The following is a 288,358-nucleotide window of genomic DNA, read 5'->3' on the forward strand; positions in this document are numbered from 1 at the left end:
TCCAAAGCATTCGTTAAAACCATTATTATTTGAACAGCCAACCTCTCTAGAACACAAGCAATGTGATTTGACCACTTACATCAAAACCGCAAGGTCGTCTTAAAAATCTCGAGCCTGAATGTGAGCTCCACACATCAATGAACACTGGAAGCAGTTGGTGACACATCTTAGTTCTTTAGTTCCAGAGAAAATCTATCATTCCTGAGAACTGGAAAAGCAGCTTCCACGGATAGTTCTTCGTAACCGTTCCATTGCCTTTGCATTGCACTTTAGTTATCTCACAACATGATTCTAGCATATACAACTTGACAACTTGCTATCATTAGAGTTTACACAAATAAATAAAATGTAGTTTTCAGTGCTACTTTAATCTCTTTCACCACTTAACGCACTGGTTTAAAAAAACAACAGAATGGCAGACCTTTTTTTGTCAATAATTGTCTTGAAAGATGGGAAATGTTGTGTCAACCTTGAATGTCGATCAAGAGTGAGGATCGGTTTAACGGATGTGAATTAAGAACAGGAGATTATTTGAAGAGAGAGTGCAAGAGGATAAAAGTAAAGAGAGTTTGTATAAAATAGAACTACGACAGCAGCACATGGATACATACTGAATATTAAAAATACTGAAATTTTCTTTAATTAAAAATCAATTGAAACCTTTAAGACATTCTCTGTGTATAAAGAGAGGATATAGTAGTTGTAGGTTACAGCATGCAAGAATAGTATTTTATATTAAGGTTTTTGGATTTAGCATGGAGTGAGTGTATTCAGAACTGTGCCAGCCTTGTCCTTGAGTGCAGTGAAAGCAAATGAGGTGCAAGGTTGAGAGGAAGATCTTCAGTCTAATTGAAACGATGAAGAATTCTCATTAAAACTTCTGTTCATATTCCAAATTAAGTCTTGCTTTGAGTCTATCAGAAAAAAAATGAACAAAATCAATGTCCAATCTCAATCTTCAGCATTTGCATTTAAATCAATGATTATTCTTGAGTTCTCATGCAGATTTTATTGCTATTAATTAAATTAAATCCAGCTATAAATTTGTTAAAGCGGTACCTTCTTTGTACAATTTCTAATAGAATAGATTGAAATGAACCTCCAGATGAAATAATTGCCTGCATTACAACAAGAAAATCCAAATTAATTTTGGCTAATTTATGATTCAGATGGATTTATTGATGTCAATTTAAGGGATTAATTTAATCAAAGTACAAAAATAGGAAGAGAATTATTGCAGATCATTCCCTTCCAACCAGTCCTGATTGTTTTTCAATTCATAAAACAGTTCTGTTTCACACAAGCCTAGATATACAGTTAAAATGCCTGTTATGAATTAATATTACCATGTTATTCTTTTTTTGAAAAAAAAATATTATTCTTGTTAACCCAGGTTTTCTTGCTCAGAATTATTACGCAGCAACCTGTGGGAGGAAATTGACAATCGTTGCTTTTTATAATGGCGCTGGAAGATAAGATTAAAACCTATCAACGGATTAATGATAAAGAGAGAGCTTTAGGAGAACAGAACCAGTGTTTGTCAGTTGCTGTTACAATAGAGTTAAATAATAAGTTAGATTAACTTGATGAAAAGTTAGCTGTCTGCATATTTGAGTGTGAGCCCTGTAGCCACTTTAAAAAAGCACATTTCTTAAAATTTCTGGCACTTTTAAGTATTTCTATGGCATACTGGTCAGTAGTTACTAAAATCTATAGATGCTGCACATGTAGCAGCTTAGGAGCAGGCTGTACTCAGCCGAGTAGGAACTTTCTTCTCAGTATCTGTTGGAAAATGTGAGAAATTTTATTTAAAAAGTAGCTATACTATAAGCGTTAGTAATAAATAAGAACAAGGTTCAGAATTACCACAAAACCACAAGCAGTTTTGTTAATTATAACTAAGGAAGGATTGATAAATGTGAAAATGTTCATACAAAATTTGTAAATAGGTAAATTGAATAATTCAGCACATTTTCCTTGGTTGTTTTAATCTAATGATGTTAACCTGCTAGTGGTTTAATTTAAGAAAGTATATATGAATTTTGAACTTTCAAAAGTGTTTAAAACCTATAGAATTGTGCAGTGTAGGGATCTTTCTAGAATGAGCTGTGTAATACTTGGTTTCAGAGTTGTTTTGGTAGAGTGCACTGGGGACTAATTTTCATTGCTACATTTATCCCGACAGCCATTTGGAATGTTACAGGTATCAAGATTATTTCATGTAAGTGTAACAACATTTTTAAACAGACATTCCATTCAATACTAGGTTGGGAAACTATGATTAGAATGTCTCATTGTACCTGAATCTTCCTCCACTATGTTTTAAAAGTAATGGCCAGTGTTGAGGAGTGCAGGCAGCAATTGTTAAGCACTATGGGACACATCCTTAGTGCCTGAGTGTGAAGCATTACCTGGTCGCAGTGCAGAGAGGGAAATTGGGTGGGGATGCTCTTAACTGAACTCGCCCTCCCTGTCCCTGAGTTCCCTTCAGTTAATTTAAATGCATGCCACTTTAATGATGTTCTACACTCAGGAGATAAAGCCTTCAGTCTTCTAACTCTTATCACTCTCTTGTCCAGTGTGCCCTGTGGAGGTTTAGAACTGGTGGGCTATTTATTTCCAGCCAGTGCTGTGCAGGCTCGTACCATCCCCCCATGTTACTCTCTCCCATCCCAATAAATCACGAATCAAGGTCTTATCCAGTCATTAACAATTCTTTTGCCTGCTTTACTTTGGATTTAATTTTCTCTGTGCGCTATTTTGTTAAGTTCACCTGTTCTGCACTGGTAGAATTTCTGGCTGTAGATATTTCTAGTGCAGTGGCCGACCGGTTAGAGTTAACGGATTGACAATTGGGTTCCAATTCTTACTAAAAATAATGCACCGAGAAAATGAAAGCAGACTGTGACTGCGTCTCATTGCTCTCTTTCCCTGTGGTTGTTCAAGGACCCTGTCGTTCATGCGTGCCCAATTCATTTTCAACATAAATCTATCGCCCCATAACTCAAGCATCCCCACCTGCCCAACTTCAAGGCACAAAGTCCAATTTGCACCTCCATCTGCGATTTCAACATTACCTTTAAAATCTATTAAAGGAGCTTTCAGCTCCAATGAAACATTCTACTAATTGCTCTAACAGAAAGCAAGAAATATCACTCACAACTATTCTATTTTCCATTACCCTTTTACAGTTACACAGAAATATCTTCAAATTATTGAACTTTGCAGCCTTGAATTTCCTCCCAGAAATTAGCATCAAAACACTATAGCCAGGGGCAGTGAAGTGGGGGGGGGGGGGGGGGGGGGGGGGGGGAGGGTGGGGGGAGGGGTGGCGATTTGAGTGATGTGTCTGGTTACGTAGGTCATTTCCTCTTTCATCTGCTCATTAGAGGAACATGAGGTTAGAAATTGGTATTTGTTATGCCTGTTTTATCATATTACAAAGTATTATCATAGAACGGTTAAGCACAGAAGGAGGCCATTTGACCCGTTGTGTCCATGCAGCTCTCTGCAAGAGCAATTTAGCTAGTCCCAATCCCCAGCCTCTTTCCCATTCTCTTCAGATAATTATCCAACTATTTTTTGAAAGCCACGATTGAATCTGCCTCCATTACACTCTCAAATAGACATTGCAGAGCCTAACCATTATAAAGTTTTCCCTCATGTTGCCTATGGCTCTTCTGCCATTCTCATTAAATTGGTGTCCGCTGGTTCTTCTATTCCCCTAGTTCTGGTCTCCCCTTGCAAGTGGAAACATCTTCTCTATGTCTACCCTATCAAACTGGTTCATAATATTACAAAAAAGGATATGGAGGCACTGCAGAAGGTGTCACAAAATGATACTGGAACTGAGAGTTTACAGCAATTAGGAGAGGGCTCTTTTCTCTAGAAAAGACTGAGAGTCGACCTGATTGAGCTCTTGATCGTTATGAAGGGGTTTGATAGGTTAGACATAGATAAAATGTTTCCATTTGTGGGGGAGTCTAAAACTTGGGGCCACAAATATAAAATAGTCAATAATAAATCCAATAGGGAATTCAGGAGAAACTATTTGACCCAGACAGTGGTTAGACTTGTTGCCACGGGGAATTGTTGAGGCAAATAGCATAGAGGCATTTAAGGGGAAACTAGATAAGCACATGTGGGAGAAAAGAATAGAGGGTTAAGGTGATAGGTTGAGATGACAAAATATGGGCAGAGACTCTATGAAGCATAAACACCAGGATAGACCAACTGGGCCAAATGCCTATTTCTGTGCTATAAATACTATGTAAAATATTTCATCCAACTCACTGCGGTCAGTTCCTCAGTTTTGCTTTAAATATCACAGTGAACTAAATGAAAATCTGCATCTGCTGACTGTAGATGTTCAGAATGAAGTGAGTTTGGACATTCTTAATCATGTTCCTCGAACTCCCAGTACAAAACTATCCCTAATTATCCAGAACAAAGCAGCCCGCTTGATTGTCACCCCATCCACCAGTTTAAACATTCACACCCTCCACCGCCGATGCACAGTGGCAGCAGTGTGTACCATCTACAAGAAGCACTGCAGCAACTTGTCAAGGTTCCTTCAACAGCACCTTCCAAACCCGTGACCTCTACCACCTAGAAGGACAAGGGCAGCAGGTGCATGGGAACACCACCACCTGCAAGTTCCCCTCCAAGTCACACAACATCCTGATTTGGAACTATATCGCTGTTCCTTCACTGTCTCTGTATCAAAATCCTGGAACTTCCACAGAGCACTGTGGGAGTGAATACACCACGTGGAAAGCAGCAGTTCAAGAAGCAAGCCCACCAAAGGCAATTTTGTATATCGGGCAATAAATATCGGCCTTGCCAGCCCACATCCCGAGAGTCAGTTCTTAAAATGATAATATTTCTGTACCAGAATTAGCCACCTCAGTCAAAGTGGCCACATACTGTGAGAAATGATAAAGCATCATACTCATACAGAAGGGAGCACCCTTCTGAGGTCAGGGGCGACACTCATGGTTGAATGAGTGAGTGCAGAGAGAGTTTCACTCCCTGATTAGGAATTGCTGTATGTGGGAGTGATTGATGCTGACACTGGGTAACTGAACTGAAAAGTGCTTCAATGCCCATTGCCAACACCCTGAGTAGCGGAGCAGGCTTGAGGGGCTGTATTGCCCACTCAAGCTCCCACTTCTTATGTTCTACATCTCTGGACTGGAATGTTGTCAAAGGAACAGTGGGAAGTGTCACGTTTCTTCACTCAGTCCCACCCTCAAAATCAGGAAGGAATCAGTTATGAAAGCTAATATTCATACCGTGTCTGGAATTGCAGTTTAATTTGGCTGAACAAGCTCTACTTGAGATTGTGACCAATCAGTCCTGTGAGTGAAATTGGCCGTCACTCAGTCACTCAACTGAACCAACAAGAGGTGAAGCTAGTTTTTCACTATAATCAACTCGCTACAGATTTCACATTGCAAATGAAGTTATTGGGCAAAAAAAAAATCCCCCTTATATTTAAAAACTGAACCTCACCCAACTCTTTTTGCTGCAAACATCACAATCTCCTACTTGCTTCATAGAATCATACAGCACAGAAAGAGGACATTCAGCCCATCGTGCCTGTGCTGGCTCTTTGAACTGTCCAATTAATCCCAAACCCCCCTCTCTTTCCCCACAGTCCTGCAAATTTTTCACCTTCAAGTACTTATCCAATTTCCTTTTGAAAGTTACTATTGAATCTGCTTCCACTGCCATTTCAGGCAATGCAATCCAGATCATAACACCTCGGTGTAAAACAAAAATTATCCTTATTGCCTCTCTGTTTCTTTTGTCAATTATCTTAAATCTGTGTCCTCTGATTACCAACTGCCACTACAAACAGTTTCCCCTTATTTACTCTATCAAAACCTCTCATAATTTTGAACATCCCTCTTAAACTTCTTTTTCTGCTGTAAGGAGAATAATCCAGCCACTCTAGTCTTTCCACTTAACTGGTGGGAAATATTTACTGAACGGTGATGTCTTCAGGCAAATGCCATTTTTATATTAGCTTTGCTTCTGGGGTATGGCAAGGCCAGTGGCAGAGCTAAGGTTTGACCAACTTGGTTGGCAGGTGGTGGGTGTGGGTGTTGAACTCGAGATTTATCCTGCTTGGGAGGAAGGAGGCGGAGCTGGGAACTGGGGAGGTGACGATGTACCGAGACTGAAGATCGAGAAGTGGACCCTACAGATTTGCAGGACAATCCTGAAAGATGCTGGGTGACAGAGGCTCCTGAGATTGAACTGGAGGCAGGTCCTCCAAAGCTGACCTCAGAAAGATTGACTGCCCCCCCCCCCCCCCACCCCCAAACCCATTGGCCCCATCACTGGGCATGAAAGTGCCTACTGCCCAGCCCTTGTTGCCTGAGGGCATTAAGAGTCAAGCATACAATATGGGACTTAAGGCACATGTAGGCCAGACCAGTTAGTGGCAGTAGGCTCACTTCCCTGAAGGACATTAATGAACCAGATGTGATCTTGTCATGATCTGGCAGCATTTAATGTTAATTTCCGGGTACCAGCTCACCAATTATTTTTCATAACTGGCCATGGTAGGATTGGAACATACAACCTTTGGATTGCTTGTCCAGTACCCTAGGCTACAGTACCCCATTGGCTCTTCCCAATATTCTGCAGGGTTGCCTTTCCTGTCTGTACTTTGTGCTCTGGTGTCTTTAGACATAGACGATGGCTTGTTATTGGGTGCATCAATGCCTTGCTATTAATTCAGGCTATAGACTGGCACAAGGTAAACTCTCTGAACAGCAGAAATGCAAGTCTCAACCATCAAGGTCTAAGGCACAAATCTGACCGACACTCAGAAAAGAGCAGTTTTGAAATCAGATTCCTTACTGCTAATGACTTCCCTCTTTAATAGCTGTACTTAGACACTTATATGGATACATATCCAGATGGATACAGATAAACATACAAACTTATATGGACTATAGATCAGCCATAATCTAATTGAATGGTGGAGCAGGCTTGAGGGGCTGAATGGCCCCCTACTGTTCCTATATCAGAAGCTACTCTCTGTTTCTCAGTGAGGTTTTCTACAGCTGTGGAAACAGGTTTGAGGAAGTAATTGCCCAAACAGAAGGGACAGAAACGAAATGGAGGACATGGAAAACGATGGCGGGATGCAAGAGAATTGTAGCATGGTGCATGAGCAATGGCAATATGAATGGTGACTAATGGAGTGCATGAGCAATAGCATGCTGCATGGTGGAATGCATGGAAAACAGTGGCGGGATGCATGGAAAATGGAATAGCACATGGAAAATTACAAGATGCATGGAAAATAGTGGCGGGATGCATGGAAAATGGCATAGCGCATGGGAAGTGACAAAATTCGTGGGAAATAGTGGTGGGGTGCATGGCCAGGCCTCTTGTGCTTCTATGCATGGAGCATCTACAATAAGCATGAAATGCAAGTTCATCAAAATGAACATGACCATAATTCAAGACTGTGCGCAGACAACTGTAAAACATGGTTTCACTAAAACCATTCCATTCACCTACCCTTTCAACAGAACAAGCAGTTATACTCGAAGCAGCAGCTTTGGTTTAATGGACTTAATCAGCTTCATTCACTGGACATAAGTGAAGTGCCCAGGGGCTTTGCTCAAATGATGAGCTGGCCCCTGTGTTGACTAATTTAGCATATACTGTACTAGCAAAGAATCCTACTGTAAATATCTTTCAGTGAAAGGATTCTTTTTTTGGGGTCCCTTGTACTTGGATCCACTCTGTGATGGTGATACAGGCACTGGGGTTTGACTTCAACCCATTGATCAATCTTTGATCTCCGTCCATACTGTGCCCAATCAATCCATCAGACAACCAGTGACTCAGTCAAAATGAGAATTGCTTTCTTTCTAAGGTGCTAGTCTTTGCACATGGAGAACCTCACTGAGAACACATTGAATGCTGTGCCATATGGTCAATGGCCCTTAATCAAAAAGTTGCTGGCATGCTCACACTTAACTTTAAGAAACATGGTCACATTCTAATAGAGGTCTTTAAAATTATGAAGAGGTTTGATTGGGTAAATGCAGAGAAGATGTTTCCACTTGTGGGGGAGTCCAAAACTAGAGGTTATAAATATAAGATAGTCACTTATAAATCCAGTAGGGAATTCAGGAGAAGCTTCTATAATCAGAGAGTGATGAGAACGTGGAACTCACTATCACAGGAAGTTGTTGAAGAGAGAAGCAGATATGCCTTTGATGGGAAGTTAGATAAACATATGAGTGAGAAAGGGATAGAAAGATAAGTTTATAGGATGAGATGAAGTAAGGTGGGAGGAGGCTCATGTGGAGCAATAACACTGGTATGGGTTGAATAGCCTGTTTCTGTGCTGTAAATGATGTGCAATTCTATGTAATATTCAACATTCAAATGGCCAGATTAAACTTGGACTCACAAAAAAATAAGAATGCAAAGCAAGAGACAACAGATAAGTCTGATCCTGAACAATTGGTTCACAATACCTCTCCTATACAGGGTTATTGTGCAAACGTTCTACTAAATGCATTTTTTCCACATTGAATGAAAACCCTTCAAGGATATTATTCAGGATTCCTCAGCGTTGGGGGCAACTCCAATTGAAACATCTCCCAGTGCAATTATCCTATTGTAGAACAATGTTTTCCAACGTGGATTGCTCGATTGCATCACTTGTTGATAAATACCATAGGAAAGTGATCATAATAACCTCCCAAAAATAGTGACCACCTCCTTCCCAATGAAATGAACAAAGAACTGAGATGTTACAATGTCTTGATGTACTTTCATCTGTGCAATGAGAAAGGAGCACTGACACCACCTTTTAAAAAATTCTTTCAGGGGATGTTGGCATTTGTTGCCCATCCCAAATTGTCCTTGACAACTGAGTGACCTGCTAGGTCATTTCACAGGGCAGTTAAGAGTCAACCACATTGCTGTGGGTCTGCAGTCACACGTAGGCCAGACCAGGTAAGGATGGCAGATTTCCTTCCCTAAAGAACATTAGTGAACCAGATGGGTTTTTACAACAATCGATGATAGCTTCATGGCACCATTACTGAGACTAACTTTCCATTCCAGATTTAATTAATTAATTAATGTTAAGTCCCCACCAGTTGCCATTTGAACCCATGTCCCCAGGGCATTAGCTTTGATATCTAAACAGTTAGTTCAGTGACATTTCCACTACACCACCATCTCACACACAATGAAAATAGTCTTGCTATTAGGTGGCAAGTTATCATTCAGCTTAATAAAGAAAGCCCTTTGTGACAAATGATTTGTCTTTTTTCCTGCAGTGAACTGGCAGGGACTGGATAACAGAATGGAAATTGCAAAAATTAGGGTGTGATGGGTGTGGGGTTTGTGCAATCTACACAACTCAGGGGGAGCAGCTCCTGTGAGATCCCCTATAAGGAGCTAAATTTAACTCTAAGTCAGACCTGGGGGAAAAAAAGATTTATGTTTGAAAAAAATTATCCCAATGATCCAAGCTTTTAGCTAAAGGAACACAGGAGCTAAGTTTAGTTTCTTCTGTAAGTTCGTCTCTCCCAACAGTGAAATGTATTAGAGGTTTTTGTGTAGGAAGGTTTATTAGAATAGAACAATTCTAGAATTGCATATAGATAAATCAAACTGCCGTTTCCTCAGTATTGATAAGTTTGACTTTTGAGACTTGTCGTGCATTAACATTCACATCACAATCCACCTCTGACCTAATTCCCTCGTTGAACGGCTCAGAACATATCAAACACAGAGAGATCTTGATGTCAAAGTCAATGTTTTCCCCTGACATATGATGGTAGAACTCTGCGTAGATCTGATCAATCCTCTAGGTATGTATCAGTCTACCGCAGTCCTACCACATCACTCAAGAATCGAATTTGATACAAAGTGATGGATGGTAATTGCACAGTTTGATGTAAATGTTAAAACTGCTAAAGAAACGTTTTTCCAGATAAATGCTTTGGTGTGAAGTTTTTATTTAGTTCAGAAGCCTGTTGCCTAAAGGCCTTTTACACCTATTTGTAAAACTGGAAAATGATGTGTTGACCCAATCTGAATATTTTACAAAATAAATGGAATGATTAAATTTTGCGGCAGTGTTAGATTTACTATTCTCACTTTTTATTGAGAGGCTTGAAGCTCGATATTGCATGATACTTTGGTTAATTACTGTGAGGAGTTAAAACCTCATTCCAGGTCGACAGTCAAGGGTGATATTGGACGAATGCTGCGCTGTCAGATGGGCAGTACTGAGGGAGTGCTGCACTGTCGGAGGGGCAGTACTGAGGGAGTGCTGCACTGCCGAGGGGCAGTACTGAGGAAGTGCTGCGCTGTCAGATGGGCAGTACTGAGGGAGTGCTGCACTGTCGGAGGGGCAGTACTGAGGGAGTGCTGCACTGTTGGTGGGGCAGTACTGAGGAAGTGCTGCACTGTCGGAGGGGCAGTACTGAGGAAGCGCTGCACTGTTGGAGGGGCAGTACTGAGGAAGTGCTGCACTGTCGGAGGGTCAGTACTGAGGGAGTGCTGCACTGCCGAGGGGCAGTACTGAGGAAGTGCTGCGCTGTCAGATGGGCAGTACTGAGGAAGCGCTGCACTGTTGGAGGGGCAGTACTGAGGAAGTGCTGCACTGTCGGAGGGTCAGTACTGAGGGAGTGCTGCACTGCCGGAGGGGCAGTACTGAGGAAGTGCTGCACTGTCGGAGGGGCAGTACTGAGGGAGTGCTGCGCTGTCGGAGGGTCAGTACTGAGGGAGTGCTGCACTGTCAGAGGGACAGTTGCTGCAGTGCATCTTGTAGATGGTAGATACTGCTGTCACTGTGCGCTGTTAGTGGAGGGATTGAATGTTTAAGGCAATGTAATTCTAATTGGCCAGAGTACCTGGTGGCCAGGGAGAGCAAAAATCTTCTCAGACACATCTCCAAACCACTCTCCAGTGATCCACTTGGGGGACAAAGCATGTTTACAGAAAACAGCTGAGGACAAGAATGACTAAGGACCCTGGTGACACTCACGGTCAAGGTTCAGAAAGAACACTTGGGTGCGGCTTGGAATCTGTGGATCTGTTTCCCAGAATGTGTATTGAGAGGAGAGAAAGTAGAAATAAAAACCACAGAGCGTCTCACACAAAGGGATGGAGAAAAGCACCAAGGATGTTGTCACGCAACAAGTGCACCTCCTGCTGGTTAATTACAAGCTAGATAGCTTTAAACACACCTGTAGATTTTACTGCCCAGAGAATACCTTGATGTCAACATTCCTACTCTGATATTCCTCTACCCATACACAGGCACACACACAGACACCTAGATACATACACACATACCCAGACATACACAGGCTCACATGCACCCAGGCACATACTCAGACACACACACACCCAGACACGACACACACACACACACACACACACGCACACGCACACGCACGCACACACACAGACACCTAGATACATACACACATACCCAGACATACACAGGCTCACATGCACCCAGGCACATACTCAGACACACACACACCCAGACACGACACACACACACCCAGACACGACACACACACACACACACGCACACGCACACGCACACGCACACACACAGACACCTAGATACATACACACATACCCAGACATACACAGGCTCACATGCACCCAGGCACATTCCCAGACACACACACACACACACATCCAGACACACACACACACACACACCCAGACACACACACACACCCAGACACATACACTCAGATGCACACACACACACAAGCATACACACATACATACAGACACACAAATACATACAGTCGCAAGCACATATACACACACACAGATATACATACAGACACAACAACACACACAAAGAGTCTTGTTCAGGTGTAGACCGTCTGGCTTGAAGATGTCCTACCTTCCCCAGAACTGGTCCCAATGCCCCAGAAATCTGAAGCCCTCCCTCCTGCACCATCTCTCCAGCCACGCATTCATCTGGTGTATTCTTCTATTTCTATACTCACTCGCATGTGGCCTAGGGAGTAATCCAGAGATTAGAACGTTTGTGGTCCTGCTTGCTAATCTCGTTCCTAACTCCCTAACTCAGCCTGTAGGACCTCATCCCTCTTTCTTCCTATATCGTTGGTACCAATGTGGACCATGACCTCTGGCTGTGCACCCTCGCCCTCCAGAATGCCCTGTAGCCGCTCGGTGATATCCATGACCCTTGCACCAGGAAGGCAACATACCATCCTGGAATCACACCTGTGACCACAGAAACGCCTGTCTGTTCCCCTAACCCTATAGAATCCCCTACTACTATTGCTCTCTTGTCTTTTCTCCTCCCTCCCTGCACAGCTGAGCCACCCATGGTGCTCTGGTCATGACTCTCGCTGTACTCTCCAGAGGAACCCTCTCTCCCATCGGTACTCTGAACTGAATACCGGTTAGAAAGTGGGATGCCCTCTGGGGTCTCCTGCACTACCTGCCTTGACCTTCATGTCTGTCTGGCAGACACCCAGTCCCTCTCTGCCTGTGCTCTCTTAAGCTTTGGGGTGACCACCTCCTAAAACGTGCTATCCACGTAGTTCTCTGCCTCGCGGATGCGCCACAGTGACTCCAGCCACCGCTCGAGTTCCGAAACCCGGAGCTCAAGCTTCTGCAGCCGGTGACACTTCCTGCAGATGTGTTTGGCACAGGAGGCACATTCCCTTTGGCCGAGCTGCCCTGCCATTCCTTAGCTTTACAAAAAAATTATTGCTAATGTAATAGGTGGAATAACTTACCAGTTACTGGCCAATCAGCTTCTTCCCCTGTACCGTGGAGACTGAAAAGGCCGAAAAGAAAAGAAAGACTGCAAAGAGCATCTCTTTCCCCGAGTCAGTGAAATCCCTCACACACAACTCACAGCCTCACTCCGTCCAAACAGTACTGTTCTAATTAGTAATTCCTAATAAATTACGCTAACTAAAACCTTAGTAGTACTAACCTTACCACTTGCAAGGTGGCTATTTGAAGGTTTTTTTAAGAAAAGATTTTTTTCTCTGATTTTTTAAGCTATTTATAGGTAATAACAGCTGTTACTTACCAACCAATCACCTTACAGATTTCCTTTGATGTTACTGTTAGTTTTTTTTTCTCTTTTTAAACCCAGCGCGCACCGACACAGCCACAGGGGGAGAGAGAGACCGCCAACTGTCGCTCCTCTCCTCAGGTAGGGGTAGGCCTCAAGCCCTGCTCTTTATTTATAGCTCCGGTCCCGTTTCAACACAGGTCTGCCGCCGACAGCTACCCTGCTCCTCAGGTCACTAGACTTCTTGCGTTGAAGTATCTACCATTTAACACTGTCAAACTCCCTTGTCTATTTTCTAGCCTTTGCTTCTTCTGCCTTCCAAACACACCTACTAACTTTCTGCCTTTCATTTCCAACATTTCTTCTCTTACGTCTGAATCTACTCTTTGGCTCCATTCCTCCTGCCAAGCTAGTTTAAACCCACCCCAACAACACTAGCAAAAACCCCTCCCTGATCCTGTTGTGGTGTAACCCGTCCGGCTTGTACAGGTCCCACCTCCCCCAGGGGCAGTTCCAATCCCTCAGGAATCTAAAGCCCTCCCTCCTGCACTATCTCTCCTGTCACATATTTATCAGCTCAATCTTCCTATTTCTGTACTCACTAGCATGTGGCACCAGGAGTAATCCAGAGATTACTACCTTTGATGTCCTGCTTTTCAATCTCTCTCCTAGCTTCCTAAAGTCTGTCTTCAGGACCTCATTACTCTTTCTGCCTATGCCATTGGTGTCGACATGGACCATAACCTTTGGCTGTTCACCCTCCCCCCCCCCCCACCCCTCAGAATGTCCTGTAGCCATTCAGTGACATCCTTGACCCTGGCATGAGGGAGTCAACAAACCACCCTGTAGTAATGTCTTTGGCTGCAGTAATGCCTATCTGTTTCTCTCACTATCAAATCCCTTGTCACTATTGCTCTTCCACTCTTCTTCCTCCCTGGCCTGTGCAGCTGACCCATCCATGGTGCCATGGGCCTGGTTCTGCCTGCACTCCCCAGAGGAACAATCAGCCCCACCAGTATTCAGAACTGAATACCGGTTGGAGAGTGCGATGCACTCATGGGATCCTTGTCCTGCCTGCCTGGTCCTCCTTGTCCTTCTGGTGGTCATCCATGACCTCTCTGACTGCACATATTTAAGCTGCAGGGTGACCATCTCCAGAAACGTGCTGTCCATGAAGCGCTCAGCCTCGTGGATGCCTTGTGGCAACTCCAGCCTCCACCTAAGCTCTGAAACCCTGAGCTTGAGTGCTCCAACTGGAGAGACTTCCTACACATGTGGTCATCCAGGGCATGAGTAGTTTCCAGGATTTCCCACATGACACAGGATGTGCATTCTACAAGGCTGAGGTGCCCTGCCATGCCTTTACTTTCTAGATTATTATCTAGAAACACTTACCATCAATTCACCAGGTCTTGCTGCCTCCTGCTCCCACATTCAGACCACTCCTTGTTTTATAAAAGACAAGAACAGCACCTCTTCGATCACTCGCCAAATCCTCTGAGTTAGATACTCTGCCAAAGAATACTCTGATGATCTGGAATCTGTGCAAACGCCATTTGGGTAAATGAGAAGATGGGTAAGAAATAGATTAAGAGAGATTGGGAGATGACCGGAAGCTTCTTTTGCATCAGAAAAAACGGTATAAAATCAGCCATTCTAATAATTTCAAAAAGACAGAGCCAGAGACAGACCAGAGACAGACCACAGACAGACCAGGGACAGACCAGAGACAGACCAGAGACAGACCACAGACAGACCACAGACAGACCAGGGACAGACCAGAGACAAACCACAGACAGACCAGGGACAGACCACAGACAGACCAGGGACAGACCAGAGACAGACCAGAGACAGACCACAGACAGACCAGGGACAGACCACAGACAGACCAGGGACAGACCAGAGACAGACCACAGACAGACCAGGGACAGACCAGAGACAGACCAGAGACAGACCAGAGACAAACCACAGACAGACCAGGGACAGACCAGAGACAGACCAGGGACAGACCAGAGACAGACCAGAGACAGACCAGAGACAGGCCACAGACAGACCAGGGACAGACCACAGACAGACCACAGACAGACCAGAGACAGACCACAGACAGACCAGGGACAGACCACAGACAGACCAGGGACAGACCAGAGACAGACCAGAGACAGACCAGAGACAGACCAGGGACAGACCACAAACAGACCAGGGACAGACCAGAGACAGACCAGAGACAGACCAGAGACAGACCAGGGACAGACCAGGGACAGACCAGAGACGGGCCAGAGACAGACCAGAGACAGACCAGAGACAGACCAGGGACAGACCAGAGACAGACCAGAGACAGACCAGGGACAGACCAGGGACAGACCAGAGACAGACCAGAGACGGGCCAGAGACAGACCAGGGACAGACCAGAGACAGACCAGGGACAGACCAGAGACAGACCAGGGACAGACCAGAGACGGGCCAGAGACAGACCAGGGACAGACCAGAGACGGGCCAGAGACAGACCAGAGACAGACCAGAGACGGGCCAGAGACAGACTAGAGACAGTCGAGAGACAGTCAAGAGACATTTCAGAGACAGTCGAGAGATAGGCCAGAGACAGGCCAGAGATAGACGAGGGTCAGACCAGGGACAGACCAGAGACAGTCCAGAGACAATCCAGAGACAGACCAGAGACAGTCCAGGGATGGGCCAGAGACAGATTAGAGACGGGCCTGAGACAGACCAGAGAAGTCCAGGGACAGTCCAGAGACAGTCCAAGGACAATCCTGGGACTGTCCAGGGATGGTCCAGAGACAGAGCAGCTGAACACCATAGATGTTGATGGATTAATCTCTTGGTGCTTGAAGCTGAAGAACTGGCCATTCTGAGTTTGAATTGTACCACTGACTTAAAAGTTGTATGGATCTTTACTGTACAACTTGTATTTAATGTTAAAGGAATTATTTATTAGAAAAGTAATAAATCTTGGTTGATTCTCACCTCTGATTATCCTAAAGAGTAAAGAGATTTATGGCAAACACCCAACACAGGTTTGGTTTACTGCTGTTGAATTGCCTGCCAAATCTCAATGTCTGAGGAACACGTGGCTACTTAGGGTTAGTCCTGGTCAGTCTCTGAGATCTGTCGCTTAGTGAAAGTTAGCTCCTAGAGGAAGAAGAGTAGAGAGATATTCTCAGGAGAATAAATGCGGAATTGTAACATTACCAAGGCTGAAGATTCAAAATCCATCAGTTTTTATATGGTTACAGCCATGTTACAGGATCACACCAGTAGATGGTGTCAGTGCAATATAGCTTTATACAGAAATATAAATTAAAGGAAAGCAATGACACCTATGGAGGGGTCCCAGTCTTCAGTTACAAACATACAAGGAAAGGAAAGGTTAAAGGCATAAAAAAGGCAAGGACATTTTACTAAACAGAAAATTATCTTAACTACTAGCTAATGTGAATTTCAGTTAAAACTAGGGTCTTTTTAAAATATCAAAAAAAGTCCAAAAATGGAGATCACTGACTGGAAATGCTGAGTAGGGGAAGGGGTTGTTGAGAATACCTCTTTTCTTACAAATTCTTCTTCTTCTGGGACTCTCTGATATAAATGGAGGCAGCTTAATTGTTAAAGTCACCTTCTTTTAGATGGAGAGGAAACTGGTAGAAATCAGACTTTCTTGCTGTTTTTGCAGCTTGTCTTCTTGATTTTTCTTGCTGAATTTTTCAAAGTGTGGCTTCTTTTTAATTTTTCTTGTTGAAAAGACCTTAGAGAAAAGTCAATACAGCTTGAAGGCAATTCTGCTTCTTGCAGGGAGGTCTTAGGGTGAAGTGTGCAGCCGCAGGCAGCTGGGCTAAATCTGAACCAAAGGCAGCTGTGGAATGAGGACAGGCTGTACTCTCAAACTGTTACAGTTTCAAGTCCAGGCAGGTTGGATAGGGGTTTCCTGGGGTCCTAAAACTAGACCCTTTTCAAGTTCCTGTCCCACCTGACCTCTGTCCTCAATTTTGACAATCGGAACATAGAAGTAAAAACTTAAATTGGCGGTTGACATTAATACTCAAATGCACAAAAGACAATTTACAAGGGGTTCTCATCCTTTCATGTCAAATGTGATAATGACTGGATCATCTGTGTTTTTAGTAAGGTTCACAGAGTATCCTGAAGGGGAATAATCTGAATCAGTAAACTAACTTCTAACCAGACAGGTTCACATTGCTTCAGGCCATTATTGCTGACCGGCTGGGAACAGTAAACACATCACTGAGAATAAAGATTCCTTCTACATGGCTTCAGATAACAGGTCACTGTCCAATGGGTATGGTATTAGCTGGTAAAACTCCACCAGTTTAGAGGCTTAAATAAGTAGGAAGGTTTGAATAAACTTGGCCTATGTTCTCTTGAGTATAGGAGATTGAGGGGTGATCTAATCAGTTTTTAAGATGTTAAAAGGATTCAATAGGGTAGTTACAGAGGAACTATTTCCTCTGGTTGAGGAATCCAGAACAAGGGAACATATTCATAAAATTAGAGCCAGGCCATTTAGGAGTGATATCAGAAGCACTTTTTCACATAAAGGTTAGTGGAAATCTGGAACTCTTCCAAATGGCTTTAGGCACTGTGTCTGTTGTGTTATCGCCTTTATCAGCAATAATGTTGAGTTCAAAGGTAATTAAAGAGTGGGTTCTTTATTGTTAAGTAACAGGTTCACAAGGGGGCTCTATAATTCATGTGTGACAAGATGACTAAGACAACTCCAACTGAGCTATCACGTGTTGGTTGATGTCACTTCCTGTGATGATGTATAAAGTATTCAGACTGTTAAAGTGGTAGCACAACATCTCCCTTTCCTAAAATGGAAAGTCACAAAAGATAAACTATGTACATGATGAAAAATAACAGTTTTGAACAATGTTTACATATGCAATGACTTTCAAGTCCTTCAGTCAAGTGTCTCTATAACGTGCAGGTGGTCTGTTGACTTGACCTGATCTTGTCACTGTGTAGCTTTGTTGAGAACTAGTCTTGTCAACTTTTTTTCTCTCAGCCTGCCTGTGTTCTGACAGTCGTCTTGACAAGCTTGAGTATTACATTTATCACTTCTCTTCGCTACGTTCTGTGGGTTGGAATGTGAATATCTTCTCAAAGCAATAGGTTTGTCAGGCACAATGTTGTTAGCTAGTTCCCTTAGCTGACTTCAGTTTCTATTTATTACTATTCCATTAGCGGTGGTAACTTCATACGATCTTGGTTCAGTGCAGATTTTGGATGCCTCAGCGGGAAACCACATTCCCTCCTGTGGATGGATCACTCGACCTTTCTGTCCAATCTTAATGGTGGAAAAATCCACGCCTGCGTGTTTGCACAGCTTTCATCTTCTCTTGATACTCTATCAGTTTGTCCTGTATTGATGAAGATTTCATGAAGTGATAACTTGGTAGAGTCGTCTTGATTTGTCTTCCAAATATAATTGTGAATATAATTTCTGCAGGTGATGGTAATCCTGTGCCGATTGGTGTTGCCCTTAAGTTTAACATGGTTACATGTATATCTTGCTTTGTTTCTCGACACTTCACAATCAATGAATAGACTGTGCATCATTCTTTCAGTGAGGCTATTCGACCTGGGGAAATGTGGTGAAGATGTGACATGGTTCACTGTCCATTTCTTGCACATATCTTCAAATGGTTTGGTGGTATATTGTGGTCCATTGTCTGATATTATCTCCTCCAGAGGGCCAAATAGGCTGAATATTGCACTGATAGTGTTAGCAACTGATTGGCTTGCGCATCCCTCAAATGCTGGATTATGGGGAGCTTGGAGAAATAATTGGTTGCCAAAAGACAGTCATCACCTTTGATAGAGAAGAGATCAGTGGTGACCCATGTCCAAGGATGTGATAGAACTTCATGCGGGAGAAGTGGCTCTTTATGTTGGCTTGATTGATGCATTTTAAAAATTCGTTCGGGGGATGTGGGCATCGCTGACTAGGCCAACATTTATTGCCCATCCCTAATTGCCCTTGAGAAGGTGGTGGTGAGCTGCCTTCTTGAACAGCTGCAGTTCTTGGGGTGTAGGTATACCCACAGTGCTGTTAGGAAGGGAGTTCCAGGATTTTGACCCAGTGACAGTGAAGGAACGGAGATATAGTTCCAAGTCAGGATGGTCTGGGGCATGCATCACCTGAATGTACTGCTTGATGAATGTTATTGTTAATTCCTGGCCAGGAGACAGTTTCGTGTGCAAGTCTTCATGATTGCTCTACACCCATATGATCTGGGTGCAACTGTGAAAGAACGTCAAAGCGAAGTGATTGTGAAATTTATACCTGCCTTCCCTTGAAGATCAAGCCACTAGATCACGCCCACTGGAAATGTGGGGACTGTGGGAAGGGATTCAATTGCCCATCCAAGCTGGAAACTCATCAACGCACTCACTCTGGGGAGAGGCCGTTTATCTGCTCTGTGTGTGGGAAGGGATTCACTACTTCATCCGACCTGCTGACACACCAGCGAGTTCACAGCAGGGAGAGGCCATTCACCTGCTCTGTGTGTGGGAAGGGATTCACTCTGTCATCCTACCTGCAGAAACACCAGCGAGTTCACACAGGGGAGAGGCCACTTATCTGCTCCTTGTGCGGGAAGGGATTCACTCGGTCATCCCACCTGCTGAAACACCAGTGGGTTCACACTCAGGAGAGGCCGTTCACCTGCTCCGTGTGTGGGAAGGGATTCACTCTGTCATCCTACCTGCTGAAACACCAGCGAGTTCACACGGGGGAGAGGCCACTTATCTGCTCCTTGTGCGGGAAGGGATTCACTCGGTCATCCCACCTGCTGAAACACCAGTGGGTTCACACTCAGGAGAGGCCGTTCACCAGCTCCGTGTGCGGGAAGGGCTTTATTGACTCGTCCACCCTGCTGAAACACCAGCGAGTTCACACTGGGGAGAAGCCGTTCACCTGCTCAGAGTGTGGGAAGGGATTCACTCAGTCATCCTACCTGCTGACACACCAGCGAGTTCACAGCAGGGAGAGGCCATTCACCTGCTCAGAGTGTGGGAAGGGATTCACTCTGTCATCCTACCTGCTGACACACCAGCGAGTTCACACTGGGGGGAGGCCGTTCACCTGCTCAGAGTGTGGGAAGGGATTCACTGACTCATCCACCCTACTGAGACACCAGCGTGTTCACACTGGGGAGAGACCGTTCACCTGCTCAGAGTGTGGGAAGGGATTCACTGACTCATCCACCCTACTGAGACACCAGCGTGTTCACACTGGGGAGCAGCCGTTCACCTGCTCAGAGTGTGGGAAGGGGTTCACTGACTCATCCACCCTACTGAGACACCAGCGTGTTCACACTGGGGAGAGACCGTTCACCTGCTTAGAGTGTGGGAAGGGATTCAGTGACTCATCCACCCTACTGAGACATAAGCGAGTTCACACTGGGGACAGGCCGTTCACCTGCTCAGAGTGTGGGAAGGGATTCACTACTTCATCCACCCTGCTGAGACACCAGCGAGTTCACACTGAGGAGAGGCCGTTCTGATTGTGAGAAGAGCTTTAAAAGGAAAAGTGATTTACAGGCACACCAAGGCACTCACGCTGCGGAGAGGCCCTTCCCCTGCTCCGAGTGTGGGAAGAAATTCATTCAGTCATCCTATCTTCTGAAACACCAGCGAATTCACACTGAGGAGAGGCCGTTTAAATGTTCTGACTGTGACAAGAGCTTTAAAAGGAAAAGTCATCTACAGACACACCAACACACTCACACTGGGGAGAGGCCACTCACCTGCTCTGAGTGTGGGAAGGGATTCACTCAGTCATCCAACCTGCTGACACACCAGCGAGTTCACACTGGGGAGAGGCCGTTCACCTGCTCTGAGTGTGGGAGGGGATTTTCTCAGTCATCCCACTTGCTGACGCACCAGCGAGTTCACACTGGGGAGAGACCATTCAACTGCTCCGTGTGTGGGAAGGGATTTTCTCGGTTATCCACCTTGCTGAAACACCAGCGAGTTCACATATCACGGCAGGGGTTGAATTCTGCTGTTGGTGCTATTAATCACACCAAGAACTGAATCATGACTGGAAGCCTGTTTTCAGTGTGGTTCCACAGGGCTCAGTACCAGGTCCCTTGTTTTTTGTGGTATACATCAATGATATAGACTTAAATATAGGGAGTGTGATTAAAAAGTTTGCAGATGAGACAAAAAGTGGCCGTGTGGTTGACAGTGAGAAAGATAGCTGTCGACTGCAGGAAGATATCAATGGACTGGTCAGGTAGGCAGCTGGGTTAATTAAAGAAAGCCAGCATAGATTTCTTAAGGAAAAATCATGTTTAACTAACTTTCTGGAGTTTTTTTGAGGAGGTAACAGAGAGGGTTGATGAGTAGTGATTAATGGATGTTTTTCAGGCTGGAGTTCTACAGGGATCAGTGTTGGGACCCTTGCTTTTCCTGATATATATTAATGACCTAGAGCTGGGTGTACAGGGCACAATTTCAAAGTTTGTGGATGATACAAAACTTGGAAGCATTGAGAACGGTGAGGAGGATAGTGTAGAACTTCAAAAGTTCATAAGTTGGGCGGCGCAGTGGTGCAGTGGTTAGCACTGCAGCCTCACAGCTCCAGCGACCCAGGTTCAATTCTGGGTACTGCCTGTGCGGAGTTTGCAAGTTCTCCCTGTGTCTGCGTGGGTTTTCGCCGGGTGCTCTGGTTTCCTCCCACATCCAAAGACTTGCAGGTGATAGGCCATTGTAAATTGCCCCTAGTGTAGGGAGGTGATAGGGAATATGGGATTACTGTCGGGTTAGTATAAACGGGTGGTTGTTGGTCGGCACAGACTCGGTGGGCCGAAGGGCCTGTTTCAGTGCTGTATCTCTAAATAAATGAACCCCAAACTCATCTTGGTATGGCCAAAAGATTTTAAGTTTTTTAGGAACTTCTTGTATTGTGACAGGCCATCCTTTGACAATGAGTTGCCATTGCTCCATTAAAACTGGGTCTCTAGAGGTTTCTTCCTGTAGTTCCTCATACTTCCTTTTTCCGAACTGCATCAAATCTATCTGGTATACATCTTCCAGCTCTATGTCGACTTCATCAACCTGGATGTCTAATGGAACATCTTCATACTTCCTGGGATTGGGTAGTCTGATACAGGTGTCAGAGGTCACCATAAGATTTCCAGGATTATATCTGACCTTGCAGTCATATTCTTGCACTTTTATCAATAGCTATTTTAGACAGGGTGTTGCACTGGTGAGCGGTTTCTGTCATATCATAGCCAGTGGTTTATGATCCATCTCAACTACGAAATGCTTCCCAAAACGGTAAGTGTGAAACTTGGTGATTCCGAATACCAGAGCTAGCGTTTCCCTTTCTATGTTGGAATAACTTGCCTGTGTGGGCAAGAAGCTCTTTGATCCAAAAGCAATTGGATGAGTCTCTTGGAGTAAGCATGTTCCCAAACCTTTCATCGAAGGACCTACTTCAAGAACAGTATCCTTATCCAAGTCATAATACTGCTAAATTTGAGATGTAGGGGAGCTAGGAAATAAAGAGACCAAGGCATCTCCATAGGTCTTCCTTGTCCTGTGGACTTGGCATGGAATGGACATGGGGATAATGTGGGAAAATGGCATTGAGGTAGAAGATCAGCGAGTTGAATGGCAGAGCAGGCTCGAGGGGCCGAATGGCCTACTCGTGCTCCTATTTCCTATGTTCCAATATTGTCTACTTTGCCGGGATCAGGTTTTATGCCTGCATCCCCCTCCCTCTCCCCACCTCCTCCCACTCCCTTCTCCCCTTCCCTCTCACTCCCTCCCTCTCCACACCTCCCCCCTCCCTCTCACCTCCATCCCCCATCCCCCTCCCCTTCCCTCTCACCTACCTCCCCCTCCTCCTCTCTCACCCACTCCCCTTCCCTTCCCCCTCCCCTCCCCTCCCTCCCCTCCCTCTTCCCTTCCCCTCCTTCTCCCTCCCCCTCCTTCCCCCTCCCCCTCCTTCTCCCTTTCCCTCCCTTTCCCACTCTCTCTCACCCCTTATCCCACTCCATCGCCCTCCCTTCCTCCCTCTCCATCCCCCTTCCTATTCCTCTGTACCCTCAACCCACTGCCCTCTTCCTCTCCTCTCCCTCCCACTCCACCCCTCTCCCTCACCCTTTCCCTCCTGTCCCTCCCTCTTACTTCCCACTCCACCTCCCATCCCCATCCCCACTCTCTGTCCCTACCCCCCCATTTCCCCCTACCCTCTACCCTTTTCCCCTCGCTTACCCCCTCCCCTCTCACCCCTCCCCTCTCCCCCTCCCTTCCCCCTTCCCCCTCCCCCTCCCTTTCAACTTCCCCTCGCTCTCCCCTCCCTTCCAACCCCCTCACCTCTCCAACTCCTCCTCCCCTCTCCCTCGCCCCTCTCTCCCACCCTCTTCAACCCCATTGCCCACTCTACCTCCCTCCCCTTCTCCCCTCCCATGCCCCTCCTTCCCCTCCCTCTCGATGCCCCTACCTCTTCCTCCCTCCCTTCTCCCTTTACTGTCCCCTCTGTCCCCTCCACTCCTTCCTCCCCTCTCTCTCCCTCCCCTTCCCCCTCCTCCTTCCCCTCACCCCATTTCCCCCTCCCTCTCCTAACCCTCGCATTCACCCCTCCTCTCCCTCCCACCCTCCCCTCACTCTCTTCCCTCCCCCCACCTCCCTCTCCTTCCCCTCTCTCCCTCTCCTCCCCTCCTCCTCTCCGTCCCACCTCTGCCCCTCAATTCCCACTCCCCCTCCCTCCCCTCTCCTCCCACCCCTTCCCCTTCGCTCACACCCTCCCTTCCCCTCTCCCTTTCCTCTCCCTTCCCATTCTCCCTCCCCTCCATGTCCCGCACCTCTCCCTCCCTTCCATTTCCCCTCCCTCTCCTCACTCCCATTCACCCATCCCTCTCCTCACTCCCATTCACACTTCCCTCTCCCTCTCCTCTCCATCCCCCACTCCCCCTCCCTCCCCTCTTGGGATCGGATTTTATGCCTGCATCCCCCCCCGCTCTCCCCACCTCACCCCACTCCCTCTCTCCCCCGCCTTGTACTCCTTCCCTTTCACCTCCCTCACCCTCCCCCTCCCTCTTCCTTGCACTCCCTTTCCCACTCTCTCCCTCCACTTACCCGACTCCATCTCCTTCCCCTTCCACCACCCTCCCTCCCTCTTCCTCCCACCCTCCCCTCACTCTCCTCTCCCTCCCCATCGCCCCTCTCCTTCCTACCCCCACTCCCTCCCCATTCCTCCTCCCTTCCCACTCCCCCTCCCTTCCCTCCCCCTTCCCCTTCCCCTCCCCATCTCCCACACCTCCCCCTCCCCTCTCCCTAACCCCGCACCCTCCCCCTCTCTTCCCACTCCCCTCCCCACTCCCCCATTTCCCCCTCCCCCTCTTTCCATTCCCTCTCCCCCTCCCTCGCTCTCACCCCTTCCCCTCCCCCCTTTCCCCTCTTCCCCACTCCTCCCCTCCCCTCGCCGTCTCTCCCCTCTTCCCCTCTGCACTCCCTTCCCCCTCCACTCTCCCCCTACCCTCTCCCTTCCTCCTCCCCTCCCCTCTCCCTCTCCGTCTCTTCCAACTCCCCTCCTCCCCCTCCCTCCCTTTCCCACTCTTTCCCAACCCTTCCCCATTCCATCTTCCTCCCCTTCCCCCTTCCCTCTCCCCCTCCCATCTCCCTCCTTCCCATCCCCCTCCCTTCCCAAACCCCCTCCAATCCCCTTCTGCTCCCCCCTTGCCGCTTCCCCTTCCTTCTTCCCCCCTTCCTTTTCCAACTTCCTGCTCTCTCCCTTTCCCCCTTCCTCCACCCTTTCCCCCTCTCGCCTTCCTACCTTCCTCCCTCTTCCTCCCTCTCTCCCCTTTCCCCCTCCCCTACCCCTTCCTCCCCCTACCCCTTCCTCCCCCCTACTTCCTCCATCCCTCCTAATTCCCCCTTCCTCTCCTTTCATCCCCCTCCCTTCCTTCCTCCCCCGATCCCCTTCCTCCCTCTTCACCCTTCCTACTTCCTCTCCCTTTCTCCTCCCTTTCCTCCCCCTTTCTCCCCTCCCCTTCCTGCCCTTTCCTCCACTGCTCTCTGGGGAAGTGAATTCCACAGACTAACGACCCTCTGAGAGAAAAAAATTCTCCTAATTTCTATCTTAAATGCGCAACCTTTTATTTTTAAACTCTGTCCTCTAGTTCTAGACTCCCCCACATGGGGAAACATCCTCTCAGCATCCTTTTTTTTATTCATTCATGGGATGTGGGCTTCGCTGGCCAAGCCAGCATTTAATGCCCATCCCTAATTGCCCTTGAGAAGGTGGTGGTGAGCTGCCTTCTTGAACCAAATGCAGTGCATTTGGGTAGGTACACCCACAGTGCTGTTAGGGAGGGAGTTCCAGGATTTTGACCCAGCGACAGTGAAGGAACGGTGATATAGTTCCAAGTCAGGATGGTGTGTGACTTGGACGGGAACTTGTAGGTGGTGGTGTTCCCATGTATTTGCTGCCCTTGTCCTTCTAGTTGGTCGAGGTCACGTGTTTGGAAGGTGCTGTCTAAGGAGCCTTGGTGCATTGCTGCAGTGCATCTTGTAGATGGTACACACTGCTGCCATTGTGCGTCCGTGGTGGAGGGAGTGATTGTTTGTCGATGGGGTGCCAATCACGGGGACTGGTTTGTCCTGATGGTGTTGAGCTTCTTGAGTGTTGTTGGAGCTGCACCCATCCAGGCAAGTGGAGAGTATTCCATCAAACTCCTGACTTGTGCCTTGTAGATGGTGGACAGGCTTTGGGGAGTCAGGAGGTGAGTTACTCGCTGCAGGATTCCTAGCCTCTGACCTGCTATTGTAGCCACGGTATTTATATGGCAACTCCAGTTCAGTTTCTGGTCAATGTTAACTAGGATGTTGATAGTGGGGGATTCAGTGATGGTAATGCTGTTGAATGTCAAGGGGAGATGGTTAGATTCTCTCTTGTTGGAGATGGTCATTGCCTGGCAGTTGTGTGGCGCGAATGTTACTTGCCACTTATCAGCCCAAGCCTGGATATTGTCCAAGTCTTGCTGCATTTCTACACGGACTCTTCAGTATTTGAGGAGTCACGAATGGTGCTGAACATTGTGCAATCATCTGCGAACATCCCCGCTTCTGACCTTATGATTGAAGGAAGGTCATTGATGAAGCAGCTGAAGATGGTTGGGCCTAGAACACTACCCTGAGGAACTCCTGCAGTGATGTCCTGGAGCTCAGATGATTAACCTCCAACAACCACAACCATTTTCCTTTGCGCTTGGTATGACTCCAGCCAGTGGAGAGTTTTCCCCTTGATTCCCATTGACCTCAGTTTTGCGAGGGCTCCTTGTTGCCATACTCAGTCAAATACTGCCTTGATGTCGAGGGCAGTCACTCTCACCTCACCTCTTGAGTTCAGCTCTTTTGTCCATGTTTGAACCAAGGCTGCAATGAGGTCGGGAGCTGAGTGGCCCTGGCAGAACCCAAACTGAGCGTCACTGAGCAGGTTATTGCTAAGCAAATGCCGCTTGATGGCACTGTTGATGACACCTTCCATCACTTTACTGATGATTGAGGGTAGGCTGATGGGGCGGGTGGGATTTGTCCTGCTTTTTGTGTACAGGACATACCTGGGCAAATTCCACATTGCAGGGTAGATGCCAGTGTTGTAGCTGTACTGGAACAGCTTGGGTAGGGGCGCGACAAGTTCTGGAGCACAGATCTTCAGTACTACTGCCAGAATATTGTCAGGGCCCATCGCTTTTGCAGTATCCAGTGCCTTCAGTCGTTTCTTGATATCGCGCGGAGTGAATCGAATTGGCTGAAGTCTGGCATCTGTGATGCTGGGGACTTCAGGAGGGGGCTGAGATGGATCATCAACCCAGCACTTCTGGCTGAAGATTGTTGCAAATGCTTCAGCCTTATCTTTCGCACTGATGTGCTGAGCTCCCCCAACATTGAGGATGGGGATATTTGTGGAGCCACCTCCTCCAGTTAGTTGTTTAATTGTCCACCACCATTCACGGCTGGATGTGGCAGGACTGCAGAGCTTTGATCTGATCTAAAAGCAAAATACTGCGGATGCTGGAAATCTGAAATAAAAACAAGAAATGCTGGAACCACTCAGCAGGTCTGGCAGCATCTGTGAAAAGAGGAGCAGAGTTAACGTTTCGGGTCAGTGACCCTTCTTCGGAACTCTGATCTGATCTGTTGGTTATGGGATCGCTTAGCTCTGTCTATTGCATGCTGCTTACGCAGTTTGGCACGCAGATCGTCCTGTGTTGTAGCTTCACCAGGTTGATACCTCATTTTGAGGTATGCCTGGTGCTGCTCCTGGCATGACCTCCTGCACTCTTCATTGAACCAGGGTTGGTGTCCTGGCTTGATGGTAATGGTAGAGTGGGGGATATGCCGGGCCATGAGGTTACAGATTGTGGATGAGTAAAATTCTGCTGCTGCTGATGGCCCACAGAGACTCATGGATGCCCAGTTTTGCATTGCTAGATCTGTTCAAAATCTATCCCATTTAGCATGGTGATAGTGCCACACAACATGATGGATGGTATCCTCAATGTGAAGACGGGACTTTACCAATACTGTCATGGACAGATGCATCTGCGGCAGGCAGATTGATGAGGACGAGGTCAAGTATGTTTTCCCCTCTTGTTGGTTCCCTCACCACCTGCTGCATACCCAGTCTAGCAGATATGTCCTTTAGGACTTGGCCAGCTCGGTCAGTAAGGGTACTACCGAGCCACTCTTGGTGATGGACATTGAATTCCCCCATCCAGAGTACATTTTGTGCCCTTGCCATCGTCAGTGCTTCCTCCAAGTGCTGTTCAACATGGAGGAGTACTGACTCATCAGCTGAGGGAGGGCGGTAGGTGGTAATCAGCAGGAGGTTTCCTTGTCCATGTTTGATTTGATGCCATGAGACTTCATGGGGTCCAGAGTTGATGTTGAGGGCTCCCAGGGCAACTCCCTCCCTACTGTATACCACTGTGCCGCCACCTCTGGTGGGTCTGTCCTGCCGGTGGGACAGGACATACCCGGGGATGGTGATGGCAGTGTCTGGGACATTGTCTGTAAGGTGTGATTCCGTGAGTATGACTATGTCAGGCTGTTGCTTGACTAGTCTGTGGGACAGCTCTCCCAACTTTGGTACAAGCCCCCAGATGTTAGTAAGGAGGACTTTGCAGGGTCGATGGGGCTGGGTTTGCCGTTGTCGTTTCCGGTGCCTAGGTCGATGCCGGGTGGTCCGTCCGGTTTCATTCTTTTTTATTGACTTCGTAGCGGTTAGGTACAACTGAGTGGCTTGCTAGGTCATTTCAGAGGACAGTTAAGAGTCAACCACATTGCTGTGGGTCTGGAGTCACATGTAGGCCAGACCAGGTAAGGACAGCAGATTTCCTTCCCTAAAGGACATCTACCCTATCAAGTCCCCTCAGGATCCTACATGTTTCAATAAGATCACCTCTCATTCTTCTAAACCCCAATGAGTAGAGGCCCAACCTGCTCAACCTTTCCTCATAAGATAACCCTTTTGCCCCAGGAATCAGTCGAGTGAACCTTCCCTGAACTGGTTCCAATTAAATTATATCCTTTCTTAAGTAAGGAGACCAAAACTGTGCACAGTACTCCAGATGTGGTCTCAATAAGGCCCTGTACAGCTGTAGCAAAACTTTCCCACTTTAATATTCTATTCCCCTCGCAATAAAGGCCAACACCTATTTGCCATCCTAATCACTTGCTGTATCTGCCTCCGCCCAAGCTGTGCTCAGCTGTCTGTGCAACTCACTAACCACACTGAGTTACTGAGTTAAATAATTGAACCCTTGGTTTACCTTTAACTTGCAGCAACTTGATTGCTATTGTACTGACCTGGTAACAAAAGAAACAGGGACACGGGCAGAATGCGTCTCCTTTATTGATAAAAATATAAAAGTGTCATGGTTATCCAGGCCATATCCTTTCCAAAATGTGTACACAGCAAATTGTTTACATCGAATAGAAAACATCTGCATCTAATTACATTTGTACAAGGTTTTGTCTCTTGCTGCTGCAGTGAGTGTTTTGCAATCCCTATCTCATACACACACTCCTTACAAACTTTACATGCTCAGCACTTCCCCCCCACCCCCAACCCTGAACCATTAAATATCTACATCAGAAATTGGCCAGCACAGAGAAGCTAAAATACATTAGTGCAAATGAAATCTCCAGTAATTAGCTTCCTTTTTCTCTTGTGCAGGCACAGCAGCTTGATGAGTCAACACATCATCACAGCCCCGCATTTTATCTTTTCCAAGCCTGCAACAGCTTTCTGACAAAGGGCTTGATTATAAATCTCAGATCCACAGAGAGAGTTTCCTATCACAAGGGTCTGCATCAGAGGCTGAGACAGTGAGCTTTCTTCACTAAACTATCAGTGATGAATGATTTAGGAGGATCAGGGCCCAAATAGATCCTTTCTTTGCATTTACACCCGGGATTAGCCACACCTACTTTCTGAGGAGGGGCTGTAGGGTGTGAGCTTTCTTTTATAACTGAGAGGCTTGCTGGGTTATTTCAAAGGGTTTTAAGAGTGAATCATATAGGGGTGGGCTGTGGGCTGGAATTATTCATCCTACTACAACCAGGTAGGAAACTATTGCAGTTGAATCAGGCATCTACTTTTATGCAATGCCCAATTTAACTTTTCATCCAAGTCAGTGTGGGATGGGAGTCACATTCAGGCTGGACCGAGTTGTGAGGGGGGAGTTGGGGGTGTGGGATGGGGTGGGGAGTGGTTACAGCTTCCCTTCCGTGAAGGTGAACCGTTTTCTTTTAACCAACTTTTCAAGGTCATTTTCCGAGTGGTGACTCATAAATGAGTAGATTTATTAAATTCAATTTCACAAAGTGCAAGTGGGTGGGGGGGGGGGGGGGGGGGGCGGATATGAACTCATGAAGTATGGGTTGCTAGGCTTCACGTCAATAACTGCTACCACAACCCTACACGTGATGGCTCCATTTCTGTTTATACTTCAACAGAAATGCCAATTGCTTAGGAAAGTGAATCGATCGGTCACTCTGTTAATTTCAGGCGCACAGAGAATCTTCGATGGCTTCACTTGGCAAAGTGTGTTGCATTGAAATAAAATGCAGCCGACCACATATTGATGGCAGAATGAGTGGGTTGAGCCTTTTTAGCCTGATTGTTGTGCTGATTAGCTCCATGGAGCTGGCAGGCTGCTCTTAGTGGCACGGCCAGTCTGCCAGGAATGCTAACATTTTATTATTTTCTCCCAGAATTTCCTCTCTGTTCTTGAAGGTGTTGACTCTTGCTAGAGTTCGGTTGACTGGTGCTGTCTGCCTTCTGGCACTTTGCTGCTTCACCCCCCATCCTATCTCTTTAATTTCTTCCATTCCTACAACCCTCCGAGATCTCTTTCCAATTCTAGATCTCAGATTTTCATCACTCCACCATTGGCGGCCTTGCCTTTAGCTGCCTGAGCCCGACGCTCTGGAATTCCCTCCCTAAACCTTTCAGCCTCTTTACCTTTCTCTCCTTCATGTAAGATGCTCTTTGAAATCTACCTCTTTGACCAAACTTTTGGCTCCCAGTCTTAATAGCTCCTTACGTGGTTTGATGTCAAATTTTGTTTGTTGACGCTCCTGTGAAGCATCTTGGGACATTTTACTATGTTAAAAGCTTTATATAAATGCAAGTTGTTGTTCATTCCTCATGTGCTGAACTAAACAGTCTACTCGACCATGAGATGCATCACCGCTGAGCCTGCCCTGCTTACTTGATGTCAGCTTTGGCTAATTTTTAAAAAATTCATTCTCAGGATGCGGATGTTGCTGGGAAAGACGGCCATTTATTGCCCATCCCTAGTTGCCCTGCAAATTGAATAGTTTGCTAGGCCACCTCAGCAGGCAACTTATGAGTCAACCATATTAGAGTGGGGACTGGAGTGACATGCAAACCAGACCTGACAATGACTGTAGTTTGCTTCCCCGAAGGACATTTAGTGAACCAGTTGGGTTTCTTATATCAATCTGACAACTTCATAAATACCTCATTCTTATTTCCAGCATTTTTCTAAAAAATCAAAATATAAATTTATAAACTATTTCAGTGGCATTTAAACGCACGCATGTTAGTCCAGTTGAATAACCATTACACTACTGTATCCTTGTCTCTCTGCCTTAGCCTCAGGTACTGTGGCCATTTTTCCCATTCCTACAATCAGAGCTGAGATGTCACCGATTATGAAGTTAACATATAAAGACTTAAAGCAGTTATAAGATATCCTCTGCTATGCCAATGGAGGGTTTAAAATGTATAGGTCAACACCTCCAGTCAAAGGTTATGCAATCGAATGCTCATACTGCAAGGTGCAAAGTCTAGGTCTCCTGTGCTGTAACCATTCTGAAATTTTGTGATTAATGTCCTCAAGCACATGTCGGGGATTGTGCCCACACCCATACAGCTCAGTACTGCACTCAGTGCTATGTTTATTGATAAGCTACTGGGCAAACTGGCAGTACTTGGGCACTAGATAAAAGGAATGTGGGAGTTAAGTTATGTGGAAAGACTGGGGAAGCTGGGATTTCTCTCCTTAGAGCAGAGAAAGTTAAGGGGGAAGATTTTATAAAGATGTTTAAAATCATGAAAGGTTTTGTTAGAGTAAATAAGGAGAAACTGTTTCCAGTGGCACGAGGGTCGGTAACCAGAGGACACAGATTTAAGATAATTGGCAAAGGTGTCATAAGGAAAATATCTTTTGACACAGTGAGTTGTTATGATCTGGAATGCACTGCCTGAAAGGGTGGTGGCAGCATCATCAACATTCAAAAGGGCATTGTATAAATATGTGAAAAGAAAATAATTTCAGGACTATGGGGAAAGAGCCGGGGAGTGGGACTAATTGGATAACTCTTCCAAAGAGCCAGCTCAGGCATGATGGGTTGAATGGCCTCCTCCTGTGCTGTATGATTCTATGATTCTCAGTTTGCAAGGTCCATTTAGAAGAAGTTGAAGGGCTCATGGCCAAAGACTTTCCCATTCCAAAATCCGGGTTGGAGCGGGAAGGAGGTGTTAGATCTCATAGCCTCATTTCACTACCGTTTGCCCTGCTATCCTGTAGCATTTGGTGCGGGGTGAAGGGGGAGGAGGAGAGGAAGGGGAGGAAAATCCAGATGTTTAGGTTTTTTGAATCAACGTGGGCTACAAATGGTTAAAATAATTCATTCCAATGTACCATGCATTGAAAAGGGCCATTACTGATGAATTTGAGAGAGGATGGTTCTGAGCCAATGAAATCTGTTTAATGCCTCAATGGATAAGCACAATGTCAAGGGATATGGATCTTGAAAGTCCCAGATCGATCCCTAGTCCACACTTTGTTAGTTAACTCAATCGAGGCACCTGTAGCAATACTACCATTGGTCACAGCGTCCTCCAGTAGAAACACACGATGCGGATGTTGGGTGAGGAAAGCGTCCTGTTTAAAAAGAAAGAACTTGCATTTATATAGCACCTTTCACAGCTTCGGGATGCCCCCAAGCACTTTACAGCCAATATAATTCTTTTGAAATGTAGTCACTGTTGGAATATAGGGAAAATCAGCAGCCAATTTGTGGATAGCAAACTCCCACAAACAGCAATTTAATAATGAGCAGCTGATCTGTTTTAGTGATGTTGACTGAGGATAAAGGTTGGCCAGGACACCCTCCCCATTCATCTTTGAATAGCAGCCATGGGATCTTTTACACCCACGTGACAGGGCAGATGGAGCATCAGTTTAACGTCTCCTCTGTGAGACAGCACCTTCAACAGTGCAGCACTCCTTCAGTACTGTCCCTCTGATGGTGCAGAACTCCCTCAGTACTATCCTTCCGATGGTGCAGCAATCCTTCAGCACTGCCCCTCAGACAGTGCAGCAATCCCTCAGTACTGACCCTCCGACAGTGCATCACTCCCTCAGTGCTGGCCCTCCGACAGTGCATCACTCCTTCAGTACTATCCCTCTGATGGTGCAGAACACCCTTAGTACTGCCCCTCAGACAGTGCAGCACTCCCTCAGTACTGAGCTTCCGACAGTGCTGCACTCCCTCAGTACTGCACTGGGAGTGCCAGCCTGAATTTTGTGCTCAAGTGTCTGGAGTGGGATTTAAACTCATGACTCATAGGCAAGAGCACCACACATTGAGGTAAGGCCAACACTTCTCTGTGATGCCTCAATTGTTAAATAGCCCATTGACACTCACTGTCTTGGCTCATGAAAGCTGGGCACTTTAGCAAAGTACAAACGATCAGCTTGCAAGGGTTAGCATTTTCAGGAGAATGAGGGAGAGATGGGTAGATAATATTAACATGACAGGAGGAAGAGTAAAGTTTAGTACCTGAACAGTGAAATCATGGAGGTACACAATCTACAACCAACATGCGTATTTCTGAACAGCAATATCCCATCTTTTTGAACGTAACTTCAGTTACATGGCGAGATTAGAGAAGATGGGATATTGCTGTTCACAAATATGTTGGTTGTAGATTGTGTACCTCCAAGATTAAGGGGGGATTTAATAGAGTTGTTCAAAATAATGAAGGGTTTTGATAGAGTAAATAAGGAGAAACTGTTTCCACTGGCAGGAGGATGGGTAACCAGAGGACACAGAAGTAAGAACCAGATAATTAGCAATACAACCAGAGAGGTGATGAGAATTGTTTTACGCAGAGTTGCTATGATCTGGAATGCACTGTCTGAGAGTGCGGTGCAAGCAGATTCAATAGTAACTTTCAAAAGAAAATTGGATATATACTTGAAAAGGAAAAAAAAAAACATCAGGGCCACGGGGAGAGAGCAGGAGAGTGGGACTAATTGGATAGCTCTTTCAAAGAGCCAGCAGAGGCACAGTGGGCTGAATGGCCTCCTTCTGTGCTGCATCATTCTATGATATATGGGATAAGGTATAAAGAATATTGAAAACAAAGTATGTGAGTCAATCCTTTGGTTTAGGGTGACTTGAGGGTTCAGAATGGAATGTATAAGTTAAGGTTGAATAAAGATGCAGAAAATGGAGTGTTTTTTTATAGAAAAGTTAATCTGTGTCAATTAAATACAATAAAAGCTTCCTTACAATATACTGTTGGTTCCGTCCCACTGTACAAAAGATGGTTCAACATAACAACTGCACTTAGTTTCCTAGTGTTCAATTCGTAATATAGCTATACAATACTATAAGGAAATATCCCAGTGCTAATTTTAACTTGCAATAGAATTTCTTTCGCATTTTGCATGGAATGCACAAGAACACTGGGTAATATCCAGTTAGTCATAATAGTCCTGAGCAACAACCAGTCAACCAAACCAATCTAAAACCAAGCAGAATATTCTGGAGATGTAGAGCGCTTTGGGCCAGCATCTCAATGAGAATCCAAAATGATAAGCTCTTTTTAATCTTCTACATTCCATCCTGGCCTGCTGTGCATTTCCAAAATGTTTTCTGATTTCATTTCTGGTGTTTCCTTTTAACAAATATGAGTTATATATTTAGCGAAGGCATCAGCCAATCATCTGGAACTGTTAGATGTATAGGTGAGTTGGCAGAGTGGTAGAAATTGAAACACATTTAGCTTGTTATTTACAGGTATTAAAGGATGTAGGGCTGGTAAATTAAGCTGTGAGTGCAGCCTATGTCCAATCTGCACATGTGCTCGGGTCACTGCTGACTTCATTGGACTTTGAGATGAGAGAAATAGGATTTTTTTTCATTAATTCACAGGATGTGGGCATCGCTGGCTAGGCCAGCAATTATTGTCCATCCCTAATGGCCCTTGAGAAGGTGGTGGTGAGCTGCCTTCTTGAACCACTGCAGTCCTTGGGGTGTGGGTACAGCCACAGTGCTGTTAGGAAGGGAGTTCCAAGATTTTGACCCAGCGACAGTGAAGGAACGGCGATATAGTTCCAAGTCAGGATGGTGTGTCGCATGCAGGGGAACTTGCAGGTGTTGGTGTTCTCATGCGTCTGCTGCCCTTGTCCTTGGTGGTAGAGGCCGGGGGTTGGGGAGATCAGTTTTATGACGAGAGGAGCAGGACAAGGGCCAAAACAACAAAAACAAATTTTTCCTGTGGAGCCAGGAGGAGCAGGATGTCTCCCCCACCCCCCATCCCACCACCCACCTCCACACTCCTTGTGAATGCCCCCTCTCTATTATTGCTGCTACCAACTACATCCCCCCTCCCCCTGGCCTTTCCCAGACCGAGCAGCCTGATATTCACCTCAGTAAAGTTCATGAGCTGCTGGTGGAGATGTCACAGGCACCATCACATCCTGCAAAATATGTCAATCAAACCTGAGGACCAATTCTGGGCCAACCTCAGTATCCATGCCCTGGGTTGGCATGCCACTGTTTAGACAGCCAAAAATATCCTATGACCCCAATTTGCTGCCTGTGCAGTGGAGGGAGGGTCAAGAAACGGGGGTGGGGAGAGATGGGGGGAGGGGAGAAAGGGTGGGGGAAACATGAGGGAGTGGTGACTTTCTGAAATCAATAAAGATGTCTGTTGCTCCTGTTGGATTGTCTGTTCTTTCGGTTTGAGGTGATTTCTTTGCTGTATTTGCAACTTGAAGCAACACAATTGTCTGCAGGAGATTTTCCCAACCCCCTCCCCCCCCAAACCCCACCCCCACCCCACACCCCTAGAAATGACGAGGGTGGCCATTTTTAATCATTTGAGCCGTTGCTCAGGGGTCTCCACCAATTGCCCACCCCACCCTGTGGAGATTCTAGCCTGTGAATTTCTGTCTCTCTGTCACGCTGGATACGAGCATTCCTAGAGCCATTGCATCACTCACCTCTGCCTGTGTCAAGGGTGAGATTTTAAAATTCAAAAATGAATTAAGAATCTTATTTAAGGCTTTATTTAAAAATGTTTTTCTTGCTTTCTTTTCCAAATCAAGCGAAGTGTTGAACATGCTGACGAATCACTACTGCACATTTTGTGCCAAAACCCAAGGAGAATTTTAAAGCTCCACATGGGGAGCCCAGCACTGACTCAACCTCCAATTCCCCTCCCTACTTTTGCAGTCAAAGAAAGAAGGGCTTGCATTGCTATAGCACCTTTCACAACCACAGGACATCCCAAAGCGCTTTGCAGCCGATGATGTAGCTTTGAAGTGTAGTCATTGTTGTAATGTAGGAATTGAGGCAGCCAATTTGTGCACAGCAAGATCCCACAAACAGCCATGAGATAATGATCTGTTTTTATTGATGTTGGTTGAGGGATAAATATTAGCCAGAACACTGGGGAGAACTCCCCTGCTCTTCTTCAAAGTTAATTTGATTTAATTCAAATTGAGCAGACTGGGTCTCGGTTTAGCTTCTCATTTGAAAGATTTTGTGCTTGTGTCTCTGAAATGGGGCACAAGACCACCATCACCCGACTCGTGAGTCCAGAAGGTTAGTCATACCCTGTAACTATTTCTTAGCTGCCTCTGACAACACAGGATGGGGAAGGATAGGGCCTCTCAGGTATTACATGGCGTAGGACATTGAATGGATGTGCTCACAGATTCCAACTGTTTGAATCATATAGAAGTAGCGTCAACAACACTGTTAAACCCTAGCAGTATGTGGACACTATCATTAGGTTTACCTTACCACCAATATAAATCAAAAATCTTGAGCAGCTCATCTGCATTTTATATACAGCTCTGGAAACAAGTTCTGCTCACTTTCTCCTGCCTCGTGTCCTTAATTTGCTCTCCAGTCTGAGGAGCTTTCAATAACAACACACGCCAGACAAAATCCTTTTCTCTCTCTCAGTTTTCAAACACGATTCCTCCAACTATCCCAGATTGCCCTGAAAGAGCAATCTCACTGTGCTTATTACTCACAAAGCAGAACAACACCCCGTCAACACTGAGTTCCTGGAAATTGCATCAAATGAATGAGAACATTAAGGGCTGATGCTTTTGAAATGCTCGCCTATAGTTAATGTTCACCACACTGTACAATAATTTTCACAACATGGCCGTTTACATCAAAAAATAATGATACTACCTGGACGGCAGGCCAGATCTGAGTGAAGTTATAATTTATTACAGTTTTCACTACAGACACGGCCATCCTAGGGGATCCTACAGCAACAACCTGCATTTATATATTGCCGTTAACATAGTAATATATACCAAGGCCCTTCACAGGCACATAATCAAACAAAAATTGACACAGAGTCAAGGAAGATGTCAGGAAGAGGTAGCTAAAAGTGTTGCCAAAGAGGTTGGTTTGAGGAGCATCTTAAAGGAGAAAGAGATGGAGAGGTTTAGGGAGGGAATTCCAGAGATTAGAGCCCAGGCAGCTGAAGGCACAACTGCTAATGGTGGAGCGAAGGGAGCGGGGAATGCTCAAGAGCCCAGAGTTGGGGAAAGGGATTTTATCAGACAAACACATCTCAGAAGTTTGAGGGGAGTCTATTGTACAAGCCAACTCGGTGCAAAATCAAGGTACAAGTTTCAAGACTGTGCAGATTTAATAGATCTTGGGTGGGTTGACAGTAGGGAACAACAATTGACCTGCGTAGGGAAATTGAATCAATCAGGATTCCTACTCCTGATCACAGGCCACTGTTGGAAAGTTTACAAGGGTATAAATCAATTGTGATGGCTTCCACAGTCAAAAAGCCTGCTAACACTCAAATAACACAGCATTGTGAGAAAAGACCATTTGACCCATCAAGTCCACACCATCTGCCAACCATGCTCAATATGCCCAACACAGGTCCTGCATTTAGTACAGGACAGGCAAGCAACTGTCCAAGAATGATAAAGCAGGTGGAATGTTTCCTTGACCCTGGCAGTAGTGAGTGATATGAATCCAACTCCACAACTCACTCCATTCAACACTGAGCATGTTTACTTCACAGTTTCCTCAACGGAAGTTACTGAGGTCGAGTGGGGTAACTGCAATAGAAAATTCACCCACTATCAAGATAAATAAAAGTACTGTGACTGTCCAAAATTACTTCTCAATGTGAGTTCTGATCATGTGATAATGTTCTTTAAAATTATGTGAATAGTGAATGTCAATTCACAAAACAGTTCTGAACATAAATTGCCCCTAGTATAGGTAGGTGGTAGGGAATATAGGGACAGGTGGGGATGTGGTAGGAATATGGAATTAGTGTAGGATTAGTATAAATGGGTGGTTGATGGTCGGCACAGACTCGTTGGGCTGAAGGGCCTGTTTCAGTGCTGTATCTCTAAATAAAATAAATAAAAATAAAAAAATAATCCAGAAAAACAACAATGATAAATGAGCCAAATGCTTGGATGATTACATCAAATAGCCCATGGGTGTAAAATATAATACTTGTAACACTGACACGCACGCACACACACACACACACATATTCCAAACCCATGACCTTTACTATCTAGAAGGACAAGGGCACCCGTTGCATGGGAATGCCACCCCTTGCAAATACCCCTCCAAGTTACACATCATCCTGACTTGAAACTATATTGCTGTCCCTTCATTGTCATTGGGTCAAAATCCTGGAACTCCCAACACCCGCAACTACCGCACCCCCCCCCCAACCCCCCGACCCCAACCGCACTGTGGCTGTACCTCAGACTGCAGCGGTTCAAGAAGGCAGCTCATCATCATCCTCTCAAGGGCAATTAGGGATGGGCAATAAATGCTGGCCTTGCCAGCGATGCTCACATCCCGTGAATGAATGAAACAATGTGCGTAAATGCATGTATCTATTTATATGTATATATATACTGATTCCCTGGGATGACAGTATTGGCCTGTGAGGAGAGATTGAATAGAATGAACCTGTATTCTCTGGAATTTAAAAGAATGAGACGAGATCTCATTGAAAGGTGTAAATTCTTAGAGGGCTTGACAGGGTAGATGCTGCGAGGCTGTTTCCCCGGGTTGGAGAGCTTAGAACTAGGGGTCATAGTTTCAGCGTAACAGGATGGCCATTTCAGACTGAGATGAGGAGAAATTTCTTCACTCCGAAAGTTGTGAATCTTTGGAATTCTCTACCCCAGAGAGCTGTGGATGCTCAGTCATTGAGTACATTCAAGACTGAGCTTGATAGATTTTTGGACACTAAGTGAATCAAGGGGTCTGGGGATAGGGTGGGAAAGAAGGGTTGAAGTAAAAGATCACTCATGATCTTATTGAATGATGGAGCAGGCTCGAGAGGCTGTATGGCCTACTCCTGTTTCCATTTTTAATGTCCTTTTATAAATGTGAATGAAAAAATGACTGCATTATTTTTGGATTGTTCAAAGGTTAAAATAAACGCCACTGACAAATAATGAGGAATAACTGAATTTATAAAATACTTCTGTGCTGCTTAAAATTGTCTCAAGGAAGAAGCAGGATCATCTGTTGGATATGATCAGAAACTGTCTGGGTAAAATTGTTCCCAGATCTTGTTATGCCATCATGTGTTGACTCCCCCATTGTAGAATGGAAGATTTATCAGAACACAGCACATTGTAACTGAATGTATGAAATCTGTCAAGTGACTTGAGTCAAGGCCCGAACAAACATCAATATGAGCTGCATCAAGACACATTGCTCTCAGAGCTAAAGAATTGGGCTGTTAAAAATGGAAAATAAAGAATCCCTATTGAAATTAAAAACACTTTCATGAAACATTAAGGGGTAGAAGCCTTCATGGATACAATTTCAATTTCCCTACATTGGACAAAGCTGTGGCAGATGGAGTTTGATGTGGAGAAGTATGAAATCCAAACAAATCGGAATATTTTCTTAATGGCAAAATACTAGGGTGTGAGCAGGAGCAAAGGGATATGGGAGACCAGATACACAAATAATTAAATGCTGGTGCAGAGGCACAAGGCGTCATTTAAAAAGGCTAATGGAATGTGACCTTTATCCCGAGGGGTCTGGACCACAAATGGGAGGAAGTGATGCTTCACGTTGTGCAGAATCTTGGTTAGATTCTGTCTAGAGTACTGCATTCAGTTCTGGGCACCACACCTCAGGAAGGATACATTGGACTTCGAGGGGGTACAGTGCAGATTTACCAAAATGCTACTGCAGCTAAAAAGGGTTAAGTTACGAAGGCCACGTTGCATAGATCCAAAGGTAATAAAAATCTGAACTCTCTGCCCTAAAAGGCTATGGCTTCTGGGGTTCAATTGAAATTTTAAGACTGGGACAGTCAAACAGTTTTTAAGAACAGTTTTTGGTTGGGTAAGTGTATCAAGGATTATGGATCGATAATGGGTAAATGGAATTAAGAAATGATCTAATTAAATGGCAGAACAGGCTGGAGGGGCTGAATGGCCTCCTCCTGTTCCTGTGATCTGTTTACTATTAATTCTGCTTAGCAGGACCATGAGGGTTAGTTAGCATGTGTGGTGGAACCAAAATTTTACACAGATGCAGTAAACATTTCTCTTCAGCGATCAATGTGTACATTGGCAATAATTGGCAAAGAGGAAATCACCATTTCCTGTTATTACTTTGATAAACAAATTGTTATTAGACACTGAATGTTTAATACTTAAGGAAGTTTTATAGAATTAAGTTAACACAATCTATTAGTCTTCCCTTCTTAAGAAGTTTTACTAAAAAACTATGGGTTCTTTTCATTGTAAATTATTCAGTATGGATTGTTTGGTTAATGACTGCATTTAATTTTCCATTAAAAAGGATGTTACTGCAATTGAATACCATTTAAAGACTTGTCATTATAAATATTCACAATTACAACAGTGCCATTGTGAATGTGCTAGTCAATGTCATGTGGCATCACTTCAGGCAATAATATTAAGGGAGCAACATCGATTCTGCTGCCCATTATACATCTCACCCTGTTTTCATTTGTATTGCAGTCAATGTGTGACTGAATAACTACTACACATGTTATCAATATAATGTGTAATGGTTATGTTGGCGGATTTGCAATCAGAAGAGCTGGATTAATGATTTAGAGACGTGAGTTCAAATACTGCTATAGCAACTGGGGGATTTAAATTCAGTTAATTAAATGAATTTGGAATAAAAAGCTAGTATCAGTAATAATGACCATGTAACTATTGGATTGTTCCCTGCAATACTGAACCCCATCTTTTTGTATGAGCTTCTGCAGTGAGTGTCAACAAGCTGTTCAACTGTAGGGGGCTTTGCAGCTGAACCAGACTCTGCCCTCATTCCATGCACACTTCCCAGCAGGAGCTCCTGGATGGCAATTGGGATGGGAGCCCTGGCTGGTTTTCCCTTTCTCTTGCCCAGGATTACTGGGATCAACTGTACCTTAACTGTCTTGGTGGAGATCAGCTAACTAGGGACTGACCAGGAATTAACCTGGTCATTATAATTCCCTACCACACCTCAGTATTCACTGAGGCATCATTTGAACTATCTCAGGTTGGAGCTGGTGGAAAACAAAGTTTGGGGTAGAACCTGGTTAAACTGGGATTCCATTCAATTTCCACTGGCCCTTTAAATTCTGCTAGGGTGGGAGGGAGGAGCAGCAGCATCTTTGTTCAGTTCCTTACGAGATCAAAGGGAGTTTCAGGGTTTTCCTTAAAAGGCTTCAACCAGACTGATGCCAGCCAAGAGCTGGTGTTAGCACTAAAATGAGTCCCTGTGGAAGACCAAGGAGAAAGATGGATGCATTTTTTTGGCAACCAAAGCTTAGCTCTTGTCGGAACTGAAGCGATATTTTATCTATTATTTCTTTGAACTAGTACGGGTTTGGGGGAAATTTTAGCAGAGTGATTTTGGGCTGCTTCATCTTCCAGTAGATGCTTCTGGGTGGGTAACACACTGTAGCCCCCTTCAAAATGTCATGTGCCCCCTTGTCACGTAAATAACCCCATCTGCAGGACCTGGGATGGGGGCTTTGACTTGGGGCTAGGTTGGATGGGGTTCCACTCTGCTGCTCTTGTGATAGATCTTTGTTTGAGGATGTGCTTCCTTTCATTTCTTCTGAAAAGCCTAGCTATGGTTTTGACGTTTTGCCCTCTTGTTCTGTGCAACCCGCCAGGGGAAATGGTTTCGCTGTGGCCTTGTCAAATCCTTTGGTCACCTTGGTTGAACTGCCCCTTGGTCTTCTATACTCAGGGAGGTCTTGGTCTGGGCTTAGTTTGTGCAATTTACACTCATGGTTTGATTCTTTTAGTTTAGTTTAGTTTAGTTTAGAGATACAGCACTGAAACAGGCCCTTCGGCCCACCGAGTCTGTGCCGACCATCAACCACCCATTTATACTAATCCTACACTAATCCCATATTCCCCTACCACCTACCTATACTAGGGGCAATTGCTAATGGCCAATTTATCTATCAACCTGCAAGTCTTTTGGCATGTGGGAGGAAACCGGAGCACCCGGAGGAAACCCACGCAGACACAGGGAGAACTTGCAAACTCCACACAGGCAGTACCCAGAATTTTGCCCCAGTGTCATTCTGGCCAATCTCAGGACTTTCAATTGCAGAGATCCGCTCCCTTCCACATAATGATTGAAGATTACTGATATCATGTAGTTAGTAAATAAAATATCTATCCACAGGGCCATGCTTTTGTTTGCAAAATAGTTTTACAGCTTACTTAATTGTCATGAATGAGTAAATGTGTCACGAAAAGCTAGTATGCTGGTGCAGCAAGCAATTAGGAAAGCAAATTGTATGTTGGCCTTCATTGCAAGGGGATTTGAGTACAGGAGTAAAGAAGTCTTGCTGCAATTGTATAGAGCCTTGATGAGCGTGCACCTGGAGTATTTTATACAGTTTTGGTCTCCGCATCTAAGGAAGGATATACTTGCCATAGAGGGAGTGCAGTATGATGGCGGGATTGTCTTATGAGGAGAGATTACAGAAACTGGGCCTGTATTCTCTAGAGTTACAGGGTGTGACAGGGTGGATGTGGATAGGATGTTTCCTCTGGCTGGTGAATCTAGAACGAGGGGACACAGTCTCAGAATAAGGTCCAGACTATTTAAGACTGAGATGAGGAGGAATTTCTTTATTCAGAGGGTGGTGAATCTGTGGAATTCTCTACCCCAGAGGACTGTGGAAGTTCAATCATTGAGCATGTTCAAGACAGAAATCGATAGATTTTTGGATACTAATGATATCAAGGGATATGGAGATAGTCGAGAAAAATGGCATGGAGACAGATGATCAGCCATGATCTGTTTGAATGGCGGAGCAGGCTCAGCAGGCCGAATGGCCTACTCCTGTTCCTATTTCCTATGTTCCTAAATGTGTTTGTTTCAGAATCTACATTCCAATCTAAGTATTAGCCATCAGGAATCTATTAATCAGAAGGGAAATCCCTGCAGAAATCTTAATTTACCCCTTTGAGATAGCTTTTGATCACCTTCCCTCACGTCTTCTTTTTTGACTTGATATCAATGTTTTGTCTTATTATGTTGCTGTTCAGCACCTCGAGACATTTTACTATGTTAAAGGCACTACATAAAGTGTTGGAGTTGTTTTTGACATAGGTCTAATGAATGAGATCTGGTGGGTTGCTAAATACAGGGTAAGGAACATTCTCTAATTTGGGAAGCCAAATTACAATGTGAGCCATATTATTGCTACACTTCTTCCAAGGTCACCACTGCTCTTATGAGTGAGCCTTTTGCTCAGTAGCAGCGTTCCCAGCTCTGAGTCAGGAGGTGCAGGGTTCAAACCCCACCACAGACAGTGCCATTGAGTGGAGACGACAACTTCAGCTGATATCCAATTCCCTCAATGTTTGGGTTATGGGAGCCCATAAAACCCACCCCTCTTCCACCTTATTGGCTGGAATAAAGATGGATTTTTAAAAATTCTTTCATGGGATGTGGGTGTTGCTGGCAATGTCAGCATTTGTTGCCCATCCCTAATTGTCATAGAGTCATGGAGAGATACAGCACTGAAACAGGCCCTTCGGCACACCGAGTCTGTGCCGACCATCAACCACCCATTTATACTAACCCTACAATAATCCCATGTCCTCTACCACATCCCCACCTTTCCTCAATTGTCCTACCATCTACCTACACTAGGGGCAATTTACAATGGCCAATTTACCTATCAACCTGCAAGTCTTTGGCAACTGAGTGGCTTGATAGGTCATTTCAGAGTCAACCTTATTGCTGTGGGTCTAGAATCACAAGTAAGCCAGACCAGGTAAGGACGTCAGATTTTCATCCCAAAAGAGCATCAACGAACCAGATGGGATTTTATGTCAATCGATGATAGTTTCATGGCACCATTACTAAGACTAACTTTCAATTCCAGATTTTTATTAATTAATTGAATTATTATTAATAAATTGAATTTAAATTCCACCAGCTGCCATGGTGGAATTTGAACCAGTATGCTCAGGGTATTAGCCTGGGCCTCATGATTACTAGGTCAGTTACATTACCACTACGACACAATCTCCCCCTGGAATATTTACAAGAATGTTGCTTTCCTTTTAACAGAGGAGGCTGAAGTGTGATGTAATTGAGGTGTACAAAATTGATGGGCCTAGATAGAGTAGACAGGAAGGACCTGTTGCCCCTAGCGGAGAGGTCAATTACCAGTGGGCACAGATTTAAGGTGATTGATAGAAGAATTCGAGGGGGAAAGAGGAAAAACTTTTTCACCCAAAGGGTGGTGAGTGTCTGGAATTCACTGCCAGGAATGGTGGTGGAGGCAGAAACCCTCACTTCTTTTAAAAGATACCGGGACAGTCACCTGAAGTGCTGTAACTGACAAGGCTCTGGACCAGGTGCTGGAAAGTGGGATTAGATTGGACGGCTAGTTTTTTCGGACGGCACGGACATGACGGGTTGAATGGCCTCCTTCTGTGCCGTAATTTTTCTATGGCTCTATGGATCTATGGAAGTGTTAACTTTGTGGCCTCTCTGACTGTTAATCAGCCAATGACTCTTTCCATGACTTCACACTGTCCTTCAAGGGAAGGGAACAAAGACATGAAAACAACAGCCATGGAGCTCAGCTCTACTGGCCTCAATCCTGTTCCTGGGAGTTTTGCTACGAATCGACAATGGACTAAATTGAGAAAGACTCCCAAATTACTCTCTCAATTTCCTTTGTTTGCTGAGGTGGAAGTAGGACATGAGAATTGAGGCTACAGATTACAGAAATTTAAAAAAGATGTGTTGAATTTGGAACAATTATAATGGACTCTGTTCCAAGGGAAGGCCTCTCTGTATTTATTTAATTGCATTCTTCAATTTCTTAGAAACAAGTAATCCTGTGGATTGTCCTGTCTGTCTAGATTAGAAGCAATTACAAAAAAGCCTTGTAAATTCTAATCTGGCAGGGACTCTGCTGCTGAAAATTGGAATTCTGAATTATTGACTACTAGAGAGTCACTTGTAATTGGCATCACTGGATGACGCTGGACTTAGTCATGTTGGCAGACTCATTAGATCCACTGTGCATAAATACTCATGCAGAAAGGACTCAATTTTTATGGCAAAATACTAAAAGTAGCATTTTTCATACCAACAGTCTGAAATCAGATTACAGTGATAATGTTGTTCAAATCTCACCACAATCCCACTTTGGGACCCTGTGTCTAATGAAATACATCTAACAGTCTTTTCCTATTTCCAAAAGTTCTGCAAAATAAACCTGAGGACTTTACCTTCATAAAAATCAAGTCTTTTCATTTTTAATTTGCATACTCGTTCAATTCTTTGAGTTCCCTCCATGTTCGGCCCTATTGAACTAATCTCATGCAAGCCCCACCACTTGTTTTCGTGCAACTGGTCTGCTTACCTCCTAACTATTTAAACTTGATCCTCGAGTTTCTCTGCTCATGTAATAATTCACTGTTCTATTTCAATCAAGTAATTAAGCGGTTGCAAATAAATGGACAAATTAGCGAGTTAAAATCACACAGGAATTTTATGCAAGGATACTAACGAGTATGTTAAAGTGGAAGTTAAATGGGGTGGGATTACACCGTGAGATGTTAGAGTGCAAAACTTTCATTTGAACTCTGTTAGCGTCCATTCTTGACAAGGGCACCTCTTCATTTGCAATAACCAGGTTGACACCTCTGTTAAAATAGCACGTAATGGAATTTCATACAAACACACTGGAGCGATTTTAATTCCCTCCGTCAGGTGAAAATGGGGAGAGGAGTGGGGTTAAAATTGCAGAGGGGGTGTGGGGGGGGGGTGACTTACTGACCTGCCCCTGCTGGACTCCACTTACCACCATATTTCCTTTTGTAAGATTATTAGGTTACTAAAAGTTACTAACCAAAGTACTAATTGTTAAAATCCAGCTATTATAAACTAACATTTAGCTTTATTAGAACCCTTCTTTGAAGTATAGTAAAATGGAAAAACTTAGGAAATAGGGAACAATATGGACAAGGTGTCAAGGCAGAGGGATTCTGGGAAATTATGTCAAGTTTTAAAATGCTTACTTGCAGCAAAAGGGTGAGACCTTGAGAGCAGACAGTGAAAACAGCTTCTGTGTAGATTTGCCTTGTAATGAGATAAGGAACCTCGAAATGTAAAAGCATTGAGATAAAGCAGTCAAAACAAAGGGGTACTACTTGCGTAAATCCGAAAGGTTAGCAACCATCACAAAATCCTTGGTTGGTTAAGAAAGGCATCCTTTAATACAAGACTAATCGCTGACTGGGAGAGGGGAGGGTTAACTGGAAAGCTGCCAGGATAAAAGAAGTCTTGACCTTGCTACTGTATGGCAGAGAACAACAACAAGAGACAAGAGAGACAGACTGAAAATTTGAAGACCAAAAGCTGCAAAAGAAACTAGTCGTGAGCTCTGCCGTCCAGTCTCTAATATGGGTAGTATTTGTCTTAGACTGTTAATTATTGCCTGAGTTTGTGACTATAGTTTATCTGAAAACTTAACAAACTTGCCCTTACCTTTATCTCAATAAAGTCAATTCATAAGTTTTGTGCTGCCAAGTCTGTTCCCACCTTAGAAGGAAGTATAAAACACCCCTATCTCATCAAATCCTACAATCTGGCACCCCAGATGAGACTTGGCACGTTGTGAATGCTTTTTGAGAGAAAGGAAGGATCTCAAGTTCATGGGACCGGCCAACACGTGTCTTGGGAGGGAAAACCCTTTTGGGGAGTGTGGAGACCTTAAAGGACCCACCAGTGATCCAATGCACTTATACGAGAATATTTAAAGAGAATACTAAAGTCATGTTGTCTAAAGATGTTAAATGGGTCTCCATGCAGAAATACAAGGAAGTTATAGAGTTCATTCAAGATAAGATAGGCCAGAAGAAGTTAAAAATAGAGAAGGCAAAAAACCTTCTGGCTTACAGCACTCAGCAGATCCAAGAGACTGCTACTCAGAAAGATAAAGATGTTGAGTGACTGAACAAGCGGGTTTGGGATTTGGAGCTGTGCCACAAGCACATGACCACTCTGTTACAACGGCAACATGTCTCTAACCTGAACGCTGGCACAGCCGTAGTTGATGCTCAGGAAGATAAAAGTCAGTTGAAACAACAGAAGGAGGAGGATGAATGTTTAAAAGGAGATTTGGCAGACGCTAGGGGAACACTCAGAGAAATGATGAGCAGACCTCAATGGGAAGCAGATCACTCTCAGTGTCACTTTCAAATTTACGAATTGCAGGGAAAATTGGGGAGACAACGGGTAATTGTGTCTGCAGTAACTGTGGGAGGCACTGTCCCAGCCTCCTCTGAGGACGATGGTTGGAATATAGATTGGGGAAGACGGAGTGGGAAAGTGAGAGTTATCAGATTGAGGAAAGAGGGACAACCTAAGATGTTTTTAGTGAAATTTAAAGTGAGTAAAAGAAAGTTACTGCGTTTCTTGTTCAAATGTGAGAATGTTGGAAGCTTCCCTGAATGAATGTCCTCATCTGTGTAGCTTGTGTTCTGAACAGCCAACAGCCATTAACCCTTTCTAGTCTGGCTTTAATGTTGAAAGCATGAGTCTTATACTTGTTCTATTTTCACACGTGTATATTTGTGTGGGAAGCTTGAGTCATGTTTTGGTTGTGAACTAGTTGAACTTTTGTGTGTTTCTTGTGATCGGGACAGGGAATTTAACACAGATTTTTGGTACTTTGAATTCATAACCCATTACAGGAATCAATTTTTCTATTTGGAATTGAGTAAGTGTGAAAGTGATTGTTGAGTATGTTCATTTCAGTTTAATATTGTACACCCAGAAATGGGATATAAAAACTGAATTACATTTTAAAAATTCTGGTGTAATATTTTATTTTTATTTTAGAAGTTGGTTTTGCAACTGTGAAAAAGCAATGAACAATTTTGTAAGAGATAAGCTTCAGCCTTGAAGGCCTGAAGGTGCCTGGCAGAAATCCAATTTGAACTTTAAAACACTGTTTTAATTGGACCAAAGTTTAAAATCTGCTCTTGCTTTTTTTTTGCAGTTTAAATTAAAGACATGTATTATTGACTGTCTTAAGTACCAAATGTCAGGAATTGGATATTGGTTTAAGGGAGAGAAGGATAAATAAAGGAGCTATGGGAAAGATTCTGTCTGCTTAAAGTTTGTGTAAGAAGCTGATGTTGAGTCTTGTTGTAAGAATGTTAAATAACTTTTTCCTTTAGTTTTGCTTTTATTACAGTCATTTGAAAAGACACCTGAAGAAAGAAGAAAAATTACTTAATTTACCTTTTTTTTAAAAAAAAGCACGTGTTATTCTGTTCTGTTCTGTGTGTAGTTAATAAGTCTGAATTAAGTTTAAATTATTAAGGTTAACTGACCTGTTAAGTGGGAAAAACTGGAATTTCATTGGTGGCCACAATGAACTTTCAATTTATTATGTCAAGTTTTGAGGGAGGCATTAATTCCGTATCTAAGGCTCGCTCATATAACATTGGCAGTTTTGAATTTTATATGTTTATTACCGTGAATTGGAATTTTGAATCATCCTTGTTGTATCAAAAAAAATGCTTGGGCTAGAAACCTCTTATAAAAGATGTTAAAAAGTTTGGAAACAATTGGAGTTTAATCTAAAATGCAGTCTTCCCTAATGGAGATGCTTTCCTTTGAAGTTGATAATTTTACTAATGATTTTGTTGTTTTAAAATCCGAAGGATACCAAAAGAATTGGGGGAAAAAACAGCTTAAAATGGAGTTTAGTTCTTTTTCGATCGGGAATTTTTTTTTAAAGTTACGTAAAGTGACGCAGCTGAGAATGTTTTGCTCCACCCCCTTGGAGATAAGCAAAGAAATTAACCCCGCTGCAGCTGTTGTTTTTCCATTTAATCCACCACAAAATTTTAGCATCGCTGAGAGCAAAATTTATATATTGGACATTGTTAAATTTTAAATTTCTAAATTGACCGATATAATTGGACAAATTAACCCAGTAGGCTTTGGGGCAAAGCCACAATGGATTCTTTGTGTGTTTTTTTTTTAAACAGGTGACGATAGTTTCCAGGGCCACATGAGAACTGATGCCACAGCAAGAGATCCAGCAGCTTTATGAATTTAAGAACTTATCTGCAGTCATCAAATGTCATAGCATAGTCACAATTTAGACTAAAGGCTTTGCCTTTTCAAAAACGTTTGTTATTTGTTATCTTCCAAGGCAAAGTGCTTGAGAAGGAGAGATAGTTGCAAGCATTCCTGTCTTTAATGTAAAACACCATGCAATACCACCAAGCCTGGGCATAAGAAATTAGAATCGATAAACAAAATTAAATTGATTTGAGTGGAATTTTCATTGGCGGCCGAGGCACCCTCCTGGTTCAGTTGGGAGGCTGGCAGACCTGTGCATGTCGTAGGCAGGGTGGGGATTGGGAGTCCTACAATGTATGTAGGACCCCCACCCTCTCCTCAAGGGGAATTCGAACTGGGCAGGTGATGCACTGTTGTTGCTCCGCTCTGTAAAGAGGCCCCGAGAGCTGAGTCCTACTCCGGACTCTGGGACAATAATATGGATCCCTGCCTCTTCAATCACAGCCTCACCCTTATCCCCCACCACCCCCAGCCCTCCTCCCCGCACCAACCTGTCTACCATCTGGATCAACATCCATGCCGCCTGATGTTGAGCTGACCTGGGGGCCCGTGAGCTGCTGCAGGACCTCCAGCAGTTACCTCGCCCGATGTAAAGCGGTCCACTCTAAAAATGGACCTGGTGTTCAAAGTTGTCTGGAGGTAGACACGCACCTCCACCCATCCCCACCTCCGACCCTCTGTGCAATAGTATAGCATCATAGTAACAAACCCAGGGACTGCACAACCTGGTACATTCCTCGAGGATTCTCGTGACAACATTACTCCATACGGCTGGATCTATCACTTCTTCATCTCCACAGGAAGCCCAGCCTTGAGTAAAGTAAACTTGAGTCTAACTTTTGTTGTTGTTATTGTTGCAGCATACAATTCAGAGTCTAGACAGCAAACAGTCCAGTACAAATAGCAGATTGTTTGCGAGGAGCTGTATTTTGTGGCAGCCCCTGTAAAATGTTTGAGAAATTGAATAATTTGGATGTTACTGCATGCAGCCTACTGACAGTTCAAAGCGTGTGCCTGACTCTGGAGGACACATGGCCAAATCATCAGCTCTGATCACACGCAAGTTTTGATATTGAGGGAAACCCAAATGGACAATGGATTATCCCAGACCTGCATTGTCTAATTAAGTCATCAAATTCTGGTTGCATTAAAGTTCATCTTAACCTATTATCTGGAAGTACAAAGAGTTCTGGAAGTTCATATCTGTGACTCTTGGTTAATACTGGAGTCATGTGCCATTCAGACACCCTTGGGTGGCTTCACACATCTGACCATTCTCTTGGGACATCTCCATTCTCCCAGTAGCACAGATGAGCTGTTACTGAGGTTTGGTGTGCAATAGCCATGCATTGTTTTTTTGGCACTGGTTGCCATGCTGCTGCTGCCAATGCAATGAGCGTTTCCACCGAGCAAACTCCAGCTAGTGCACATGCAGTGGGCTCACACCGATCTCCGGCGGGATCGGAGGCGCTGGTTGAAGGCGGGGTATCCAAGGGAGTTAGTGCTGCCGGGGGAGGAGAAGACAAAGTTCTCCTGTGCGCTCAAAGACATCTCGTCCACCTTGAAGGAGATGGAGTTGAAATAAACTGGGTTGGTATGGGTGCAGAAGGAGTCATGGTGGGATCCAGTGGGACTTTCACAGTCCTGAGACCTGTAACACATACAGGAGCAAAGTGATCCAACATCTGAGACAGGTTCTGGTATACTCTCACGCCTAATCTCCACCTCCCCCGCCATCAGGGGGATCAGATTGCTCCTACTGCGGCCCTCCTCCATGGGTAATAGGACGGTGCTTCTGCTCTGAATGTCCTCTCCGATGGTCATAGCTGAGTGATCTCTATTCCCAGCACGCTCCTCTGCATCTCTCTTCTCATCTTCAGAGTTCATGGTGAGGAACCTCAACACCACCAGGTTCAGGAAGGCTCCAATCACGGTCAGTCCAACAAGAATATACATGAAACTAAATGCCACGTAGGGAGGCCTCTTCTGCAGGGCTTCATTATTTTGTAGAGCCACAAAATCCCCAAACCCAATGGTGGTAAGAGTTATAAAGCAGTAATAATATGCATGGAAAAAGGTCCAATCCTCAAAGTGTGCGAATGCTGCTGCTCCAATGCACAGGGTGCCCAGGCATGAGAAGAAGCCAACGGTTACCATGTTCTCCATGGAGACCTCAGTTTTCTTCATTCCCAGGCATTTCTTTATTCTCTTCAGCAGGTATCTAACGAAGGTGTTCATGCGTTCTCCCAGACTCTGGAACATCACTAGAGTCAGCGGGATCCCCAAAACTGCATAAAACATACAGAAAGCTTTGCCAGCGTTGGTTCCTGGAGCGGCATGACCATAACCTGCATTACAGCAAAGAGAAAAGGCCAGTTATTAGCACAGTTATAAGTATGTGCAACATGTACAAACAGCTGCTCCTTCATTGGCTCAGCTAGTTAATGCACTGTCTCTAAGCCAATCAAAACACCAAGAACTTCAAATTAATTTGAACTGTTAGCTGACCTGACAAAGAGTTGGCCTACTGCCCCTAAACTAGTGGGGGCTGAATCGATCATAATTCTAGCTCCTTGTCCCTGTCTAATGAGCAGGTGTGAAGTTGGGTGAGGATCGAGTCATAGGAAGAGGAGCAGGCCATTCAGCCCCCCTCGGGCCTGTTCCACCATTCAGTAAGAACATGACTAACCTGTACCTCATCTCCATTTACCTTGCCAGTACTTTGGAGGAAAAGGAATTCCTGATTCCACTATCCTTTGTGTGAGGAAGTGCTTCCTGATTTCATTCCTGAATGGACTAGCTCTAATTTTAAGATTATACCCCCTTTGTTCTGGACTCCCCCACCCCCACCAGAGGAGTTAACTCCTCTGTATCTACCCTATCAAAATCCTTCTATCAACCTAACCATGTCAGGCTAAGCTAGGCCATGTCCTAGAATCATAGAATAGTGTAGCACAGGAGGAGACCCATGGAGTCTGAACTGGCTCTTTTGAAGAGCAATCGAATTAGTCCCATTCCCCTGCTCTTCCCCCACCAGCCTTGCAACTTTTTCTCCAAGTATTTATCCCCTTTTGAAGGCTACTGTTGAATCTGTCTCCACCAGTCCATCAGGCAGTGCATTCCAAATCTGAACCACTCATTGGATAAAACAACTTTTTCTCTGGTTCTTTTGCTAATCACCTTGAATCTGTGCCTTGTTAGCAACCCTTCAGCCATTGCAAACAGATTGATTTACGCTATCTAAACCCTTCCTGATTTTAAACACCTCTATCAAATCTCCCCTTAGCCTTCTGTGCTGTTAAGGAGAACAGCCCCTCTCACCCCCACACCACACTTTCTATCTAGACTGGTACATGAAATGGACCTGCCTATGGAACCATACTGCAGATATCAGCCAGCCTCTTACAGGATGCAAGAAAAATCACAAGCATGTCCTACCAAAAACAGAGAATAATTTACAAATTGAGATGTCTCATTTGGAAACCAGTGAATAAAACAGCTATAGATGTTTCGATGAGTTGCTATGTGAGATTCCCTGACAGTTTACTCATTATTGCTTTCTGATTTTGTGAAATTATTATATCCACTTGAATTGGAAATTTGGTATTTTTAACACACTGAAGTAGTGATTGTAACAAAAATATCACTGCAAGAATAAAATATTACTGTTGAGATCTGTTGTACACATTCACCTAACTGCTTTAACAACTCTCCAGAGACAGAAATTCTGTTTAATAATTGTGAAAAGCACCTCAAGACAGCATATGCTTTAATAGTCTCACAATATTATTTGTTTGTAATTTCATCCAATTCATTTTTTCCAATTTTCTCCCAGTTGTTTCATTCCCTTCTTAAAGCCTTGTACTAGGAACGGTTCTAAGCTGCTTATTGTCCAAGTGGCAATTCTTCACGTGTGAACGCATGACAGTGAGGGCTGTAGGCTGTTCCGCTGTGAGGTGCATCACAGCTGAACCTTTTCCTGTCCTCTTGCAGCCATCACTTCTCACCAGGGGTGACTGGTTGACTTTATTCCTCCCTAAACCCCAGCAGTCTACCCCAAGTACTGAAGCCATTTGTAGACCCTAACTGGTTCACTGTCTGAGATAAGCTGACACAGCAGAGAATCTGACCAAGGAATCAGGGGTGGGTAGCGAGTGTCTGGATCACGACTGTATGGGAACAGCCTTAATGGATGAGTTGGTCTTTTCCTGTCCAAAATTTATGTATGTTCATAACTTCCTAGATTATGTTTGTGTCTCAGTTCCACTCCTGACATTTATTCATTAAAGCCATCCTGTGAACACTATCACACCTTTCAAGAGAGAAGTAAAAATCTTTATCAGTGACAAAATACAACCTGTTGTTAAAGATACTGAGCGATGGAGTTTGCTCTGTGCTATTATACGTCACTTTCTGGAGACGCTGATGCTACTGGAGTCATTGCAAGGAGCACAATCTCCTCCTGAGAAATAAAACAGACAATTGTAACAGAAAGAATGTAAGATTTTCATGTGCACAGTGCCTATTCATGACCTCAGGACATCCCAAAGTGCTTTACAGCCAACAAAGTACTTTTTGAAGTGTAGTCACTGTTGCAATGTAGGAAATACAGCAGCCAATTGTTGCACAGAAAGCTCCCACACGCAACAACGTGTTAATGACTGAATAATCTGTTCTAGCGATGCTGGTTGAGGGATAAATATTGGCCAAGATGCCAGGGACAACTTTCCTGCTTTTCTTTGGAATAGTGCCATGGGATCTTGTATGTCCACCTGAGAGGGCCTCAGGTTAACATCTCATCTGAAACACAGCACCTCCAACAGTGTAGCATTCCCGTGGTAGTGCACCAGATTTATCAGCCTGGATTATGCACTCAAGTATCTCGAGTGCGATTTGAACCTACAACCGTCTGACTCAGAGGCAAAAGTGCTACCTGCTGAGCCACAACTAAGAAGCAATGAGTGAGCGTTTGAGATACATTCTGAAAGATATCTGATTTCCTAGTTATAAACGTACCATTATATCATACATTAAGCATCACTGTGAGCCAATACTGGAGGGAAATAATGCAAGATCCACAGGAGCAGACAATCTCACAACATTTGGGTTTGACATTGCATGGAATATAACTGCAGTGATGTCATAGAGTCATAGAGTCATAGAGAGATACAGCACTGAAACAGCCCTTCGGCCCACCGAGTCTGTGCTGACCATCAACCACCCATTTATACTAATCCTACATTAATCCCATATTCCCTACCACATCCCCACCTTCCCTCAATTCTCCTACCACCTACCTACACTGGGGGCAATTTACAATGACCAATTTACCTATCAACCTGCAAGTCTTTGGCTGTGGGAGGAAACCGGAGCACCCGGAGAAAACCCACACTGAAAGGTGTTCATAGAATCACAGCCCGGAAACAGGCCATTCAGCCTAACTGGTCTGTGTCGGTGTTTATGATTGACACAAGCCTTGTCCCATCCTTTTTCATCCCAGCCTATCGCATAACCTTCTATTCCTTTCTCCCTCCTGTCAATCTAGCTTCTCCTTAAATGCATTAATGCTATTCTCTGTAACTACTCCATGTGGTAGTGAGTGCCACTTTCTCATCACTCTCTGGGTAAAGAAGTTTCTCCTGAGTTCCCTATTAGATTTATTAGTGATGATCTGATATTTATGGCCCCAAGTTTTGGTCTCCCCCCAAAGGCTGAAACATTTTTCCTCCACCTACCTTTTCAAAAACCTTTCATAATCATCAGACACCCTTCCTCCTTCACTTTTCTAGAGACCCTGCCTGCTCAATCTTTCCTGACAGGTATGCTGGATAACACAAGCTTGAGAGCTTTATGGAATTTTATTTCCTAAGCAAAGGGAACACTCCCACTTGTGCTTTCAACACATTCACAATTTAGTGACTGAAAATAGAGTTCTGGTGAAGGGTCATTGACCTGAAATGTTAACTCTGCTTCTCTCTCCACAGATGCTGCCAGACCTGCTGAGTATTTCCAGCACTTTCTGTTTTTATTATAGGTGTTTAAGCATGGATGTAATCAAGCAGACAAAGGGCTCTTCCCTAACCATGATAAATTTGACTAGGAATCTGGATGAATAAACAAGGTTCTGCTTGGCTTGAACTGATGATGTTACAACTGCTCGGAGATGATTAGCTCCAATAAAAACCATAAACCTAACACTATGATCACAAAATTGGTAAAAATATCATATTGTGTCAATACAGCAATTAATTTAATCAAATATCACCTCAATATAATCATATTAAAACCTTTTGCGAGTTTGGAGGTGAAGACTAACTTTGACTTGAAATGTGAACTTTGAACCTTTCAAATGTCTACTCTCTGCTTCTGAAGCAAAAATGAACGACATACATTATGGAAGCTCAGTCATTGAGCTTATTCAAAACTGAGATAGGTAGACTTTTGGGAACTAAGGAAATCAAGGGATAAGGGAGAAGGGCAGGAAAATGTTGAGGTAGAAGATCGGCTATGATCCTATTGAATGGCGGAGTGGGCTTGAAGGGCTGAATGACCTACTCCTGCTCCTATTTCATACTGAGACAGCACCTTATCACATTTCTCAGCTAGAGCTCAGTTCTAGCACACTTACCTGTTGTGTTAAAAGACTATGGGTTAAAGTCCAAGTGCAGAGATTTGAGCATAAAAATCTAACCTGACACTTGAGTGCTGCACTGTTGGAGGAACTGTTTTGCAGATGAGACATTAGCCTCAGGCTCTGTCTGCCCTCTTAGGTGACTGTAAAAGATCTCATGGCACAACTTTGAAGAAAAGCAGGAGAGTTACCCCCTGACTCCTGGACAATATTTATCTCTCAATCAGCATCGCAAAAATAGATTAATTGGTCATTATCACATCATTCTTTGTGGGAGCTTACTGTGCACAAATTGGTTGTCGCATTTCCTACATTACAACAATGAATACACTTCAAAAGTTCTTAATTGGCTGTAAAGCATTTTGGGAAATCCTGAGGTCATGAAAGGCACTATAGAAATGCAAATCCTTCTTTTTCTCATAAATATTTCAAAGGCTGACAGATATAATAAGCCATTTTACTGTTACGTGGGCAAAAACTGAAGCCACTTCATGTGCAGCAAGATCAGAAACAGCAAGGAGGTGAATGGCTAGCTAATAAGTGTTTTCTTGCAGAATTGGATGAGGGAAGATTGTTAGTCCAGACACCAGGGGAAAGGCCTGAATGGAGCTTTAGCAAGTCTCTAATGCTAAAGAAAGGTTATGCTGATAGGGTGAGATGAAAGGGGAAAGTTCTATAGGGCCAAATGGTCTGGTTCTGTGCTGTAAATTCTATGTAAACCTCTCCACTAATCTAGTTAGATATCTGGGGTAGTATAGTATTATGTTAGTGGACTAATAATCAAACAATGACCTCAGTTCAAATCCTACCACAGCAGTTGAGAAATTTAAATTCAATTAATTAGTAAAGCTGGAATAAAAAGCTCGTTCGGTAATGGTGACCATGAAACTACTAGATTGTTGCAAAATCCCATCTGGTTCACTAATGCCCTATTGGGAAAGAAATCTGGGCTGGAATTTTACGCCCCCCCATCCCCGCCCCTGGCAGGAGTGGGCTGGTGGCGGTGGGGGATCTGTTCCCTACGCCTTCCCGTCCCCCCTGCAATTTTACGAGGGGCAGAGGCAGTGAGAAATGGCCTGCCTGTTCCAGGCCAATCAAGGCCCTTAAGTGGCCAATTAACTGCCACTTAAGGGCTTCCTCCTACCGCCGCGAGTATTTTCGGGTATTTTACCAGCAGCGGGCGGGCGGCCCAGGCCGCCTTGAAGACTGGGAGAGGCCCTCCTGATGGGGCCCCACAGAGGCCTCCCCCCCCCCCCCCACCCCACGACTGTCCAACAGCCCCCACTGCACAACGCTCACCCCACCCCCCGAACCAATTCCCCTTGCCTCATCATGACCCGCTGTTTGTTCCCGATGAAGCCCCAGAGACTTACCTTTTTTTGGGCCAACATCCATAATCCTGCTATGGTAGGGTGCAGTCCCAGCAGTGGCCACTGCTCCCAGTGGCGCTGCAGGGACTAAGAGCTGCCAGCCCACTGAGACAGGAAGTCCCGCCCAAGGTCAATTAAGGGCCTGGGGAGAGTAAAATCCTGGCGTGGCTCCCCAGGCCCGGCGGAGTTGGGCTTGCCCACGACTATTTGGCCGGTGGGCGGGGCCTCCTGCCCACGTAAAATTCTGGCCTTGCTGTCCTTACCCACTCTCATTGATATGTGACTCCAGGCCCACAACAATGTGTTGACTCTTATCTGCCCTCTGCAGGGCATCCTGAAGGGGGAGGGTGATAAGGCAGAGGTCATGATACATGTTGGTACCAATGACATAGGTTGAAAGAGGGATGAGGTCTTGCATCAAGAATTTAGGGAGTTAGGCAGTAGACTAAAAAGCAGGACCTCTCGGGTTGTAATCTCTGGATTACTCCCAGTGCCACGTGCTAGCGAGTATAGAAATAGGAGAATGGCACAGATGAATTCGGGGCTTAAGAGTTGGTGCAGGAGGGAGGGTTTTAGATTCCTAGACCACTGGGACCGTTTCTGGGGAAGGCGGGACCTGTACAAGCGGGACGGTCTACATCTGAACCAGAGGGGGACTAACATCCTTGCTGGCGGGTTTGCTAGTGCTGTTGGGAGGAGTTTATACTAATTTGGCAGGGGGAGGGGACGCAGACTCCTAGCAGAATAAGAACACAGCTAAACACAGGAAAGCAAACAAGTCAGAGAGAATACAGTGGAAGTAAGTTTAAAGGGAGGAAGACCAGGATGGATGGCCTCTACTTTAATGCCAGGAGTATTACAGGTAAAACGGATGAGTTAAGGGCAAGGATTGACACGTGGAATTGTGATATAGTAGCCATCACGGAGACATGGTTGAGGGAGGGGCAGGATTGGCAGCTCAATATCCCGGGATATAGAATCTTCAGGCGGGACAGAGGAGGGGGTAAAAGAGGAGGGGGCGTTGCAATATTAGTTAAGGAGTCAGTTACTGCAGTAAGGAGAGATGATATCTTGGAGGCGACATCAAATGAAGCTTTATGGGTAGAGTTTAGGAATAAAAAAGGGACCGCCACATTGCTCGGTGTTTATTATAGACCCCCAGATAGTCAGCGGGAAATTGAGGAGCAAATATGTGCACAACTCACAGAGGTGTGTAAAAATAATAATAGGGTAATTATATGAGGTGATTTCAACTTTCCCAACATTAATTGGGATAGTCATCGTGTTAAGGGCTTAGATGGCGTGGAGTTCTTAAAATGTATACAGGAGAACTTTTTAGCTCAATATGTAGAGGATCCAACAAGGGAGGGTGCAGTGCTGGACCTAATTCTGGGAATGAAGCCGGACAGGTGGTTGATGTCTTGGTGGGGGTACATTTTGGTGATAGTGACCATAACATGGTACAATTTAAGCTTGTTATGGAGGAAGAAATAGACAAGTTGCAAAAAAAGGTTTTGGATTGGGGGGAGAGCGAATTTTAGTAAAATAAGGCAGGATCTGGCCAAGGTAGACTGGAAAGACTTACTTGTCGGGAAATCTACAGAAGAGCAGTGGGAGGATTCAAAAAGGAAATAGGGAGGGTACAGGCCCAACATGTTCCCTCTAGGGTAATAGGTAGGAGCAACAAGCCCAGAGAACCATGGATGACCAGAAACATTCAGGGTACAATGAGAAGGAAAAGAGAGGCTTTTAGCAAATACAAGGAGAGCAAATCAGCGGAAGCATTAGTGGAGTACAGAAAGTGTGGGATGGAGCTTAAGAAAGCAATTAGGAGAGCAAAGAGGGGATATGAGAAAGCTCTGGCTGGTAAAAGTAGGGAAAATCCCAAGATATTCTATAAGTATATCAATGGGAGGAGGATAACCAGGGAAAGAGTAGGACCCATTAGGGACCAAGGAGGAAATCTGTGGGTGGAGCCAGAGGACATTGGTAGGGTGTTGAACGAATACTTCACATCTGTCTTCACCCAAGAGAATGAGGATGTAGATACGGAACTCAGAGAGAGAGAGAAACTGTGAGGTTCTTGAGCAAATTGTCATAGGGAGTGACAAGGTATTGGAGGTTTTGGCAGGCTTAAAAGTGGACAAATCTCCAGGTCCGGACGATTTGTGTCCCAGCATGCTGTGGGAGGTGAGGGTGGAGATTGTCGGGGCTCTGACCCTAATTTTTAATTCCTCTCTGGCCACGGGGGAGGTGCCAGAGGGCTGGAGAACAGCTAATGTGGTCCCACTATTTAAGAAAGGTTGTAGAGATAAGCCAGGGAACTACAGAGCAGTGAGTCTCACGTCAGTGGTAGGGAAACTATTGGAGAAAATTCTGAAGGAGAGAATCTATCTCCACTTGGAGAGGCAAAATTTGATTAGGAATAGTCAGCATGGCTTTGTCAGAGGCTTAGCATGGCTTTGTCATGCCTAACAAATTTGATTGAATTTTTTGAGCATGTGACCAGGTGTGCAGATGAGGGTAGTGCAGTTGATGTAGTTTACATGGATTTCAGCAAAGCCTTTGACAAGGTCCCACATGGGAGACTCATCAAGAAAACAAATGCACATGGGATACAGGGTAACTTGATAAGGTGGATTCAAAATTGGCTTAGCTGTAGGAGACAGAGAGTGATGACAGACGGCTGTTTTAGTGACTGGAAGCCAGTGTCCAGTGGTGTTCCACAGGGATCTGTGCTGGGTCCCCTATTGTTTGTCATTTATATAAACGACATAGATGACTATGTGGGGGGTAGGATCAGTAAGTTCGCGGATGACACAAAGATTGGCCAAGTGGTTAACAGTGAGGTTGAGTGTCTTGGGTTACAGGAAGATATAGATGGGATGGTCAAATGGGCAGAAAAGTGGCAGATGGAATTTAACCCTGAAAAGTGTGAGGTGATACACTTTGGAAGGAGTAATGTGACACGGAAGTATTCAATGAATGGCCTGACACTGGGAAGTTCCGAGGAACAAAGGGACCTTGGCGTGTTTGTCCATAGATCTCTGAAGGCAGAAGGGCAGGTTAATAGGGTGGTGAAAAAGGCATATGGGACACTTGCCTTTATCAATCGAGGCATAGATTACAAAAGCAGGGAAGTCATGTTGGAGTTGTACAGAACTTTGGTAAGGCCACAGCTGGAGTACTGTGTGCAATTCTGGTCACCACATTATAGGAAGGATGTGATTGCACTGGAGGGGGTGCAGAGGCGATTCACCAGGATGTTGCCTGGGATGGAACATTTAAGCTATGAAGAGAGGTTGGATAGGCTTGGGTTGTTTTCATTGGAGCAGAGAAGACTGAGGGGTGACCTGATCGAGGTGTACAAAATTATGAGGGGCATGGACAGGGTGGATAGGGAGCAGCTGTTCCCCTTAGTTGAAGGGTCAGTTACGAGGGGACACAAGTTTAAGGTGAGGGGCAGGAGGCTTAAGGGGGATTTGAGGAAGAACTTTTTTACCCAGAGTATGATGACGGTCTGGAATGCCCTGCCTGGGAGGGTGGTAGAGGCGGGTTGCCTCACATCCTTTAAAAAGTACCTGGATGAGCACTTGGCACGTCATAACATTCAAGGCTATGGGCCAAGTGCTGGCAAATGGGATTAGGTAGACAGGTCAGGTGTCTTAATGCATCAGTGCAGACTCGATGGGCCGAAGGGCCTCTTCTGCACTGTATTATTCTGTGATTCTGTGATTCTATGACCTGGTTGAGTAAGCCACTCAACTGCATTCAGAAAGTATCAACATCTTTGCAATGGAAATTAGGAATGAGCAATAAATGCTGGTCTTGCCATTGACATCCGCACCCCATGAATGAATTAAAAATAAGTTACCAAGTTAGTTCCATAGCCCTTGATACCCCTACCTAATAAAAGTCTCCCAATCTCAGTCTTCAAAGCTCCAATTAATCCACAGCATTTTCGGGGTGAGAATTTCAGATTCATTAACCTTTGTCTTCGAGTCATTCGAGTTATTGCAGCACAGAAGGAGGTCATTATCAAGTCCATGATGGCAAAAAAGTGTCTGAAAAAATGTTTCCAGATTTCATTCCTGAATGACCCTAGCTCTAATTTTATGTCCCCTTTGTTCTGCACTCGCTCACCAAAGGAAATAGTTTCTCTCTATCTACCCTATTGAATCTTTTTTATCATTTTAATCACCTTAATCAGATCACCCCTCAATTTCCTCTACCCAAGGGAACTCAAGCTAAGTTTCTGCAAGTTCTCCTCATAATTTAACCTTTTTCTCTCTGGCATCATTCTGGTGAACCTACTCTGTACCTCCTCCAAGATCACTATATCTGTTCTGAAGTGCTGTGTCCAGAACTGAACACAGTTTCTCTAGATGGGGTTTGACCAAGGCTCTATAACAACAGGAAGGGTAATTTCCTTCGCTTTGTAATCCAGCCCCTGGAGATAAAGGCCAACATCCCATTAGCCTTTCTGATTGTGTTTTGTACCTGTCGAACAGCCTTATATCATTTGTGTATTTGAGCTTCCAAATCTCTGCCAAATTTCAAATCCTGGATCATGTACTTCTCAGTTTATTTCTAAACGGTCATCTCTCAGCCAGCTCCTTACACCACTGAGGGGACAAGTTTCACCATTCTTTCCCTTGACCTCTGTCTTATGTCTCCTTTCTAAAGTGCCTCCAGTATTTGAATGTCTCCCTTGTGTCCAAGTGATCACAATTAGACTTAATATTCAATGTGTTTTGACCAGAACACTCTGCAGTTTGAGTATGACTTTCTCTCCTGTGTTGGTATATGTAGTTCAGCGCTGTATTTGATTTGTTCATCTCTGCTCTATTGAGACATTTTCAATGCATCTACTTAAACTCTCAGATCTCCTTCATGTTATTTTGACACAATTCATGCAATATTTATACATCCCATTTCTCTTTTCTGTTCATTACTTTACATTTTTTGATATTAAATTGCATCTATCATGTTCCCATCCATTCACATATCGTTTCTGTGCTGGCCTGTCTAATTTTGCACCACTTGAGAATTTGATCAGGTTGCTTTGACTTTCTGGTTCCAAGTCACTAATGGAAATTAGAAACAGTGGGGCTTCCAACACCGATCCTTAGTGCAACCCATTCGTCACAGCAGCACTTCCTGACATGACTCCTCTAGCAAGTACCAACTGGTTCCTACATTTCACCCCATCCACCACCTTCAACATTTACTCCCTCCATCAATGGCGCAGCATGGCTGCAGTGTATACCACCTACAAGATGCACTGCAGTAACTCGCCACGGCTCCTTCGACAGCACCTTCTAGACCCACAACCTCTACTGCCTCAAAGAGCAAGGGCAACAGATAGGAACATAGGAGCAGGAGTAGGCCATTCAGCTCACTGAGCCTGCCCCGCCATTCAATGCGATCATGGCTGATCATCCACTTCAATGTCTTTTTCCCCACACTATCCCTTATCCCATTGGGATTTAGAAATCTGTCAATCTCTGCTTTAAACATACTCAATGACTGAGCTTCCACAACCCTCTGAGTAAAGAAATTTCTCCTCTTCTCTGAGCTAAGTGGCTTCCCCATTATTTTGAAATTGTGTCCCCTGGTTCTAGACTCCCCAATCAGGGGAAACATCTTACCTGCATCTACCCTGTCTATTGCTTTAAGTATTTTGTAGGTTTCAATGGGATCAGCTCTCATTCTCCACAACTCATCGGACAGTCCCGCCATCCTGGGAACAGGTCTGGTGAACCTTTGTTGCACTCCCTCTATGGCAATAATCTCCTTCGTAAGGTAAGGGGATGCATGGGAATATCACCACTTCAACGTTGCCCTCCAAGCCACAGCCTGTCCTGACATGGAAATATATCAGCCCTTCCTTCACGGTCGCTGGGTCAAAATCCTGGAACTCCCTGCCTAACAGCACTGTGGGTGTACCTACACCACATGAACGGCAGCATTTCAAGAAGGCATCTCACCACCACCTTCTCAAGGGAATTGAAAGAAATTAGGCCTTGCCAATCACACCCACATCCCATGAACGAATAAAACAAATTCTTAAGTAAAAGCAAAATACCGCAGATGCTGGAAATCTGAAGTAAAAACAGAAAGTGCTGGAAATACTCAGCAGGTCTGGCAGCATCTGTGGAGAGAGAAAACAGAGTTAACATTTCAGGTCTGTGACCTTTCATCAGAACTGGCAAAGTTTAGAAAAGTTTTAAACAAGTGAAGCAGGGGTGGTGGGGGGGGTGGGGGAGGAGAACAAAAGGGAAGGTGTGTGATAGGGCAAAGGATAGGAGAGATTAAATAACAAAGATGTCATGGGGCAAAGTGAAAGAGAGTGCTTTTGGTCGGTGAAAGATAAAGCATTAGTCCAGAGAGAGTGTTAATGGCCGAATAATGTGCAGCTCTGTCCAAAAGCACAACATGAATAACAGGCACATGGTTAAAAATGAAATAAATTAAAATAATTTTTAAAAAGAAATAAAAAAATGTAAAAAAATAAAATGTACAGGCCAGTCATGCTCTGAAATTGTTGAACTCAATGTTCAGTCTACAAGGCTGTAGAGTGCCTAATCGAAAGATAAGGTGCTGTTCCTCGTGCTTGTGTTGATGTTCACTGATGTATTTAAGACATGTAAGGAAATTATTACATGCAGCTGCGGATTCAAATATAGGGTGAAATGGACTCAATCCTGTGCTCAAATTCACCTTTGAAATGGAGCAGTCAGATGAGCTCCCTTTCCTTGATGTACTAGTTGAGAAATCTGCTAAGGGGTTCTCTACCACGGTCTACCGCAAACCTACCTTCACTGGTCAATACATGCGTTGGGACTCTTACAGTTCCACACACATAAGATTGGCCTTATCGGCAACCTCGTAAATAGGGCCCGAACCATTTGCTCACCATGCAAGCTTGATGCTGAAATAGGGCGAATCAAAGACATCCTGTGTGACAAGGCTACCCTGATCAGATCATTTCTCGCTGTATATCGTGCAAACTTATGAATGGTCCTAAGGCCGTCATTTCGGCCCTGAAAAGTGCCCAGTCCAGCTCAAATTACCCTGGAAGGGAAATGTGTCCCAAAAATTTAAGCAACAGGTAAAGCTAGCTGTTTCACGCTGCTACTATGCAGTAGCAACACGTGTGGTGTTCATCACTGACAGGATGCTGCCGTCAAGCCAAAATAAAGTCCTACCTATCACACAAATGAGTAATGTGATATATGAATTTCAATGCCAGTGTGATGTTAGGTATATAGGCCATACATCCCAGAGACTGGCGGATTGTATCAAACAACATGTCCCTTCTATTGTTCGCAATGGACAAGGAACAGGCCGTACCCAGCCAGCCCCTGCTTCCAAAACTCAAAACACAGTGTCCAACATTAGATATGATTCCGCAATTGGACAACATTTGCTAAATAATCCTCAGTGTGCTAAGAATTATGCTGACAACCAATTTAAGACTGTCAGTCGGGCTGACAATTAATACACAGGGCCCTGTTCTTTGCAGACAGAAAGAACATGTACACACATTGCGCTTGTTTCAGCTAAACAAAATAAGTGACAGCCATGCGCTGGTCCATTCCTCAGGGCAATGCCTTGACCAATCAGAGTCAAGCTGCCTGGTTTAAATTTCAAACAAAGCTTGGCAGTTAACTATCAGTCACCATAAACTGGTGCATTCTTCATGGCAATGTCTATACCAATCAGAGTCCACTAGCCAAGCAATCAGCACTCTCTTCTCATACAGTATAAATTTGTTGTTTCTCTTACATTGGTATTCTTGTGAAATATCCTGATGAGTACAAGACGGAAAGCTTTGACAAAATGTCTCTGTTTTCAGCAATACACATGATCTGATGTATTGGTATCAGGTTTAAGGGTGAAATTATACTGACAATCTTGCAACAATCTACCAATGTTATGGGTATGCATCAGCACAGAAAATGTCGGTATAACCTAAGACTCAGGTGTTTGGTTGAGATCCTCATGCATTAAAAAACAACTTGTATATATATCATGCCTTTGACATAGTAAAACATCCTGAGGTTCTTCACAGGAGTATTATCAAAAAATATATGACTTCAAACCGCATTAGGGGATGTTAGGGCAGATCACCAATAGCTTGGTCAAAGAGATAGGTTTAAGGGGCAGCTTATGTGCCAGCCATGGTTCAGTTGCTAGCACTCTCACCTCTGAGGCAGACAGTTGTGGGTTCACATCCCAGTTCAGGAACTTGAGCACAACAGTGTAGGTTGACATTCTAGTGCACTGCTGAGGGAGTGCTGCACTGTTGAGGCGCCATCTTTCAGATTACATGTTAGACCACAGTCCTGCCTGCTCTCTAAGGTGGACATAAAATATCCTTGACACCATTTTGAAGAGTAGCTGGTTTCCTGGTGAATTTTAACCCTCATTTACCACTAATAAAAACACAAATCGGGTCATTATCACATTGTTTGAGAGAGCTTGCTGTGTACAATTTGGCTGCCACATTTCCAACATTACAACAGTGACTGCACTTCATTGGTAGTAAAGCGCTTTGGGATGTTGCAGGAAGTGCAATGTAAAGGCAAGTCTTTCTGGTAGACAGCCGGGGAGATTTAAGGAGGGAATTCTAGAGCTTTGGGCCTTGGCAGTCTAAGGCAAGGCTCCCAACCCTCCATGATATCATGTCACACCATTTCCTGCTTACACTGGGCACCTTATAAATCCAGGCAGGTGCGATACAGCATTAATAAAAAAATAGTGACATGCAGAGTGGGTATTAATCAAATCAAGCTGAGCACACATGGGAGGGACAGAAGTTACTGCTCTTAGATCAGTATAGCTGTGATCCAAACAAGTGCAGGTGGCTGCCAATTATATCAGCTCTAATTTGAAATTAATTTCGTGGGTGTAAATTTTCCTTTCCAAATCTCTCTCACTTGCTCTCTCTCAAATACTGCCCAGAAAAGATGGCTTGGGTTAATTACATTTTGCATGTAAGAATCAGCCTCGTCCAAGTAAATCTATTCCCAGAAGATTAATGGTGTCTATTAAGTGGGCAGCAATTGCTGTTTAAGAACAGTGTGACTGTTGGTGGTTTATTAACAGCCTCCTTTGTGCCATTCCTGTTAGTGCTTTAAACACCAGGTGCAGAAGTAAAACATCACAGCTGAAATGTTTTCCTCAATACAAGAACAGATCAAACAGATTTTAACCAAGATAAGAGCAAGGAATGGATACAAATTGAAATTCTGACATCAGTCCTCAGACTCGGAGTAATAGGTGCAAAACAAGGAAATTCATAGCAACCATGTTGCTCCAAGTGGATAATCTGTAGTATAAGGGTCTGAAAGGGTTAATCTTGAGAGGGTGTGAAGAATACCTCCTACCATGATGATGTAAGAGATCATGTGAGCGAGAGACTTGAAGCTGGATGCAGTGTGGTTTTGGAGGAGTCACTCAGACTAGTGTGAAGATGTACGTAATTATACAACAATAAATATTAATTTTCTAACTAGAGCACAGAATCTCTCTAAGATAGACTAACAAAGGTGGCAGTGTGCCAAACAAACATACAATATGGTGATCAGTGGTGAGATCGAGACCAACAAGGGTTCTTAACATGCTACAACCAGAAGAAGAATTTGATAGAAATTAAAGAGAGCAGATCTGAAAAAAAAGCACAAAACTCAAGAAGAGATTGTAGAAAAACTCCAGCGCTCCAGACACTGACAGTTCGGGAATCGGCGGTAGAAATCTAGTCCGGCGAGTGCAGGCTTTGAGTCGGAGAACCAAGCAAAGTTCGAGGATCTGATGTTCAACCCTGAAAGTGGGTCCAAAAATCCATCCCATAATGGCGTTCGGCAGGCAGCACCGGGCAAGTCCTTGGTGAGGGCTAATCCGAGGTCTGCGCCATTACACATGGTGACCAGAGCAAAAAAATGCAAGCAAAGAGGCTGCAAATACTCGTTTCTCTTTGAGAAGGGAGCTAAAGGAGTATAGCAGTAATGTTATAAAATGGAGTTTAATATAAAGAGGAAAGTAATCCGTCGTCTCGCAGCAAGATTTTAAAGACAGAAATGTTGGCTATAGTGGGAATCAGCACGGAGCTGAAAAAGCGCAGGAAACCTCTGATACTGGAGGGAAGAACACAAAAGTGAAAGTAAAACAAATCAAAGCGATGGGGCTTACATTTTCAATCCCAGAGAAATTTAGACACATGGAAGAACCAAATCAAACCCAAAATTGGCCACTCTAGAGAGAAAGGTTTCTCAGATACAGAATTGCATCTAAATTGGACAGCCAGTCTGAAGCAGAGCAAGTGAATATACTGTTATATTCTACTGGAGCTTAAGCAGCTGATGTTATTGCCAGATAAGGTCTTAATGAAACATCTGTCAAATTCAAAGAAGTTTTAAAAGCTTTTGATTCTTATTTCAACTTGCAGAGCAATAAAATTTTAGAAACAGCAAAATTCAACAGAATGGTCCAGAAACCAGGTGAAACAGTTGATGCGTTCATCAATGACCTATACAGGCTTGCTGATGAATGTGAATATGGAGACCTTAAAGCAGAATTCATAAGAGACCTCATTGTGGTTGGTACTGCTAATGAATCCCTATCAGATTTATTGCAGTCAAAAGAAGACCTCACCCTGGACAAAGCTATCCAGCTGATGAGACAAATTGAGGTCCAGAAGAACAACAGATCAATCCTGAGGGATGAAGAAAGACCTTGGTTCAGGAAACCTCCAGCAACTATACAGTTCTTTAACCAGAGGGCTGTGAAAAAGGCACCAGAAAAAAAGGTACACTGGGCAGAGGGGAAGTGAAAGATGCCCTTAAACCCTGCTAGTGATGTGGGGCTAAAAATACCCATAGGCGCAAACAGTGTCCTGCAAATAAGGCAGAGTGCTTCACTATAAGAAAATAGTGCATTTTAGTAAAATGTGCCAAACGAAAATATATACTCCCACAAGTGCAAAAGAAAAAGCATTCAAGAATAGAATGGTTAACAAAGTTAAACAACCTCCTTCGGAGGAACAACCAAAACACTTTCTTGGTGAGATCAATGATCTGAATCAGGCATTTTGGTCTGTAGATATATATGTCAATGAACATATCACTAATTTTAAAGTCGACACCGGAGCAAATGTAACCATCCTATCAGACAAAGATCTGTGATAATCAACACATTTTCTGCAACCTATAGAAATCTTGTTACATGGCCCACAAGGGGTTGAACTCGAAGTAAAAGGGAAGCTACAGACAACACTCCAGTACAAAAGAAAAGCAAATATTAGAAACATGTTCTGAAGAATCAGGAATTCTCTCTCAAGTAGAAGAGCTTGTATTAACCTTCATCTTATTAAGAAAGTGGAAGAAGTTAAGCAACAAGAATCTGGGAGTCGCTTGCAAGAGGAATTCCTGAATTTTTTGCTGGCCCAGGCAGACTGAAGATCAAATATAGTATTACTTTGCAAAAAGATGCTAAACCACTTTGTCATTTCAGGCCTAGGAAGATTCCACACCCACTAATGAAGCAAGTCAAACATCAACTAGAAGACATGACCAGGAACTGACAAAGTGGTGTTTGGGAATGGTTCCAGTTCCTAAACCTTACCGTAATCTTCGCATTTGTGTAGACTTAGCTCAACGTAATTAGGCTGTGGCACAAGAAGTCCATCTGATATCCTCAGTGGACGAAAGCTTGGCAAAGTTATCCAAAAGTACAGTGTTCACAAAGCTTGACGAGAATAGTGGCTTTTGCCAATTTCCATTGGATAAGAAGTCAAGGTTATTGACGACCTTCGTTTGGAAGATTTTGTTTTAACCATCTACCCTTTGATATCACGTCAGCACTGGAAACATTCCAAAGAACTATGTTCAATGTTCTACAGGGCCTTGAAGGTGTAATATGTCATATGGACAACATCTTAGTACATGGAGTGTCCATTGGAGAACATAACCTAAGGGTTAGAGTGGTTTTAAATTGTCAGCAGGATGAAGGCCTGACATTCAATAAGAAGCATGAGTTTGCAAAAACATCCATTTGTTTTTTTTAGGACACATTGTCAACAGTAGCAGCATAATGGCAGTCCCACAAAAGACGAGAGCCATTAGCGAATCTCCACTTCCTACTTCAATCCATGATCTTCAACGGTTTCTTGGCATGGTCAATCAGCTGGCAAAATTCGAACCTAATTTAGCACTAGTTACTGAGCCTTTGCAAACAACTGGTGAGGAAAGCTGTAGAATGGTGCTGGGATGCACATCAACAACAAGCATTTCAAAGGATCAAGGAGATGTTGATTTTGTCTGATGTCTTAGCTCATTATAACCCTTCACTTCCAACAACAATTGCGGCTGATGACTCGTCCACAGGGATAGAGGCAGTCCTTTTCCAACAACAGCCAGATGAAGTTGAAGATCTGTTTATTATACGTCACAAGCACTGCCTGACACTGAGATGAGATACGCTGTGATAGAGAAGGAAGCTCTCACAGTCACTTGGGCTTGTGAGAGGTTTTCAAACTACATTATCAGCTTAAAGGTCATTATAGAGACAGACCACAAAGCCCTAGTTTCCTTACTCGATGAAAAGGAACTCGCGAGAATGCTACTGCGGATCCAAAGATTCCGGTTGAGGCTCATGAGGTTCACATATGACAAAGTATATACTCAGAGCAAGCAACTAACGACAGCAGGTGCATTGTCTTGAGCAATGGTTGACCATCCTACTCAACAGGATGTTTATTACTGAAATTGAGTCATATTCTCAGGTCACTGCATCACAATGACCGGCAGGTTCAAATAAACTCCAACAAATTCATCAGACACAGATGCAAGTTGAAGAATGCATCGATGTCCGCCAATATTGTGAGCAAGCTTGGCCAAAACAGAGTTCTAGTGGAAAGAGGATGAAAATCTTTGAAAACAGAAGGCACTTTACCATAGTGGATCATTTGCTGGTATATGATGAGAAACTGGTGATCCCCGAGTCACTCTGGTAGACATCTCGGAGAAAATACACCAGTGTCATATGAGCATAACTAAATGTGGAGCATGGGCTCAAAAGTCTGTTTGGTAACCAAGAGTATCAAAGGATATAGAAGAAATTATTTCAAATTTTCACGTATGTGCAATTTATAAACAGGATCAGAGAGGATTTCTTATCTCGATCCAATTCCCAACCAGCCAGTGGGAACGTTTGGCGATGGATCTATTCATCTTTGATGGAAAATCCTACCTAATTGTAGTAGATTACTTTTCAAGATGGATTGAGGTTAAATGGATGTGTACAACAACAACAGAGGCAGTCATTAAAGTTTTACAAGAAATCTTCGCAACACATGGTATACCTGATCAGATAGTGATAGAGAGATACAGCACCAAAACAGGCCCTTCAGCCCATACCAACCATCCATTTATACTAATCCTACATTAATCCCATTTCACATCCCCACAATTCTCCTACCACCTGACTACACTAGGGCAATTTTTTTGTTGCTTTTTTTTAAAGACAATGGCTAATTTAGCTATCAACCCACAAGTCTTTGGCATGTGGGAGAAAACCCACACGGTCACAGGGAAAACTTGCAAACTCCACACAGGCAGTACCGAGAACTGAACCTAGGTCACTGGACCTCTGAGGCTGCAGTGCTAACCACTGTGCCACTCCAGCATCCAATAATGGAGCACAATTTGTAAATGATTACTTTAAAAACTTTGTGGAAATCACTGGATTTGTGCATAGAACAGGTTCCCCTAGATATCCACAATCTAATGGAGAAAATGGAGAAACTGAGTGAGCAGTAAGAACGATTAAAGCACTGCTAAAGAAAATCAAGACTTCCAATCAGCACTTCTGAACTACAGAACTACTTCATTGTTATGTGAATTAACACCATCCAAAATGTTAATGGGAAGAAAATCTAGGATGCAGCTTCCAATTTTACCTAAGTAATTACTCTCAGGGATACAAATCCAGGACTATTAGATGTTCAAGACAGAGAAAAATCTTATTGAAAGAAACAAGCCTATAATTAGAATAGGAAATACCCGTACCAGAAACCTACTGAAGTTGTCAGAAGGACAAAAGGTATGGGTACCGTGAAGATGTATATAGTTATACAATAATAAATATTAATAGTCCAACTACTCTAGACTACAGAATCTCTCTAAGATAGACCAACAAAGGTGGCAGCATACCAAACAAACATACAACATAAAATATGTCTTGAAACAACAGCTGGTTCAGATAGTGTAGATCTCTGAATGCTGAAAAGGAGGCTGGAGAACAAGATATGATTTGCAGCAATCCCACAGTCTGAGTTACAATAATCCCACAGTCTGAATTACAATAATCCCCCAGACTAAATTACAATAATCCCACAGATTGAATTACAATAATCCCACAGACTAAATTACAATAATACCAGAGATTGAATTACAATAATCCCCCAGACTAAGTTACAATAATCCCACAGATTGAATTACAATAATCCCACAGACTAAATTACAATAATCCCACAGATTGAATTACAATAATCCCCCAGACTAAATTACAATAATCCCACAGATTGAATTACAATAATTCCACAGACTAAATTACAATAATCCCACAGATTGAATTACACTAATCCCACAGATTGAATTACAATAATCCCACAGACTAAATTACAATAATCCCACAGATTGAATTACAATAATCCCACAGACTAAATTACAATAATCCCACAGATTGAATTACAATAATCCCCCAGACTGAATTACAATAATCCCACAGATTGAATTACAATAATCCCACAGACTAAATTACAATAATCCCACAGATTGAATTACAATAATCCCCCAGACTGAATTACAATAATCCCACAGACTGAATTACACTAATCCCACAGACTGAATTACACTAATCCCACAGATTGAATTACACTAATCCCACAGGCTGAATTACACTAATCCCACAGATTGAGTTACAATAATCCCACAGAATGAATTACACTAATCCCACAGACTGAATTACACTAATCCCACAGATTGAATTCCAATAATCCAACAGTTTGAATTGCACTAATGCCACGGATTGAATTACAATAATCCAACAGATTGAATTACAATAATCCCACAGACTGAATTACACTAATCCCACAGACTGAATTACACTAATCCCACAGATTGAATTACAATAATCCAACAGATTGAATTACAATAATCCCACAGATTGAATTACAATAATCCAACAGATTGAATTACCATAATCACACAGACTGAATTACAGTAAACCTACAACTGAATTACACTAATCCCACATACTGAATTACAATAATCCCACACAATGAATTACACTAAACGTTCAGACTGAATTACAACAATCCCACAGACTGAATTACACTAATCCCACATACTGAATTACACTAATCCCACATACTGAACTACAATAATCCCACAGACTGAATTACACTAAACGTTCAGACAGAATTGCAATAATCCCACAGACTGAATGTAACTAATCCCACAGACTGAATTACACTAATCCCACATACTGAATTACACTAATCCCACATACTGAACTACAATAATCCCACAGACTGAATTACACTAAACGTTCAGACAGAATTGCAATAATCCCACAGACTGAATGTAACTAATACCACAGACTGAATTACACTAATCCCACACACTGAATTACACTAAACGTTCAGACAGAATTACAATAATCCCACAGACTGAATGTAACTAATACCACAGACTGAATTACACTAATCCCACAAACTGAAATACACTAATCCCACAGTTTGAATTACACTAAACCTACAGCTGAATTACACTAATCCCACAGACTGAATTACACTAATCCCACAGACTGAATTACAATAATCCCACAGACTGAATGTAACTAATCCCACAGACTGAATTACACTAATCCCACAAACTGAAATACACTAATCCCACAGTTTGAATTACACTAAACCTACAGCTGAATTACACTAATCCCACAGACTGAATTACACTAATCCCACAGACTGAATTACAATAATCCCACAGACTGAATGTAACTAATCCCACAGACTGAATTACACTAATCCCACAAACTGAAATACACTAATCCCACAGTTTGAATTACACTAAACCTACAGCTGAATTACACTAATCCCACAGACTGAATTACACTAATCCCAGAGATTGAGTTACACTAATCCCACAGTCTGAATTACACTAATCCCACAGATTGAATTACAATAATCCCACAGACTGAATTACACTAATACCACAGATTGAGTGAAAATAATCCCACAGATTTAATTACACTAATCCCACAAACTGAATTACAATAATCCCACAGACTGAATTACAATAATCCCACAGACTGAATTACACTAATACCAGAGATTGAGTGAAAATAATCCCACAGATTTAATAACACTAATCCCACAAACTGAATTACAATAATCCCACAGACTGAATTACAATAATCCCACAGACTGAATTACACTAATACCACAGATTGAGTGAAAATAATCCCACAGATTTAATTACACTAATCCCACAGTTTGAATTACACTAATCCCACAGACTGAATTACACTAAACCCACAGTCTGAATTACACTAATCCCACAGACTGAATTACACTAAACCCACAGTCTGAATTACACTAATCCCACAGACTGAATTACACTAAACCCACAGTCTGAATTACACTAAACCCACAGTCTGAATTACTCTAAACCCACAGACTGAATTACACTAAACCCACAGTCTGAATTACACTAAACCCACAGTCTGAATTACACTAAACCCACAGTCTGAATTACACTAATCCCACAGACTGAATTACACTAAACCCACAGTCTGAATTACACTAAACCCACAGTCTGAATTACACTAATCCCACAGACTGAATTACACTAAACCCACAGTCTGAATTACACTAATCCCACAGACTGAATTACACTAAACCCACAGTCTGAATTACACTAATCCCACAGACTGAATTACACTAAACCCACAGTCTGAATTACACTAAACCCACAGTCTGAATTACACTAATCCCACAGACTGAATTACACTAAACCCACAGTCTGAATTACACTAATCTCACAGACTGAATTACACTAAACCCACAGTCTGAATTACACTAATCCCACAGACTGAATTACACTAAACCCACAGTCTGAATTACACTAAACCCACAGTCTGAATTACACTAATCCCAAAGACTGAATTACACTAAACCCACAGTCTGAATTACACTAAACCCACAGTCTGAATTACACTAATCCCACAGACTGAATTACACTAAACCCACAGACTGAATTACACTAAACCCACAGTCTGAATTACACTAAACCCACAGTCTGAATTACACTAATCCCAAAGACTGAATTACACTAAACCCACAGTCTGAATTACACTAAACCCACAGTCTGAATTACACTAAACCCACAGTCTGAATTACACTAATCCCACAGACTGAATTACACTAATCCCAAAGACTGAATTACACTAAACCCACAGTCTGAATTACACTAATCCCAAAGACTGAATTACACTAAACCCACAGTCTGAATTACACTAATCCCACAGACTGAATTACACTAATCCCAAAGACTGAATTACACTAAACCCACAGTCTGAATTACACTAATCCCAAAGACTGAATTACACTAAACCCACAGTCTGAATTACACTAATCCCACAGACTGAATTACACTAATCCCAAAGACTGAATTACACTAAACCCACAGTCTGAATTACACTAATCCCAAAGACTGAATTACACTAAACCCACAGTCTGAATTACACTAATCCCAAAGACTGAATTACACTAAACCCACAGTCTGAATTACACTAATCCCAAAGACTGAATTACACTAAACCCACAGATTGAATTACACTAATCCCATAAAGGGAATGACACTAATCCCACAGTCTGAATTGCACTAATCCCATAAAGGGAATGACACTAAACCCACAGTCTGAATTACACTAAACCCACAGTCTGAATTACACTAAACCCACAGTTGGAATTACACTAATCCCACAGACTGAATTACACTAATCCCAAAGACTGAATTACACTAAACCCACAGTCTGAATTACACTAATCCCAAAGACTGAATTACACTAAACCCACAGTCTGAATTACACTAATCCCAAAGACTGAATTACACTAAACCCACAGTCTGAATTACACTAATCCCAAAGACTGAATTACACTAAACCCACAGATTGAATTACACTAATCCCATAAAGGGAATGACACTAATCCCACAGTCTGAATTGCACTAATCCCATAAAGGGAATGACACTAAACCCACAGTCTGAATTACACTAAACCCACAGTCTGAATTACACTAAACCCACAGTCTGAATTACACTAAACCCACAGTTGGAATTACACTAATCCCACAGACTGAATTACACTAAACCCACAGTCTGAATTTCACTAAACCCACAGTCTGAATTACACTAATCCCACAGACTGAATTACACTAAACCCACAGTCTGAATTACACTAATCCCACAGACTGAATTACACTAAACCCACAGTCTGAATTACACTAAACCCACAGTTGGAATTACACGAATCCCACAGACTAGATTACTCTAATCTCACAAATTGAGTTACACTAATCCCACAGTCTGAGTTACAAAAATCCTACAATCTGAATGACAATAATCCCACAGTAAAATTACACTAATCCCACATGTTGAATTGCACTAATCCCACATTGAGTTACAATAATCCCACAATCTAAATAACATTAATCCTACACTCTGTTACAATAATCCACAGTCAGTATTGCACAAAACCAACAGACTAAATTACTATAATCCCACACATTGAATTACTCTAATCTCACAGTCAGTATTACACTAAACCCACAGACTGAATTATACTAATCACATAGTCTGCATTATACTAATTAAAGACTGAAACATAGTATCCTTAGGGCACAGAAGAAGCCCATTTGGCCCATCGAGTCCATGTTGGAATTATGCTAATCCACACTCTGGATCACAAGAATCCCACAGACAGAATCACACTAATGCCACAGACTGAATTACACTAATCCAATAAATGGAATGACACTAATCCCACAGTCTGAATTACACTAATCCCATAAAGGGAATGGCAGTAATCCCACAGTCTGAATTACACTAATCCCATAAAGGGAATGACACTAATCCCACAGATTGAATTACACTAATCCCATAAAGGGAATGACACTAATCCCACAGTTTGAATTACACTAATCCCATAAAGGGAATGACACTAATCCCACAGTCTGAATTACACTAATCCCATAAAGGGAATGACAGTAATCCCACAGTCTGAATTACACTAATCCCATAAACGGAATGGCAGCAATCCCACAGTCTGAATTACACTAATCCCATAAAGGGAATGGCAGTAATCCCACAGTCTGAATTACACTAATCCCATAAAGGGAATGACACTAATCCCACAGATTGAATTACACTAATCCCATAAAGGGAATGACACTAATCCCACAGTTTGAATTACACTAATCCCATAAAGGGAATGACACTAATCCCACAGTCTGAATTACACTAATCCCATAAACGGAATGGCAGTAATCCCACAGTCTGAATTACACTAATCCCATAAACGGAATGGCAGTAATCCCACAGTCTGAATTACACTAATCCCATAAAGGGAATGACACTAATCCCACAGTCTGAATTACACTAATCCCATAAAGGGAATGACACTAATCCCACAGTCTGAATTACACTAATCCCATAAACGGAATGGCAGTAATCCCACAGTCTGAATTACACTAATCCCATAAAGGGAATGACACTAATCCCACAGTCTGAATTACACTAATCCCATAAAGGGAATGACACTAATCCCACAGATTGAATTACACTAATCCCATAAAGGGAATGACACTAATCCCACAGTTTGAATTACACTAATCCCATAAAGGGAATGACACTAATCCCACAGTCTGAATTACACTAATCCCATAAAGGGAATGTCACTAATCCCACAGTCTGAATTACACTAATCCCATAAACGGAATGGCAGTAATCCCACAGTCTGAATTACACTAATCCCATAAAGGGAATGACACTAATCCCACAGTCTGAATTACACTAATCCCATAAAGGGAATGGCCGTAATCCCACAGTCTGAATTACACTAATCCCATAAAGGGAATGACACTAATCCCACAGATTGAATTACACTAATCCCATAAAGGGAATGACACTAATCCCACAGTTTGAATTACACTAATCCCATAAAGGGAATGACACTAATCCCACAGTCTGAATTACACTAATCCCATAAACGGAATGGCAGTAATCCCACAGTCTGAATTACACTAATCCCATAAACGGAATGGCAGTAATCCCACAGATTGAATTACACTAATCCCATAAAGGGAATGACACTAATCCCACAGTCTGAATTACACTAATCCCATAAAGGGAATGACACTAATCCCACAGATTGAATTACACTAATCCCATAAAGGGAATGACACTAATCCCACAGTTTGAATTACACTAATCCCATAAAGGGAATGAATCTAATCCCACAGTCTGAATTACACTAATCCCATAAAGGGAATGTCACTAATCCCACAGTTTGAATTACACTAATCCCATAAAGGGAATGACACTAATCCCACAGTCTGAATTACACTAATCCCATAAAGGGAATGGCAGTAATCCCACAGTCTGAATTACACTAATCCCATAAAGGGAATGACACTAATCCCACAGTCTGAATTACACTAATCCCATAAAGGGAATGGCAGTAATCCCACAGTCTGAATTACACTAATCCCATAAACAGAATGGCAGTAATCCCACAGTCTGAATTACACTAATCCCATAAACGGAATGGCAGTAATCCCACAGTCTGAATTACACTAATCCCATAAACGGAATGACAGTAATCCCACAGTCTGAATTACACTAATCCCATAAAGGGAATGGCAGTAATCCCACAGTCTGATTTACACTAATCCCATAAAGGGAATGACAGTAATCCCACAGATTGAATTACACTAATCCCATAAAGGGAATGACACTAATCCCACAGTCTGAATTACACTAATCCCATAAACAGAATGGCAGTAATCCCACAGTCTGAATTACACTAATCCCATAAAGGGAATGGCAGTAATCCCACAGTCTGAATTACACTAATCCCATAAAGGGAATGGCAGTAATCCCACAGTCTGAATTACACTAATCCCATAAACGGAATGGCAGTAATCCCACAGTCTGAATTACACTAATCCCATAAACAGAATGGCAGTAATCCCACAGTCTGAATTACACTAATCCCATAAACGGAATGGCAGTAATCCCACAGTCTGAATTACACTAATCCCATAAAGGGAATGACACTAATCCCACAGTCTGAATTACACTAATCCCATAAAGGGAATGACACTAATCCCACAGTCTGAATTACACTAATCCCATAAAGGGAATGGCAGTAATCCCACAGTCTGAATTACACTAATCCCATAAAGGGAATGGCAGTAATCCCACAGTCTGAATTACACTAATCCCATAAAGGGAATGACACTAATCCCACAGTCTGAATTACACTAATCCCATAAAGGAAATGACACTAATCCCACAGTCTGAATGACACTAATCCCATAAAGGGAATGACACTAATCCCACAGTCTGAATTACACTAATCCCATAAACGGAATGGCAGTAATCCCACAGTCTGAATTACACTAATCCCATAAAGGGAATGGCAGTAATCCCACAGTCTGAATTACACTAATCCCATAAAGGGAATGACACTAATCCCACAGTCTGAATTACACTAATCCCATAAAGGGAATGACACTAATCCCACAGTCTGAATTACACTAATCCCATAAAGGGAATGACACTAATCCCACAGTCTGAATTACACTAATCCCATAAACGGAATGGCAGTAATCCCACAGTCTGAATTACACTAATCCCATAAAGGGAATGACAGTAATCCCACAGATTGAATTACACTAATCCCATAAAGGGAATGACACTAATCCCACAGTCTGAATTACACTAATCCCATAAACGGAATGACAGTCATCCCACAGTCTGAATTACACTAATCCCATAAAGGGAATGACACTAATCCCACAGTCTGAATTACACTAATTCCATAAACGGAATGGCAGTAATCCCACAGTCTGAATTACACTAATCCCATAAATGGAATGACACTAATCCCACAGTCTGAATTACACTAATCCCATAAAGGGAATGACACTAATCCCACAGTCTGAATTACACTAATCCCATAAAGGGAATGACACTAATCCCACAGTCTGAATTACACTAATCCCATAAACGGAATGGCAGTAATCCCACAGTCTGAATTACACTAATCCCATAAAGGGAATGGCAGTAATCCCACAGTCTGAATTACACTAATCCCATAAAGGGAATGACACTAATCCCACAGTCTGAATTACACTAATCCCAAAAAGGGAATGACACTAATCCCACAGTCTGAATTACACTAATCCCATAAAGGGAATGACACTAATCCCACAGTCTGAATTACACTAATCCCATAAAGGGAATGACAGTAATCCCACAGATTGAATTACACTAATCCCATAAAGGGAATGACACTAATCCCACAGTCTGAATTACACTAATCCCATAAACGAAATGACAGTAATCCCACAGTCAGAATTACACTAATCCCATAAAGGGAATGACACTAATCCCACAGTCTGAATTACACTAATCCCATAAACGGAATGGCAGTAATCCCACAGTCTGAATTACACTAATCCCATAAAGGGAATGACACTAATCACACAGTCTGAATTACACTAATCCCATAAAGGGAATGACACTAATTGCACAGTCTGAATTACACTAATCCCATAAATCACACAGTCTGAATTACACTAATCCCAAAAAGGGAATGACACTAATTGCACAGTCTGATTTACACTAATCCCATAAAGGGAATGACACTAATTGCACAGTCTGAATTACACTAATCCCATAAAGGGAATGACACTAATTGCACAGTCTGAATTACACTAATCCCATAAATCACACAGTCTGAATTACACTAATCCCAAAAAGGGAATGACACTAATCCCACAGATTGAATTACACTAATCCCATAAAGGGAATGACACTAATTGCACAGTCTGAATTACACTAATCCCATAAATCACACAGTCTGAATTACACTAATCCCATAAAGGGAATGACACTAATCCCACAGATTGAATTACACTAATCCCATAAAGGGAATGACACTAATCCCACAGTCTGAATTACACTAATCCCATAAAGGGAATGACACTAATTGCACAGTCTGAATTACACTAATCCCATAAATCACACAGTCTGAATTACACTAATCCCATAAAGGGAATGACACTAATCACACAGTCTGAATTACACTAATCCCATAAAGGGAATGACACTAATTGCACAGTCTGAATTACACTAATCCCATAAAGGGAATGACACTAATTGCACAGTCTGAATTACACTAATCCCATAAATCACACAGTCTGAATTACACTAATCCCATAAAGGGAATGACACTAATCACACAGTCTGAATTACACTAATCCCATAAAGGGAATGACACTAATTGCACAGTCTGAATTACACTAATCCCATAAAGGGAATGACACTAATCACACAGTCTGAATTACACTAATCCCATAAAGGGAATGACACTAATTGCACAGTCTGAATTACACTAATCCCATAAAGGGAGTGACACTAATCACACAGTCTGAATTACACTAATCCCATAAAGGGAATGACACTAATCACACAGTCTGAATTACACTAATCCCATAAAGGGAATGACACTAATTGCACAGTCTGAATTACACTAATCCCATAAATCACACAGTCTGAATTACACTAATCCCATAAAAGGAATGACACTAATCACACAGTCTGAATTACACTAATCCCATAAAGGGAATGACACTAATCACACAGTCTGAATTACACTAATCCCATAAAGGGAATGACACTAATCCCACAGTCTGAATTACACTAATCCCATAAATCACACAGTCTGAATTACACTAATCCCATAAAGGGAATGACACTAATCACACAGTCTGAATTACACTAATCCCATAAAGGGAATGACACAAATTGCACAGTCTGAATTACACTAATCCCATAAATCACACAGTCTGAATTACACTAATCCCATAAAGGGAATGACACTAATCACACAGTCTGAATTACACTAATCCCATAAAGGGAATGACACTAATTGCACAGTCTGAATTACACTAATCCCATAAATCACACAGTCTGAATTACACTAATCCCATAAATCACACAGTCTGAATTACACTAATCCCATAAAGGAAATGACACTAATCCCACAGTCTGAATGACACTAATCCCATAAAGGGAATGACACTAATCCCACAGTCTGAATTACACTAATCCCATAAACGGAATGGCAGTAATCCCACAGTCTGAATTACACTAATCCCATAAAGGGAATGGCAGTAATCCCACAGTCTGAATTACACTAATCCCATAAAGGGAATGACACTAATCCCACAGTCTGAATTACACTAATCCCATAAAGGGAATGACACTAATCCCACAGTCTGAATTACACTAATCCCATAAAGGGAATGACACTAATCCCACAGTCTGAATTACACTAATCCCATAAACGGAATGGCAGTAATCCCACAGTCTGAATTACACTAATCCCATAAAGGGAATGACAGTAATCCCACAGATTGAATGACACTAATCCCATAAAGGGAATGACACTAATCCCACAGTCTGAATTACACTAATCCCATAAACGGAATGACAGTCATCCCACAGTCTGAATTACACTAATCCCATAAAGGGAATGACACTAATCCCACAGTCTGAATTACACTAATCCCATAAACGGAATGGCAGTAATCCCACAGTCTGAATTACACTAATCCCATAAAGGGAATGACACTAATCCCACAGTCTGAATTACACTAATCCCATAAAGGGAATGACACTAATCCCACAGTCTGAATTACACTAATCCCATAAACGGAATGGCAGTAATCCCACAGTCTGAATTGCACTAATCCCATAAAGGGAATGGCAGTAATCCCACAGTCTGAATTACACTAATCCCAAAAAGGGAATGACACTAATCCCACAGTCTGAATTACACTAATCCCAAAAAGGGAATGACACTAATCCCACAGTCTGAATTACACTAATCCCATAAAGGGAATGACACTAATCCCACAGTCTGAATTACACTAATCCCATAAAGGGAATGGCAGTAATCCCACAGTCTGAATTACACTAATCCCATAAAGGGAATGGCAGTAATCCCACAGTCTGAATTACACTAATCCCATAAAGGGAATGACACTAATCCCACAGTCTGAATTACACTAATCCCAAAAAGGGAATGACACTAATCCCACAGTCTGAATTACACTAATCCCATAAAGGGAATGACACTAATCCCACAGTCTGAATTACACTAATCCCATAAAGGGAATGACAGTAATCCCACAGATTGAATTACACTAATCCCATAAAGGGAATGACACTAATCCCACAGTCTGAATTACACTAATCCCATAAACGGAATGACAGTAATCCCACAGTCTGAATTACACTAATCCCATAAAGGGAATGACACTAATCCCACAGTCTGAATTACACTAATCCCATAAACGGAATGGCAGTAATCCCACAGTCTGAATTACACTAATCCCATAAAGGGAATGACACTAATCACACAGTCTGAATTACACTAATCCCATAAAGGGAATGACACTAATTGCACAGTCTGAATTACACTAATCCCATAAATCCCACAGTCTGAATTACACTAATCCCATAAAGGGAATGACACTAATCCCACAGATTGAATTACACTAATCCCATAAAGGGAATGACACTAATCACACAGTCTGAATTACACTAATCCCATAAAGGGAATGACACTAATTGCACAGTCTGAATTACACTAATCCCATAAATCACACAGTCTGAATTACACTAATCCCAAAAAGGGAATGACACTAATTGCACAGTCTGATTTACACTAATCCCATAAAGGGAATGACACTAATTGCACAGTCTGAATTACACTAATCCCATAAAGGGAATGACACTAATTGCACAGTCTGAATTACACTAATCCCATAAATCACACAGTCTGAATTACACTAATCCCAAAAAGGGAATGACACTAATCCCACAGATTGAATTACACTAATCCCATAAAGGGAATGACACTAATTGCACAGTCTGAATTACACTAATCCCATAAATCACACAGTCTGAATTACATTAATCCCATAAAGGGAATGACACTAATCCCACAGATTGAATTACACTAATCCCATAAAGGGAATGACACTAATCCCACAGTCTGAATTACACTAATCCCATAAAGGGAATGACACTAATTGCACAGTCTGAATTACACTAATCCCATAAATCACACAGTCTGAATTACACTAATCCCATAAAGGGAATGACACTAATCACACAGTCTGAATTACACTAATCCCATAAAGGGAATGACACTAATTGCACAGTCTGAATTACACTAATCCCATAAAGGGAATGACACTAATTGCACAGTCTGAATTACACTAATCCCATAAATCACACAGTCTGAATTACACTAATCCCATAAAGGGAATGACACTAATCACACAGTCTGAATTACACTAATCCCATAAAGGGAATGACACTAATTGCACAGTCTGAATTACACTAATCCCATAAAGGGAATGACACTAATCACACAGTCTGAATTACACTAATCCCATAAAGGGAATGACACTAATTGCACAGTCTGAATTACACTAATCCCATAAAGGGAATGACACTAATCACACAGTCTGAATTACACTAATCCCATAAAGGGAATGACACTAATCACACAGTCTGAATTACACTAATCCCATAAAGGGAATGACACTAATTGCACAGTCTGAATTACACTAATCCCATAAATCACACAGTCTGAATTACACTAATCCCATAAAAGGAATGACACTAATCACACAGTCTGAATTACACTAATCCCATAAAGGGAATGACACTAATCACACAGTCTGAATTACACTAATCCCATAAAGGGAATGTCACTAATTGCACAGTCTGAATTACACTAATCCCATAAATCACACAGTCTGAATTACACTAATCCCATAAAGGGAATGACACTAATCACACAGTCTGAATTACACTAATCCCATAAAGGGAATGACACTAATTGCACAGTCTGAATTACACTAATCCCATAAATCACACAGTCTGAATTACACTAATCCCATAAAGGGAATGACACTAATCACACAGTCTGAATTACACTAATCCCATAAAGGGAATGACACTAATTGCACAGTCTGAATTACACTAATCCCATAAATCACACAGTCTGAATTACACTAATCCCATAAATCACACAGTCTGAATTACACTAATCCCATAAAGGGAATGACACTAATCCCACAGATTGAATTACACTAATCCCATAAAGGGAATGACACTAATTGCACAGTCTGAATTACACTAATCCCATAAATCACACAGTCTGAATTACACTAATCCCATAAAGGGAATGACACTAATCACACAGTCTGAATTACACTAATCCCATAAGGGGAATGACACTAATCCCACAGATTGAATTACACTAATCCCATAAAGGGAATGACACTAATTGCACAGTCTGAATTACACTAATCCCATAAATCCCACAGTCTGAATTACACTAATCCCATAAAGGGAATGACACTAATCACACAGTCTGAATTACACTAATCCCATAAAGGGAATGACACTAATCACACAGTCTGAATTACACTAATCCCATAAAGGGAATGACACTAATCCCACAGATTGAATTACACTAATCCCATAAAGGGAATGACACTAATTGCACAGTCTGAATTACACTAATCCCATAAATCCCACAGTCTGAATTACACTAATCCCATAAAGGGAATGACACTAATCCCACAGTCTGAATTACACTAATCCCATAAAGGGAATGACAGTAATCCCACAGATTGAATTACACTAATCCCATAAAGGGAATGACACTAATCCCACAGTCTGAATTACACTAATCCCATAAACGGAATGACAGTAATCCCACAGTCTGAATTACACTAATCCCATAAAGGGAATGACAGTAATCCCACAGTCTGAATTACAGTAATCCCATAAACGGAATGGCAGTAATCCCACAGTCTGAATTACACTAATCCCATAAAGGGAATGACACTAATCACACAGTCTGAATTACACTAATCCCATAAAGGGAATGACACTAATTGCACAGTCTGAATTACACTAATCCCATAAATCCCACAGTCTGAATTACACTAATCCCATAAAGGGAATGACACTAATCCCACAGATTGAATTACACTAATCCCATAAAGGGAATGACACTAATCACACAGTCTGAATTACACTAATCCCATAAAGGGAATGACACTAATTGCACAGTCTGAATTACACTAATCCCATAAATCACACAGTCTGAATTACACTAATCCCAAAAAGGGAATGACACTAATTGCACAGTCTGATTTACACTAATCCCATAAAGGGAATGACACTAATTGCACAGTCTGAATTACACTAATCCCATAAAGGGAATGACACTAATTGCACAGTCTGAATTACACTAATCCCATAAATCACACAGTCTGAATTACACTAATCCCAAAAAGGGAATGACACTAATCCCACAGATTGAATTACACTAATCCCATAAAGGGAATGACACTAATTGCACAGTCTGAATTACACTAATCCCATAAATCACACAGTCTGAATTACACTAATCCCATAAAGGGAATGACACTAATCCCACAGATTGAATTACACTAATCCCATAAAGGGAATGACACTAATCCCACAGTCTGAATTACACTAATCCCATAAAGGGAATGACACTAATTGCACAGTCTGAATTACACTAATCCCATAAATCACACAGTCTGAATTACACTAATCCCATAAAGGGAATGACACTAATCACACAGTCTGAATTACACTAATCCCATAAAGGGAATGACACTAATTGCACAGTCTGAATTACACTAATCCCATAAAGGGAATGACACTAATTGCACAGTCTGAATTACACTAATCCCATAAATCACACAGTCTGAATTACACTAATCCCATAAAGGGAATGACACTAATCACACAGTCTGAATTACACTAATCCCATAAAGGGAATGACACTAATTGCACAGTCTGAATTACACTAATCCCATAAAGGGAATGACACTAATCACACAGTCTGAATTACACTAATCCCATAAAGGGAATGACACTAATTGCACAGTCTGAATTACACTAATCCCATAAAGGGAATGACACTAATCACACAGTCTGAATTACACTAATCCCATAAAGGGAATGACACTAATCACACAGTCTGAATTACACTAATCCCATAAAGGGAATGACACTAATTGCACAGTCTGAATTACACTAATCCCATAAATCACACAGTCTGAATTACACTAATCCCATAAAGGGAATGACACTAATCACACAGTCTGAATTACACTAATCCCATAAAGGGAATGACACTAATTGCACAGTCTGAATTACACTAATCCCATAAATCACACAGTCTGAATTACACTAATCCCATAAAGGGAATGACACTAATCCCACAGATTGAATTACACTAATCCCATAAAGGGAATGACACTAATTGCACAGTCTGAATTACACTAATCCCATAAATCACACAGTCTGAATTACACTAATCCCATAAAGGGAATGACACTAATCACACAGTCTGAATTACACTAATCCGATAAGGGGAATGACACTAATCCCACAGATTGAATTACACTAATCCCATAAAGGGAATGACACTAATTGCACAGTCTGAATTACACTAATCCCATAAATCCCACAGTCTGAATTACACTAATCCCATAAAGGGAATGACACTAATCACACAGTCTGAATTACACTAATCCCATAAAGGGAATGACACTAATCACACAGTCTGAATTACACTAATCCCATAAAGGGAATGACACTAATCCCACAGATTGAATTACACTAATCCCATAAAGGGAATGACACTAATTGCACAGTCTGAATTACACTAATCCCATAAAGGGAATGACATTAATTGCACAGTCTGAATTACACTAATCCCATAAATCCCACAGTCTGAATTACACTAATCCCATAAAGGGAATGACACTAATCACACAGTCTGAATTACACTAATCCCATAAAGGGAATGACACTAATTGCACAGTCTGAATTACACTAATCCCATAAAGGGAATGACACTAATCACACAGTCTGAATTACACTAATCCCATAAAGGGAATGACACTAATTGCACAGTCTGAATTACACTAATCCCATAAATCACACAGTCTGAATTACACTAATACCATAAAGGGAATGACACTAATTGCACAGTCTGAATTACACTAATCCCATAAATCACACAGTCTGAATTACACTAATCCCATAAATGGAATGACACTAATCCCACAGTCTGGATGACATTAATCCCATAAACAGAATCCCTCTAATCCCACAGACTGAATTATATTAATCAGACAGTGGTACTACTTCAATGAGAACATTAACATTAAAATAGAAGATATGAACCCTCAGACCAATTTAAAGAATTACACAAAAAGATTTCCCATTTTAAGACTTTTATTATAACAAACTAAAATATATCCCTTCGAGAGGTAAATGGGCAATGTCACTGGACTATTAACCCAGAGGCTAATGCTCTGGGGATGTGGGTTCAAATCCCATCACAGGAAATGGTGAAATTTGAATTCAATTTTTAAAAAAAGAAATCTGGAGTTAAAAACTAGTCTAATGGAGACCATGAAACCATTGTCGATTGTAGTAAAAATCCATCTGGTTTACTAATGCCCTTAAGGGAAGGAAATCTACCATCCTTACCTGGCCTGGCCAACAGGTAACTCCAGACACACGCAATGTGGTTGACTGTCAGTTGTATCAAACCGCAACAAAGCCTAAGAAAAGGAATGAAACTGGACAGACCACCCGATATCGAGCTAGGCTCTGTAAGCAACGATGGCAAACCCAGCCCTTCTCAAGGGCAGTTAGGGATAGGCAATAAATGCAGGCCTAACCAGTGAAGCCCACATCCCACGAATGAATAAAAGAAATTAACTAAATTGTACTTTGTATCAAGCTGATACCGGGAATTACAAAGAAAGTATTTTCTTTACCTATTAAAACACTTGAAAACCTCACACCACACTTATACATTACACAATCCTCTTTGCAGTTAAATGTCCCAAACTCCTCCCAGTTGCAATGGGCTGCATCTCCCGAATCTTACTCATAGCAAATGTCCTCTTCGCTCATTTCTCCAAGCACTTTCATCCTGTGTGTTCTGGAATAAGGTGATCCCTAGTGATCCTATTGGTCTTTTCCTTCTCTGCAAACTTCAACTTACAAAACAGCTACAAGTCTTCGTATCCTTCCACTGTATCAGTATTCTCTGAGAGCAGGTGTTCCCTCTCTCTCTCCCCCTTGGGGCTGCCACCACTGGTTGTCTTCCTTTCTCACAGCCTGTTCTGAGGCTGTAACCACTGGGATCCTTTTTTTATTTTTATTTAAATTTTCTCTAAATTTATCTGGAATCAAAAGTCATTGCCCTTTTTGATCATGCAAAATCCAGAAGTCTGATTTCAGCAGAGTCTTCTGGGCCTTTCATTGTTTCTGGGTCTTAGCAGATGCCCTGCACATTTACATCCTCAGAATCACTGACTACTTGATTACGATCTGCACGTCTGGGCGGGTGAAACCTACAGTTCCTCAGGTGTTATACCCCGGCAATCTCTATTTGCCAAACTAAAAGTCGTTGATCTGTGTTCTCAGTTGTCCTGGTAACCAAAATTTCTGCCTGTTTTTAAGCAGAGTTGATGTGAGGTCACCTGATTTATCTGAGTCAATCTTAATCTTTTAAGAGTCAAGGTTTTTAAAAGCACAATCATGTTACAAAATCCAGCCTTCATATCAACAGACAAAATTACGCTAATTAAAGACTGAATTACGCCAGTCCCACAGTCTGAATTATACTAAACCCAGAGACTGAATTACAATAATTCCAGTGACTAAATTTGTCTAATCCCACAGTTGGAATTACACCAATTCTACAGATTAAATTATACTGATCTCACGGACTAAATTACACTAATCCCACAGTCTGAATGAAACTAATCCTGCAGTTGGAATTGCACTAATCACACAGTCAGAATTGCACTAACCCTACAGACTGAGTTGCAATATTCCCACAGTCAGTTTAAACTAATCCCACAGACTAATTTATTCTAATCCCACAGTCAGAATTACACTAATACCACAGAGTGAATTATACCAATTGCACAATGGAGGATGTTTAATGGGCAGCTCTGGGATATAAAGAGAATGCTCAATGAGTAACCAAGAGATACATGGAGGATATGCAATGGGCAACTGTGGACTTTATAAAGGTAACAATTGAACTGATCTGAGGAGGAATTTCTTCACTCAGGGTGATGAATCTTTGGAATTCTCTGCCCCAGAGGGCTATGGAGGCTCAGTCATTGAGTCAAGACAGAGATCAATAAATTTCTAAATATTCAAACTATCAAGGGATATGGGGATAATGTGGGTAAATGGCATTGAGGTAGAAGATCAGCTATGATCTAGTTGAAAGGTGGAGCAGGCTCGAAGGGATGAATGGCCCACTCCTGCTCGTGTTTCCTATGTTTCCATGTTCCTATGTTCCACAGTCAGTATTATACTAATCCCACAGAGTGAATTACATTAATCCCACAGAGTAGATTACTCTAATCTCACAGATTGAGTTACAATAATCCCACAGTCTGAATTACACTAATCCCACATTCTGAATGACACTAATTCCACAGTTGGAATTACACTAATCTCACAGTCTGAGTTACACTAATCTCACAGTCTGAGTTACACTAATTCCACAGTCTGAGTTACACTAATTCCACAGTTGGAATTACACTAATCTCACAGTCTGAGTTACACTAATCACACATTCTGAATGACACTAATTCCACAGTTGGAATTACACTAATCTCACAGTCTGAGTTACACTAATTCCACAGTCTGAGTTACACTAATTCCACAGTTGGAATTACACTAATCCCACATTCTGAATGACACTAATTCCACAGTTGGAATTACACTAATCTGACAGTCTGAGTTACACTAATCTCACAGTCTGAGTTACATTAATTCCACAGTCTGAGTTACACTAATTCCACAGTCTGAGTTACACTAATTCCACAGTTGGAATTACACTAATCCCACATTCTGAATGACACTAATTCCACAGTTGGAATTACACTAATCTGACAGTCTGAGTTACACTAATCTCACAGTCTGAGTTACATTAATTCCACAGTCTGAGTTACACTAATTCCACAGTTGGAATTACACTAATCTCACAGTCTGAGTTACACTAATTCCACAGTCTGAGTTACACTAATTCCACAGTTGGAATTACACTAATCTCACAGTCTGAGTTACATTAATTCCACAGTTGGAATTACACTAATTCCACAGTCTGAGTTACATTAATTCCACAGTTGGAATTAGACTAATCTCACAGTCTGAGTTACACTAATTCCACAATTGGAATTACACTAATCCCACAGTCTGAGTTACACTAATTCCACAGTTGGAATTACACCAATCGCACAGTCTGAGTTACACCAATCTCACAGTCTGAGTTACACTAATTCCACAATTGGAATTACACTAATCCCACAGTCTGAGTTACACCAATCCCACAGTCTGAGTTACACCAAACCCACAGTCTGAGTTACACGAATTCCACAGTTGGAAATACACTAATCTCACAGTCTGAGTTACACCAATCCCACAGTCTGAGTGACACGAATTCCACAGTTGGAATTACACTAATCTCACAGTCTGAGTTACACTAATTGCACAGTTGGAATTACACTAATCCCACAGTCTGAATGACACTAATTCCACAGTTGGAATTACACTAATCTGACAGTCTGAGTTACACTAATCTCACAGTCTGAGTTACATTAATTCCACAGTCTGAGTTACACTAATTCCACAGTTGGAATTACACTAATCTCACAGTCTGAGTTACACTAATTCCACAGTCTGAGTTACACTAATTCCACAGTTGGAATTACACTAATCTCACAGTCTGAGTTACATTAATTCCACAGTTGGAATTACACTAATTCCACAGTCTGAGTTACATTAATTCCACAGTTGGAATTAGACTAATCTCACAGTCTGAGTTACACTAATTCCACAATTGGAATTACACTAATCCCACAGTCTGAGTTACACTAATTCCACAGTTGGAATTACACCAATCGCACAGTCTGAGTTACACCAATCTCACAGTCTGAGTTACACTAATTCCACAATTGGAATTACACTAATCCCACAGTCTGAGTTACACCAATCCCACAGTCTGAGTTACACCAATCCCACAGTCTGAGTTACACGAATTCCACAGTTGGAAATACACTAATCTCACAGTCTGAGTTACACCAATCCCACAGTCTGAGTGACACGAATTCCACAGTTGGAATTACACTAATCTCACAGTCTGAGTTACACTAATTGCACAGTTGGAATTACACTAATCCCACAGTCTGAGTTACACCAATCTCACAGTCTGAGTTACACTAATTCCACAGTTGGAATTACACCAATCCCACAGTCTGAGTTACACCAATCCCACAGTCTGAGTTACACTAATCCCACAGTCTGAGTTACACCAATCCCACAGTCTGAGTTACACGAATTCCACAGTTGGAATTACACCAATCCCACAGTCTGAGTTACACTAATCCCACAGTCTGAGTTACACCAATCCCACAGTCTGAGTTACACGAATTCCACAGTTGGAAATACACTAATCTCACAGTCTGAGTTACACTAATTCCACAGTTGGAATTACACTAATCTCACAGTCTGAGTTACACTAATTCCACAGTCTGAGTTACATTAATTCCACAGTTGGAATTACACTAATCCCAGAGTCTGAGTTAAACTAATTCCACAGTCTGAGTTACACTAATTCCACAGTTGGAATTACAGTAATCTCACAGTCTGAGTTACACTAATTCCACAGTCTGAGTTACACTAATTCCACAGTTGGAAATACACTAATTCCACAGTCTGAGTTACATTAATTCCACAGTTGGAATTACACTAATCCCACAGTCTGAGTTACACTAATTCCACAGTCTGAGTTACATGAATTCCACAGTTGGAATTACACTAATCTCACAGTCTGAGTTACAATAATTCCACAGTTGGAATTACACTAATCTCACAGTCTGAGTTACACTAATCTCACAGTCTGAGTTACACTAATTCCACAGTTGGAATTACACTAATCTCACAGTCTGAGTTACACTAATTCCACAGTCTGAGTTACACTAATTCCACATTTGGAATTACACTAATCTCACAGTCTGAGTTACCCTAATTCCACAGTTGGAATTACACAAATCTCACAGTCTGAGTTACACTAATTCCACAGTTGGAATTACACTAATCTCACAGTCTAAATTACACTAATTCCACAGTCTGAATTACACTAATCTCACAGTCTGAGTTACACTAATTCCACAGTTGGAATTACACTAATCTCACAGTCTGAGTTACACTAATTCCACAGTTGGAATTACACTAATCTCACAGTCTGAGTTGCACAACTTCCACAGTCTGATATACACTAATCTCACAGTCTGAGTTACACTAATTCCACAGTCTGAATTACACTAATCTCACAGTCTGAGTTACACTAATCTCACAGTCTGAGTTACACTAATCTCACAGTCTGAGTTACACTAATTCCACAGTTGGAATTACACTAATCTCACAGTCTGAGTTACACTAATTCCACAGTTGGAATTACACTAATCTCACAGTCTGAGTTACACTAATCTCACAGTCTGAGTTACACTAATTCCACAGTTGGAATTACACTAATCTCACAGTCTGAGTTACACAAATCTCACAGTCTGAGTTACACTAATCTCACAGTCTGAGTTACACTAATTCCACAGTTGGAATTACACTAATCTCACAGTCTGAGTTACACAAATTCCACAGTCTGAATTACATTAATTCCACAGTCTGAATTACAGTAATTCCACAGTCTGAGTTACAGTAATTCCACAGTCTGAGTTACACTAATTCCACAGTTGGAATTACACTAATCTCACAGTCTGAGTTACAGTAATTCCACAGTTGGAATTACACTAATCTCACAGTCTGAGTTACTCGAATTCCACAGTCTGAGTTACATGAATTCCACAGTTGGAATTACATCAATCCCACAGTCTGAGTTACACTATTTCCACAGTCTGAATTACACTAATCTCACAGTCTGAGTTACACTAATTTCACAGTTGGAATTACACGAATCCCACAGTCTGAGTTACACTATTTCCACAGTCTGAATTACACTAATCTCACAGTCTGAGTTACACTAATTTCACAGTTGGAATTACACTAATCTCACAGTCTGAGTTACTCGAATTCCACAGTCTGAGTTACATGAATTCCACAGTTGGAATTACATCAATCCCACAGTCTGAGTTACACTATTTCCACAGTCTGAATTACACTAATCTCACAGTCTGAGTTACACTAATTTCACAGTTGGAATTACACTAATCTCACAGTCTGAGTTACACTAATTCCAGAGTCTGAGTTACATTAATTCCACAGTTGGAATTTCAACAATCCCACAGTCTGAGTTACACTAATCTCACAGTCTGAGTTACATTAATTCCACAGTTGGAATTACACCAATCCCACAGTCTGAGTTACACTAATCTCACAGTCTGAGTTACACTAATTTCACAGTTGGAATTACACGAATCTCACAGTCTGAGTTACACTAATTCCACAGTTGGAATTACACTAATCTCACAGTCTGAGTTACACTAATCTCACAGTCTGAGTTACACTAATCTCACAGTCTGAGTTACATTAATTCCACAGTCTGAGTTACACTAATTCCACAGTTGGAATTACACCAATCCCACAGTCTGAGTTACACTAATCCCACAGTTGGAATTACACTAATCTCACAGTCTGAGTTACTCGAATTCCACAGTCTGAGTTACATGAATTCCACAGTTGGAATTACATCAATCCCACAGTCTGAGTTACACTATTTCCACAGTCTGAATTACACTAATCTCACAGTCTGAGTTACACTAATTTCACAGTTGGAATTACACGAATCTCACAGTCTGAGTTACACTAATTCCACAGTTGGAATTACACTAATCTCACAGTCTGAGTTACACTAATCTCACAGTCTGAGTTACACTAATCTCACAGTCTGAGTTACATTAATTCCACAGTCTGAGTTACACTAATTCCACAGTTGGAATTACATTAATCTCACAGTCTGAGTTACACTAATTCCACAGTTGGAATTACACTAATCTCACAGTCTGAGTTACACTAATCTCACAGTCTGAGTTACACTAATCTCACAGTCTGAGTTACACTAATCTCACAGTCTGAGTTACACTAATTCCACAGTTGGAATTACACTAATCTCACAGTCTGAGTTACACTAATTCCACAGTCTGAGTTACACTAATTCCACATTTGGAATTACACTAATCTCACAGTCTGAGTTACCCTAATTCCACAGTTGGAATTACACAAATCTCACAGTCTGAGTTACACTAATTCCACAGTTGGAATTACACTAATCTCACAGTCTAAATTACACTAATTCCACAGTCTGAATTACACTAATCTCACAGTCTGAGTTACACTAATTCCACAGTTGGAATTACACTAATCTCACAGTCTGAGTTACACTAATTCCACAGTTGGAATTACACTAATCTCACAGTCTGAGTTGCACAACTTCCACAGTCTGATATACACTAATCTCACAGTCTGAGTTACACTAATTCCACAGTCTGAATTACACTAATCTCACAGTCTGAGTTACACTAATTCCACAGTCTGAGTTACACTAATCTCACAGTCTGAGTTACACTAATTCCACAGTTGGAATTACACTAATCTCACAGTCTGAGTTACACTAATTCCACAGTTGGAATTACACTAATCTCACAGTCTGAGTTACACTAATCTCACAGTCTGAGTTACACTAATTCCACAGTTGGAATTACACTAATCTCACAGTCTGAGTTACACAAATCTCACAGTCTGAGTTACACTAATCTCACAGTCTGAGTTACACTAATTCCACAGTTGGAATTACACTAATCTCACAGTCTGAGTTACACAAATTCCACAGTCTGAATTACATTAATTCCACAGTCTGAATTACAGTAATTCCACAGTCTGAGTTACAGTAATTCCACAGTCTGAGTTACACTAATTCCACAGTTGGAATTACACTAATCTCACAGTCTGAGTTACAGTAATTCCACAGTTGGAATTACACTAATCTCACAGTCTGAGTTACTCGAATTCCACAGTCTGAGTTACATGAATTCCACAGTTGGAATTACATCAATCCCACAGTCTGAGTTACACTATTTCCACAGTCTGAATTACACTAATCTCACAGTCTGAGTTACACTAATTTCACAGTTGGAATTACACGAATCTCACAGTCTGAGTTACACTAATTCCACAGTTGGAATTACACTAATCTCACAGTCTGAGTTACACTAATCTCACAGTCTGAGTTACACTAATCTCACAGTCTGAGTTACATTAATTCCACAGTTGGAATTACACGAATCTCACAGTCTGAGTTACACTAATTCCACAGTTGGAATTACACTAATCTCACAGTCTGAGTTACACTAATTCCACAGTCTGAGTTACACTAATTCCACAGTTGGAATTACACTAATCTCACAGTCTGAGTTACACTAATTCCACAGTTGGAATTACACCAATCTCACAGTCTGAGTTACACTAATCTCACAGTCTGAGTTACACTAATCTCACAGTCTGAGTTACACTAATTCCACAGTTGGAATTACACTAATCTCACAGTCTGAGTTACACTAATTCCACAGTCTGAGTTACACTAATTCCACATTTGGAATTACACTAATCTCACAGTCTGAGTTACCCTAATTCCACAGTTGGAATTACACAAATCTCACAGTCTGAGTTACACTAATTCCACAGTTGGAATTACACTAATCTCACAGTCTAAATTACACTAATTCCACAGTCTGAATTACACTAATCTCACAGTCTGAGTTACACTAATTCCACAGTTGGAATTACACTAATCTCACAGTCTGAGTTACACTAATTCCACAGTTGGAATTACACTAATCTCACAGTCTGAGTTGCACAACTTCCACAGTCTGATATACACTAATCTCACAGTCTGAGTTACACTAATTCCACAGTCTGAATTACACTAATCTCACAGTCTGAGTTACACTAATTCCACAGTCTGAGTTACACTAATCTCACAGTCTGAGTTACACTAATTCCACAGTTGGAATTACACTAATCTCACAGTCTGAGTTACACTAATTCCACAGTTGGAATTACACTAATCTCACAGTCTGAGTTACACTAATCTCACAGTCTGAGTTACACTAATTCCACAGTTGGAATTACACTAATCTCACAGTCTGAGTTACACAAATCTCACAGTCTGAGTTACACTAATCTCACAGTCTGAGTTACACTAATTCCACAGTTGGAATTACACTAATCTCACAGTCTGAGTTACACAAATTCCACAGTCTGAATTACATTAATTCCACAGTCTGAATTACAGTAATTCCACAGTCTGAGTTACAGTAATTCCACAGTCTGAGTTACACTAATTCCACAGTTGGAATTACACTAATCTCACAGTCTGAGTTACAGTAATTCCACAGTTGGAATTACACTAATCTCACAGTCTGAGTTACTCGAATTCCACAGTCTGAGTTACATGAATTCCACAGTTGGAATTACATCAATCCCACAGTCTGAGTTACACTATTTCCACAGTCTGAATTACACTAATCTCACAGTCTGAGTTACACTAATTTCACAGTTGGAATTACACGAATCTCACAGTCTGAGTTACACTAATTCCACAGTTGGAATTACACTAATCTCACAGTCTGAGTTACACTAATCTCACAGTCTGAGTTACACTAATCTCACAGTCTGAGTTACATTAATTCCACAGTTGGAATTACACGAATCTCACAGTCTGAGTTACACTAATTCCACAGTTGGAATTACACTAATCTCACAGTCTGAGTTACACTAATTCCACAGTCTGAGTTACACTAATTCCACAGTTGGAATTACACTAATCTCACAGTCTGAGTTACACTAATTCCACAGTTGGAATTACACCAATCTCACAGTCTGAGTTACACTAATTCCACAGTCTGAGTTACATTAATTCCACAGTTGGAATTACACCAATCCCACAGTCTGAGTTACACTAATTCCACAGTCTGAGTTACATTAATTCCACAGTTGGAATTACACCAATCCCACAGTCTGAGTTACACCAATCCCACAGTCTGAGTTACACTAATTCCACAGTTGCAAATACATTAATTCCACAGTCTGAGTTACACTAATTCCACAGTCTGAGTTACACTAATTCCACAGTTGGAATTACACTAATCTCACAGTCTGAGTTACACTAATTCCACAGTCTGAGTTACACTAATTCCACAGTTGGAATTACACTAATCTCCCAAATTCCACAGTTGGAATTACACGAATCTCACAGTCTGAGTTACACTAATTCCACAGTTGGAATTACACTAATCTCACAGTCTGAGTTACACTAATTCCACAGTGTGAGTTACATTAATTCCACAGTTGGAATTACATTAATTCCACAGTCTGAGTTACACTAATTCCACAGTTGGAATTACACTAATCTCACAGTCTGAGTTACACTATTTCCACAGTCTGTTTTACACTAATTCCACAGTTGGAATTACACTAATCTCACAGTCTGAGTTACACTAATTCCACAGTTGGAATTACACTAATCTCACAGTCTGAGTTACACTAATCTCACAGTCTGAGTTACATTAATTCCACAGTCTGAGTTACACTAATTCCACAGTTGGAATTACACTAATCTCACAGTCTGAGTTACACTAATTCCACAGTCTGAGTTACACTAATTCCACAGTTGGAATTACACTAATCTCACAGTCTGAGTTACATTAATTCCACAGTTGGAATTACACTAATTCCACAGTCTGAGTTACACTAATTCCACAGTTGGAATTAGACTAATCTCACAGTCTGAGTTACACTAATTCCACAATTGGAATTACACTAATCCCACAGTCTGAGTTACACTAATTCCACAGTTGGAATTACACCAATCGCACAGTCTGAGTTACACCAATCTCACAGTCTGAGTTACACTAATTCCACAATTGGAATTACACTAATCCCACAGTCTGAGTTACACCAATCCCACAGTCTGAGTTACACCAATCCCACAGTCTGAGTTACACGAATTCCACAGTTGGAAATACACTAATCTCACCGTCTGAGTTACACCAATCCCACAGTCTGAGTGACACGAATTCCACAGTTGGAATTACACTAATCTCACAGTCTGAGTTACACTAATTGCACAGTTGGAATTACACTAATCCCACAGTCTGAGTTACACCAATCTCACAGTCTGAGTTACACTAATTCCACAGTTGGAATTACACCAATCCCACAGTCTGAGTTACACCAATCCCACAGTCTGAGTTACACTAATCCCACAGTCTGAGTTACACCAATCCCACAGTCTGAGTTACACGAATTCCACAGTTGGAATTACACCAATCCCACAGTCTGAGTTACACTAATCCCACAGTCTGAGTTACACCAATCCCACAGTCTGAGTTACACGAATTCCACAGTTGGAAATACACTAATCTCACAGTCTGAGTTACACTAATTCCACAGTTGGAATTACACTAATCTCACAGTCTGAGTTACACTAATTCCACAGTCTGAGTTACATTAATTCCACAGTTGGAATTACACTAATCCCAGAGTCTGAGTTAAACTAATTCCACAGTCTGAGTTACACTAATTCCACAGTTGGAATTACAGTAATCTCACAGTCTGAGTTACACTAATTCCACAGTCTGAGTTACACTAATTCCACAGTTGGAAATACACTAATTCCACAGTCTGAGTTACATTAATTCCACAGTTGGAATTACACTAATCCCACAGTCTGAGTTACACTAATTCCACAGTCTGAGTTACATGAATTCCACAGTTGGAATTACACTAATCTCACAGTCTGAGTTACAATAATTCCACAGTTGGAATTACACTAATCTCACAGTCTGAGTTACACTAATCTCACAGTCTGAGTTACACTAATTCCACAGTTGGAATTACACTAATCTCACAGTCTGAGTTACACTAATTCCACAGTCTGAGTTACACTAATTCCACATTTGGAATTACACTAATCTCACAGTCTGAGTTACCCTAATTCCACAGTTGGAATTACACAAATCTCACAGTCTGAGTTACACTAATTCCACAGTTGGAATTACACTAATCTCACAGTCTAAATTACACTAATTCCACAGTCTGAATTACACTAATCTCACAGTCTGAGTTACACTAATTCCACAGTTGGAATTACACTAATCTCACAGTCTGAGTTACACTAATTCCACAGTTGGAATTACACTAATCTCACAGTCTGAGTTGCACAACTTCCACAGTCTGATATACACTAATCTCACAGTCTGAGTTACACTAATTCCACAGTCTGAATTACACTAATCTCACAGTCTGAGTTACACTAATCTCACAGTCTGAGTTACACTAATCTCACAGTCTGAGTTACACTAATTCCACAGTTGGAATTACACTAATCTCACAGTCTGAGTTACACTAATTCCACAGTTGGAATTACACTAATCTCACAGTCTGAGTTACACTAATCTCACAGTCTGAGTTACACTAATTCCACAGTTGGAATTACACTAATCTCACAGTCTGAGTTACACAAATCTCACAGTCTGAGTTACACTAATCTCACAGTCTGAGTTACACTAATTCCACAGTTGGAATTACACTAATCTCACAGTCTGAGTTAAACAAATTCCACAGTCTGAATTACATTAATTCCACAGTCTGAATTACAGTAATTCCACAGTCTGAGTTACAGTAATTCCACAGTCTGAGTTACACTATTTCCACAGTCTGAATTACACTAATCTCACAGTCTGAGTTACACTAATTTCACAGTTGGAATTACACGAATCTCACAGTCTGAGTTACACTAATTCCACAGTTGGAATTACACTAATCTCACAGTCTGAGTTACACTAATCTCACAGTTTGAGTTACACTAATCTCACAGTCTGAGTTACATTAATTCCACAGTTGGAATTACACGAATCTCACAGTCTGAGTTACACTAATTCCACAGTTGGAATTACACTAATCTCACAGTCTGAGTTACACTAATTCCACAGTCTGAGTTACACTAATTCCACAGTCTGAGTTACACTAATTCCACAGTTGGAATTACACTAATCTCACAGTCTGAGTTACACTAATTCCACAGTTGGAATTACACCAATCTCACAGTCTGAGTTACACTAATTCCACAGTCTGAGTTACATTAATTCCACAGTTGGAATTACACCAATCCCACAGTCTGAGTTACACTAATTCCACAGTCTGAGTTACATTAATTCCACAGTTGGAATTACACCAATCCCACAGTCTGAGTTACACCAATCCCACAGTCTGAGTTACACTAATTCCACAGTTGCAAATACATTAATTCCACAGTCTGAGTTACACTAATTCCACAGTCTGAGTTACACTAATTCCACAGTTGGAATTACACTAATCTCACAGTCTGAGTTACACTAATTCCACAGTCTGAGTTACACTAATTCCACAGTTGGAATTACACTAATCTCCCAAATTCCACAGTTGGAATTACACGAATCTCACAGTCTGAGTTACACTAATTCCACAGTTGGAATTACACTAATCTCACAGTCTGAGTTACACTAATTCCACAGTGTGAGTTACATTAATTCCACAGTTGGAATTACATTAATTCCACAGTCTGAGTTACACTAATTCCACAGTTGGAATTACACTAATCTCACAGTCTGAGTTACACTATTTCCACAGTCTGTTTTACACTAATTCCACAGTTGGAATTACACTAATCTCACAGTCTGAGTTACACTAATTCCACAGTTGGAATTACACTAATCTCACAGTCTGAGTAACACTAATTCCACAGTTGGAATTACACTAATCACACAGTCTAAGTTACACTAATTCCACAGTCTGAATTACACTAATCTCACAGTCTGAGTTACACTAATTCCACAGTTGGAATTACACTAATCTCACAGTCTGAGTTACCCTAATTCCACAGTTGGAATTACACTAATCTCACAGTCTGAGTTACACAAATTCCACAGTCTGAGTTACACTAATCTCACAGTCTGAGTTACACTAATTCCACAGTCTGAATTACACTAATCTCACAGTCTGAGTTACACCAATTCCACAGTTGGAATTACACTAATCTCACAGTCTGAGTTACACTAATTCCACAGTTGGAATTACACTAATCTCACAGTCTGAGTTACACTAATCTCACAGTCTGAGTTACACTAATTCCACAGTTGGAATTACACTAATCTCACAGTCTGAGTTACACTAATTCCACAGTCTGAGTTACACTAATTCCACATTTGGAATTACACTAATCTCACAGTCTGAGTTACCCTAATTCCACAGTTGGAATTACACAAATCTCACAGTCTGAGTTACACTAATTCCACAGTTGGAATTACACTAATCTCACAGTCTAAATTACACTAATTCCACAGTCTGAATTACACTAATCTCACAGTCTGAGTTACACTAATTCCACAGTTGGAATTACACTAATCTCACAGTCTGAGTTACACTAATTCCACAGTTGGAATTACACTAATCTCACAGTCTGAGTTGCACAAATTCCACAGTCTGATATACACTAATCTCACAGTCTGAGTTACACTAATTCCACAGTCTGAATTACACTAATCTCACAGTCTGAGTTACACTAATCTCACAGTCTGAGTTACACTAATTCCACAGTTGGAATTACACTAATCTCACAGTCTGAGTTACACTAATTCCACAGTTGGAATTACACTAATCTCACAGTCTGAGTTACACTAATCTCACAGTCTGAGTTACACTAATTCCACAGTTGGAATTACACTAATCTCACAGTCTGAGTTACACAAATCTCACAGTCTGAGTTACACTAATCTCACAGTCTGAGTTACACTAATTCCACAGTTGGAATTACACTAATCTCACAGTCTGAGTTACACAAATTCCACAGTCTGAATTACATTAATTCCACAGTCTGAATTACAGTAATTCCACAGTCTGAGTTACAGTAATTCCACAGTCTGAGTTACACTAATTCCACAGTTGGAATTACACTAATCTCACAGTCTGAGTTACAGTAATTCCACAGTTGGAATTACACCAATCTCACAGTCTGAGTTACTCGAATTCCACAGTCTGAGTTACATGAATTCCACAGTTGGAATTACACCAATCCCACAGTCTGAGTTACACTAATTCCACAGTCTGAGTTACATTAATTCCACAGTTGGAATTACACCAATCCCACAGTCTGAGTTACACCAAACCGATATTCTGAGTTAAACTAATTACACAGTTGGAATTACATCAATCCCACAGTCTGAGTTACACTATTTCCACAGTCTGAATTACACTAATCTCACAGTCTGAGTTACACTAATTTCACAGTTGGAATTACACGAATCTCACAGTCTGAGTTACACTAATTCCACAGTTGGAATTACACTAATCTCACAGTCTGAGTTACACTAATCTCTCAGTCTGAGTTACACTAATCTCACAGTCTGAGTTACATTAATTCCACAGTTGGAATTACACGAATCTCACAGTCTGAGTTACACTAATTCCACAGTTGGAATTACACTAATCTCACAGTCTGAGTTACACTAATTCCACAGACTGAGTTACAATAATTCCACAGTTGGAATTACTCTAATCTCACAGTCTGAGTTACACTAATTCCACAGTTGGAATTACACCAATCTCACAGTCTGAGTTACACTAATTCCACAGTCTGAGTTACATTAATTCCACAGTTGGAATTACACCAATCCCACAGTCTGAGTTACACTAATTCCACAGTCTGAGTTACATTAATTCCACAGTTGGAATTACACCAATCCCACAGTCTGAGTTACACCAATCCCACAGTCTGAGTTACACTAATTCCACAGTTGCAAATACATTAATTCCACAGTCTGAGTTACACTAATTCCACAGTCTGAGTTACACTAATTCCACAGTTGGAATTACACTAATCTCACAGTCTGAGTTACACTAATTCCACAGTCTGAGTTACACTAATTCCACAGTTGGAATTACACTAATCTCCCAAATTCCACAGTTGGAATTACACGAATCTCACAGTCTGAGTTACACTAATTCCACAGTTGGAATTACACTAATCTCACAGTCTGAGTTACACTAATTCCACAGTGTGAGTTACATTAATTCCACAGTTGGAATTACATTAATTCCACAGTCTGAGTTACACTAATTCCACAGTTGGAATTACACTAATCTCACAGTCTGAGTTACACTATTTCCACAGTCTGTTTTACACTAATTCCACAGTTGGAATTACACTAATCTCACAGTCTGAGTTACACTAATTCCACAGTTGGAATTACACTAATCTCACAGTCTGAGTTACACTAATTCCACAGTTGGAATTACACTAATCACACAGTCTAAGTTACACTAATTCCACAGTCTGAATTACACTAATCTCACAGTCCGAGTTACACTAATTCCACAGTTGGAATTACACTAATCTCACAGTCTGAGTTACCCTAATTCCACAGTTGGAATTACAATAATCACACAGTCTGAGTTACACAAATTCCACAGTCTGAGTTACACTAATCTCACAGTCTGAGTTACACTAATTCCACAGTCTGAATTACACTAATCTCACAGTCTGAGTTACACCAATTCCACAGTTGGAATTACACTAATCTCACAGTCTGAGTTACACTAATTCCACAGTTGGAATTACACTAATCTCACAGTCTGAGTTACACTAATCTCACAGTCTGAGTTACACTAATCTCACAGTCTGAGTTACCCTAATTCCACAGTTGGAATTACACTAATCTCACAGTCTGAGTTACACAAATTCCACAGTCTGAGTTACACTAATCTCACAGTCTGAGTTACACTATTTCCACAGTCTGAATTACACTAATCTTACAGTCTGAGTTACACTAATTTCACAGTTGGAATTACACGAATCTCACAGTCTGAGTTACACTAATTCCACAGTTGGAATTACACTAATCTCACAGTCTGAGTTACACTAATCTCACAGTCTGAGTTACACTAATCTCACAGTCTGAGTTACATTAATTCCACAGTTGGAATTACACGAATCTCACAGTCTGAGTTACACTAATTCCACAGTTGGAATTACACTAATCTCACAGTCTGAGTTACACTAATTCCACAGTCTGAGTTACACTAATTCCACAGTTGGAATTACACTAATCTCACAGTCTGAGTTACACTAATTCCACAGTTGGAATTACACCAATCTCACAGTCTGAGTTACACTAATTCCACAGTCTGAGTTACATTAATTCCACAGTTGGAATTACACCAATCCCACAGTCTGAGTTACACTAATTCCACAGTCTGAGTTACATTAATTCCACAGTTGGAATTACACCAATCCCACAGTCTGAGTTACACCAATCCCACAGTCTGAGTTACACTAATTCCACAGTTGCAAATACATTAATTCCACAGTCTGAGTTACACTAATTCCACAGTCTGAGTTACACTAATTCCACAGTTGGAATTACACTAATCTCACAGTCTGAGTTACACTAATTCCACAGTCTGAGTTACACTAATTCCACAGTTGGAATTACACTAATCTCCCAAATTCCACAGTTGGAATTACACGAATCTCACAGTCTGAGTTACACTAATTCCACAGTTGGAATTACACTAATCTCACAGTCTGAGTTACACTAATTCCACAGTGTGAGTTACATTAATTCCACAGTTGGAATTACATTAATTCCACAGTCTGAGTTACACTAATTCCACAGTTGGAATTACACTAATCTCACAGTCTGAGTTACACTATTTCCACAGTCTGTTTTACACTAATTCCACAGTCTGAATTACACTAATCTCACAGTCTGAGTTACACTAATTCCACAGTTGGAATTACACTAATCTCACAGTCTGAGTTACCCTAATTCCACAGTTGGAATTACAATAATCTCACAGTCTGAGTTACACAAATTCCACAGTCTGAGTTACACTAATCTCACAGTCTGAGTTACACTAATTCCACAGTCTGAATTACACTAATCTCACAGTCTGAGTTACACCAATTCCACAGTTGGAATTACACTAATCTCACAGTCTGAGTTACACTAATTCCACAGTTGGAATTACACTAATCTCACAGTCTGAGTTACACTAATCTCACAGTCTGAGTTACACTAATCTCACAGTCTGAGTTACACTAATTCCACAGTTGGAATTACACTAATTTCACAGTCTGAGTTACACAAATCTCACAGTCTGAGTTACACTAATCTCACAGTCTGAGTTACACTAATTCCACAGTTGGAATTACACTAATCTCACAGTCTGAGTTACACTAATTCCACAGTCTGAGTTACACTAATTCCACAGTTGGAATTACACTAATCTCACAGTCTGAGTTACACTAATTCCACAGTTGGAATTACACCAATCTCACAGTCTGAGTTACACTAATTCCACAGTCTGAGTTACATTAATTCCACAGTTGGAATTACACCAATCCCACAGTCTGAGTTACACTAATTCCACAGTCTGAGTTACATTAATTCCACAGTTGGAATTACACCAATCCCACAGTCTGAGTTACACCAATCCCACAGTCTGAGTTACACTAATTCCACAGTTGCAAATACATTAATTCCACAGTCTGAGTTACACTAATTCCACAGTCTGAGTTACACTAATTCCACAGTTGGAATTACACTAATCTCACAGTCTGAGTTACACTAATTCCACAGTCTGAGTTACACTAATTCCACAGTTGGAATTACACTAATCTCCCAAATTCCACAGTTGGAATTACACGAATCTCACAGTCTGAGTTACACTAATTCCACAGTTGGAATTACACTAATCTCACAGTCTGAGTTACACTAATTCCACAGTGTGAGTTACATTAATTCCACAGTTGGAATTACATTAATTCCACAGTCTGAGTTACACTAATTCCACAGTTGGAATTACACTAATCTCACAGTCTGAGTTACACTATTTCCACAGTCTGTTTTACACTAATTCCACAGTTGGAATTACACTAATCTCACAGTCTGAGTTACACTAATTCCACAGTTGGAATTACACTAATCTCACAGTCTGAGTTACACTAATTCCACAGTTGGAATTACACTAATCACACAGTCTAAGTTACACTAATTCCACAGTCTGAATTACACTAATCTCACAGTCTGAGTTACACTAATTCCACAGTTGGAATTACAATAATCTCACAGTCTGAGTTACCCTAATTCCACAGTTGGAATTACAATAATCTCACAGTCTGAGTTACACAAATTCCACAGTCTGAGTTACACTAATCTCACAGTCTGAGTTACACTAATTCCACAGTCTGAATTACACTAATCTCACAGTCTGAGTTACACCAATTCCACAGTTGGAATTACACTAATCTCACAGTCTGAGTTACACTAATTCCACAGTTGGAATTACACTAATCTCACAGTCTGAGTTACACTAATCTCACAGTCTGAGTTACACTAATCTCACAGTCTGAGTTACACTAATTCCACAGTTGGAATTACACTAATTTCACAGTCTGAGTTACACAAATCTCACAGTCTGAGTTACACTAATCTCACAGTCTGAGTTACACTAATTCCACAGTTTGAATTACACTAATCTCACAGTCTGAGTTACACGAATTCCACAGTCTGAATTACATTAATTCCACAGTTGGAATTACACTAATTCCACAGTCTGAGTTACAGTAATTCCACAGTCTGAGTTACACTAATTCCACAGTTGGAATTACACTAATCTCACAGTCTGAGTTACACTAATTCCACAGTCTGAGTTACACTAATTCCACAGTTGGAATTATACTAATCTCACAGTCTTAGTTACACTAATTCCACAGTTGGAATTACACTAATCTCACAGTCTGAGTTACTCTAATTCCACAGTCTGAGTTACATTAATTCCACAGTTGGAATTACACCAATCCCACAGTCTGAGTTACACTAATTCCAAAGTCTGAGTTACATTAATTCCACAGTTGGAATTACACCAATCCCACAGTCTGAGTTACACTAATCTCACAGTCTGAGTTACACTAATTTCACAGTTGGAATTACACGAATCTCACAGTCTGAGTTACACTAATTCCACAGTTGGAATTACACTAATCTCACAGTCTGAGTTACACTATTCTAACAGTCTGAGTTACACTAATTCCACAGTCTGAATTACACTAATCTCACAGTCTGAGTTACACTAATTCCACAGTCTGAGTTACATTAATTCCACAGTTGGAATTACACTAATTCCACAGTCTGAGTTACACTAATTCCACAGTCTGAGTTACACTAATTCCACAGTTGGAATTACACTAATTCCACAGTCTGAGTTAAACTAATTCCACAGTCTGAGTTACACTAATTCCACAGTTGGAATTACACTAATCTCACAGTCTGAGTTACACTAATTCCACAGTCTGAGTTACACTAATTCCACAGTTGGAATTACACTAATTCCACAGTCTGAGTTACACTAATTCCACAGTTGGAATTACACTAATCTCACAGTCTGAGTTACACTAATCTCACAGTCTGAGTTACACTAATCTCACAGTCTGAGTTACGCTAATCTCACAGTCTGAGTTACACTAATTCCACAGTTGGAATTACACTAATTCCACAGTCTGAGTTAAACTAATTCCACAGTCTGAGTTACGTAATTCCACAGTTGGAATTACACTAATCTCACAGTCTGAGTTACACTAATTCCACAGTTGGAATTATACTAATCTCACAGTCTTAGTTACACTAATTCCACAGTTGGAATTACACTAATCTCACAGTCTGAGTTACTCTAATTCCACAGTCTGAGTTACATTAATTCCACAGTTGGAATTACACCAATCCCACATTCTGAGTTACACTAATTCCACAGTCTGAGTTACATTAATTCCACAGTTGGAATTACTCCAATCCCACAGTCTGAGTTACACTAATCTCACAGTCTGAGTTACACTAATTTCACAGTTGGAATTACACGAATCTCACAGTCTGAGTTACACTAATCTCACAGTCTGAGTTACACTAATCTCACAGTCTGAGTTACGCTAATCTCACAGTCTGAGTTACACTAATTCCACAGTTGGAATTACACTAATCTCGCAGTCTGAGTTACACTAATTCCACAGTCTGAGTTACATTAATTCCACAGCTGGAATTACACTAATTCCACAGTCTGAGTTACACTAATTCCACAGTCTGAGTTACACTAATTCCACAGTTGGAATTACACTAATCTCACAGTCTGAGTTACAGAAATCTCACAGTCTGAGTTACACTAATCTCACAGTCTGAGTTACTCGAATTCCACAGTTGGAATTACACTAATCTCACAGTCTGAGTTACACGAATTCCACAGTCTGAATTACATTAATTCCACAGTTGGAATTACACTAATCTCACAGTCTGAGTTACATTAATTCCACAGTCTGAGTTACACTAATTCCACAGTTGGAATTACACTAATCTCACAGTCTGAGTTACACTAATTCCACAGTCTGAGTTACACTAATTCCACAGTTGGAATTACACTAATCTCACAGTCTGAGTTACACTAATTCCACAGTTGGAATTACACTAATCTCACAGTCTGAGTTACACTAATTCCACAGTCTGAGTTACACTAATTCCACAGTTGGAATTATACTAATCTCACAGTCTTAGTTACATTAATTCCACAGTCTGAGTTACACTAATTCCACAGTTGGAATTATACTAATCTCACAGTCTTAGTTACACTAATTCCACAGTTGGAATTACACTAATCTCACAGTCTGAGTTACTCTAATTCCACAGTCTGAGTTACATTAATTCCACAGTTGGAATTACACCAATCCCACAGTCTGAGTTACACTAATCTCACAGTCTGAGTTACACTAATTTCACAGTTGGAATTACACGAATCTCACAGTCTGAGTTACACTAATTCCACAGTCTGAGTTACACTAATTCCCCAGTTGGAATTACATGAATTCCACAGTCTGAGTTACACTAATTCCACAGTCTGAGTTACACTAATTCCACAGTTGGAATTACACTAATCTCACAGTCTGACTTACACTAATTCCACAGTCTGAGTTACACTAATTCCACAGTTGGAATTACACTAATCTCCCAAATTCCACAGTTGGAATTACACGAATCTCACAGTCTGAGTTACACTAATTCCACAGTTGGAATTACACTAATCTCACAGTCTGAGTTACACTAATTCCACAGTGTGAGTTACATTAATTCCACAGTTGGAATTACATTAATTCCACAGTCTGAGTTACACTAATTCCACAGTTGGAATTACACTAATCTCACAGTCTGAGTTACACTATTTCCACAGTCTGTTTTACACTAATTCCACAGTTGGAATTACACTAATCTCACAGTCTGAGTTACACTAATTCCACAGTTGGAATTACACTAATCTCACAGTCTGAGTTACACTAATTCCACAGTTGGAATTACACTAATCACACAGTCTAAGTTACACTAATTCCACAGTCTGAGTTACACTAATCTCACAGTCTGAGTTACACTAATTCCACAGTTGGAATTACACTAATTTCACAGTCTGAGTTACACAAATCTCACAGTCTGAGTTACACTAATCTCACAGTCTGAGTTACACTAATTCCACAGTTTGAATTACACTAATCTCACAGTCTGAGTTACACGAATTCCACAGTCTGAATTACATTAATTCCACAGTTGGAATTACACTAATTCCACAGTCTGAGTTACAGTAATTCCACAGTCTGAGTTACACTAATTCCACAGTTGGAATTACACTAATCTCACAGTCTGAGTTACACTAATTCCACAGTCTGAGTTACACTAATTCCACAGTTGGAATTATACTAATCTCACAGTCTTAGTTACACTAATTCCACAGTTGGAATTACACTAATCTCACAGTCTGAGTTACTCTAATTCCACAGTCTGAGTTACATTAATTCCACAGTTGGAATTACACCAATCCCACAGTCTGAGTTACACTAATTCCAAAGTCTGAGTTACATTAATTCCACAGTTGGAATTACACCAATCCCACAGTCTGAGTTACACTAATCTCACAGTCTGAGTTACACTAATTTCACAGTTGGAATTACACGAATCTCACAGTCTGAGTTACACTAATTCCACAGTTGGAATTACACTAATCTCACAGTCTGAGTTACACTATTCTAACAGTCTGAGTTACACTAATTCCACAGTCTGAATTACACTAATCTCACAGTCTGAGTTACACTAATTCCACAGTCTGAGTTACATTAATTCCACAGTTGGAATTACACTAATTCCACAGTCTGAGTTACACTAATTCCACAGTCTGAGTTACACTAATTCCACAGTTGGAATTACACTAATTCCACAGTCTGAGTTAAACTAATTCCACAGTCTGAGTTACACTAATTCCACAGTTGGAATTACACTAATCTCACAGTCTGAGTTACACTAATTCCACAGTCTGAGTTACACTAATTCCACAGTTGGAATTACACTAATTCCACAGTCTGAGTTACACTAATTCCACAGTTGGAATTACACTAATCTCACAGTCTGAGTTACACTAATCTCACAGTCTGAGTTACACTAATCTCACAGTCTGAGTTACGCTAATCTCACAGTCTGAGTTACACTAATTCCACAGTTGGAATTACACTAATTCCACAGTCTGAGTTAAACTAATTCCACAGTCTGAGTTACGTAATTCCACAGTTGGAATTACACTAATCTCACAGTCTGAGTTACACTAATTCCACAGTTGGAATTATACTAATCTCACAGTCTTAGTTACACTAATTCCACAGTTGGAATTACACTAATCTCACAGTCTGAGTTACTCTAATTCCACAGTCTGAGTTACATTAATTCCACAGTTGGAATTACACCAATCCCACATTCTGAGTTACACTAATTCCACAGTCTGAGTTACATTAATTCCACAGTTGGAATTACTCCAATCCCACAGTCTGAGTTACACTAATCTCACAGTCTGAGTTACACTAATTTCACAGTTGGAATTACACGAATCTCACAGTCTGAGTTACACTAATCTCACAGTCTGAGTTACACTAATCTCACAGTCTGAGTTACGCTAATCTCACAGTCTGAGTTACACTAATTCCACAGTTGGAATTACACTAATCTCGCAGTCTGAGTTACACTAATTCCACAGTCTGAGTTACATTAATTCCACAGCTGGAATTACACTAATTCCACAGTCTGAGTTACACTAATTCCACAGTCTGAGTTACACTAATTCCACAGTTGGAATTACACTAATCTCACAGTCTGAGTTACAGAAATCTCACAGTCTGAGTTACACTAATCTCACAGTCTGAGTTACTCGAATTCCACAGTTGGAATTACACTAATCTCACAGTCTGAGTTACACGAATTCCACAGTCTGAATTACATTAATTCCACAGTTGGAATTACACTAATCTCACAGTCTGAGTTACATTAATTCCACAGTCTGAGTTACACTAATTCCACAGTTGGAATTACACTAATCTCACAGTCTGAGTTACACTAATTCCACAGTCTGAGTTACACTAATTCCACAGTTGGAATTACACTAATCTCACAGTCTGAGTTACACTAATTCCACAGTTGGAATTACACTAATCTCACAGTCTGAGTTACACTAATTCCACAGTCTGAGTTACACTAATTCCACAGTTGGAATTATACTAATCTCACAGTCTTAGTTACATTAATTCCACAGTCTGAGTTACACTAATTCCACAGTTGGAATTATACTAATCTCACAGTCTTAGTTACACTAATTCCACAGTTGGAATTACACTAATCTCACAGTCTGAGTTACTCTAATTCCACAGTCTGAGTTACATTAATTCCACAGTTGGAATTACACCAATCCCACAGTCTGAGTTACACTAATCTCACAGTCTGAGTTACACTAATTTCACAGTTGGAATTACACGAATCTCACAGTCTGAGTTACACTAATTCCACAGTCTGAGTTACACTAATTCCCCAGTTGGAATTACATGAATTCCACAGTCTGAGTTACACTAATTCCACAGTCTGAGTTACACTAATTCCACAGTTGGAATTACACTAATCTCACAGTCTGACTTACACTAATTCCACAGTCTGAGTTACACTAATTCCACAGTTGGAATTACACTAATCTCCCAAATTCCACAGTTGGAATTACACGAATCTCACAGTCTGAGTTACACTAATTCCACAGTTGGAATTACACTAATCTCACAGTCTGAGTTACACTAATTCCACAGTGTGAGTTACATTAATTCCACAGTTGGAATTACATTAATTCCACAGTCTGAGTTACACTAATTCCACAGTTGGAATTACACTAATCTCACAGTCTGAGTTACACTATTTCCACAGTCTGTTTTACACTAATTCCACAGTTGGAATTACACTAATCTCACAGTCTGAGTTACACTAATTCCACAGTTGGAATTACACTAATCTCACAGTCTGAGTTACACTAATTCCACAGTTGGAATTACACTAATCACACAGTCTAAGTTACACTAATTCCACAGTCTGAATTACACTAATCTCACAGTCTGAGTTACACTAATTCCACAGTTGGAATTACACTAATCTCACAGTCTGAGTTACCCTAATTCCACAGTTGGAATTACAATAATCTCACAGTCTGAGTTACACAAATTCCACAGTCTGAGTTACACTAATCTCACAGTCTGAGTTACACTAATCTCACAGTCTGAGTTACACCAATTCCACAGTTGGAATTACACTAATCTCACAGTCTGAGTTACACTAATTCCACAGTTGGAATTACACTAATCTCACAGTCTGAGTTACACTAATCTCACAGTCTGAGTTACACTAATCTCACAGTCTGAGTTACACTAATTCCACAGTTGGAATTACACTAATTTCACAGTCTGAGTTACACAAATCTCACAGTCTGAGTTACACTAATCTGACAGTCTGAGTTACACTAATTCCACAGTTTGAATTACACTAATCTCACAGTCTGAGTTACACGAATTCCACAGTCTGAATTACATTAATTCCACAGTTGGAATTACACTAATTCCACAGTCTGAGTTACAGTAATTCCACAGTCTGAGTTACACTAATTCCACAGTTGGAATTACACTAATCTCACAGTCTGAGTTACACTAATTCCACAGTCTGAGTTACACTAATTCCACAGTTGGAATTATACTAATCTCACAGTCTTAGTTACACTAATTCCACAGTTGGAATTACACTAATCTCACAGTCTGAGTTACTCTAATTCCACAGTCTGAGTTACATTAATTCCACAGTTGGAATTACACCAATCCCACAGTCTGAGTTACACTAATTCCAAAGTCTGAGTTACATTAATTCCACAGTTGGAATTACACCAATCCCACAGTCTGAGTTACACTAATCTCACAGTCTGAGTTACACTAATTTCACAGTTGGAATTACACGAATCTCACAGTCTGAGTTACACTAATTCCACAGTTGGAATTACACTAATCTCACAGTCTGAGTTACACTATTCTAACAGTCTGAGTTACACTAATTCCACAGTCTGAATTACACTAATCTCACAGTCTGAGTTACACTAATTCCACAGTCTGAGTTACATTAATTCCACAGTTGGAATTACACTAATTCCACAGTCTGAGTTACACTAATTCCACAGTCTGAGTTACACTAATTCCACAGTTGGAATTACACTAATTCCACAGTCTGAGTTAAACTAATTCCACAGTCTGAGTTACACTAATTCCACAGTTGGAATTACACTAATCTCACAGTCTGAGTTACACTAATTCCACAGTCTGAGTTACACTAATTCCACAGTTGGAATTACACTAATTCCACAGTCTGAGTTACACTAATTCCACAGTTGGAATTACACTAATCTCACAGTCTGAGTTACACTAATCTCACAGTCTGAGTTACACTAATCTCACAGTCTGAGTTACGCTAATCTCACAGTCTGAGTTACACTAATTCCACAGTTGGAATTACACTAATTCCACAGTCTGAGTTAAACTAATTCCACAGTCTGAGTTACACTAATTCCACAGTTGGAATTACACTAATCTCACAGTCTGAGTTACACTAATTCCACAGTTGGAATTACACTAATCTCACAGTCTGAGTTACACTAATTCCACAGTCTGAGTTACACTAATTCCTCAGTTGGAATTATACTAATCTCACAGTCTTAGTTACACTAATTCCACAGTTGGAATTACACTAATCTCACAGTCTGAGTTACTCTAATTCCACAGTCTGAGTTACATTAATTCCACAGTTGGAATTACACCAATCCCACAGTCTGAGTTACACTAATTCCACAGTCTGAGTTACATTAATTCCACAGTTGGAATTACTCCAATCCCACAGTCTGAGTTACACTAATCTCACAGTCTGAGTTACACTAATTTCACAGTTGGAATTACACGAATCTCACAGTCTGAGTTACACTAATCTCACAGTCTGAGTTACACTAATCTCACAGTCTGAGTTACGCTAATCTCACAGTCTGAGTTACACTAATTCCACAGTTGGAATTACACTAATCTCACAGTCTGAGTTACACTAATTCCACAGTCTGAGTTACATTAATTCCACAGCTGGAATTACACTAATTCCACAGTCTGAGTTACACTAATTCCACAGTCTGAGTTACACTAATTCCACAGTTGGAATTACACTAATCTCACAGTCTGAGTTACAGAAATCTCACAGTCTGAGTTACACTAATCTCACAGTCTGAGATACACTAATTCCACAGTTGGAATTACACTAATCTCACAGTCTGAGTTACACGAATTCCACAGTCTGAATTACATTAATTCCACAGTTGGAATTACACTAATCTCACAGTCTGTGTTACATTAATTCCACAGTCTGAGTTACACTAATTCCACAGTTGGAATTACACTAATCTCACAGTCTGAGTTACACTAATTCCACAGTCTGAGTTACACTAATTCCACAGTTGGAATTACACTAATCTCACATTCTGAGTTACACTAATTCCACAGTTGGAATTACACTAATCTCACAGTCTGAGTTACACTAATTCCACAGTCTGAGTTACACTAATTCCACAGTTGGAAATATACTAATCTCACAGTCTTAGTTACATTAATTCCACAGTCTGAGTTACACTAATTCCACAGTTGGAATTATACTAATCTCACAGTCTTAGTTACACTAATTCCACAGTTGGAATTACACTAATCTCACAGTCTGAGTTACTCTAATTCCACAGTCTGAGTTACATTAATTCCACAGTTGGAATTACACCAATCCCACAGTCTGAGTTACACTAATCTCACAGTCTGAGTTACACTAATTTCACAGTTGGAATTACACGAATCTCACAGTCTGAGTTACACTAATTCCACAGTCTGAGTTAGACTAATTCCCCAGTTGGAATTACACTAATCTCCCAAATTCCACAGTTGGAATTACACGAATCTCACAGTCTGAGTTACACTAATTCCACAGTTGGAATTACACTAATCTCACAGTCTGAGTTACACTAATTCCACAGTGTGAGTTACATTAATTCCACAGTTGGAATTACATTAATTCCACAGTCTGAGTTACACTAATTCCACAGTTGGAATTACACTAATCTCACAGTCTGAGTTACACTATTTCCACATTCTGTTTTACACTAATTCCACAGTTGGAATTACACTAATCTCACAGTCTGAGTTACACTATTTCCACAGTCTGAGTTACACTAATTCCACAATTGGAATTACACTAATCTCCCAGTCTGAGTTACACTAATTCCACAGTTAGAATTACACCAATCTCACAGTCTGAGTTACACTAATTCCACAGTTGGAATTACACTAATCTCACAGTCTAAATTACACTAATTCCACAGTCTGAATTTCACTAATCTCACAGTCTGAGTTACACTAATTCCACAGTCTGAGTTACACTAATTCCACAGTTGGAATTACACCAATCCCACAGTCTGAGTTACACTAATTCCACAGTCTGAGTTACACTAATTCCACAGTTGGAATTACACTAATTCCACAGTCTGAGTTACACTAATTCCACAGTTGGAATTACACTAATCTCACAGTCTGAGTTACACTAATCTCACAGTCTGAGTTACACTAATCTCACAGTCTGAGTTACGCTAATCTCACAGTCTGAGTTACACTAATTCCACAGTTGGAATTACACTAATTCCACAGTCTGAGTTAAACTAATTCCACAGTCTGAGTTACACTAATTCCACAGTTGGAATTACACTAATCTCACAGTCTGAGTTACACTAATTCCACAGTTGGAATTACACTAATCTCACAGTCTGAGTTACACTAATTCCACAGTCTGAGTTACACTAATTCCACAGTTGGAATTATACTAATCTCACAGTCTTAGTTACACTAATTCCACAGTTGGAATTACACTAATCTCACAGTCTGAGTTACTCTAATTCCACAGTCTGAGTTACATTAATTCCACAGTTGGAATTACACCAATCCCACAGTCTGAGTTACACTAATTCCACAGTCTGAGTTACATTAATTCCACAGTTGGAATTACTCCAATCCCACAGTCTGAGTTACACTAATCTCACAGTCTGAGTTACACTAATTTCACAGTTGGAATTACACGAATCTCACAGTCTGAGTTACACTAATCTCACAGTCTGAGTTACACTAATCTCACAGTCTGAGTTACGCTAATCTCACAGTCTGAGTTACACTAATTCCACAGTTGGAATTACACTAATCTCACAGTCTGAGTTACACTAATTCCACAGTCTGAGTTACATTAATTCCACAGCTGGAATTACACTAATTCCACAGTCTGAGTTACACTAATTCCACAGTCTGAGTTACACTAATTCCACAGTTGGAATTACACTAATCTCACAGTCTGAGTTACAGAAATCTCACAGTCTGAGTTACACTAATCTGACAGTCTGAGATACACTAATTCCACAGTTGGAATTACACTAATCTCACAGTCTGAGTTACACGAATTCCACAGTCTGAATTACATTAATTCCACAGTTGGAATTACACTAATCTCACAGTCTGAGTTACATTAATTCCACAGTCTGAGTTACACTAATTCCACAGTTGGAATTACACTAATCTCACAGTCTGAGTTACACTAATTCCACAGTCTGAGTTACACTAATTCCACAGTTGGAATTACACTAATCTCACATTCTGAGTTACACTAATTCCACAGTTGGAATTACACTAATCTCACAGTCTGAGTTACACTAATTCCACAGTCTGAGTTACACTAATTCCACAGTTGGAATTATACTAATCTCACAGTCTTAGTTACATTAATTCCACAGTCTGAGTTACACTAATTCCACAGTTGGAATTATACTAATCTCACAGTCTTAGTTACACTAATTCCACAGTTGGAATTACACTAATCTCACAGTCTGAGTTACTCTAATTCCACAGTCTGAGTTACATTAATTCCACAGTTGGAATTACACCAATCCCACAGTCTGAGTTACACTAATCTCACAGTCTGAGTTACACTAATTTCACAGTTGGAATTACACGAATCTCACAGTCTGAGTTACACTAATTCCACAGTCTGAGTTAGACTAATTCCCCAGTTGGAATTACACTAATCTCCCAAATTCCACAGTTGGAATTACACAAATCTCACAGTCTGAGTTACACTAATTCCACAGTTGGAATTACACTAATCTCACAGTCTGAGTTACACTAATTCCACAGTGTGAGTTACATTAATTCCACAGTTGGAATTACATTAATTCCACAGTCTGAGTTACACTAATTCCACAGTTGGAATTACACTAATCTCACAGTCTGAGTTACACTATTTCCACATTCTGTTTTACACTAATTCCACAGTTGGAATTACACTAATCTCACAGTCTGAGTTACACTATTTCCACAGTCTGAGTTACACTAATTCCACAATTGGAATTACACTAATCTCCCAGTCTGAGTTACACTAATTCCACAGTTAGAATTACACCAATCTCACAGTCTGAGTTACACTAATTCCACAGTTGGAATTACACTAATCTCACAGTCTAAATTACACTAATTCCACAGTCTGAATTTCACTAATCTCACAGTCTGAGTTACACTAATTCCACAGTTGGAATTACACCAATCCCACAGTCTGAGTTACACTAATTCCACAGTTGGAATTACACTAATTCCACAGTCTGAGTTACACTAATCTCACAGTCTGAGTTACACTAATTCCACAGTTGGAATTACACTAATCTCACAGTCTGAGTTACACGAATTCCACAGTCTGAATTACATTAATTCCACAGTTGGAATTACACTAATTCCACAGTCTGAGTTACACTAATTCCACAGTTGGAATTACACTAATCTCACAGTCTGAGTTACACTAATTCCACAGTCTGAGTTACACTAATTCCACAGTTGGAATTATACTAATCTCACAGTCTTAGTTACACTAATTCCACAGTTGGAATTACACTAATCTCACAGTCTGAGTTACTCTAATTCCACAGTCTGAGTTACATTAATTCCACAGTTGGAATTACACCAATCCCACAGTCTGAGTTACACTAATCTCCCAGTCTGAGTTACACTAATTACACAGTTAGAATTACACCAATCTCACAGTCTGAGTTACACTAATTCCACAGTTGGAATTATACTAATCTCACAGTCTTAGTTACACTAATTCCACAGTTGGAATTACACTAATCTCACAGTCTGAGTTACTCTAATTCCACAGTCTGAGTTACATTAATTCCACAGTTGGAATTACACCAATCCCACAGTCTGAGTTACACTAATCTCCCAGTCTGAGTTACACTAATTACACAGTTAGAATTACACCAATCTCACAGTCTGAGTTACATTAATTCCACAGTTGGAAATACACCAATCCCACAGTCTGAGTTACACTAATTCCACAGTCAGAGTTACATTAATTCCACAGTTGGAATTACACCAATCCCACAGTCTGAGTTACACTAATTCCACAGTTGGAATTACACTAATTCCACAGTCTGAGTTACACTAATCTCACTGTCTGAGTTACACTAATTCCACAGTTGGAATTACAATAATCTCACAGTCTGAGTTACACAAATTCCACAGTCTGAATTACATTAATTCCACAGTTGGAATTACACTAATCCCACAGTCTGAGTTACAGCAATTCCACAGTCTGAGTTACACTAATTCCACAGTTGGAATTACACTAATCTCACAGTCTGAGTTACACTAATTCCACAGTTGGAATTATACTAATCTCACAGTCTTAGTTACACTAATTCCACAGTTGGAATTACACTAATCTCACAGTCTGAGTTACTCTAATTCCACAGTCTGAGTTACATTAATTCCTCAGTTGGAATTACACCAATCCCACAGTCTGAGTTACACTAATCTCACAGTCTGAGTTACATTAATTCCACAGTTGGAATTACACCAATCCCACAGTCTGAGTTACACTAATCTCACAGTCTGAGTTACACTAATTTCACAGTTGGAATTACACGAATCTCACAGTCTGAGTTACACTAATTCCACAGTTGGAATTACACTAATCTCACAGTCTGAGTTACACTAATCTCACAGTCTGAGTTACACTAATCTCACAGTCTGAGTTACACTAATTCCACAGTTGGAATTACACTCATCTCACAGTCTGAGTTACACTAATTCCACAGTCTGAGTTACATTAATTCCACAGTTGGAATTACACTAATTCCACAGTCTGAGTTACACTAATTCCACAGTCTGAGTTACACTAATTCCACAGTTGGAATTACACTAATTCCACAGTCTGAGTTACACTAATTCCACAGTCTGAGTTAAACTAATTCCACAGTCTGAGTTACACTAATTCCACAGTTGGAATTACACTAATCTCACAGTCTGAGTTACACTAATTATACAGTCTGAGTTACACTAATTCCACAGTTGGAATTACACTAATCTCACAGTCTGAGTTACACTAATTCCACAGTTGGAATTACACTAATCTCACAGTCTGAGTTACACTAATTCCACAGTCTGAGTTACACTAATTCCACAGTTGGAATTATACTAATCTCACAGTCTTAGTTACACTAATTCCACAGTTGGAATTACACTAATCTCACAGTCTGAGTTACTCTAATTCCACAGTCTGAGTTACATTAATTCCACAGTTGGAATTACACCAATCCCACAGTCTGAGTTACACTAATTCCACAGTCTGAGTTACATTAATTCCACAGTTGGAATTACTCCAATCCCACAGTCTGAGTTACACTAATCTCACAGTCTGAGTTACACTAATTTCACAGTTGGAATTACACGAATCTCACAGTCTGAGTTACACTAATCTCACAGTCTGAGTTACACTAATCTCACAGTCTGAGTTACGCTAATCTCACAGTCTGAGTTACACTAATTCCACAGTTGGAATTACACTAATCTCACAGTCTGAGTTACACTAATTCCACAGTCTGAGTTACATTAATTCCACAGCTGGAATTACACTAATTCCACAGTCTGAGTTACACTAATTCCACAGTCTGAGTTACACTAATTCCACAGTTGGAATTACACTAATCTCACAGTCTGAGTTACACTAATCTCACAGTCAGAGTTACACTAATTCCACAGTCTGAGTTACACTAATTCCACAGTTGGAATTACACTAATCTCACAGTCTGAGTTACACTAATCTCACAGTCTGAGTTACACTAATTCCACAGTCTGAGTTACACTAATTCCACAGTATGAGTTACACTAATTCCACAATTGGAATTACACTAATCTCACAGTCTGAGTTACACTAATCTCACAGTCTGAGTTATACTAATTCCACAGTTGGAATTACACTAATCTCACAGTCTGAGTTACACAAATCTCACAGTCTGAGTTACACTAATCTCACAGTCTGAGTTACACTAATTCCACAGTTGGAATTACACTAATCCCACAGTCTGAGTTACACGAATTCCACAGTCTGAATTACATTAATTCCACAGTTGGAATTACACTAATTCCACAGTCTGAGTTACATTAATTCCACAGTCTGAGTTACACTAATTCCACAGTTGGAATTACACTAATCTCACAGTCTGAGTTACACTAATTCCACAGTCTGAGTTACACTAATTCCACAGTTGGAATTATACTAATCTCACAGTCTTAGTTACACTAATTCCACAGTTGGAATTACACTAATCTCACAGTCTGAGTTACTCTAATTCCACAGTCTGAGTTACATTAATTCCACAGTTGGAATTACACCAATCCCACAGTCTGAGTTACACTAATTCCACAGTCTGAGTTACATTAATTCCACAGTTGGAATTACACCAATCCCACAGTCTGAGTTACACTAATTCCACAGTTGGAATTACACTAATCTCACAGTCTGAGTTACACTAATTCCACAGTGTGAGTTACATTAATTCCACAGTTGGAATTACATTAATTCCACAGTCTGAGTTACACTAATTCCACAGTCTGAGTTACACTAATTCCACAGTTGGAATTACACTAATCTCACAGTCTGAGTTACACTATTTCCACAGTCTGAGTTACACTAATTCCACAATTGGAATTACACTAATCTCCCAGTCTGAGTTACACTAATTCCACAGTTAGAATTACACCAATCTCACAGTCTGAGTTACACTAATTCCACAGTTGGAATTACACTAATCTCACAGTCTAAATTACACTAATTCCACAGTCTGAATTTCACTAATCTCACAGTCTGAGTTACATTAATTCCACAGTTGGAATTACACCAACCCCACAGTCTGAGTTACACTAATTCCACAGTCAGAGTTACATTAATTCCACAGTTGGAATTACACCTTTCCCACAGTCTGAGTTACACTAATTCCACAGTTGGAATTACACTAATTCCACAGTCTGAGTGACACTAATCTCACAGTCTGAGTTACACTAATTCCACAGTTGGAATTACACTAATCTCACAGTCTGAGTTACACGAATTCCACAGTCTGAATTACATTAATTCCACAGTTGGAATTACACTAATTCCACAGTCTGAGTTACAGCAATTCCACAGTCTGAGTTACACTAATTCCACAGTTGGAATTACACTAATCTCACAGTCTGAGTTACACTAATTCCACAGTCTGAGTTACACTAATTCCACAGTTGGAATTATACTAATCTCACAGTCTTAGTTACACTAATTCCACAGTTGGAATTACACTAATCTCACAGTCTGAGTTACTCTAATTCCACAGTCTGAGTTACATTAATTCCACAGTTGGAATTTCACCAATCCCACAGTCTGAGTTACACTAATCTCACAGTCTGAGTTACATTAATTCCACAGTTGGAATTACACCAATCCCACAGTCTGAGTTACACTAATCTCACAGTCTGAGTTACACTAATTTCACAGTTGGAATTACACGAATCTCACAGTCTGAGTTACACTAATTCCACAGTTGGAATTACACTAATCTCACAGTCTGAGTTACACTAATCTCACAGTCTGAGTTACACTAATCTCACAGTCTGAGGTACACTAATTCCACAGTTGGAATTACACTCATCTCACAGTCTGAGTTACACTAATTCCACAGTCTGAGTTACATTAATTCCACAGTTGGAATTACACTAATTCCACAGTCTGAGTTACACTAATTCCACAGTCTGAGTTACACTAATTCCACAGTTGGAATTACACTAATTCCACAGTCTGAGTTACACTAATTCCACAGTCTGAGTTACACTAATTCCACAGTTGGAATTACACTAATCTCACAGTCTGAGTTACAATAATTCCACAGTCTGAGTTACACTAATCTCACAGTCTGAGTTACACTAATTCCACAGTTGGAATTACACGAATCTCACAGTCTGAGTTACACGAATCTCACAGTCTGAGTTACATTAATTCCACAGTTGGAATTACACTAATCTCACAGTCTGAGTTACACTAATTCCACAGTTGGAATTACATTAATTCCACACTCTGAGTTACACTAATTCCACAGTCTGAGTTACACTAATTCCACAGTTGGAATTACACTAATCTCACAGTCTGAGTTACACTATTTCAACAGTCTGAGTTACACTAATTCCACAATTGGAATTACACTAATCTCCCAGTCTGAGTTACACTAATTCCACAGTTAGAATTACACCAATCCCACAGTCTGAGTTACACTATTTCCACAGTCTGAGTTACACTAATTCCACAATTGGAATTACACTAATCTCCCAGTCTGAGTTACACTAATTCCACAGTTAGAATTACACCAATCTCACAGTCTGAGTTACACTAATTCCACAGTTGGAATTACACTAATCTCACAGTCTAAATTACACTAATTCCACAGTCTGAATTTCACTAATCTCACAGTCTGAGTTACATTAATTCCACAGTTGGAATTACACTAATTCCACAGTCTGAGTTACAGCAATTCCACAGTCTGAGTTACACTAATTCCACAGTTGGAATTACACTAATCTCACAGTCTGAGTTACACTAATTCCACAGTCTGAGTTACACTAATTCCACAGTTGGAATTATACTAATCTCACAGTCTTAGTTACACTAATTCCACAGTTGGAATTACACTAATCTCACAGTCTGAGTTACTCTAATTCCACAGTCTGAGTTACATTAATTCCAAAGTTGGAATTTCACCAATCCCACAGTCTGAGTTACACTAATCTCACAGTCTGAGTTACATTAATTCCACAGTTGGAATTACACCAATCCCACAGTCTGAGTTACACTAATCTCACAGTCTGAGTTACACTAATTTCACAGTTGGAATTACACGAATCTCACAGTCTGAGTTACACTAATTCCACAGTTGGAATTACACTAATCTCACAGTCTGAGTTACACTAATCTTACAGTCTGAGTTACACTAATCTCACAGTCTGAGGTACACTAATTCCACAGTTGGAATTACACTCATCTCACAGTCTGAGTTACACTAATTCCACAGTCTGAGTTACATTAATTCCACAGTTGGAATTACACTAATTCCACAGTCTGAGTTACACTAATTCCACAGTCTGAGTTACACTAATTCCACAGTTGGAATTACACTAATTCCACAGTCTGAGTTACACTAATTCCACAGTCTGAGTTACACTAATTCCACAGATGGAATTACACTAATCTCACAGTCTGAGTTACAATAATTCCACAGTCTGAGTTACACTAATCTCACAGTCTGAGTTACACTAATTCCACAGTTGGAATTACACGAATCTCACAGTCTGAGTTACACGAATCTCACAGTCTGAGTTACATTAATTCCACAGTTGGAATTACACTAATCTCACATTCTGAGTTACACTAATTCCACAGTTGGAATTACATTAATTCCACACTCTGAGTTACACTAATTCCACAGTCTGAGTTACACTAATTCCACAGTCTGAGTTACACTAATTCCACAGTTGGAATTACACTAATCTCACAGTCTGAGTTACACTATTTCAACAGTCTGAGTTACACTAATTCCACAATTGGAATTACACTAATCTCCCAGTCTGAGTTACACTAATTCCACAGTTAGAATTACACCAATCCCACAGTCTGAGTTACACTATTTCCACAGTCTGAGTTACACTAATTCCACAATTGGAATTACACTAATCTCCCAGTCTGAGTTACACTAATTCCACAGTTAGAATTACACCAATCTCACAGTCTGAGTTACACTAATTCCACAGTTGGAATTACACTAATCTCACAGTCTAAATTACACTAATTCCACAGTCTGAATTTCACTAATCTCACAGTCTGAGTTACATTAATTCCACAGTTGGAATTACACCAACCCCACAGTCTGAGTTACACTAATTCCACAGTCAGAGTTACATTAATTCCACAGTTGGAATTACACCTTTCCCACAGTCTGAGTTACACTAATTCCACAGTTGGAATTACACTAATTCCACAGTCTGAGTTACACTAATCTCACAGTCTGAGTTACACTAATTCCACAGTTGGAATTACACTAATCTCACAGTCTGAGTTACACGAATTCCACAGTCTGAATTACATTAATTCCACAGTTGGAATTACACTAATTCCACAGTCTGAGTTACAGCAATTCCACAGTCTGAGTTACACTAATTCCACAGTTGGAATTACACTAATCTCACAGTCTGAGTTACACTAATTCCACAGTCTGAGTTACACTAATTCCACAGTTGGAATTATACTAATCTCACAGTCTTAGTTACACTAATTCCACAGTTGGAATTACACTAATCTCACAGTCTGAGTTACACTAATTCCAGAGTCTGAGTTACATTAATTCCACAGTTGGAATTTCAACAATCCCACAGTCTGAGTTACACTAATCTCACAGTCTGAGTTACATTAATTCCACAGTTGGAATTACACCAATCCCACAGTCTGAGTTACACTAATCTCACAGTCTGAGTTACACTAATTTCACAGTTGGAATTACACGAATCTCACAGTCTGAGTTACACTAATTCCACAGTTGGAATTACACTAATCTCACAGTCTGAGTTACACTAATCTCACAGTCTGAGTTACACTAATCTCACAGTCTGAGTTACACTAATTCCACAGTTGGAATTACACTCATCTCACAGTCTGAGTTACACTAATTCCACAGTCTGAGTTACATTAATTCCACAGTTGGAATTACACTAATTCCACAGTCTGAGTTACACTAATTCCACAGTCTGAGTTACACTAATTCCACAGTTGGAATTACACTAATTCCACAGTCTGAGTTACACTAATCTCACAGTCTGAGTTACACTAATTCCACAGTCTGAGTTACACTAATCTCACAGTCTGAGTTACACTAATTCCACAGTTGGAATTACACGAATCTCACAGTCTGAGTTACACGAATCTCACAGTCTGAGTTACATTAATTCCACAGTTGGAATTACACTAATCTCACAGTCTGAGTTACACTAATTCCACAGTTGGAATTACAGTAATCTCACAGTCTGAGTTACACTAATTCCACAGTCTGAGTTACACTAATTCCACAGTTGGAATTATACTAATCTCACAGTCTTAGTTACACTAATTCCACAGTTGGAATTACACTAATCTCACAGTCTGCGTTACTCTAATTCCACAGTCTGAGTTACATTAATTCCACAGTTGGAATTACACCAATCCCACAGTCTGAGTTACACAAATTCCACAGTCTGAGTTACATTAATTCCACAGTTGGAATTACACCAATCCCACAGTCTGAGTTACACTAATCTCACAGTCTGAGTTACACTAATTTCACAGTTGGAATTACACGAATCTCACAGTCTGAGTTACACTAATTCCACAGTTGGAATTATACTAATCTCACAGTCTGAGTTACACTAATCTCACAGTCTGAGTTACACTAATCTCACAGTCTGAGTTACACTAATTCAACAGTTGGAATTACACTAATCTCACAGTCTGAGTTACACTAATTCCACAGTCTGAGTTACATTAATTCCTCAGTTGGAATTACACTAATTCCACAGTCTGAGTTACACTAATTCCACAGTCTGAGTTACACTAATTCCACAGTTGGAATTGCACTAATCTCAAAGTCTGAGTTACACTAATTCCACAGTCTGAGTTACACTAATTCCACAGTTGGAATTACACTAATCTCACAGTCTGAGTTACACTAATTCCACAGTTGGAATTACACTAATCTCACAGTCTGAGTTGCACTAATTCCACAGTCTGAGTTACATTAATTCCACAGTTGGAATTACACCAATCCCACAGTCTGAGTTACACTAATTCCACAGTCAGAGTTACATTAATTCCACAGTTGGAATTACACCAATCCTACAGTCAGAGTTACACTAATCTCACAGTCTGTGTTACACTAATTTCACAGTTGGAATTACACGAATCTCACAGTCTGAGTTACACTAATTCCACAGTTGGAATTACACTAATCTCACAGTCTGAGTTACACTAATCTCACAGTCTGAGTTACACTAATTCCACAGTTGGAATTACACTCATCTCACTGTCTGAGTTACACTAATTCCACAGTCTGAGTTACATTAATTCCACAGTTGGAATTACACTAATTCCACAGTTTTAGTTACACTAATTCCACAGTCTGAGTTACACTAATTCCACAGTTGGAATTACACTAATTCCACAGTCTGAGTGACACTAATTCCACAGTCTGAGTTACACTAATTCCACAGTTGGAATTACACTAATCTCACAGTCTGAGTTACACTAATTCCACAGTCTGAGTAACACTAATCTCACAGTCTGAGTTACACTAATTCCACAGTTGGAATTACACTAATCTCACAGTCTGAGTTACACTAATCTAACAGTCTGAGTTACATTAATTGCACAGTTGGAATTACACTAATCTCACAGTCTGAGTTAAACTAAATCCACAGTTGGAATTACAGTAATCTCACATTCTGAGTTACACTAATTCCACAGTCTGAGTTACACTAATTCCACAGTTGGAATTATACTAATCTCACAGTCTGAGTTACTCTAATTGCACAGTCTGAGTTACACTAATTCCACAGTCTGAGTTACACTAATTCCACAGTTGGAATTATACTAATCTCACAGTCTTAGTTACACTAATTCCACAGTTGGAATTACACTAATCTCACAGTCTGAGTTACTCTAATTCCACAGTCTGAGTTACATTAATTCCACAGTTGGAATTACACCAATCCCACAGTCTGAGTTACACTAATTCCACAGTCTGAGTTACATTAATTCCACAGTTGGAATTACACCAATCCCACAGTCTGAGTTACACTAATCTCACAGTCTGAGTTACACTAATTTCACAGTTGGAATTACACGAATCTCACAGTCTGAGTTACACTAATTCCACAGTTGGAATTACACTAATCTCACAGTCTGAGTTACACTAATTCCACAGTGTGAGTTACATTAATTCCACAGTTGGAATTACAATAATTCCACAGTCTGAGTTACACTAATTCCACAGTCTGAGTTACACTAATTCCACAGTTGGAATTACACTAATCTCACAGTCTGAGTTACACTATTTCCACAGTCTGAGTTACACTAATTCCACAATTGGAATTACACTAATCTCCCAGTCTGAGTTACACTAATTCCACAGTTAGAATTACACCAATCTCACAGTCTGAGTTACACTAATTCCACAGCTGGAATTACACTAATCTCACAGTCTAAATTACACTAATTCCACAGTCTGAATTTCACTAATCTCACAGTCTGAGTTACATTAATTCCACAGTTGGAATTACACCAACCCCACAGTCTGAGTTACACTAATTCCACAGTCAGAGTTACATTAATTCCACAGTTGGAATTACACCAATCCCACAGTCTGAGTTACACTAATTCCACAGTTGGAATTACACTAATTCCACAGTCTGAGTTACACTAATCTCACAGTCTGAGTTACACTAATTCCACAGTTGGAATTACACTAATCTCACAGTCTGAGTTACACTAATTCCACAATCTGAGTTACACTAATCTCACAGTCTGAGTTACACTAATTCCACAGTTGGAATTACACGAATCTCACAGTCTGAGTTACACGAATCTCACAGTCTGAGTTACATTAATTCCACAGTTGGAATTACACTAATCTCACAGTCTGAGTTACACTAATTCCACAGTTGGAATTACAGTAATCTCACAGTCTGAGTTACACTAATTCCACAGTCTGAGTTACACTAATTCCACAGTTGGAATTATACTAATCTCACAGTCTTAGTTACACTAATTCCACAGTTGGAATTACACTAATCTCACAGTCTGCGTTACTCTAATTCCACAGTCTGAGTTACATTAATTCCACAGTTGGAATTACACTAATTCCACAGTTTTAGTTACACTAATTCCACAGTCTGAGTTACACTAATTCCACAGTTGGAATTACACTAATTCCACAGTCTGAGTGACACTAATTCCACAGTCTGAGTTACACTAATTCCACAGTTGGAATTACACTAATCTCACAGTCTGAGTTACACTAATTCCACAGTCTGAGTTACACTAATCTCACAGTCTGAGTTACACTAATTCCACAGTTGGAATTACACTAATCTCACAGTCTGAGTTACACTAATCTAACAGTCTGAGTTACATTAATTGCACAGTTGGAATTACACTAATCTCACAGTCTGAGTTACACTAATTCCACAGTTGGAATTACAGTAATCTCACATTCTGAGTTACACTAATTCCACAGTCTGAGTTACACTAATTCCACAGTTGGAATTATACTAATCTCACAGTCTGAGTTACTCTAATTGCACAGTCTGAGTTACACTAATTCCACAGTCTGAGTTACACTAATTCCACAGTTGGAATTATACTAATCTCACAGTCTTAGTTACACTAATTCCACAGTTGGAATTACACTAATCTCACAGTCTGAGTTACTCTAATTCCACAGTCTGAGTTACATTAATTCCACAGTTGGAATTACACCAATCCCACAGTCTGAGTTACACTAATTCCACAGTCTGAGTTACATTAATTCCACAGTTGGAATTACACCAATCCCACAGTCTGAGTTACACTAATCTCACAGTCTGAGTTACACTAATTTCACAGTTGGAATTACACGAATCTCACAGTCTGAGTTACACTAATTCCACAGTTGGAATTACACGAATCTCACAGTCTGAGTTACACGAATCTCACAGTCTGAGTTACATTAATTCCACAGTTGGAATTACACTAATCTCACAGTCTGAGTTACACTAATTCCACAGTTGGAATTACAGTAATCTCACAGTCTGAGTTACACTAATTCCACAGTCTGCGTTACACTAATTCCACAGTTGGAATTATACTAATCTCACAGTCTTAGTTACACTAATTCCACAGTTGGAATTACACTAATCTCACAGTCTGCGTTACTCTAATTCCACAGTCTGAGTTACATTAATTCCACAGTTGGAATTACACTAATTCCACAGTTTTAGTTACACTAATTCCACAGTCTGAGTTACACTAATTCCACAGTTGGAATTACACTAATTCCACAGTCTGAGTGACACTAATTCCACAGTCTGAGTTACACTAATTCCACAGTTGGAATTACACTAATCTCACAGTCTGAGTTACACTAATTCCACAGTGTGAGTTACATTAATTCCACAGTTGGAATTACAATAATTCCACAGTCTGAGTTACACTAATTCCACAGTCTGAGTTACACTAATTCCACAGTTGGAATTACACTAATCTCACAGTCTGAGTTACACTATTTCCACAGTCTGAGTTACACTAATTCCACAATTGGAATTACACTAATCTCCCAGTCTGAGTTACACTAATTCCACAGTTAGAATTACACCAATCTCACAGTCTGAGTTACACTAATTCCACAGCTGGAATTACACTAATCTCACAGTCTAAATTACACTAATTCCACAGTCTGAATTTCACTAATCTCACAGTCTGAGTTACATTAATTCCACAGTTGGAATTACACCAACCCCACAGTCTGAGTTACACTAATTCCACAGTCAGAGTTACATTAATTCCACAGTTGGAATTACACCAATCCCACAGTCTGAGTTACACTAATTCCACAGTTGGAATTACACTAATTCCACAGTCTGAGTTACACTAATCTCACAGTCTGAGTTACACTAATTCCACAGTTGGAATTACACTAATCTCACAGTCTGAGTTACACTAATTCCACAATCTGAGTTACACTAATCTCACAGTCTGAGTTACACTAATTCCACAGTTGGAATTACACGAATCTCACAGTCTGAGTTACACGAATCTCACAGTCTGAGTTACATTAATTCCACAGTTGGAATTACACTAATCTCACAGTCTGAGTTACACTAATTCCACAGTTGGAATTACAGTAATCTCACAGTCTGAGTTACACTAATTCCACAGTCTGAGTTACACTAATTCCACAGTTGGAATTATACTAATCTCACAGTCTTAGTTACACTAATTCCACAGTTGGAATTACACTCATCTCACAGTCTGCGTTACTCTAATTCCACAGTCTGAGTTACATTAATTCCACAGTTGGAATTACACTAATTCCACAGTTTTAGTTACACTAATTCCACAGTCTGAGTTACACTAATTCCACAGTTGGAATTACACTAATTCCACAGTCTGAGTGACACTAATTCCACAGTCTGAGTTACACTAATTCCACAGTTGGAATTACACTAATCTCACAGTCTGAGTTACACTAATTCCACAGTCTGAGTTACACTAATCTCACAGTCTGAGTTACACTAATTCCACAGTTGGAATTACACTAATCTCACAGTCTGAGTTACACTAATCTAACAGTCTGAGTTACATTAATTGCACAGTTGGAATTACACTAATCTCACAGTCTGAGTTACACTAATTCCACAGTTGGAATTACAGTAATCTCACATTCTGAGTTACACTAATTCCACAGTCTGAGTTACACTAATTCCACAGTTGGAATTATACTAATCTCACAGTCTGAGTTACTCTAATTGCACAGTCTGAGTTACACTAATTCCACAGTCTGAGTTACACTAATTCCACAGTTGGAATTATACTAATCTCACAGTCTTAGTTACACTAATTCCACAGTTGGAATTACACTAATCTCACAGTCTGAGTTACTCTAATTCCACAGTCTGAGTTACATTAATTCCACAGTTGGAATTACACCAATCCCACAGTCTGAGTTACACTAATTCCACAGTTGGAATTACACCAATCCCACAGTCTGAGTTACACTAATCTCACAGTCTGAGTTACACTAATTTCACAGTTGGAATTACACGAATCTCACAGTCTGAGTTACACTAATTCCACAGTTGGAATTACACGAATCTCACAGTCTGAGTTACACGAATCTCACAGTCTGAGTTACATTAATTCCACAGTTGGAATTACACTAATCTCACAGTCTGAGTTACACTAATTCCACAGTTGGAATTACAGTAATCTCACAGTCTGAGTTACACTAATTCCACAGTCTGCGTTACACTAATTCCACAGTTGGAATTATACTAATCTCACAGTCTTAGTTACACTAATTCCACAGTTGGAATTACACTAATCTCACAGTCTGCGTTACTATAATTCCACAGTCTGAGTTACATTAATTCCACAGTTGGAATTACACTAATTCCACAGTTTTAGTTACACTAATTCCACAGTCTGAGTTACACTAATTCCACAGTTGGAATTACACTAATTCCACAGTCTGAGTGACACTAATTCCACAGTCTGAGTTACACTAATTCCACAGTTGGAATTACACTAATCTCACAGTCTGAGTTACACTAATTCCACAGTCTGAGTTACACTAATCTCACAGTCTGAGTTACACTAATTCCACAGTTGGAATTACACTAATCTCACAGTCTGAGTTACACTAATCTAACAGTCTGAGTTACATTAATTGCACAGTTGGAATTACACTAATCTCACAGTCTGAGTTACACTAATTCCACAGTTGAAATTACAGTAATCTCACATTCTGAGTTACACTAATTCCACAGTCTGAGTTACACTAATTCCACAGTTGGAATTATACTAATCTCACAGTCTGAGTTACTCTAATTGCACAGTCTGAGTTACACTAATTCCACAGTCTGAGTTACACTAATTCCACAGTTGGAATTATACTAATCTCACAGTCTTAGTTACACTAATTCCACAGTTGGAATTACACTAATCTCACAGTCTGAGTTACTCTAATTCCACAGTCTGAGTTACATTAATTCCACAGTTGGAATTACACCAATCCCACAGTCTGAGTTACACTAATTCCACAGTCTGAGTTACATTAATTCCACAGTTGGAATTACACCAATCCCACAGTCTGAGTTACACTAATCTCACAGTCTGAGTTACACTAATTTCACAGTTGGAATTACACGAATCTCACAGTCTGAGTTACACTAATTCCACAGTTGGAATTACACTAATCTCACAGTCTGAGTTACACTAATTCCACAGTGTGAGTTACATTAATTCCACAGTTGGAATTACATTAATTCCACAGTCTGAGTTACACTAATTCCACAGTCTGAGTTACACTAATTCCACAGTTGGAATTACACTAATCTCACAGTCTGAGTTACACTATTTCCACAGTCTGAGTTACACTAATTCCACAATTGGAATTACACTAATCTCCCAGTCTGAGTTACACTAATTCCACAGTTAGAATTACACCAATCTCACAGTCTGAGTTACACTAATTCCACAGTTGGAATTACACTAATCTCACTGTCTAAATTACACTAATTCCACAGTCTGAATTTCACTAATCTCACAGTCTGAGTTACATTAATTCCACAGTTGGAATTACACCAACCCCACAGTCTGAGTTACACTAATTCCACAGTCAGAGTTACATTAATTCCACAGTTGGAATTACACCAATCCCACAGTCTGAGTTACACTAATTCCACAGTTGGAATTACACTAATTCCACAGTCTGAGTTACAGTAATCTCACAGTCTGAGTTACACTAATTCCACAGTTGGAATTACACTAATCTCACAGTCTGAGTTACACTAATTCCACAGTCTGAGTTACACTAATCTCACAGTCTGAGTTACACTAATTCCACAGTTGGAATTACACGAATCTCACAGTCTGAGTTACACGAATCTCACAGTCTGAGTTACATTAATTCCACAGTTGGAATTACACTAATCTCACAGTCTGAGTTACACTAATTCCACAGTTGGAATTACAGTAATCTCACAGTCTGAGTTACACTAATTCCACAGTCTGAGTTACACTAATTCCACAGTTGGAATTATACTAATCTCACTGTCTTAGTTACACTAATTCCACAGTTGGAATTACACTAATCTCACAGTCTGCGTTACTCTAATTCCACAGTCTGAGTTACATTAATTCCACAGTTGGAATTACACCAATCCCACAGTCTGAGTTACACAAATTCCACAGTCTGAGTTACATTAATTCCACAGTTGGAATTACACCAATCCCACAGTCTGAGTTACAGTAATCTCACAGTCTGAGTTACACTAATTTCACAGTTGGAATTACACGAATCTCACAGTCTGAGTTACACTAATCTCACAGTCTGAGTTACACTAATTCAACAGTTGGAATTACACTAATCTCACAGTCTGAGTTACACTAATCTCACAGTCTGAGTTACACTAATCTCACAGTCTGAGTTACACTAATTCAACAGTTGGAATTACACTAATCTCACAGTCTGAGTTACACTAATTCCACAGTCTGAGTTACATTAATTCCTCAGTTGGAATTACACTAATTCCACAGTCTGAGTTACACTAATTCCACAGTCTGAGTTACACTAATTCCACAGTTGGAATTGCACTAATCTCAAAGTCTGAGTTACACTAATTCCACAGTCTGAGTTACACTAATTCCACAGTTGGAATTACACTAATCTCACAGTCTGAGTTACACTAATTCCACAGTTGGAATTACACTAATCTCACAGTCTGAGTTGCACTAATTCCACAGTCTGAGTTACATTAATTCCACAGTTGGAATTACACCAATCCCACAGTCTGAGTTACACTAATTCCACAGTCAGAGTTACATTAATTCCACAGTGGGAATTACACCAATCCTACAGTCAGAGTTACACTAATCTCACAGTCTGTGTTACACTAATTTCACAGTTGGAATTACACGAATCTCACAGTCTGAGTTACACTAATTCCACAGTTGGAATTACACTAATCTCACAGTCTGAGTTACACTAATCTCACAGTCTGAGTTACACTAATCTCACAGTCTGAGTTACACTAATTCCACAGTTGGAATTACACTCATCTCACTGTCTGAGTTACACTAATTCCACAGTCTGAGTTACATTAATTCCACAGTTGGAATTACACTAATTCCACAGTTTTAGTTACACTAATTCCACAGTCTGAGTTACACTAATTCCACAGTTGGAATTACACTAATTCCACAGTCTGAGTGACACTAATTCCACAGTCTGAGTTACACTAATTCCACAGTTGGAATTACACTAATCTCACAGTCTGAGTTACACTAATTCCACAGTCTGAGTTACACTAATCTCACAGTCTGAGTTACACTAATTCCACAGTTGGAATTACACTAATCTCACAGTCTGAGTTACACTAATCTAACAGTCTGAGTTACATTAATTGCACAGTTGGAATTACACTAATCTCACAGTCTGAGTTACACTAATTCCACAGTTGGAATTAAAGTAATCTCACATTCTGAGTTACACTAATTCCACAGTCTGAGTTACACTAATTCCACAGTTGGAATTATACTAATCTCACAGTCTGAGTTACTCTAATTGCACAGTCTGAGTTACACTAATTCCACAGTCTGAGTTACACTAATTCCACAGTTGGAATTATACTAATCTCACAGTCTTAGTTACACTAATTCCACAGTTGGAATTACACTAATCTCACAGTCTGAGTTACTCTAATTCCACAGTCTGAGTTACATTAATTCCACAGTTGGAATTACACCAATCCCACAGTCTGAGTTACACTAATTCCACAGTCTGAGTTACATTAATTCCACAGTTGGAATTACACCAATCCCACAGTCTGAGTTACACTAATCTCACAGTCTGAGTTACACTAATTTCACAGTTGGAATTACACGAATCTCACAGTCTGAGTTACACTAATTCCACAGTTGGAATTACACTTTTCTCACAGTCTGAGTTACACTAATTCCACAGTGTAAGTTACATTAATTCCACAGTTGGAATTACATTAATTCCACAGTCTGAGTTACACTAATTCCACAGTCTGAGTTACACTAATTCCACAGTTGGAATTACACTAATCTCCCAGTCTGAGTTACACTAATTCCACAGTTAGAATTACACCAATCTCACAGTCTGAGTTACACTAATTCCACAGTTGGAATTACACTAATCTCACAGTCTAAATTACACTAATTCCACAGTCTGAATTTCACTAATCTCACAGTCTGAGTTACATTAATTCCACAGTTGGAATTACACCAACCCCACAGTCTGAGTTACCCTAATTCCACAGTCAGAGTTACATTAATTCCACAGTTGGAATTACACCAATCCCACAGTCTGAGTTACACTAATTCCACAGTTGGAATTACACTAATTCCACAGTCTGAGTTACACTAATCTCACAGTCTGAGTTACACTAATTCCACAGTTGGAATTACACTAATCTCACTGTCTGAGTTACACGAATTCCACAGTCTGAATTACATTAATTCCACAGTTGGAATTACACTAATTCCACAGTCTGAGTTACAGCAATTCCACAGTCTGAGTTACACTAATTCCACAGTTGGAATTACAGTAATCTCACATTCTGAGTTACACTAATTCCACAGTCTGAGTTACACTAATTCCACAGTTGGAATTATACTAATCTCACAGTCTGAGTTACTCTAATTGCACAGTCTGAGTTACATTAATTCCACAGTTGGAATTACACCAATCCCTTAGTCTGAGTTACATTAATTCCACAGTCTGAGTTACATTAATTCCACAGTTGGAATTACACCAATCTCACAGTCTGAGTTACACTAATCTGACAGTCTGAGTTACACTAATTTCACAGTTGGAATTACACGAATCTCACAGTCTGAGTTACACTAATTCCACAGTTGGAATTATACTAATCTCACATTCTGAGTTACACTAATCTCACAGTCTGAGTTACACTGATCTCACAGTCTGAGTTACACTAATTCAACTGTTGGAATTACACTAATCTCACAGTCTGAGTAACACTAATTCCACTGTCTGAGTTACATTAATTCCACAGTTGGAATTACACTAATTCCACAGTCTGAGTTACATTAATTCCACAGATGGAATTACACAAATTCCACTGTCTGAGTTACTCTAATTCCACAGTCTGAGTTACATTAATTCCACAGTTGGAATTACACTAATCTCACAGTCTGAGTTACACTAATTCCACAGTTGGAATTACACTAATCTCACAGTCTGAGTTACACTAATTCCACAGTCTGAGTTACACTAATTCCACAGTTGGAATTACACTAATCTCACAGTCTGAGTTACACTAATTCCACAGTTGGAATTACACTAATCTCACAGTCTGAGTTACACTAATTCCACAGTCTGAGTTACATTAATTCCACAGTCAGAGTTACATTAATTCCACAGTCAGAGTTACATTAATTCCACAGTTGGAATTACACCAATCCCACAGTCTGAGTTACACTAATTCCACAGTTGGAATTACACTAATCTCACAGTCTGAGTTACACTAATTTCACAGTCTGAGTTACACTAATCTCAGAGTCTGATTAACACTAATTCCACAGTTGGAATTACACTAATCTCACAGTCTGAGTTACACAAATCTCACAGTCTGAGTTACACTAATCTCACAGTCTGAGTTACACTAATTCCACAGTTGGAATTACACTAATCTCACAGTCTGAGTTACACGAATTCCACAGTCTGAATTACATTAATTCCACAGTTGGAATTACACTAATTCCACAGTCTGAGTTACACTAATTCCACAGTTGGAATTATACTAATCTCACAGTGTTAGTTACACTAATTCCACAGTTGGAATTACACTAATCTCACAGTCTGAGTTACTCTAATTCCACAGTCTGAGTTACATTAATTCCACAGTTGGAATTACACTAATCTCACAGTCTGAGTTACTCTAATTCCACAGTCTGAGTTACATTAATTCCACAGTTGGAATTACACCAATCCCACAGTCTGAGTTACACTAATCTCACAGTCTGAGTTACACTAATCTCACAGTCTGAGTTACATTAATTCCACAGTTGGAATTACACTAATTCCACAGTCTGAGTTACACTAATTCCACAGTCTGAGTTACACTAATTCCACAGTTGGAATTACACTTATCTCACAGTCTGAGTTACACTAATTCCACAGTCTGAGTTACACTAATTCCACTGTTGGAATTACACTAATCTCACAGTCTGAGTTACACAAATTCCACAGTTGGAATTACACTAATCTCACAGTCTGAGTTACACTAATTCCACAGTCTGAGTTACATTAATTCCACAGTTGGAATTACACCAATCCCACAGTCTGAGTTACACTAATTCCACAGTCTGAGTTACATTAATTCCACAGTTGGAATCACACCAATCCCTCAGTCTGAGTTACACTAATTCCACAGTTGGAATTACACTAATCTCACAGTCTGAGTTACACTAATCTCACAGTCTGAGTTACACTAATCTCACAGTCTGAGTTACACTAATTCCACAGTTGGAATTACACTCATCTCAGAGTCTGAGTTACACTAATTCCACAGTCTGAGTTACATTAATTCCACAGTTGGAATTACACCAATCCCACAGTCTGAGTTACACTAATTCCACAGTCAGAGTTACATTAATTCCACAGTTGGAATTACACCAATCCCACAGTCTGAGTTACACTAATTCCACAGTCAGAGTTACACTAATTCCACAGTTGAAATTACACTAATTCCACAGTCTGAGTTACACTAATTCCACAGTCTGAGTTACACTAATTCCACAGTTGGAATTACACTAATTCCACAGTCTGAGTTACACTAATTCCACAGTCTGAGTTACACTAATTCCACAGTTGGAATTACACTAATCTCACAGTCTGAGTTACACTAATTCCACAGTCTTAGTTACACTAATTCCACAGTCTGAGTTACACTAATTCCACAGTTGGAATTACACTAATTCCACAGTCTGAGTTACACTAATTCCACAGTTGGAATTACACTAATTCCACAGTCTTAGTTACACTAATTCCACAGTCTTAGTTACACTAATTCCACAGTCTGAGTTACACTAATTCCACAGTTGGAATTACACTAATTCCACAGTCTGAGTTACACTAATTCCACAGTCTGAGTTACACTAATTCCACAGTTGGAATTGCACTAATCTCACAGTCTGAGTTACACTAATTCCACAGTCTGAGTTACACTAATCTCACAGTCTGAGTTACACAAATTCCACAGTTGGAATTACACGAATCTCACAGTCTGAGTTACACTAATCTCACAGTCTGAGTTACATTAATTCCACAGTTGGAATTACACTAATCTCACAGTCTGAGTTACACTAATTCCACAGTTGGAATTACAGTAATCTCACAGTCTGAGTTACACTAATTTCACAGTCTGAGTTACACTAATTCCACAGTTGGAATTATACTAATCTCACAGTCTTAGTTACACTAATTCCACAGTTGGAATTACACTAATCTCACAGTCTGAGTTACTCTAATTCCACAGTCTGAGTTACATTAATTCCACAGTTGGAATTACACCAATCCCACAGTCTGAGTTACACTAATTCCACAGTCTGAGTTACATTAATTCCACAGTTGGAATTACACCAATCCCACAGTCTGAGTTACACTAATTCCACAGTCTGAGTTACACTAATTCCACAGTTGGAATTACACTAATTCCACAGTCTGAGTTACACTAATTCCACAGTCTGAGTTACACTAATTCCACAGTTGGAATTGCACTAATCTCACAGTCTGAGTTACACTAATTCCACAGTGTGAGTTACATTAATTCCACAGTTGGAATTACATTAATTCCACAGTCTGAGTTACACTAATTCCACAGTCTGAGTTACACTAATTCCACAGTTGGAATTACACTAATCTCACAGTCTGAGTTACACTATTTCCACAGTCTGAGTTACACTAATTCCACAGTTGGAATTACACTAATCTCACAGTCTGAGTTACACTAATTCCACAGTTGGAATTACACTAATCTCACAGTCTGAGTTACACTAATTCCACAGTTGGAATTACACTAATCTCACAGTCTGAGTTACACTAATTCCACAGTTGGAATTACACTAATCTCACAGTCTGAGTTACACTAATTCCACAGTTGGAATTACACTAATCTCACAGTCTGAGTTACACTATTTCCACAGTCTGAGTTACATTAATTCCACAGTTGGAATTACACTAATCTCACAGTTTGAGTTACACTAATCTCACAGTCTGAGTTACACTAATTCCACAGTCTGAGTTACATTAATTCCACAGTTGGAATTACACTAATCTCACAGTCTGAGTTACACTAATCTCACAGTCTGAGTTACACTAATTCCACAGTTGGAATTACACTAATCTCACAGTCTGAGTTACACTAATTCCACAGTTGGAAATTCACTAATTCCACAGTCTGAGTGACACTAATTCCACAGTTGGAATTACACTAATCTCACAGTCTGAGTTACACTAATTCCACAGTTGGAATTACACTAATCTCACAGTCTGAGTTACACTAATTCCACAGTTGGAATTACACTAATCTCACAGTCTGAGTTACACAAATTCCACAGTCTGATATCCACTAATCTCACAGTCTGAGTTACACTAATCTCACAGTCTGAGTTACACGAATTCCACAGTCTGAATTACATTAATTCCACAGTTGGAATTACACTAATTCCACAGTCTGAGTTACACTAATTCCACAGTCTGAGTTACACTAATTTCACAGTTGGAATTACACTAATCTCACAGTCTGAGTTGCACTAATTCCACAGTCTGAGATACACTAATTCCACAGTTGGAATTATACTAATCTCACAGTCTGTGTTACACTAATCTCACAGTCTGAGTTACACGAATTCCACAGTCTGAATTACATTAATTCCACAGTTGGAATTACACTAATTCCACAGTCTGAGTTACACTAATTCCACAGTCTGAGTTACACTAATTTCACAGTTGGAATTACACTAATCTCACAGTCTGAGTTACACTAATTCCACAGTCTGAGTTACACTAATTCCACAGTTGGAATTACACTAATCTCACAGTCTGAGTTACATTAATTCCACAGTTGGAATTACACCAATCCCACATTCTGAGTTACACTAATTCAACAGTTGGAATTACACTAATCCCACCGTCTGAGTTCCACTAATTCCACAGTCTGAGTTACATTAATTCCACAGTTGGAATTACACCAATCCCACAGTCTGAGTTACACCAATCCCACAGTCTGAGTTACACTATTTCCACAGTTGCAATTACATTAATTCCACAGTCTGAGTTACATTAATTCCACAGTCTGAATTACACTAATCTCACAGTCTGAGTTACACTAATTCCACTGTTGGAATTACACGAATCTCACAGTCTGAGTTACACTAATTCCACAGTTGGAATTACACTAATGTCAAAGTCTGAGTTACACTAATCTCACAGTCTGAGTTACACGAATCTCACAGTCTGAGTTACACTAATTCCACAGTTGGAATTACACTAATCTCACAGTCTGAGTTACACTAATTCCACAGTCTGAGTTACATTAATTCCACAGTTGGAATTACACTAATTCCACAGTCTGAGTTACACTAATTCCACAGTCTGAGTTACACTAATTCCACAGTTGGAATTACACTAATCTCACAGTCTGAGTTACACTAATTCCAGAGTCTGAGTTACACTAATTCCACAGTTGGAATTACACTAATCTCACAGTTTGAGTTACACAAATTCCACAGTTGGAATTACACTAATCTCACAGTCTGAGTTACATTAATTCCACAGTTGGAATGACACCAATCCCACAGTCTGAGTTACACTAATTCAACAGTTGGAATTACACTAATCCCACAGTCTGAGTTCCACTAATTCCACAGTCTGAGTTACATTAATTCCACAGTTGGAATTACACCAATCCCACAGTCTGAGTTACACCAATCCCACAGTCTGAGTTACACTATTTCCACAGTTGCAATTACATTAATTCCACAGTCTGAGTTACATTAATTCCACAGTCTGAATTACACTAATCTCACAGTCTGAGTTACACTAATTCCACTGTTGGAATTACACGAATCTCACAGTCTGAGTTACACTAATTCCACAGTTGGAATTACACTAATGTCAAAGTCTGAGTTACACTAATCTCACAGTCTGAGTTACACGAATCTCACAGACTGAGTTACACTAATTCCACAGTTGGAATTACACTAATCTCACAGTCTGAGTTACACTAATTCCACAGTCTGAGTTACATTAATTCCACAGTTGGAATTACACTAATTCCACAGTCTGAGTTACACTAATTCCACAGTCTGAGTTACACTAATTCCACAGTTGGAATTACACTAATCTCACAGTCTGAGTTACACTAATTCCACAGTCTGAGTTACACTAATTCCACAGTTGGCATTACACTAATCTCACAGTCTGAGTTACACTAATTCCACAGTTGGAATTACACTAATCTCACAGTCTGAGTTACACTAATTCCACAGTCTGAGTTACATTAATTCCACAGTCTGAGTTACATTAATTCCACAGTTGGAATTACACCAATCCCACAGTCTGAGTTACACTAATTCCACAGTCTGAGTTACATTAATTCCACAGTTGGAATTACACCAATCCCACAGTCTGAGTTACACCAATCCCATAGTCTGAGTTGCACTAATTCCACAGTTGGAATTACACCAATCCCACAGTCTGAGTTACACTAATTCCACAGTTGGAATTACATTAATTCCACAGTCTGAGTTACACTAATTCCACAGTCTGAATTACACTAATTCCACAGTTGGAATTACACTAATCTCACAGTCTGAGTTACACGAATTCCACAGTCTGAGTTACACTAATTCCACAGTTGGAATTACACTAATCTCACAGTCTGAGTTACATTAATTCCACAGTTGGAATTACACCAATCCCACAGTCTGAGTTACACTAATTCAACAGTTGGAATTACACTAATCCCACAGTCTGAGTTCCACTAATTCCACAGTCTGAGTTACATTAATTCCACAGTTGGAATTACACCAATCCCACAGTCTGAGTTACACCAATCCCACAGTCTGAGTTACACTATTTCCACAGTTGCAATTACATTAATTCCACAGTCTGAGTTACATTAATTCCACAGTCTGAATTACACTAATCTCACAGTCTGAGTTACACTAATTCCACTGTTGGAATTACACGAATCTCACAGTCTGAGTTACACTAATTCCACAGTTGGAATTACACTAATGTCAAAGTCTGAGTTACACTAATCTCACAGTCTGAGTTACACGAATCTCACAGTCTGAGTTACACTAATTCCACAGTTGGAATTACACTAATCTCACAGTCTGAGTTACACGAATCTCACAGTCTGAGTTACACTAATTCCACAGTTGGAATTACACTAATCTCACAGTCTGAGTTACACTAATTCCACAGTCTGAGTTACATTAATTCCACAGTTGGAATTACACTAATTCCACAGTCTGAGTTACACTAATTCCACAGTCTGAGTTACACTAATTCCACAGTTGGAATTACACTAATCTCACAGTCTGAGTTACACTAATTCCACAGTCTGAGTTACACTAATTCCACAGTTGGAATTACACTAATCTCACAGTTTGAGTTACACTAATTCCACAGTTGGAATTACACTAATCTCACAGTCTGAGTTACATTAATTCCACAGTTGGAATGACACCAATCCCACAGTCTGAGTTACACTAATTCAACAGTTGGAATTACACTAATCCCACAGTCTGAGTTCCACTAATTCCACAGTCTGAGTTACACTATTTCCACAGTTGCAATTACATTAATTCCACAGTCTGAGTTACATTAATTCCACAGTCTGAATTACACTAATCTCACAGTCTGAGTTACACTAATTCCACTGTTGGAATTACACGAATCTCACAGTCTGAGTTACATTAATTCCACAGTTGGAATTACACCAATCCCACAGTCTGAGTTACACCAATCCCACAGTCTGAGTTACACTATTTCCACAGTTGCAATTACATTAATTCCACAGTCTGAGTTACATTAATTCCACAGTCTGAATTACACTAATCTCACAGTCTGAGTTACACTAATTCCACTGTTGGAATTACACGAATCTCACAGTCTGAGTTACACTAATTCCACAGTTGGAATTACACTAATCTCACAGTCTGAGTTACACGAATCTCACAGACTGAGTTACACTAATTCCACAGTTGGAATTACACTAATCTCACAGTCTGAGTTACACTAATTCCACAGTCTGAGTTACATTAATTCCACAGTTGGAATTACACTAATTCCACAGTCTGAGTTACACTAATTCCACAGTCTGAGTTACACTAATTCCACAGTTGGAATTACACTAATCTCACAGTCTGAGTTACACTAATTCCACAGTCTGAGTTACACTAATTCCACAGTTGGAATTACACTAATCTCACAGTCTGAGTTACACTAATTCCACAGTTGGAATTACACTAATCTCACAGTCTGAGTTACACTAATTCCACAGTCTGAGTTACATTAATTCCACAGTCTGAGTTACATTAATTCCACAGTTGGAATTACACCAATCCCACAGTCTGAGTTACACTAATTCCACAGTCTGAGTTACATTAATTCCACAGTTGGAATTACACCAATCCCACAGTCTGAGTTACACCAATCCCATAGTCTGAGTTGCACTAATTCCACAGTTGGAATTACACCAATCCCACAGTCTGAGTTACACTAATTCCACAGTTGGAATTACATTAATTCCACAGTCTGAGTTACACTAATTCCACAGTCTGAATTACACTAATTCCACAGTTGGAATTACACTAATCTCACAATCTGAGTTACACTAATTCCACAGTTTGAATTACACTAATCTCACAGTCTGAGTTACACTAATTCCACAGTTGGTATTACACTAATCTCACAGTCTGAGTTACACTAATTCCACAGTTGGTATTACACTAATCTCACAGTCTGAGTTACACTAATTCCACAGTGTGAGTTACATTAATTCCACAGTTGGAATTACATTAATTCCACAGTTGGAATTACACTAATCTCACAGTCTGAGTTACACTATTTCCACAGTCTGAGTTACACTAATTCCACAGTTGGAATTACACTAATCTCACAGTCTGAGTTACACTAATACCACAGTTGGAATTACACTAATCTCACAGTCTGAGTTCCACTAATTCCACAGTCTGAGTTACATTAATTCCACAGTTGGAATTACACTAATCTCACAGTCTGAGTTACACTAATCTCACAGTCTGAGTTACACTAATTCCACAGTCTGAGTTACATTAATTCCACAGTTGGAATTACACTAATCTCACAGTCTGTGTTACACTAATCTCACAGTCTGAGTTACACTAATTCCACAGTTGGAATTACACTAATCTCACAGTCTGAGTTACACTAATTCCACAGTTGGAAATTCACTAATTCCACAGTCTGAGTGACACTAATTCCACAGTTGGAATTACACTAATCTCACAGTCTGAGTTACACTAATTCCACAGTTGGAATTACACTAATCTCACAGTCTGAGTTACACTAATTCCACAGTTGGAATTACACTAATCTCACAGTCTGAGTTACACAAATTCCACAGTCTGATATCCACTAATCTCACAGTCTGAGTTACACTAATCTCACAGTCTGAGTTACACGAATTCCACAGTCTGAATTACATTAATTCCACAGTTGGAATTACACTAATTCCACAGTCTGAGTTACACTAATTCCACAGTCTGAGTTACACTAATTTCACAGTTGGAATTACACTAATCTCACAGCCTGAGTTGCACTAATTCCACAGTCTGAGATACACTAATTCCACAGTTGGAATTATACTAATCTCACAGTCTGAGTTACACTAATTCCACAGTTGGAATTACACTAATCTCACAGTCTGAGTTACATTAATTCCACAGTTGGAATTACACCAATCCCACAGTCTGAGTTACACTAATTCAACAGTTGGAATTACACTAATCTCACAGTCTGAGTTACATTAATTCCACAGTTGGAATTACACCAATCCCACAGTCTGAGTTACACTAATTCAACAGTTGGAATTACACTAATCCCACAGTCTGAGTTCCACTAATCCCACAGTCTGAGTTACATTAATTCCACAGTCTGAATTACACTAATCTCACAGTCTGTGTTACACTAATTCCACTGTTGGAATTACACGAATCTCACAGTCTGAGTTACACTAATTCCACAGTTGGAATTACACTAATGTCAAAGTCTGAGTTACACTAATCTCACAGTCTGAGTTACACGAATCTCACAGTCTGAGTTACACTAATTCCACAGTTGGAATTACACTAATCTCACAGTCTGAGTTACACTAATTCCACAGTCTGAGTTACATTAATTCCACAGTTGGAATTACACTAATTCCACAGTCTGAGTTACACTAATTCCACAGTCTGAGTTACACTAATTCCACTGTTGGAATTACACTAATCTCACAGTCTGAGTTACACTAATTCCACAGTCTGAGTTACACTAATTCCACAGTTGGAATTACACTAATCTCACAGTCTGAGTTACACTAATTCCACAGTTGGAATTACACTAATCTCACAGTCTGAGTTACATTAATTCCACAGTTGGAATTACACCAATCCCACAGTCTGAGTTACACTAATTCAACAGTTGGAATTACACTAATCCCACAGTCTGAGTTCCACTAATTCCACAGTCTGAGTTACATTAATTCCACAGTTGGAATTACACCAATCCCACAGTCTGAGTTACACCAATCCCACAGTCTGAGTTACACTATTTCCACAGTTGCAATTACATTAATTCCACAGTCTGTGTTACATTAATTCCACAGTCTGAATTACACTAATCTCACAGTCTGAGTTACACTAATTCCACTGTTGGAATTACACGAATCTCACAGTCTGAGTTACACTAATTCCACAGTTGGAATTACACTAATGTCAAAGTCTGAGTTACACTAATCTCACAGTCTGAGTTACACGAATCTCACAGTCTGAGTTACACTAATTCCACAGTTGGAATTACACTAATCTCACAGTCTGAGTTACACTAATTCCACAGTCTGAGTTACATTAATTCCACAGTTGGAATTACACTAATTCCACAGTCTGAGTTACACTAATTCCACAGTCTGAGTTACACTAATTCCACAGTTGGAATTACACTAATCTCACAGTCTGAGTTACACTAATTCCACAGTCTGAGTTACACTAATTCCACAGTTGGAATTACACTAATCTCACAGTCTGAGTTACACTAATTCCACAGTTGGAATTACACTAATCTCACAGTCTGAGTTACACTAATTCCACAGTCTGAGTTACATTAATTCCACAGTCTGAGTTACATTAATTCCACAGTTGGAATTACACCAATCCCACAGTCTGAGTTACACTAATTCCACAGTCTGAGTTACATTAATTCCACAGTTGGAATTACACCAATCCCACAGTCTGAGTTACACCAATCCCATAGTCTGAGTTACACTAAATCCACAGTTGGAATTACACCAATCCCACAGTCTGAGTTACACTAATTCCACAGTTGGAATTACATTAATTCCACAGTCTGAGTTACACTAATTCCACAGTCTGAATTACACTAATTCCACAGTTGGAATTACACTAATCTCACAGTCTGAGTTACACTAATTCCACAGTCTGAGTTACACTAATTCCACAGTTGGAATTACACTAATCTCACAGTCTGAGTTTCACTAATTCCACAGTCTGAGTTACATTAATTCCACAGTTGGAATTACACTAATCTCACAGTCTGAGTTACACTAATCTCACAGTCTGAGTTACACTAATCTCACAGTCTGAGTTACATTAATTCCACAGTTGGAATTACACTAATCTCACAGTCTGTGTTACACCAATCCCATAGTCTGAGTTACACTAATTCCACAGTTGGAATTACACCAATCCCACAGTCTGAGTTACACATATTCCACAGTCTGAATTACACTAATTCCACAGTTGGAATTACACTCATCTCACAGTCTGAGTTACACTAATCCCACAGTCTGAGTTACACCAATCCCACAGTCTGAGTTACACTAATTCCACAGTTGGAATTACACTAATCTCACAGTCTGAGTTACACTAATTCCACTGTTGGAATTACACAAATCTCACAGTCTGAGTTACACTAATTCCACAGTTGGAATTACACTAATGTCAAAGTCTGAGTTACACTAATCGCACAGTCTGAGTTACACGAATCTCACAGTCTGAGTTACACTAATTCCACAGTTGGAATTACACTAATCTCACAGTCTGAGTTACACTAATTCCACAGTCTGAGTTACATTAATTCCACAGTTGGAATTACACTAATTCCACAGTCTGAGTTACACTAATTCCACAGTCTGAGTTACACTAATTCCACAGTTGGAATTACACTAATCTCACAGTCTGAGTTACACTAATTCCACAGTCTGAGTTACACTAATTCCACAGTTGGAATTACACTAATCTCACAGTCTGAGTTACACTAATTCCACAGTTGGAATTACACTAATCTCACAGTTTGAGTTACACTAATTCCACAGTCTGAGTTACATTAATTTCACAGTCTGAGTTACATTAATTCCACAGTTGGAATTACACCAATCCCACAGTCTGAGTTACACTAATTCCACAGTCTGAGTTACATTAATTCCACAGTTGGAATTACACCAATCCCACAGTCTGAGTTACACCAATCCCATAGTCTGAGTTACACTAATTCCACAGTTGGAATTACACCAATCCCACAGTCTGAGTTACACTAATTCCTCAGTTGGAATTACATTAATTCCACAGTCTGAGTTACACTAATTCCACAGTCTGAATTACACTAATTCCACAGTTGGAATTACACTAATCTCACAGTCTGAGTTACACTAATTCCACAGTCTGAGCTACACTAATTCCACAGTTGGAATTACACTAATCTCACAGTCTGAGTTTCACTAATTCCACAGTCTGAGTTACATTAATTCCACAGTTGGAATTACACTAATCTCACAGTCTGAGTTACACTAATCTCACAGTCTGAGTTACACTAATCTCACAGTCTGAGTTACATTAATTCCACAGTTGGAATTACACTAATCTCACAGTCTGTGTTACACCAATCCCATAGTCTGAGTTACACTAATTCCACAGTTGGAATTACACCAATCCCACAGTCTGAGTTACACATATTCCACAGTCTGAATTACACTAATTCCACAGTTGGAATTACACTCATCTCACAGTCTGAGTTACACTAATCCCACAGTCTGAGTTACACCAATCCCACAGTCTGAATTACACTAATTCCACAGTTGGAATTACACTAATCTCACAGTCTGCGTTACACCAATCCCACAGTCTGAATTACACTAATTCCACAGTTGGAATTACACTAATCTCACAGTCTGAGTTACACTAATCCCACAGTCTGAGTTACACCAATCCCACAGTCTGAATTACACTAATTCCACAGTCTGAATTACACTAATTCCACAGTCTGAGTTACAATAATCCCACAGTCTGAGTTACACCAATCCCACATTCTGAGTTACACTAATTCCACAGTTGGAATTACACTAATCTCACAGTCTGTTACACTAATTCCACAGTCTGAGTTACATTAATTCCACAGTTGGAATTACACTAATCCCACAGTCTGAGTTACACTAATTCCACAGTCTGAGTTACATTAATTCCACAGTTGGAATTACACTAATCCCACAGTCTGAGTTACACTAATTCCACAGTTGGAATTACACTAATTCCACAGTCTGAGTTACATTAATTCCACAGTTGGAATTACACTAATCTCACAGTCTGAGTTAAAACAATCTCACAGTCTGAGTTACACTAATTCCACAGTTGGAATTACACTAATCTCACAGTCTGAGTTACATTAATTCCAGAGTTGGAATTACACTAATCCCACAGTCTGAGTTACACTAATTCCACAGTCTGAGTTACATTAATTCCACAGTTGGAATTACACTAATCCCACAGTCTGTGTTACACTAATTCCACAGTTGGAATTACACTAATTCCACAGTCTGAGTTACATTAATTCCACAGTTGGAATTACACTAATCTCACAGTCTGAGTTACAACAATCCCACAGTCTGAGTTACACTAATTCCACATTTGGAATTACACTAATTCCACAGTCTGAGTTACACTAATCTCACAGTCTGAATGACACTAATTCCACAGTTGGAATTACACTAATTCCACAGTCTGAGTTACATTAATTCCACAGTTGGAATTACACTAATCTCACATTCTGAGTTACAACAATCCCACAGTCTGAGTTACATTAATTCCACAGTTGGAATTACACTAATTCCACAGTCTGAGTTACACTAATTCCACAGTCTGAGTTACACTAATCTCACAGTCTGAATGACACTAATTCCACAGTTGGAATTACACTAATCTCACAGTCTGAGTTACATTAATTCCAGAGTTGGAATTACACTAATTCCACAGTCTGAGTTACACTAATTCCACAGTCTGAGTTACACTAATTCCACAGTTGGAATTACACTAATCTCACAGTCTGAGTTACACTAATTCCACAGTCTGAGTTACACTAATTCCACAGTTGGAATTACACTAATCTCACAGTCTGAGTTACACTAATTCCACAGTTGGAATTACACTAATCTCACAGTCTGAGTTACACTAATTCCACAGTCTGAGTTACATTAATTCCACAGTCTGAGTTACATTAATTCCACAGTTGGAATTACACCAATCCCACAGTCTGAGTTACACTAATTCCACAGTCTGAGTTACATTAATTCCACAGTTGGAATTACACCAATCCCACAGTCTGAGTTACACCAATCCCATAGTCTGAGTTACACTAAATCCACAGTTGGAATTACACCAATCCCACAGTCTGAGTTACACTAATTCCACAGTTGGAATTACATTAATTCCACAGTCTGAGTTACACTAATTCCACAGTCTGAATTACACTAATTCCACAGTTGGAATTACACTAATCTCACAGTCTGAGTTACACTAATTCCACAGTCTGAGTTACACTAATTCCACAGTTGGAATTACACTAATCTCACAGTCTGAGTTTCACTAATTCCACAGTCTGAGTTACATTAATTCCACAGTTGGAATTACACTAATCTCACAGTCTGAGTTACACTAATCTCACAGTCTGAGTTACACTAATCTCACAGTCTGAGTTACATTAATTCCACAGTTGGAATTACACTAATCTCACAGTCTGTGTTACACCAATCCCATAGTCTGAGTTACACTAATTCCACAGTTGGAATTACACCAATCCCACAGTCTGAGTTACACATATTCCACAGTCTGAATTACACTAATTCCACAGTTGGAATTACACTCATCTCACAGTCTGAGTTACACTAATCCCACAGTCTGAGTTACACCAATCCCACAGTCTGAGTTACACTAATTCCACAGTTGGAATTACACTAATCTCACAGTCTGAGTTACACTAATTCCACTGTTGGAATTACACGAATCTCACAGTCTGAGTTACACTAATTCCACAGTTGGAATTACACTAATGTCAAAGTCTGAGTTACACTAATCGCACAGTCTGAGTTACACGAATCTCACAGTCTGAGTTACACTAATTCCACAGTTGGAATTACACTAATCTCACAGTCTGAGTTACACTAATTCCACAGTCTGAGTTACATTAATTCCACAGTTGGAATTACACTAATTCCACAGTCTGAGTTACACTAATTCCACAGTCTGAGTTACACTAATTCCACAGTTGGAATTACACTAATCTCACAGTCTGAGTTACACTAATTCCACAGTCTGAGTTACACTAATTCCACAGTTGGAATTACACTAATCTCACAGTCTGAGTTACACTAATTCCACAGTTGGAATTACACTAATCTCACAGTTTGAGTTACACTAATTCCACAGTCTGAGTTACATTAATTTCACAGTCTGAGTTACATTAATTCCACAGTTGGAATTACACCAATCCCACAGTCTGAGTTACACTAATTCCACAGTCTGAGTTACATTAATTCCACAGTTGGAATTACACCAATCCCACAGTCTGAGTTACACCAATCCCATAGTCTGAGTTACACTAATTCCACAGTTGGAATTACACCAATCCCACAGTCTGAGTTACACTAATTCCTCAGTTGGAATTACATTAATTCCACAGTCTGAGTTACACTAATTCCACAGTCTGAATTACACTAATTCCACAGTTGGAATTACACTAATCTCACAGTCTGAGTTACACTAATTCCACAGTCTGAGCTACACTAATTCCACAGTTGGAATTACACTAATCTCACAGTCTGAGTTTCACTAATTCCACAGTCTGAGTTACATTAATTCCACAGTTGGAATTACACTAATCTCACAGTCTGAGTTACACTAATCTCACAGTCTGAGTTACACTAATCTCACAGTCTGAGTTACATTAATTCCACAGTTGGAATTACACTAATCTCACAGTCTGTGTTACACCAATCCCATAGTCTGAGTTACACTAATTCCACAGTTGGAATTACACCAATCCCACAGTCTGAGTTACACATATTCCACAGTCTGAATTACACTAATTCCACAGTTGGAATTACACTCATCTCACAGTCTGAGTTACACTAATCCCACAGTCTGAGTTACACCAATCCCACAGTCTGAATTACACTAATTCCACAGTTGGAATTACACTAATCTCACAGTCTGCGTTACACCAATCCCACAGTCTGAATTACACTAATTCCACAGTTGGAATTACACTAATCTCACAGTCTGAGTTACACTAATCCCACAGTCTGAGTTACACCAATCCCACAGTCTGAATTACACTAATTCCACAGTCTGAATTACACTAATTCCACAGTCTGAGTTACAATAATCCCACAGTCTGAGTTACACCAATCCCACATTCTGAGTTACACTAATTCCACAGTTGGAATTACACTAATCTCACAGTCTGTTACACTAATTCCACAGTCTGAGTTACATTAATTCCACAGTTGGAATTACACTAATCCCACAGTCTGAGTTACACTAATTCCACAGTCTGAGTTACATTAATTCCACAGTTGGAATTACACTAATCCCACAGTCTGAGTTACACTAATTCCACAGTTGGAATTACACTAATTCCACAGTCTGAGTTACATTAATTCCACAGTTGGAATTACACTAATCTCACAGTCTGAGTTAAAACAATCTCACAGTCTGAGTTACACTAATTCCACAGTTGGAATTACACTAATCTCACAGTCTGAGTTACATTAATTCCAGAGTTGGAATTACACTAATCCCACAGTCTGAGTTACACTAATTCCACAGTCTGAGTTACATTAATTCCACAGTTGGAATTACACTAATCCCACAGTCTGTGTTACACTAATTCCACAGTTGGAATTACACTAATTCCACAGTCTGAGTTACATTAATTCCACAGTTGGAATTACACTAATCTCACAGTCTGAGTTACAACAATCCCACAGTCTGAGTTACACTAATTCCACATTTGGAATTACACTAATTCCACAGTCTGAGTTACACTAATCTCACAGTCTGAATGACACTAATTCCACAGTTGGAATTACACTAATTCCACAGTCTGAGTTACATTAATTCCACAGTTGGAATTACACTAATCTCACATTCTGAGTTACAACAATCCCACAGTCTGAGTTACATTAATTCCACAGTTGGAATTACACTAATTCCACAGTCTGAGTTACACTAATTCCACAGTCTGAGTTACACTAATCTCACAGTCTGAATGACACTAATTCCACAGTTGGAATTACACTAATCTCACAGTCTGAGTTACATTAATTCCAGAGTTGGAATTACACTAATCCCACAGTCTGAGTTACACTAATTCCACAGTCTGAGTTACATTAATTCCACAGTTGGAATTACACTAATCCCACAGTCTGTGTTACACTAATTCCACAGTTGGAATTACACTAATCTCACAGTCTGAGTTACAACAATCCCACAGTCTGAGTTACACTAATTCCACATTTGGAATTACACTAATTCCACAGTCTGAGTTACACTAATCTCACAGTCTGAATGACACTAATTCCACAGTTGGAATTACACTAATTCCACAGTCTGAGTTACATTAATTCCACAGTTGGAATTACACTAATCTCACATTCTGAGTTACAACAATCCCACAGTCTGAGTTACACTAATTCCACAGTTGGAATTACACTAATTCCACAGTCTGAGTTACACTAATCTCACAGTCTGAATGACACTAATTCCACAGTTGGAATTACACTAATCTCACAGTCTGAGTTACATTAATTCCACATTTTCAATTACACTAATCCCACAGTCTGAGTTACACCAATCCCACAGTCTGAGTTACACTAATTCCACAGTTGGAATTACACCAATCCCACAGTCTGAGTTACACTAATTCCTCAGTTGGAATTACATTAATTCCACAGTCTGAGTTACACTAATTCCACAGTCTGAATTACACTAATTCCACAGTTGGAATTACACTAATCTCACAGTCTGAGTTACACTAATTCCACAGTCTGAGCTACACTAATTCCACAGTTGGAATTACACTAATCTCACAGTCTGAGTTTCACTAATTCCACAGTCTGAGTTACATTAATTCCACAGTTGGAATTACACTAATCTCACAGTCTGAGTTACACTAATCTCACAGTCTGAGTTACACTAATCTCACAGTCTGAGTTACATTAATTCCACAGTTGGAATTACACTAATCTCACAGTCTGTGTTACACCAATCCCATAGTCTGAGTTACACTAATTCCACAGTTGGAATTACACCAATCCCACAGTCTGAGTTACACATATTCCACAGTCTGAATTACACTAATTCCACAGTTGGAATTACACTCATCTCACAGTCTGAGTTACACTAATCCCACAGTCTGAGTTACACCAATCCCACAGTCTGAATTACACTAATTCCACAGTTGGAATTACACTAATCTCACAGTCTGCGTTACACCAATCCCACAGTCTGAATTACACTAATTCCACAGTTGGAATTACACTAATCTCACAGTCTGAGTTACACTAATCCCACAGTCTGAGTTACACCAATCCCACAGTCTGAATTACACTAATTCCACAGTCTGAATTACACTAATTCCACAGTCTGAGTTACAATAATCCCACAGTCTGAGTTACACCAATCCCACATTCTGAGTTACACTAATTCCACAGTTGGAATTACACTAATCTCACAGTCTGTTACACTAATTCCACAGTCTGAGTTACATTAATTCCACAGTTGGAATTACACTAATCCCACAGTCTGAGTTACACTAATTCCACAGTCTGAGTTACATTAATTCCACAGTTGGAATTACACTAATCCCACAGTCTGAGTTACACTAATTCCACAGTTGGAATTACACTAATTCCACAGTCTGAGTTACATTAATTCCACAGTTGGAATTACACTAATCTCACAGTCTGAGTTAAAACAATCTCACAGTCTGAGTTACACTAATTCCACAGTTGGAATTACACTAATCTCACAGTCTGAGTTACATTAATTCCAGAGTTGGAATTACACTAATCCCACAGTCTGAGTTACACTAATTCCACAGTCTGAGTTACATTAATTCCACAGTTGGAATTACACTAATCCCACAGTCTGTGTTACACTAATTCCACAGTTGGAATTACACTAATTCCACAGTCTGAGTTACATTAATTCCACAGTTGGAATTACACTAATCTCACAGTCTGAGTTACAACAATCCCACAGTCTGAGTTACACTAATTCCACATTTGGAATTACACTAATTCCACAGTCTGAGTTACACTAATCTCACAGTCTGAATGACACTAATTCCACAGTTGGAATTACACTAATTCCACAGTCTGAGTTACATTAATTCCACAGTTGGAATTACACTAATCTCACATTCTGAGTTACAACAATCCCACAGTCTGAGTTACATTAATTCCACAGTTGGAATTACACTAATTCCACAGTCTGAGTTACACTAATTCCACAGTCTGAGTTACACTAATCTCACAGTCTGAATGACACTAATTCCACAGTTGGAATTACACTAATCTCACAGTCTGAGTTACATTAATTCCAGAGTTGGAATTACACTAATCCCACAGTCTGAGTTACACTAATTCCACAGTCTGAGTTACATTAATTCCACAGTTGGAATTACACTAATCCCACAGTCTGTGTTACACTAATTCCACAGTTGGAATTACACTAATCTCACAGTCTGAGTTACAACAATCCCACAGTCTGAGTTACACTAATTCCACATTTGGAATTACACTAATTCCACAGTCTGAGTTACACTAATCTCACATTCTGAATGACACTAATTCCACAGTTGGAATTACACTAATTCCACAGTCTGAGTTACATTAATTCCACAGTTGGAATTACACTAATCTCACATTCTGAGTTACAACAATCCCACAGTCTGAGTTACACTAATTCCACAGTTGGAATTACACTAATTCCACAGTCTGAGTTACACTAATCTCACAGTCTGAATGACACTAATTCCACAGTTGGAATTACACTAATCTCACAGTCTGAGTTACATTAATTCCACATTTTCAATTACACTAATCCCACAGTCTGAGTTACACCAATCCCACAGTCTGAGTTACACTAATTCCACAGTTGGAATTACACTAATTCCACAGTCTGAGTTACACTAATCTCACAGTCTGAATGACACTAATTCCACAGTGTGAGTTACATTAATTCCACAGTTGGAATTACAGTAAATCCACAGTCTGAGTTACACTAATTCCACAGTCTGAGTTACACTAATCTCACAGTCTGAATGACTCTAATTCCACAGTGTGAGTTACATTAATTCCACAGTTGGAATTACACTAATCTCACAGTCTGAGTTACACTAATCTCACAGTCTGAGTTACACTAATTCCACAGTTGGAATTACACTAATCTCACAGTCTGAGTTACACTATTTCCACATTCTGAGTTACACTAATTCCACAGTTGGAATTACACTAATCCCACAGTCTGAATGACACTAATCTCACAGTCTGAGTTACACTAATTCCACAGTTGGAATTACACCAATCCCACATTCTGAATGACACTAATCCCACAGTCTGAGTTACACTATTTCCACATTCTGAGTTACACTAATTCCACAGTTGGAATTACACGAATCCCACAGTCTGAATGACACCAATCTCACAGTCTGAGTTACACTAATTCCACAGTCTGAGTTACACTAATCTCACAGTCTGAGTTACACTAATCTCACAGACTGAGTTACACTAATTCCACAGTCTGAGTTACATTAATTCCACAGTTAGAATTACACCAATCCCACATTCTGAATGACACTAATTCCACATTTGGAATGACACCAATCCCACATTCTGAATGACACTAATTCCACAGTTGGAAATACACTAATTTCGCAGTCTGAGTTACACTAATCTCACAGTCTGAGTTACACTAATTCCACAGTCTGAGTTTAACTAATCTCACAGTCTGAGTTACACTAATTCCACAGTCTGAGTTACACTAATCCCACATTCTGAATGACACTAGTTCCACAGTTGGAAATACACTAATTTCACAGTCTGAGTTACAATAATTCCACAGTTGGAATTACACCAATCCCACAGTCTGATTTCCACTAATTCCACAGTCTGAGTTACATTAATTCCACAGTTGGAAATACACTAATCTCACAGTCTCAGTTACACTAATCTCACAGTTGGAATTACACTAATCTCACAGTTGGAATTACACTAATCTCACAGTCTGAGTTACACTAATTCCACAGTGTGAGTTACATTAATTCCACAGTTGGAATTACATTAATTCCACAGTCTGAGTTACACTAATTCCACAGTCTGAGTTACACTATTTCCACAGTTGGAATTACACTAATCTCACAGTCTGAGTTACACTAATCTCACAGTCTGAGTTACACTAATTCCACAGTCTGAGTTACATTAATTCCACAGTTGGAATTACACTAATCTCACAGTCTGAGTTACACCAATCCCATAGTCTGAGTTACATTAATTCCACAGTTGGAATTACACCAATCCCACAGTCTGAGTTACACAAATTCCACAGTCTGAATTACACTAATTCCACAGTTGGAATTACACTCAACTCACAGTCTGAGTTACACTAATCCAACAGTCTGAGTTACACCAATCCCACAGTCTGAGTTACACTAATTCCACAGTTGGAATTACACTCATCTCACAGTCTGAGTTACACTAATCCCACAGTCTGAGTTACACCAATCCCACAGTCTGAATTATACTAATTCCACAGTTGGAATTACACTAATCTCACAGTCTGTGTTACACCAATCCCACAGTCTGAGTTACACTAATTCCACAGTCTGAATTACACTAATTCCACAGTTGGAATTACACTAATCTCACAGTCTGAGTTACAATAATCCCACAGTCTGAGTTACACCAATCCCACAGTCTGAGTTACACTAATTCCACAGTTGGAATTACACTAATCTCACAGTCTGTGACACTAATTCCACAGTCTGAGTTACATTAATTCCACAGTTGGAATTACACTAATCCCACAGTCTGAGTTACACTAATTCCACAGTCTGAGTTACATTAATTCCACAGTTGGAATTACACTAATCCCACAGTCTGAGTTACACTAATTCCACAGTTGGAATTACACTAATTCCACAGTCTGAGTTACATTAATTCCACAGTTGGAATTACACTAATCTCACAGTCTGAGTTACAACAATCCCACAGTCTGAGTTACACTAATTCCACAGTTGGAATTACACTAATTCCACAGTCTGAGTTACACTAATCTCACAGTCTGAATGACACTAATTCCACAGTTGGAAATACACTAATCTCACCGTCTTAGTTACATTAATTCCAGAGTTGGAATTACACTAATTCCACAGTCTGAGTTACATTAATTCCACATTTTCAATTACACTAATCCCACAGTCTGAGTTACACCAATCCCACAGTCTGAGTTACACTAATTCCACAGTTGGAATTCCACTAATCTCACAGTCTGAGTTACATTAAATCCACAGTAAGAATTACACTAATCCCACAGTCTGAGTTACACCAAGCCCACAGTCTGAGTTACACTAATTCCACAGTTGGAATTACACTAATCTCACAGTCTGAGTTACATTAATTCCACAGTTGGAATTACACTAATCTCACAGTCTGAGGTACACTAATCTCACAGTCTGAATGACACAAATTCCACAGTTGGAATTACACTAATCTCAAAGTCTGAGTTACACTAATTCCACAGTCTGAGTTACACTAATCCCACAGGCTGAGTTACACTAATCCCACAGTCTGAATGACACTAATCTCACAGTCTGAGTTACACTAATCTCACAGTCTGAATGACACAAATCCCACAGTCTGAGTTACACTAATCTCGCAGTCTGAGTTACATTAATTCCACAGTTGGAATGACACTAATCTCACAGTCTGAGTTACACTAATCTCACAGTCTGAGTAACACTGATCCCACAGTCTGAATTACACTAATCTCACTGTCTGCGTTACACTAATCTCACATTCTGAATGACACTAATTCCACAGTTGGAATTACACTAATCTCACAGTCTGAGTTACACTAATTCCACAGGCTGAGTTACACTAATCCCACAGTCTGAGTTACACTAATCCCACAGTCTGAATGACACTCATCTCACAGTCTCAGTTACACTAATTCCACAGTCTGAGTTACACTAATCTCACAATCTGAGTTACACTAATCTCACAGTCAGAGTTACACTAATTCCACAGTCTGAGTTACTTTAACTCCACAGTTAGAATTACACCAATCCCACATTCTGAACGACACTAATTCCACAGTTGGAAATACACTAATTTCGCAGTCTGAGTTACACTAATCTCCCAGTCTGAGTTACACTAATTCCACAGTCTGAGTTACACTAATTCCACAGTTGGAAATGCACTAATTCCACAGTCTGAGTTACACGAATCTCACAGTCTGAGTTACATTAATTCCACAGTTGGAATTACACTAATCTCACAGTCTGAGTTACACTAATCTCACAGTCTGAATGACACTAATTCCACAGTTGGAATTACACTAATGTCACAGTCTGAGTTACACTAATTCCACAGTTGGAATTACACTAATCTCACAGTCTGAGTTACACTAATTCCACAGTTGGAATTACACTAATCCCACAGTCTGAGTTACACCAATCCCACAGTCTGAGTTACACTAATTCCACAGTTGGAATTACACTAATCTCACAGTCTGAGTTACATTAATTCCACAGTTGGAATTACACTAATCCCACAGTCTGAGTTACACCATTCACACAGTCTGAGTTACACTAATTCCACAGTTGGAATTACACTAATCTCACAGTCTGAGTTACATTAATTCCACAGTTGGAATTACACTAATTCCACAGTCTGAGTTACATAAATTCCTCAGTTGGAATTACACTAATCTCACAGTCTGAATGACACTAATTCCACAGTTGGAAATACACTAATCTCACAGTCTGAGTTACACTAATTCCACAGTCTGAGTTACACTAATCCCAAAGTCTGAGTTACACTAATCCCACAGTCTGAATGACACTAATCTCACAGTCTGAGTTACACTAATCTCACAGTCTGAATGACACCAATCCCACAGTCTGAGTTACACTAATCCCACAGTCTGAGTTACACTAATCCCACAGTCTGAATGACACTAATCTCACAGTCTGAGTTACACTAATCTCACAGTCTGAGTTACACTAATCTCACAGTCTGAATGACACCAATCCCACAGTCTGTGTTACACTAATCTCACAGTCTGAGTTACATTAATTCCACAGTTGGAATTGCACTAATCTCACAGTCTGAGTTACACTAATCTCACAGTCTGAGTTACACTAATCCCACAGTCTGAATTACACTAATCTCACAGTCTGAGTTACACTAATCTCACATTCTGAATGACACTAATTCCACAGTTGGAATTACACTAATCTCACAGTCTGAGTTACACTAATTCCACAGTCTGAGTTACACTAATCCCACAGTCTGAGTTACACTAATCCCACAGTCTGAATGACACTAATCTCACAGTCTGAGTTACACTAATTCCACAGTTGGAATTACACCAATCCCACATTCTGAATGACACTAATCCCACAGTCTGAATGACACCAATCTCACAGTCTGAGTTACACTAATTCCACAGTCTGAGTTACACTAATCTCACAGTCTGAGTTGTACTAATCTCACAGACTGAGTTACACTAATTCCACAGTCTGAGTTACATTAATTCCACAGTTAGAATTACACCAATCCCACATTCTGAATGACTCTAATTCCACAGTTGGAATTACACCAATCCCACATTCTGAATGACACTAATTCCACAGTTGGAAATACACTAATTTCGCAGTCTGAGTTACACTAATCTCACAGTCTGAGTTACACTAATTCCACAGTCTGAGTTACACTAATCTCACAGTCTGAGTTACACTAATTCCACAGTCTGAGTTGCACTAATCCCACATTCTGAATGACACTAATTCCACAGTTGGAAATACACTAATTTCACAGTCTGAGTTGCACTAATCTCACAGTCTGAGTTACACTAATTCCACAGTCTGAGTTACACTAATCTCACAGTCTGAGTTACACTAATTCCACAGTCTGAGTTACACTAATTCCACAGTTGGAAATACACTAATCTCACAGTCTGAGTTACACTAATCTCACAGTTGGAATTACACTAATCTCACAGTCTGAGTTACACTAATTCCACAGTCTGAGTTCCACTAATTCCACAGTCTGAATGACACTAATTCCACAGTTGGAAATACACTAATCTCACAGTCTGAGTTACACTAATCTCACAGTTGGAATTACACTAATCACACAGTCTGAGTTACACTAATCTCACAGTCTGAGTTACACTAATTCCACAGTCTGAGTTACACTAATTCCACAGTTGGAAATACACTAATCTCACAGTCTGAGTTACACTAATCTCACAGTTGGAATTACACTAATCTCACAGTCTGAGTTACACTAATCTCACAGTCTGAGTTCCACTAATTCCACATTCTGATTGACACTAATTCCACAGTTGGAAATACACTAATCTCACAGTCTGAGTTACACTAATCTCACAGTTGGAATTACACTAATCTCACAGTCTGAGTGACACTAATTCCACAGTTGGAATTATACTAATCTCACAGTCTGAATGACACTAATCTCACAGTCTGAGTTACACTAATTCCACAGTTGGAAATACAATAATCTCACAGTCTGAGTTACACTAATCTCACAGTCTGAGTTTCACTAATCCCACAGTTGGAATTACACTAATCTCACAGTCTGAGTTACACTAATCTCACAGTCTGAGTTACACTAATCCCACAGTCTGAGTTACACTAATCCCACATTCTGAATGACATTAATCTCACAGTTGGAATTACACTAATCTCACAGTCTGAGTTACACTAATTCCACAGTCTGAATGACACTAATTCCACAGTTGGAATTACACTAATCTCACAGTCTGAGTTACCCTAATCCCACAGTCTGAGTTACACTAATCCCACAGTCTGAGTTACACTAATCCCACATTCTGAATGACACGAATTCCACAGCTGGAAATACACTAATCTCACAGTCTGAGTTACACTGATCTCACAGTCTGAGTTACATTAATTCCACAGTTGGAATTACACTAATCTCAAGTCTGAGTTACACTAATCTCACAGTCTGAATGACACTAATTCCACAGTTGCAATTACACTAATGTCACAGTCTGAGTTACACTAATTCCACATTTGGAATTACACTAATCTCACAGTCTGAGTTACACTAATTCCACAGTTGGAATTACACTAATCCCACAGTCTGAGTTACACCAATCCCACAGTCTGAGTTACACTAATTCCACAGTTGGAATTACACTAATCTCACAGTCTGAGTTACATTAATCCCACAATTGGAATTACACTAATCCCACTGTCTGAGTTACACCATTCCCACAGACTGAGTTACACTAATTCCACAGTTGGAATTACACTAATCTCACAGTCTGAGTTACATTAATCCCACTGTCTGAGTTACACCATTCCCACAGACTGAGTTACACTAATTCCACAGTTGGAATTACACTAATCTCACAGTCAGAGTTACATTAATTCCACAGTTGGAATTACACTAATTCCACAGTCTGAGTTACATTAATTCCTCAGTTGGAATTACACTGATCTCACAGTCTGAGTTACATTAATTCCACAGTTGGAATTACACTAATTCCACAGTCTGAGTTACATTAATTCCTCAGTTGGAATTACACTGATCTCACATTCTGAATGACACTAATTCCACAGTTGGAATTACAATAATCTCACATTCTGAGTTACACTAATTCCACAGTCTGAGTTACACTAATTCCACAGTCTGAGTTACACTAATCTCACAGTCTGAGTTACATTAATTCCACAGTTGGAATTACACTAATCTCACAGTCTGAGTTACACTAATCTCACAGTCTGAATGACACTAATTCCACAGTTGGAATTACACTAATGTCACAGTCTGAGTGACACTAATTCCACAGTTGGAATTACACTAATCTCACAGTCTGAGTTACACTAATCTCACAGTCTGAGTTACACTAATCCCACAGTCTGAAATACACTAATCTCACAGTCTGAGTTACACTAATCTCACATTCTGAATGACACTAATTCCACAGTTGGAATTACACTAATCTCACAGTCTGAGTTACACTAATTCCACAGTCTGAGTTACACTAATCCCACAGTCTGAGTTACACTAATCCCACAGTCTGAATGACACTAATCTCACAGTCTGAGTTACACTAATTCCACAGTTGGAATTACACCAATCCCACATTCTGAATGACACTAATCCCACAGTCTGAATGACACCAATCTCACAGTCTGAGTTACACTAATTCCACAGTCTGAGTTACACTAATCTCACATTCTGAGTTATACTAATCTCACAGACAGAGTTACACTAATTCCACAGTCTGAGTTACATTAATTCCACAGTTAGAATTACACCAATCTCACATTCTGAATGACTCTAATTCCACAGTTGGAATTACACCAATCCCACATTCTGAATGACACTAATTCCACAGTTGGAAATACACTAATTTCGCAGTCTGAGTTACACTAATCTCACAGTCTGAGTTACACTAATTCCACAGTCTGAGTTACACTAATCCCACATTCTGAATGACACTAATTCCACAGTTGGAAATACACTAATTTCACAGTCTGAGTTGCACTAATCTCACAGTCTGAGTTACACTAATTCCACAGTCTGAGTTACACTAATCTCACAGTCTGAGTTACACTAATTCCACAGTCTGAGTTACACTAATTCCACAGTTGGAAATACACTAATCTTACAGTCTGAGTTACACTAATCTCACAGTTGGAATTACACTAATCTCACAGTCTGAGTTACACTAATCTCACAGTCTGAGTTCCACTAATTCCACAGTCTGAATGACACTAATTCCACAGTTGGAAATACACTAATCTCACAGTCTGAGTTACACTAATCTCACAGTTGGAATTACACTAATCTCACACTCTGAGTTACACTAATTTCACAGTTGGAATTATACTAATCTCACAGTCTGAGTTACACTAATCTCACAGTCTGATTTACACTAATTCCACAGTTGGAAATACCCTAATTCCACAGTCTGAGTTGCACTAATCTCACAGTCTGAGTTACACTAATTCCACAGTCTGAGTTACACTAATCTCACAGTCTGAGTTACACTAATTCCACAGTCTGAGTTACACTAATTCCACAGTTGGAAATACACTAATCCCACAGTCTGAGTTACACTAATCTCACAGTTGGAATTACACTAATCTCACAGTCTGAGTTACACTAATCTCACAGTCTGAGTTCCACTAATTCCACATTCTGATTGACACTAATTCCACAGTTGGAAATACACTAATCTCACAGTCTGAGTTACACTAATCTCACAGTTGGAATTACACTAATCTCACAGTCTGAGTTACACTAATTCCCAGTTGGAATTATACTAATCTCACAGTCTGAATGACACTAATCTCACAGTCTGAGTTACACTAATTCCACAGTTGGAAATACAATAATCTCACAGTCTGAGTTACACTAATCTCACAGTCTGAGTTTCACTAATCCCACAGTTGGAATTACACTAATCTCACAGTCTGAGTTACACTAATCTCACAGTCTGAGTTACACTAATCCCACAGTCTGAGTTACACTAAACCCACATTCTGAATGACATTAATCTCACAGTTGGAATTACACTAATCTCACAGTCTGAGTTACACTAATTCTACAGTCTGAATGACACTAATTCCATAGTTGGAATTACACTAATCTCACAGTCTGAGTTACCCTAATCCCACAGTCTGAGTTACACTAATCCCACAGTCTGAGTTACACTAATCCCACATTCTGAATGACACGAATTCCACAGCTGGAAATACACTAATCTCACAGTCTGAGTTACACTAATCTCACAGTCTGAGTTACATTAATTCCACAGTTGGAATTACACTAATCTCAAGTCTGAGTTACACTAATCTCACAGTCTGAATGACACTAATTCCACAGTTGCAATTACACTAATGTCACAGTCTGAGTTACACTAATTCCACATTTGGAATTACACTAATCTCACAGTCTGAGTTACACTAATTCCACAGTTGGAATTACACTAATCCCACAGTCTGAGTTACACCAATCCCACAGTCTGAGTTACACTAATTCCACTGTTGGAATTACACTAATCTCACAGTCTGAGTTACATTAATTCCACAATTGGAATTACACTAATCCCACTGTCTGAGTTACACCATTCCCACAGACTGAGTTACACTAATTCCACAGTTGGAATAACACTAATCTCACAGTCTGAGTTACATTAATTCCACAGTTGGAATTACACTAATTGCACAGTCTGAGTTACATTAATTCCTCAGTTGGAATTACACTAATCTCACAGTCTGAGTTACACTAATTCCACAGTCTGAGTTACACTAATTCCACAGTCTGAGTTACACTAATCTCACAGTCTGAGTTACATTAATTCCACAGTTGGAATTACACTAATCTCACAGTCTGAGTTACACTAATCTCACAGTCTGAATGACACTAATTCCACAGTTGGAATTACACTAATGTCACAGTCTGAGTGACACTAATTCCACAGTTGGAATTACACTAATCTCACAGTCTGAGTTACACTAATTCCACAGTCTGAGTTACACTAATTCCACAGTCTGAGTTACACTAATCTCACAGTCTGAGTTACATTAATTCCACAGTTGGAATTACACTAATCTCACAGTCTGAGTTACACTAATCTCACAGTCTGAATGACACTAATTCCACAGTTGGAATTACACTAATGTCACAGTCTGAGTGACACTAATTCCACAGTTGGAATTACACTAATCTCACAGTCTGAGTTACACTAATTCCACAGTCCGAATTACACTAATCCCACAGTCTGAGTTACACCATTCCCACAGTCTGAGTTACACTAATTCCACAGTTGGAATTACACTAATCTCACAGTCTGAGTTACATTAATTCCACAGTTGGAATTACACTAATCCCACAGTCTGAGTTACACCATTCCCACAGTCTGAGTTACACTAATTCCACAGTTGGAATTACACTAATCTCACAGTCTGAGTTACATTAATTCCACAGTTGGAATTACACTAATCCCACAGTCTGAGTTACACCATTCCCACAGTCTGAGTTACACTAATTCCACAGTTGGAATTACACTAATCTCACAGTCTGAGTTACATAAATTCCTCAGTTGGAATTACACTAATCTCACAGTCTGAATGACACTAATTCCACAGTTGGAATTACACTAATCTCACAGTCTGAGTTACACTAATTCCACAGTCTGAGTTACACTAATCCCACAGTCTGAGTTACACTAATCCCACAGTCTGAATGACACTAATCTCACAGTCTGAGTTACACTAATCTCACAGTCTGAATGACACCAATCCCACAGTCTGAGTTACACTAATTCCACAGTCTGAGTTACACTAATCCCACAGTCTGAGTTACACTAATCTCACAGTCTGAGTTACATTAATTCCAGAGTTGGAATTACACTAATCTCACAGTCAGAGTTACACTAATCTCACAGTCTGAGTTACACTAATCCCACAGTCTGAATTACACTAATCTCACAGTCTGAGTTACACTAATTCCACAGTTGGAAATACACTAATCTCACAGTCTGAGTTACACTAATCTCACAGTTGGAATTACACTAATCTCACAGTCTGAGTAACACTAATCTCACAGTCTGAGTTACACTAATTCCACAGTCTGAATGACACTAATTCCACAGTTGGAAATACACTAATCTCACAGTCTGAGTTACACTAATCTCACAGTTGGAATTACACTAATCTCACACTCTGAGTTACACTAATGTCACAGTTGGAATTATACTAATCTCACAGTCTGAGTTACACTAATCTCACAGTCTGAGTTACACTAATTCCACAGTTGGAAATACCCTAATTCCACAGTCTGAGTTACATACATCCCACAGTCTGAGTTACACTAATTCCACAGTCTGATTGGCACTAATTCCAGAGTTGGAAATACACTAATCTCACAGTCTGAGTTACACTAATCTCACAGTTGGAATTACACTAATCTCACAGTCTGAGTTACACTAATTCCACAGTTGGAATTATACTAATCTCACACTCTGAATGACACTAATCTCACAGTCTGAGTTACACTAATTCCACAGTTGGAAATACAATAATCTCACAGTCTGAGTTACACTAATCTCACAGTCTGAGTTTCACTAATCCCACAGTTGGAATTGCACTAATCTCACAGTCTGAGTTACACTAATCTCACAGTCTGAGTTACACTAATCCCACAGTCTGAGTTACACTAATCCCACATTCTGAATGACACTAATCTCACAGTTGGAATTACACTAATCTCACAGTCTGAGTTACACTAATTCCACAGTCTGAATGACACTAATTCCACAGTTGGAATTACACTAATATCACAGTCTGAGTTACACTAATCCCACAGTCTGAGTTACACTAATCCCACATTCTGAATGACACTAATTCCACAGCTGGAAATACACTAATCTCACAGTCTGAGTTACACTAATTCCACAGTCTGAGTTACACTAATTGCACAGTTGGAAATGCACTAATTCCACAGTCTGAGTTACACTAATCTCACAGTCTGAGTTACATTAATTCCACAGTTGGAATTACACTAATCTCACAGTCTGAGTTACACTAATCTCACAGTCTGAATGACACGAATTCCACAGTTGGAATTACACTAATGTCACAGTCTGAGTTACACTAATTCCACATTTGGAATTACACTAATCTCACAGTCTGAGTTACACTAATTCCACAGTTGGAATTACACTAATCCCACAGTCTGAGTGACACCAATCCCACAGTCTGAGTTACACTAATTCCACAGTTGGAATTACACTAATCTCACAGTCTGAGTTACATTAATTCCACAGTTGGAATTACACTAATCCCACAGTCTGAGTTACACCATTCCCACAGTCTGAGTTACACTAATTCCACAGTTGGAATTACACTAATCTCACAGTCTGAGTTACATTAATTCCACAGTTGGAATTACACTAATTCCACAGTCTGAGTTACATTAATTCCTCAGTTGGAATTACACTGATCTCACATTCTGAATGACACTAATTCCACAGTTGGAATTACAATAATCTCACAGTCTGAGTTACACTAATTCCACAGTCTGAGTTACACGAATTCCACAGTCTGAGTTACACTAATCTCACAGTCTGAGTTACATTAATTCCACAGTTGGAATTACACTAATCTCACAGTCTGAGTTACACTAATCTCACAGTCTGAATGACACTAATTCCACAGTTGGAATTACACTAATGTCACAGTCTGAGTTACACTAATTCCACAGTTGGAATTACACTAATCTCACAGTCTGAGTTACACTAATTCCACAGTTGGAATTACACTAATCCCACAGTCTGAGTTACACCAATCCCACAGTCTGAGTTACACTAATTCCACAGTTGGAATTGCACTAATATCACAGTCTGATTTACATTAATTCCTCAGTTGGAATTACACTAATCCCACAGTCTGAGTTACACCATTCCCACAGTCTTGAGTTACACTAATTCCACAGTTGGAATTACACTAATCTCACAGTCTGAGTTACATTAATTCCACATTTGGAATTACACTAATTCCACAGTCTGAGTTACATAAATTCCTCAGTTGGAATTACACTAATCTCACAGTCTGAATGACACTAATTCCACAGTTGGAATTACACTAATCTCACAGTCTGAGTTACACTAATTCCACAGTCTGAGTTACACTAATCCCACAGTCTGAGTTACACTAATCCCACAGTCTGAATGACACTAATCTCAGAGTCTGAGTTACACTAATCTCACAGTCTGAATGACACCAATCCCACAGTCTGAGTTACACTAATTCCACAGTCTGATTTACACTAATCCCACAGTCGGAATGACACTAATCTCACAGTCTGAGTTACACTAATCTCACAGTCTGAATGACACCAATCCCACAGTCTGAGTTACACTAATCTCACAGTCTGAGTTACATTAATTCCACAGTTGGAATTACACTAATCTCACAGTCTGAGTTACACTAATCTCACAGTCTGAGTTACACTAATCCCACAGTCTGAATTACACTAATCTCACAGTCTGAGTTACACTAATCTCACATTCTGAACGACACTAATCCCACAGTTGGAATTACACTAATCTCACAGTCTGAGTTACACTAATTCCACAGTCTGAGTTACACTAATCTCACAGTCTGAGTTACACTAATTCCACAGTCTGAGTTACACTAATTCCACAGTTGGAAATACACTAATCTCACAGTCTGAGTTACACTAATCTCACAGTTGGAATTACACTAATCTCACAGTCTGAGTTACACTAATCTCACAGTCTGAGTTACACGAATTCCACAGTTGGAAATACCCTAATTCCACAGTCTGAGTTACACTAATCCCACAGTCTGAGTTACACTAATCCCACAGTCTGAGTTACACTAATCTCACAGTCTGAGTTACACGAATTCCACAGTTGGAAATACCCTAATTCCACAGTCTGAGTTACACTAATCCCACAGTCTGAGTTACACTAATCCCACAGTCTGAGTTACACTAATCCCACAGTTGGAATTACACTATTCTCACAGTCTGAGTTACACTAATTCCACAGTCTGAGTTACACTAATCTCACAGTCTGAGTTACACTAATTCCACAGTCTGAGTTACACTAATTCCACAGTTGGAAATACACTAATCTCACAGTCTGAGTTACACTAATCTCACAGTTGGAATTACACTAATCTCACAGTCTGAGTTACACTAATCTCACAGTCTGAGTTACACGAATTCCACAGTTGGAAATACCCTAATTCCACAGTCTGATTTACACTAATTCCACAGTCTGAGTTACACTAATTCCACAGTCTGAATGACACTAATTCCACAGTTGGAAATACACTAATCTCACAGTCTGAGTTACATTAATCTCACAGTTGGAATTACACTAATCTCACAGTCTGAGTTACACTAATTCCACTGTTGGAATTATACTAATCACACAGTCTGAGTTACACTAATCTCACAGTCTGAGTTACACTAATTCCACAGTTGGAAATACAGTAATCTCACAGTCTGAGTTACACTAATCTCACAGTCTGAGTTACACTAATCCCACAGTCTGAGTTACACTAATCCCACATTCTGAATGACACTAATCTCACAGTTGGAATTACACTAATCTCACAGTCTGAGTTACACTAATTCCACAGTCTGAATGACACTAATTCCACAGTTGGAATTACACTAATATCACAGTCTGAGTTACACTAATCCCACAGTCTGAGTTACACTAATCCCACATTCTGAATGACACTAATTCCACAGCTGGAAATACACTAATCTCACAGTCTGAGTTACACTAATTCCACAGTCTGAGTTACACTAATTGCACAGTTGGAAATGCACTAATTCCACAGTCTGAGTTACACTAATCTCACAGTCTGAGTTACATTAATTCCACAGTTGGAATTACACTAATCTCACAGTCTGAGTTACACTAATCTCACAGACTGAATGACACGAATTCCACAGTTGGAATTACACTAATGTCACAGTCTGAGTTACACTAATTCCACATTTGGAATTACACTAATCTCACAGTCTGAGTTACACTAATTCCACAGTTGGAATTACACTAATCCCACAGTCTGAGTGACACCAATCCCACAGTCTGAGTTACACTAATTCCACAGTTGGAATTACACTAATCTCACAGTCTGAGTTACATTAATTCCACAGTTGGAATTACACTAATCCCACAGTCTGAGTTACACCATTCCCACAGTCTGAGTTACACTAATTCCACAGTTGGAATTACACTAATCTCACAGTCTGAGTTACATTAATTCCACAGTTGGAATTACACTAATTCCACAGTCTGAGTTACATTAATTCCTCAGTTGGAATTACACTGATCTCACATTCTGAATGACACTAATTCCACAGTTGGAATTACAATAATCTCACAGTCTGAGTTACACTAATTCCACAGTCTGAGTTACACGAATTCCACAGTCTGAGTTACACTAATCTCACAGTCTGAGTTACATTAATTCCACAGTTGGAATTACACTAATCTCACAGTCTGAGTTACACTAATCTCACAGTCTGAATGACACTAATTCCACAGTTGGAATTACACTAATGTCACAGTCTGAGTTACACTAATTCCACAGTTGGAATTACACTAATCTCACAGTCTGAGTTACACTAATTCCACAGTTGGAATTACACTAATCCCACAGTCTGAGTTACACCAATCCCACAGTCTGAGTTACACTAATTCCACAGTTGGAATTGCACTAATATCACAGTCTGATTTACATTAATTCCTCAGTTGGAATTACACTAATCCCACAGTCTGAGTTACACCATTCCCACAGTCTTGAGTTACACTAATTCCACAGTTGGAATTACACTAATCTCACAGTCTGAGTTACATTAATTCCACATTTGGAATTACACTAATTCCACAGTCTGAGTTACATAAATTCCTCAGTTGGAATTACACTAATCTCACAGTCTGAATGACACTAATTCCACAGTTGGAATTACACTAATCTCACAGTCTGAGTTACACTAATTCCACAGTCTGAGTTACACTAATCCCACAGTCTGAGTTACACTAATCCCACAGTCTGAATGACACCAATCCCACAGTCTGAGTTACACTAATTCCACAGTCTGATTTACACTAATCCCACAGTCGGAATGACACTAATCTCACAGTCTGAGTTACACTAATCTCACAGTCTGAATGACACCAATCCCACAGTCTGAGTTACACTAATCTCACAGTCTGAGTTACATTAATTCCACAGTTGGAATTACACTAATCTCACAGTCTGAGTTACACTAATCTCACAGTCTGAGTTACACTAATACCACAGTCTGAATTACACTAATCTCACAGTCTGAGTTACACTAATCTCACATTCTGAACGACACTAATCCCACAGTTGGAATTACACTAATCTCACAGTCTGAGTTACACTAATTCCACAGTCTGAGTTACACTAATCTCACAGTCTGAGTTACACTAATTCCACAGTCTGAGTTACACTAATTCCACAGTTGGAAATACACTAATCTCACAGTCTGAGTTACACTAATCTCACAGTTGGAATTACACTAATCTCACAGTCTGAGTTACACTAATCTCACAGTCTGAGTTACACGAATTCCACAGTTGGAAATACCCTAATTCCACAGTCTGAGTTACACTAATCCCACAGTCTGAGTTACACTAATCCCACAGTCTGAGTTACACTAATCTCACAGTCTGAGTTACACTAATCCCACAGTCTGAATTACACTAATCTCACAGTCTGAGTTACACTAATCTCACAGTCTGAGTTACACTAATCCCACAGTCTGAATTACACTAATCTCACAGTCTGAGTTACACTAATCTCACATTCTGAACGACACTAATCCCACAGTTGGAATTACACTAATCTCACAGTCTGAGTTACACTAATTCCACAGTCTGAGTTACACTAATCTCACAGTCTGAGTTACACTAATTCCACAGTCTGAGTTACACTAATTCCACAGTTGGAAATACACTAATCTCACAGTCTGAGTTACACTAATCTCACAGTTGGAATTACACTAATCTCACAGTCTGAGTTACACTAATCTCACAGTCTGAGTTACACGAATTCCACAGTTGGAAATACCCTAATTCCACAGTCTGAGTTACACTAATTCCACAGTCTGAGTTACACTAATTCCACAGTCTGAATGACACTAATTCCACAGTTGGAAATACACTAATCTCACAGTCTGAGTTACATTAATCTCACAGTTGGAATTACACTAATCTCACAGTCTGAGTTACACTAATTCCACTGTTGGAATTATACTAATCACACAGTCTGAGTTACACTAATCTCACAGTCTGAGTTACACTAATTCCACAGTTGGAAATACACTAATCTCACAGTCTGAGTTACACTAATCTCACAGTCTGAGTTACACTAATCCCACAGTTGGAATTACACTAATCTCACAGTCTGAGTTACTCTAATCTCACAGTCTGAGTTACACTAATCCCACAGTCTGAGTTACACTAATCCCACATTCTGAATGACACTAATCTCACAGTTGGAATTACACTAATCTCACAGTCTGAGTTACACTAATTCCACAGTTGGAAATGCACTAATTCCACAGTCTGAGTTACACTAATCTCACAGTCTGAGTTACATTAATTCCACAGTTGGAATTACACTAATCCCACAGTCTGAGTTACACCATTCCCACAGTCTGAGTTACACTAATTCCACAGTTGGAATTACACTAATCTCACAGTCTGAGTTACATTAATTCCACAGTTGGAATTACACTAATTCCACAGTCTGAGTTACATTAATTCCTCAATTGGAATTACACTAATCTCACAGTCTGAGTTACACTAATTCCACAGTCTGAGTTACACTAATCCCACAGTCTGAGTTACACTAATTCCACAGTTGGAATTACACTAATCTCACAGTCTGAATGACACTAATTCCACAGTTGGAATTACACTAATCTCACAGTCTGAGTTACACTAATTCCACAGTCTGAGTTACACTAATCCCACAGTCTGAGTTACACTAATCCCACAGTCTGAATGACACGAATCTCACAGTCTGAGTTACACTAATCTCACAGTCTGAATGACACCAATCCCACAGTCTGAGTTACACTAATTCCACAGTCTGAGTTACACTAATCCCACAGGCTGAGTTACACTAATCCCACAGTCTGAATGACACTAATCTCACAGTCTGAGTTACACTAATCTCACAGTCTGAATGACACCAATCCCACAGTCTGAGTTACACTAATCTCACAGTCTGAGTTACATTAATTCCACAGTTGGGATTACACTAATCTCACAGTCTGAGTTACACTAATCTCACAGTCTGAGTTACACTAATCCCACAGTCTGAATTACACTAATCTCACAGTCTGAGTTACACTAATCTCACATTCTGAATGACACTAATTCCACAGTTGGAATTACACTAATCTCACAGTCTGAGTTACACTAATCTCACAGTTGGAATTACACTAATCTCACAGTCTGAGTAACACTAATCTCACATTCTGAGTTACACTAATTCCACAGTCTGAATGACACTAATTCCACAGTTGGAAATACACTAATCTCACAGTCTGAGTTACACTAATCTCACAGTTGGAATTACACTAATCTCACACTCTGAGTTACACTAATGTCACAGTTGGAATTATACTAATCTCACAGTCTGAGTTACACTAATCTCACAGTCTGAGTTACACTAATTCCACAGTTGGAAATACCCTAATTCCACAGTCTGAGTTACATACATCCCACAGTCTGAGTTACACTAATTCCACAGTCTGATTGACACTAATTCCACAGTTGGAAATACACTAATCTCACAGTCTGAGTTACACTAATCTCACAGTTGGAATTACACTAATCTCACAGTCTGAGTTACACTAATTCCACAGTTGGAATTATACTAATCTCACAGTCTGAATGACACTAATCTCACAGTCTGAGTTACACTAATTCCACAGTTGGAAATACAATAATCTTACAGTCTGAGTTACACTAATCTCACAGTCTGAGTTTCACTAATCCCACAGTTGGAATTGCACTAATCTCACAGTCTGAGTTACACTAATCTCACAGTCTGAGTTACACTAATCCCACAGTCTGAGTTACACTAATCCCACATTCTGAATGACACTAATCTCACAGTTGGAATTACACTAATCTCACAGTCTGAGTTACACTAATTCCACAGTCTGAATGACACTAATTCCACAGTTGGAATTACACTAATATCACAGTCTGAGTTACACTAATCCCACAGTCTGAGTTACACTAATCCCACATTCTGAATGACACTAATTCCACAGCTGGAAATACACTAATCTCACAGTCTGAGTTACACTAATTCCACAGTCTGAGTTACACTAATTGCACAGTTGGAAATGCACTAATTCCACAGTCTGAGTTACACTAATCTCACAGTCTGAGTTACATTAATTCCACAGTTGGAATTACACTAATCTCACAGTCTGAGTTACACTAATCTCACAGTCTGAATGACACGAATTCCACAGTTGGAATTACACTAATGTCACAGTCTGAGTTACACTAATTCCACATTTGGAATTACACTAATCTCACAGTCTGAGTTACACTAATTCCACAGTTGGAATTACACTAATCCCACAGTCTGAGTGACACCAATCCCACAGTCTGAGTTACACTAATTCCACAGTTGGAATTACACTAATCTCACAGTCTGAGTTACATTAATTCCACAGTTGGAATTACACTAATCCCACAGTCTGAGTTACACCATTCCCACAGTCTGAGTTACACTAATTCCACAGTTGGAATTACACTAATCTCACAGTCTGAGTTACATTAATTCCACAGTTGGAATTACACTAATTCCACAGTCTGAGTTACATTAATTCCTCAGTTGGAATTACACTGATCTCACATTCTGAATGACACTAATTCCACAGTTGGAATTACAATAATCTCACAGTCTGAGTTACACTAATTCCACAGTCTGAGTTACACGAATTCCACAGTCTGAGTTACACTAATCTCACAGTCTGAGTTACATTAATTCCACAGTTGGAATTACACTAATCTCACAGTCTGAGTTACACTAATCTCACAGTCTGAATGACACTAATTCCACAGTTGGAATTACACTAATGTCACAGTCTGAGTTACACTAATTCCACAGTTGGAATTACACTAATCTCACAGTCTGAGTTACACTAATTCCACAGTTGGAATTACACTAATCCCACAGTCTGAGTTACACCAATCCCACAGTCTGAGTTACACTAATTCCACAGTTGGAATTGCACTAATATCACAGTCTGATTTACATTAATTCCTCAGTTGGAATTACACTAATCCCACAGTCTGAGTTACACCATTCCCACAGTCTTGAGTTACACTAATTCCACAGTTGGAATTACACTAATCTCACAGTCTGAGTTACATTAATTCCACATTTGGAATTACACTAATTCCACAGTCTGAGTTACATAAATTCCTCAGTTGGAATTACACTAATCTCACAGTCTGAATGACACTAATTCCACAGTTGGAATTACACTAATCTCACAGTCTGAGTTACACTAATTCCACAGTCTGAGTTACACTAATCCCACAGTCTGAGTTACACTAATCCCACAGTCTGAATGACACTAATCTCAGAGTCTGAGTTACACTAATCTCACAGTCTGAATGACACCAATCCCACAGTCTGAGTTACACTAATTCCACAGTCTGATTTACACTAATCCCACAGTCGGAATGACACTAACCCCACAGTCTGAGTTACACTAATCTCACAGTCTGAATGACACCAATCCCACAGTCTGAGTTACACTAATCTCACAGTCTGAGTTACATTAATTCCACAGTTGGAATTACACTAATCTCACAGTCTGAGTTACACTAATCTCACAGTCTGAGTTACACTAATCCCACAGTCTGAATTACACTAATCTCACAGTCTGAGTTACACTAATCTCACATTCTGAACGACACTAATCCCACAGTTGGAATTACACTAATCTCACAGTCTGAGTTACACTAATTCCACAGTCTGAGTTACACTAATCTCACAGTCTGAGTTACACTAATTCCACAGTCTGAGTTACACTAATTCCACAGTTGGAAATACACTAATCTCACAGTCTGAGTTACACTAATCTCACAGTTGGAATTACACTAATCTCACAGTCTGAGTTACACTAATTCCACAGTCTGAATGACACTAATTCCACAGTTGGAATTACACCAATCTCACAGTCTGATTTACACTAATCCCACAGTCTGAGTTACACTAATCCCACATTCTGAATGACACTAATCTCACAGTTGGAATTACACTAATCTCACAGTCTGAGTTACACTAATTCCACAGTCTGAGTTACACTAATTCCACAGTTGGAAATGCACTAATTCCACAGTCTGAGTTACACTAATCTCACAGTCTGAGTTACATTAATTCCACAGTTGGAATTACACTAATCCCACAGTCTGAGTTACACCATTCCCACAGTCTGAGTTACACTAATTCCACAGTTGGAATTACACTAATCTCACAGTCTGAGTTACATTAATTCCACAGTTGGAATTACACTAATTCCACAGTCTGAGTTACATTAATTCCTCAATTGGAATTACACTAATCTCACAGTCTGAGTTACACTAATTCCACAGTCTGAGTTACACTAATCCCACAGTCTGAGTTACACTAATTCCACAGTTGGAATTACACTAATCTCACAGTCTGAATGACACTAATTCCACAGTTGGAATTACACTAATCTCACAGTCTGAGTTACACTAATTCCACAGTCTGAGTTACACTAATCCCACAGTCTGAGTTACACTAATCCCACAGTCTGAATGACATGAATCTCACAGTCTCAGTTACACTAATCTCACAGTCTGAATGACACCAATCCCACAGTCTGAGTTACACTAATTCCACAGTCTGAGTTACACTAATCCCACAGGCTGAGTTACACTAATCCCACAGTCTGAATGACACTAATCTCACAGTCTGAGTTACACTAATCTCACAGTCTGAATGACACCAATCCCACAGTCTGAGTTACACTAATCTCACAGTCTGAGTTACATTAATTCCACAGTTGGGATTACACTAATCTCACAGTCTGAGTTACACTAATCTCACAGTCTGAGTTACACTAATCCCACAGTCTGAATTACACTAATCTCACAGTCTGAGTTACACTAATCTCACATTCTGAATGACACTAATTCCACAGTTGGAATTACACTCATCTCACAGTCTGAGTTACACTAATTCCACAGTCTGAGTTACACTAATCCCGCAGTCTGAGTTACACTAATCCCACAGTCTGAATGACACTAATCTCAGAGTCTGAGTTACACTAATTCCACAGTTGGAATTACACCAATCCCACATTCTGAATGACACTAATCCCACAGTCTGAATGACACCAATCTCACAGTCTGAGTTACACTAATTCCACAGTCTGAGTTACACTAATCTCACAGTCTGAGTTACACTAATCTCACAGTCTGAGTTACACTAATTCCACAGTCTGAGTTACATTAATTCCACAGTTAGAATTACACCAATCCCACATTCTGAATGACACTAATTCCACAGTTGGAATTTCACCAATCCCACATTCTGAATGACACTAATTCCACAGTTGGAATTACACCAATCCCACATTCTGAATGACACTAATCCCACAGTCTGAATGACACCAATCTCACAGTCTGAGTTACACTAATTCCACAGTCTGAGTTACACTAATCTCACAGTCTGAGTTACACTAATCTCACAGTCTGAGTTACACTAATTCCACAGTCTGAGTTACATTAATTCCACAGTTAGAATTACACCAATCCCACATTCTGAATGACACTAATTCCACAGTTGGAATTACACCAATCCCACATTCTGAATGACACTAATTCCACAGTTGGAATTACACCAATCCCACATTCTGAATGACACTAATCCCACAGTCTGAATGACACCAATCTCACAGTATGAGTTACACTAATTTCGCAGTCTGAGTTACACTAATCTCACAGTCTGTGTTACACTAATTCCACAGTCTGAGTTACACTAATCTCACAGTCTGAGTTACACTAATTCCACAGTCTGAGTTACACTAATCCCACATTCTGAATGACACTAATTCCACAGTTGGAAATACACTAATTTCACAGTCTGAGTTACACTAATCTCACAGTCTGAGTTACACTAATTCCACAGTCTGAGTTACACTAATCTCACAGTCTGAGTTACACTAATTCCACAGTCTGAGTTACACTAATTCCACAGTTGGAAATACACTAATCTCACAGTCTGAGTTACACTAATCTCACAGTTGGAATTACACTAATCTCACAGTCTGAGTTACACTAATCTCACAGTCTGAGTTACACTAATTCCACAGTCTGAATGACACTAATTCCACAGTTGGAAATACACTAATCTCACAGTCTGAGTTACACTAATCTCACAGTTGGAATTACACTAATCTCACAGTCTGAGTTACACTAATTCCACAGTTGGAAATACCCTAATTCCACAGACTGAGTTACACTAATACCACAGTCTGAGTTACACTAATTCCACAGTCTGAATGACACTAATTCCACAGTTGGAAATACACTAATCTCACAGTCTGAGTTACACTAATCTCACAGTTGGAATTACACTAATCTCACAGTCTGAGTTACACTAATTCCACGGTTGGAATTATACTAATCTCACAGTCTGAGTTACACTACTCTCACAGTCTGAGTTACACTAATTCCACATTTGGAAATACACTAATCTCACAGTCTGAGTTACACTAATCTCACAGTCTGAGTTACACTAATCTCACAGTCTGAGTTACACTAATCCCACAGTTGGAATTACACTAATCTCACCGTCTGAGTTACACTAATCTCACAGTCTGAGTTACACTAATCCCACAGTCTGAGTTACACTAATCCCACATTCTGAATGACACTAATCTCACAGTTGGAATTACACTAATCTCACAGTCTGAGTTACACTAATTCCACAGTCTGAAAGACACAAATTCCACAGTTGGAATTACACTAATCTCACAGTCTGAGTTACACTAATCCCACAGTCTGAGTTACACTAATCCCACATTCTGAATGACACTAATTCCACAGCTGGAAATACACTAATCTCACAGTCTGAGTTACACTAATCTCACAGTCTGAGTTACACTAATCCCACATTCTGAATGACACTAATCTCACAGTTGGAATTACACTAATCTCACAGTCTGAGTTACACTAATTCCACAGTCTGAATGACACTAATTCCACAGTTGGAATTACACCAATCTCACAGTCTGATTTACACTAATCCCACAGTCTGAGTTACACTAATCCCACATTCTGAATGACACTAATCTCACAGTTGGAATTACACTAATCTCACAGTCTGAGTTACACTAATTCCACAGTCTGAGTTACACTAATTCCACAGTTGGAAATGCACTAATTCCACAGTCTGAGTTACACTAATCTCACAGTCTGAGTTACATTAATTCGACAGTTGGAATTACACTAATCCCACAGTCTGAGTTACACCATTCCCACAGTCTGAGTTACACTAATTCCACAGTTGGAATTACACTAATCTCACAGTCTGAGTTACATTAATTCCACAGTTGGAATTACACTAATTCCACAGTCTGAGTTACATTAATTCCACAATTGGAATTACACTAATCTCACAGTCTGAGTTACACTAATTCCACAGTCTGAGTTACACTAATCCCACAGTCTGAGTTACACTAATTCCACAGTTGGAATTACACTAATCTCACAGTCTGAATGACACTAATTCCACAGTTGGAATTACACTAATCTCACAGTCTGAGTTACACTAATTCCACAGTCTGAGTTACACTAATCCCACAGTCTGAGTTACACTGATCCCACAGTCTGAATGACACGAATCTCACAGTCTGAGTTACACTAATCTCACAGTCTGAATGACACCAATCCCACAGTCTGAGTTACACTAATTCCACAGTCTGAGTTACACTAATCCCACAGGCTGAGTTACACTAATCCCACAGTCTGAATGACACTAATCTCACAGTCTGAGTTACACTAATCTCACAGTCTGAATGACACCAATCCCACAGTCTGAGTTACACTAATCTCACAGTCTGAGTTACATTAATTCCACAGTTGGGATTACACTAATCTCACAGTCTGAGTTACACTAATCTCACAGTCTGAGTTACACTAATCCCACAGTCTGAATTACACTAATCTCACAGTCTGAGTTACACTAATCTCACATTCTGAATGACACTAATTCCACAGTTGGAATTACACTCATCTCACAGTCTGAGTTACACTAATTCCACAGTCTGAGTTACACTAATCCCGCAGTCTGAGTTACACTAATCCCACAGTCTGAATGACACTAATCTCAGAGTCTGAGTTACACTAATTCCACAGTTGGAATTACACCAATCCCACATTCTGAATGACACTAATCCCACAGTCTGAATGACACCAATCTCACAGTCTGAGTTACACTAATTCCACAGTCTGAGTTACACTAATCTCACAGTCTGAGTTACACTAATCTCACAGTCTGAGTTACACTAATTCCACAGTCTGAGTTACATTAATTCCACAGTTAGAATTACACCAATCCCACATTCTGAATGACACTAATTCCACAGTTGGAATTTCACCAATCCCACATTCTGAATGACACTAATTCCACAGTTGGAATTACACCAATCCCACATTCTGAATGACACTAATCCCACAGTCTGAATGACACCAATCTCACAGTCTGAGTTACACTAATTCCACAGTCTGAGTTACACTAATCTCACAGTCTGAGTTACACTAATCTCACAGTCTGAGTTACACTAATTCCACAGTCTGAGTTACATTAATTCCACAGTTAGAATTACACCAATCCCACATTCTGAATGACACTAATTCCACAGTTGGAATTACACCAATCCCACATTCTGAATGACACTAATTCCACAGTTGGAATTACACCAATCCCACATTCTGAATGACACTAATCCCACAGTCTGAATGACACCAATCTCACAGTATGAGTTACACTAATTTCGCAGTCTGAGTTACACTAATCTCACAGTCTGTGTTACACTAATTCCACAGTCTGAGTTACACTAATCTCACAGTCTGAGTTACACTAATTCCACAGTCTGAGTTACACTAATCCCACATTCTGAATGACACTAATTCCACAGTTGGAAATACACTAATTTCACAGTCTGAGTTACACTAATCTCACAGTCTGAGTTACACTAATTCCACAGTCTGAGTTACACTAATCTCACAGTCTGAGTTACACTAATTCCACAGTCTGAGTTACACTAATTCCACAGTTGGAAATACACTAATCTCACAGTCTGAGTTACACTAATCTCACAGTTGGAATTACACTAATCTCACAGTCTGAGTTACACTAATCTCACAGTCTGAGTTACACTAATTCCACAGTCTGAATGACACTAATTCCACAGTTGGAAATACACTAATCTCACAGTCTGAGTTACACTAATCTCACAGTTGGAATTAGACTAATCTCACAGTCTGAGTTACACTAATTCCACAGTTGGAAATACCCTAATTCCACAGACTGAGTTACACTAATACCACAGTCTGAGTTACACTAATTCCACAGTCTGAATGACACTAATTCCACAGTTGGAATTACACCAATCTCACAGTCTGATTTACACTAATCCCACAGTCTGAGTTACACTAATCCCACATTCTGAATGACACTAATCTCACAGTTGGAATTACACTAATCTCACAGTCTGAGTTACACTAATTCCACAGTCTGAGTTACACTAATTCCACAGTTGGAAATGCACTAATTCCACAGTCTGAGTTACACTAATCTCACAGTCTGAGTTACATTAATTCCACAGTTGGAATTACACTAATCCCACAGTCTGAGTTACACCATTCCCACAGTCTGAGTTACACTAATTCCACAGTTGGAATTACACTAATCTCACAGTCTGAGTTACATTAATTCCACAGTTGGAATTACACTAATTCCACAGTCTGAGTTACATTAATTCCTCAATTGGAATTACACTAATCTCACAGTCTGAGTTACACTAATTCCACAGTCTGAGTTACACTAATCCCACAGTCTGAGTTACACTAATTCCACAGTTGGAATTACACTAATCTCACAGTCTGAATGACACTAATTCCACAGTTGGAATTACACTAATCTCACAGTCTGAGTTACACTAATTCCACAGTCTGAGTTACACTAATCCCACAGTCTGAGTTACACTGATCCCACAGTCTGAATGACACGAATCTCACAGTCTGAGTTACACTAATCTCACAGTCTGAATGACACCAATCTCACAGTCTGAGTTACACTAATTCCACAGTCTGAGTTACACTAATCCCACAGGCTGAGTTACACTAATCCCACAGTCTGAATGACACTAATCTCACAGTCTGAGTTACACTAATCTCACAGTCTGAATGACACCAATCCCACAGTCTGAGTTACACTAATCTCACAGTCTGAGTTACATTAATTCCACAGTTGGGATTACACTAATCTCACAGTCTGAGTTACACTAATCTCACAGTCTGAGTTACACTAATCCCACAGTCTGAATTACACTAATCTCACAGTCTGAGTTACACTAGTCTCACAGTTGGAATTACACTAATCTCACAGTCTGAGTTACACTAATCTCACAGTCTGAGTTACACTAATTCCACAGTCTGAATGACACTAATTCCACAGTTGGAAATACACTAATCTCACAGTCTGAGTTACACTAATCTCACAGTTGGAATTACACTAATCTCACAGTCTGAGTTACACTAATTCCACAGTTGGAAATACCCTAATTCCACAGACTGAGTTACACTAATACCACAGTCTGAGATACACTAATTCCACAGTCTGAATGACACTAATTCCACAGTTGGAAATACACTAATCTCACAGTCTGAGTTACACTAATCTCACAGTTGGAATTACACTAATCTCACAGTCTGAGTTACACTAATTCCACGGTTGGAATTATACTAATCTCACAGTCTGAGTTACACTACTCTCACAGTCTGAGTTACACTAATTCCACATTTGGAAATACACTAATCTCACAGTCTGAGTTACACTAATCTCACAGTCTGAGTTACACTAATCTCACAGTCTGAGTTACACTAATCCCACAGTTGGAATTACACTAATCTCACCGTCTGAGTTACACTAATCTCACAGTCTGAGTTACACTAATCCCACAGTCTGAATTACACTAATCTCACAGTCTGAGTTACACTAGTCTCACAGTTGGAATTACACTAATCTCACAGTCTGAGTTACACTAATCTCACAGTCTGAGTTACATTAATTCCACAGTTGGGATTACACTAATCTCACAGTCTGAGTTACACTAATCTCACAGTCTGAGTTACACTAATCCCACAGTCTGAATTACACTAATCTCACAGTCTGAGTTACACTAGTCTCACAGTTGGAATTACACTAATCTCACAGTCTGAGTTACACTAATCTCACAGTCTGAGTTACACTAATTCCACAGTCTGAATGACACTAATTCCACAGTTGGAAATACACTAATCTCACAGTCTGAGTTACACTAATCTCACAGTTGGAATTACACTAATCTCACAGTCTGAGTTACACTAATTCCACAGTTGGAAATACCCTAATTCCACAGACTGAGTTACACTAATACCACAGTCTGAGATACACTAATTCCACAGTCTGAATGACACTAATTCCACAGTTGGAAATACACTAATCTCACAGTCTGAGTTACACTAATCTCACAGTTGGAATTACACTAATCTCACAGTCTGAGTTACACTAATTCCACGGTTGGAATTATACTAATCTCACAGTCTGAGTTACACTACTCTCACAGTCTGAGTTACACTAATTCCACATTTGGAAATACACTAATCTCACAGTCTGAGTTACACTAATCTCACAGTCTGAGTTACACTAATCTCACAGTCTGAGTTACACTAATCCCACAGTTGGAATTACACTAATCTCACCGTCTGAGTTACACTAATCTCACAGTCTGAGTTACACTAATCCCACAGTCTGAGTTACACTAATCCCACATTCTGAATGACACTAATCTCACAGTTGGAATTACACTAATCTCACAGTCTGAGTTACACTAATTCCACAGTCTGAAAGACACAAATTCCACAGTTGGAATTACACTAATCTCACAGTCTGAGTTACACTAATCCCACAGTCTGAGTTACACTAATCCCACATTCTGAATGACACTAATTCCACAGCTGGAAATACACTAATCTCACAGTCTGAGTTACACTAATCTCACAGTCTGAGTTACACTAATCCCACATTCTGAATGACACTAATCTCACAGTTGGAATTACACTAATCTCACAGTCTGAGTTACACTAATTCCACAGTCTGAATGACACTAATTCCACAGTTGGAATTACACCAATCTCACAGTCTGATTTACACTAATCCCACAGTCTGAGTTACACTAATCCCACATTCTGAATGACACTAATCTCACAGTTGGAATTACACTAATCTCACAGTCTGAGTTACACTAATTCCACAGTCTGAGTTACACTAATTCCACAGTTGGAAATGCACTAATTCCACAGTCTGAGTTACACTAATCTCACAGTCTGAGTTACATTAATTCCACAGTTGGAATTACACTAATCCCACAGTCTGAGTTACACCATTCCCACAGTCTGAGTTACACTAATTCCACAGTTGGAATTACACTAATCTCACAGTCTGAGTTACATTAATTCCACAGTTGGAATTACACTAATTCCACAGTCTGAGTTACATTAATTCCTCAATTGGAATTACACTAATCTCACAGTCTGAGTTACACTAATTCCACAGTCTGAGTTACACTAATCCCACAGTCTGAGTTACACTAATTCCACAGTTGGAATTACACTAATCTCACAGTCTGAATGACACTAATTCCACAGTTGGAATTACACTAATCTCACAGTCTGAGTTACACTAATTCCACAGTCTGAGTTACACTAATCCCACAGTCTGAGTTACACTGATCCCACAGTCTGAATGACACGAATCTCACAGTCTGAGTTACACTAATCTCACAGTCTGAATGACACCAATCCCACAGTCTGAGTTACACTAATTCCACAGTCTGAGTTACACTAATCCCACAGGCTGAGTTACACTAATCCCACAGTCTGAATGACACTAATCTCACAGTCTGAGTTACACTAATCTCACAGTCTGAATGACACCAATCCCACAGTCTGAGTTACACTAATCTCACAGTCTGAGTTACATTAATTCCACAGTTGGGATTACACTAATCTCACAGTCTGAGTTACACTAATCTCACAGTCTGAGTTACACTAATCCCACAGTCTGAATTACACTAATCTCACAGTCTGAGTTACACTAATCTCACATTCTGAATGACACTAATTCCACAGTTGGAATTACACTCATCTCACAGTCTGAGTTACACTAATTCCACAGTCTGAGTTACACTAATCCCGCAGTCTGAGTTACACTAATCCCACAGTCTGAATGACACTAATCTCAGAGTCTGAGTTACACTAATTCCACAGTTGGAATTACACCAATCCCACATTCTGAATGACACTAATCCCACAGTCTGAATGACACCAATCTCACAGTCTGAGTTACACTAATTCCACAGTCTGAGTTACACTAATCTCACAGTCTGAGTTACACTAATCTCACAGTCTGAGTTACACTAATCTCACAGTCTGAGTTACATTAATTCCACAGTTAGAATTACACCAATCCCACATTCTGAATGACACTAATTCCACAGTTGGAATTTCACCAATCCCACATTCTGAATGACACTAATTCCACAGTTGGAATTACACCAATCCCACATTCTGAATGACACTAATCCCACAGTCTGAATGACACCAATCTCACAGTATGAGTTACACTAATTTCGCAGTCTGAGTTACACTAATCTCACAGTCTGTGTTACACTAATTCCACAGTCTGAGTTACACTAATCTCACAGTCTGAGTTACACTAATTCCACAGTCTGAGTTACACTAATCCCACATTCTGAATGACACTAATTCCACAGTTGGAAATACACTAATTTCACAGTCTGAGTTACACTAATCTCACAGTCTGAGTTACACTAATTCCACAGTCTGAGTTACACTAATCTCACAGTCTGAGTTACACTAATTCCACAGTCTGAGTTACACTAATTCCACAGTTGGAAATACACTAATCTCACAGTCTGAGTTACACTAATCTCACAGTTGGAATTACACTAATCTCACAGTCTGAGTTACACTAATCTCACAGTCTGAGTTACACTAATTCCACAGTCTGAATGACACTAATTCCACAGTTGGAAATACACTAATCTCACAGTCTGAGTTACACTAATCTCACAGTTGGAATTAGACTAATCTCACAGTCTGAGTTACACTAATTCCACAGTTGGAAATACCCTAATTCCACAGACTGAGTTACACTAATACCACAGTCTGAGTTACACTAATTCCACAGTCTGAATGACACTAATTCCACAGTTGGAATTACACCAATCTCACAGTCTGATTTACACTAATCCCACAGTCTGAGTTACACTAATCCCACATTCTGAATGACACTAATCTCACAGTTGGAATTACACTAATCTCACAGTCTGAGTTACACTAATTCCACAGTCTGAGTTACACTAATTCCACAGTTGGAAATGCACTAATTCCACAGTCTGAGTTACACTAATCTCACAGTCTGAGTTACATTAATTCCACAGTTGGAATTACACTAATCCCACAGTCTGAGTTACACCATTCCCACAGTCTGAGTTACACTAATTCCACAGTTGGAATTACACTAATCTCACAGTCTGAGTTACATTAATTCCACAGTTGGAATTACACTAATTCCACAGTCTGAGTTACATTAATTCCTCAATTGGAATTACACTAATCTCACAGTCTGAATGACACTAATTCCACAGTTGGAAATACCCTAATTCCACAGACTGAGTTACACTAATACCACAGTCTGAGTTACACTAATTCCACAGTCTGAATGACACTAATTCCACAGTTGGAATTACACCAATCTCACAGTCTGATTTACACTAATCCCACAGTCTGAGTTACACTAATCCCACATTCTGAATGACACTAATCTCACAGTTGGAATTACACTAATCTCACAGTCTGAGTTACACTAATTCCACAGTCTGAGTTACACTAATTCCACAGTTGGAAATGCACTAATTCCACAGTCTGAGTTACACTAATCTCACAGTCTGAGTTACATTAATTCCACAGTTGGAATTACACTAATCCCACAGTCTGAGTTACACCATTCCCACAGTCTGAGTTACACTAATTCCACAGTTGGAATTACACTAATCTCACAGTCTGAGTTACATTAATTCCACAGTCTGAGTTACACTAATCCCACAGTCTGAGTTACACTAATTCCACAGTTGGAATTACACTAATCTCACAGTCTGAATGACACTAATTCCACAGTTGGAATTACACTAATCTCACAGTCTGAGTTACACTAATTCCACAGTCTGAGTTACACTAATCCCACAGTCTGAGTTACACTGATCCCACAGTCTGAATGACACGAATCTCACAGTCTGAGTTACACTAATCTCACAGTCTGAATGACACCAATCCCACAGTCTGAGTTACACTAATTCCACAGTCTGAGTTACACTAATCCCACAGGCTGAGTTACACTAATCCCACAGTCTGAATGACACTAATCTCACAGTCTGAGTTACACTAATCTCACAGTCTGAATGACACCAATCCCACAGTCTGAGTTACACTAATCTCACAGTCTGAGTTACATTAATTCCACAGTTGGGATTACACTAATCTCACAGTCTGAGTTACACTAATCTCACAGTCTGAGTTACACTAATCCCACAGTCTGAATTACACTAATCTCACAGTCTGAGTTACACTAATCTCACATTCTGAATGACACTAATTCCACAGTTGGAATTACACTCATCTCACAGTCTGAGTTACACTAATTCCACAGTCTGAGTTACACTAATCCCGCAGTCTGAGTTACACTAATCCCACAGTCTGAATGACACTAATCTCAGAGTCTGAGTTACACTAATTCCACAGTTGGAATTACACCAATCCCACATTCTGAATGACACTAATCCCACAGTCTGAATGACACCAATCTCACAGTCTGAGTTACACTAATTCCACAGTCTGAGTTACACTAATCTCACAGTCTGAGTTACACTAATCTCACAGTCTGAGTTACACTAATTCCACAGTCTGAGTTACATTAATTCCACAGTTAGAATTACACCAATCCCACATTCTGAATGACACTAATTCCACAGTTGGAATTACACCAATCCCACATTCTGAATGACACTAATTCCACAGTTGGAATTACACCAATCCCACATTCTGAATGACACTAATCCCACAGTCTGAATGACACCAATCTCACAGTCTGAGTTACACTAATTCCACAGTCTGAGTTACACTAATCTCACAGTCTGAGTTACACTAATCTCACAGTCTGAGTTACACTAATTCCACAGTCTGAGTTACATTAATTCCACAGTTAGAATTACACCAATCCCACATTCTGAATGACACTAATTCCACAGTTGGAATTACACCAATCCCACATTCTGAATGACACTAATTCCACAGTTGGAATTGCACCAATCCCACATTCTGAATGACACTAATCCCACAGTCTGAATGACACCAATCTCACAGTATGAGTTACACTAATTTCGCAGTCTGAGTTACACTAATCTCACAGTCTGTGTTACACTAATTCCACAGTCTGAGTTACACTAATCTCACAGTCTGAGTTACACTAATTCCACAGTCTGAGTTACACTAATCCCACATTCTGAATGACACTAATTCCACAGTTGGAAATACACTAATTTCACAGTCTGAGTTACACTAATCTCACAGTCTGAGTTACACTAATTCCACAGTCTGAGTTACACTAATCTCACAGTCTGAGTTACACTAATTCCACAGTCTGAGTTACACTAATTCCACAGTTGGAAATACACTAATCTCACAGTCTGAGTTACACTAATCTCACAGTTGGAATTACACTAATCTCACAGTCTGAGTTACACTAATCTCACAGTCTGAGTTACACTAATTCCACAGTCTGAATGACACTAATTCCACAGTTGGAAATACACTAATCTCACAGTCTGAGTTACACTAATCTCACAGTTGGAATTACACTAATCTCACAGTCTGAGTTACACTAATTCCACAGTTGGAAATACCCTAATTCCACAGACTGAGTTACACTAATACCACAGTCTGAGTTACACTAATTCCACAGTCTGAATGACACTAATTCCACAGTTGGAAATACACTAATCTCACAGTCTGAGTTACACTAATCTCACAGTTGGAATTACACTAATCTCACAGTCTGAGTTACACTAATTCCACGGTTGGAATTATACTAATCTCACAGTCTGAGTTACACTACTCTCACAGTCTGAGTTACACTAATTCCACATTTGGAAATACACTAATCTCACAGTCTGAGTTACACTAATCTCACAGTCTGAGTTACACTAATCTCACAGTCTGAGTTACACTAATCCCACAGTTGGAATTACACTAATCTCACCGTCTGAGTTACACTAATCTCACAGTCTGAGTTACACTAATCCCACAGTCTGAGTTACACTAATCCCACATTCTGAATGACACTAATCTCACAGTTGGAATTACACTAATCTCACAGTCTGAGTTACACTAATTCCACAGTCTGAAAGACACAAATTCCACAGTTGGAATTACACTAATCTCACAGTCTGAGTTACACTAATCCCACAGTCTGAGTTACACTAATCCCACATTCTGAATGACACTAATTCCACAGCTGGAAATACACTAATCTCACAGTCTGAGTTACACTAATCTCACAGTCTGAGTTACACTAATCCCACATTCTGAATGACACTAATCTCACAGTTGGAATTACACTAATCTCACAGTCTGAGTTACACTAATTCCACAGTCTGAATGACACTAATTCCACAGTTGGAATTAGACCAATCTCACAGTCTGATTTACACTAATCCCACAGTCTGAGTTACACTAATCCCACATTCTGAATGACACTAATCTCACAGTTGGAATTACACTAATCTCACAGTCTGAGTTACACTAATTCCACAGTCTGAGTTACACTAATTCCACAGTTGGAAATGCACTAATTCCACAGTCTGAGTTACACTAATCTCACAGTCTGAGTTACATTAATTCCACAGTTGGAATTACACTAATCCCACAGTCTGAGTTACACCATTCCCACAGTCTGAGTTACACTAATTCCACAGTTGGAATTACACTAATCTCACAGTCTGAGTTACATTAATTCCACAGTTGGAATTACACTAATTCCACAGTCTGAGTTACATTAATTCCTCAATTGGAATTACACTAATCTCACAGTCTGAGTTACACTAATTCCACAGTCTGAGTTACACTAATCCCACAGTCTGAGTTACACTAATTCCACAGTTGGAATTACACTAATCTCACAGTCTGAATGACACTAATTCCACAGTTGGAATTACACTAATCTCACAGTCTGAGTTACACTAATTCCACAGTCTGAGTTACACTAATCCCACAGTCTGAGTTACACTGATCCCACAGTCTGAATGGCACGAATCTCACAGTCTGAGTTACACTAATCTCACAGTCTGAATGACACCAATCCCACAGTCTGAGTTACACTAATTCCACAGTCTGAGTTACACTAATCCCACAGGCTGAGTTACACTAATCCCACAGTCTGAATGACACTAATCTCACAGTCTGAGTTACACTAATCTCACAGTCTGAATGACACCAATCCCACAGTCTGAGTTACACTAATCTCACAGTCTGAGTTACATTAATTCCACAGTTGGGATTACACTAATCTCACAGTCTGAGTTACACTAATCTCACAGTCTGAGTTACACTAATCCCACAGTCTGAATTACACTAATCTCACAGTCTGAGTTACACTAATCTCACATTCTGAATGACACTAATTCCACAGTTGGAATTACACTCATCTCACAGTCTGAGTTACACTAATTCCACAGTCTGAGTTACACTAATCCCGCAGTCTGAGTTACACTAATCCCACAGTCTGAATGACACTAATCTCAGAGTCTGAGTTACACTAATTCCACAGTTGGAATTACACCAATCCCACATTCTGAATGACACTAATCCCACAGTCTGAATGACACCAATCTCACAGTCTGAGTTACACTAATTCCACAGTCTGAGTTACACTAATCTCACAGTCTGAGTTACACTAATCTCACAGTCTGAGTTACACTAATTCCACAGTCTGAGTTACATTAATTCCACAGTTAGAATTACACCAATCCCACATTCTGAATGACACTAATTCCACAGTTGGAATTACACCAATCCCACATTCTGAATGACACTAATTCCACAGTTGGAATTACACCAATCCCACATTCTGAATGACACTAATCCCACAGTCTGAATGACACCAATGTCACAGTATGAGTTACACTAATTTCGCAGTCTGAGTTACACTAATCTCACAGTCTGTGTTACACTAATTCCACAGTCTGAGTTACACTAATCTCACAGTCTGAGTTACACTAATTCCACAGTCTGAGTTACACTAATCCCACATTCTGAATGACACTAATTCCACAGTTGGAAATACACTAATTTCACAGTCTGAGTTACACTAATCTCACAGTCTGAGTTACACTAATTCCACAGTCTGAGTTACACTAATCTCACAGTCTGAGTTACACTAATTCCACAGTCTGAGTTACACTAATTCCACAGTCTGAGTTACACTAATTCCACAGTTGGAAATACACTAATCTCACAGTCTGAGATACACTAATCTCACAGTTGGAATTACACTAATCTCACAGTCTGAGTTACACTAATCTCACAGTCTGAGTTACACTAATTCCACAGTCTGAATGACACTAATTCCACAGTTGGAAATACACTAATCTCACAGTCTGAGTTACACTAATCTCACAGTTGGAATTACACTAATCTCACAGTCTGAGTTACACTAATTCCACAGTTGGAAATACCCTAATTCCACAGACTGAGTTACACTAATACCACAGTCTGAGTTACACTAATTCCACAGTCTGAATGACACTAATTCCACAGTTGGAAATACACTAATCTCACAGTCTGAGTTACACTAATCTCACAGTTGGAATTACACTAATCTCACAGTCTGAGTTACACTAATTCCACGGTTGGAATTATACTAATCTCACAGTCTGAGTTACACTACTCTCACAGTCTGAGTTACACTAATTCCACATTTGCAAATACACTAATCTCACAGTCTGAGTTACACTAATCTCACAGTCTGAGTTACACTAATCTCACAGTCTGAGTTACACTAATCCCACAGTTGGAATTACACTAATCTCACCGTCTGAGTTACACTAATCTCACAGTCTGAGTTACACTAATCCCACAGTCTGAGTTACACTAATCCCACATTCTGAATGACACTAATCTCACAGTTGGAATTACACTAATCTCACAGTCTGAGTTACACTAATCCCACAGTCTGAGTTACACTAATCCCACATTCTGAATGACACTAATTCCACAGCTGGAAATACACTAATCTCACAGTCTGAGTTACACTAATCTCACAGTCTGAGTTACACTAATCTCACAGTCTGAGTTACACTAATTCCACAGTTGGAAATACACTAATCTCACAGTCTGAGTTACACTAATCTCACAGTCTGAGTTACACTAATCTCACAGTCTGAGTTACACTAATTCCACAGTTGGAAATACACTAATCTCACAGTCTGAGTTACACTAATTCCACAGTTGGAATTACACCAATCCCACATTCTGAATGATACTAATTCCACAGTTGGAAATACACTAAATTCGCAGTCTGAGTTACACTAATCTCATAGTCTGAGTTACACTAATTCCACAGTCTGAGTTACACTAATCTCACAGTCTGAGTTACACTAATTCCACAGTCTGAGTTACACTAATCCCACATTCTGAATGACACTAATTCCACAGTTGGAAATACACTAATTTCACAGTCTGAGTTACACTAATCTCACAGTCTGAGTTACACTAATTCCACAGTCTGAGTTACACTAATCTCACAGTCTGAGTTACACTAATTCCACAGTCTGAGTTACACTAATTCCACAGTTGGAAATACACTAATCTCACAGTCTGAGTTACACTAGTCTCACAGTTGGAATTACACTAATCTCACAGTCTGAGTTACACTAATCTCACAGTCTGAGTTACACTAATTCCACAGTCTGAATGACACTAATTCCACAGTTGGAAATACACTAATCTCACAGTCTGAGTTACACTAATCTCATAGTTGGAATTACACCAATCTCACAGTCTGAGTTACACTAATCTCACAGTCTGAGTTACACTAATTCCACAGTTGGAAATACACTAATCTCACAGTCTGAGTTACACTAATTCAACAGTTGGAATTACACTAATCTCACACTCTGAGTCACACTAATATCACAGTCTGAGTTACACTAATTCCACAGTTGGAATTACACTAATCTCGCAATCTGAGTTACACTAATTCCACAGTTGGAATTATACTAATCTCACAGTCTGAGTTGCACTAATCTCACAGTCTGAGTTACACTAATTCCACAGTTGGAAATACACTAATCTCACAGTCTGAGTTACACTAATCTCACAGTCTGAGTTACACTAATTCCACAGTTGGAATTACACTAATCTCACAGTCTGAGTTACAATAATCTCACAGTCTGAGTTACACTAATTCCACAGTTGGAATTACACTAATCTCACAGTCTGAGTTACACTAATTCCACAGTTGGAATTACACTAATCTCACAGTCTGAGTTACACTAATCTCACAGTCTGAGTTACACTAATTCCACAGTTGGAATTACACTAATCTCACAGTCTGAGTTACACTAATCCCACAGTCTGAGTCACACTAATTCCACAGTTGGAATTACACTAATCTCACAGTCTGAGTTACACTAATTCCACAGATGGAATTACACTAATCTCACAGTCTGAGTTACACTAATTCCACAGTCTGAGTTACATTAATTCCACAGTTAGAATTACACCAATCCCACATTCTGAATGACACTAATTCCACAGTTGGAATTACACCAATCCCACATTCTGAATGACACTAATTCCACAGTTGGAAATACACTAAATTCGCAGTCTGAGTTACACTAATCTCACAGTCTGAGTTACACTAATTCCACAGTCTGAGTTACACTAATCTCACAGTCTGAGTTACACTAATTCCACAGTCTGAGTTACACTAATCCCACATTCTGAATGACACTAATTCCACAGTTGGAAATACACTAATTTCACAGTCTGAGTTACACTAATCTCACAGTCTGAGTTACACTAATTCCACAGTCTGAGTTACACTAATCTCACAGTCTGAGTTACACTAATTCCACAGTCTGAGTTACACTAATTCCACAGTTGGAAATACACTAATCTCACAGTCTGAGTTACACTAGTCTCACAGTTGGAATTACACTAATCTCACAGTCTGAGTTACACTAATCTCACAGTCTGAGTTACAGTAATTCCACAGTCTGAATGACACTAATTCCACAGTTGGAAATACACTAATCTCACAGTCTGAGTTACACTAATCTCACAGTTGGAATTACGCCAATCTCACAGTCTGAGTTACACTAATTCCACAGTCTGAGTTACACTAATTCCACAGATGGAATTACACTAATCTCACAGTCTGAGTTACACTAATTCCACAGTCTGAGTTACATTAATTCCACAGTTAGAATTACACCAATCCCACATTCTGAATGACACTAATTCCACAGTTGGAATTACACCAATCCCACATTCTGAATGACACTAATTCCACAGTTGGAAATACACTAAATTCGCAGTCTGAGTTACACTAATCTCACAGTCTGAGTTACACTAATTCCACAGTCTGAGTTACACTAATCTCACAGTCTGAGTTACACTAATTCCACAGTCTGAGTTACACTAATCCCACATTCTGAATGACACTAATTCCACAGTTGGAAATACACTAATTTCACAGTCTGAGTTACACTAATCTCACAGTCTGAGTTACACTAATTCCACAGTCTGAGTTACACTAATCTCACAGTCTGAGTTACACTAATTCCACAGTCTGAGTTACACTAATTCCACAGTTGGAAATACACTAATCTCACAGTCTGAGTTACACTAGTCTCACAGTTGGAATTACACTAATCTCACAGTCTGAGTTACACTAATCTCACAGTCTGAGTTACACTAATTCCACAGTCTGAATGACACTAATTCCACAGTTGGAAATACACTAATCTCACAGTCTGAGTTACACTAATCTCACAGTTGGAATTACGCCAATCTCACAGTCTGAGTTACACTAATTCCACAGTCTGAGTTACACTAATTCCACAGTTGGAAATACCCTAATTCCACAGTCTGAGTTACACTAATCCCACAGTCTGAGTTACACTAATTCCACAGTCTGAATGACACCAATTCCACAGTTGGAAATACACTAATCTCACAGTCTGAGTTACACTAATCTCACAGTTGGAATTACACTAATCTCACAGTCTGAGTTACACTAATTCCACGGTTGGAATTATACTAATCTCACAGTCTGAGTTACACTACTCTCACAGTCTGAGTTGCACTAATTCCACAGTTGGAAATACACTAATCTCACAGTCTGAGTTACACTAATCTCACAGTTTGAGTTACACTAATCTCGCAGTCTGAGTTACACTAATCTCGCAGTCTGAGTTGCACTAATCCCACAGTTGGAATTACACTAATCTCACAGTCTGAGTTACACTAATCTCACAGTCTAAGTTACACTAATCCCACAGTCTGAGTTACACTTATCCCACATTCTGAATGACACTAATCTCACAGTTGGAATTACACTAATCTCACAGTCTGAGTTACACTAATTCCACAGTCTGAATGACACTAATTCCACAGTTGGAATTACACTAATCTCACAGTCTGAGTTACACTAATCCCACAGTCTGAGTTACACTAATCCCACATTCTGAATGACACTAATTCCACATCTGGAAATACACTAATCTCACAGTCTGAGTTACACTAATCTCACAGTCTGAGTTACACTAATTCCACAGTTGGAAATACACTAATCTCACAGTCTGAGTTACACTAATTCAACAGTTGGAATTACACTAATCTCACACTCTGAGTTACACTAATCTCACAGTCTGAGTTACACTAATTCCACAGTTGGAATTACACTAATCTCACAGTCTGAGTTACACTAATTCCACAGTTGGAATTACACTAATCTCACAGTCTGAGTTGCACTAATCTCACAGTCTGAGTTACACTAATTCCACAGTTAGAAATACACTATTCTCACAGTCTGAGTTACACTAATCTCACAGTCTGAGTTACACTAATTCCACAGTTGGAATTACACTAATCTCACAGTCTGTGTTACACTAATCTCACATTCTGAGTTACACTAATTCCACAGTTGGAATTACACTAATCTCACAGTCTGAGTTACACTAATCTCACAGTCTGAGTTACACTAATTCCACAGTTGGAATTACACTAATCTCACAGTCTTAGTTACACTAATTCCACAGTTGGAATTACACTAATCTCACAGTCTGAGTTACACTAATCTCACAGTTTGAGTTACACTAATTCCACAGTTGGAATTACACTAATCTCACAGTCTGAGTTACACTAATGCCACAGTCTGAGACACACTAATTCCACAGTTGGAATTACACTAATCTCACAGTCTGAGTTACACTAATTCCACAGATGGAAGTACACTAATCTCACAGTCTGAGTTGCACTAATCTCACAGTCTGAGTTACACTAATTCCACAGTTGGAATTACACTAATCTCACAGTCTGAGTTCCACTAATTCCACAGTTGGAATTACACTAACCTCACAGTCTGAGTTACACTAATCTCACAGTCTGAGTTACAATAATTCCACAGTTGGAATGACACTAATCTCACAGTCCGAGTTACACTAATCTCACAGTCTGAGTTACATTAATTCCACAGTCGGAATTACACTAATCTCACAGTCTGAGTTTCACTAATTCCACAGTTGGAATTACACTAATCTCACAGTCAGTGTTGCACTAATCTCACAGTCTGAGTCACAGTAATCCCACATTCTGAATGACACTATTTCCACAGTTGGAAATACACTAATTTCACAGTCTGAGTTACACTAATCTCACAGTCTGAGTTACACTAATTCCACAGTCTGAGTTACACTAATCTCACAGTCTGAGTTACACTAATTCCACAGTTGGAATTACACTAATCTCACAGTCTGAGTTACAATAATCTCACAGTCTGAGTTACACTAATTCCACAGTTGGAATTACACTAATCTCACAGTCTGAGTTACACTAATTCCACAGTTGGAATTACACTAATCTCACAGTCTGAGTTACACTAATCTCACAGTCTGAGTTACACTAATTCCACAGTTGGAATTACACTAATCTCACAGTCTGAGTTACACTAATCCCACAGTCTGAGTCACACTAATTCCACAGTTGGAATTACACTAATCTCACAGTCTGAGTTACACTAATTCCACAGATGGAATTACACTAATCTCACAGTCTGAGTTACACTAATTCCACAGTCTGAGTTACATTAATTCCACAGTTAGAATTACACCAATCCCACATTCTGAATGACACTAATTCCACAGTTGGAATTACACCAATCCCACATTCTGAATGACACTAATTCCACAGTTGGAAATACACTAAATTCGCAGTCTGAGTTACACTAATCTCACAGTCTGAGTTACACTAATTCCACAGTCTGAGTTACACTAATCTCACAGTCTGAGCTACACTAATTCCACAGTCTGAGTTACACTAATCCCACATTCTGAATGACACTAATTCCACAGTTGGAAATACACTAATTTCACAGTCTGAGTTACACTAATCTCACAGTCTGAGTTACACTAATTCCACAGTCTGAGTTACACTAATCTCACAGTCTGAGTTACACTAATTCCACAGTCTGAGTTACACTAATTCCACAGTTGGAAATACACTAATCTCACAGTCTGAGTTACACTAGTCTCACAGTTGGAATTACACTAATCTCACAGTCTGAGTTACACTAATCTCACAGTCTGAGTTACACTAATTCCACAGTCTGAATGACACTAATTCCACAGTTGGAATTACACTAATCTCACAGTCTGAGTTACACTAATCTCACAGTTGGAATTACGCCAATCTCACAGTCTGAGTTACACTAATTCCACAGTCTGAGTTACACTAATTCCACAGTTGGAAATACCCTAATTCCACAGTCTGAGTTACACTAATCCCACAGTCTGAGTTACACTAATTCCACAGTCTGAATGACACCAATTCCACAGTTGGAAATACACTAATCTCACAGTCTGAGTTACACTAATCTCACAGTTGGAATTACACTAATCTCACAGTCTGAGTTACACTAATTCCACGGTTGGAATTATACTAATCTCACAGTCTGAGTTACACTACTCTCACAGTCTGATTTGCACTAATTCCACAGTTGGAAATACACTAATCTCACAGTCTGAGTTACACTAATCTCACAGTTTGAGTTACACTAATCTCGCAGTCTGAGTTACACTAATCTCGCAGTCTGAGTTGCACTAATCCCACAGTTGGAATTACACTAATCTCACAGTCTGAGTTACACTAATCTCACAGTCTGAGTTACACTAATCCCACAGTCTGAGTTACACTAATCCCACATTCTGAATGACACTAATCTCACAGTTGGAATTACACTAATCTCACAGTCTGAGTTACACTAATTCCACAGTCTGAATAACACTAATTCCACAGTTGGAATTACACTAATCTCACAGTCTGAGTTACACTAATCTCACAGTCTGAGTTACACTAATCTCACAGTTTGAGTTACACTAATTCCACAGTTGGAATTGCACTAATCTCACAGTCTGAGTTACACTAATGCCACAGTCTGAGACACACTAATTCCACAGTTGGAATTACACTAATCTCACAGTCTGAGTTACACTAATTCCACAGATGGAAGTACACTAATCTCACAGTCTGAGTTGCACTAATCTCACAGTCTGAGTTACACTAATTCCACAGTTGGAATTACACTAATCTCACAGTCTGAGTTCCACTAATTCCACAGTTGGAATTACACTAACCTCACAGTCTGAGTTACACTAATCTCACAGTCTGAGTTACAATAATTCCACAGTTGGAATTACACTAATCTCACAGTCCGAGTTACACTAATCTCACAGTCTGAGTTACATTAATTCCACAGTCGGAATTACACTCATCTCACAGTCTGAGTTTCACTAATTCCACAGTTGGAATTACACTAATCTCACAGTCTGTGTTACACTAATCTCACAGTCTGAGTTACACTAATCCCACATTCTGAATGACACTATTTCCACAGTTGGAAATACACTAATTTCACAGTCTGAGTTACACTAATCTCACAGTCTGAGTTACACTAATTCCACAGTCTGAGTTACACTAATCTCACAGTCTGAGTTACACTAATTCCACAGTTGGAATTACACTAATCTCACAGTCTGAGTTACAATAATCTCACAGTCTGAGTTACACTAATTCCACAGTTGGAATTACACTAATCTCACAGTCTGAGTTACACTAATTCCACAGTTGGAATTACACTAATCTCACAGTCTGAGTTACACTAATCTCACAGTCTGAGTTACACTAATTCCACAGTTGGAATTACACTAATCTCACAGTCTGAGTTACACTAATCCCACAGTCTGAGTCACACTAATTCCACAGTTGGAATTACACTAATCTCACAGTCTGAGTTACACTAATTCCACAGATGGAATTACACTAATCTCACAGTCTGAGTTACACTAATTCCACAGTCTGAGTTACATTAATTCCACAGTTAGAATTACACCAATCCCACATTCTGAATGACACTAATTCCACAGTTGGAATTACACCAATCCCACATTCTGAATGACACTAATTCCACAGTTGGAAATACACTAAATTCGCAGTCTGAGTTACACTAATCTCACAGTCTGAGTTACACTAATTCCACAGTCTGAGTTACACTAATCTCACAGTCTGAGTTACACTAATTCCACAGTCTGAGTTACACTAATCCCACATTCTGAATGACACTAATTCCACAGTTGGAAATACACTAATTTCACAGTCTGAGTTACACTAATCTCACAGTCTGAGTTACACTAATTCCACAGTCTGAGTTACACTAATCTCACAGTCTGAGTTACACTAATTCCACAGTCTGAGTTACATTAATTCCACAGTTGGAAATACACTAATCTCACAGTCTGAGTTACACTAGTCTCACAGTTGGAATTACACTAATCTCACAGTCTGAGTTACACTAATCTCACAGTCTGAGTTACACTAATTCCACAGTCTGAATGACACTAATTCCACAGTTGGAAATACACTAATCTCACAGTCTGAGTTGCACTAATCTCACAGTTGGAATTACGCCAATCTCACAGTCTGAGTTACACTAATTCCACAGTCTGAGTTACACTAATTCCACAGATGGAAATACCCTAATTCCACAGTCTGAGTTACACTAATCCCACAGTCTGAGTTACACTAATTCCACAGTCTGAATGACACCAATTCCACAGTTGGAAATACACTAATCTCACAGTCTGAGTTACACTAATCTCACAGTCTGAGTTACACTAATTCCACAGTCTGAGTTACACTAATCTCACAGTCTGAGTTACACTAATTCCACAGTTGGAATTACACTAATCTCACAGTCTGAGTTACAATAATCTCACAGTCTGAGTTACACTAATTCCACAGTTGGAATTACACTAATCTCACAGTCTGAGTTACACTAATTCCACAGTTGGAATTACACTAATCTCACAGTCTGAGTTACACTAATCTCACAGTCTGAGTTACACTAATTCCACAGTTGGAATTACACTAATCTCACAGTCTGAGTTACACTAATCCCACAGTCTGAGTCACACTAATTCCACAGTTGGAATTACACTAATCTCACAGTCTGAGTTACACTAATTCCACAGATGGAATTACACTAATCTCACAGTCTGAGTTACACTAATTCCACAGTCTGAGTTACATTAATTCCACAGTTAGAATTACACCAATCCCACATTCTGAATGACACTAATTCCACAGTTGGAATTACACCAATCCCACATTCTGAATGACACTAATTCCACAGTTGGAAATACACTAAATTCGCAGTCTGAGTTACACTAATCTCACAGTCTGAGTTTCACTAATTCCACAGTCTGAGTTACACTAATCTCACAGTCTGAGTTACACTAATTCCACAGTCTGAGTTACACTAATCCCACATTCTGAATGACACTAATTCCACAGTTGGAAATACACTAATTTCACAGTCTGAGTTACACTAATCTCACAGTCTGAGTTACACTAATTCCACAGTCTGAGTTACACTAATCTCACAGTCTGAGTTACACTAATTCCACAGTCTGAGTTACATTAATTCCACAGTTGGAAATACACTAATCTCACAGTCTGAGTTACACTAGTCTCACAGTTGGAATTACACTAATCTCACAGTCTGAGTTACACTAATCTCACAGTCTGAGTTACACTAATTCCACAGTCTGAATGACACTAATTCCACAGTTGGAAATACACTAATCTCACAGTCTGAGTTGCACTAATCTCACAGTTGGAATTACGCCAATCTCACAGTCTGAGTTACACTAATTCCACAGTCTGAGTTACACTAATTCCACAGTTTGAAATACCCTAATTCCACAGTCTGAGTTACACTAATCCCACAGTCTGAGTTACACTAATTCCACAGTCTGAATGACACCAATTCCACAGTTGGAAATACACTAATCTCACAGTCTGAGTTACACTAATCTCACAGTTGGAATTACACTAATCTCACAGTTTGAGTTACACTAATTCCACGGTTGGAATTATACTAATCTCACAGTCTGAGTTACACTACTCTCACAGTCTGAGTTGCACTAATTCCACAGTTGGAAATACACTAATCTCACAGTCTGAGTTACACTAATCTCACAGTTTGAGTTACACTAATCTCGCAGTCTGAGTTACACTAATCTCGCAGTCTGAGTTGCACTAATCCCACAGTTGGAATTACACTAATCTCACAGTCTGAGTTACACTAATCTCACAGTCTGAGTTACACTAATCCCACAGTCTGAGTTACACTAATCCCACATTCTGAATGACACTAATCTCACAGTTGGAATTACACTAATCTCACAGTCTGAGTTACACTAATTCCACAGTCTGAATGACACTAATTCCACAGTTGGAATTACACTAATCTCACAGTCTGAGTTACACTAATCCCACAGTCTGAGTTACACTAATCCCACATTCTGAATGACACTAATTCCACATCTGGAAATACACAAATCTCACAGTCTGAGTTACACTAATCTCACAGTCTGAGTTACACTAATTCCACAGTTGGAAATACACTAATCTCACAGTCTGAGTTACACTAATTCAACAGTTGGAATTACAATAATCTCACACTCTGAGTTACACTAATCTCACAGTCTGAGTTACACTAATTCCACAGTTGGAATTACACTAATCTCACAGTCTGAGTTACACTAATTCCACAGTTGGAATTACACTAATCTCACAGTCTGAGTTGCACTAATCTCACAGTCTGAGTTACACTAATTCCACAGTTAGAAATACACTATTCTCACAGTCTGAGTTACACTAATCTCACAGTCTGAGTGACACTAATTCCACAGTTGGAATTACACTAATCTCACAGTCTGTGTTACACTAATCTCACAGTCTGAGTTACACTAATTCCACAGTTGGAATTACACTAATCTCACAGTCTGAGTTACACTAATCTCACAGTCTGAGTTACACTAATTCCACAGTTGGAATTACACTAATCTCACAGTCTTAGTTAAACTAATTCCACAGTTGGAATTACACTAATCTCACAGTCTGAGTTACACTAATCTCACAGTTTGAGTTACACTAATTCCACAGTTGGAATTACACTAATCTCACAGTCTGAGTTACACTAATGCCACAGTCTGAGACACACTAATTCCACAGTTGGAATTACACTAATCTCACAGTCTGAGTTACACTAATTCCACAGATGGAAGTACACTAATCTCACAGTCTGAGTTGCACTAATCTCACAGTCTGAGTTACACTAATTCCACAGTTGGAATTACACTAATCTCACAGTCTGAGTTCCACTAATTCCACAGTTGGAATTACACTAACCTCACAGTCTGAGTTACACTAATCTCACAGTCTGAGTTACAATAATTCCACAGTTGGAATTACACTAATCTCACAGTCCGAGTTACACTAATCTCACAGTCTGAGTTACATTAATTCCACAGTCGGAATTACACTCATCTCACAGTCTGAGTTTCACCAATTCCACAGTTGGAATTACACTAATCTCACAGTCTGTGTTACACTAATCTCACAGTCTGAGTTACACTAATCCCACATTCTGAATGACACTATTTCCACAGTTGGAAATACACTAATTTCACAGTCTGTGTTACACTAATCTCACATTCTGAGTTACACTAAGTCCACAGTCTGAGTTACACTAATCTCACAGTCTGAGTTACACTAATTCCACAGTTGGAAATACACTAATCTCACAGTCTGAGTTACACTAATCTCACAGTTGGAATTACACTAATCTCACAGTCTGAGTTACACTAATCTCACAGTCTGAGTTACACTAATTCCACAGTCTGAATGACACTAATTCCACAGTTGGAAATACACTAATCTCACAGTCTGAGTTACACTAATCTCACAGTTGGAATTACACTAATCTCACATTGTGAGTTACACTAATTCCACAGTCTGAGTTACACTAATTCCACAGTTGGAAATACCCTAATTCCACAGTCTGCGTTACATTAATCCCACAGTCTGAGTTACACTAATTCCACAGTCTGAATGACACTAATTCCACAGTTGGAAATACACTAATCTCACAGTCTGAGTTACACTAATCTCACAGTTGGAATTACACTAATCTCACAGTCTGAGTTACACTAATTCCACGGTTGGAATTATACTAATCTCACAGTCTGAGTTACACTAATCTCACAGTCTGAGTTACACTAATCTCGCAGTCTGAGTTACACTAATCCCACAGTTGGAATTACACTAATCTCACAGTCTGAGTTACACTAATCCCACAGTCTGAGTTACACTAATCCCACATTCTGAATGACACTAATCTCACAGTTGGAATTACACTAATCTCACAGTCTGAGTTACACTAATTCCACAGTCTGAATGACACTAATTCCACAGTTGGAATTACACTAATCTCACAGTCTGAGTTACACTAATCCCACAGTCTGAGTTACACTAATCCCACATTCTGAATGACACTAATTCCACAGCTGGAAATACACTAATCTCACAGTCTGAGTTACACTAATCTCACAGTCTGAGTTACACTAATTCCACAGTTGGAAATACTCTAATCTCACAGTCTGAGTTACACTAATTCAACAGTTGGAATTACACTAATCTCACACTCTGAGTTACACTAATCTCACAGTCTGAGTTACAATAATTCCACAGTTGGAATTACACTAATCTCACAGTCTGAGTTACACTAATTCCACAGTTGGAATTATACTAATCTCACAGTCTGAGTTGCACTAATCTCACAGTCTGAGTTACACTAATTCCACAGTTGGAAATACACTAATCTCACAGTCTGAGTTACACTAATCTCACAGTCTGAGTTACACTAATTCCACAGTTGGAATTACACTAATCTCACAGTCTGAGTTACAATAATCTCACAGTCTGAGTTACACTAATTCCACAGTTGGAATTACACTAATCTCACAGTCTGAGTTGCACTAATTCCACAGTTGGAATTACACTAATCTCACAGTGTGAGTTACACTAATCTCACAGTCTGAGTTACACTAATTCCACAGTTGGAATTACACTAATCTCACAGTCTGAGTTACACTAATCCCACAGTCTGAGTCACACTAATTCCACAGTTGGAATTACACTAATCTCACAGTCTGAGTTACACTAATTCCACAGATGGAATTACACTAATCTCACAGTCTGAGTTACACTAATTCCACAGTTGGAATTACACTAATCTCACAGTCTGAGTTACACTAATCCCACAGTCTGAGTTACACTAATCCCACATTCTGAATGACACTAATTCCACAGCTGGAAATACACTAATCTCACAGTCTGAGTTACACTAATCTCACAGTCTGAGTTACACTAATTCCACAGTTGGAAATACTCTAATCTCACAGTCTGAGTTACACTAATTCAACAGTTGGAATTACACTAATCTCACACTCTGAGTTACACTAATCTCACAGTCTGAGTTACAATAATTCCACAGTTGGAATTACACTAATCTCACAGTCTGAGTTACACTAATTCCACAGTTGGAATTATACTAATCTCACAGTCTGAGTTGCACTAATCTCACAGTCTGAGTTACACTAATTCCACAGTTGGAAATACACTAATCTCACAGTCTGAGTTACACTAATCTCACAGTCTGAGTTACACTAATTCCACAGTTGGAATTACACTAATCTCACAGTCTGAGTTACAATAATCTCACAGTCTGAGTTACACTAATTCCACAGTTGGAATTACACTAATCTCACAGTCTGAGTTGCACTAATTCCACAGTTGGAATTACACTAATCTCACAGTGTGAGTTACACTAATCTCACAGTCTGAGTTACACTAATTCCACAGTTGGAATTACACTAATCTCACAGTCTGAGTTACACTAATCCCACAGTCTGAGTCACACTAATTCCACAGTTGGAATTACACTAATCTCACAGTCTGAGTTACACTAATTCCACAGATGGAATTACACTAATCTCACAGTCTGCGTTACATTAATCCCACAGTCTGAGTTACACTAATTCCACAGTCTGAATGACACTAATTCCACAGTTGGAAATACACTAATCCCACAGTCTGAGTCACACTAATTCCACAGTTGGAATTACACTAATCTCACAGTCTGAGTTACACTAATTCCACAGATGGAATTACACTAATCTCACAGTCTGAGTTACACTAATTCCACTGTCTGAGTTACATTAATTCCACAGTCTGAGTTACACTAATCCCACAGTCTGAATTACACTAATCCCACAGTCTGAATTACACTAATCCCACAGTCTGAATTACATTTATCCCACAGAGTGAATTACATTGATCCCACAGAGTGTATTAAATTATTCCCACAGAGTGTATTACATTAATCCCACAGAGTGTATTACATTAATCCCACAGAGTGTATTACAATAATCCCACAGTCTGAATTACACTAATCACACAGTCTGAATTACATTTATCCCACAGAGTGAATTACATTAATCCCACAGAGTGTATTACAATAATCCCACAGTCTGAATTACACTAATCACACAGACTATATTGGATTAATTCCATTTTTGAGTTGCCTTCTCTGCGCGCTCTCCTTGTCTGAATTGCCCCAGCGCTTGATGTGATGCATTGGATGCGCTAATCAATGTTTGCTTCTGCTTTCTGGGATTTGATATTTGTGCAGGGAGTAGCCGAAATTAAAGCACAGCAGATGGACCCTCGACACCAAGCTACCCCAGCGGTGTGTGATCAATCTCCATGTGCCTTCGTGCTCTCCGAGTTCCCACAGATTGTTAAATAGGAATTAATGGGTTATCTAATACATCGAAATGATGTTAAAGAAACCTCTGAATCTCAATGGCAGTTTCTAAATTCCAGTGCCCTGCTGTTAAAAGTTTACTCTTACTTGGAGAATATTTTACTGTTGAAGGATCAGCTCGTGGCCAAATCAAACAGCGAAAGGTTCCAATGGTATAGGATTTTGGGTTGGTATTTTTATTGGGGGAAGGCTGGAACCGCTCGGGCTGTTTTCCTGAACCCCGTTAGAGGTAAAATAATGAACCTTTTTTGCAATATACGTTTAGTCGTTAGAACATGGAAATTACTCGAATCATAAAACCCCAGGTTCAGTTCACCACCTGTAATCGCCTGATACAATGATAGTGGAATTCTTGACTTTTTATAGGAATCAATCTCTATCAATTAGACCACAACGGAGTCCAACCAGAACATCTTTGCCAAACTTTCTCTCTCCTGCACCTTTCCCGATCCCAGTTGTACCTCCAGATCTCTGCTCCAGAACTTCCGCCAGACTCACCGCCAGTCCTGTGTGAGTGGAGCACACTCTTATAAAGCCTTCACGCTCTCTCACCTATGGTCGTGATCACGGTGATGGCAAAGTAGAAAGAGCCAGCGAATTTCCACTGGTGCCCGGAGCGGTGCGGCTCGGCTTGTAGAACCACCCACTCCAGCTCCTTGTAGTCCTCCTCGCTCATCCCGTACTTGCTCTTCAGTTCCATCCGCTTGGAGTTGAGCAGCCGCTTGCGGGAGCTCTCGAAGTCGGACTCGAGCGCGTCAAAGACGGCGGCGCCCACCAGCAGGTAGGTGAACATGCAGAGGATCAGGGAGAGAGTCCGCACGTTCTGCCGCTTCATGGCCACCAGAGCCCGGCTCCAGCTCGCTGCATCCCCGCCTCCCCCGCCCACAGCACCCGGGGCACTCCGGCCGCGGGGCCGCGCAGAATCGCGCGCTTCCCGCAACGTTTTTAATGAATCAATTAAATAATTAACTGTGCGACTCTCGAACCGAGAGCACGGCTGCGGGAGGGGAATCCGCTACTGGGCTGAGTTGAGTTGGGTTAGTTTGGGTTGGGTTAATTTAAGTCGGTTTAGGTTAGTTTGGGTTGGTTTGGGTTGGGTTAGTTTGGGTTTGGCCAGTTTGGGTTGGGTTAGTTGGGGTTAGGTTAGTTTGAGTTAGGCCAGTTTGGGCTAGTTTGGGTTGGGTTAGTCTGGGTTGGTTATAGTAGGGTTAGCTTGGGTCGGGTTAATTTGGGTTGGGTTAGTTGGGGTTGGGTTAGTCTGGGTTGGTTATAGTAGGGTTAGCTTGGGTCGGGTTAATTTGGGTTGGGTTAGTTGGGGTTGGGTTACTTTGGGTTGGGTTAGTTTGGGTTGGGTTAGTCTGGGTTGGTTATAGTAGGGTTAATTTGGGTCGGGTTAATTTGGGTTGGGTTAGTTGGGGTTGGGTTAGTTTGGGGTTGGGTTAGTTTGGGGTTGGGTTAGTCTGGGTTGGTTATAGTAGGGTTAGTTTGGGTCGGGTTAGTTTGGGTTGGGTTAGTCTGGGTTGGTTATAGTAGGGTTAGTTTGGGTCGGGTTAGTTTGGGTCGGGTTAGTTTGGGTTGGGTTAGTTTGGGTTGGGTTAGTTTGGGTTGGGTTAGTCTGGGTTGGGTTAGTTTGGGTTGGGTTAGTTTGGGTCGGGTTAGTTTGGGTCGGGTTAGTTTGGGTTGGGTTAGTTTGGGTTGGGTTAGTCTGGGTTGGTTATAGTAGGGTTAGTTTGGGTCGGGTTAGTTTGGGTCGGGTTAGTTTGGGTTGGGTTAGTCTGGGTTGGTTATAGTAGGGTTAGTTTGGGTCGGGTTAATTTGGGTTGGGTTAGTTGGGGTTGGGTTAGTTTGGGTTGGGTTAGTCTGGGTTGGTTATAGTAGGGTTAGTTTGGGTTGGTTTGGGTTGGATTAGTTTGGGTTGGTTTGGGTCGAGAGTTGGCACTGGTTGGGTTATTCGGCTTGAGTTGGTCTCGGTTGTGTCGGGTTGGCTTTTGTCCAGGTCGGGACAGTTATCCTTCCCCTTCCCCTAACTGGGTCCTGTTCGGCTCCGATCTCAGTTGTTAATGCCGGGCTTTAGTTAGTTCAGTAATGGTCCAGATAATCGCCACCCCTCCGCAAAAAAAATCAATTCCCCCAAACCGGGATAAACTCCCTCCGAGGGCTGCGCGGATCCCAGCTCCCCTGGCCAGTCTAACCCTCTCCTCCGTCTAACTTTCTGCCTGTAGTTTTATCCTGAGACAGTGGATGGGCGTAAAGCTCCTGGGGCCGGATCGGTTGTCCCGGGTTAAGATGAGATGGTCCGAGTTGTTCTTTCCCGAATTAAAGTATGCCCGCCGCCCAGGCGGCTCCCTTATCCCGAGCCTCTCTCCAGTGTCCGAGAGTCATTCACGGGCTGAACATTCCGGTCCACAAGCGCTATGCTCCCGGTGGGATCCAGGTTATGCTCGGTGTCCTGGATGGAGCCGGTGTCTCGCCTTCCCTTCGCCGTTGCCCTGATAAAATCCAATTTCTCATTCTGTCTCCTCCCAGTCTGCGAGACTCCGAGCTGCCGGGATCCAGCGGGGTAAAAACCCAGACCTGAGATTCTCCGGGGGAGGCGAATAGCCAGAGCTCACAAGGCAGAGCTCTCAGCCTCCCTCACCTCTCCGCATCTCCCCCAAGTGCGGGCAGCGCTCACACGGTCCACCGTTTAGGCGAGCTCCCAACTGCAAGAGTTCCTAATTCATTAGCGAGTTTTCCCAAAGATTTGATGGTTTGCTTCAGCGGATCTCACAACGCTCAACACACGCTCAGAAACAACAGGGGCTGAGCACAGACACGCGATCATCTAAAAACCTACTGGTATCTGAGTGTGACACGCACTCCTCCAGGCTGGGAGAAAGATTGATGTTGGGTGTTATGTGCACAGATACCAGCACACAACGACAAACACACACAACAGCACAATGACACACACTCATACACAGACAAATACACAAAGAACCACACAGAGACAACCACGCACACACAAGCACAGTCACATACTCACAAACATGCACAAACACAGCCACACACAAAAGCACAAATGCAACCACATACACACAGACACAGCCATACTCACAAACACAACCACAACCATGCACAAACAAAGCCACACACACTCACAAACGCAGACACAGCCACAAACACAAACACAGCCACAAACGCAGACACAACCATACTCACAAACATGCACACACACAAACACAGTCATACTCACAAACATACACAAACACAACCACACACTCAACCACACACACAGAACCACACATAAAAACACATGTAAACACAACCACGCAAACACAATTCTACACAACTGGCCAAATTTCCATCCACACACAATCACCAGAATATATACCCAACCACAGAAATACACACACAAACATGAACACTGATCCACACACACACAATCATACATACACAGCCAACCACACAGTTATACATACTCTCTCAAACACAGCCTCACACAACCACACACTCATTTGCACACAATCATACATACACACATAATTACATACATTTACACAAACCCAACAATGTGGCTGCACACATCTATACACAAAGAAACCACACACTCACAGACCCAATTATAATACACACTAAACCACACACACAATCTCGCACACAATCAGTCATACACTCTTATCTAAACACTCCAACCATTCATCTACACTGATCCACATCTGGCTATACACACCCATTTATAGACAATCATACAAGTCTAAAGACCTACTCATAAACTCTGACACAATATCATACATATCTGGATTGATTACACCCACCTATACAGTATTTTACATGTGACAAAACACACTTACACTCATACACATACACATCGAACACCAATGCACACAATATTACACACAAACTGATTACCCATACACGCATACTTATACCCATAAATATATCACATACAATGACACATATACCACATACGAATATAGACACACAGACATAGATGCAGACACACAGAGACAGAGACACAGATACAGATACAAATCATTGTCACCGTCAGTCCCTCAAAACTGCCAGGGTTTATGATTTGTGTGTCCTCAGGTGACTCAGTATGTCAATCCTGAAACCACAGGTCTTTGTGCAGAGAGGACACGTGTTGCCGGGGGGGGGGGGGTGGGGGGTGGTGGGGTGGGGTTGGGGGGTGGGGGGTGGAAGGATGGGGGGGGTGGTTCTCGAGTCAGGGTCCTATAATACCATATAATAACATGCAATACCACACAGAGTTACTGATACAGCACACAGACACAAATACAAACATATATACATGTAATAACACAGACACACGCACACAAAACAACTGCACAGATCATACCTGTATTTACTAACCCAAGTATTGCTCGCTAACTCTGGCAGTGAATGCCCAGTGCAGTTTATTTGGTGTGATTGCCTTGCAGACCCCCCACCTGCCAAGAATGAGGCATATTGATTTTGTCATATGAGCATTGACTTTAAACTGTTGTTGAGGCAAGGAAATGACTGGTTAAACAGATTAGCAGTGGCTGGAAAACATTTGCATACTGACAGACAGTGCTTGGAGAGACAAAAGGAGTGCTCCCTGGTCCACTTAATCCACAATGGACTTTGATTACCAGACATTGAAGGTGAGGAAGCTCACATTCCAGGATAACTGCTAAGATGGCAGAATCCACAAACAGAAGTGGTCAAACCAGCTAGTCATATGACTAACCTGCTGGGCAATCTGGGGTTTTTTGAATTGTGCTATAGAGAAATACAGAAGGCAGTGTGCAACTGAAGCTGAAACAAGCAAGTCTCTCGCCTGGCTGTCTCTCTCTCGCTTTCTCCCCAAGTCACTGGACCCACAGAAGACACGTAAACCTCAAGCGAGAAAAGACTCCTACATCGGAACAAGTTGAAGAGTGAACTGGGCCCCAACGAATTGCAAGACCTACGGGCAACCAAAGACTCCACATTGAACTTAAAGGACTGTAACTACCAGATATTGCCTCAAACTTTCCCCCTTTATTCCTTCTACTCTTTCTGTCTCTATCTGCGTGTGTGTTTATTGCGTATGCATGCTAGCATGGTCGCTTCGCTTAGTTGTTAACCAGAATAGAGTTTAAGATTAATAAACTTCCACCTTTCTTACTTAAATCTAAGGAAGCCTGTTTGATTTATTTGCCTTACAATTGGAGCAGTGAACAAACATTCACTAAGGGGGAACTAAAAAAAAACGGTGTTTTCAAATTAAACCCTGTTACGGTTAAACCAGGCAAAGGCTGAAAGGGAACATCTAGACCCCCTTCTCACCTGGTCATAACAGTGATATTATTTACCTTACAGTTAGAACTGATTCTTTTGAACCTGAATAATAGAAAGCAGTGGCATTCCCAACACTTGTACTTGCTTTTGACAGCAGTTAGTGAAGGGAGTGGGAGGTACCACCTTGTACACGATACTTAGTCACGCTTCGGTTATTTCTCAAGGTTTGTAGGTCGGCGCTGATATATTTTTTGTTGTTGTTTAAAAAAGTTGATCCGATAAATAGCAGAATTCATTTGCACCTTCGGCGCCCACGCTAATAGATTTTAATATAACACTAAATATCAATTAGACATCAGCGAGGTGAAAATAAAAAAAACATTATTTTAGGGCTAATTTTGCCTGATCCTGGATGAATTAGGAAGTTGGTCCTGCATTCGATGTGGAGTGTAAACTACTTTATCCGCTGCTTCTAACAGACAGAAGTGGCAAAAAGGCAATAGAATGCGCGACAGACAATTTTTAAATGAGATATTCGCACTTCCAAAATATTTCACAAAACTGGGAGGAAAGACTGGAATCTTTTTTTCTCCCTCCATTCTCACCTTTTAGTTTTTACTTTTAATTATTTGCCAACGCTGAATTAACTTTGCGCGGCGATGAGCTAAATATAGGCTTTTCTGGCGAGATCAGAAGGTATAACAAAAAAAGCAGAATTCAGCTATGAGCTGTCCTCGGTCCTGAAAGCGATGCCAAATTCAGGTTTCAACTGTGAAAGTGTTCAGCACCAGAGACAGCGACCGCCGCAGCACATACATTATTGGACGAAAAGAAACCTGCCTCTGCCTATTAATTATGACTATGCAATAACAATAATTCCCAATGGAAACATTTTCTGAGCTCCTCCCAGTGTTCAGTGGGTGGTCAGTGAGGCGCCGGATTTTAACCCCAATTAAATGGTGCACAAACACGCGTGGCAAGGGCAATACAACAGCGGCGGAGACCCTGCATTGCAAAGGAAAGCTGCCTACAATCTGATTTTTGATCGCGCCCAACCGTTGGATAATGAGTGGATGGGACTTGAAGATATGACGGAGCTCGGCTGTTCCAATCGCTATGGTGGAATAGCTGTTAATACTCCCTGGTCAACACATGGAATAAGATACTCGGAATTCTTCCAATGCTTCTTCCAAGTCAACATCATAAAGTCCTGGTGCTCAGAAGTAGGCGATTCTAGGGGAGGCGGTAGCGTACTGGTATTGTCATTGGACTAGTAACCCAGAGACCCAGGGTATTGCTCTGGGGACATAGGTTCGAATCCCACCACAGCAGAAGGTGGAATTTGAATTCAATTAATAAAATCTGGAATTTAAAGCTAGTCTAATGATGGCCATGAAACCATTGTCGATTGTTGTAAAAACCCATCTGGTTCACTAATGTCCTTTAGGGAAGGAAATCTGCTGTTCTTACCTGGTCTGGCCTACATGTGACTCCAGATCCACAGCAATGTGGTTGACTCTTACATGCCCTCGAAATGGCCTAGCAAGCCACTCAGTTCAAGGGCAATTAGGAATGGGCAATAAATGCTGGCCTGGCCTGCAACACCCACATCCCATGAATGAATAATAAGAAAATAAAAATTCGGTCCAGCATGCCTGTGTCATTCCAGATCACAGAAACTAGCTAGTAAAATGTCCTCATCTCCCCTCTACTTCTTTTGCCTCGCAATCAGAGATTCTGCATAAGATCTGCAAATATTGAGTCTTGCAAGCATTGCTGGGATGTCTGTAAAGGCATTTGATGAGCGCATCTAGACCGAATGATAGAAATATCTGCATAAGAGCAACTCACTTAAGCCTGTTGATGTATTGATATTTGCACCACCAAAGAATTTTTGAATGGAGTTTTTTTTTATAGCCCTCCAATCCCTCTCCAACAAAAATACAGTTTTTGTTTCCTTCTCAAAGTGGAGAGATTGGAGAAGCTGGAAATTTTCAATTTAGAGCAGAGAATGTTAAGGGAAGATTTGATAGAGGTGCTCGAAATTATAAGGGGCTTTGTTAGAGTAAATAAGGAGAAACCATTTCCACTAACAGGAGGGTTGGTAACCAAAGGGCACAGATTTAAGGTACTTGGCATAAGAACAAGAGGTGAGATGAGAAGGGTTTTTTATTTTACATACAGCAGGTTATGATTTGAAATTCACTGCCTGAAAGGGTGTTGGAAGCAAATCCAATAGTAACCTTCAAAAGTGAATTGGATAAATACTTGAACATGAAAAAAGTTGCAAGAATTGGATAGCCCTTTCAAAAAACTGGCACAGTCATGATGGGTAAAATGGCCTCCTACTGTGCTGTGAGATATTATGATTCTAGAACGTGCCTATCTTTGGTCCTCTTGATGTTCAAACTCAAAATCTGGGCCCAGAAATTTAACGGTGCAGTGCACATTTTTAGGGGATAAACAGACACTGAATTGTTCAATACAGCATGCAGTCTGCACCACTTAGTCCACACTGGAAGTGTACCAGTAGCCACCTGGGTGCAGGCACTCTATTGTTATTGCAGGGCGGTGACCTGAAATAGGCATTTAGACCCATTGCCTATCTAAATTGGGGGTCTAACACCCATTTCTGGCTCCTCTGCTAAATTGGATGGCTGTGCATATTTCAGTCAGTTATATCAGGTGCTACACCAAACCAACAGCCCTCAAAGGGACAGCTGGAAGCTGCCACCAGAATGTTAACTACAAAATTTTATACCTACCTGAATGTGGAGGCAGGAGAAACACTCCCGCACTACTGGACACCCATCTCCGGATTGCTGTAACACCCCCCCCCCACCCCTCCCACCGCACATTCCCTCCCTACCCCTTCTAGACATAACCACTGCCCTCAGTTGACATTCCAGCTGACTAATCACACTTCACCATGTGATGGATGATCTGCATCTGGGGCTGTGATTGGTGACTGCAGCCCAGTATTATACAAATGAGAGCAGCGGACCAATTTCATGTGGTCCTGATGCTGAGCTCTTTAGGCCCATATGGTGGCTACTGCTCCTATGTTGCACCAGAATTCAGGCATGATCCTATTTTTAAGTTCAGGACTGTAAATCAGGGGAGCTATCTTGCTTGCATTGTATACTTTCTTTACTGCCATTTCTATTATCCCTAGTTTGAGATCTCTTTACGAATCTTCATGGTACCTGCTGCAGACAATGCCACTATTGCAACAACTCCTCTGGAAAGCTGGTTTTAAGGGGGGGTGGGGGGGGGGGGTGGTGGGGTCATGATCTTTTTCTCCTGTGTTTCATTTATATTCATTCTGACATATAACCTATGGTTGATAGATCGTGCATTCATGCCAAGATGCATTCGAAACATAGTGTTCTTTCTATTTGGAAGGGAAGAAAAAGTGGATTGTAGATATTGCAATCATTCCAGCATCTAATGGACAGCATGAGATGATAGACTGCCTCTTAGTCCACTTAGCTCAGCTTTCTGATGGCACAGTTGATAAAAAGTTGTGAAACATTGAGCCATAGAGACCAGGAATGTACAAGTTCCATCTGCTTTCTGCACTGTGTGAACTGATTTCAGCTGGGTTGAGAGTATTGCTGTTACAACTGGTGCTACAACTGAATGCAATGATGGGAAAAATCAGCCAGATTCCTACTCCTGATCATTGTCCAGTGACTCTCACTGAAAATGTATGTGTATGAGAATTGGGCAAGGAGAGGATTAATCTTGGCTGTGATACCTTCACCCCCACCAACCCAGAGTGAAATAACCTGCTGATGCTCATTATCCAGGCTAATCCATGACCATTTAAGGGTGGCAATGGAAGGCTGCTGTTTCCTTTCAAATCATAGCAGCAGCAAGACAGCACAGTGGTTAGCACCACAGCCTCACAGCTCCAGTGACCTGGGTTCAATTCTGGGTACTGCCTGTGTGGAGTTTGAAAGTTCTCCCTGTGACTGTGTGGGTTTTTGCCGGGTGCTCCGGTTCCCTCCCACAGCCAAAGACTTGCAGGTTGATAGCTAAATTGGCCATTATAAATTGCCCCTAGTATAGGTAGCTGGTAGGGGAATTGAGGGAAGCTGGGGATGTGGTAGGAATATGGGATTAATGTAGGATTAGTATAAATGGGTGGTTGATGGTCAGCACAGACTCGGTGGGCTGAAGGGCCTGTTTCAGTGCTGTATCTCTAAATAAAAAAATAAATAAAGAGCGAACAGGGGAATAAGAACTTACTAAACCTGACCAATTGTAATTATTTGCACAGAGATTAACTACATAACAGTATAACTATCTGTACAAGTGAGGCTGTAAGGATAATCCATGAGTAGTGAAGTATAATAAGCCTCATAATATAATATGGCACTTAACATATCATTTAATATTTTCACTTACAGAAATTATTAATTTTAAGGGGTTATTAATAAGGACAAGGGACATGAATAATTAATTGGTTCGGCTCAAAACCTCCACAATTAAGGACAGAAGTTAACAGCCCCCGAAAATTCCTGATTGTAATGTTACTAGGTCATTTTTAAAGTTTTAGCAACAATACTGCTGTAAGCTCAAGTCTATTTTTTCCTAGCAATAGGAAATCTAGGAAAATATATCCTTTAATTATTAATTTCTGATTTATCTCATCTTTTTTACTCGTTTCAACCTTGGTGGTGTCTTGAATATAGGATGTAGTCCACGAACATGATGTTTTGATATTTTAAAAAAAGAACAACAGCAAGTATAACACAGGGTAATACTCAGACATGATTGGGTAAAGAGACTGCTCAGAGAAAAATATACAGAGAAGGCCACAAATGGCCTTTCCATTGATCCAACAAGGCTAGTACTGTTGATTGGCATTTTGAATTGATGAAGCTTGTTGGGACGCAACAGATAATGCTTCTGTGTTCCCAACATGAACACTGAGATCCAGCTTGTACAAGGTTCTGCAGCAGTCAGAATCCTAGAAAGATACGGCAGTTAGATACATCTTTGTAATTTTGTTGAGGTTGAACTCTGCCATTGATAAGGCTAACCTCATTCAATTCACCAGTCTTGATGAGTCTGGATGCTGCTGAGTCCAGCAGCGAGAAATGAGTTTTCTCTGCTAAGTCTACAATATTTCATCAGTGGATCGATATAGATTTTGGGGGCTATTAATGTTGCTGACTCTGGGAAGTATCCATTACTTTTTCAAAGTTTCACTTTTGAACTGGCAGTTCCAGTCAAAAGCTTGCTTGTCCCTGCACAATTTTTATGTAATTGAGAAGAAGAGCAAGTTGTCCTTTATAGAGGAGAAGTGCATGCCAGCTTCATGCATTCAAAGAAGAGTTATTGACTTAACATTTTCAGTGCTGAAAATAATAAAACATTTGTCAGCTTCTCTGTCCACATTTGCCTTCACTAATCCAGTCATTGCTCATCTCTCAAGTGACCAATGAGCCACTCTGGAAAGCAAAAAGATCCAAAAGAACATTGCGTTTGATCACGTTTATCAGGTTTTGGATTGAGACAAGAGACAAAGTGGGGTCAACAACAACACCCCTCTCTCACCCCCTGCTGAAGGGAGGGAGGGTGGAGAAGGGAGTGGTTCTCTGGGGTCCAGTGATAGGTAGATGAACGTCCATGTATCACTGCTGAGCATCTGCATGGTCTGAGAGAGCTGCATATTCTACCAAATACTCAAGAAGTGTTGGGACTTCTGCTGTGCTTTTGATTCTGTATCTAAGAGGATCAATCCATTCTGCAACTGACCTTGAGGAGCTTGACCAGTTAGCTACACTACCAAATTGGAAACTGGAATTTGCTTCTTTGAGTGTTGACTCAACAGTACCTAGAATATACAGCACACAGACCATAGAACCCAACTAATCTGCACTGCATTTGTACTCTACCTACCTCTTTCTATCCCATTTTCTCTCATGTACTCATCTAGTTTCCTTCTGAAAGCACCTAAGCTATTTTGTCTCAACCACTTCCATTAGTAGTGAGTTCCATATTCTAACCATCCTCTGAGTAAAGAAATTTATTCTAATTTCCCTATTGGATTTATTAGTATAGACATTGATATGTAATTGACAGAACATTAATCTCATTGGTCTCTCTTTAGTCTTACTTCTGACCAGATGATACTAACTTGCTGGATTATTGTATTACTGGGGCCAGCTGTTCTTTGGTATCCCTCACTAAGTGTTCATTCCTCATGCGTGAGCTCAGAAAATGAATGTTAGTATGCTGTTCAGTCATGGGTTGCATCACAGGTGAGTCTAATATTCATTTCATCTGGTAGAAACTTAAAAGCATTTTCAGTTGGGTGATACTGTGTAGTGACAAAGAAGAGGACTGCTGGCTGATTTTCCTTTTCTCATCTCCAGCCTGGGGACACAAGAGTCAATTAAAGCACATCAACAGACACCTACAGAGGACAACTAACTCAGCTTAGACTGGGTATCAAACCCAGGACCTCCCTAGTTTGAACTTCCCAATGGAACATAGACAGACCAAGTGAATGAACAAAACTGTGACAAATGGTGTTCAATGTGGGAAAGTGTGAGATCATCCACTTTGCATTCGAGATGGACAAATTGCAATATTTCCTTAATGTTCACAGACTAGGAGCTGTGGAGAAGCAAAGGAATTTGGGTGTCCCTGTGCATAAATCACTAAATGCTAGTGCACAGATACAAAAAGTAATCAAATAGATTAATGGGATGTTGGTCTTTAACGCAAGGGGACTGGAATATAAAAGTGAGGAGGTGATGCTACTGTTGTATAGAGATTTGGTCATATCTCATCCGCAGCACTGCATTCACTTCTGGGCACTACAGCACAGGAAGGATGTATTGGCCTTGGAGGGGGTGCAGATTCACCAGAATGATACCAGAGCTTAATGGGTTAAACAGTTTTCAAAAGTTTGGCTTCTATTCCCCTGAGTTTAGAAGATAGAGGAGTGATCTAATTGAAGCATTTAAAATGATAAAAAGATTCAATAGGGTTGATACAGAGAAATTATTTCCTCTGGTGGGGTAATCCAGAACATGAAGGCACAATCTTAAAATTAGAGCCAAGTCATTTAGGAGTGAAATCTGGAAGAACTTTTTCACACAAAGGGTAATAGAAATCTGGAACTCTTCTTCTAAGTGCTGTGGGTGCTGGGGGATAATTGGAGCTTTCGAGACTGAGGTTGATAGATTTTTGTTGGGTAAGGGCACGAAGGAATATGGAGCAAAGGCAGGTATATTGAGTTGGTCTACAGGTAGCCATAATGTAATTGAATTGGTGGAACAGGCTTGAGGGGCTAAATGGCCTCCTCCTGCTCCTATTATTCACATGGTGTAGTGCATTGGCTAACTAAGCCACCAACATAGCTCTGAAGTTTCACTTTAATCCCTTCTCATGGTTAGGCAATTTGTTATGATGCAAAACTCAAGCCAAGTAAAATCTTGAAAAATAGCAGTGTTGGTGAGAATGCTTGAAATCCCTGTTCACATGGGAGCATATGTCACACAACATGAGACTTAGTCACTTGTGAGTGTGGATCAAGGTGAGTGTGAATCAAAATAGAATTTCACACTGTAATATTATGTATGCCTTATTTACACATAAATATTCAACAACTTACATTCACTTAACACTCTTAACATAGAAAAACGTCCCAAAGTGCTTCACAGAGGCATCAGTAGATGGACACTGAGCTAAAGAAGGGACATTGGGACAGAGTGACCAAATGAATGTTCAAAAATGCTGGTTTTAAGGAGCTTCTTAAATGAGTGTTAGAGAGGTGGCGAGATTTAGGGAGAGAATTCCAGAGTTTAGGGCCTAGGCAGCTGCTAATGGCGGAGTAAGTAAAATCGGAGATGTACAAGAGGTCAGAATTGGAGAAACAGATCTTAGACAGTTGTAGGGCTGGAGAAGGTTACAGAGATCATTGGGATAGTTAAGTTCAAAGGTGAGAAAGAGATCTTTCTCCTTTATAAGATTCTCTGATATCCTTTGACTTTGATATAAATGTTATACTGCCATATCACGGATACAAACCCTTTATACTAAATTACTTTTTCTGCTGATTTTCTCTCCTATTTTTCTGGCTTATGGGCTCAATTAGTATTGCAGAGCTACCTGTTGCTCATTGGTACCTCATGAGTGTTGATAAGCCTTCCAACCATGAGGTGCATCACATGTGCAGCCTAAGCCACACAATTAGATTTTGGTCTTTTTGGCAGGGCTCAGCGCAGTGATCAGCAGTAGTAAGTCTTGCTGATTTTATTCCCTCAGCCAATTGGCTGTGCTGGGCTGCGATCAGCTTATTCAGCACGGACCTGGAACAAGGCAGTTTTTAAAACAAATTGCCTCTATGACACTATTATTGCGTGGTTCTGAAAGATGGCATTCTGAAGGGGATTTACCGTGCCTTTCTAAACTCACTTACTGCAGTATGTTTTACATTGTCAAGATGATAATAGATTAGATTTCACATTCCACCCTTTCTATATCAGGCATGTCATTCCTTTTTGGGGGAAAAAATATGCTTTGCCTCAAACTCTATCCCATAATAATTAAATAAGGGGACGCTTCAAAATTCCCTAAGCTTCGCTCCACGCGGTTTCAATGCAAACTTCGCCAATTAGACAATGGCTTGATGATGGAATCATCATTAAACTGGCTGCAGAAACTTAGCAGCACAAAGACCTCTTTATTGAGGGGATTTATGCTTCTGCAAGAAAGAAAGAAAGAAAGAAATACAACTCAAATTCTCAAGCCCAGAAAGGCAAGAATTGAAGCTGTGGATTCTCATTCCTGCAGGTCCTAAATTGATCTTCGAAATTTTTAATGTTTCAAATTTTAAATTACTATTTTTTCTTTTTGTCTCTTTTTTCTCTCTCTCCTGTACCTCATTTGACTCTAACTCACCCGATTTCCTTGTTCCTCTGTTCCTTTCTTAATCCCCAAATCTCATCATTGGTTAACGAGATGGACTGTTGATGCCACCATTCACGGAGGTCCCAGGTGACCCATTGTCCTCCCTGCGCCAGTATCAGCTCACACTTCCGACAAGTTACGGCACAAAAACCTCTTGAGCTGAAGGGTGCAGCATATTATCTAACTAACTGGGCACACTGTGAGATGCACCATTCCAGAAAGATCTGAGACAATATCTATTATTCCCTCTCTATGCTTCATCACTTGATTTGCCTCTTGTAATGATAGCACATCCCTGTAGTGTTCTCTGTTCTCAACTACAGACACTGAAATAGCAATGGAAGGTACCGTTGTTTGAAACACTAACTACCAGTACTCAGCTTTACACTGCGGGGAACCATCTCTGACTATTCAGATTTATCAATAACAACTAGAACTAAACTACTTAAGCTTTGCCAGCCTGTGTCCCTTATCGACTGAAAATAGAAAGAATATGGAAGATTGTCAGGAAAAAAACTTGCATTTATATAGCGCCTTTTGTGTTCTCAGGAAGTAGCAAAACACTTCACACTAATGAAGTACTTTTTGAAATGCAGTCACTATTGTAATGTAGGAAACGAAGCAGGCAATCTGCACACAGCAAGCTGTCACAAACCCTCATCCACACCTTTTTTACCTCTAAACTTGACTATTCCATTACACTCCTAGCCAGACTCCCATCTCCACTCTCCATAAACTTAAACTCATCCAAACACTGCTGCCTGTGTCCTAACTCGCACCAAGTTTCGTTCACCTATCAACCCTGTGTTTGCTGACTTACATCGGCACCCTGTTGAGCAACCCTTCAATTATAAAATTTTCATCCTTGTTTTCAAATTGCATCATGGCCTCACCCCTCCCTATCTCTGTATTCTCCTACAGCCCTCTGAGATATCTGCGCTCCTCCAATTCTGGCCTCTTGCACATCCCGATTTTAATTGTTCCACTATTGTTAGCTGTGCCTTCACCTGTCAAGACCCTAGCTCTGGAATTCTTTTCCCAAACCTCTCTGCCTCTATTTCCTCCTTTAAGATGCTTTTTAAAATTTACTTCCTTTGACTATACTTTTGATCATCTGCCCTAAATATCTCCTTATGTGGCGCGGTAGGAAATTTTCTTTGCTAATGCTCCTGTGAAGTGCCTTGGAATGCTTTATTTTGCTAAAGGTGATATATAAATGCAAGTTGTTGTTGCTTAAGGAGGAAAGCAAGGTGGAAGGGTTCAGGGTAAGCATTCCAGAGAATGGGTCCTGGATGGCTGAAAGCACAGCTGCCAATGGTGAGGGAAAAGTAGGATGGGCGTACACGAGCTGAGAGGAACAGAGAGTTTCGGAGTGGGAGGAAAGTGGTGAGGCTAGAGGAGAATAAAGAGATAGGGAGAGGCAGCACCATCAAGGAATTTAAACATAAGATTGAAAATTTTAAATATGAGGCATTGGTGGACCAGGAGACAATGTAGGTCAACAAGGACGTGTTAATGACTGGTTTTCACTCAAGATATCAACCTGCCTTTTATGTGCTGACAGACTGCCTATGCAATTGCAGAATTTGCTGGGGTTTTTTTCACCTTTGAAGGTATTGCAGTCTTTTCACCTAAAGTGTATAAGACACTCAGTGGGGTAGTACACATGAAGCTGAAAGAATTCTTTCAGATCTGTTGGAGTAGCAGGCCAGGAGGTTACAGATACAGGGCTGTGAAATTAAGGAGAAATGTCAAGAAATGTTTCTCTACACAGAGGGTGGGAGGAAGATTAAATGAGCTTATCAGGAAGGGTGGGTGAGCTTACGACACTGGATTCATTAACAAAACAGCTGGATAGTATCAAGGGAAATTGGTAGAGCTGGGATTCTGGAAAATGAGATCAAATAGATTAAAGCACTTTTAGAGATACATTAAAAAAATAAGACTTTCATTGCTGTCGTGCCTTTTAAAAACTGTGGAACATCCCAAAGAGCTTTGCAGCCAATGAAATACTTTTGAAGTGTAGTTACTATTGCAATATAAGCAAGGTGGCAGCCAATTTTCACACAGCGAGATCCCACAATGTGATAATAACTTAATAATTTATTTAGTGATGTTGTTCGAAGGATAAATGCGAACTTACGAACATATGAATTAGGAGCAGGAGTAGGTTACTTGGCACCTTGAGCCTGCTCCACCATTCAACAAGATCATGGCTGATCTGATTGGAACCTCAACACCATATTCCTGCCTACCCCCAGTAACCTTTCACCCCCTTGCTTATCAAGAATCTATCTACCACTGCCTTAAAAATATTCAAAGACTCTACTTTCACCACTTTTTTGAGGAAGAGAGTTCCAAAGACTCAGGACCCTCTGAAAGAAAAAATGTCTCTTCATCTCTGTCTTAAATGGGTGACCCCTTATTTTTAAACAGTGCCCCCCTAGTTCTAGATTCTCCCACCAAGGGGAAACACCCTTTCCACATCCACCCTGTCAAGACCCCTTAGGATCTTATGTTTCAATCAAGTCACCTCTTACTCTTCTAAATTCCAACGGACACATGTCTAGCCTGTCCAATCTTTCCTCATAAGACAACCCGCCCATTCCAGGTATTAGTCTAGTACACTTCTGAACTGCTCCAAATGCATTTACATCCTTCCTTTAAATAAGGAGACCAATACTGTACACAGTACTCTAGATGTGGTCTCACCAATGCCCTGTATAACTGAAGTATAACCTCCCTACTTTTGTATTCAATTTTTTTTATTCATTCATGGGATGTGGGCATCGCTGGCCAGGCCAGCATTTATTGCCCATCCCTAATTGACCTTGAGAAGGTGGTGGTGAGCTGCCTTCTTGAACCGCTGCAGTCCATGTGGGGTAGGTACACCCACGGTGCTGTTAGGATGGGACTTCCAGGATTTTGACCCAGCGACAGTGAAGGAATGGCGATATAGTTCCAAGTCAGGATGGTGTGTGACTTGAACGGGAATTTGCAGGTGGTGGTGTTCCCATGCATTTGCTGCCCTTGTCCTTCTAGTTGGTAGAGGTCGCGGGTTTGGAAGGTGCTGTCTAAGGAGCCTTGGTGCATTGCTGCAGTGCATCTTGTAGATGGTACACACTGCTCCCACTGTGTGTCGGTGGTGGAGGGAGTGAATGTTTGTAGATGGAGTGCCAATCAAGCGGGCTGCTTTGTCCTGGATGGTGTTGAGCTTCTTGAGTGTTGTTGGAGCTGCACCCATCCTTGCAATAAATGATAACATACTATTAGCTTTCCTAATTACTTGCTGTCCCTGCATACTAACCTTTTGCAATTCATGCACTAGGACACCCAGATCTCTCTGCATCTCAGAGCTCTGCAATCTCTCACTATTTAGATAATATGCTTCATTTTTATTCTTCCTGCCAAAATAGACAATTTCATATTTTCCCACATTATACTGCATTTGCCAGATCTTTGTCCACTCATTTAACCTATCTATATCCCTTTGTAGCCTCCTTACATCCTCTTCACAACTTACATTCCTACCTATCTTTGTGACATCAGCAAATTTAGCAACCATACCTTCGGTCCCTTCATCTAAGTCATTTATATAAATTGTAAAAAGTTGAGACCCCAGCACTGATCCGTGTGGGACACCAGTCGTTAGATCTTGCCAACCATTTATGCCTACTCTCTGTTTCCTGCTAGCTAGCCAATCTTCTATCCATGCCAATATGTTTCCCCGTACACCATGAGCTTTTATTTTCTGCAATAATCTTTGATGTGGCACCTTATCAAATGCTGTCTGGAAATCAAAGTACAGTACATCCACCAGTTCCCCTTTATCCACAGCATACGTTACTTCTTCAAAGAGCTCCAATAAATTGGTTCAACATGATTTCCTTCTCACAAAGCCACGTTGACTCTGCCTGATTATCTTAAATTTTTCTAAGTGCCCTGCTACAATGTCGTTAATAATAGCTTCTAACATTTTCCCTATGACAGATGTTAAACTAATTGGCCTGTAGTTTCCTGCTTTCTTTCTCCCTCCCTTTATGAATAAAGAAGTGACATTGGCTGTTCTCCAATCTAATGGATCCTTCCCCCGAATCCAGGGAATTTTGGAAAACTAAAACCAACACATCAACTATTTCAATAAAAGCAAAATACTGCAGATGCTGGAAATCTGAAATAAAAACAAAAAGTGCTGGAAATACTCAGCAGGTCTGGCAGCATCTGTGGAGAGAGAAACAGAGTTAACGTTTCAGGTCAGTGACCTTTCAACAGAACTGGCAAAAGTTAGAAATGTAATAGGTCTTAAGCAAATAAATCAGGGATGGGGGGAAAAGAGAACAAAAGTGAAGGTGTTGATAGGACAGAGGGCCGGAGAGATTAACTGACAAGGAGGTCATGGGGCAAAGGCAAGAAGTGTGCTAATGTGCAATTTCCACTGTTCTCTCACCTTTACATGGTCCATCTCCGACACTTCCCTTCCCTTCCTCGACTTCTCTGTCTCCATCTCTGGGGATAGGCTGTCTACTAATATTCATTATAAGCCCACTGACTCCCACAACTACCTTGAATACACTTATTCACATCCTGCCTCCTGTAAGGACTCCATTCCATTCTCCCAGTTTCCCCGTCTCTGACACATCTGCTCTGATGATGCAACCTTTCACAACAGCGCTTCTGATATGTCTTCCTTTTTCCTCAGCCGAGGACTCCGCCCACTGTGGTTGACAGGGTCCTCAACCGTGTCTGGCCCATTTCCCACACCTCTACCCTCGCCCCTTCCCCTCCCTTCCAGAACTGTGACTGGGTTCTCCTTGACCTCGCTTTCCACCTCACCAGTCTCCACATCCAAAGGATCATATTCTGCCATTTCCACCACCTCGTGTGATGCCACTACCAAATGCATCTTCCCCTCCCCTGTCAGCATTCCAAAGAGATTGTTCTCTCCAAGACATCCTCGTCCACTCCTCTATTACCCCTGACTTCTTCCCACAGCACCTTCTCATGCAATTGCAGGAGGTGTAATACCTGTCCTTTTTACCTCCTCTTTCCTCACTATCCAAGGCCTCAAACACTTCTTTCAGGTGAAGCAGCGATTTACTTGTACTTCTTTCAATTTAGTATACTGTATTCGCTGCTCACAATGTGGTCTCCTCTACATTGGGGAGACCAAATGCAGATTGGGTGAACGCTTTGCAGAACACCTCTGTTCAGTCCGTAAACATGACCCCAAGCTTTCTGACTCTAATAAACATAGAAACATAGAAAATAGGAGCAGGAGTAGGCCATTCAGCCCTTCGAGCCTGCTCCATCATTCATTATGATCATGGCTGATCATCCAACTCAGTAAACTGTTCCGGCTTTCGCCCCATACCCTTTGATCCCTTTAGACCCAAGAGTTATATCTAACTCCTTCTTGAAAACATACAATGTTTTGGCCTCAACTGCTTTCTGTGGTAGCAAATTCCACAGGCTCACCACACTCTGGGCGAAGAAATTTCTCCTCGTCTCAGTCCTGAAAGGTTTACCTCGTATCCTTAGACTATGACCCCTGGTTCTGGACTCTCCCACCATTGGGAACATCTTTCCTGCATCTGCCCTGTCAAGTCCTGTTAGAATTTTATAGGTTTCTATGAGATCCTCCCTCACTCTTCTGTACTTCAGCGAATATAATCTTAACCAGCTCAATGTCTCCTCATACGTCAGTCCCGCCATCCCAGGAATCAGTCTGGTAAACCTTCGCTGCATTCCCTCTATAGCAAGAACATCTTTCCTCAGATAAGGAGACCAAAACTGCACACAATATTCCAGGTGTGGCCTCACCAAGGCCCTGTATAATTGCAGCAAGACATCCCTGCTCCTGTACTCGAATCCTCTCGCTATGAAGGCCAACATACCATTTGCCTGTTTTACCACCTGTTGCACCTGCATGCTTACCTTCAGCGACTGGTGTACGAGAACACCCAGGTCTCATTGCATGTTCCCCTCTCTCAGTTTATAGCTGTTCAGATAATTATCTGCCTTCCTGTTTTTGCTACCAAAGTGGATAACCTCACATTTATCCACATTGTACTGCATCTGCCATGCATTAGCCCACTCACTCAACTTGTCCAAATCACCCTGAAACCTCTCTGCATCCTCCTCACAACTCACCCTCCCACCCAGTTTCGTGTCGTCGGCAAATTTGGAGATATTACGTTTAGTTCCCTCATCTAAATCATTAATGTATATTGTGAATAGCTGGCGTCGTAGCACCGATCCTTACGGTACCCCACAAGTCATTGCCTGCCATTTGTCAAAAGACCCATTTATCCCTACTCTTTGTTTCTTGTCTGCCAACCAATTTTCTATCCATCGCAATGAAAGTCTTCTGAAAGTCCGAATAAACCACATCCACTGGCTCCCCCTCATCAACTCTACCAGTTACATCCTCGAAGAATTCTATTAGATTTGTCAAGCATGATTTCCCTTTCGTAAATCCATGCTGACTCTGTCTGATTCTACCACTGTTCTCTAAGTGCTCTGCTATAAAATCTTTGATAATGGACTCTAGAATTTTCCCCACTACCGACGTCAGGCTGACTGGTCTATGATTCCCTGCTTTCTCTCTACCTCCCTTTTTAAATAATGGGGTTACATTAGCTACCCTCCAATCTGTAGGAACTGTTCCAGAGTCTATAGAATCTTGGAAGATGACCACCAATGCATCCACTATTTCAAGGGCCACTTCCTTCAGTGGGATGCATACCATCAGGCCCTGGGGATTTATCGGCCTTCAATCCCATCAATTTCCCCAACACCATTTCTCTACTAATACTGATTTCCTTCCGTTCCTCCCTCTCACTAAGCCCTGTGTTCCCCAATATTTCTGGTATGATATTTGTGTCCTCCTTTGTGAAGACAGAACCAAAGTATGCATTTAGCTGGTCAGCCATTTCTTTATTCCCCATAATAAATTCCCCTGTTTCTGACTGTAAGGGACCTACATTTGTCTTCACCAAACTTTTTCTCTTCACATACCTATAGAAACCTTTACAGTCAGTTTTTATGTTCCCCCAAGCTTGCTCTCGTACTCTATTTTCCCCTTCTTAATCAATCCCTTGGTCCTCCTGTTGTTGCTATTTCAACACACATCCATGCTCTCAAGCTCACATCTCTGTCCTGGGTTTGCTGCAGTGTTCCAGTGAACATCAACTCAAGCTTGAGGAACAGCACCTCATTTCCTGATTAGGCACACTACAGCCTACTGGACTGAACATTGAGTTCAATAATTTCAGTGCATGACTGGCCCTTTTTTTATTTATATTATTTTATTTTAGTTTCATCATTCATTTTTTTGACTCATGTGCCTGGCAACTGGTTTTTTTCATCTTTGTGCTTTTGGCTAGGGCTGTTCATTATTCTGTCATTTAGCACCCTCTCTGCACTAATGCTTTGTCTTTCACCACACCATTAACACACTCTCTGCCTTTGCCTCATGACCTCCTTGTCAGTTAATCTCACTGGCCATCTGTCCTATCAACACCTTCTCTTTTGTTCTCTTTTTCCCCCCCCATCCCCACTTTATTTTCTTAAAATTTATTACATTTCTAACCTTTGCCAGTTCTGATGAAAGGTCACTGGCCTGAAATTTTAACTCTGCTTCTCTCTCCACAGATGCTGCCAGACCTGCTGAGTATTTCCAGCACTTTTTGTTTTTAATCAACTATCTCACTAGCCACTTCTTTTAAGACCCTAAGATGAAGTCCATCAGGACCCAGGGACTTGTCAGCCCACAGCTCCAACAATTTGCTCAGTACCACTTCTCTGGTGATTATAATTTTCTTGAGTTCCTCCCTCCCTTCCATTTCCTGATTTACAGCTATTTCTGGGATGTTAATTGTATCCTCTATGGTGAAGACCAATGCAAAATACCTGTCAATTCATCTGCTATTTTCTTATTTTCCTTTATTAATTCCCCAGACTTACTTTCTATAAGACCAATGCTCCCTTTGTTAACTCTTTTTTTAAATATCTGTAGAAACTTTTACTCTGTTTTTATGTTTCTAGCCAGCTTTCTCTCGTACTCTCTCTTCCTTATTAATCTTGTAGTCATTCTTTGCTGCTTTTTATATTCTGTCCAATCTTCTGACCTGCCACCCATCTTTGCACAATTATAAGCTTTTTCTTTAAGTCTGATACTATCTTTAACTTTTTTAGTTAACCACGGATGGTGAGTCTTCCCCTTGGATCTTCCTTTCTCGTTGGAATGTATCTATTTGAGTATTCTGAAATACTCTCCAGAACACCAGAGAAAACTCCCCTGCTCTTCTTTGAAACTGTGCCATGAAATCTTTTATGTTTACCTGAGAGGGAAGAGGTTGGTTTAATGTCTAATTTGAAAGATGGCACGTCTGACAGTGTGACACTTTTTCAGTACTGCACTGGAGAGTTGGACTTGATTTTGTGCTCAAGTCTCTAGAATGGGGCCAAGAGTGTGACACTACAATGTAGATAAGTGGGACTACTCAAAGCTTGGTTCAGTGTGCATAAAGGGATGGGAATGCTAAAGCACAGTGAACTCTTCTATTCTTTGACTCCTTTTCAGCAACTGCAAAGTAAATGCATATTTCCTCTTTTTAATAAAGGAAATGGGTCACATGACAGGCATAGCAAAGGGCCATTTGTCCATCTTAGCTCATCTATATGGAAAAACCTGCCTGATTATCATAACATTCAGCCATCTGCAAGATGCACTGCAGCAACTCACCTTCAACAGCCACTTCCAAACAAGTGACCTCTACTACCTAGAAGGACAAGGACAGCAGACACAGGGGAACACCACCACCTGCAAGTTCCCCTTCAAGTCAAAATCCATCCTTACTTGGAACTATATCACTGTTCCTTCACTTTTGCCGGGTCAAAATCCTAGAACCCCCTCCCTAATATACATCACAAGGACTGCAGCAGTTCAAGAAGGTGGCTCACCACCACCTTCTCAGGGAAAATTGAGGATGGGCAATAAATGCTGGCCTTGCCAGCGATGCCCACACCTCATCAACAAATAAAAAATCTGTTTCTTAAATGAAGCCAAACATTGCCCTACTACTCTATCCCAAGCCTATTCCAAGTATTGATCACTCTCTGTGTGAAGAAAAATTTCCTTGAACCCATAATCCAGGAGAGTATTTTCAGTGCAGTACTGAGGCAGTGCTATTTGCTGTTTGTTTGTGGGAGCTTGCTATGTGCAAATCGACTGCCACCTTTCCTACATTAGAACATTGAACTTCTCAAATAATATAGTTGGGTGTAAAGCACTTTGAGATGACCTGAGGTAGTGAAAGGTGCCATATAAATGCAAGTCTTTGACATGGTTGGCCACATCATCTTCCTTCAACGCCTTTCCACTGTTGCCCAGCTGGATGGGACTGCCCTTGCCTGATTTCATTCTCATCCATCCAGTCGTAGCCAGAGAATCACCTGTAATGGCTTCTCTTCCTGCTCCTGCAATATTACCTCTGGTGTCCCCCACGGATATAACCTTTGCCCCCTCCTAATTCTCATCCAAATGCTGCCCCTTGGTGATATCATCTGTAAAGATAGCGTCAGTCTCCAGATGTATGTTGACAACATCCAGCTCTAGATTACAACTATCTCTCTTGATTCCTCCACTGTCTCTAAATTATCAGACTGCTTGTCCGACGTCCAGTACTGGATGACCAGAAATTTCCTTCAACTAAATATTGGGAAGACTGAAATCGCTGTCTTCGGTCCCTGTCACAAACTCCGTTTCCAACTACCAGCTGCAAGTCTATGTGGCAACTATCTGGGTCTGAAACAGAATGTCTGCAACCATAGTGTTCTATCTGACCCTGAGGTGAAATTCTGACTACATAGCGGCACCATCACTATAACCATCCATTTCCATTTCCGTTACATCGCCCAACTCTGCCCCTGCCTCAGCTCATCTGCTGCTGAAACCCTTGCCAATGTCTTCCTTACATCTAGACTTGACTGTTCCAACACACTCCTGTTTGGCTTCCCATATTCTGCCCTCCATTAACTTTGGTTGTTCAAAACTATGTCGCCCATTCACCCATCAACCCTTGTCCTTGCTGACCCGGTCAAGCAACACCTCAATTTTAAAATTCTCACGTTTGTTTTAAATCCTTCCATAGCCTCACCCCTCCCTATCTCTGTAATCTCTTCCAGCCTACGATACTCCGAGATCTCTGTGCTCCTGCTATTTTGGCTTCTCACACATCCCCAATTTTAATTATTCCACCATTGGTGGCCATGCCTTCAGCTGCTGAGCCCCAAGCTCTGGAATTCACCTCATAAACCTCTCTTTTCTCCCCTAATACGCTCCTTAAATCCTACCTCTTTGACCAAGCTATTTGTCATCTGGTCTAATCTCTCCTAACCTGGCTGGGTATGAAACTTCGTGTCGTCATGCTCCTGCAAAGCACCTTGGGACACCTACTTCATTAAAGGTGTAAATACAATTTGTTGTGTTTGCTTCTTTCTTGCTCTCTTTTTCAGTATCTTGTCCAACTATCGTGGTTTAATTTGAATTATTAATCCAGTTTAACCTTTTCTATACATATTAATGTTAAGATTCTTTGATCTTTCCTTTCTAGGCTGAAGAGTCCACATTTTTCCAGTCTTTTCTTACAACAAATTCCTTTGATGCGAGTGTGCTGTGTTGAACATGGAGTCAAGCACAGGCCAGTCAGAGGGAATGAAAGCTTCTTGTTTCCTAGAGAACAGGTTTTTGATAAGCTAAATAAAGAGAAACTGGCCAGGATTTAATGCGGAGGCAATGGCCCCGGCCACCAACTGGAAAGGCAGGGGTGAGCCCGTCTCCAACGGCTCGGATAGCCACAATTAAATTTTGCCTGGCTCAGGCAATTAGTTGCCTGAGGTTGTGGCATCTGCCCCCTGAGGCAGGATGACCCGGCTGCTGGCCAATCAGAGAGTGCGGTGGCCATTGCTGGGACTGCACCCAGACCCAGGCTGTGACGGAGGCCAGGTTCAGGTAAGTGGGACAAGCTTGCTAGGCCAGACAGAACCACAGAATTGTTACAGTGCAGAAGGAGGCCATTCTGCCCATCATGTCTGCACCAGCTCTCCGAATGAGCAATTCACCTAGTGCCACGTCCCCACCTTCTCTCTGTAACCCTGCACATTCTTTCTTTTCAGATAATTCCCTTTTGAATGCTTCAATTGAATCTACCTCCACCGCATTCTCAGACAGGCAGGCCCTGGTGAGCGGCGGGGAGGGAGGCAATCGGGAGCCCACAGTCAGGTAGCCAGGGTATACCCAGCAGCCTTGCCACGTGACGTGGATATCTCCCATTGCTGGTAAAATAGCAGCAGCGGCAGGAAGCGGTCCTTAAGTAGCCACTTAAGGGCCTCAATTGGCCTAAAGGTGGGTGGGCAGCCCAACATCTACCCTGCCACTGGTAAAATACCAGTGGAGGCAGGTAGGTGACAGGCACAGTGCCCCCCACTATCCCACCTGGTTTTGCACTACCACCCCCCCAGAGGAAGTGGATTTTAGGTCGTTGGCAAAAGAACCAGAGGGGACATGAAGAGATATTTTACACAGTGAGTTGTTGTGATCTGGAATGCTTTGCCTGAAAGGGACTTGGAAGCATATGTTTAGAGATACAGCACTGAAACAGGACCTTCGGCCCACCGAGTCTGTGCTGACCATCAACCACCCATTTATACTAATCCTACACTAATCCCATATTCCTACCAAACATCCCCACCTGTCCCTATATTTCCCTACCACCTACCTATACTAGTGGCAATTTATAATGGCCAATTTACCTACCAACCTGCAAGTCTTTTGGCTTGTGGGAGGAAACCGGAGCACCCGGAGAAAACCCACGCAGACACAGGGAGAACTTGCAAACTCCACACAGGCAGTACCCAGAATCGAACCCGGGTCGCTGGAGCTGTGAGGCTGCAGTGCTAACCACTGCGCCACTGTGCCGCCCACAAGTAACTTTCCAAAGGAATTAAATAAATACTTGAAGGAGAAATTTTCAGGACTATGGGGAAGAAGCAGAACTGAGTGAGACTAATTGAAAAGCTCTTTCAAAGGGCTGACACAGGAATGATGGGCCGAATTGCCTCCTCTGTGCTGTAACCTTCAAGATTCCAAGAGAAAACTAGTTAAAGAGTGTTAACTAGAGTTAGCTTAATTTGAATTATGGTGTAATTTGAGGTTGAAATATAATTTTAAAAATGCCTGCAGTGCTCTTTTGTTCCAACTTATTAATTCAAAATACTGGATAATTTAATATTTTCCAGTGGAAGAAAATTACTTTGAATTAGGAGGAGCAGAGTGTAGTTAGTTGCTTATTTTATACAGGAGTTGATAGTTCGGGGAATTTTATTGGAACACTCAAACATAGAGGTGGGTAACGACATTCATCCAATCCCACTCCATCACTATGACCTGCCAGGCCATTCATTAAGTACCTAATCCCTCCGTTCTATGCTTAGTCAGCAACTAATTGAATTTTCTTAAAGCGTTGCTAAACTCTGTACATAGAGAACTGGATCAGGTTTACTGCAGAATTCCAAAACTGGACCTGGTCTACCCCAGAATTCAGCCACAACTGGGCCTGGTCTTGTCCAGAACTCAGCTACAACTGGGCCTGGTCTTGTCCAGAACTCAGCCACAACTGGGCCTGGTCTTGTCCAGTACTCAGCCACAACTGGGCCTGGGTTGTCCAGAACTCAGCCACAACTGGGCCTGGGTTGTCCAGAACTCAGCCACAACTGGGCCTGGTCTTGTCCAGAACTCAGCCATAACTGGGCCTGATCTTGTCCAGAACTCAGCCACAACTGGGCCTGGTCTTGTCCAGAACTCAGCCACAACTGGGCCTGGTCTTGTCCAGAACTCATCCACAACTGGGCCTGGTCTTGTCCAGAACTCATCCACAACTGGGCCTGGTCTTGTCCAGAACTCAGCCACAACTGAACCTGGTCTTGTCCAGAACTCAGCCACAACTGGGCCTGGTCTTGTCTAGAACTCAGCAACAATTGGGCCTGGTCTTGTCCAGAACTCAGCCACAGCTGGGCCTGGTCTTGTCCAGAATTCAGCCACAACTGGGCTTGGTCTACTCCAGAACCCAGCCACAACTCTGTGGTCTAGGTTTTCTGCTTTTCCACTTACCATTTTACATCTGTTCGCTGTGGCTGTGGATCAGTTATGTGCACTCTTGCCTCTGAGTCACAAAGTTTCAAGTTCGTCCTACTCCAGGGCTTGAGCACAAAAATCAAGGCTGACACTCTAGTGCAGTACTGAGGGAGTGCTGCACGATTGGAGGTGCTGTTTTTGGATGTGACATTAAACTGAGGCCCCATCTGTTTGCTCCAGTGGATGTAAAGATCCCATGGTGCTATTTTGAAGAACAGTGGAGTTCTCCCCAGAGTCCTGGCCAATAATTATCCCTCAATCAAAATCACAAAAAACAGATTATCTGGTCATTATCGCATTGCTGTTTGTGGGATCTTGCTGTGTACAAATTGGCTGCCACCTTTCCTGTGTTACAACAGTGATCCCACTTCAAAAAGTACTTTATTGGCTGTAAAGTGCTTTTATGGGTGGTCGTGAAAGGTTCTGTATAAATGCTAGTTTTTTTTTAGAGATATGAACTGCAACTGGGGAGCACAGAGGCAGAAATCCCAGTCCTTGGGCTGAATTTTACTGGCCCCTCGACGGCGTGGGTCCCGGCGTGGGGGCCGGTAATATGTTGCAGCGAGAGGCCCACCTCAATCCGCGATGTTGAGATGGGCCCACCGCAAATTACCGGTGGCAGGGGGACCCCAGTGCGCACCCCCCCCCCCCCCCACCCCCGCTGCATGTTGGCGGAACCACAATTAGCATATGGTAAACGATGCTTACCTTTGCTGTTAATGCAGCCCGCTGCCTCTCCGTTGACACTTCCTGATTTTTCGATGAACGGGCGGCTGTCACATGCCGCCCTGTTCACGATTGGAAAAGCCGGCGGGTCCACAGAGGCAGAAGGTTTCACAGCAGAAGGTAACTTTCTTTTCAGGGGTCTCGCTCTGCATTCCTGGAGGGAGGGGGGGAATACGCAGGGGTCTCACTCTGCATTCTAAAAAGGAAGGGGTCTAGGAGTACTGGAGGGAAAGCTCTGCTGGCATGAAGGGAGGTACTGTGTACCATCCCTCCGTTAACAATGTATGCTCTGTGTTTGTTTGTGAGGAAGCAATGTCACACTAGGCACCCTGTGTGTGGGGAGGGTGCCAGAAAGGGCAGGAGCATTAAGGTTTTATGGATGGTGGGGGCAATCGATTCAGCTGGTAGGATCTTGATGTGGTCATGCTGTGCCACTCTGAGTGTTGGCCAAGATGGGCAATGCCATGGCACGCCACATAGTTGATCCATGAAAGCAGCTGATGTACCCATCAACACCAATCCCTGCCCTGTTAGGAACCTTCGAATACATGCAGGGTTCAAATTTATTTATCACATGGAAATAGGTATGGCTCACCCTACATTGTGTGATCCTCTGCATGTGAGGATCTGTATGCACCAGAGGCAATATCAAGAGGCAGGTGTGATTCACGTAGAGGCCCCCGGTCATGAGCAGCAGCCCCCGAGGGGAGCTCGCCATTACGGTTGCCGTGCATCTACAGGCCCCACATGACATGCCATCGGATGTCAGAGCAGCAGGGTCAAAGGAGATTGCACATGTAGAGAGGGTGGTGATGTGCCCTGCTCAAGGATGCCCATGGGCTCCGGTGGACATCCCATGCCTTTGTTCCTCATAGTGGCAGCAGTTCTCAAGCCTGACACGTCTGCAGCCTTTTAAGGGCCCAACAGAGACCTTTGTTGGGTCACACAGTCAGCAGTGCACCCCTGCATCAGGGAGGTCACCAATGCCCTGCAGCGGAGGGCCAGGAGGATGTCCGCTTCAGGATGGACTCTCACAGCCAGGCCCAGAGGGCCATTGATTCTGGCACCATTGCCGGAGAAGCATAGGTTATAATGTTCATAGACTGCACTCATGTGGCCATCAGGCCTACTGCCAGGCTACCACCTGCAGACATCACCATTAAAGGAGTCCTCTCAGTCTAGGTGAAGCTGGTATGTGAACACCGCAGATGCTTGCAGCTAATGGGTGACCGCTTCTCAGGCAGCTGCCGTGACACCTGGGTGTTGCACCAGTCCCGGCTGCCACCGCTGTTCACTGAAGTGGCTCAGATGGAGAGGTGGCTTCTTGGAGATAAGGGCTATCCTTTGCAGACATGGCTCCCGACACCAGTGAGAGACCCCACCACAGCTGCAGAGGAGAGATACAATTCCAGCCACTGAGCTACATGAGCCACCATTGAGCAGGAGATCAGCATGCTGAAAGAGCACGTCCAATGCCTGTATGGATAGGGTGATGCCCTGTACTACCGGCCGAAACGGCCAGCTCCTTTCTTTACTGCTCTGCACAACTACACACCCAATAGGGGCCAGGCCTGGCATGATGAGGAGAGACGTCAACAGGATTCCTCCTCAGACTATGAGGACGCTGAGGAACTACAACATGAAAGACGCATGGGAGGGCAGATGGTACCCAGGCTCTGCACGTAGGGCTAGCAGTGAGATAGGGATGTACAGAAGAGGCTTATCAGACAAAGGCTGTCTGCTCCATAGGAACCAACATGAGCTCTGCAAGTCACACATTGCCCTCGCTCACCTGCTGTGCACCCGTCCACATTACAGCATCCCTGTGTAAACCATTAGAGGCAGCAGCTGACTGAGTCAATGTCCATGTAACTGAATCCGTGGAGAAGCTCATGAGTAATGGTATCCTGGCACCATATGTTGGCTCTCCTGAAGGGCCAACGGTGCAAAGGGATGTGACATTGGCGCTACCTGCTGGCACACATCATTCACACAGAGAAAAGAACACACATGTTGGTGAGGAACGTTTAGTGAGAGATATAGTTACATTGCTGTGACACCCGTGCATTCCCATTTGTGTCAGTGTGTTCTCTGTAAACTTCTGTAATACCTTTTATGGTTTATTTAAGTCTCACGTCCTGCAATGTGCAAATTTAAGATTATTTACCCAGGTGCGGCACGCCTACAAGAAGGAATATGACACTTGAGTGGGAGAAGAGGATCACAACTTCACAGGACACTGGGACACAGCAGGGTAAGTATGTGGCAGCAAAGCAGAAAGCGCTGGGGTAACTCAGCAGGTCAGGCAGCATCTGTGAAGAGAGAAGCAGAGTTAACTTTCAGGTCTGTGAACTTGGACAAGTTAACTCTGCTTCTCTCTCCACAGATGCTGCCTGACCTGCTGGATTTCTGCAGCACTTACTGCTTTGCTGTCAGATTGACAGCAGCCCCACTCTTCAGCAGGCAGTTAAGTATTTAATTGACAGCTGTCAGGAAGCAGGTGCTGGGACGCTGAAAATAGGGCCCCAGCACCTGCTACACAACTGTCAAAAACTCTCTCACTGCGCCGGATGTCCCTCCTCTCCCCATGTAATATGGAGAGGGCGGCTCGGCGCAGTGATGCTAATAAGCCCCCATGCGTAATATCATGGGGGCTCTGCGGCGGCCACTAAATGCAGGCATGCTGCTGAGTTGAAAAGGCACCACCACGCAGTGCGGCACCCAAATAAAATTCAGCCTCTTTTGTGTGAAACTTGCCTCACTGGGTTGTACTCTCACCTTTGAGCCAGAAGCTTGTGGGTTCAAGTCCCAATCTGGAAACTTGAGTTTAAAATCAGTGCTGGCATTTCTAGTGCAGTACTGAGTGAGTGCTGCATTGTCTGAGGTGCTGTCTTTCAGATGAGATCTTTAAACTGAGGACCAGCCTTCCCTCTTGGCTAAACATAAAAAACTCCATGGCTCTATTTTGAAGAAAAGCAGGGAAGTTCTGCCTGGTGTCCTGGTCCATATTCTTCCATCAACCAACATTGCTGAAACAGATTATCTGGCCATTATCACATTGCTATTTGTGGGATCTTGCTGTGTGCAAATTGGCTGCCGCGTTTCCTATATTACAATAGTGACTACACTTCAAAAATACTACATTGGCTGTAAAGATTGAGGCATCAAGAGATTGTGAACGGTGCTATAGAGATGCAAGTTGTCAATATAGGCATTTGTATTCATACATTTATATGCATGTGAATAAGGAGAAATACTGTGTGTTTGGCAGTGATTAAAATAGCATGAACAGTGCTATACTGAAAGGAATATCAACATTTCATTCTAGCATATCCTATGTATTTTGACATATACCCTGTTTATAAGGTTCTCTGATACCATAAGCATTATTTACCACTCTATTTAAATCTAAATTCAGATGCAATTTAGTCCTTTGCACATAGTAATTGTTTGGGCTAATTGGTAGATCAATCAGTCTCTTTCCACAGCTCCTTAATCTTACCTCAGAAATGAATGAAAGATGTTTGGATGTGTTTAGAAAGAGGTTCAGTTGCTGGTTAAGTGAGGTTGCTCTTTCAGTAAAAGTCTTGTTGGGACAAATGGGTTTCCTCATTCCTCAAAGTTCTTCTCGTAAATCACACAGTTTGACTTTTAGCTGAAAAGACTGAATCGAGTTAATTGGTCACATTATCCACATGGACTGAAGAGAATAAAGGACAAAGGACTGGTTCACTGGAAGGGGTAGGCCCAAGGTCCATCTGATTGGATCTCCTTCATGTCTGACCAGCGAGCTGCAGACGCCTGCTGCCTCATTGCCCTCAGGCAGGTCTCGGAAGAGGGGAAGTGATCGGGGTTCTAGGGCTGTGAGGAAAAGGAGGTAGTGACTGGGGGAGCAGGGGAGTGGGGGAAAGGTTGGTCATCGTCTGCCCATGGTTTTAATGTGAGATTGGAGGAACATTCCTACACCTTTGCTCTGCATTCAAATAAGTATTTTACAAAATAAACTTCATCTTACAGATGGCGGTAACTTTCAGGGTCGGCTGTTTAGGCCTCATACAGGCCTGGGTTTCCTGAATGTTGCCCGCCTGCTGCCTCCGGGCAAACCAATCTTGCTGTGGTGGTCCTCAAACAGACATAGGCATATTGACATATGCAAAGGGCCTAACACCTGTTTTGACTCGCTTACCAATATGACAGGCGACATTGTTCAGGCTCAGAATGTAAACGAGTGCAGTGTCAATAAATTTCTAGGAAGTAGAGACTTGGTGAAAGCTTGATAAAGTTAAATCGAATGGAGGTAAAATTGGCCAAACTTGCAGCATCCAGCAACAGCTCTTTTTTTCAGTGTTTTATTTTTTCAACATTAGCAAAATTAATATCTTATAAAGTTAAGTGTCACCCAATTGAACTTTATTGCAATCACTTTACCTTCTAAAGATAATCTCTGTATTCATATCACAGTTTCTTCATCAACCGAAGTGCACATCGATCAGAGGCTGAATTGATAAAATTGACAAATAGATCAATGGGAAAAACCTTGGTCTCAAATTCAATTTCTGGCCATGGTAGTTTTCTTTGCGAGCATTAAGTGCATTCTAATGTGCTTGCAAATATTCAATCACTGTCAATCAAAATTGTTTCTCTCTCTTTTTCCTCTTACTAATTCTATTTTCTGTGCACCTCTCCTCTCTTCCCCTTTCCTCCTCCCATCTTCACCCCTCTCCTCTTCGCTCCTCTCCTATCCTTTTTTCTTCTCTTTCTCTCCTCTCTGTTCCTCCTCTCCCCTTTTCTCCTCTCCTTCTCTCTTCTCCCCTCTCCGCTTCTCGCTTTGCCACTCTTTTTCCCCTGCCCTCCTCTCCTTACTAAAATAAAAGCAAAATACTGCAGATGCTGGAAATCTGAAATAAAAACAAGAAATGCTGGAACCACTCAGCAGGTCTGGCAGCATCTGTGGAAAGAGAAGCAGAGTTAACGTTTCGGGTCAGTGACCCTTCTTCGGAACTGACAAATATTAAAAATGTCACAGGTTATAAGCAAGTGCGGTGGGGGTGGGGCAAGAGATAACAAAGGAGAAGGTGTAGATTGGACAAGGCCACATAGCTGACCAAAAGGTCATGGAGCAAAGGCAAACAATATGTTAATGGTGTGTTGAAAGACAAAGCATTAGTCGTTACCCTCTCTTGATCTCTTCATTGAAAACTGTCGGTGAGACATTGGTCATCTCACTTTCTCTGCCCCCTCACTCACTCTAACCTGTCCCCCTCTGAACTTGAGGCACTCCGTTCTCTCAGGTCTAACCTCGACATGGTCATCAAACCTGCAGACAAGGGTGGTGCTGTTGTTGTATGGCGTACCGACCTCTACCTTGCAGAAGCTCAATGCCAACTCACGGACACTTCTTCCTACCTCCCTCTGGACCATGACCCCACCACCGAACATCAAGCCACCGTCCAAAGGACTGTCACTGACCTCATCTCCTCTGGAGATCTTCCCCCTACAGCTTCCAACCTCATAGTCTCACAACCCCGGACAGCCTGCTTCTACCTCCTTCCCAAAATCCACAAACAGGACTGTCCCGGCAGACCCATTGTGTCAGCCTGCTCCTGCCCCACTGAACTTATTTCTTCCTATCTAGACTGTATCTTTTCTCCGCTGGTCCAGTCTCTTCCCACCTACATCCGTGACTCTTCTGACGCCCTACGTCATTTTGACAATTTCCAGTTTCCTGGTCCCAACCGCCTCCTCTTCACTATGGACGTCCAATCGCTCTACACCTCCATCCCCCACCAGGATGGTTTGAGGGCTCTCCGCTTCTTCCTGGAACAGAGGCCCAACCAGTCCCCATCCACCACCACCCTCCTCCACCTGGCTGAACTTGTTCTCACATTGAACAACTTCTCCTTCAACTCCACGCACTTCCTTCAAGTAAAAGGTGTCAATATGGGTACCCGCATGGGTCCTAGTTATGCCTGTCTTTTTGTGGGATATGTCGAGCATTCTTTGTTCCAGTCCTACTCAGGCCCCCTCCCCCAATTCTTTTTCCGGTACATTGACTGTTTCGGTGCCGTTTCCTGCTCCCGCCCCGAACTGGAAAACTTTATCAACTTTGCTTCCAATTTCCACCCTTCTCTCACCTTTACATGGTCCATCTCTGACACTTCCCTTCCCTTCCTCGACTTCTCTGTCTCCATCTCTGGGGATAGGTTGTCTACTAATATCCATTATAAGCCCACCGACTTCCACAGCTACCTCGACTACACTTCTTCACACCCTGCCTCCTGTAAGGATTCCATTCCATTCTCCCAGTTTCTCCGTCTTCGACGCATCTGCTCTGATGATGCTACCTTCCATGACGGTGCTTCTGGTATGACCTCCTTTTTCCTCAACCGAGGATTCACCCCACTGTTGTTGACAGGGCCCTCAACCGTGTCCGACCCATTTCCCGTACCTCTGCCCTCAACCCTTCCCCTCCCTCCCAGAACCATGACAGGGTTCCCCTTGTCCTCACTTTCCACCCCATCAGCCTCCATATCCAAAGAATCATCCTCCGCCATTTCCGCCACCTCCAGCGTGATGCCACTACCAAACGCATCTTCCCCTCCCTTCCCCTGTCAGCATTCCGAAGGGATCATTCCCTCCGTGACACCCTGGTCCACTCCTCCATTACCCCCACCACCTCGTCCCTGTCCCATGGCACCTTCCCCTGCAATCGCAGGAGGTGTAATACCTGCCCATTTACCTCCTCTCTCCTCACTATCCCAGGCCCCAAACACTCCTTTCAGGTGAAGCAGCGATTTACTTGTACTTCTTTCAATGTAGTATACTGTATTCGCTGCTCACAATGTGGTCTCCTCTACATTGGGAAGACCAAGCGCAGACTGGGTGACCGCTTTGCAGAACACCTCTGCTCAGTCCACAAGCAGGACCCTGAGCTTCCGGTTGCTTGCCATTTCAAAACTACCCCCCCCCCCCCCGCCGGCTCCCCCCCCCCTGCTCTCTTGCTCACATCTCTGTCCTGGGATTGCTGCAGTGTTCCAGTGAACATCAACGCAAGCTCGAGGAACAGCATCTCATCTACCGATTAGGCACACTACAGCCTGCCAGACTGAACATTGAGTTCAATAATTTCAGAGCATGCCAGCCCCCCATTTTACTGACAGTTTTAGTTATTTTCTCTTTTTTTCTTTTTTGCATTTTTTACAACCTTTTTTTGCATTTATTTCATTTCATCTCAGTTTGTTCAGTTTGCTTACCCACTGTTTTTTTTTCAGGTTTGCACTTGCTGCTGTTCAATATTCAGTCCGTTAACACCCTATCTGTACTAATGCTTTGTCTTTCAACACACCATTAACATATTGTTTGCCTTTGCTCCATGACCCTTTGGTCAGCTATGTGGCCTTGTCCAATCTACACCTTCTCCTTTGGTATCTCTTGCCCCACCCCCACCTCACTTGCTTATAACCTGTGACATTTTTAATATTTGTCAGTTCCGAAGAAGGGTCACTGACCCGAAACGTTAACTCTTCTTCTCTTTCCACAGATGCTGCCAGACCTGCTGAGTGGTTCCAGCATTTCTTGTTTTTACTCCTCTCCTCACTCATCTGTACTCCTCTCTCCTTTCCTCCTCATTCTCTCTTCTCCTCTCTTCCTTTTTCTTCCTCTCACCTCATCTTTCCTCCTTTCTGCTCCAATCCTCTCCTCTTCCTCCCTTTCCTTACTTCAAGGTCTTTACTCCTTATTGCTTTCTTTCGCATTTGTAATGAAGCGCAGTAGCTAGTTTCATTTTCCTTAAAGCTATGATTTTATCAGCCCAAGCTGGAGCTGTATTAACATTCAATCTACTTCCTGGACCAAAAGACCAAATGGGCAATGTTCATATAGTTAAAATAGCAGCAGGATCTTTGATATAAATTAAATAGGTGTTGTAGTGTCTGGACCCTCGATGCTGGGAAATGTTTCATCTTTCTATATCAATTATTCCTCCAGATTCAGATGCATATTTGACTACAACATTGCTAAAATTTGTCTGAAAATAGCCACTTCAAACGAATTAAGAGAACAAACAGTTTTAAAATTCTAGCAGTTCAGTCAGATGAGGATTCATTTTAAGTTCGATGATAGATTTGACAGGGTGCAACACGCTGTGACAAAGGTTTTACAAGGCAGAACCAATTAAATGTTCTGTGCCAATGCTTCAGGTTGCAAAACTAAAAAAAAATCTAAGCAAAGAAGTTCTTCGAGGGTAATTTACTCATTATGAAATGTGTCATATATATGTTCAGATATATTGTCCTTGTACTATTTGCCCAGTCTTTTGTGCTTCATATCGTTTATTGTAAATGTAAATGTCAGTTGCTTTGTTCTGTTAAAAGCAATTGGCCTGTTCTAAATATCTACCACTTTGAAGAATGTTTGATAACATAATGCTTAATCCAGTAAACTTGCAACCACAAACATCATGATTGTTAATTCCCAAGGTTGGAAACATTCCTCTGGTTGCCACGGGTAGTGACATAAGAACATAAATAGTAACTGGTGGAGGCCATTTGGTCCTTCAAGCCTGCTTCGTAATTAAACAAGACCACAGCTGATCTTCTATGTCAACTCCATCTTCCTGCATTGTCCCTATATCCCTTAGCACCCAAAAATCTATTGATTTCAGTCTTGAATATGCTCAACAGCAGAGCATCCACAGCTCTTTGGGATAGAGAATTCCTAAGATTCACAATGTTTGGAGCGAAGAAATTTCTCCTCATCTCAGCCTAAATGGCTGACCCCTTATTCTGAGACAGTGACCTCGTGTTCTAGATTCCCCAGCAGGAGAAACATTTTGTGAACGTCTACCCTGTCGAGCCCCTTAAGAATTTTACATGTTTCGATGCGATCCCCTCTCATTCATCAAACTCCAGGGAATATTTATTTATTTATTTGTTTATTTAGAGATACAGCACTGAAACAGGCCCTTCGGCCCACCGAGTCTGTGCTGACCAACAACCACCTATCTATACTAATCCTACATTAACCCCATATTCTCTACCACATTCCCACCATTCTCCTACCACCTACCTACACTAGGGGCAATTTACAATGGCCAATTTACCTATCAACCTGCAAGTCTTTGGAGTTGGGAGGAAACTGGAGCACCCGGAGGAAACCCACGCAGACACAGGGAGTACCCAGAATCAAACCCGGGTCGCTGGAGCTGTGAGGCTGCGGTGCTAACCACTGCGCCGCCCAAACATAGTCCTAGTCTTCTCAATCTTTCCTTATAGAACAACCCAGTTATCCCAGGAACCTTTTCTAATGTGTTTACAATCTTATTGTTGCAATTGCCACAAATTCATTGACAGTGTCACTGGACATTGTTGCCCTGACATCTCTGCTTAATGTTAAGAATAAACGAGGGCATCTCCTGAATCATATGTGACGTAGTCCAATCAATAATGGAAATTACTCTTCAACAGTGAGAGAGAAACCATACATTGACTCAGCATAATTCACAGTGCCATTATGAACCCAATTTTGTATATATTTGGCTACATTTTATATCTAGTCTATTATTGTGAAGTCAGTTATGCAATGCCAGGACTTCTAGGACGGATGTGTGCAAAGTTTCCTGGCGCACTTTTCTCTGCTATCCTGGCCAATTCTGCTCTGGGAATGAGGTTTAGTGGAACACAACTAACTGCCAGTCGCCTGCCAAGTAAAACACCACTTCTGGATCTCTCAATGTTTGGCTTCTGATTTTATTAACTCGTCCTTACTTTGGCAGTTAGAATAAATTATGGCCTGAAGTCATGGCTTGAATTTCAAATGATAAATCCCCAACTAAGGAGAAGGAGAAATCATTAAGAGACGCAGGTTAACCAGGCCATAAAAAATGCAAACAAAACACTGAGGTTAATTTCTCAAGGGATAGAATTGAAAAGTTATATTAAACTCTTGTAGGAGCTTGGTTAGACCACGCCTACAGTAATGTGCACAGTTTTGGTCTCCATATTACAAGAAGGGTACAGAAGCATGAAGGAAGGTGCAAAAAGATTTACAGGGATGATGTAGAACTGAGAGGTCATATCTGTTAGGAAAGACTGAGCATGCTGTGGTTCTTTAATCTAGAAAAGAGAAGACTGAAGGGTGACCTGATAGAGGTCTTTAAAATTATGAAGGGGTTTTGGTAGGGTAGACGTAGAGAAAATGTTTCAATTTGTGTGGAGGAGACTGAAACTAGAGGTCATTAATAAATCCAACAGGGAATTCAGGAGAAACTTCTTTATCCAAAGAGTGGTTAGAATTTGGAATTTGTTACCAAATGGAGTAGTTGAGGCAAATAGCATAGATGGCATTTAAAGGGAAGCTAGATAAACACTTGAGGGAGAAAGGAATAGAAGGATATGCTTATAGGGTGAGATGAAGTAGGGTGGGAGGAGTCTTGTGTGGAGCATTAACACCAGTTGGGCCGAATGGCCTGTTTCTGTGCTGTACATTCAATGTAAAAGTGTACTGAGGCACATACCACAGACCTGGCAATTCAAAAAAATCAGTGATGGAGTTGTACTTTACAGGTTACAATTACAACACAGGTGAATTTAAACCATACAATATTTTGATGCCGCTTCCCCCTACATGTTGTGTTATCTTTCTGTTGACCTGACTTGTTCATGACTTGTCAGACCTAAAACTCTTACACTAAAAATCGTCATGTTGACCTGTCAGAGCTCATCAATGAAAGGCAGGTGATGGTGAAGGTTGATCTTCATGGAGGTGAGCAAGAGTAAGTGGCTGCTCAGATCAACCATGATCTCATTGAATGGTGGAACAGGCTTGAGGGGCTGAATGGTCTCCTCCCATTCCTATGTTCGAGGAGAGCGTGTGACAGATTCAGTCTGAACCATTTTTCCTCAGAATGCTGATCATGAGTTCACTAGCAGGGTATTGGCTAAGGGCAGTAAGTAGGCATGGGAGAGTCTGAGTACAGAAGATTAAGGTGTGATTTAATTGAAGTGTTTTAAGATGATTAAAGGAGTTGATAGGGCGGCACAGTGGCGCAGTGGTTAGCACCGCCACTTCACAGCTCCAGCGACCCGGGTTCAATTCTGGGCGCTGCCTGTGTGGAGTTTGCAAGTTCTCCCTGTGTCTGCGTGGGTTTCCTCCGGGTGCTCCGGTTTCCTCCCACAAGCCAAAAGACTTGCAGGTTGGTAGGTAAATTGGCCATTATAAATTGCCCCTAGTGTAGGTAGGTGGTAGGGAAATATAGGGACCGGTGGGGATGTGGTAGGAATATGGGATTAGTGTAGGATTAGTATAAATGCCTTTCCTATCCTGAGTGGTGTGAAACAGGGCTGTGTTCTCGCACCCACACTTTTTGGGATTTTCTTCTCCCTGCTGCTTTCACATGCGTTCAAATCCTCTGAAGAAGGAATTTTCCTCCACACAAGATCAGGGGGCAGGTTGTTCAACCTTGCCCGTCTAAGAGCGAAGTCCAAAGTACGGAAATTCCTCATCAGAGAACTCCTCTTTGCTGACGATGCTGCTTTAACATCTCACACTGAAGAATGCCTGCAGAGTCTCATCGACAGGTTTGCGTCTGCCTGCAATGAATTTGGCCTAACCATCAGCCTCAAGAAAACGAACATCATGGGGCAGGATGTCAGAAATGCTCCATCCATCAATATTGGCGACCACGCTCTGGAAGTGGTTCAAGAGTTCACCTACCTAGGCTCAACTATCACCAGTAACCTGTCTCTAGATGCAGAAATCAACAAGCGCATGGGTAAGGCTTCCACTGCTATGTTCAGACTGGCCAAGAGAGTGTGGGAAAATGGCGCACTGACACGGAACACAAAAGTCCGAGTGTATCAGGCCTGTGTCCTCAGTACCTTGCTCTACGGCAGCGAGGCCTGGACAACGTATGCCAGCCAAGAGCGACGTCTCAATTCATTCCATCTTCGCTGCCTTCGGAGAATACTTGGCATCAGGTGGCAGGACTATATCTCCAACACAGAAGTCCTTGAAGCGGCCAACATCCCCAGCTTATACACACTACTGAGTCAGCGGCGCTTGAGATGGCTTGGCCATGTGAGCCGCATGGAAGATGGCAGGATCCCCAAAGACACATTGTACAGCGAGCTCGCCACTGGTATCAGACCCACCGGCCGTCCATGTCTCCGTTATAAAGACGTCTGCAAACGCGACATGAAATCGTGTGACATTGATCACAAGTCGTGGGAGTCGGTTGCCAGCATTCGCCAGAGCTGGCGGGCAGCCATAAAGACAGGGCTAAATTGTGGCGAGTCGAAGAGACTTAGTAGTTGGCAGGAAAAAAGACAGAGGCGCAAGGGGAGAGCCAACTGTGCAACAGCCCCAACAAACAAATTTCTCTGCAGCACCTGTGGAAGAGCCTGTCACTCCAGAATTGGCCTTTATAGCCACTCCAGGCGCTGCTTCACAAACCACTGACCACCTCCAGGCGCGTATCCATTGTCTCTCGAGATAAGGAGGCCCAAAAGAAGTATAAATGGGTGGTTGATGGTCGGCACAGACTCGGTGGGCCGAAGGGCCTGTTTCAGTGCTGTATCTCTAAACTAAACTAAACTAAGATGGAGAGAAATTGTTTCGATTGTGGCCATCTATCACATTGCTGCTTTGGGAGCTTGCTGTGCGCAAATTGTCTGCTACATTTCTAACACTATGACAGTGATTATACTTCAAAGTACTTCATTGGTTGTAAAGTGCTTTAGGATGTCCTGAGGTTGTGAAAGGTGCTTTAGAAATGCAAGTCTTTCTTCCTTCCTTTTGTTTATTCGCTGATTTAGCAGAATTTACTAAACTTGCAATACTTTATTTACAATATGTTTCAAAATAAGAAAATGTCTTCAAGTGATTGCTATTCTCTTCAATCATTTTGAACCAAACATACTTGATGGGAAGATTTATATGCAAATGATTACCCAGCACAGAAAGCAGAACAAGATGGAAAAACACTGAAGAAACTAGACTATTGGCCAATTACATACGTTCCCTTTCTTTGAAGACATGCCGGTACAAAAGACAGATAAAATGGTTGATTTAAATAGATTTCAAATATGCACTGGTTGTAGATAGTCATGTTTCATGTTAATGCATACTGTTGGGTAAGGATATCAGGGGATATGGAGCAAAGGTGGATAAATGGAGTTGAGGTAGAGATGAGCCATGATCTATTGGAATGGCGGAGCAAGCTCAAGGGGCTGGATGACCTCCTCCTGTTCCTATCTTCCCATGATGTCTAGATGTTGAATTTCTGTTGGGAGTTCTCCCGATTATCCACTGTTACTTGGATGGAATATGCATGGAACATTGGAGGAACAGTGTACTTGCACCATTTCTATGGGATTTCTATGGATTATCCAGCAAAGTTACAGTGGACAATACAGAGAATCTCCTGCTAAATTCAACCACCTAACATCTAAGCTGCTTGGGAAATGATAATACCAATGCAGTATTAAATCAGCACTGAAACAGGCCCTTCGGCCCACCGAGTCTGTGCTGACCAACAACCACCCATTTATACTAATCCTACATTAACCCCATATTTCCTACCACATAAAAAAAACGTAACAAAACCTGAAAAGAAAACTAAAAAAAACTGAAAAAGTGATGTCACAGGAAAGCTGTGACCTGATTGGCTGGTAGAGAATCTGTACTGAATTTGAAAATAAAACATTGATAATTAGTTAATTAGGGTTTTAATCAATGTTTAATAAATATAGAGTAACTAAACCAGAGGGAGGAGATTACTGTATTGAGTTTGCATTTAATATTTAGTGTAGAAATCTAGCACTAGGGACCATATAGTTAATTGTAACATAATTTAGTAAGGATTTAATAAGTATTTATTTATTTTAAATTAATTGATGAATTAGTGCTAGAAATGTCAGTTAGAGGGGTGAAGTGCTTCACCTGTGAGATGTGGGAGGTCCGTGACGCTTCCAGCGTTCCGGACGACGATGTCTGCAGGAAGTGTACCCAGTTGCAGCTCCTCACAGACCGCATGGATCGGTTGGAGCGGCAACTGGATGCACTTGGGAGCATGCAGGTGGTGGAAAGCGTCATAGACAGGAGTTTTAGAGAAGTGGTTACACCCAAGGTGCAGGCAGATAGATGGGTGACCGCTAGAAGGGGCAGGCAGTCAGTGCAGGAATCCCCTGTGGCTATCCCCCTCTCTAACAAGTATACCGTTTTGGATACTGTTGGGGGGGAATGGCCTATCAGGGGAAAACAACAGCAGCAGCCAGAGCAGTGGCATCATGGCTGGCACTGTTGTTCAGCAGGGAGGGATAAAGCGCAGAAGAGCAATAGTTATAGGGGACTCTATAGTCAGGGGCACAGATAGGTGCTTCTGTGGACGTGAAAGAGACTCCAGGATGGTATGTTGCCTCCCTGGTGCCAGGGTCAAGGATGTCTCTGAATGGACAGGGGGCATTCTGAAGGGGGAGGGTGAACAGCCAGAGATTGTGGTACACATTGGTACCAAAGACATAGGCAGGAAGAGTGACGAGGTCCTGCAGGGGGAGTTTAGGGAGTTAGGTAGAAGGTTAAAAGACAGGACCTCTAGGGTTGTAATCTCGGGATTACTTCCTGTGCCACGTGCCAGTGAGGCTAGAAATAGGAAAATAGTGCAGCTAAACACGTGGCTGAGCAGCTGGTGTAGAAGGGAGGGTTTCAGATATCTGGATCATTGGGATCTCTTCAGGGACAGATGGGACCTGTACAAGCAGGACGGGTTGCCTCTGAACTGGAGGGGCACAAATATCCTGGCTGCGAGGTTTGCTAGCGTCACTCAGGAGGGTTTAAACTAGTGTGGCAGGAGGGTGGGAACCAGAGCAGTAGGACAGCAGGTGAAATAAATGAGGGGGAACTAGTAAATAAGGCCAGTAGGACTAAGAGGAAGAGCAGGCAGGGAGATGTTGCTGAGCACAGCGGGACTGGTGGTCTGAAGTGCATTTGTTTCAATGTGAGAAGTATGACAGGTAAGGCAGATAAACTTAGAGCTTGGATTAGTACTTGGAAATATGATGTTGTTGCTATTACAGAGACTTGGTTGAGGGAAGGGCAGGATTGGCAGCTAAATGTTCTGGGATTTAGAAGCTTCAGGCAGGATAGAGGGGGATGTAAAAGAGGTGGGGGAGTTGCATTACTGGTTAAGGAGAATATCACAGCTGTACTGCGGGAGGACACCTCGGAGGGGTCATGCAGCGAGGCAATATGGGTGGAGCTCAGGAATAGGAAGGGTGCAGTCACGATGTTGGGGGTTTACTACAGGCCTCCCAACAGCCAGCGGGAGGTAGAGGAGCAGATATGTAGACAGATTTTGGAAAGAAGTAAAGGTAGCAGGATTGTGGTGGTGGGTGATTTTAACTTCCCCAATATTGACTGGGACTCACTTAGTGCTAGGAGCTTGGATGGAGCAGAATTTGTAAGGAGCATCCAGGAGGGCTTCTTGAAACAATATGTAGATAGTCCAACTAGGGATGGGGCCATACTGGACCAGGTATTGGGGAATGAGCCCGGCCAGCTGGTCGAAGTTTCAGTCGGGGAGCATTTCGTAAACAGTGACCATAATTCCATACGTTTTAAGGTACTTGTGGATAAGGATAAGAGTAGTCCTCGGGTGAAGGTGCTAAATTGGGGAAAGGCTAATTATAACAATATTAGGCAAGAAATTAAGAATTTAGATTGGGGGCAGCTGTTTGAGGGTAAATCAACATCTGACGTGGGAGTCTTTCAAACGTCAGTTGATTAGTATCCAGGACCAGCGTGTTCCTGTGAGGAAGAAGGATAAGTTTGGCAAGTTTTGGGAACCATGGATAACGCGGGATATTGTGAGCCTAGTCAAAAAGAAAAAAGAAGCATTCGTAAGGGCTGGGAGGCTGGGAACAGACAAAGCCCTTGAGGAATATAAAGAAAGTAGGAAGGAACTTAAGCAAGGAGTCAGGAGGGCTAAAAGCGGTCATGAAAAGTCATTGGCAAACAGGATTAAGGAAAATCCCAAGGCTTTTTATATGTATACAAAGAGCAAGAGGGTAACTAGGGAAAGGGTTGGCCCACTCAAGGACAGAGAAGGGAATTTATGTGTGGAGCCAGAGGAAATGGGCAAGGTACTAATTGAATACTTTGCATCAGTATTCACCAAGGAGAAGGACTTGGTGGATGATGAGCCTAGGGAAGGGAGTGTAGATAGTCTCAGTCATCTCATTATCAAAAAGGAGGAGGTGTTGGGTGTCTTGCAAAGCATTAAGGTAGATAAGTCCCCAGGGCCTGATGGGATCTACCCCAGAATACTGAGGGAGGCAAGGGAAGAAATTGCTGGGGCCTTGACAGAAACCTTTGTATCCTCAGTGGCTACAGGTGAGGTCCCAGAGGACTGGAGAATAGCCAATGTTGTTCCTTTGTTTAAGAAGGGTAGCAAGGATAATTCAGGAAATTATAGGCCGGTGAGCCTTACGTCAGTGGTAGGGAAATTATTACAGAGGATTCTTCGGGACAGGATTTACTCCCATTTGGAAACAAACAAACTTATTAGCGAGTGGCAGCATGGTTTTGTGAAGGGGAGGTCGTTTCTCACTAACTTGATTGAGTTTTTTGAGGACGTGGTGAAGATGATTGATGAAGGAAGGGCAGTGGATGTTGTCTATATGTACTTCAGTAAAGCCTTTGACAAGGTCCCTCATGGCAGACTGGTACAAAAGGTGAAGTCACACGGGATCAGAGGTGAGCTGGCAAGATGGATACAGAACTGTCTCGGTCATAGAAGACAGAGGGTAACAGTGGATGGGTGTTTTTCTGAATGGAGGGCTGTGACTAGTGGTGTTCCGCAGGGATCAGTGCTGGGACCTTTGCTGTTTGTAGTATATATAAATGATTTGGAGGAAAATGTAGCTGGTCTGATTAGTAAGTTTGCGGACGACACAAAGGTTGGTGGAGTTGCGGATAGTGATGAGGATTGTCAGAGGATACAGCAGGATATAGATCGGTTGGTGACTTTGGCAGAGAAATGGCAGATGGAGTTTAATCTGGACAAATGTGAGGTAATGCATTTTGGAAGGTCTAATGCAGGTGGTAAGTATACAGTAAATGGCAGATCCCTTAGGAGTATTGACAGGCAGAGAGATCTAGGCGTACAGGTCCACAGGTCACTGAAAGTAGCAACGCAGGTGGATAAGGTAGTCAAGAATGCATACGGCATGCTTGCCTTCATCGGTCAGGGCATTGAGTATAAAAATTGGCAAGTCATGCTGCAGCTGTACAGAACCTTAGTTAGGCCACAGTTGGAATATTGCATGCAATTCTGGTCGCCACTCCACCAGAAGGATGTGGAGGCTTTGGAGAGGGTACAGAAGAGGTTTACCAGGATGTTGCCTGATCTGGAGGGCATTAGCTACGAGGAGAGGTTGGATAAACTCAGATTGTTTTCACTGGAACGACGGATGTGGAGGGGTGACATGATAGAGGTTTACAAAATTATGAGCGGCATGGACAGAGTGGATAGTCAGAAGCTTTAACCCAGGGTGAAAGAGTCAGTTACTAGGGGACATAGGTTTAAGGTGCGAGGGGAAAAGTTTAGAGGGGATGTGCGAGGCAAGTTCTTTACACAGAGGGTGGTGAGTGCCTGGAACTTGTTGCCGGGGGAGGTGGTGGAAGCAGGTACGTTAGTGACGTTTAAGAGGCATCTTGACAAATACATGAATAGGATGGGAATAGAGGGATACGGTCCCCGGAAGTGCAGAAGGTTTTCGTTTCGGCAGGCATCAAGATTGGCGCAGGCTTGGAGGGCCGAATGGCCTGTTCTTGTGCTGTACTGTTCTTTGTTCACATCCCCACCATTTCCCTGCCACCTACCTACACTAGGGACAATTTACAATGGCAAATTTACCTATCAACCTGCAAGTCGTTGGCTGTGGGAGGAAACCAGAGCACCCGGCGGAAACCCACACGGTCACAGGGAGAACCTGCAAAATCCACACAGGCAGTACCCAGAATCGAACCCGGGTCACTGGAGCTGTGAGGCTGTGGTGCTAACCACTGCGCTGCCCCAAATGGAGGTGTTCAAAATTATGAATAGTTATGGTAGAGCAGATAAAGAGAAACTGTTTCCACTGACAGCCATAGGACACAACTTTACATTAATTGGCAAAAGTCCCAGAGGGGCAGATGAGGAAGGTTTTTTGCCCAGGTCACTTTCAAAAGGAAATTGGATAAATACTTGAAAAGGAAAGAAATTGCAGGGCTATGGGGGAAAGAGCAGGATGTGGAACTTAATTGAATAGCTCTCAAAGATCTGGAACAGGCATGATGAACAGAATGGTCTCCTTCAGTATTGTATGATTCGATAAGTATGTCATTAGCCCTTCCATATCAAATAGAACCTTCCCATTATTAGCAGATGGAACAATCTGGAGCATGTGTTCAATTCTCAGCTGCCGGTGCCAAGAAACAAGAACAGTTTAAGATTTAGCATGAGTCAGTTGTTACGACCAGGTGAGAAAGAGGTCTCGGGTTCCCTTTCAGCCTTCACCTGGTCTTACTATAACAGGGTTTAATTTTAAATACACCATGTTTTTACCTCCCCCTTAGTGAATCCTTGTTCACCACTTTCCAATCATAAGGCAAAGAAACCAGCACAAACAGGTTTTCTTGGGTTTAAAGAAGAAAAGTTGAAATTTATTGAACTTAAACTCTAATTCGGTTAACGTCTATGGCGACGCGACGTGCCCACGCTAGCATGCATATGTGATACGCACATGCAAATAGAGACAGAAAAGAGCATAAGAAAAATAAAGTGGAAAAGTTTGACGCAATATCTGAAGAGTTTTTGTTACGGTTCCTCGAGCTGACTGTAGAGTCCTTGATTGTTGGTAGATCTTGCTTTTTTGTTGGGGCCCAGTATTCTTCTTAAACCTTGTTCACTGTCGGAGACTTTTCTCTCTTGGGGTTCATGTGTCTTCAGTGGATTCAGAGGCTTGTGAGAAAGAGATGGGAGCAGACAGGAGCGATCTTCTCAGTCCAGGAGCGAACAGACTTTCTGAGTTCAAATTGTTTGTACAATTCAGAAAAAACCCAGGTTGTCAAGCAGGTTAGTCATGTGACTAACTGGTCTGACCACATCTTGGATTGTACCACCTGAGCAGTCTCTGGAATGCTCCCCTTACACACAATACCTGGTGCTCATGGTCCATTGTGGGTTGAATGTGGCAGGGAATGGTTCTTTGTCCTTCCAATCACCATCCGTTAATATGAAAACGTCTTTCCAGCCATGGCTGATCTGTTTAAGAAGTCCTTTCTTCACTCCAGTAACTGTTTAAAATCAATGTTCATGACAAAATTAATGTGCCTCATTCTTGGCAGGTGGGGGCCTAGCATTACACAGTTCAGAAGAATCTTATTACCTGTTTGTTAGTTAAGGATTGAAGGAATTAATGCACGATATCACAATTTTGTAATTGGAACCGGGTGTGACCTAAGTCTGTCACAGGGCTAAGGAAGGCAAAGCCAGAATTTCCAGTACTGTGTAGTGATCCCAGATGAATAATGCATGTTCAATAACCCCAGAAATACCAATGGAATCTTGACTTGAGGTCCCACCCACTGGAGCCCTAAAGGCTCCCGTGCAAAGGAGGCTGCTTTAAACCCGCCTCTCCCCACTCTCAAAGACCTCTGACCCCTCAATGTTGGGTGCTGCAGGCTCTAACCCCTAGTTACCACCTGGATGAATCCTGGATATTTTTTTACATGACCACATCCCTCCAATTATCCCGCCTTCCCCAAGGCTACTGCCATTGGTTGCTCAATGTGTCCATTCTCACAATGCCACACCTTCCCACAGCCAAGGCAACAAACTCTTCATTACACAATTGGATGATTTTTAATTCAAACATCCTTTCCAACATTTTTATAACTAATAAACAGAGGAGTTGGAACAAAATGATTTCCTTTCTTATAAATGTCCCTGATGTTTCTCCTGAGTTGCTTCCAGCAGCAGTCTAAAGATTAAATTTTAATTTCTGGAAACTCCAGGGTGGTCCAGGAGGATTGGCAACCCTACTTGCATGCTGAGGTGGGCCCCGTTTTGCCAGTTAACCCTGGTGAGACTTCATCTACGTACCCCAATTATACTTTGGGTCCTGGCTATAGGCCTGTGAACTCCAGATTCAGGGAGTTTAGTTTAGAGATACAGCACTGAAACAGGCCCTTCGGCCCACCGAGTCTGTGCCGACCATCAACCACCCATTTTATACTAATCCTACACTAATTCCATATTCCTACCACATCCCCACCTGTCCCTATATTTTCCTACCACCTACCTATACTAGGGGCAATTTATAATGGCCAATTAACCTATCAACCTGCAAGTCTTTGGCATGTGGGAGGAAACCGGAGCACCTGGAGGGAACCCACGCAGACACAGGGAGAACTTGCAAACTCCACACAGGCAGTACCCAGAATCGAACCCGGGTCGCTGGAGCTGTGAGGCTGCAGTGCTAACCACTGCGCCACTGTGCCGCCCTTGTTCTTGTGTCGGGCCCCGAACCTTGGTTTGCCCATGGGTATATCAAGGTTGCACATGCTCCACACCCCACAAGGCCATACAGGAAACTCTACTTTAAGGCTGGGACCCAGCAAATGTGGGTAAGTTTGCAGCTGCTCAACGTTGCGAATCCACCAGAACAGCGATAGGCTTTCAGGGCCAATGTTGCAAGGAGAGTAACTTCCTTTACAGCTCAGTGGGTTTAGTTCTGAGATATTTGCCGTGGTCCATGTAGGTACCAACGATGTAGGCAGGGCTAGGAACGAGGTTCTGCTTAGACAGTATGAGGAGCTAGGCACCAAATTGAAGAGCAGAACCTCAAGGGTAATAATCTCTGGATTATTACCTGAGCCACGTGCCAATTAGTAGAGGGCACATAAGGTTAGTGAAATGAATACGTGGATCAAAGACTGGTGTGGGAGAAGTGGGTTTCGGTTTGTGGGGCACTGGCACCATTACTGGGGAAAGTGGGGCTGTACCGTTGGGATAGTCTGCACCTGAGCCATGCTGGGACCAGTGTTCTATCCAGCCATATAACTAAGGAAGTAGAGAGGGTGTTGAACTAAACAAGGGGTTGAGGGATGAAGCCTGGATAGATGTAACAAACCAAGGGGTAGAGTCAAGGCAGGAGAGCAGAACAGTAATAAGGGAAATGAAGGTCAGAGAATGGCAGGAAATGATAGAGAGAAAAAACCTAAGAACACCCCAGCAGTCAAGACTAGATGTTACAAAGATAACAAAAAGACTAGCTGAAGTGAACTGAGTTGCTAGGCTAGGAGATAGATCAATAGAGAAGCAGTGGCAGACATTTAAGGGGCTAATTCAGAATAGTCAGGATAAGTATATTCCTACTATAAAGAAAAATTCTAAGGGGAGGACCCACCATCTGTGGTTAACTAAAGAAGTTAAGGAAAGCATCAAACATATGGAAAGAGCATAAAATTGCACAAAGATGAGTGGCAGGTCAGATAATTGGTCAGAATATCAAGAAAGGCAGAGAATGACTAAAAGATTAATCAGGAGGAAAAATTTAGAGTATGAGAGGAAGCTAGCTAGAAATGTAAAAACAGATAGCAAGACTTTCTACAAGTATTTAAAAAGGAAAAGAATAAGTAAAGTGAATGTTGGTCCTCTGGAGAGTGAGAATAGGGAGTTAATAGTAGATAATAAGGAAATGGCAGATGAAATGAACAAATATTTGCTTCTGGCTTCACTGTAGAGGGTACAAAAAAATTCCAGTAATAGCTGTAAATCAGGAAGTGGAAGGAAAAGAGGAACTTGGTGAGATTACACTCATCAGGGAAGCGGTACTGAGCAAACTGATGGAGCTGCGGGCTGACAAGACCCCAGGTCCTGATGGGCTTCATCCTAGGGTTTTAAAAGAGGTGGCTAATGAGGTAGTAGATGTGTTGGTGTTAGATTTTCAAAATTCACTAGATTCTGGAAAGGTTCCATCAGACTGGAAAGAAGCAAATATAACCCCTTTATTGAAGAAGGTGGGGGAAGCAGAAAACGGGTAACTATAGGCCAGTTAGCTTGACGTCTGTCATGGCAAAGGTGTTAGAATCGATCATTAAGGAGGCTATAGAAGGGCACTTAGAAAAACTCAAGGTAATCGGGAATAGTCAGCATGGTTTTGTGAAAGGGAAATCATGTTTAACCAATTTATTGGAGTTCTTTGAAGGAGTAACATGCGCTGTGGATAAAGGGGAGTCCATTGACAAACTGAACTTGGATTTCCAGAAGGCATTTGACAAGATGCCACATAAAAGGTTATTGTATTGAGCTCATGGTGTAGGGGGTAACATATTAGCATGGATAGAAGATTGGCTGACTGGCGGAAAACAGAGAGTATGCATAAATGAATCCTTTTCTGATTGGCAGGATGTGACGAGTGGAGCCCCAGGGGTCTGTGCTGGGGCTTCAACTTTTTTACAATTTATATCAATGACTTAGATGAGGGAGCGATGGCTTGGTTGCTATATTAGCAGATGACACAAAGATAGGTGGTAAAGTATGTTGTGAAGAGGACGTAAGGAAGTTGCAGACCGATTTCGATAGGTTGAGTGAGTGGGCAAAAATCTGGCAGATGGAGTATAATGTGGTAAAATGTGAAGTTGTTCACTTTGACAGGAAGAATAAAAAAGAGTATTACTTAAATGGAGAACGACGGCAGAATTCCGAGGTGCAAAGGGATCTAGGTGTTATAGTGCGTGAGTTATTATGCAGGTCCAGCAAGAAATAAAGCAGCCTAATGGAATGCTATCCTTTATTATGAGAGAAATTAAAAATAAAAGTAAGGATGTTATGCTTCAGTTATACAGGGCATTGGTGAGACCACATCTCAAATTCTGTGTGCAGTTTTGGTCTCCTTATTTAGGGAAGGATGTAAATGTGTTGGAGGTGGTTCAGAGGAAGTTTACTAGATTGATACCTGGAATGAGCGGGTTATCTTATGAGGAAAGATTGGACAGACTGGGCTTGTTTTCACTGGAGTTTAGAAGAGTGAGGGGAGACTTGAGGTTTACAAGATCCTGAACAGTCTTGACAAGGTGGATGTGGAAAGGATGTTTCCTCTTGTGGGTGAGTCCAGAACTAGGGGGGACTATTTGAAAATTAGGGGTCGCCCTTTTAGGACAGAGATGAGGAGAAATTTTTTCTCTCAGAGGGTTGTGCGACTTTGGAACCCTCTGTCTTAGAAGGTGGTGGAGGCGGGGTCATTGAATATTTTTAAGGTGGAGGTAGATAGATTCTTGTTAGGCAAGGAAATCAAAGGTTATGGGGGGTAGATGGGAGTGTGGAATTCGAAACACAAACAGATCAGCCATGATCTTATTAAATGACAGAGCAGGCTAGAGGGGCCGAATGGCCTACTTCTGCTCCTAATTTATATGTTCGTATATTTGAAACCGGGAATGAAATAACTTACATTTATATAGCGACTTTCACAACTTGAGAATGTCCCAAAGTGCTTTACAGCCAACGATGTACTTTTGAAGTGTAGTCACTGTTGTAGTGTAAGAAACACGGCAGCCAATCTGCGCACAGCAAGATCCCACAAACAGCAATGTAACAAATGACCAGATGATCTGTTTTAGGAATAAAAACAGAAAATGCTGGAAATACTCAGCAGGTCAGGCAGCATCTGTGGAGAGACAAGCAGAATTAACGTTTCAGGTCAGTGACCTTTCATCAGAACTCTGCAAGATTTTTCCAGCATCCACAGTATTTGGCTTTTGTAATCTGTTCTCGTTGTTGTGTGAGGGATAAATAGCATCTTCAGGACAAAAACGATCATGGCCTGGATCCTTCAGTTGGGCTGAAGCTATCATTGTCCCTGGGGTAGGAAATCAAAGCAGATTTGCTGAGGTACATTGGTTACTGATTGAAGACCAAATCAGATTTAAATTTAAATCCTCCCTACCTTTTCAGGTTGAATGGCTGTGCTGACAGTCACTATCTGGGTTGGCCAATGAGGAATGATGACTTAATCAAACAGTTGCCAACACCTTTTTTTTTCTTCATTTGTCGGCTGTGAGCACATTATCAAGTCAGCTGTAAAATATTTCCTTTTTTCAATTATCGTTAGCATTTATTGCCCATCCCTAATTGCCCTTGAGAATGTGGTGGTGAGCTGCTTTTTTGAACCGCTGCAGTCCATGTGGAGTAGGTACACTCACAGTGCTGTTAGGAAGGGAGTTCTAGGATTCTGACCCAGTGACACTGAAGGAACGGCAATATAGTTCCAAGTCAGGATGGTGTGTGGCTTGGAGGGGAACTTGCAGGTGGTGGTGTTCCCATGCATCTGCTGCCCTTGTCCTTCTAGTTGGTCGAGGTCGCAGTTTGGAAGGTGCTGTCTAAGGAGGCTTGGTGAGTTGCTGCAGTACATCTTGTAGATGATACACACTGCTGCCACTGTGTGTCGGTGGTGGAGGCAGTGAATGTTGAAGGTGGTGGATGGGGTGCCAATCAAATGGGCTGCTTTGTCCTGGATGGTGTTGAGCTTCTTGAGTGTTGTTGGAGCTGCACTAATCCAGGCAAGTGGGAAGTATTGCATTATACTCCTGACTTGTGTCTTGTAGATGGTGGACAGGTTCTGGGGTGTTAGGAGGCGAGTGCAACTGCAGGACAAGAAAAGGGAGAGAAAGGAGAAGAAAATTAGGGGGCTCAGGAAAGGGAAATGTTGGAATAAAAATTCTTGAAAGCCATCGATTGCTTTTGTAATGTGCAGGCGCTGTGTGTTCAGGAGGTCACTTGTTTGTCACTGCATTACTTATGATGTGGGTGGTGTGAGGTGGTTCCTCGAGTAATTATTAGCTGCTGTTCTATTGGAGATGAAAAGACGTGATTATCTCTCATCTCTGTGAAAGGAGAAGAGGGATTTGGGTTAAACTGGATGAAATTAGAAACACATTATGAGGCAGAAGAGCCAAAGCTTTCTATGTGGGGGAAAATGCTTAATAGAATGGAACGAAAAGAGATGTCTCTTTGCATCAGTGATGAGGTTGTTGAGATTGCATTCCTCTATTGTTTGATAATCTGGGTATAAAAAGGCAGGAATCCAATTTGATTGGATTCTGCTGACCAATTCTTAGAGCCAAGCTATAGTAGGAACGCTACTTTCTTGCACAGAGTGGGATGAGTTTTAAAAAAATATATGGGACAAATAATAAAAGGAAATATTTTACAGCTGACCTGATAATGGAAATATGGCAAACTCCCTCCCTAACAACACAATGGGAGCACCTTCACTACATGGACTGCAGCAGTTCAAGAAGGTGGCTCACCACCACCTTCTCAAGGGCAATTAGGGATGGGCAATAAATGCTGGCCTGGCCATCGATGCCCACATCCTAAGAATTAATAAAAGAAAATGACTGCCATGCTTTAATGTGAAGGTCTGTTTATCGAATGCTATCACATATGGCTTCAACTCAAGTTAAAATTGCTTTCATGTCCTTGCTCCCAGCCAAGGTTGCTGCCAATCTTACAGTCATGTTGAGTGACCCAATTGTGGTCAAATGACTCACTTTCTGTTGTGTTTTAACTTGATAGCAATTCAGACAATGATGTAGCACAGAAGGAGGCCATTTGGCCCATCGTGCCTGTGCTGGGTTCTTCTAATTCAGTCACGCTACACAAGATGTTAAAAACTAGCTGTGTTTAGAATTTGTCCGGCAGGCTAATTCATATTAGTTGGTTTTGACTTTGAGCAGGCAGCCTGAGGGATGATCCAAACCATGCATTTCAAATATAGACAACTAAGTGACTTTGTTCTGTTATGCGCTCCTTTTCAATTTGGTCCACAGTTATTCAAATCACGGAAGTCCTGTTAACTGCTTCAGGAGGTTTTAATTTCTTTGCACTGTTCAAATCAGAGAATCAATCTGGAATTTTTGAAGAGACTGATTACAACAGTTCCTTCTCATAGTTTGTAAAATGTTAAGACTACAATAATGTATTGTTTAGGTAGAGATTATGGTCCATATCTGATTTTATCCTATTTGAGGAGTTTGCATTGTCTAATATCAACTGTAAATATATATGCATTACATTTATTCTCTGCTCATCTGTTGTTTGATTAATTAATTTGGCAGTTAAGGTGAGCTAATAGAATTTACAGCACACTTACAGTCCATTCGGCCCATCTAGTTCAGGCAAAAGTTCATGCTCCCCATGAGCCTCCTCCTATCCTCTTTCATCTCACTCACTCAGCATAACCTCCTGTTCCTTTCTCCGGTGTTTCTAAAGGTGTATACAAGATCTGTTGTGGCAATCTGTTCCTCTTGTGGAGGCCTAGAATAGATTCCATGTGTAAGAAAGCTTGAAATGGGAATCCTGACAATTATATGCCATTGAATCATATAAATCCTTAATCCCCTACTTTAATTAAGGATTTCCTAAGGGTTTAACTGCACCTCCACCACCCCCAGGGTTGGTCCATGGCCACCTGGCAGGCCTCAGCAAGCAGTCTTACACTAACCTACATTAAACTACACTAAGGTATCAATCACTCTTGTCTTCTGAGTCAGAAGTTTGTGGATTCAAGTCCCACTCCAGGGACTGGAATTAAGAGCTTGCCGCCGGCGAAAAAAATGGTGGCCTGTAGAGCCGCTGCAATCTCCCGCACGGTGGCTCATTTAAATAGCCAGGGCGGCCTGCCCCCCACACCCCCCCTCTCCAGTCACATGGAGGGGTCGGGCTGTCCAGGCCGGCAATGGTGCCAGCTGCCTGTGCGCAGGCACGGGCACCGTTTTTAACAGGCAGCCAGCCCTGCCAACAAATTAAAATTTTTAAAGATACTCCCTCCACCAAAATGTATCAAATAAAATCCTAATGCCCCTTTCCCACCCCACAATAAAAATTACATGAAGTATTTGCCCTTTCACCTCCCAAAATACTTACCTTTGAAATCTGACCATCCTCCTCAGATTCTACAAAGTTTAAAGTTCACCCCTTCCCACCATCCCCTACACTCATTACATTTATTTGACCCCATCCTCCACCCGCACTAAAAATATTTCAGCACATAATCCGGGCCAGCCGTCCAGTGCAGTACCGAGGGAGAGTTGTCTTTTGGGCTGAAATGTTAAACCAAGGCTCTGTCTGTTGTCTTGGCGAGATGTAAAATAGCATACAAACATACAAATTAGGAGCAGGAGGAGGCCATTCGGCCCCTCGAGCCTGCTCTGCCATTTAATAAGATCATGCCTGAACTGATTGTGGCCTCAACTCCACTTTCTCACCTTTGTCTCCCTTGTTAGTCAAGAATATATCTACCTCTGCCTTAAAAATATTCAATAACCTTGCTGCCACTGCTCTCTGGGGAAGAGACTTCCAAAGACACACAACCCTCTGAGAGAAAAAATTTCTCCTCATCTCTGTCTTAAATGCGTAACCCCTTATTTTTAAACTCTGACCCCTAGTTCTAGTCTCTCCCACAAGGGGAAACATCCTCTCAGCATCCACCCTGTCAAGTCCCCTCAGGATCTTATATGTTTCAATAAGATCACCTCTCATTCTTCTAAACCCCAATGAATACAGACCCACCCTGTCCAACCTTTCCTCATAAGATATACCCTCCCATCCCAGGTATCAGTCGAGTGATCCCCAGCACTATTTCGAAGAAGAGCAGGGCAGTTTTCTCCAGTGTCCTTGTCAATATTTATCCCTCAATCAACATCATTAAAACAAATGATCATTAACAACAAAAAATGCTGGAAATACTGTGATGAACGGTCACAATCTGAGACGTTAACTCTGTTTTTCTCTCCACAGATGCTGTCTGACCTTCTGAGTATTTCCAGCATTTTCTGTTTTTGATTCAGATTTCCAGCATCTGCAGTATTTAACTTTTGATCCAGTTATTATCTCATTGCTGTTGGTTAGGACTTGCTGTGTGCAAATTTGTCTGATAATTGATCATTTGAAGCACCTTGGGCAGTTTTTATCATGTTGAAGGTCCTATACCAATTCAAGTTGTTGTATGCATTGGGGAAATGTGAGCTCATCAGATGAAGACTGATGCTGTCTTGTAAAGCACTGCTCAGTGGTAAACTTCACTGGGAAAATGCACCTTCCATGTTTTCAACACATCTGGATTATCACCCTCCTGATATTTTATGAGTCAGAAGCTCATTTCCTGATTATTGAGATGCTAAATTGTGGGTTATGCAGATCAGCTATAATTGGGCCGCTTACCTTCTCGTTACTGGGTGTCAGAGTGCCATGTTTCCATGGGAACTACAGTTAAGTGGATTGCTGACAAATGTTCCTATTGGGTACTGTAGTGTAGTGGTTATGTTACTGGACAAGCAATTCAAGGGTTTGGACTAATAATCCAGAGAATGTCAGTTCACAATCCCACTAAGAAAGCTGCAGATAAAAGCAGAATATGCTGCAAAAGCTCAGCAGCAAGTAAGTGTACTGTATTCACTGCTCATGATGCAGTCTCCTCTTCTCTGGGGAGACCAAATGCAGATTGCGTGAATGCTTTGCGGAACGCCTCCATTTAACCCGCTAGCGTGACCCTGGGCTTCCAGTTGTCTGGCATTTTAATTCTCAGCCGCACTCCCACTTTGACCTCTCTGTCCTCAACCTCCTACACTGTTCCAATGAAGCTCCACATAAACTCGAGGAACAGCACCCCATCTTTCGATTATGTATTTTACAGCCTTCCAGACTAAACAGTGAGTTCAACAATTTCAGATCATAACCTTTGCCCCCATTTTTAAAATCTCTGCTGCCTTCCACCCTGTCCCACAATTTAGCATCTCAATAATCAGGAAATGAGCTTCTGACTCGTAAAATATCAGGAGGGTGATAATCCAGATGTGTTGAAAACATGGAAGGTTCATTTTCCAGGTGAAGTTTACCACTGAGGTGTGCTTTACAAGACAGCATCAGTTCCTTCCCTTTTATTCTTTCCTCCCCTTCTCCCTTTCCCTGCCTGGCTTAAAAATTGCTAGCTCGCTAAGTATGCCCAGTTATAACGGAGGATCATCGACCTGAAACATTAACTCTTGTTTCTCTCTCCACAGATGATGCCTGGCCTGCTGAGTGTTTCTAACATTTTCTGTTTTTATTTCAGATTTCCAACATTTGCAATATTTTGCTCTTGTTTGAGAATCTGGATTGAGTAATAAAAAGCTAGTCTCAGTAAAATGTGACCATGAAGCTGTCGAATTGTTGTAAAAATCCAAATGATTCACTCATACCCTTTAGGGAAGGAAACCTACCTTCCTTACCTAGTCTGGCCTTGTGTGACTCCAGTCCCACTCCAACATGGTTAACTCTTCACTGCCCTCTGAAGGGACTAAGCAATTTGTCGGCCTTGCCAGAGATGCCCATATCTCAAAAATGAATTAAAAGTAATGAATGTTCAATTAACGTCCATTAGAAAAATCATTGATTTTATTGATGACTCACGTCACTTTTACTTACTACTTCTCGTTTATAATTGTCTTTAATTTCTTTTTGAAATTTCACTTATGCTTTATTAGCATCTTCACTGTTTCTTCTTAATCTTCATATCCCTTACTTTCACTGTCAGCGCTACATTTGCCTAGATTCTTTCTTTAAATTGGCCCCCTTTGCTTGACCTGATTTGTTCCCTTAATTTTCCTCTTGCTTTAATTTTGTTGCTGAATTTCCCTTTTTTACACTTGATGATTTTTTACCTTCAATATTCATTCTCACTTGCTTCCCTTGTGATGCTATTCCCTTTGCTTCAGGGTCCAATAACCCCTCTTCTGCAACAATAATTTACTTCTATTTAAACTAAATGATGGAAATACTTTTTTTTACTGATCTTTGGCCTCCTTGTCTCGAGAGACAATGGATACGCGCCTGGAGGTGGTCAGTGGTTTGTGCAGCAACGCCTGGAGTGTCTATAAAGGCCAATTCTAGAGTGACAGACTCTTCCACAGGCGCTGCAGATAAAATTGGTTGTTGGGGCTGTTACACAGTTGGCTCTCCCCTTGCGCTTCTGTCTTTCTTCCTGCCAACTGCTAAGTCTCTTTGACTTGCCACACTTTAGCCCCGCCTTTATGGCTGTCCGCCAGCTCTGGCGATCACCGGCAACTGACTCCCATGACTTGTGGTCAATGTCACAGGACTTCATGTCGCGTTTGCAGACACCTTTAAAGCGGAGACATGGACGACCGGTGGGTCTGATACCAGTGACGAGCTTGCTGTACAATGTGTCCTTGGGGATCCTGCCATCTTCCATGCGGCTCACTCAGTCGGGTGTATATGCTGGGGATGTTGGCCGCCTCGAGGACTTCTGCGTTGGAGACACGGTCCTGCCACCTGATGCCAAGGATTCTCTGGAGGCAGGGAAGATGGAATGAATTGAGACATCGCTCTTGGCTGACATACGTTGTCCAGGCCTCACTGCTGTCGAGCAAGGTACTGAGGACATTGGCTTGATGCACTCTGATTTTTGTGTTCCGTGTCAGTGCGCCATTTTCCCACACTCTCTTGGCCAGTCTGGACATAGCAGTGGAAGCCTTTCCCATGCGCTTGTTGATTTCTGCATCAAGAGACAGGTTACTGGTGATAGTTGAGCCGAGGTAGGTGAACTCTTGAACCACTTCCAGAGTGTGGTCGCCGATATTGATGAATGGAGCATTTCTGACGTCCTGTCCCATGATGTTCATTTTCTTGAGGCTGATGGTTAGGCCAAATTCGTTGCAGGCAGCCGCAAACCTGTCGATGAGTCTCTGCAGACACTCGTCTGTGTGGGATGTTAATGCACATTCGTCAGCAAAGAGGAGTTCCCTGATGAGGACTTTCCGTACTTTGGTCTTCGCTCTTAGACGGGCAAGGTTGAACAACCTGACCCCTGATCTTGTGTGGAGGAAAATTCCTTCTTCTGAAGACTTGAACGAATGTGAGAGCAGCAGGGAGAAGAAAATCCCAAACAGTGTAGGTGTGAGAACACAGCCCTGTTTCATGCCACTCAGGATAGGAAAGGGGTCTGATGAGGCACCGCTATGCTGAATTGTGCCTTTCATATTGTCATGGAATGAGGTGATGATACTTAGTAGCTTTGGTGGACATCCGATCTTTGCTAGTAGTCTGAAGAGACCACGTCTGCTGACGAGGTCAAAGGCTTTGGTGAGATCTATGAAAGCAACGTCGAGGGGCATCTGTTGTTCACGGTATTTCTCCAGCGTCAGCCTGAGGACACTGATATTGAGGATGCCGTGCAGGCTGTGGGCTGACCCGCTTGCCAGGGTCGCGACCCCCACTGGATGCCTCCCCCCTTCCCCCCCCCCCCACATCACCTTCCCGCCTAGCACCCCCTTCCCCCTGCATCCCCTCCCCCCTCCATGTAATCACACAGCTTACTTGTTAGCTCTATCCCTGAGCAGGGGCCCTAACAACCCCACTGCCTTGTGGGTGTCTCAGGAGGCTAAGGGAGTAAACCCTAACAGAAAATCCGGAACGGAACCCCGAAGGCAGTCATGTGTCACCTTTTGCATGTTTCCTGCAGTTCCTGTAGCCATACCAGTGCCAAACGTCGTGCTCTGCACTCCTTGGGACCCCACCAGAAAGGCCGAAAGGGGGGATTTGACGCTTGGGCAACTCACAACCTCCATACATCTGCCCAGGCATGCGCCATGGAGAGGTCACTCCATAGTCGCCTCACAGCGACCAAAACAACACGGAAGGTAGCAGTTACAGGCTATAAGCCCAGCTCAGTTGGCGTCGAGATTGGGCGCCACGGGTTGCCTTTGTCGGTGGGAGAGGTCATCGTATCTCACTGGACAGCTACCGCCCGCCTCAAACCGAGCAGCCCCTGGTCAGTAAGGTTCTGTCCCGCCACAGTCCACCTGCTTCAATGGGTGCTTGGAGCTCAGGGTCATTGCCTGACAAGTGGACTGTAACACCGCACCAAACAGCACGACCAAAAAAGGAAAGAAGGTACCAACCCTTCGTTTTGCAAGCTGGAACGTCAGAACAATGTGTCCTGGCCTGTCGGAAGACCTTGCACAAATCAACGATTCTTGGAAGTCCGCCGTCATTAACAACGAGCTCAGTAGACTCAATGTGGACATTGCAGCACTTCAGGAGACATGCCTCCCTGCGAGCGGATCTCTAAGAGAGCAAGACTACACCTTCTTCTGGCAGGGTAGGGATCCTGAAGAACCAAGACAGCATGGAGTGGGCTTTGCCATCAGAAACTCTTTGCTCAGCATGATAGAGCCACCTTCAAATGGCTCGGAACGCATACTGTCCATCCGACTGCTCACTGCCTCTGGTCCAGTACACCTACTCAGCATCTATGCTCCAACACTTTGCTCCCCGCCCGAAGTTAAAGACCAGTTCTATGAGGAACTCCATAATATCATTAGTAGCATTCCCAATACCGAACATTTGTTCCTGCTGGGAGATTTTAATGCCAGGGTTGGGGCCGACCATGACTCATGGCCCTCCTGCCTTGAGTGCTGTGGCCTTGGAAGGATGAATGAGAATGGACAGAGATTGCTGGAGTTGTGTACCTATCGCAGCTTCTGCATCACCGACTCGTTCTTTCATACTCAACCCTGTCACCAGGTTTCATGGAGGCACCCAAGATCACGTCGTTGGCACCAGCTGGATCTCATTGTCACAAGGCGAGCCTCCTTAAACAGTGTTCAAATCACACGCAGCTTCCACAGTGCGGACTGCGACACCGACCACTCCCTGGTGTGCAGCAAGGTTAGACTCAAACCAAAGAAGCTGCATCACTCCAAGCAGAAGGGCCGCCCGCGCATCAACACAAGCAGAATTTCTTATCCTCAGCTGTTACATAAGTTTCTAAATTCACTTGAAAAAGCCCTTCAAAACATTCCTACAGGGGTGCAGAAACCAAGTGGCGCCACATCAGAGGCGCCATCTATGACTCAGCTATGACCACCCATGGCAAACGTGTGAAGCAGAATGCAGACTGGTTTCAATCTCACTTTGTAGAGCTGGAACCTGTCTTAGCCGCGAAGTGCATTGCACTGTTTTTACTGATATTCTCTTCTAAAAAAATATCTCCTCTCTGTTTCATCCTCCTTCTCTCTCAAACCTGCTGAGTCTCCTGGGTTCTTTTATTTGTCCCACCCTGGTTTGGAACATAGGAACATAGCAGCAGGAGTAGGCCATTCAGCCCATCAAGCCTGCTTTGCTGTGCTTCTCTCATTGCCTGTAGGAGAGGGCAGACACTGACTGGGGTGGTTTTCTGCAATGTTTTCTGCCCTCCACCAACTTGCTCAAGCAGCTGTTCCTCCTGCATGAGCGTAGACTGGGGTGCTGTTGAGATATTTTAACTGTGGAAGTCATCATGGCTGATTCCCACCTTCTTTTGCACCTGATAACGACACGTAGTTCCAGCTGGACAACTAAGGGCCTCCACCAGCCGCCACGGGGATTTTACCCGTGTCAAGCAGGTGGCCCAGTCCCAGGAAAAGCTGCCTGTTAAAAGCAGGCGGCCCTCTGATGGCCTAGGGAGGAGGGGGGGGTGCCCACATGATTGGGCACCTGTGCCTGACAGAGGACCGCCCCCACAGCCCCAACCACCCCCAACACACAACACACCTCCTATTCCCCCCCCACAGTCGACCACCCTTGTCTCGCCGGGGCCCAACAGATCACCCCTGGTGAGGCAACAAAAACTAATCTTCATTCTCCTAATTCCCTGACATCATTTTCTTGAAGCTGGGCTGCAGTCCCAGCAGTAGCCACCGCTCCCGGTGGCGCTGCTGGGACTAAGAGCTACCAGCCCGCTGATTGGCCGGCAGCTCCATTAGGCGGGACCTCCTGCCTCAAGTAGGTGGAAGTCCCGCCTCAGACCAATTGAAGGCCAGGGAACTGTAAAATGCGGGTCAGATCCCCAGTCCAGACGAGGGAAAAATCCCAACTATTCTCTCTGTCTCTCACTCTGTCTCTCACTCTGTCTCTCACTCTGTCTCTCTGTCTGTCTCTCTCTCTGTCTGTCTCTCTCTCTGTCTCTCTCTCTCTCTGTCTCTCTCTCTGTCTCTCTCTCTCTCTCTGTCTCTCTCTCTGTCTCTCTGTCTGTCTCTCTCTCTCTGTCTGTCTCTCTCTCTCTGTCTGTCTGTCTCTCTCTCTCTCTGTCTCTCTCTCATCACCACCAACACCTTCTCAAGGCAATTACGGATGGGCAATAAATGCTAGCCTAGCCAGCGACGCCCACATCATGAATTAATTTTTTAAAAATTGTAGGTTTTAAATCCTTTTTCATGTCAAAAAATATTTGATTTTCTCAGTGAATAATGTCCACCAATGAAACTATGACATGGTTCAGTGTAATTTTTTAAAGCAATTTTCAATTATCTTAAATCTCAAAGTTACAGATGGAGGGTTGGACACCCTCATTACAATGGTTATTTTTGCTGATAAACCCCATTTTCAGCTGTTAATAAAACTGCACCAGGTTGCCATTCTTAGACTCATTAGGGAATACGTTTCGATAGAAACAAAATAAACAATTCCATTCTATTACACTGCTCGATTGCACTGGTTCATGGAAAATTTTACATTTGTTTTTATGTAAATGAACATTATCTGAAAGTTCTGTAACCTCAATGGGAATGGGATCATAGTGGTTATGTTACTGGACAAGTAATTCAGAAATATGAGTTCAAGTTCCATCATAGTAGCTGGGGAATTTAAATTCAGTTAATGAAATAAAGTTGGAATAAAAAGCTAGTCTCAGTAATGGTGACATGAAACTGCTGGATTGTTATAAGAACTCATCTGGTTCACTAATATCCCTTTGGGAAGGAAATTTGCTGTCCTTACCTGGTCTGGCCTACGTGTGACTCCAGACCCACAGACCATGCAGTCAGCTCTTAACTTCTCTCTGAAATGGCCTCACTAACCACTGTGTCAAGCGTGATTAGGGATGGACAATAAATGCTGTCCTTGCAGGGAAACCCACTTTCTGTGGTTGAATCAAAAACCTAACCAGTGCAAAAGCAGAAAGTCTACCCATTGATCCTTACGCATGACCATCGTTTAATCAGTATATTCTTGTATTTTGTAATAACGTAGAAAAGTAAGTTTAGAAACATTAGCCTGGAAACCAATATGAGTGATGATATTCTACAAATGTTTCAAATATTTTCCTCTCATTATTTCAACAGAGGTATTAACTAATTAATTATACTTCAAGTAAGATTGTATTTTTCCACATGTGTTTAGAATATCACTACATGCAGAGACTATCGGTGAAAAAGAGATTGGATGCTGTTGTAAAGGTACCTTAAGTGGAATAGCACACCAGAATGTGCTGGCTACGTTCACACACACAGGGATGTCCACTTGCACCAATAGCAGGTATCCAGTACAATAGGGCCAGTTAAAAAGCAAAAGGAATCTGTGGCTTTCTAAATAGAGGCATAGAGTACAAAAGCAAGAAAGTTAAGTTAGACCTTTATCGATCATTGGTTAGGCCTCAGTTAGAGTATTGTGCTCAATTCTGGGTGCCACACTTTCTGAAAGACGTTTCGCTCTTGGGGAGGTTGCAGAGGCGATTTACTAGAATGGTACCTGGGACGAGGGACTTCAGTAATATGAACAGACTGAAGATTTAGCAGTTGTTCTCAACAGAGCAGAGAAGGATAACGGAAGATTTAATCTGGGTGTTATTATGAGGATTTTGAAAGTAAATAAGAAAGTGACAGTAAGGCTGGTAACCAGAGGAGACGGATTTACAGTAATTGGCAAAAGAACCAGGGAAGATGAGAATTATTTTACACAGCAGGTTGTTGTGATCTGGAATGCACTTCCCGAAAAGGCTGTGGAAGCAGATTAAATTGTAATTTTAAAAAGGGAATTGGATAGAAATTGAAAAGGAAAAAAAATGCAGGGTTATGGGGTGCTGCTTGGATCATGTAACTTGATGTATAGGACCTGAGTAGGCAGGAATCCTAAGCAAATCCAATGGCACCAGATAGTGTTTAGAATTTTCATCTAATAAAGTGTAAAAGGCCCGAACCCAACCTGTTCACCTAGTCCCAGCAAGGTAAATTCGAATAGTGACTGAAATAATAACAATGAAAATGACCTCATTCAATGGTTTCAGCTGTAAGGAAGTGTTAAGGAATCCAAGCTTGGTCTCCTTGAAAAGAGGAGACTTTGATGTAAACTTCATTAAAGTTGTCAAGACGACAAAGCGAAGTGACAAGAAAATCGTTCAAGCACCAGCGGATGCAAGATAAAAAGCAGGAAGTTAGAAGAAAGAAAAGGAAATCAGGAGGAATCTTATCCACCCAAAGGGTAATTGAACTGTGGAATAAGTTGGGAAGGAGTCACAGTCAGTAGTATAACTGGGTTCAAGAAGATGTATTTCTAGAATGGGAAGGACCTGACAGGAATGGGAAGGACCTGACAGGAATGGTGAGCAGGTAGACCGATGAGATCGATCTAACAGGAATTACCTGTTGGCACTAATGGTCTTTCCAAGTCTGTAAAAAAAAATTTTTATGTTCCTCAAATATTCCTTTAATATTAATAGTAACTATATTAAAGCTCGGGAATCAGTAAGAAACAAGTATTAATGAGCACAGAGTTGGGATTGACTTAATGAATGATGGCTGTCACTCAAACTGTACAGGTCTCTGGTCAGATTCCACTTTCAGTCAACAGTACGGCAGGAAGGATATGATCCCACTAGAGAGAATGCAGGGGAAATTTATGAGGATGTCGCCAGGAATGGAGAATTTCAGCTATGAGGACAGGTTGGATAGGCTGGGGTTGTTTTCTTTGGAACAGAGGAGGCTGAGGGGATATTTAATTGAGGTGTATAAAATTATAAGAGGCCTAAATAGAGTGGATAGAAATGGTCTATTTCCTTTATCAGAGAGTTCAATCACTGGGGTCACAGATTTAATATAATAGGTAGAAGGATTAGAGGGGAGTTGAGGAGGACTTTGTCACCCAGAGGGTGGTGGGGGTCTGGAACTCACTGCCTGAAAGGGTGATAGAGGCAGAAAGCCTTATCACATTTTGAAAGTACTTGGATATGTACTTGAAGTGCTGTAACCTACAAAGCTATGGACCAAGAGCTGGAAAATTAGATTAGGCTGGATAATTCATTTCTGGCCAGCACAGACATGGTGGGCTGAATGGCCTCACTCTGTGCCATAAATTTCTATGGTTCAGTGATTCTATTGTGTCCAGTTCCTGTCGTCAAGACCGAAGGGAGATGTTCAAGAACTGGAGGCAGCACAGAGGGGAGTCAGTTGCAATACTGATTTTACCTTTGACTTTGGCTGTTACAGACAATATGATTTTGCTAGTGGATGGGGTCTTCAACCAGAGTTTCTGGTGGGAAGCACAAGCTGCTGAGTCAATGAAGATCAAGGAACTCTCGGTCACGTTACTTGGTTTGTAAATCCTGAGTGCTTTAGAAAGAGTTTCTTCTGTGATACTTCACTTCAAGAGCCTCCAATCTTGTCTTGTACCTTCTCATTCCCAAAATATAGGAATGGAGGAGTTCTCGATGGAAATCCACACCCCGGGACACATCTGTACTTGCTGCAAAACTGCCTAAATAGGCAGTAAATTCTGTCCATTTCTATATTTCTGTAACTTAATAGATCCACATAGATGGAATCTCAGGACAGCCGACATCCCACACAATACACAGGGTTATTTTGGCTCATAGTCCTCAGGAAAAGTGAAGAATTTCCTTTTCTCCCTTTCTCTCGCTCCTCAGGCTAGCTGTTTACCCTCTGCATATGTGCAGGTAGGAATTTAAATGCAGTTAATTAAATAAATCTGGAATAAAAACCTAGTGTCAGTAATGGCGACCATGTAACTACTGGATTATTGTAAAAAGCAATCTGGTTTGCTAAGTCCTTTAGGGAAGGAAATCTGCTGTCCTTACCCAATCTGGTCCATACATGACTCCAGACCCACAGCAATGTGGTTGACTCTTAACTACACTCTGAAATAGCCACTCATTGGATATTCAAGAATGTGGCGCACCATCACCTTCTTCAGACCAGTTAGGGACGGGCAATAAAGGTTGGCCTTTTTAGCAACACTCACAGCTTGTCAATGAGTTTTAAAAATACATATAGTACTGAAGACCTGTGCTCCAGAACTTGCCGCGTCCCTAGCCAAGCTGTTCCAGTACAACACTGACATCTACCCTGCAATGTGGAAAATTGCCCAGGTATGTCCTGTACACAAAAGGCAGGACGAGTCCAACCCGGCCAGTTACTGCCCCATCAGTCTGCTCTCAATCATAAGTAAAGTGATGGAAGGTGTCATCGACAGTGCCATCAAGTAGCACTTGCTTAGCAATAACCTGCTCAGTGATGCTCAGTTTGGGTTCTGCGAGGGCCACTCAGCTCCTGACCTCATTACAGCCTTGGTTCAAACATGGACAAAAGAGCTGAACTCAAGAGGTGAGATGAGAGTAACTGCCCTTGAATTCAAGGCAGCATTTGACTGAGTATGGCATCAAGGAGCCCTAGCAAAACTGAGGTCAACGGGAATCAAGGGGAAAACCCTCCGCTGGCTGGAGTCATACCTAGTGCAAAGCAAGATGGCTGTGGTTGTTGGAGGTCAATCATCTGAGCTCCAGGACATCACTTCAGGAGTTCCTCAGGGTAGTGTCCTAGGCCCAACCATCTTCAGCTGCTTCATCAATAAACTTCCTTCAATCATAAGGTTAGAAGTGGGGATGTTCGCTGATGATTGCACAATGTTCAGCACCATTCGCGTCTTCTCAAATACTGAAGCAGTCCGTGTAGAAATGCAACAAGACCTGGACAATATCCAGGCTTGGGTTGTTAAATGGCAAGTAACATTTGCGCCACACAAGTGCCAGGCAATGACCATCTCCAACAAGAGAGAATCTAACCATCTCCCCTTGACATTCAATGGCATTACCATCGCTGAATCCCCCACTATCAACATCCTAGGGGTTACCATTGACCAGAAACTGCACTGGAGTAGTCGTATAAATACTGTGGCTACAAGAGCAGGTCAGAGGCTAGGAATCCTGAGGCGAGTAACTCACCACCTGACTCCCCAAAGCCTGTCCACCATCTACAAGTCACAAGTCAGGAGTGTGATGGAATAGTCTCCACTTGCCTGGATGGGTGCAGCTCCAACAACATTCAAGAAGCTCGACACCATCCAGATCAAGGCAGCCCGCTTGATTGGCACACAATGCACAAACATTCACTCCCTCCACCACCGACGCACAGTGGCAGCAGTGTGTACCATCTGCAAGATGCACTGCAGCAATGCACCAAGGATCCTTAGAGAGAACCTTCCAAACCCATGACCTCTACCACCTAGAAGGACAAGAGCAGCAGATGCATGGGAACATCACCATCTGCAAGTTCCCCTCCAAGTCACACACCATCCTGACTTGGAACTATATCACCGTTCCTTCACTGTCACTGGGTCAAAATCCTGGAACTCCCTTCCTAACAGCACTGTGGGTGTACCTACCCCACATGGACTGCAGCGGTTCAAGAAGGCAGCTCACCACCACCTTCTCAAGGCCAATTAGGGATGGGCAATAAATGCTGGCCTGACCAGTGACGCCCACATCCCATGAATGGATAAAGAAATATGCTGATGCACACACATATCCCAGGCTCTAGTCAGTCAGAATTCAGCTTTTTCTAGGCAACTTCTACAGAAAACAAATAAAAGAAGCTCCTGTAGTTTGAAATGTGTCACATACAGGTAGCACTCCAGTGACTAAACATTACTTCAATAAATATATTAATTTACCCCATCACACAGGATAAAGAATAATTTGGAAATATTATACGACGTCTGAATAAATTATAACAGGCAATCAACAAGCAAATTCAACAAAATCTGAAGAGATAAAAAAACTTAAATTTCACAACTTGCCTTGGAACTAGACACCAGTGTGTGATCCAATCCAACTAATTTCACACAGCAAGTCTACTCACACCTTCACTCATGAAGGCTGTGGCATATGTCCCCTCCTCAAGAGGTTACCAGGGCAATGTGGAGTTGTTAGAAGCTAACACCTCTTCGTTCAGCCTCCTTTGACATTTTGTTCTTTTTGGCCCATTTTTAATCGCTGTCCACACTTCTTCTCCCTGCCTCACTGCTGTTCCAGTTTCAGTTTCTAGGTAGCCAGTGAGTTTAAATTTATACATCTAGTTATATGCAAAAAATAAGGTTGTTTGAGAAATAATTGTTCTCTGTTGCAATTTGAGTTTTCTTAATAGAATCACCCCCTGTCTCTGCTTCTCTATAATCCATAAAAAATATTTCAATGTATTCTCTCCTTGCAGGGAGGCACAGCCGTGGGATTAACAATTTCAGTAATTTGCTGGACTGAATTACATGCAGTTTCACTGTCATATCAGCTTCTGAACTCACTCAGGTTACATTAACTAATTTATTTATCATTCACAATGAAATAAAAAGGAAGAACTAGTATTTATACAGCACCTTTCATGATATCCCAAAACACTTTGTGGTCAATAAGTACAGTGTACTCACTGTTGTAATGTGGCGGTCAATTTGCACACAGAAAGCTCCCACAATCAGCAGAGATAATGATGAGATAATTTGTTTTAGTGCCAAACACTTGGGAGAACTTTTCTGATGTTCTTCAAATAGTGCAATGACATCTTTTATATCTGTCTTAGAGAACAGATAGGGCCTTGGTTAAACATCTTGTCATAAAGATGGCACCTCCACCAGTGCAGCACTGCCTCAGCCTGGCACTGGGAGTGTCAGCCTGCAGTATATGCTTATAGCAGAAGAATGGGACTGACTGGATTGCTCTACAGAGAGCCAGCATGGATTCAATGGCCTCCTTCTGTGCCATAATGACTCCATAGTTCTCAAGCAGGGTTTGAACCTACAATATTCTGACTCAGTGGTATCCACTGAGCCACAGAGCTGCCACCGAATGGAAGCATGAAGGGCAAAATATTCAGTATCAGGAGTCTGCTCTCTGAAATCATTACAAATCCAGAACTGAAACATCTTTCTATGTTTCTAAGTTGCTGTTGTTGTCTACCTTCATTTCTTTGTAGTAGGACTTCCCAAATAAACTTTCCATTTATAACTAGAAATTAAAAATGGAACAGCCACAAATATCAGAATGACTAAATTTATGCAAATATAGAAATCTATGAACTACATACATTATACAACAGAACAGAACCAGTTTGTGTCCATCATACTCTTGTCACATGTTTCCAAGACTACGATGTTGACTGGTTTTATGTAACACTTGTCATAGAATACATGAAACGTTATCATAAGAACACACAAAATAGGGGCAGGAGTAGACCATATAGCCCTTCGAGCCTACTCCGCCATTCGGCTGATCTTGGGCTTCAACTCCACTTTCCTGCCCACTCCCCATACCCCTTGATTCCCTGAGAGACAAAAAATCTTCTATATCAGCCTTAAATATACTCATCTGGGGTAGACAATTTCAAACATTCACAAGCCTTTGAATGAACAAATTTCTCTTCATCCCAATCCTAAAAGTTCAGTCCCTCACAGAGAGGTGCGATAATTACAGAGTAGTTATAATGGGGGACTTTAATTATCTGAACGTATACTGGGATAGTGGTAGTGTAAAGGGCAGAGAGGGACAAGAGTTCCTTAGAGAAAGGAGGCACTGCTAGACCTGGTTCTTGGAAATGAGGTGGGCCAAGTGTCAGTAGGAGAACATTTAAGGGACAGTGCTCATTGTGTCATAAGGTTTAGGTTAGCTATGGAAAAGGACAAAGAACAATCCAGAGTCAAAATAACTAACTGGGGGAAAGTGAACATCAATGGGGTAAGAATAGCCTGGATAAATTGGAATCAAAGGTTGGCAGGCAAATTGGTATCTGAACAATGGGCTACCTTCAAAGAAGAGATAGTTCAGGCACAGTCAATGTATATTCCCATGAAAGGGAAAGGTAGGGAAAACAAATCCAGAGCTCCCTGGATGATGAAAAAGGTAGCGATTAAGGTAGAGAAGAAGAAATGTGCTTATGACAGATGTCAGGTGAATAATATAATGGAGAACCAGGCTGAATATTGAAGGTCCAGAGGGAAAATGAAAAAGCAAATAAGAGAAGCAAAGAGAGAGCATGAAAAGAGACTGGCAACTAACATTAAAGGGAATCCTAAAGTCTTCTATGGACATATAAATACTAAAAAGGTGGTAAACAGAGGAGTGGGGCCAATTAAGAACCAAAAAGGGGATTTACACATGGAGGCAGGAGGCACAGCTGAGGTATTAAATGAATACTTTGCATCTGTCTTTACCAAGGAAGAAGGTGCTGTGCAGGTCACGGTGAAAGAGGAGGTAATTCAGACACTAAAAAGACTTAAGATTGATAAAGAGGAAGTATTGGATAGGCTGTTTGTACTTAAAGTGGATAAAGCACCAGGACCAGATGAGACGCATCCATGGATACTGAGGGAAGTGAGAGTGGAAAATGCGGAGGCACTGGCCATAATTTTCCAGTCTTCTTTAGACTCCGGGGTGGTACCAGAAGGCGGTGAGCCTTTCATCTCTATATTAAATTGAGGCCTAATAAAATTCAAATGAACCTACCTGCAGACAGCAGCCGTCCCACTCTGATATTATGGCCGCTGTTCGTGCTCCGCGCGCCTTCGGAACGCCACACGGAGTTCCGGGCGAGAACCTGGTGGGGAGGGGGGAGCAATAGAATTTTCAGGACGGGAGGGGTGGAAGAGCAGGAAAATCAATTTTAATTGGATGTGGGGATGGTGGGAAGGGGTTGAGGGTCAAAGGGAACTACTTTTGGGGGGGTAAGTTCTGGATACTAAAAAAAGTTTATTATGGGGGGAGAGGACAATTAATATATAAATTACCCATTGGGGAGCGGGAGATGGGATTCAGAGTTGAAATTTAAATATATTTTCATTTCCCAGAGATTGGGACCTTTAAATTTTATAATGTTACTGAAGGGCATGAAGCCCTTTAAAAATGGCGCCGGTGTCTGCGCGGTGGTGCCATTGTTGGGGATGCGGTGGCTGCCCCCTTACATCATCGTGGGTGGCCACTCTGCCCTCTCTATTTAAATGAGCCCCCGTGTGTAATATCATGAGGGTTCAGGGATGGCGCATCCGCGTTGGATTCACAACGTTTTTAGAGTGCGTCACCACGAACTGCAGCACACTCATAAAATTCAGCCCACTGTGGTTTTAGTTCCCCCTTGGTGAATCCTTGTTCACCGCTTTCCAATTATAATGCAAAGAAACGAGCACAAACAGGCTTTCTTCGGTTTAAAAAAGAAAGGTGAAATTTTATTAAACTTAAACTTAAACTCTAATTTGGTTGATGCCTATGAATACACGATCCACCCATGTTAGCATGTATATGTGATACACACATGCAAATAGAGACAGAAAAGAGCAGGAAAAAAATAAAGTGAGAAGGTTTGAGGCAATATCTGAAGAGTTTTTGTTACGGGTCTTTGCGCTTACTGTAGAGTCCTTGATTGTATGTGGATCTTGCTTTTCGTTGGGGCCCAGTATTCTTCTTAAACCTTGTTCACTGTTGGAGAACTTTTCTCTCTTGGGGTTCATGTGTCTTCAGTCAGTTGTTTGGAGTTCCGTGAGAAGAAGATGGGAGCAGACAGAAGAGGCTGTGGCGAGCCAGGCAGAAGAGGTCTTTTCAATCCAGGAGCAAAGAGCTTTCTGCAGGCTCTCAGTTCAAAGCTCTACAGCAGTCAGCCAGTCATGTGACTAACTGGTCTGACCACATCTGGATTGAATTGAAACAGGGAATAGCTCCTTTGTCTACAAGCACTGTCTGTTAATTTGAAAAGATGTCTTTCCAGCCAGGGGGCTGGAAACCCCTTGCAACAGGCCTCTTCTTCTTCCCAGCAACAATTTAATGGCCATGTGGCAAAATTAATATGCCTCATTCTTGGCAGGTCATCTGCATGACATGATAGATTGGAGAAGTTGGTCAAAATACTGCGGATGATGGAAATCTAAAATAAAAACAGAAAGCGCTGGAAATACTCAGCAGGTCTGGCAGTGGAGATAGAAGCAGAGTTAACGTTTCAGGTCTGTTACCATTTCATCAGAACCTGTTAGATAGTAGATAGGGAAAAACTGTTCCCATTCGTGAAAGGATCAAGAATGAGGGGGCATAAATTTAAGGTAATTGGCAAAAGAAGCAATGGCAGCATGAGGAAAAACTTTTTCACGCAGCGAGTTGTTGGGATCTGGAAAGCACAGCCAGAGTGTGTGGTGGAGGCAAGTTCAATCGAGGCATTCAGAAGGGAATTAGATAGTTATCTGAAAAGGAAGAATGTACAAGGCTGGGGAATGGCACTTAATGAATTGCTCATTCGGAGAGCCAGTGCAGATGCGATGGGCTGAATGGTTTCCTTCTGTGCTGTAACGATTCTGTGATTATTCTGAGACTGTGCCCCCATGTTCTAGATTCCCCAGCCTGGGGAAACAACCTCTCAGTGTCTACCCTGTCAAACCCTGTCATAATCTTGTGTTTCAATGAGATCGCTGCTCATTCTACTAAACGCCAGAGAATATAAACCTAATTTACTCAGCCTCTCATCATAGGACAACCCTCTCATCCCAGGGACGAATCTGGTGAACATTTGCTGTACCTCCTCCAAGGTAAGTATAGCCTTCCTTAAATATGGAGACCAAAACTGCACAGTACTCCAGGTGTGGTCTCACCAGAGCCCTATACAATTGTAGCAAGACCTCTTTATTCTTGAACTCCAATCCCCTTGCCTTTTGCCTTCCTAATTGCTCGATGTACCTGCATGCTAACTTTCTGTGTTTCTTGTACAAGTACACCCAAGTCCTTCTGAACATCAACATTTGCAAGTTTCACACCTTTTAAAAAATATTCTGCTTTTCTATTCTTAGTGCCAAAGTGAATAACCTCACACCTCCCTACGTTATACTCCATCTGCCACCTTGTTGCCCACTCAGTTAATCTGTCTATGTCTCTTTGCAGCCTCTTTGTGTCCTCCTTACAGCTTGCATTCCTACCTAACTTTGTATCGCCAGAAAACTTAGATACATTACTTTCTGCCTCTTCGTTTATGTCATTAATATAGATTGTAAATAGCTGAGGGCCCAGCACTGATCCTTGCAATACTTCATTAGTCACGGCCTACTAACTTGAAACTGCCCCATTTATCCCTACTCTGCAACCTGCCTGTTAACCAATCCTCTATCCATGTTGTTGAATATGCTTATTGGCAATGTAAATCAGCAAATTAATATTCAATGTAGGAGCACTAGAAACTCTCTGATCTCCTCATTGCCTCATTAAATGAGAAATGTTCCATTCATGGTTATTATTCAGTAGAATAACAGCTGGCTGACTGAACCATTTGTAAGTCCAAAGGATAAGTCAAGATACCAGAATTTGCGGGCTAGATTTTAAGGAGCCCTTGATGTCGGGGAGTGGGGGGCAGCCTGAAGATGGCCCCGGATGAGGCCAGCCATGGACCGCGACACCAGCAGGGCCTGTCCCGATCCTCCCGGCAGCAGTGAGGTATCGTGGTGGCCTCCACGCTGCTGAGCAACAGGATCATAATTTGAATATTTAAATCATCTCCTGATCTCCTGCTGCAATCTTCGGCCCGGGGGCCGGTACTCCCGCCCCTTCGGATCCCCGTCCAGGGGAACGAGGTGCAACACTGGTGCGGAGGGGGAAGGAAGTACGTTTATCAGTATGGGAGTGGGGGGAGCTGGGTCAAATTAATGTCATGGGTGTAGGAGATAGTGGGAAGGATTGTAGTTTAAAGTTTGTGCAGTTTGTGGGGGTGGGGGGGGGGTGGTGTGGAATGGTCAGATGGTAAAGGTAAGTTTTGGGGGAGTGAAGGGCAAATAATTAATGTAATTGTTATGGGGGGGTGGGAGAGGGGCAAAAGAAATGTATTTATCTAATATCATTAAATCTTTCTTTAAATATGCTGGTAGGGCTAACGGCCCTTTAAAAATGGCGTCAGCATCTGCTGTTCTTTATCTGCCATTGGGGATGGACAGTCCGTCCCTGCCACGTGATCAGGAGGCAGGGGAGTGGTCTACCCCGACTATTTAAATGAACTTGGAATTAATCAACGGTGGGCTTATAAAATTCAGCCCTACATTTCTGCAGAGAGTGCTCTGGATTCCTGATCGCATTTAATGGAGACTCCCTAACGTAGAGTTACAGCTGAACCCAGACCAAAGAGAGGAGCTTTCTGTTGATATTAAAATTCTCATCCAAGTGTTCAAATCCTTGCATGGCCTTGCTCCTCCCTATCTCTACGATCTCCTTCAACCCTACAACCCTCTGAGACCTCTGTGCTATTCCATTCCTGGTCTCTTGCACATCCACGATTTTTATGATTCCGCCATTGGTGGCCGTGCCTTCAGCTGCCTGGGCCCCAAGCTCTGGGATTCCCTCCCTAAACCTCTCCACCTCTCTCTCCTCCTTTAAGATGCTCCTCAGAACCTCTTTGACCAAGCTTTTTGTCACCTGTCCTAATATCTCTTTATGTGGCTCGGTGCCAAATTATTTTTTGATAGTCGCTCCATGGACGTTTTACTACGTTAATGGTGCTATATAGACACAGGTTGTTGTTGTTGCTACTGTTGACCAATGCTGTATTTGGATTCGAAGAGGTAAAGATTACATTGTGTAGTGAATGAGCAGCAAATAATTCTGTTACTCACTGAGTTAATGAGAATTTTCCAACATAATGCGTCAGCATTTGCTGCAGTGGACAAAATGAACTATTCAATCATTTGAGTCTGGTAGCTGTCATTGGGACTTCCAGTATAGGAAACCTGCCATTCAAGGAGGCCAGCAGTCCTGACTGGCAGCCCCAGATGCCAAACTTTCAGCCACATAGGACCAATAAGAGAGGCCATTGGATTGCAGGAAGGCACTGTGTGCTGAATCCTTTTATGGTGAAGAGATTGAAGCAGGTAGTAGCTTTTACACTGCAGGAAAACAACCGTTCATCCTTAATGACCAAATTCAGTTTGTAGGAGACAGCGAACCTCAAGGCAGCTACAGTTGGAGATACAGTCAGTGTTATAGAGTCATTCAGAGCACAGAAGCAGGCCATTTGGTCTTTCGAGTCCATGCCACTCTCCACAGAGCAATCCAGCCAGTCCCACTCCCCGACTCGATCTCCGTAGCCCTGCAAGTTTATTTCTTTCAACTGTCCATCCATTTTCCTTGTGAAATCATTGATTTTCTCCACTTCCACCACCCTCGTGGGCAGCGAGTTCCAGGTCATTACCACACGCTGCGTAAAAATGTTTTTCCTCACAGACCCCCTGCATCTATTGCCCAGAATCTTAAATCTGTGTCCTCTAGTCCTTGTACCATCAGCTAATGGGAACAGCTTTTCTTTGTCTACCTTATTCAAACCTGTCATAATCTTGTACGTCTCTATCAAATCTCCTCTCAATCTCCTTTGCTCCAAGGAGAACAACCCCAGCTTCTCCAACCTAACCGTGTAACTAAAATCCCTCATCCCTGGAACCAGTTTGGTAAATCTCCTCTGCACCCTCTCAAGGATCCTCACATCCTTCCTAACGTGTGGTGACCAGAACTGGATACAATACTCCAGTTGTGGCCACATCAGGAGACATTAAGGCACATGAGGAAAAGCTTGGTAAAAGAGATAGTTTTAAATTGCATCGTAAAGGAGGAGAAAGACTGTCAGAGAGGTTTAGGGTGGGAATTCCAGAGCTTAGGGCCCAGGCAGCTGAAGGCACGGCCACCAGTGGTGCAGTGAATAAAATCAGGGATGCTCAAGAGGCCAGAACTGAACAAGCACAGAGATCTCGGAGAGTTGTAGGGCTGAAGGAGGATACAGAGATAGAGAAGGGCAAGGCTATGGAGGGATTTGAAAACAAGGGTGAGAATTTTAAAATGACTGTAGCATCATGGTTTAGATAATCAGTACCAATCTGATTAATCAACACGAGTGCTAAGGTGCCAACCTTGGCTCAGCAGTAGCACTCTTGAGTCACAATGCCATGGGTTCAAGACCCACTCCAGGGACTTAAGTACAAAATACTTTTAAAAAAGTTAATATTATTCAGTCTCAGGTTGATGGCATCGCAGGCAAGACTGGTATTTATTGCCCATGACTAGCTGCCCTTAAGAAGGTGGTAGTGGGCCTTATTCTTGAGTCATGCAGAAGTAGATTGCAAGCACTGAGGGAGTGCTGCAATGACAATGATCCCATCTTTCAGATGAGATGTTAACCTGAGACCCGGGGTGGAATCTTTTCAACTTAGAAGATTCTTGGGTGCCAGGACCACATGCAGGTCCCATCCTGATGGTGTCCAGATCCTGCCCAACTGTGCGACCTTCCTGAAAGTGCCAATTAACAGACCCTTCCCAGGAGCCCCGTCCAATTAGGGAAGGTGAGTGGGAGGTAGGTGTAGGTGGGAGGACCAATCGGAGTGCCCAAGGCTGTGGGCAGCTGACAGCCCCACCGCCCACCAGGAGAGGTGGGTGCTGCCAATGTAGGCGAGAAGTTGCAAGCGTGCCTCAAGATGGAGGTGACTTCTGAAGACTTCAAAAAATGGGAACCCCTGCGCAAGATGGTCTGAGGCCGCAGCTGTGGCCCAATGATCCCCAAGGCTTTGAGGGATGGGGTAGGAACATTAAAGGAGGCCTTGTTGGTCCCCCGTCCTGCCGCTGGGAGTCCACCTCCAGTCAATGGCAGGGCTCAGGCCTCAGCAGGGGATCTGTATGCATCAGGAAGACCCCGGCAAGAACGGTCGTAAATGGGAATGCATCAGGTCAATGACCTGCCATGCAACGTTCTGAAATTCCCTGTCCTCCCGTCCCCAAATCCACCTCTGTGCGGCTGATAAGATTCCGCCCCACTGCCATCCCCTCCCCCGCCTCCACCATCTGCCTCCTCAGGTGGATGTAAAAGGTCCTATGGCGCTATTCAAATAATTGCATGGGAGTTCTTCCCAGTGTCCTGGCCAATATTTAACCTTCAGCAAAAACCTAAAACATATTATCTGATCTTTTAACTCATTAATGTCCCTGGGAACTGGCTATGCACAAATTAACCGTTCCCCATGATTTTGAACACCTTTACATTCCAACAGTGATTACACTTCGAAAGTACTTCATTGACAGGGAAGTGATTTGGGGATCCCTGAGGGCATGAAAGGTGTTATGCAAATGCAAGTTTGTCCATCTTTCTTCTTTTGAAACATCATGTTAACGTGCCACACTTTGCTTTGAGCAATGAACGAATGGTATGAGCTGTTCAATATGCTTCCATTTGCCTACAGAGTTTCTGTAGAGTTTTGAACATCTTGAGGTTGTGAAAGGTGTTACAGAATTGCAAGTTCTTTCTTTCTTAATTCACTGATCAGACTAAACCTATATATAAGGAAGTTATGGTGAACCTTTAGAAAATACTGGTTTTGCCTCAACTGGAGTAATGTATCCAATTTTGGGCACCACAGTTTAGGAAGGATGTGAAGGCTTTAGAAAGGGTGCAGGGATGAGGGGCTTCAGTTATGTGGATAGATTGGAGAAACTGGAGCTGCTCTCTGAAGAGAAGATTGAGAGGAGATTTGATAGAGGTGTTCAAAATCACGAGGGGTCCAGACGGAGTATATAGGGAGAAACTGTTCCTATTGTGGAGGGGTTGAAAACCCAAGGACCCTGATTTAAGGTGACTGACAAAAGAACAAAGGCGATTTGAGGAAAAACCTTTTCACACAAGTAGTTACAATCTGGAATGCACTGCCTAAGGGAATTATCTAAGCACCTTGTTACGAAAGTGTTTCCATTTTTTGTTAAATTATTTGAGTACTCATATTTAAATGGTGGAAATGGATTCGATTTGGAAGGCTGAAGATTTCATAGATGCTGGACTTTATTTTGTTGTTGACAATTCACTGAAGGTACAGTGAGATGTTGTGTTTGCAAGCTACCTTTACTGGATGTCACCTGCCTTCAGTTCAATAAACAACAGCACTGGTGACCTGGGGAAGATGTTTACAGAGAAGTGACATATTAAGATTTATGAGGCTCATGAGGTTCTGACTGGCTGCATGTGGTTTCGCTTCTGAGATATTGTTTTGGTTCACTTGGGGTGTGGACAGTGTTTGAAAAGCAGTTGAAGATCAACCTGCCAAGAAAGAAACCCCAGCTCATCATTCCTGCACCTCTCAAAGAGACCCTGAGAAGTCCAATGTGTCAGCTCCTCTCTCCTCCTGTCTTTGAAAAATCCTGCGAAACTAGAATGTGATACGGAAGCCCCTGATTATTTCTCGACATCTCAGGAATGAACTACTCCTGACAAGACCCCAGTGACCCATCACCGTATACCCAGACGCCAGACCAAAAGGGACAACTGGCATTCTTCCATATCTTCTTTTGTTTCTTCAAGAATTAGCAAGTATTTGGCCAAAGTATTTTTTCTTGGTCTTTTTTTGTAACAGAGAATTTCTTTATATTTTTCGGTGTGTGTGTGAGTTTGTGTGTTAAAAGGGAACTTTCATATTTCAATCAGTGTGTAAATGCTTTGCTTCATTACTGAATAAGTCTTGTTTTATAATAAACTGATAATTTTGTTGTTTACTAAAGAAGCCTCGTTGGAGTATATTGTTCTGGGATAAAGAGTAGAGTATATGATTGACCGCATCGGTAACTGGGTAAACATTTAAATATATGTTGTGACATGTGGAGAAGTGGAACTAGAAAAGGCAGTGCACTCTTCCCACCTCGGTCATAACAACCTGAAGAGAAAAGATTTGCAGGGCTACAGGGAAAGGGCGGGGGTATGGAACTAGCTAAATTGCCTTTGCAGAGAGCCAGCATGGACACAATGGACTGAAGGGCCTCCTTCTGTTCTGTAACCATTCTTTGATTCTATATGTATCTGTACCTGGTGATGTGGACAGTAATTTGGTTACACGAGTTTAGCCCTTTCAACAGCGGACTAAATAACAAGTCAAAAATGAGACC

General features: G+C 41.4%; 1 protein-coding gene and 1 pseudogene across 1 annotated transcript; one reads left to right on the forward strand and one right to left on the reverse strand.

Annotated features, from left to right (window-relative positions):
- Positions 1-14,648: 14,648 nt before the first annotated feature.
- LOC137378335 (zinc finger protein 271-like) lies at positions 14,649-21,157 on the forward strand (annotated as a pseudogene).
- Positions 21,158-51,019: 29,862 nt separating this feature from the next.
- On the reverse strand, positions 51,020-210,038 carry LOC137378534 (potassium channel subfamily K member 9-like). The gene is made up of 3 exons (XM_068048877.1): positions 209,756-210,038; positions 51,368-51,927; positions 51,020-51,286 (listed from the first exon to the last, which is right to left on the reverse strand). The coding sequence occupies exons 1-3, from the start codon at positions 210,036-210,038 to the stop codon at positions 51,020-51,022; spliced, it is 1,110 nt and encodes a 369-aa protein (XP_067904978.1).
- Between the last annotated feature and the right edge of the window lie 78,320 nt (positions 210,039-288,358).

This window comes from Heterodontus francisci, chromosome 16, assembly GCF_036365525.1.
Source record: "Heterodontus francisci isolate sHetFra1 chromosome 16, sHetFra1.hap1, whole genome shotgun sequence".
In the NCBI taxonomy this organism is placed as follows: Eukaryota; Metazoa; Chordata; class Chondrichthyes; order Heterodontiformes; family Heterodontidae; genus Heterodontus; species Heterodontus francisci.

Coding starts and splice junctions, on each gene's coding strand:
- LOC137378534 (XM_068048877.1), bottom strand. CDS start 210,038: ATGAAGCGGCAGAACGTGCGGACTCTCTCCCTGATCCTCTGCATGTTC. Junction 51,928..209,755: donor CACCGTGATCACGACCATAG/GTGAGAGAGCGT, acceptor GCTGTAATGCAG/GTTATGGTCATGCCGCTCCA. Junction 51,287..51,367: donor ACATTCAGAGCAGAAGCACC/GTCCTATTACCC, acceptor ATTAGGCGTGAG/AGTATACCAGAACCTGTCTC.